The sequence below is a fragment of the Anguilla rostrata genome, chromosome 7 (assembly GCF_018555375.3).
Source record: "Anguilla rostrata isolate EN2019 chromosome 7, ASM1855537v3, whole genome shotgun sequence".
Lineage (NCBI taxonomy): Eukaryota > Metazoa > Chordata > Actinopteri > Anguilliformes > Anguillidae > Anguilla > Anguilla rostrata.
The window spans coordinates 10,094,716-10,361,550 of record NC_057939.1 but is presented as its reverse complement, the minus strand read 5'-3'; the positions used below and the strand labels follow the sequence as shown (position 1 = coordinate 10,361,550).

General features: G+C 47.7%; 2 protein-coding genes and 1 long non-coding RNA gene across 4 annotated transcripts; 1 reads left to right on the top strand and 2 right to left on the bottom strand.

Moving 5' to 3' along the window:
- Positions 1-60,953: 60,953 nt before the first annotated feature.
- tbc1d22a (TBC1 domain family, member 22a) lies at positions 60,954-209,043 on the bottom strand. Of its 2 annotated transcripts, none has more exons than XM_064342721.1 (13): positions 208,813-209,043; positions 207,273-207,329; positions 202,957-203,351; positions 201,419-201,598; positions 176,204-176,274; positions 163,278-163,406; positions 160,426-160,488; positions 154,211-154,325; positions 140,903-141,009; positions 126,622-126,697; positions 105,470-105,597; positions 86,796-86,891; positions 60,954-64,289 (listed from the first exon to the last, which is right to left on the bottom strand). In XM_064342721.1, the coding sequence occupies exons 1-13, from the start codon at positions 208,872-208,874 to the stop codon at positions 64,161-64,163; spliced, it is 1,608 nt and encodes a 535-aa protein (XP_064198791.1). In that variant the 5' UTR covers positions 208,875-209,043; the 3' UTR covers positions 60,954-64,160. The 2 variants fall into 2 exon arrangements, with proteins under 2 accessions (XP_064198791.1, XP_064198790.1); XM_064342720.1 differs by lacking the exon at positions 160,426-160,488 and adding an exon at positions 159,659-159,724.
- A 5,110-nt stretch (positions 209,044-214,153) lies between these two features.
- On the top strand, positions 214,154-248,584 carry LOC135258529 (ceramide kinase-like). The gene is made up of 14 exons (XM_064341998.1): positions 214,154-214,487; positions 219,415-219,459; positions 224,720-224,851; positions 225,264-225,386; positions 225,912-226,037; positions 226,862-226,928; positions 228,373-228,518; positions 233,094-233,168; positions 234,017-234,169; positions 234,291-234,396; positions 234,847-234,929; positions 236,394-236,448; positions 239,142-239,423; positions 243,356-248,584. Exons 1-14 carry the CDS (start codon positions 214,337-214,339, stop codon positions 243,441-243,443), a joined length of 1,632 nt encoding a protein of 543 aa, XP_064198068.1. The 5' UTR covers positions 214,154-214,336; the 3' UTR covers positions 243,444-248,584.
- Positions 248,585-255,331: 6,747 nt separating this feature from the next.
- LOC135258965 (uncharacterized) lies at positions 255,332-260,413 on the bottom strand. The gene is made up of 2 exons (XR_010331160.1): positions 259,852-260,413; positions 255,332-255,959 (listed from the first exon to the last, which is right to left on the bottom strand). It is a non-coding gene; the product is annotated as an uncharacterized LOC135258965 (long non-coding RNA).
- Positions 260,414-266,835: the final 6,422 nt, after the last annotated feature.

Sequence of the window (266,835 nt, the reverse complement as noted above, 5' to 3'; positions counted from 1 at the left end):
TTCTCCTGCACCATTCAAGGTAGCCACAGATGGAGCACAGGAGCTCATCTACTCAGGAAAATGTGAATCCTTATTCAGGGGAAAAATATTTTCTTCATCTGAAGGATAGTTCTGTGCATCCCCATTCTTGTCCAGAAAAGCTGATTAGCTCAACTGAATCACCTATGGTCTCTTATGGACAACAGCAGGGCAAGGAAGATGGCATGTTGGCTAGCAAGCTTACTTGGGGAGTTTTTGTTTCTGACCGAACTTGCTCTGTTCATTCCATGATCCAAGAGTTGCTCAAAGGTTTAAAATGAATTTCTTCCTGGCTATGAACTTTGTTAGGTGAATGAAACACAAAAACAGGGACAAAAATAGTTTATATTTTCTTCTGTTATTACTCATTTCTCGAAGTGGTATATTTGTTGCTTTAAGGGATGACGGCCACCGAATTGCAGTGCACATCATATTGACAGGTGTTCTGAAACATCTGATTGGACTGTGAATGGGCAGTAAGCGAGCAGTCAGAAAGCTCTCAGCCGCCCGTTTCCCCCAGTGACCCAGTGCCTCGGGCAGCACCGCCTCCATCGGGGGGTTCAGACGCGTTCATCTCCACTTCTAAACCGAAACACCTGGAGATCAGTCCCCGCAGATCAATATCGCACCTGTGCATCGCTTCGGCCGTCTGCCGCCCGGGTCTGCCCGTCTCTCCGGAGACCGCCCCCCCCCCCCCAGGCCCCATCGCATCCGTTTCCCCGTCACGCTGATCAAAAGAACCCTCGACGTCGGTTACCCTCACATCGATTTCCACGAGAACGGTGCTGCGGCTTGGCTTGGCAGGCCCGGCACCGCGCGCTACGCAGCATATGGCATGGCTACGTGATCTGGAGCGTGACGTGTGACAGAAGCATATGCCACCGTGAGCAGTCCACTGGCATGATCTGGGCAGTGCCTCCATCATCGCACACGCCGTAAAAGTGGATTAGCGACCGGTCTACGTTGACCGTAGCTTTTTACCCGACAACTAGTTTCGGTAACGTGTCCAGTGTTCGGTCAACTCTAACAGAGTACATTTGAGTCCAGTGGGGACCTCATATGTACTCTGTAAAAGTTGATTCAATACCGAAGATTTTACTCTGTGTGCCTTTCAAAAGGCTGTGTGCTTCCTGTGGGTTATGTTCCTATTGGCAGCAGGGCAGGGCCTGGCCAGTGCCAGTTGGCCCGCCATCAGCTGACCTCACAGTGACAGAAGTGATGTGCTCAGAGGCAGAGGGGGCCAGAGCAAGGGTCAGGCACCCGTTCACATGGCAACCAGGAGCCCCACAGCCCCGGAAACAGGGGTCCCATCTGAGAAAGCGCAGGGGGACATTCAGTGCGAACAGTAATGGCTTCTAGAATGGCAGTTAGGCTGTCTACAGTGCTTATCTGTTTGTGCTGCTCAGTATTAATATGAAAGGTTTTTTATCCTCATGTGTACGTACTGTGCATTACCCGTGTGTGGCAGCTGCATTGCAGTGGCAAGAATCCTTGTCAAGCTTTACATGTAATCGAGTTTTCAACCAAGATTGATAGAAGATTATGTTACGTACTTAATGTACATCAACAGATAACGTTTTCTATAATTATTTGGATAACAGGATGTGCTATGATTTGTTTTTGTTTGGTTTGATGGATCCACACTATTTTTCGTTCGCTTGGTTTGATTAATGTATTCTCTGCTTAAACGGAATTCTAAATGATTTGTTTATTTTCAGAACAGCAATTAGCGTCTGGCTTGCACATTTGGGTGCCACACACTTCTGCAAATCGATGGCTGACCCCCTCAGGGCTGTTATTAAACGAGGGGAAAAAAACACCTGAGGAATAGAAATGTTAAAAAGTTTGTGTCTGTCGCAGAGAGAGACAGAGAGAGAGTAAAAGACAGTAAGCGCCATTTTCTACGAGAGAGGGTGCGTGAGAGGGACAGACAGTAAGCTGCCCTCTCAACGAGAGAGAGAGAGAGAATGAGAGAGAATGAGAGAGGGAGAACGAGAGAGAGCGAGAGAGAGAGAGAGTGAGAGAGAGCGAGAGAGAGAGAGACCGAGAGAGAGAGAGAGAGAGAGAAAAGTATTTACAAACAAATCAAATATATGAAATGAATATTAGAGATATTCTATAAAGGAAACAATATGTCAATGCAAAGACATTTCTGATTCTAAAGAAGAGAGTTTAAGATAGACTTGAGTTCCCACAGCAAAGACAAGCCACAAAGCAAACAGGAACTACAGCTTCCGTATTTAACATTTCCTCCATGACCTTTCTTTGATATCCAGTCTGATTCATGCTTCCATCAACTCCGGGAATTTATTATTAATGGACCTCTCAGGGTGGGCTGTTTGAATTTTGAATAGTGGTCACCCACAGTAATCTCTTTAAAACACACACACGCACACACACACACAAACACAAACAAATGTCATGTGGAAGAGTGAATATTCTTGTTTTTTAAGTACTGTATTACTTCAGCTATAGATATCACTAATTTGTTATCTAAATATTAAGCATTCACAATTACAATGTAAGCACGATTTTGAAATATTGTCTTTGTTTTTTCAAACCACAGTCTTATTTAAACATATTCAAAAGGGACAATTCAATGGGATCATTCCCCCTGGTAAAGCCAAATTTCATACATTAGCTGTTTCCTTCATGCACTAATTTGCCACATATTCAAATTGCTGTAGGGGTCAAACTCATCACATTCTTCGGTTATTTTCACTGCATCATAACGCTGTTTAATTGAGTTTGTAATATCTTTGTTAATTTTTTTGTTTTGTTAATATATCACAGTTTGACATTCATTTCATGCTCTTCATTTTGCCACACAGTAATGTGGTGCTATTACCTGCATTTTAAATAAATGTCATTATTTCCAAATGTTTAATATGGCTGTTCTTATATCCTTATAAGAATTCATCTATATCTGATAGTGGTAGGAATTCAGATAAATTCTGGAAAACAGTTAAAAGTTTGAAACAGAATTCTGTGTCCTCAATCCCTCAACAAATTAGGTCTATATCAGATGTAATTATGGACAAAAGGGGAATTTCTGAAGATTTTAATAGCCTCTGTGGGTCACTTATTTGACAATCCTAACACGTTACAGGAGTCTGATCATAGCATAAGCCTTCCTGCCTCATCAAATTGTCCAGTAGCTGGAAACTGGAAACTGCTCATTTTCCTTTAGGCATTTTACAGAAGAGGAAGTGCTGGATGCAATGCCAGCTATAGACATTTAAAAAATCTTTGGGAGGCTGATAATCTGGATCCTGGCTTTTTACAGCTAGTTGCACCTTTGATTTTTACATCTCTTACCCATATTATTTAATGTAACTCTAATTTCTGGAAGTATCCCTAAGCTGTGAGATCTTTCCCTGTTGTCAGTACACTCTTTAATAACCCCGAGTGAACTGCTGATGAATGGAATCGATTACTTATTTTATTTAATTTGTGTGTGTATGTGTGTGTGTTTGTGTGTGTAAGTACTATATGAGTAGATCTGAGATTCATTAAATCAATTAGTGTAGATGCAAATGAATAAGAAAACCTCTGTGATATTGATTCGAACATAACGTGGGCCCCTTTCAACACATATTAGCATATTATTAATAATTTCCAATTCCCTGCTATCAATCCTCCTCGCGCTCTGAGATTGGGAAATAAGGGAGGAGTCAGAGCATTTATTTTTGATTGATGTAAAGCACGCCACCTCAGTAAAAGACATCAAATCTGCATACTGATTATTATTATACATTGAAACACAACAAGGGCCCATTTAAATGCATATCAGCCTGCTGTACACATTTGGAAATGCCCTGCTATCGATCATCTTCACCTGCTGAGATGAAGAAATATGGGCGGAGGCAGAGAATCTATTATATACACGAGTGAACTGTGGTGCTGAATAGAAATCTCCATGTATTAATTACCATGATAGCTTTTTTTTTTAGAGTGGGGGAACAATGGATAGAAAAAAAATAGATAGAAAGAGGGTTATAAAGATGAAGAGTGGGAGACAGAACGGAAAAAGACAAAAAAAAAAAGGGAGCTTTATCTGGATTGTTACACAAGACATTTGTCACAACTGTCATCGCTCACCTTCAGCTGATAAAGCTGCCCCTGCCCAAGGGTGTGAAGCGATTGGCTAAATCCAGCCCCGGGGCCTGAGGGACAAACAGGGGGCGGAGCGTCACGCAGTCAATCGCCTGGCACCTTTAATCTGTGCATCTCTCACTCAATACGGCGAAGTGCCCAAGCGTGGGAGTCCACGCACGACGAGGCATTCGCTGTTCACAGCCTCTTACACCCAATTCAGGAAAAAATACTTCACTTTTCAGAAACAGACGTACTGCGTCTGAAAGCCTTCTTGAACCTCTAAAGAAGACTGATATTATTTGTGGCGTTATTTATTCTCTCTTCGATCTAGAGCTAAATGTAAATAACGTTACGTATTGTCAATGAGGTAGCGTTTTAGGAAACCGTTTATTATGTTATGTAACTCACCGTTCAGCTAAAAGGTGAGATAACAAAAAAACAAAAAAAAAAAAGAGACTGGGCTTATTAAATAATTCAGCAGTTGGATTCAACCCCAGAAACAGACACAATCCTTCTTCCCCATTCCTGGTCTAGACACTTGTGGTCTTTTGCTGGAATCCTGCCTTGCTCGCCCTACTCTGAAGTGTCTGGTCTTTCGCTCTCTGACAGCTCACCCTGATTTTTTAATGAATCCCTCGATTGATGTGCTGTCACAGCTGTGTGGAAAATGGCCGCCTCTACGGTGGCAGTGAAACTAGCGCTGTGGCACCTCCGCTCCGCGGAAATTCTCTGAGCCTTAAATCGCGATGTACTCCATCAAACCTTCGCTTTCTGGATCCTGCGATGTGCAGACGATGCCTTCATAACAACGCTGAACCGTGTCGCAGCGATTTACAGAAACAACAACAAAATGAATCTGCATTTCATCTGCCTTCAAAACAACTCTGCTCCCTGAACAGACAAAGCTAAGTAGAAGCATATGGAAATAACTTCAGCACATCTAGCGCAACTAATCCACATGACTCGCGCTCAATAGAATGCAGAGACAGAACAAAGGAGGGAAAGCCCGTTCCCCAAGTTTGTCCTCCAAATAGGGGGAACCAGAAGGTTATTCATTCAATGTTCCGGCAACTTATCATCTAAGCATTAATTGGTAAAGTTTGAAGATTGTTTATAAGAGATGCAGTGCCTGCCTGGATAACCACATTGACATACATCTGAACTGAAAGGTAATCACATAGATTATCATCTCTAAAGGAAGGCAACACAGATTGCTGTGTATACTAAAGTTGTTTGAGGCGGACCGAGACACAGAGACACAATCAGTCCTCACTTTGTGCTGTATTGGTTCAGTGAATCACCTGCTTCGCTATAGGATTATGGGACAGGCAGGTTACTAAACAAAAAGGCCAGATAATGGGTATTAGTGCTGGCAATTCGTCTGATATATTTCAAAGTATGGTGCTCCTAAAACTTAAAGTTACAAAAACTGATTACACACACAGCTTTAATTAGTCTATTATTACATTATCAGCAGAATAAGTGGCATCATTCCAATGGAAAAACCTGCATAAAACCACACAGGGCTTAATTTCTCTCAAAATTATGCATGATAAGTGCAATTATAAGGTGAAGCAGGGCTATATTTTAAAAATAAAGGGGTGGGGCGGGGGCTCTAACACAGGAAATTAAGCACTATTGGACTTCTGCCATCTTTTGAGGAATGCTGGAGCAATTCACAAAATATGAATGAATTATACATTCTGAAAACAATAAATCTACATTCTGTTCTACTGTATTGCTTTGTTTGAATGACATTTCTGGACATTTTTTGTTTCTGTTTGTTCAGCCAGAAATTGTAAACAGATTGTATAGTTCTTTACCCGACTATGAAATGAATGAATAAATATTGATGAACAAATCAAATGCATTTTGCATCCAACAGTGGCTACATATGGTACAAGTCAGTGTCTTTTGCAGCAAACCCCATATTGTTCCTGCCTTTTAAGGGTGTCATTAGCACAAAAAAAAAAAGTTAATGTGTATGTTCAACAAAACCTAAAATTAGCTATTGGTGTGAATGAGATTGGGAAGTACTGTGTGAATGAAATTGCGCAGTATAGTATATCGCAAATGCAACATATTTATAGCAACAAAGAAACAAACAAAAAAAACAAACAAACTTACCATGATGATGTTTGACGTGTGGCTGTTTGCACAAAAGTTTAATATGAAGCAAAATCGGAAGGATAAACAGCCACTGTTTGTATGCACAACAGTGTACACAAGAGATCATTTCCCGCCCCTGAAATTTCTGGTTAAAGATGCCGTACGTGTGCCATTGTAAATGGTGAATAGGACATTGCAACAGTATCCCTGTTACCGACAATCCCATGATGTCATTCTCGCTTCCATTAATGGAGAAACTGGGAAATTAGTTCATCTTTTTCATCCCCATTCAGTGTTTTCAGGGACAAGATTCATTCTTATAACATAATAAACCTCGGCAAAAGATTGCCGGTTTTGTGAAGGAAGCAAACACTTTGGGATTTGCTTTCGAAAACTAATCTTATTTTTTATCTTATTGGTTGTGTCCCTCTCTCTCTCTCGTTCCCTCTCCTGTGGTCGGAAGTTGGAAGTTTTCTCTTGCTTTTAAGCCTCCACAAATTCACTTTAAGTGCCTTCCCTAAACAGCCTTTGTGACTTGTTTTATTTTCTTTCTCTCTCTTTTTTTTTGTAGCATTTATTTCCCGAGTTTATCAATAGTTGCGGTAATGTCTTTTTTCCTCTCTGCTGGGAACTGGAGCGAATGAAAGCCGCGGCCTGGAAGCTTGCTCTCGTCTCTGTCACAGCGCCTCCGTTTGATGGCGCACAAATTAAGCTGACCCCCGGTTTGCTCGCTCCGTCTCTCCTCCCTGCAAACAGGAGGAACATCCAGCGGAAAAGGTCTGTCAGGGAGAAGGGAGAGAAAGGACCTGGCCACCCCCCCCCCCCCACCGCTGTCCCCGGGTATCGACCGGGTCCTGTCAAGCGTCTGCGCGCGGCGCTATGAAACCTGACCCTTCCGTTTCCCCACAGCTTGACCCCCGACTCCGTCACTGCGCCGAGTTTCAACAGCAAAAGTCCAGTCTCCGGGCCTCATTATGCGCTTACTGCCCAGATACTGTCCTTTCGGCAACACCTCCTCTCTGATTGGCCACAGCGTGTTGCTTTGCTAATGGCTGTGCTGAATACCATTTGAGTTTGAAACCGTTTAATCTTCGGATTACTTATTTTGGGTAAAATAGAGGGTCAGTGTGCCTGCCAACCACACCGCCCTGACCCGTGGCTCCAGCAGGGGGCCTCCTCACCTCCCACATCCACACACCCTTCCAAAAACCCCTTCTGTGGACATACCCAGAGTGCTATGTCCACCAAAGGGAGAAGTATCCCAACAACCTCTCCCACCATGGCCCTCATCTGTGCCAGCCTACCAGGGTTAAAGGAGCCGTCGATGAGGGTGTTTGTTTCAGCTGTTGGATCACTGATGCCCCCCCAGCCCAGCGCTAATGGGGAGTGAATGCAGCGTTGTGCAGGTGCAGCAAGAGATGCTCCAGTGTTCCGGGGGACACTGTCCAATCAGCGGCTTCCGTGCTCCCGCCACCTGGGAGGGCTGCAGGACCACGGACGCTGCCGTCAAACCCACTCGCAGGCAGGCTAGCAGCTGCGGCTCATCTCCAGTCCTAGCAGCTGCTGCCCGTTGCTTAAATTGGTGTCGTATATAAAGGCCTTCGCCTTAGCCCTGGGGCTAGCTGCTGTGCGCCTCTCCTCACCGGCCCTCTGAACCTTTTTTTTTGTTGTTTTGTTTTGTTTTGTTTTGTTTTCATCATTCGGAAAGCGGCGCCCTTTGTTGTGGTTTGTAAATTGTTTATTTTATGGCCCCCTTTTCTTTGTTTTGTGCTCCTCGCACCCCTAGGGGGGAACAAACGGCAGTGAGCCAAGACCGTTACTGTGTTGCCTTGTCTGTTTACCACCTGATACCGTGACCACCCCCAGCACAGTGTCACTGCTCCTCTCCTGTACCTTATTGCTCGCATTCCTCAAACCAGCCTCCCAACATAAGATCAGAACAAAACATGCTAACAAAGACAGCTACAAGTTAAAAATATCCCTAATAACTAATGGCAAATACATTCGATGACTAATTTTTTAATATCTTAAAATATTCAAATGAAATAACTGAAACAGAAAGTGTTCAAAACTAGTCAAAAACAAAAAATAAATGTGCATTCACTTGTCAAAAAAAAAAATCAATTCCTCCAGAGGCTACTCGTTAAAAGTAACGCTAACGTCCACTGGGATTGATTTCTCTGACGAGGAGACTGACAAGGCCATCGTGGTCCAAACCGTGAGTCTGGACTTCGTTTTCAGTCAGAGGAAGTCAACGTTCAAAATCTATTCCAAACCCCACCGTTTCCTAAAGAGTCAGAGTGCCAATTAAAGCTCGTCAAAGCGCTTAATAGAAAACGAACCGCGTTATTCACAAATCGGCCGGCGCCGTAGAAGTCACAGAGAACGGGGGCCGGCCTGCGAGACCGAGGTGCTCCGCGGCAAGGCGGAACCCCCGCGCCAGAGGAAGCAGCGGCGCCGCCACAGACAGCCGCGGCGCCGTCTCGCACTTCCCGCGCAACATCTGCTTGGCACGGTGCCGAGCTCGCGGCGCCGCGGCTCTCAACGATAAGACAAAAAAACGCGGCGGTTTCAATCAGACGCGCACCGCCCGTGAATCCCGCCGAGATTCTGAAAAGTTTTGATTGTTTATACGTACGCAACTTTAAAAAAAATAAAAAATAAAAATAAAAAATAAATCCACCTGTCACGCCGTCACCCACTCCCGCGCGCCCCGGGGGAGCTCGCAGTCTCTCTACCTCCGTCAGGCGGCCGTGAGTGAAGCGAGTCGCTCGAGTGTGAACCCACCCGCGCCGCCCAAACCCCTGGTCCCCGCCGCAGATGGCAGTTTGCATTAATGGAATGCAGATGTCATGCAAATCAAACGCCTTGAGAGAGAGAAAACGACCCATTCCCTTCCTTCACTTTCAGCCCCCCCCAGCCCCCCAAAGTCAATCAAGCTTCCTACGGATAAAAGTGAATTGAATCATATTGAAAATCGTACTTCCTGCATCACATATCTGCATAATTATTTTGGAAATGATGTCATTTTTTTATAGTAAAAATAAAAAAACGAGTGGATACCATGGGGAGAAAAACAGGAGCACCATTTTTCAAGAGGCAAGGTGAACTTCTGGATGAGAACACAGACAAACTGGTTGGATGTCAAGACAATCTGATAATATGGGTCTCCCCCCTTTATTATATTTAGTCACGAGTAGATTTCAGAGAGAATAATTTGTTGGAAACCGCTATCCTTTGTTTTACATGTACAATTTGCCAGCAATCAAGTTATAGTCAATTTGCCACTCTCCCAATCTAATTTGTACACTGGATAGTTAACTGAAGAGAAGACAACAAACACATGCCCACAGATAAATACAGGGTATACACACTGATGATAGTACAGTGCGCAAGTCTTTACCCAACTTTGCACTCGGTAAACGACAGTATTTTGACCTGGTTTATTTTTAGTCTCTGTACCAAAGGAGGTTGGGTCTCACAGTGCTCTCTCTGTCACGCACACACACACGCGCGCGCACACACACACACACACACACACACTTCCCCTCTCTCCAGCGCAGAGACGCTCTCCCAAAGTCATCCTCATTAGTGTTTAATACAGGACTCCCGTCGGCAAGGTCACCAGCGCCTCTGCGTGTCTGTGTTGTCAGGACGATGTCGGGAATAATGAAAAGGCTATCTCCCACTATCAGTGGTGGGGGAAATCACTTCCGAGTCCACATTACAGAACTGTCTGTATCAAATATCATTAATAACACTCCCCCAATTACACGCCTCAAGAAAAGAGAAAGAGGGGGTGGAAAAAACACGAAATGGAATTTCTTTTTTTTTTTGCACTTTTTATATGTTTGAAATGAAGAGAAGGTGGCGGGTATCAGATCAGTCTCTTCAAGACAGTGATATCAGTTAATAAAATTGTAAATTTCTCAGCCACTCGAAGAACAGAACATATATTCTAGATGAGTTTCTGTCATCCGAAATAGAATTGTTTATTGCAACGTCTTACTTCTTTAGACTTTTCTTAGTTTGTTTTTATATACAGCCTTACTGCTTAAAAATACTATCAATGTGTCCCTATGTCCCGATGTGCAGAAGTGGAAAGTATTGAATCCTATCTTTAGAGTGTTATTTCGCGAAGGGGGACACATTCAAGATTCCGTGAGTCGTGGCCAGGCACTGTGATCCTCTAATTTGATATTATATTATATTGTTCTGTACTCAAGCTTTCATCTACAGTATCTCTCCCTTTGGGCAAGGGATGAGAGACTCTGGGAGAAACAGACAGATAGACAGTCTATAAAATAATAACAAATAAAATAGTACACCCAGGATCACACACAGAAACCCCTCATGGTCAGGCTTCACCCTCCACGGTACTAACGAGCCACACGCACGAATGCCTTGAACGTTCGAGCGGCGTGATCTAGTCCCGATCCGTCGCTGAGCGACCCAGTGAGGTTTGTACTGTAGCACAGGCCTGTTTAGGGGGCTGGCTAAATATATTTCAGGGGCTTCTCTCTGTCCGGGCCTTCCAACTAGCGCAAAGCTGTTGTCTAGACTATGCACGGCTGGAAGGGTTTTATATCTCCCTGGTTGCGTGACAGGCTCAGAGATTTTTATTAGCGCTAATAGTGATGTTGTTGGGCGTCTTCATGCCCGCCATTCTCAGCAAATATCGATCAGCGGTTCATATCCACGCTCTTCTTTATGAGACTGTCTCTTTCTCTCTTATTCTCTTTGCGTTGGTCAAATAAAATGTTATGTTTGATGTTGTATTGCGGTAACAATATCCAGCTTTTCTCTATTTATGCTGTAAACTTTAGCTAAACAGTGCTAACATGCTTTCTCTCAGGCATGGTTTGTGACCACATTCAGTAAAAATGCCTTTCCAAATCAAAATCAGAGCCCTTGTTAAAAATAGGACAGCCTTTCCTGTATTATAATATTAATAATATAATTAGAAATGCTATCACAACAAGGAGATGTGTTTTATAAAATCAAGCCTTCGCTGTGACTGCAGCAACCTGTTTTTAATCTCTTTAATTTGTCCTTTCATTTATTAATTTGTGTGAACAACCCATTGAGATGAGGTTCTCCAATTATAAATCTTTGATAAGACCGCAGGCTCTCAGTTCAGATTGTTTTGCATTGATAAATATTGTCCGTGGCATTTGCACCAATTGAAGCAGAGAGGATTGAAATTGATATGGGAAATTTTGTAATTGGAAAGCAGGGCTGCTCTTGGTTAGCACTAGGGTTGAAGGCCACCTGGGAGGAATAATTTGCTGCTGGAAGTGGTGTAGGTAAGCCAGTAGGTGGGACTCTTCCCTCTGGACTAAATTACAGTATTTCCAGTGCCCCAGCTCGGAGGCGGGGCATTGTCCTGTAGGCGGAGGCAAACTTGGGCTAAAATGCTAAACTGAGTTCCTGACACACTGTAGACAATAAAAACTCTGTAGTACTTTTCAAAGGAGAAAGGGTGTTAAACCTGGTGTCCAGGTCCATTCCTAAAAAAACTTACTTGCTACTGCTGGCCAGGTAATCTTCTCCCTAAATCTGATTGGATACACAAAGCCTCGCGTTCCCTACCCACTTTGATTTCCCAGTTCCTCCCTGAACTCGACCTGCCTGATTAAACTAAGGTGAAACATTTTACAGTGTAATTAAAACGAAATAAATGCGAGTTAAATAATACATTTTAAGCCTGTCTGAAAGGGGTGAAGTGTTTTTTTTCTTCTTCTTCTTCTTCTTAATTATTCCTCCACAGAATGCCTGTTCCGGGGGGAGTGGTGGTTCTCCCGGTTGGGCGAGGTGTTCCGCTCTTGTGGGGAGCAGCGGTTCCGCCCCGGACCCTGTTTGCCGCGCTGTTTAATTATTGCGCTTTATAATCTCCACCGTGGCGTCATGGGGCGGATTAGCACTTTAGCATATTTTGCATATTAATAAAGTTCACCTCTCGCGTGGCATGAGGAATGCTCCAAAAAAGTAATTACTGCGCTCTATTAGAGGAGAAGTTAAGTTGCAAATAGTGATGTATGGCACGGGCTGTATACCGAAACTCTCTGGTTGCAATCCGTCAAAGCGGAGAAAGTGCGCAGGATGGGCTCGAGGTTTAGCGCTGGCTCGTTTAAATTGATTAAATGGCGTCCTGCACTATGCCAATATTTTGTCCTGGCTTTAAAAGTAATAGCGCATGTGTATTGCAGAAATGAACCTACCGTTAAGCATCCAGCAGGCTATCTGTTCCCTCTAATTGAACACAATGAAAGCGTGGATGCATGCATAGCAACTAGATTGATATGATTATTCCAAAGCTCAGGGAACATAATTTGATTAAGTTCTTGGAACTTCAATTTCTACAACTGATATAATATAATATTCACTTTAATCTAATCGGTGGTGTGTTTTAAAATGAAAAAATGTCATTCTTCGGTGGTCAGTCGTTTATCTCTTTCACAATGCATTGATTGCATCTAAGTATTTCTGTGTTTGCTTTGATATTCTCCATATATTTACACGCTTGTATCACATAAAAAATTGTGATCACTGTTGCTTTGTAAGCACAGAATTTCTCCCTTATACAAGAACATTTCACTTTCATTTTATGGTTCTCTGATAAGATGATGCTGTCTGACTCTAACGGGACGATGTCAGTATTTGTGTTGCAGACTGCATTATCACTCGGGCTAAACAATAGCGTTTGACTCCGTAAAATAGTTTTAGTGTCTGACTCTCAGCCAGGTCAAAAGTATCTGCCTGTCCAACAGAGTGAAAGCGTCTGACTCTATATCAGTTTGATAAGGTCTGACTCTATAATCGTCTAATAGTGTCTGACTCTATAGCAGTTGGATAGTGTCTGACTCTGTAGCAGGCTGATAGTGTCTGGCTCTCTGACAGACCAATGGCGTGGCTCTCCGACAGGCCAATAGCGTCTGGCTCTGACGGGGTCGGAGCGTTTGACTCCTGTGACACAGGATCGGGGCTGAACTCGGGCAGCCGGCGGCAGCGCTGGTACACCCGAGGGGGCTGGTGGGGCAGATGTTGGGTAGGGGGAGCGTCACACGCCCGAGCGACACCACGACGCACGCGAGCACAGCTGCCGAGGTCAGGTGACCGGACCGGAGTGGGTCCGCGCAGAGACGGCGGGGGGGGGGTGGTTTGGGGGGGGGTAGGACTGCTGGCTGAAACTCCCTGGGTCGCACATCTGCATTCTGCACTCAATTAGCTTCATTTCCCTCATTAATAACGGAGAGCTTTCTGGAGTCGCTCGCCGGGTCCCCCAGTCCCCCAGGCCCGTGTCGACAAGCCCAGGTGGTAATTTGTCCACGCAATGTAAATAGGTTGGCAGATCTCTGCAGGCTCTCATTGTGGCTGAAAATAAAGAATCTGTTTATTCAGGAGTCGCTCGCTGCAACGCGTTCAGCTTCCGCAGCACACGCGGATCCAGAGAGCGAAAGATGGAAGTAAACGCTCATCATAAACGCGGTCCCGTTTGGTTAGACCCACCAGCTGGACAGAGCACTCACTGTCTTTATAACATGTTAATTCATCAGAATGTTATTTAAAGTCAGAGTTCTTAACTCAGTTCATGTGCATATCATTACATTTTAAACTGTCCTGTTCTAAAAAAAAAAAAATTGTCAGAGCTAGGCATAGTATGTCTGAATAGGTTTGGATGAATTTACTGGTGCCTGTACCCGAAATCCAAGGGAAAATGTGACCGGTGTAAATTATATTTCTGGATGAGCTCTAGCATTACTGGTAATGTGGCTGGATTTACCTGGGGCAAGCCTCAGGGATTGTGCCCCACATATTGGTAAATAAGATTGCCTGCTGTCACCTAATCAGTGGGAGACCATTCAATGTAAGCATCATGGTTCTTAATGTTTTTAAAGTTCCATAATTATTTTAAGCAAGTACATGCACGATTTCAGTATTTAGATTCCCTAAGTAACCATTGACCTAATAATTTGAGGTCATTGGATACCTACATCTTAAAATGGCCGCTCAGAGTTAAGGACAGGCCTCAACAGCAGCTACAGTAGATTGAATCCCTCCCTAATATCCTAAAAAAAAAAAAAAAAAAAAAAACAATTGTCTCTGCGACCATCCATGCCAAACTGGGCTTGTCTAATGGCTTTTTGGAATTGAAAATCATCCACCTCTTGTTTGACAATCGCTCTCCGGGAGAGAGGCCGGCTGACTGATTGTGAAAAGGTCAGTGCGGATTACCCACGAGCCCCTCAGAGGCATTCGACTGGCACTACTACCAGCCCCACTCGCCGGAAGGCACGATGTCACGACCCACACACCCGGCTTCTAAATGATGTGGAGAGCACAGAGCAGCGCGCTGTTGCAGCTACGAAGCCGAAATCGCAGGCCACAAAATTTGCTGGCTCCCGGGAGCGCTGTTTCGCCCATCAGAGAGGGGCTTAGCCTGAACGACTTTGGTAAATATCAAATTCAGCATTGTGGGTTTTTTTTTTTTTTTTTGTGAACTGCTTGTTTTTTGCAGACTTTTTTTTTTCCAAAGTGGAGATGGAGAAAGGAAAAGAAAAGATCTGAACAATAACAGTAGGGTTCCCATTCACCTGTGGTGCTTTATCCCATAATAATAATAATAATAATAATAAGTAGAAGAACAAGAAGAAGAAGAATAAATCATCATTATCATATGACAGAACTAATATAGCTGTGACTGCTGCAACATGTTCTGCCTTTAATTACTCAGCCCTCCTATATACGGTTTTCAATTTGTGAAAATTACTTGGAACCATATATTCAGACTGCCTACACACTGCATATGTTCATTGAGTGCACTGTTCGCCTGAGCACAGGGTCCGGGTGAGAATATGATGGGATTCTGAATCACCTCTCAGTATGAATCATATCATTCCCAGACACGTGTTTTAATTCCAGTTTGAATAGCCCGTATTGCTTCAAGACAGTTATAGGTCCATTTGCTGTCTGCGTTGGCTTTTCTTTCAGCCCTCTGGATGAACAGTAAATGACACTATACGTAAGCCAAACCACATAATTTCTGGGGATAAAAAATGTAATTGAATAAATAAAAAATAAGAAAAAAGATTAGGTATTTATACTGTGAAGTGCAGTTCCATGTCTGTCTCCATAATGCATCAACAATATACAATATGCTGTATAATGAGAACACTTGACAGTTGGGTTTTAATACATTATGAAGGTTAATACATTATGAAGGTTAATACATTATGAAGGTTTCGTAACATGCATTGTTACAGCCAGTCAAGACAAGTGTTCTCTTTCTCAACAAGGTCAATAGGGGTATTTCTTCAACCTCTTAACCTCAAATTTCCTCCTCGCCCTTACATTAACTTACCCCAGCTCGAACACCTAATGATAACTTTTACTACACAGTAAAATGTCCAGTGGTGATTCAGTACATATGAGTCCAATAGGGAGCATATGTACTCTGTAAGAGTTGATTTAACACTGAATATTTTTCTGTGCACACACCCATCCTTGCCTCGACCAATATGGAGCTGTGCTGTCTGGTCCTGCCAGGAATGATGATCAAATAAGAGATGCCAGGTTCCCATTAGATAATTTGAGTATAAAGAAGACTACACAAACACAGTTATCGCCACGGTTACATCCTTGAACTGACATGACGTCCTTCAGAAACCTGATCATTTGTGAGATGGGAGACATGCCATGCTGCACCAGACTATTTTATCTTTGTCTTCTTTGTCAGATTTTGCCAAAATGCCTCAGGTGAAGACACAGATTCCGTTCTCCTGGTAAATGTTGCTCGTAACCCCGCTCGACGAGTGGGCGAATGAACCGAGATCCTTGAGAGAAAACTGGGATTTATGTGAGTATCAAAGCGGGGGCCTCTGCTCACCCGTGTCAATCCCACTTGCTTTTAACCTTCACGAAAACTTCTTTGTCTTTTCTTTACAGTACAAAGCAATGAGGAAAAGCAGGACTGGTAAAGGCCAGCTGATTTTATTATTACAAAGTGATGTAATGTGTCTGTTAAATTTGCTAATATTACAAGGCCAAATAAACCAACAACACCAAAAAGACAAAACTGTCAACATTGCTCTTTAAACAAGAATCTAAGAAAACATATCATGAAGCTGTCCAATTGTATTTTTACTATTTAGGGGGGGGAAATAGCAGAAAAAACATCCAACATTCGAGTTGTTTTTCAGTTCTTGAGCCAATGAAACAAAAACAGTGAAATTCAGCCAATTTGGCAGATGAGGGCCAAGTTGGAAACACTACTGCCACAATGCACGGTGCCCAACCTCACAGTTAGTTTCACATGAATAAAGTATATCACACATACAGTTAGCTCTGTAATGTTTGGGACAAAGACATATTTTTTTCTTGATTTGGCTCTGTACACCATAATTTTAGATTTGTCATCAAAAATAATTGGTGGTTAAAGAGTACATTCTCAGCATTTATTTAAGGGTATTTTTATACACTTTGTTTTCACTGTGTACAGTAGAAATTACAGCACTTTCTATACACTGCCGCCATTTCAGTGCAACATAATGTTTGGGACCATGTTAATGTTATGTAAATGAACCGTGTCTAAGATTATTTTTAAGTAAAACTCATCTTTTTGTGGTATTGTCGGTAGAAGTTGAAAAAAACATTTATACTTTGGTTTATACTCAATAACTACACATATATTAACTGAATTCTTCTCTAACTAAGGTTTTTTGTTTTTTAGTTTAAAAAAAACAACTTTTGGCCTGTACTGTAAATAGCCTTTAATAAATGCTGACAGTCTGCACTTCAACCGCATGAGAATTGTTTGATTACAGATCAAAAATTGTGGAGTACAGAGCCAAATTAAGAAAAAATATGTGTTTGTCCCAAACACTACAGAACTCACTGTTAGCCTGGGAATAATCTGCTGTCATGGTCATCCCACCGCAAAGCAAGCGTACAGGAGGTCAAAGATGTGTATAACAATGCCAAGGTTTTTTTTTTTTTGTAGAAGTGGTTCTGTACTGGCTCTGACCCAGAATCCATACTGCAGCCCCTGAAAATCGGAGGGGGCCCACACTCAGTTAGAGCTCTTCTGGGAGTGGCCCCCCATCCTCGTCCGCCCTAACCGCTCTCTCACACCGGCCTGGCTAACCACTTTGACCCACATCTCTCCGTCCCCACAGGTCCCAGGTCTGCTTAAAACGGCCTAATTACTCTCATGAATTACTGTCTGCAGAGCTAGGCTAAATAGTCTTGGAGTGTGAGCACTGCAGAGCGCAGGGCCTCTAAATGGACTCAGTGATTTTTTTTCCACAATTATTTTCATTTTTTATTTATTTTCTCCATATGGAGTATGCCTCCTGCGGTTAATGTCTTATTGGTCTGAGGCCTTACTTCCATATTTCACAGATGGACATTTTTAATATCGCACTATTTTCCAGTCTTTATAATCAGTGGTAAGGATTTTTTTTCCCCATTTTTTCTCAGAAAAACATATTAGATGATCTGCTAGAATTTCATTGGCACTGCTACAGTACCAAATAAATACAAATATTTTACTTTATTTGATATCTTCGTTAGATGCCTGAAAGATAATATAAACTAGAATGATTTAAGTAATTGTTATTTTGAGATTGTAATATTCATGACGGACTCAATTGTACAATCAATCAAGTTTTGTATGTCAGATACTTTAGATTAAAAAAGGTTTATTCAGTTCAGCAAAACTCATCATCAAGTCCCTTCTTATTTCCCTGTATTTTGTAAACAATCTGCTATTTACCATACAGTATTCCTGATTTGACAATAATGAATAATGAGGTTTTCTTATTAGGACCCTGAGAAAAAAACAACTTTAATTTGGTTTTGATTTAGTGCTTTTTTTTGCATCATCTCTTCAGTTCATTGCCCAGTCACTGTTAATTTGGTATGATACTACATATCTTAATATGATTTATTTGGATTTATTCAGCTTATAATCGGTTTAACTTATGAGATCCCCTGCTTATTATCCCAGACTTACATTATTAAATCAGGGGTGCTTCACTGAAAGAGCCTTTGGTCAATCTATTTTCTTGTAATCATGTTTTATTTCAAGCTTTCTTGAAATAAAAATATTTTTAACGATTTGAAAACACGGTAACACTGAACTTGAGCGATACAACAAAGGCTACATAACACTATAATAAGATCTTTTAATAAACGCTTTCCAAACCAGTCATGACCACATATGACACCTAATGGTCTTGAGATATTATCTTAACGCATGGGCTTACAAGCCTATGTTACATCTTAAGAACTACAAGAAAACAAAAAAATCCTTATGTCACCTGTCATAGCAAAACATTTATGACACCAGTGTTATAAGGCTTCATGTTTTAGGGTATGCAGAAAAAGCATTTCCCTTGACATGTTGACAGTTGACATCATGTAAATAACATAATAGCGGTACCTAAACCCAGACAAGAATTTTAATATTGGCTCTTTGAATCTGGTCCAAAAATATTTAACAAAACACGTGAAATTATTTGAATCGGTTTTGCAGAATTTTGGAATGGAGTAAGAATCTAAATGGAAGACACGCGCACTGAAGCCTCATTGGCATTTTGTCAGTTGAGCAGGGGTCCTCAGTTCTGCCAAAAAACCAGAAGTAGTATTTATATGTTTGTTTTATTGGTGGATTCAAAAATGTCATTTGTTTTGCTATCAACAGGCATAGTTTGTCTGTTATTTTCAGTATTAGGTACATGAGTGCCACATAAAGGGTGGGGGGGGGGGGATTCCAGGGGCCCTCAAAAAATTGTGATGTCAGAGTGCAGGGATGGGGTGGCCCGGGTGGTGGGGCCCAAGGTGAGATTTTTTCATGGGGCCCAAAATTCCTGGCGGGGCCCGATTGGGTACTTCGTGTTTCAGTTTTGTACAGCACGTTAATTTGCCGTAACTTAAACTGTGATTCAGTGTCAATGCTTGTTCACAATACACAGAGCCATAACTGCGAGCCCTGTTCTTTTAACAAGCTTTTAATCGTTCTTAATTAGGCACTTTATCTGCCTGTTCAGTTGTGATTTACCCTTTTAAGGCCACATTATGTCAGAAGTGGAGGAATAAACATCCCATATTCACATCTCTGGAGTTTTAACCAGCCAGAAATACTGCAAACTACTTATCTACTCCTGCTTTCCTCTCATATAAGGCTCTATATGGAAAACATAGGGCTGTATGTAGCATAACATTTTTAACTGATTAAATTAAAGACTGACTGGTGAAGCCAATACGGTCCCATATGCAAGAAAGTGTGGACACCTGGTCATTGAAATTAAAACAGCTGTGGAAAATGAGAGCATAGTAACAAAGAAAAAAGTAATGAGCTAAATACATGCTGAGCTAAAGAAAAGAAACTATGGGGGGGAAACTCATGGGGTTGGCTGAGAGGAACCAGGTAACACAAGGACAGGGGCAATTTTAGAAGGCTCTGAATTAGACTACAGTACCCTAGGCCAATTTGTTTATCTGCAGCTTATTTCATACCGTAAAATAGTAATGTTATATTATTATAATAAAATAGCACTGTGTGCTCAGTTTGTGTTATATTTTCAGCAAAGTTGCAATAAAGAAATGTTTATGATACAGATCTCTGAGTCTATGCATTCTCCTTAGATGTTGCATTCAGGATTACACTAAAAAGGTTTTAGATGGTTTTAGATGTTTCTCTACAGTTAACGTACAAAATAGCAAAATAGTAACAAAATAGTTTCTTGTCACTAGTAGTATGTTTAGCGTATGACACGTTGCATTATAATATTTTTTGCAGCATACACTATGAATGTGTTATATCTTTTATCGTGAGCAGTAATATGGTCCTATGAATAGTTATGACAGGTGCTATGTCATGTTTATAATGATGTTTTGTGAGCTTATGGTCTGCAGTTTAAGAAAAGTGTGACCTCAAGCATTCAATTAGCCTTGACCCTGCATTATCTCACCATGTATAGCAAATACTTAGAAAATAATACTCTTTCACACATTGAATAAGAGCGTGAATCCTCTGACTGGCCTGATTTCTTTCTCCATGCAGGATGTGATCATGTGTGGTGGCTATGAATGGTAAATGTACTGCATTTGTATAGCGCTTTTATCCAAAGCACTTTACAATTGATGCCTCTCATTCACCCATTCACACACACACTCACACACCAACGGTGAAAGGCTGCCATGCAAGGTCCAATCAGCTCGTTGGGAGAAATTAGGGGTTAGGCGTCTTGCTCAGGGACACTTTGACACGCCCAGGGCGGGGAATCGAACCGGCAACCCTCCGACTGCCAGACAACCGTTCTTACCTCCTGAGCTATGTCGTCCCCAGTATGAGATGACTGACGAGACCCACTAACAGAGTAAATACGATTCATTAAGGGGTGCTGCATGTGGAGCGCTCTTGGGGGGGGTGGGGGGGGGGGTAGGGGGGCGGGGAGTGATGGCGGAGATTGGCTACTTCCCAGTATTCACTTTCACATCCCTCAGAGAAAAATCAATCCTTTTCTTTAAAGCTCCTTTTGATTTTATCTCAACTCCTTCTTTCTTTCACTGACCCTCCTTCACACACGCCCAGTACCAGTAATGAATTCCAATCTCTCCCTGTGCAAAAATAACCTTCAAGAGGCCAAAAGAAATACCTCCAACCACAACTACGTACAGTAAGAACACTTACTGTAAGAATACATGATACGTGATGAGTGGTTGAATGGTGCACATTACTTTGCTATCATTTACTGCACTCAGGAATTCAAAGCATTCAGGAGACTGTCGACCTGCCCTTGGTAAATCAGGGAATGGTGAAATGAAAGGTATGTGCTGTTGGAGAAATTAGGGTGTTTAGCACAATAGCACATCTAAAGCGAGAATGAAGTACAGCTTGTGCTACAGCTCTTGTGTGCCACTTCTGTTCATACATCTTAACTGCCGAACAATCCCCGGAGAACCAAAGGCTGACCAAGACTGCCTTACAGTACAGAGTGGGGTATCGCTGTCAACAACTGACCCCATTATTGCCATCCCCATTCTATGCATGTAAATAACAGCTTTTCTCTTCCAGGGCTATTGTGTGCTCGAGTGTAGTGCACCCAAACATTTGCAGACTGTGACTGGTTATAATTACCACTCCATAGTAACTTTCCGACTGACTGGCTGAACTCTCTTAACAGCTCCCTTGTTCCAACAAAGACGCTCTAATGCTAAGATGCCCTAGCATCCTCTCATTTCTATCTGGACCTCGTGCATTGTGGGTTAATGTGTAACCCTCTCCCACTGAGGTAATATCTTATGACTGTTTTATGATCTCTGGTGCCAGCTGACTTATGGGAGGGACTAGCAGCATGGGGAAAAGGGGAATAGGGGTTTACCTAGTAGGGTTTCTCTGCCATATTTAGAAGAAAGCTTCTGACTTGTATAATCCGAAATCAGCACGAGAAATAATCAAAATAATCTGTTAATTTTACGCCTGAGAGAGGCCATCAAAAAAATCTGAGGGGGCGTGGGCCTCAGTTTGAATGGGCCACTGATCGTGTGTAATGGCACTGGTCCATCACAGTGATTCCATGCCCCCCAGTCGCCTCACTCTGTGTGGACAGGGTCTGCTCTGAGGTACAGGAAACACTTGGGTGCTTTGAGATCAGTATCTGCTGTTGCCTTGGAAAGCCCTTCTCTAGGAAAATCCAAAATTCCCAGTGTGATCATTCTCTTTATCACTCCAGTTATTTTTGCTTCAAAGACCCACTCATCCAGGGCAACCGTACAATTTCAATGCCAATTTGTGACATTATATTACAGGCACACTTTGGGTGAAGTATCTTATTCAAAGGTACAATAGCTGAGCCACATTTGGGACTTAAACAATCAAAATCTGAATCTTTTTTTCTGCATGTTATTTTATTGTGCTGTCGCCTCTCCCCAATATATGTTTAAAAAGAAAACTTTTTATGGTAGATAAAAAAAGCGACTATGGGAACCTACACTGTTTCTTATTGCATTGAAAAGTGACATTACTTCGTAAGCCTGAGGATAAACATCGAAGCTGAAATGATTTGTACATCAGCTTTTCTCAATCCATCATTCTTTGAAGCCCTGCAAACTTTCAAAGTGAGAAAATAATTTGGTTCTTTCTAAATGGAAACCGGCTACAAGCTTGCATTATTAGAAGAACATAACTACACTTGGAATTAAACTATACACAGATTAAAAATAATAAACATACAGAAATATCTGCTTGAAGTTCCTGCTAGAAACACACTGATGTAATATTCAAGTGTGGCAATGGATAGATATGAAGTTATTTAGGTTCTGTCTGGGTAATTTGGTAAGCCTATCTGCTTAAATTGCATATTTACTGAGGAATTGTATCACAGAGATGAACATTTGGAATTGCTGATGTGACTCAATGTCAGAATAAATACAATAAGGTGACACCCTGTTGAAAACATTTCGCCACTGGCTCGTGGATATACTCAGTTTGTTCAATAAGCCCAAAGCTTGCGCATACAGAATCAATCTCATTACGCATGCAACCTTCTGCTGGCAGTATGGTGTTTAAAATACAGAAATTGTTCACGAGGTTAACCAGACTGCCTGAGCACAATGCAGAACTTGAGCTTTTGCCATTTCTTAATTTGCGCACTTCAGTTCAGTTCACCAGGGGGTTCACTTTTGAACACACACACACACGACGCGCTTGGTGTGTGACTGAACTGGGCCTCGGAGCGGAGGAATTCTCCAACGCGCGACTCGGGACGCCTCTGGAGGCTGTCCGCACCCTGCAGCGGGAGGCCGTGGACGGGGCACTGACGTTCCCCTATGGAGGCACTGAATCAGGAGTCAGTCTTCTCAAAGGAGAGAGGGAGTGGAAAAAAAAGAACAGCACACAGTCTCAGCCGGTAAACCATGGGGGGGAGGGGGGGGGGGGTCAAACTAATGCATCAGTGGATTTGATTCCATCGCTGGAGAGATAAAGGAAGATAAAGTGGTATACCTGGGGGGATCATACAGCAGAGGTTTGCTTACATTGGACAAAGCATAGAGGTGTGAATATACAAAGACGGGAGATTGGAAAAATAATGGACAAGCAGCACAGCTGCAAATGGAATAAACCTGCATCGGGATCCGCGAGCGCGCAGAGCTTAGGTGAGTTTCCTGTGCAATTTCAGTGCTGCTGCAACTTATTACCCAAGATAAGGCCTGCTTCTGCCAGTGGAAAATGAATAAAACGAGCAGTGATTTTGCATGCTGGGACAGACAATCTGGTTATAGTGGAGTTTGGCTTTGTTCTGCCACAGTATAGAGTGATGGAAACAGTTGGAGATGCCATTTCACATGAGAGCCACAGACTGTGGTGGTGTTTGATGTTTCATTGATTTTATTCATCGCTTCTTATCCACTCTTTGTTTTGAAATATCATCAGTTTTTAAGGACTGGCTGTGGAAATTTGCTGTAAATGCTTTACTGTACATTTAATGCGTGACTGTATTGTTGGGACAATCTTTAATTGCCTTTGGTTGTATCAAAAATATGAATAAACATAGAATTATGCAAATGGTAGGACTGTGCTATATTCACCTTAGCTTCACTCGCATCTTTTGCCTGCCATGTGATGTCTTGCCTAACCTCTGGCCATTTATAACATGTTTGATTGTTCATGCTTAGAACGGAATCAGGAATATTTGAATTTCTGTTACATTATTATTATTAGTAGTAGTAATAGTAGTAGTAGTTGTAGTAATAGTATCATTTTAGAGAAGGTTAGAAGTTTAAAAGAAATATAAAGTTTCTGACTTTTTGTTTTGCTTTTGTTTTGTTCTAGAGGGAAATCAAAGCCTGATCTGCATCAGTACAGCATAAAATCACGTTACTACTCCCTACTGTTGTTTGTTTTCAGTTGAGTCTGCTGTCACAGAAGTGTGTGATCACAAGGCAATGTCACATAAAGCATTTGTCTGAAAAAATAATGAGTCAAAAAGTCTGAGTGACTGATACAGGAAAGAACTCAGGTGCTTCTGACCCATTTATAAAAATAAGCAACAGGTCTCCCTTTTTCATATTTAGGTTTTAATTACAGTAGACGTGCTGTCATACAAATCTAATTTTGAGGATATTCCAAGCAGTATGTCAGCAGGTACAAAACTTAACCACAGATGTTTTGGAGACACTGGGCCAGTAGATGCACCATTGAAGTAAGAAACCTCCCAGTACCCGAATGTTCTTTCATGACTACAATAAAGTTATTTTCTTTATTTTTTGCAGAATTTCAGACTGCCTTTCAAGCAGTGGCTCCTATTTCACAGCTGGTGAGTGGCTATCAGTGTCAGATAACAAGATGACATTTTTCCAAAGAGAAAGCTGAGACAGTAAAGCGTTGAGTTGATGCAGTAAGATAGAATCTGGGGCAACAATCGTGTTAACATGACTGTCCCTGTCTCTCCTTATGCTGAGGTGTATTTTAACATGGCAGGATGCGTCTGTGCAGCATGCAAAACAAGGTTATTGAAAAACATTTGAAAATGCACATTGATTAACGATGAAACAGCCATTCATTGCTTGCCCAGAAAATGTTGAATTTGGGTATTGATTTCTCTCATTGTCATTACAAGGCAGCCAGATTAAACACTTTGCATGGCAAGCAGTTCTGTTTTCCTGACATGTATTTTCAGTTGCGATTCATATTTGAATTAATGACTGTTAACACAAATCCATACATGGTAAAGATTTTACAAACAGATTTTAAACAGCAGTTTATAACTGAATTTGGAGCTGAAAGAAACTTTCAGAAACACTTTGACTCCTTTTCAACCAGTCAGTTATAACGTACAGTACTAAAACTTTGTGGGTCCTCAATGAATTCTCACTTTCATCAGCAAACAGGGTTTTGAAACAAGCACATAACTCCTGCAGATCCACTTAGTACTTGAAGTCACTCTGGATAAGAATGTTTACTAAATGACTGTAATGCAATGTAAATTAGTGTCATTTTCCACATTACCATAATGTACTGACATATCATGAAGCAAAGCAGAACTTTCTGCAAGAACATAACAGCAGTGACCAAGCTGCGATTACAATCTCGCAATATCTTGCAGCTTTCATTCAAATTCAGTTATCATTCTATTAATTCTTATTCCTGGTAGGGAAATGTTTTCATAAAGAGAATATGATGTTGTAACAAAGTGCTAATTCACCTTCCACTGTGCACTAGAGGAATACAGTATTTAACTGTAGAAATGTGTTATTTTTGCTCTATTTTTTTGGATTTGAGATCAAAAGATGAATATGAGACAAAAGTACAGACAATCAACATGCACACTATATGTTTTACCATTTTACAGAGAACGCTGTTTTTGAGTCTCGCCATTTTCAGTTGTGCAAAATTAAGTTACCGGATAACTGGCAGGTGCTAACAGTGGTGGAGGTCTTTTCTCTTGCATAGATTGTTGACAGAGCAGAGTGGGTGTCTAGTCTCGGATTTAGCCTTTGTTTTCATCTGTGGAGATTGCTTTTGGAGTCAGGAGGAATACACAATCATGAGGAGTCAGAGAACTAACTATGGCTGGAAAAACAACTCATGTGTATTCTGAGAGAACAGAAGAATTCATTAAGAAGCATCGCACAGAGACTGGGTATATCAAGTACAGCAGTTGGCAAAGTCCTGAGAAAGAAAGAAATCCCTGCTGGACTCAGAAATAAACACCATACAGGTAGACCAAAGCAGACAACTGCAGACAAATCCTAAGAGCTGTGAAGAAAAACCCCAAAACAATGGACATATGACATCATCAGCAGTGTCCAGAGGGCAGGAGTGAACATATCACAAGCCACCGTATGCAGAAGACTTTGAGAGCAGAATTATTGAGGGTGCACCGCAAGATACAAACCTTTCATCAGGAGCAAGAATCAATATAAATTCTACTCTGCCATTACCATACTTTTGAAGGGCACTGTGTATACTGTTTTAAATTTTCAAAATTCCAGGCTGAAAGGCTGAATTTAGTTATAAAGTCCAGCGGTTTATGCAGCCAGCATGTTTGGACATATTTGGAACTTCTACCTTATTTTAGAAGAGAAATAAAACAATAATTTAATATTAAAACAATGATAATTAGGTTCAAGTGCAGACTGTCATATTTAATTTGAGGGTATTTGTATCCACATCCACCAATCAGTTTTGGAAATTACCACCCTTTTGTCCCCCATTGCAAATCGAATGCAAATCCTTTGGGTTCGATGACTGTCCGAAGTCTGCAACCCATAGATATCACCCGACGCTGGGTATCTTCCCTGGTGATGCTCTGCCAGGCCTGTACTGCGGCCATATTCAGTTCCTGTTTGTTTCTGGGGCGTTTTGCCTCCAGTCTTGTCTTCAGCAAGTGAAACACATGTTCATTTGGATTGAGTATGAGTGATTGACTTGGCCCGAGAAAGAACATTCTACTTTTTGGCCCCAAAAAACAATTTGATTGCTTTGGCAGTATGTTTGGAGTCATTGTCCTGCTGCAAGGTGACACATCGTCAAATGAGTTTTGAGCCATTTTTGTTTGGGTCTGAGCAGATAAGATGTTTCTGTACACTTCAGAATTAATTCAGATGCTGCCACCTAATTGTTCACATCATCAATGAAGTCAAGTGAGCCAGTTCCAGTAGCTGCCATACATGCCCAAATCATAACACTACCCCCACCATATTGGGGGGGAGGGGGGGCTGGGGGGCTTTGGATCATGAGCCAGGATCACAGATGGGGGGACAACTGGGGCACTTTGTTACAAAGAATATATTCATCGTTTTATTTCAAATCCAATGTTCTGGAGCCAAAACACAAAAAATGTGTCACCGTCCCAATACTTTTGCATTTAACTGTGCGTAAATATGCGTCTGCGTGTGTGTGTGTGTTTGTGTGTATTTTGCAGTGAGAAATGTGTATTGTTTATACACTAATTGATAAACAAACACTGATAACAGGCATAAAACCTCAAAAGTATCAAAATCTTGCCATTCCTCTGGAGCGCATGCATGAAAGAACAGTACTCCACACACTGAGACTGCAGGTCCCATAAGCACTTGGCAGCTGTGCAGTCCCATTTGCTATGCTCGTAAAGCATGAATAATTAACATTTCCAAATTAAATATTAAAATTAAGATACAGTTATGAAGGGAATTTAAAGAGAACGCGGGGAGTGTCCAACATCTTGGTAGTTTGGCAACACGGTGTGGTGCCACTGTTGCAGCTATTTTCTCTCTGTTATGAAGTGCATATGTGCTTTAGCATATGCTAGCGAAAGTCTCGCCTTAGTGCAGGCGGTAGGCTGCAAACCCAAGGTCAAGTCCGTGTGTGGACTCTGCGGAGGGTGCTGGGCACCACCTAATGGCTCCTGATTGCACTCTTATATGTGGGGAGACGGTTGGGCTTTGCTTTTCAAATTAAAGCACAGCCTGTTCCCGTCGGAAACCCATCTGGGAAGATTTCGCCGGGGAAATAATTATATAAACGAGCTGGCTAATAAACGAACGGAAATGATTCCCGCAAAGATTTTGCCAATCATCCAGTTGGCTATCAGGATTTGTATTTCTGCCGTCCAGTGTTACAAGCTTCGGCGGGTCTGTTCCTCAGGAGGGGGGGGGTCCTGGTCTCAACCTTGAGGCTTCTGCACAATTTGGACAGGTCAGGCCCCCCTGGGCAGCCTCATGCATGACCGCAAAAGAACCGCACAGCACGGAACGACAAGGATGGCTATTAGCATTGTAGGTACAATATGGAGGTGTTGTGAGTACAAAAACACACACAGGCTCTCTCTCTCTCTCTTTCACACACACACACACACACACACACTCCTCGGATTCACACCTGATGGAATAAAAGGCTCAGCGAAGCCCTTTGAACTCTCATATATGTTGGATAAAAATGATTCAAACCCAGCTGGGTTCTTCCAAACCGTCCATGTCTTTCATACAAAACAATAAATATAATGGCTCTGTGTGGGGGTTCTTTCTCTGTGGAAGCAGAGAATTCTCACAGGGAAACTGAATAATACAAATGTGTTTGTTATCTCATAATCAAAACATGACCATCTATGTTCAGTTCATGATAAATTATATTCTTCTTTTTTTATTTGACACAGTAATAGGTATTACATATGTATGAACATATGTCATTACGTAGAAAATACTGTCAGGGTGTAAAATTCCATTTAGCCCTGAGCAGAGATACCAAAAATAACTGCCCAGGCCAATAAATATTTTCATTAATGTTTTTCATTATAGTATGCATGTGTGAACAGACACTCATACATGCATACACATATTAACACTCACAGAAAAACACATTAGATACATGCCTGACATACTGTCGGCTACATACTGTAAGTAATTTATCTTATAATGTCAGGAAACCAGTCATTTATCCTGGCATAGTCTGTGACAGAGGTATAAACCTCTTCATATGTACCTCTTTATGTGGCCATGTATATGTCATATAAATGATAGTATCACTGTATTTTGGCTTTTAAAGTACATATTTATAATTGTAAAAAATATGGCTTCTTGTCATTCAAGTACACTCTGTATATAATGCTTTACGTAAAGTTTTAAGTTCTCTCAGGTAGCTGAAATCTGGGAAATCATATTGTAAAAATACATAGTTTTATTTCAGTCTCCTTGTGTTCTGTGACATTGTGGTGTCTGACACATCCATGAAGGGATGAGGCTTTAAATATAGAATTATAGGGCGAGTATTTATGACACATGTCACTGAGTAAGCGCTGGGAAACATATCAGTTTTATGGGGTATTAAATAGGGTTGTTATAGAGAAATTTATTGTCCAATCCAACAGTGCTCCGCAGTGTTGTAGAGGTTAGACTACCAGGCGATAAAGGCTCGACACAATGATAATCTCAATAAGCTATAGAACATGACCTGTGAAATGATTAGTGGGAGAGAGACAGAGATATTCCTCCAGGTTCCGTGGGCCGGGGAATTTACAGCTTGATTAGACTGGCTGTCTGACTATTTCAGCCCAGATAGAGGCTGATCCGAGGTGAACTGGGGGAATGGAAAAGGCTCAGGACCATTGAAGATATTTACAAAGGCTTTTTGAGAGAAGAAGAAAAGGGGACTTAATCGACCTCGGCGCTCAACGCTTGTCACCTCCGCCGCGTCGCTCGGTTCCACCGCCATATTTCTCTCCTCGCCCGGAGTTCAAACGATCACAAGGACACGAAACAGCTTGGTTTTTAATGCATACGGTGGGCCTCGCAAAAAAAAAAAAAAAAAATGACTGCGGTATTGAGGTTGAATACACACACGCGTCCACACACGCCAAGACCGCACAGGCTGAATACAGACACTGACACAATAACAGAAAGTGCATCCCAACAACAGCCAGTGTCTCCACGGCGACAGTGCATCGTTTTAGGGCTCTATATTAAAGCAATATCATTGGCTACACACAATCCTCCCTGAACAAAATTGATTTAGAAATTTAAACTTCATAGGCAACACAAGCAGCATTAACTTTTACAGCTTTTTCTGCCTCATCTTCGATGTACCCCCAATATAAACTGATAGAGGAAGAAGTGCAACAGTATATTGGTGACATTGGAAATAACTTTAGCTTTCAGCTGATAGTAACTGGGGCATGTGATACGGACCATGTGTGAAACTATATATATTTACCCAATAACTCTGCCAGATTCCATCCAGGGTCATGAGTTGTATCACCCCTGAGGTAATTACTGCTCAATGAACAAACATTATTTAGTCCAATTTTAAGCATACGGTATACTGACTTCACACTGTATGGAGAATACATGCCGTAAAAAATACCTTCTTTTTATTATTTATTTATGAGTATGAATTATTGTTTAATTTGCATTATTCAATGCGTAACAGCACTGTGTACCTTTTGTATTTTAACTTTTTATTTTCTGCAAATAAGTGTTTTTGTTTAGAATGAAAATCAAATGTGGTCAATAGCTCATGAAAGAATATCAAAAGCTATATTTTACAAAGGCAGATACCGTAAACTGTGAAACTAAAAATCAGGTCTCTTCATTTTCCAGAGCTGTACGTCAGGTTGCATTTTAATGAGGGGGCAGAGAAATCTTGTTGTGGGTCTTAGCCTAAGAGCATTTTGGAATCTATCGCCAATAGCGTACAAAAAATTATTTCGGGGGTTGTCACGTTCCCAGTTAATTTGGTGCTGGGATGACCATCAGAAACCATCAGACCTTAAGGCATAATGGAATATAGACACGGGGGACCTTGATCTCTGACCACTTCACGTTTAGATTCGGAAACACTTGACTGCGTTTTGGCCATGATCATTTCTCTGCGGGGGACTCCCAGGTTGGTGAGACTCAGGGCTTGGCCCGTGTTGGTTGGAGGCGCTCTCATTGGCTGATGTACTCCAGCCTCCAGTCATGTGATGAGGAAATGCATCCCATCCTTCCCTGCCTTTCCTGGCGGAGTATCGCTGTGGGGAGAGAGATGCCTGTGCACTGCATTCCTTTATAACCCTCTCGGAGACGGTGATATGGATATGTAGTAAAATCCATATTAAACATGCCACCCCTCAGGGGTATTCATCCATTCTATAAATATTTAAAATACATTAATAATTGAAGATGAATCACACCAAACCATTTTAATATCTGCATACTTTGCATGTTTATCTGTAGCATGTTTGAAGAGGGGGATGTACTTCACTAGACCAATTTAGACAGGGCTACAGCATTTAATTATTATTTAACAAACAAACTAAATATTGGCTCTTTGCTTAATGATATATAAATTATTCAATAGTACAAAACACAGATTTTCACTAAAAGCAAAGTCATAATGTATTATATTTCCTGTGTTTCAAAACTAATTCCCCAATTTATTTCTTTTAATTATTTTCTAGATCTCTACAGGGTTCTTTCATTCAGTATTTCCAGGTTCATCAATTCCTAATTTTAGATATGTTTTCCTCAAAGCAATTCTTATTATTTATCATACAGGTGATTTTCCCCACTAAACAATTTCTATATTTAGGTTACGTTGACAAATTAGATTTGTATTGATGCATACTGCAGTGTTATCAATAAATGAGCCAGTTATTTAGTGTAATTATTGTACTGTAGCTGGCTCATTTATTGATAAGCCATGTGAATAGCCTTCATCCTCATTATCCTTTAAGAATATCAGGACATCGCGGCTGGTTTTTAAATTGAATCTGCACGTCTCACCTTCATGTTTTAGATTAGTCATCTGTGTTTTGCTTAGAAAGAGCACTCATGATTTCAAATCCAGTGTCCAAAAACCCATAAAATATGGTACATTAAATGATTACATTACATTAGAGCCACAACTTATGAATGTGCAAACCATCTACTGCATGTTTAATCATTAACGATGAGTCAAAAGAAAAACCCCAAAGTGTTTCCTTCGCCCTCAATCGTCCCAAATTCAAATCCCATTACATTCTAATTATTACACAACTTATCCGGATTGTAACTCTGACATTTGTAGCTTTGCGACAGCATTGCCTCAACGCTGCACAGATGTTGTGAAAAGGTTGTGTCTGAGTTAGGGAATGTTTACTGACATTCAGGCGGGCCTTGTGTGGAGCAGTGGTGAAATATTTATGATGTAGATGTGAATCTCATCCACACAGTGTACATTGCAGTGCATTGGAACAGCGGTGTTTGCACATGAACATGCAGAGAGTCCTTCGCCAATGGCATCATCGCTGATGCGAGATCTAGCTGATGAGGTTGACAGATGCAGTCCAATGAATTCTCCATGACTGGGCTGGGAAGGGGGTCACAAGCAGGCGGCTGATATGAGACCCTGGGATTTTGAAAAGGCAGCTGAACAGACTCCCATCTGAGGTCATCGTCTCAACAAAAGCACAGACAACTGGAATCAGTTCCTGAAGGAAGCAAAACTGGAACATCTCATCCCCTTGAGTGATTTTAAATGTTTACTGCAGACCTTAAAAACTGAGGTTTGTAAGCTGTTTAATCCGAGAATGAAATATGAGATTAAAAAAAAAAGGAAAATGGCCAGAATAGGACATTAGTACAAGGTGTCCCATTCCAGTATCAGACTATTGACAGTTCCTAAAAGAAATTTAGCCGCAATGTACTTTGTGCTTCCTTTTTATATTTCCAGCGACATGACAGTAAAATCTCAGACATGGAAAGCCTCCTCAAACACAATTTTTTTAACGTGATTCACACCAAATCTGTAAATAAGTAGTCGACTGCAAGGAACAACTGACACCGTACAAAAGGCTTAATACAGGTCAAAGTACACTACAGAAGTGCAGCAGAATGGCAATGAAACCATGAGGCAATATTTTGTATGTCTACATCTGTCAGCGGAGGACCCAGGATGAACAAACGGAATTGCTGTAGAAAGGAAAGACGTGAGTTAGGAGCTGAGCGGAAGCCTTCGGGCAGACGTGTCAGAGGTCACAGCAGGCACAGGGGTGGGTGATGAATCGCACAGGCCCAACCTGTCAGAAGATCCAACACCAGGCCGGAAAAACACAAAGCCGACACGAGTAAGGTGTCCAAGAAGGGGACAGCAATTGTGTGAGGCCCACACTCAGTAGCTATCTGAGAGAACCTGGGGCTACAAACCAGACCCGTAGACCAGTTCAAAACAATAGCTCTCTACTATTATTATTATTATTATTATTTGGAATGTCCAGTTGAATGAATATGAATATATAAATGATAGATAGGTACTGACATTAACACAATGGCATTGACACATTGGTATGTGGTTTATAAATATACAGAGACAGCTGTTAATATATAAAAAACAGCTGTCCGTTGCTTGTGTTGTAGTAGAGTCTGCCTACTGTAGAAGGCCTGACTGACGCTCTCCGCCCGAGGGCAGAAAGGCATTTGAATTGATTTCTTTTACGGTCCTACCTCGCTGATTTGATTATATGTGTGAGCTGATTCTGCTGTCGGTTTAGTGCCGTATTGCTATGCAGAAGACATTTTTGAAGTTTCCAGTGTTGTGCTGCTGCTGCTGCTTGCGGATTCAGGGGCGTAAGCAGCGTGTGAACACAGGTTTGCGGAAATCGATTTCAGACGCTGCTCCATTCATGTCTCTCCTCCCTATCGAAAAATGTAATTTCATAACGGTATGAAATATTGATTGGGAGCTGAGACCAGTGTCTGAGATGTTTCTGTATCTTTAATGAAGCTCTGAAGTCATGACGAGCAGCCCGTCTTTGTTCTATAGGAGCAGAGCTCTCGGCTCTTCTCAAACTTCTCCTCCCAAGCAGTTTCATTATTAATGCCACAGGACTATTGTCACTATCCAAAAAAAAGAAAAAGATCTTAATGATAATAGAGCTGAGCTATATTTACATTTCAAATACATTTCGGCCTCAAAACAAATGCCACAGAGTGTTCTAGTTTTTGTTTTCGCATTAATATCAGCAACCGATGCCGATCCAATAAACCAATAATCCATAAAACGAGTTGATCGTTTAATGAGCTGTTTTTCACTGAAGTGTTGAGCAACAATGAAAAGCAGCAGATCATGTCCACAGTCCCAAGTGTCTGTTTCAACCCTCTCTTACGTCAGAGTATGTTTTTAAAAAAAGGGGAATATGGACCCCAGGAGGTGCAGCTAGCTTATGTGCAAGCTCTCCGTGAAGCAATGCCCCCCCAGCTGCTTGAACTGAATCCTGACCGTGGCAAGGCTGACTATGCCAGGGGGGTCTAACGGGCCATGCACAGGGAGGGTTCGGTCGATTAGGCGCCCGCTGCCTGTCTGTGCCCGCTGGGGTACGGGGCGCGGCCCTCCGGCTCAAACGCCAAACCAGGGCGTGAGAAGAAACTGGCTGCGCACATTTTGGAGGATGCGTACGCTTATGTCCACCACCGTGGACCGACAGTGAGGGGAGGGGCCTGGAAATACATTAGGCTATTCTGAATTGGAAAGAGAAGCAGTGGCTTTATTTAGAAACAGCTAGAAAAGAAGTTGTTTGAAACATGGAGGATTGTGATTGCACAAACATGTCAGACTCTGCCCGACGCTGTTTGCTTTCACAGTCGTGAGTCACAAGCCGTGGCCAATCATTGCACAGAGACAGGAATAAGGGGGGAGGGGCTAGATTCCCCGGCTCTGAGCCGGAGCCTTTCTGAAGTGCATTGCAGCCGCAGCCCCGGACAGGCACCGCTTAGCACGGTATTGATTTGGGTGTCAGGATTCGCCGAAGACGGCCCTCCACGTCTGAGTGATGGGCGGCCTTCGCTGATGACGGCCCGATATTTTATTTTTATTTTTTTTTGCGATGGCTTCATCCCGCAACAGGGTCTGGTATTTATGACCGCACGATCAAATCATCGTCCGCTGCCCAGCGCGGCGGTCAGCTCCCCCCCCCCCCCATTACCACGTTCAAAATGGGAAGTGGGAGAAGTGAAATTTAGCAGTTGAGCGGATTCTTAAATCACCGGGGGCGACCGCCTGACGACCGTTGAGAGCACTTTAACCGCAGCGCGTGGTTCCTCTCTGGTGTGTGCAGCCTGGGTTTGGGACCTCAGTGTGTCTGCCATTTTGTATCCATGACGATTACACTTCAGCCGGTCCACAGGAAGGCGAAACAAATGTACCACCGCATCCCATGGTTTCCTGTGCAGGTAAACGGAGAGCACCGAACCAAGCCCCCACCATGGCTTAATTCAGCCCTTTAAGCAAGCTTCTCTGACACTGGGGGAAAAAAAAAAAAGCTTTCATTTGTCATCAGCCACAATGCTGTACGTGACATTTTTTTGCCACTAAGGAGAGTTTAGTCACCGCGGTAAACCAGCAGATTATCATGTGGCTACTGTTCACGCAATTAAGGAGGCTTTATGCAGCATGAGATCATTAGATAATTAACATTACGGAACACCTGTGATCATGTGTAATAGTGTCCTTAGAGGAAACGCTGTTCTATCTGGATAAGACTGAATACCACAGACTGCTCATTTGAATATGTGGAGAACAACAGTTTTTGGGTTGTATACACCACAGAATTTTTATTGACTAGAACTATTTCCACAGAAAAACTGTAAGGCTGCACATGAAAAAAACATACGGAATCAATTGAAACTTTACTGCTTACAAAATGGTGGGCAGCACTTTTTAAATAAGTTCTCATTAAGTGGCACAAATTCATCCTATTTAGGCTCCTGTCGTAGCTAACCAAATTCTGTATTCGTTTAGATTATCCGAGTTGGCAGCACACGGAGGGTTGTGTGGCTTTCATACTCCCCATTTGAAAAAGCCTGTTTTATTTAATGTTCAGCCTTCTCCCCTTCATTAAGAGGAGCTTGGACTCCTTCCAGCAGGCCTATGTCAGTGGAACGACGCGTTCTCTGACGAGGGTCACAGGTCAGTTCAGCATGCCGCCCGTGGGAGTTACAAGTCAGGAGCCTGTTGCCATGGCGAGGAGAAAGCAGCAGCACACAGTGCTACCCTGCTGGGGGCAGCAGACAGCAGCTGCCTCGGGGTGGCCCGACCAATGGCTTCCTGCCAAAGACTTCCTGTCACGCCGCACCATCATAACACCACAGACTGGACCTGTCTATGGCTACGGTAACCCAACCCACTGAGCCTGTCTGTCATCACTGATTCAGCCAGTTCAACCGACACTGTCTGACACCCCCGCCTTAGCAAAATCAACTGACCCATCTATCCTCACTGTTGCAGACTGACCTTCTGTCATCACTGTTTTGTTCTAGTCAGCTGACCTTACCATTCCTGCTTCAACCAAATCAGCAGTCCTGAGTCTGGAATGTGTCATCTCATTCCTGAGTTAGGAACTTATCACCTCATCCTAAAGCACAGTGTTCCCATCAACGCACTGGAGGTCAGTCTATCTTCAGAGTTATCCCTACTGGCTCTCCGACTCTGCCTCTGACTGTACCTCAGCTTTCCCTCCTTTTCCCATTCAGCTACAGCTGATAGACATAGGAATTCTGAGAATTAGCGTTGTGTAAATTATGCCCACTCCAAGTAAAGAACACAATTACTCATTCTGACCCATATTACTGTACAACAAAAAGACGCTTTTTTTTTTTTTTTAAACAGGTTTTTTTTGTTGCTATTGTCATTTTTACTGCTGCTCTTTTTTAACACTGAAATCTCAGATAAAAAAATAAAAAAAACACATATCAAAGGCCAAATATTGACTGAACAAAATGGAGAGCGCACACACTCTACCGCGGGGCTCGTGAAAATGGCTGATGTCAAGGTGCCACATAATGAACATATGTGTGTTCGTATCGCCTCCGGCTGTTCCAGAATTCGATGAGAAGCAGCGCGGAGCGCAATTATTCAATAACGGGACACGCGTGCGCCGCGGCCCGATCGCTGGGAAGCCGCGCGGCGGGATCCCCGATCATCTGAGAGCAGGGAGGAAGGCCGCCGCAGCTTTAAAGAGTACCCCTGCAAAGGAACTCCCTCCACGCAGGGTAAATACAGCTTCCTCCCGCGACGGGGACGAGAATCAATCAAACTGCGCAGATTACCGCCGGCCTCCCCAGGGTCGCCGGAAACGGCGGCTTTCGCGCGCGCGCGCTCAACCATTCGCTCATCAAATCGCAGGGTGAAATTTATTTCGCGGCTGAAAAGGAGGCTGATAATAAACTGTATACTTTTTTTTTTTTTTTTTTTTACCTTTATGTTTGAAAGGATGGAGTGTTGAGCTGTTCTGAGCTCCTCCTACAGGCACACCGAGTGCCAGGGCCTGGGCTCTCCACGTTGAATAAATCCCCGTAAATGTGCCGCAGTAGCAGGCAGGTAGGCTCCAGAGACCAGAGCTGAACAGAGCCAGATATCCCCAACACACCAATATATACCATACACGACTGTAAAACAAAATAAAAAATACACAACAATACACTACGCCGAATTGCTGTCGAGAGCTTAATTATGCTCTGATACCAATTTCGTTGCGTTAGCGGCGTTTTACAAAGACACACAGCAAACATGAAGCACAAGCGAGCGCGTAATGGAGGAAAGAAAGTCTCAAGTTCATCACGTTTTCATTTTCTTTGGGTCACACACCGATGGCTTCCTTCTCGCTCACGGTCAGCGTTCATGTGATGACTAATGGGCCTTAAATGACAGGTCACCTGAGGTCAGGCCATGACCCCTGGACTCTGGCCTTGCGCGTTAGTACAGTCATCCGTCAAACCCAGAGGGTAAACCTGTCCTCTCTCTGCCCCCAGAGATTGGCTGATAGCGTGTCCGTCATGACCAAGCGCATGGCCGCTGCACTGGACCAGACCTCAGTCTGCAAAAACATCATATACGCCAATGTACGTCTATTATACATGAGTATAACATTTGCAGTATTCTCACCTAGCATGGTGTTAAAATTCACTGCATTCCGTAGACACAGTTGTAATGCCCCCCTTCCCCCCTCACACACGTTCTCACACACACACACACACACGCACATGTTACGCATGTACCCACGTACACACACGCATTTTGAAAGACTGATGTAGACCGAGACCAAATAAAAATCCGAGCTCAAACCCAACTCGGAGAGGAAGACCAAGGGAAAGGAAGGTGGAATGGTGTTAAGTATCTGTCACATAAATATGAATAAATAAGGAGACGAATGCAAAAAAGGCCATCACCAGATATGTAAATGTAATTGAATGGAGCAGCCGAGCCCAAGTAAATATTTAATTGCGCATTACACTTAATGGCTGGCTGGCTGCTTGCTGAAGAAAGCCTGTAACAAGTTGCCTTACAAGCTGTAAGGGAGATACTCCCATTGAAACGCAGAAGGCTCATTTGCAGCGAATTTCAATCAGTGATTCATAATTCATAATGATGTATCATACAGAAAAGAAAAATGAAATAATGTAAAACCACCTTCATGAGTTCATTACCAAGACATTTAACATTTTTTCCTCGTCTTTCCTCATATATTTTTTTTCTTGATGCAATTATTTTTTAAAATATGAAATTCTCTAATGTTCAAACACAGAATGTTCAAACACAAAAGCCGAATGTTTGAAAATCCCACGTTGGATTTCTTGAAGCAGCCAAATGGCAATGAACACTTAAAGAGCATAAGGCACAAAGCTTTTAGTCTCTCTCAGAGACAAAATTTATATTGGTATGCAGCCTTATCTTCAGTTACAATCTTTAAAAGATGAGTAGTTTTGTAGCATAGTACTTTCATTGTGAAGCTAGAATTAATTAATGACTGTGAAGTAGTGGGTTCAAATGTTGGCCAGGGCATTGCTGTTGCAGGCCTAAGCAAAAAGTAAGTTTATCGAAAAACTTTCAGTAAATATCCAGCTTTTCTAAGCAATAATATGTTTTTGATTCAAAATTTTAATTAAATCTAACCTACCAACAACATGGATGACCTTTCTGTCAGTAGGTGTCATTTCACAGTTCACAGGCATTCTCACGAGACAATGGAATATGCTCTTTTTACACTAAATTATTCATTTTCATAGCAAAAACCTTTAACCGGGGCAACCTTAACAGACTACATTATTTACAAATTATGCATTTATACACACTTTTGCTCAAAGACACAACAGTAGTATTCTAACCGATCTTCAAATTCATTGGCACAACCATGACTATCAGACATGGGCCTTCTGCAAGACCAGAAATCAGAAATCCTCAAAACCTGCGCCGATTTATAACACTCTTTGTGTATAATTAGCCGGGAAACAGATGGGCTGATGTTGTATTACCTTATCCCAGCTAAGTACAAAACTCACACACAATATGGTACCACTAATCACCCAGAACAACAGCAAGAACAATAATAGACAAGTCTATTTCAAGTTACACGCTTTTCGGTTTGGACTGTGACCACATAAACAAAACAAATCATTGTTGAAATCTGCGGCCTTTAAGTCATAAATTTTGCCTTACCGCTAGTATAAACACAGACATCCATATTCTAGAAACTACCTTTCAATTCAATAAGACGTCAGATTCTAGACTCTTATTTTGCATTTTACATTCAAACATTTTTAATTGATTGAATTTAAATGAATTATTGATTAATGGTACCCTCTAAAATATATTTCAGCTCTTTCTGTTAATTTAGCATTTAAAACATTCACAGGCAATTAACACAGAAGGTACCATTTAGTCCCAGAACGCAGGTGATTGTTACACAGTACATATACTTGTTTGGCATAAAAAGCATCATCCTAGAAGAAACCATTTATCCTTCATGAGACCATTATAATTACTGGGGATTAATAGATTATTTCACATGTACAAGAGTCGCAGGGTTTTATGGACATTTTACACTAACTGACAATCAATGCATGCAATCTCTTGAACACTGTGTTCGACAAGAGCAACAAACCTGATCATAACTGAAAATCTGCCATTTCTCAAGAGATGACCTTTAGACAAAGCAGAGATCAATAGCTCGTATGTGATGTTAACTAAATAAGCCCTAATTTCTGAATTGCTCATTGTGTTTTTCTGCTATGTATACTTTTGTGTCATAAAATTGTCCTCTTGCTATCTCCTTTCATTTGTTTTCAATAGTACGTATTAATATAAGAGGGACCATATGCAGAGCAAGCTTTGCAGCACTGGAGCACTCATGTGAAGATGAATTATCCACTATCCTTGTCGCCCCCCCCCCCCCCAGAGATTTGTTATTTCAGGCATGGGAGTTTGTTCCTCACTCATTTTATAACTTTTATGGGGATAAAATCATGTATATTACATAAAGATACTGCACATGCACATTGTACATGCAGTTTGAGGAGTTTCATACACATGAATGCGGTTTGTAAGAAAACATTTCCTTTTGATTTTATCCATGTTTTATGCATCTACACATATTATATATTATTTACTGGAAAGGGTTTTTTGTATCTGAATAATAATTTGCTTCTGAACAGACTCTGGTAGCCCCTGGGGTTGTTTGCATTAGCTTGCTTGAATTTGTATTTTGGTTCATTTGTATTTGTCTGGTTTTGCTAGCAGGAGTCTGTTTTTTTTTCTCCAAAGATCACTGATGACCAGAGAAGTCTCACCACCAGTCAGTGGCTTTCAGGAGCATACATACACACAGGGGAGAGAGGGAAAGGGGTGACAGAAAGATGTGAACATATCATTATGAATTATATTTATATTACGTTTACAGTTACATAAGCCCTGCATTAACCATTGCAGATATATTTCAGTTCTGCTGGTGGAAAGCAAAGTTAAAAGAAGCAGTGTCTAGCAGCACACACTTTGCAGAAGAATGTGCCAAGAATGTCATGTAAATAAGTATGTAAATATATCAATATTTCACATCATAGATCTGGATGTGTTAATGTTTATTCAGCCAGCAGGTATATTTGTCTATCTAAGCATTCTTGTAGTTCCATGCTCCTTCACATAACAACTTTCCTGTTTCCTACAGGGCTCCAAGGTAACATCCAAAAGGCCCTGCCATAGGATAGGATGATTCTGTGATGTCAGGAAGGATCGTTTTTGTATCCTCGAAATCCTGGGAATGTTCGTTTCATAAAGGTTTATCTTGAAACTAGAATGGATTGAATATTCCAGAAGAGATTACTTTTCCAGTCCAGCTCATTGCCCCAGTGTCTAAACATCTTCCACCAGAAGCATTTCAAATTAATATTAAAGAGGGCTTATTCCACATGAATGATAGCCATTTTCCTGTGGTGAGGTAATTGAATAGGATTATAAAACGATAAGGATGATACCTTTTTTTTCCCGAAATAAAGAAATGAAGTTGAATTTGAAACCATGGCCTCGCAGTCAAATAGTGATCGATGGCGCTGGCAGCCAGCTGGAACATTTTCATTAACCCCTGTGCGTTTCACCATCGATACAGTTGATTGAATAATGACTGTGATACAGCGAGTGGGTTTCTGGACGTTAATTAGAAATGCAGGATAATGGCTCAAGATTACACTAGGTAGGTCCGAGCCAAGAGGAACCCTCCATTTTGCGAGAGGAGAGATGTACAAATGACAGTTGAAAGGTTCGGCACAGAAATGAAATTCCAGAACTTTCTAAGACACGGTGCAGAAGGCCTCTGGCCGCAGTTAAAGCAAGAGCTTCACCTTTCCTTTCCGCAAAATAAATTATGCACACAAACGTAAAGGAAGGTAGTGTCCTTGCGTAGCTACAAGCAGGTGATAAAAAAAAACATTAAAATGTATTATGAGTGATTGCATACCTTCAGCAGAACACAATGTTCTCAATACTGCTGACTTACAAAACTGCAAAGGGTAATTTATAATAAGCTTTCAGTATTACAGCAGTGGGGGAGCATTCTTGTCGAAGGCTTGCAGTTGGTTTGCAGTTATTTGTGCAGTATCCAGTTATTCAGTTGCTGCTAAAGATGAGGAAAATGACAGAGCTGCATCATGCCATATGAATTCACTATATTAAATACACCCCAGTTGGATTTAATAACAGAGGAAACACAATGGAACGGAGGTGCCATTTGCCAGAGTGGTTAAGGCAACATAAAAGTCACGGTTCACCACCCATTGAGCAAAGTACTTTACGTGACTCCGTTTGGAAAATACACAGCTTCAACCTGAATGGATAATAACAAATAATACGCAAGCCTTTATGCGTGCGAGAATCCGTGTACAATAAAATGCACAGGCACTGAGGTCTACTTTATTCATTCCGATGGACAAGGAACATTCACAATTCACAATGCTTTTACAAGTAATGATGAAGGGGTTGAGGTTAGTAGAGGCCCCATTTTCAGCAGCAGACAGTATTCTGCTGGTTGCACATTTTTTATGTCAGTCACAGACTCTGATGCATTAAAGAAGCCGCAGTTGAAGGAAGAAGTATATATTAGAATGAACACCGTAGTCTATAGGAATCATTTTATTGCGTAAACAGTTTAAACACTTAGTGTCAGGGGGAATATGAGCTGAGACTGTCAAACACAATTAAAGAAACTCTTCCTCTTTAACGTAAGACCATTTCCACCGGCAAATTACACCTGACTGAACAGCAGTCCAATATTTTTTGTTGCACTTGGGTCCAAGCGAAAAGGATAATCAGAAAGTGGTCACTGCGAGTGGGGTGCTGTGGCGTGGGAGCAGACTGTAATTACCACGGAAACGCCGCAGGACGTAGCGCCTTCTGATTCCGTTCCGGTTCGCTGCGATCCAGAGGAGCTCACCCGTGCCAGGTCTGGAGAGACAGCTTCTTCACATCACCTCTTCTCCTGTGCTCCCATTCATTTATATAACGGGGATTTTTCCATTGCACGGAGGTGTTATATAATTAAACAGATGCCACTTTTCCCTCAAACAAAGCACAGCCAGATCTCTCCACAGTCTTGTTTGTGCCCATCACTCGGAAACATGACATAAAGACCCGCGCAAGCAAGTCTTTTCCAAACAGGAAATGAAACACGCCACATGGGTTCATTTCCACTTCTATTCATACAAAATGGCACGGACAATTTTTTATTGTGGTGATTTTCAGTCCCTGACAAATGGTTTCCGAGCGATTGTGGAGCTCTTTTCGGGTGAGAATGCCATTTCACCTCTCCCAGCGTAAGATCCCTCCAGATGGCGATGGCGGTTTATCAAATTAAATATTTAGACGTTTAATTTGTGGCATTTTTTCCTCCTGCACGGAGGCAGAGCTCGATAAGACGCGAGGCCGTGCGGAAGGACTTCGCACGCAGCCGATGCGAGCTTCGCTTACAGCAGGCAATGAAAATTCAGGCGTTTAAAGTTAATGTCACGGATACTCGCCGATGAAAACGCATCGCAATAAATAATTCCCAATATCAATAGAGACATTAAAAAGTCAGGAAGTCCAAGATGAACACGGCTGAATATGCCCATAATGGCCCATTCTGAATCACAAAGCATTTGCTTCATTACCCCGTTTCACCTGGAGCCAAAGGAAACGTCTGTTTCATCCAGATGATGTATCCTTCACTTCTATAAATTACCGCTGCGCTGATCGATACACATCGGACAATAGCTTCCAAACCAGAAGCGCCCGGCTTAATAGAGATGATGTTATTGCCGCGGATGCCGCACTGACACCGTTATTTCACAGCTGAATACTGTTAAGGAATTAACTGTGACTCAAGGGTCTGGCCTTTTGGAGAAACAAGCATTCCCTAATCTCCTTAGTGAAAAAATAAGGGTTATTTATTCATGCTTTTTTTTCCCTTGTGGGAAATGTGTCAGTGTGAATCTGAACCAAGGAGAGAAGAAATGTGGTAAAATTAGGTCTTGTAACAAAAACTTAACCAGGCTTTGGGCCACACTGGGAAATGTAGTGTAATTACCTAGAGACCCTTTTAAGGTACCCCAAATATTTAGCTTACTGCTTATTTACCAGGACTTTAAATGGTCTTCTTAATGATGTGTTTTTTCTTTGTCCTTTACCAGAAATCATAAGGCTGACTGGGTTCACTGTGTTCCAAAAACAGTTCCTGGGATTTCTAAATCAGCATCAAAAACATGCATGAAAGTTACACAGTAACATGGGGAGAACAGGGTGGGAGAAATATCATAAAAAATCACAAATAAGGCAGAGCATACTGTAACTCAACTCAACTGCAAACAAAGCGAATGTGTTTCCTGGTCACAGTTTTGCCCTCAAGCACAGAGGTGGTTGCCAGGTACTAATTATCACCTAAAAAAGTCCTCCAGGGTTAAACCCTCCAGCTGAATGAAACCTTGAACAGCCTGAAAGAGGAACCTGGAGCATCTGTCTTTGCCAAGGGAGATGCTTGTCTCAAAAACACTCCATTGAACACTGTGCTGACTTTTTGTTTTTTTTTTAAAGAAAAAAGCTTCTTTAATCAAGAAACATCAGTAACCATGGGGGGAATATTCAATTTAAGCACTATTGTGTTTTGTCCTTAACTTTCAATAACAAATCTAAGAATGTATTGCATTCATCAAATCTTACATAAAATTTTTGTTCATTTCAATGACAGCCAAACTGATTATATTGGTTATTCTGGCAGTATAAGAATTGTTATGGCAAAAATAAAATGAGGTCACAGGGCCACTTGACATCTGACTAAACTAAACTAAAATCCAGCCCAGACAGCGTTTCATTAAGTCAAATTAAAGATTGCAGGTTTGAAAATTATGGTCTGGAAAGCCATGCATGGTTTCATAACTCACGACCAGACAAAAGACAAAAATCTTAGTTGTATCTTTTAAACAAGGTGAGTATGTGGCCAGGCTGACACTGCCCTGAGCCTCTCCAAACTCTGAAACACCCATCACACTAGCTCTATAGTCCAGACAAACAACTGCACAACAGTCCTTCCTGGATTCAAATGTTCTCTCATACAGCAAATAGCTGCTACCGTGCCCTTGTAATATGGACAGTACAAACTTATATTTAACTGCCACATAATACAACATACAGGACAGGTAAGTGACAGGAATACTCTTTAGTGCTTATTTATTCAGAGGTTATCAGTGTGGCGGGGGTGGACAGGTACTCCATACTCTATGGATTTCTCACAGTGTCAAAAGTGCAGCAGTGTCAGCTTACCGCACTGATCACGTTGAGAAAAGTTGTCCAAGCAGGCATTCCTGAGACAGTTACTTGAGCAGCAGCAAGAGGTTGATCCGTTACACCACACCACAAAGCAAAAAGCATCTTGTCAAGGTTATGGCAACCGTTCACCCTTACGCCATCAGACGCACATTCATTTTTCTAGTGAGCAGGAAGACAAGAAGTGAGAAAAAGGCGAGGTTGTCAAGGGTTATAAACTGTGACAGTTCCACATATGCTTTGAAAAGTTCTTAGCAAAATAGGGCTCTTGTAAATGGCTGTTCCTGGTGACAACACTTGCGCTGGCTCTAGATCTCCTCTTATGTACCAGCAATTTACAAGTGCACACTGAGCACACTGTATCAGTGAGCGTGTTCATGCTTAAATATTGACCAAAAATGCTAATTCCAAAACAAACAACTGCAACCAAAAATTTTTTCAGTGCAGCTTTTCATGTATCAATAAGCCTTTTTCATTATGCACTCACACATAATTTTTAACTCCAATTAATATTAATTGAGTAGACACCAGAATCCTAGAGAATGCATCCTTCTTGACTTATACAAAATCTGGCGGCCAGCATCAACCCTGCATTTGTCAGACTTTACTGCCAGCTCTCCGAACGTAGCCACCATAATCTCCACCTTGCATGGGGGTCTCAAATGAAAATCCCCCTCTAAATGCAACCTTTTACACTGATGCCAGCAGTGTGTTCATGGGCATATGCTCAAACTAAATTATCTACAGGTCCATTGATCATAATAGTTCAGGGATGTGTACCTCTACATTGTTTGTTTGTAGTACCAGCCCATCCAGATGAGCTAAATATGAGAGGATCTCTGCAGACTTTGTTGTCGATTCAATGTACAACCTGTCAGTCTGAGCCCACAGTGCAAGCCTCTTCATTCCGGGCACACATTCAAATAAACAGATTTGAAAGAAGAGGGATTTGCAGGTAATCAAATAACAGGTAACAAAACACACACAGGTCAAAAAACAATGCATGACTCTCTCAGACACTGCCAGAAAAACTCATGGTAGTTGGCCAAAGGCCTGAATCTTTGTGTAACTGGATGTTAAAGTCCTGCCATATTTGAAAATGACAGAAGCAGAGTACTGAAGCATGATTTACCTCCTTTCTAACAGACCTGGATGCAAATTCACCTTGGCCCTTTTTCTTCCTTGTTGCTGTGAGGATGACAGGTTATTCAGGTGGTCCATTATGCAAAATTCTGAATAACAGCCAATATCATTCCTACCTGACTCATAACTCTCAACTTCATCCTGGCCAATCGTATCCTCTCTACAACTTTGCAGAGGATCGACCAACTGAACGCTCAGCAGGTAGGAGACGATTTGCTCTCCATTAAAGCCATTTCTGATGAATTGATACGTTAAGCACACGTATTCAGGACTGCAATCTCTCAATCGTTGGCTATTATGTTAAGTTGTTAAGTTGCGTAGTTGCCACAGTGTGCAATTTGAACAAACATTAAAAAAAGATCAATTCAAGTTTCAGACGCTGAAGCAAAACCCTTACGTGTCATCATATGACTTAAATGACCGATCTTTACCAAAGCGGGTTTTCGTTTCAATATCATATCGGTAACTGAGAATGAACTCCGGTGACATCCGACATCACAAGACTACCTTATGCGGTGCTACAGTTTCTTCAGTGACAACAGCAAATCAGAGACCGTGACACCAGGACAAGAATAGACACAGAGACCTTCACAAGTCATTCAAACTGTCGCCATACTTTCAGCCCATCTGGAACAGTGCAACTCTAATCCTGTGACAACACAGACGGGAGACTTTAAAAGAGAAGACACTGGTATTCCACTGGGTGGCTTGAAATGACCTCCACTCGGAAGCAAAGGCACATTTTCCAGGAAAATACGCTGTAGCAGGAATGAAAGGATTCTGGGGCACTGGTAATTAATCGTTCAAATGTGTCAAGTTTATCTATGCTTAAGAGCGCACAATTCAGCTGCAATTAATGTTTTATTCAGAGGGTTTAATAGACGTGATTGACGGGCCATAAACAGTATGTAGCAAGATAAGCAGCGAACCGAGTAAAGAGTGAACTGTATACAGCGGGGTGAAAACGTATCACTTTTGCAGTCTGTGTGGCATTATTACAGAGATGCTCCAGCCGCAGCCAGTTCAAGCAGCATACTGCATATTCAATGGGGTGTGATCACTACTCGAGTCATTCCAGACAACAGTTTACAGTGAAGAGCAATAAAAACACAGAATTTATTTAAAAAAAAATTTTTTTTTTAAGTGACAAGGTTCAATGAATTCCTTCAATTACATCATGCCCGAAAAGCGACCGGTATTAAAAAAATAATAGGTAGGGCCAGAAGGACGTACATCCTGTCTTTAAGTGACTCATCAAAATGTCTGTTTAATCACAGCAAGCAAGGGCACTCTTTCACAAGCCAATGAAAGGACTTGAGAAGCCGAATCAGGCCGAGAGGTTAGTGTATTCCCATCATTATTAAGTGCTGTCTTTTATAACATCGTGAAGATAATACGCAGACCTTGTGGCTACACTGCATGATAAATTGTGCTCCAGAACAAGCTGCAGCACAATGCGTCCATTCACAGACCCACGGACACACACACATTCTGTGCGATGCCAGCACAAAGAGAAAGGCATTCAAATTCCTGCCAATGCTCTCTAGCTCAACAATAATCTTTCCCCTGCTGCCGTGCTGGAAACCAGAAGAGCATGTATTCCAGAGCTAATACTGCCTGTGAACCCCCGTTCATGCAGTTTAATAGGCTTGCACCACCCCCCCCCCCCCCCACAAAGCCACAGGGGGCCCATACAGATTCATGTGCATAAATGCTCTCACAAAAACATTCGCATAAGTGTACAGTAAAAGAAAGACAAACAGAATTTTTTAGCATATTTAAAGATGTTCAAATAACACACAGGATTATTGCAACGGCTGTCTGTTTCCTGAGACAATCACTAAATCGCAAATCCACGTAGCAGCTGGTGGTGTAGCAGCGCCGTGTTTGCCGATTGGCCCACACGATTGAGGAAAAACGAATCTGAGGCAGCCCCGGACGCTCTCGTCCTCAGGTGACTCCAGAAGAGGATAAGTGCCTCTGAGAGCTTCGCTGAGCAGCGGTGCAGAGAGTGTGGAGAAGGTCCTCGGCTTGCTGAGCCCAACACGAGGGCCACACAATGAAAAGAGAAGAGGGGCCTGTCACTCCGGATGTCAGCGGCACCGCACGACTGCACGGGGCGGCCTTATAAATTGGGCACAAATTAGGCGCCATCGAGTGCTTTTAAATTCAACATCCAAAAGACCGCGGAAGTCATACGACGCTTTCTTTCATTACATGCTGCGCAGTGTAAATTGTATTGATGAAAGGGAGCCGGTGGTGCAGTTGGCAAAATGGGGAGACTTTGTGCTTATTTTTCTTCAGGAAAAAGACTGGCCCCTGGCGCATGAACAGGAATATGTCAATTAAACGGCATTTAAAAGGGACCAGAAAAAAACGAGACATTGTATGGAGTCCCATTATCCCCAAGAGCACAGAGCAAGAGGGGATTATTAGCCAAGAGGTATGAGCCAATGTTAAGAATGCTGGGAACCGTAGCTGTGGAGTTGCATACTGCCACACTCAACTTTACTTCATAAAGCAATGTTTGGATTTATCCGTAGGGACTGAGGTCACGACTCGTTTCAGTATTTTTTCATGTCATGTCATGTGACATGACTTAATCCAAAACTGCAGAAAGCTGCTTCTTTGGATATGACGACAGCTGGTATGTCAACCTCAAATTACAAGTCAATGAGACACATGAGACACTTATTATATACTGATACCCAGATCACTACTAATTACAAAAAATCATACATACAGTAATTCGAGTAAGTCTGTCAACGTTTAATCCCAGAGACACACTTTAATGACCTATTTAGAAAACAGTTTCTAACCACTGGCTATGTATTAAGTATGAGGATTTTAAGCAGTTAGCAAGCTAATACAGGGTATGTAGCTAAATTTCAGAATGTGAAATTACTTTAAAAACATGTGAACTACCATTACATTCCAACACTGATATTCATACTTAAATACAATTTAGTCACTTGATGCCAAATGCTGCATCTATAATTGCAATATATATTATATAAATTAAGTAGTAAGCCATTTATTAAATGGTAAATGGACTGCATTATATAGCTTATCCAAAGCGCTTACATGATGCTTCATTTGCAGAGCAGTTAGGGATTAGGGGTTAGGTGTCTTGCTCAAGGACACTTCGACACGCCCAGGGCGGGGTTTGAACCGGCAACCCTCCGACTGCCAGACAATCGGTCTTACCTCCTGAGCTATGTCGCCCCTATTAACAAACAATGAATTAATTCTGATGTACATGTTTAAATTTTTACTGTAGAAACTGTTTCCTGTAATATCAAAATGCTACTTAAGCACATACACAAAGCACGCACGCACGCACGCACACACACACACATTGTATAAAGAAAACGTGCCGAAAATTTATTTCAGCCCGCCCTGATTATGTTTCCGTAAATGTGTCACCGCAGATGTACTGTAGTATTTAACCGAAAGACCGCTAACGTAGCGGTTTCAGTGGCAGCGTTCCTGAGCCCTGAGCACCCAGCTGAGTGACAGGTCCCGCCTAATTCAGAGAGCGCAGGAGAGACCGTGGAAAACGTGGCGTGAGCGAGTGAGCGAGTGAGCAAGCGAGCGGGCGAGCGAGCGAGCGAGGCTAAGCAGTCCCACAGCCGTAGCCGCGTGTCGTCATTAGCGGGATCAGCTGTTGTCAGGCTCTGCGGGCCACCGCTGCAGACAGCGATCCATTCTCAGCTTCTGATAAGTGAGAGCGGCGGGAGTTTCATCAGCCGTCAGCTGTCAGCTGTCAGGTTAGAGTTATGTATCTTGGTGCGTGGACAGTCTCTTCCTGCTCGTCCTGAGTTATTTCTGAACAGTGCCGTCTGACCACAGCAGCACTGACACTAAAACATAACCTACACTTCAGGGTATTTTCTCCCTTACAGCAAACAAACAAAACAGTGACATCTACAAAATTTAATTAAATTTAAATAAATAAATTTAATGCAAATTTCTATTGCAATACTCTGTATTAGGATACAGTGTTGCAAGTCTTACCTAAATATACTATTCTGCTCAATAAAATAAAATTAAATAATATATAAAATTATACATTTTCATTAAAATTCATTATAAGTTCATTCAAATTCTCTCCAAATGCTCCCAGCAGTGCTGATACAATTACTGGCATTTGGGAAATTAAGGCAATGACTATGCAAGGTTTTATTTAATATTTGAGAACAGAGAGCAATAAGCATGCCAATAACAACAAATATACTGGAAAGTATCCTTCAGCATGTAATGTAGAAGTTAATGCAAAAGGAATAACAGTGGAAATACAGTCAATGAATGGATATAAGAACTTCAACAAATCATCTTAACTGTGAAAGTTGAATCAATGTTCAGAGGTCCATTTCTATTATAAATACAATTTTAAGACTGCGTTTGATTTTATTTTACACCTCTGCAGTTAAGGGTATACATGCATACAGTAAGCTCAGGAATCACACACGCGCGCGCGTACACACACACACACACACACACGTCCAAGATGCAGGTCCCATTTACAGGGGTTCCTCTTCCCCGACCTGATAAGGATCACAGTGACTCCGGCATAATTCATGTATGTCTAAGAATTCAGATAATGTTTGGTCTTACATATTGTGAAGCAAAAATCCCCACAGCTTGTGACACTACTTATCCTTATCTACATGACCTTCACAATGGCTATCTCTGAGAACTGGTCACCCTCAACCCCAACCACACCACAAGCCCAGGATCACCACATGCTCCTCCCTGCAACACGGCGCTTGGATCCGAAGCCCGTTCAACATTAATGTCCAAACACGAGTGGCATGGTTCATACAGTTTACGCCAGATTGTAGAGCTTTAAACGTCCGTGGCGCCAAGGCTGCTCTGGCCAGCAAATGTTTAAAAGGTATTCAGTGGTTCTGCTAAATAGCTTGGCAAACTGTGAGAGAGGAGATGGTTTGTCTCTGGGAGAGCCTAAATGGGATTCATTGTAATGCCACAATGCTGTTAGCACTCCAAGACTAAGTAAGGATAAAATATACAAAGCACATCAAAGCATGCAAAATGTTTTCCAGGAGTCTATTTCTCTCTGCCCCAAAGGACTGGGCAAACACACTGGGCTGGGCCTGAATCACTGATTTACTCAAAACCTTTCAGCACATGCAAAACCAATAACGCAACCAATGATTGGTCATGGAATTTGTTTTGCACCAATCACTGGTCATGTTATTAGTATGGCGTATGCTATAAGTCTTAGCAAATCAGGCCCACAGTGTGCATATTCTGCAGCTGTGCTATTTATGCTAAAAATGATCTAATGTGCGCTGTTGAGTACTGTTGAATATAGGCCAAAATACAGTTTACATTACAGACCAAAAATGCTGAGTAAGTACTAAATAGCATTAAAATTTTTTTTTTTTTTTTTGCTGTGCAGGCAGTTTTAAGAACATCTCCAAGGATTTCTGAGGGCTTCAAAGACACGCTGCGGACAGTAAGACGTCTCTGCTGGGCCGCGTAATTAATCTAAAAATCCATACTTAATAAGCAGCGCTCTCATCAATAAAACGTGACATTTATTACGGGGACGGGACAGAGAGAGATAAAAATGCAGCAAGAGGCACGAGTCTGTTCCCATCCAGGACCGCCGTCCGAGGAGGGCTCGGAAGCGCTTCTGGGGAAGGGCGATGAAAAGACGCCGTCGCCACGGCAGCGGGGACGATCTCCATGACGGGGGGGTGGGGCGGTGGGGGGGGGGGGCCCGGGAGAGGGGAGACAGGTGGAGAACGCAGAGACCGGAGCTTCACGTCAAACCCGAAAAAGCGCAAACAACATATGGCTCTTGAAGGGAAAAGCCCCAGCCCAAACACGGCGGAGGGGCTGCCAAGACCAAAAAAATGAAATATTTGGATGGGGAGGGCGCTCGCTATCGCGCATGTCTGGAACGCAACCAGACCGCACGGCTGTCGACCCTTCGGCTGGCTCAAAGAGTAACCCTGTGGGCTTTCCACCAGACCAGCTCCTTCAACTCCACAGTAAGGCACAGCAACTGGTGCAGGAAGATTCCAGGCGCCTGATCAATGAGAACAGTCAGCATTGCATGAGGAAGACGGGAATAACCCTGAGAAATGCCAGGTGCCCTACAGGGGGACGTTCCTCACCAAAGCTGGCACTGGAGCAATCAGTATTTAATCTATAATGCAAAACACAAATCTGCACTAAGAGCTATTTCCTCTGCTATATATGCTACTCTGAAACCCCTTATTTCGAGTACTGTACAAATTCACTGAATCTGTAGCGCAGCGTTAACATATAAAAGGCCATTCACTAGCACTTCTTGAGGAGCAAGCCTCACTGACAGATTAGATGGGATCGAGATTGTGACATCACATCTAAATCCAAAGGTGCCAGCACACAATGCGTTGTAACCATGGCTACAGACCAAACTGGTGAACAACAGTAGAGGCCTTCAAAAAAATGTCCAATGGCTGATCTGAAGCCAGTCTCGGGAGAGGAATTTTTTTTTTAAAAGCAGCTCCGGTTAAATTCATTTTTCATTAAAACAAAAAGAGTTTAAGTTTAGAAGTGGGTTCCCAGTGACTCCTCCCCTCCAGAGCAGGGGGTATGCCCCTGCGCAGTCATCGTGCAGACAGGTACAGTCTCTTCTCCAAAGCATGTTCTGTAGCCCATGTGCTTGTGCAGTCATTGTGTTGGGGAACTACACCTCACACGCGGGTGGGGCAGGCAAACAATGTGCTCAAACTGACCGGAGGAGTTTCGTTTTCAAATTAGGACAATCCAGTTACCTGATGGCCACAGGAGCCCTGACACCGGTCATGGTTCCAGGTCTCAGGGCGCATCTTTACGCTGAAGGACAGTGTCTTAACAGGATGCGCCACCTAACAACCTCGACTTATGTAAACCTGTGCGTTACATCATTTGAAGTCTAACCTTGGCACAATTTGCACAAGAAAGAAAATCAAACTAGTAGGAAAGGTCGGAAGGTGACAGAAGAATATTTGAAGGCAATTAGCATTACTTCCACACAATCTGGCAACTATACAGCATAGCGAAACAGAAGCGAAACGGTAGATTATTCCACTGCAGTGAAAAAAACAAGTCTATTGAGCTGTAAGAAGCACGACTTGTTATTACGGCAGTATATCCGTATGGAAATCTGACATACTTGAATTTGTACCACTTAGTCAGGTTAATTTCAGCATTGTTCGTTTCAAAGAACATCAGTGTAGCATGTTATTCATTCATTGTCCTGTTTACTCTGTTACAGGGACAAACTGATCTGCATATATGCAAATGAAGGGCCTTTTGAGCTGCATTGAATAAGATGCTTTTAAATTTGAAGTGTGGAGGAAAAATTCATGGGAAACAAAAAAACTAAAAATAAAAGCCTCTGACCCATTCACGCTGTTTGCAGCTGGGGACATAGTGCTTGAAGAAAATGAGTACTTGGCTAGATAAAAAAAAAAACAGCAACACAATACATTTGAAAATGACAACTTATTTAAAGTGACAGCACCTTTGTACACAATAACGATGCGATGGTTTCTGATGATCGGACTGAACGAGGACAGAAACATCACCAAACATTATGACTGACCACACAAATCTGGCTTTGGTAAAAGTCAAATTCATCCATACGCTCTTTGGGAAATTAAGGTGTAATAAGGTGTTAGAGTGAAGGCACGCACTCAGGTGAACACAAGGGAAGAGGAGGTTCACTCTAGCCAAAGTGTTCATACAGTATTGAGTACGCAGTTAGAATTGAAGCATTTGACACACGACAAAATGTTCTGTTTGTGCTGTCTTTTAAAATGATCAAATGAATAAATGAATTAAAGGGCAGTTTCAAATAGCAATAAAGCAGCCGGCGTAGGAATATTCCCCAAGGCTTTGAGCGGGAAAGCGGCTAAAAACAAACAACTTCATGGGGCGAGCCAATCAAAAAAACAAAACTCCTGCACCCTCCCCAGGTTAGCGAAACAGAGTTTGTCGCATCCGATATACTGGTGCCAAACCAGGAAGTAAATTTACCGTGAAAACAAATGGAGCAGCTTAGTACCAAAGCATAAATGTCACATTCTGTCTAAACCCAGTTTTATTAACCTGCGTTGCTTCCCGGGACGGTATAAGCAGTGATTAAAGTTGCACATGCACGGAACGGGCCATGCAACTGTCTGTGAACGGAGTTTACGCTGCGGAACATGAGCACTTGGCTACAGTTAAGGCGTTTATTTACAACCTCACTCGCTCCTGGCATTACGCGAGAATCACGGCTAACGTTCATAGGACGGAGTGTAGCACAGCGGGTAAGGAACTGGGCTTGTAACCGAAAGGTCGCAGGTTCGATTCCCGGGTAAGGACACTGCCGTTGTACCCTTGAGCAAGGTACTTAACCGAAATTGCTTCAGTATATATCCAGCTGTATAAATGGATACAATGTAAAAATGCTATGTAAAAGTTGTGTAAGTCGCTCTGGATAAGAGCGTCTGCTAAATGCCTGTAATGTAATAGGGAAAGTCTCCCCCGCTCAGACTCAATAATACCGTGAGGGCGGCATTTTTGTCGCTTCAAGACTGTTCCACATGAAGCCTAAATGGCTAACATTAATTAGCAGACTAACACCCAAGTGTTAGTTGGTACTATGCCAGTTTAGCACTTTAGTCAGATTAGTACACTACGCATAATAGCATACTGGTGGTAACGTAAACAGAAGGAGAGGCATTTAGATCTGGCCCTCATATGGACACGTGGATTAAGACTAATCCTCTAGCAAACATACTCCACAAACATAAACTACCATTACCGACAGGACGACGATCCCATTTCAGCATTTCAGGTCCCGCCATAAATCAATTTTTTTATTTATTACGCAAGCATGCTTCCAGGAGCAGACCAGTACTGAAAAGAATAAAGGATATCTCCATGACGGCTAGCAGATCCATTGGAAAACCAAACTCCTCCTACTCCACACAGGGAAGACAGAAATCGTTGAGTTGAGAATATGAATGTGAGGCAGGATGTGAAGACGCCTTTCGCCTCAACTCCAGTTTCAGCTTTCATTCATGTAGTAAGCACAAAATTGTTGACATTTTACAAAATTCTAACCTCTAAGAGTTCCCTCCAGACTGACGAAACTCCATTTCAGCATAAGATGAGGGAATAAACAGGAACTTTAAAGGCTCGGGCCATTTTGAAATGATCTTCTCAGACGATCATTTTCCCCCAGTTAAACAAAATCGTACCGTGACCCTCTATGTGAGATTTTCAGTGCCCGCCTTTGGGTTTAATTTACGGTGCGAAGTGAAGGGGTGGGTGAAAGCTGTGTGTGAAAACTCCTCCGCGAGCCTCGGTGTGTTTCTGACACCCCCTTGGAAGGTGACACAGAGGCCCGCTAATGAAAAACGAGCCGAAACAAACTGTCGAGGAAGTGGCTGCTGCTGAGGGTTTGGGAAGTGGGGGGGGGGGGGGATTGGGGGAGGACTAATCTAAGAGACTCTTTAATCACATTCAATTATGTGTCTTTAAGAGGGAAGGGATGGGACGGGCAGATAAAAGCGCCGCCATTGATGAGATTTCAGAGGTTATTAGCGAGCGGGCGCCGTGAAGTCTCCCCGGGCCGCGGGACACTTTCCCCTCCAGCTCCGGAGGAGAGGGGAGCGCGGCGAACACACGCTCCGGCAGCGATGCGGAAACACCGCCCCTCACAGCACACACACACACGCACACGCACACACACACACACACACACACACACACACACACACACACGCACACACACGCACACACACACAACCACACACACACGTGCACACACCGCACACACACCACACCACACCACCACTAAAGCCACGCGCACTGCAAACCCCCCACCCCCCCTCCTCGAAGCCCATAGCCAGCATCGCGGAAAGGACTCGGAGTCGATAACTTCTCCTGCTGAAACAAGGACACAGCAGAATCAGGTCACAGTTCAGTGCTGCTAAGAGCAGGTACTTAAGGCCCCACTCAGGAGGAAATTAACCCCCCCCCCTTCCCCCCCCAACCTCCAACTCCTGAAAGCCCTACGCATTACACAGACACATTAATCTCTCAAATTCACAACTCTCAGCAACACGGCGAGAAACTGTAAAGAACAACTAGTTCTCAGAAGAAATCATCAAGCACACTAAGGTAACTTTTCACCTGCCTTCCACCACAGGACTTAAAAACTACTACTTCTTTTGGCGTTGAGTGGGTGTGTTACTAATATCATCCGTGCCTCATGGAATACATTTTTAGACGTCAGATACATTCTGTTCATCAATAATTACCACTACCCATGTGAAAACAAGCCTCTTAATGCATGGTTTTAAACATAGCCTAAGGCCTGACCGACATCTTGCCTAACCCTCACCCCTCAGCATGCGAGAGCGTTCCACCCACGCTCCCCCCCATCCCCCTCCCGTGCCTCATGCTCTGTCCATTATTTATGTGGTTGGTAATCAAGGACAGGGTGAGATATTAACTGTAATTGATGGAAGAGGCTGTTGGACTGATTGGTTGGGAAACTGATTTAACACTGTGTCCCGCACTTTGGTGCATATGAAAATTTCCTGCTTGCATTTTACGATCCCTCTCCGCACACACTCACACACACACACACACACACACACACACACACACACACACGCATGCATGCACGCACCACCGCCCCTCTTAAAATTCAGCAGCGCCTTTCAGAAAACAAGATTAATGCTCATCACTTTGCTAACAAGGCGAGCTGCATAAGAAATGAGCGACAGAGTTCTGACTCATTCTGGGGCCTCCTCAGACAAAACGAAGGTTTTAAATGGGCAGATGACATCAGAGGAGCGGCGCTGAACCCGGTAAGGTGATTGGATAATGCCGGGGAGATGACGTCAAGCCAGGCAGAATGTGGAGCAGGCGCTGGGGAGGGGGAGGGCTGGGCAGTAACCCACTACCCAGGGCGGAAGTAACCATACCAACAAACACGCTCAAAATGTACGCCCCCACTCCAGGAGGTCACTTCACTCTCTGCCGAGCAGCGGGATTTGGACTGGTGTGTGTTCACACGGGGACTTCAGCGCTCCTCCTGAGTCAGGTCCTCCTTCTCAAACTACTTCCGCCCCCCTCCCCACAAACGCATGGCGAGCAGCGCGTTACCCGTACAGGGGCAGCATCGACGAAGGAGGTCCAGGTCTTGCGCGTCATTTCAGGAGAGGCTATTTAAATACGTGTTGACGTTCGCCGCTCAGCTGAGCGTGCGTTCAGCCCATGGCAACATGGAACACAACAGGCAAATACGCTTCGCTCACGAAGAGGACTTGTGCTTCCGTCTTAATCACTTCCGATTACCAGGAGCGTACAGGAGTATGACTGACCGCGGGATCCAGCAGGCCCAACAAAGCGCCTATTTCCGGGAACTACGGGCAAGTTCTGAAAGAGGACATGCAGCCCAAGGACAAAAAAAAAGGAAAGAGAAAAAGCAACAGAAGTTTCTTCGAATTGATTTCCAGTCTGAAAGTTAACATTTTTCTTCCTGAGCGTCTCCCGCTCAATCATTCCCGTTAAAAACACCCCGGACCGGACTGACGGGACTCGCGGTAAGTGCTTCTGCGGGGGAAGGCTAGCCTCCGCGCTGTCGCCCATCAATACCAGCCGCAACGTGGCTCCCCCAGCCCGGGACACGGGCGCAGGTGTTTGGGGTAAAAATAGGGATTTGGGGAGGGGGGGCGGGGGGTGGGGGGTGGTAGGGAATCACGGGAATTTGTGCATTAGCCCGCCGCCACAGAAACGTGTTAGTCAATGGCAGTGGCCATATGTACAGCTGGCTTTGAAGTGAACGGCTCTTCCCGAGACATCTGCTGCCCCACAATCCCCCTCTCTGACTAAAAAAATACACGCCACTCCATACCGAGCCCCTCACCCGCGCCCACCGGACCTGAACTGTCTACCCCCCCACCAGCAGCGCTTTTATTCAAAGGGCTGGAATAAGACCGTTATCCAATTCTATTTAAAATGCGTATCATTTTTTTGGGATTCGCTGCTGTGGGTTAAATACCCGTTAATAGCCAAGGTGAAAACAGAGGCTCTGATTGGTAGTTCCTTTCTAATCAGCTTCTAGGTCAGCAGCGATGCTGCGGAGTTTGTAATACTGCAATCCACACACACCACCATTTCCAAAATGAAGAAAATATGCCGAAATATCTGAATCTAATCTCACCTTAACTCAGAATGTTCTGAGCGAATGATTCCTGAATATGTTATTCTATTTAAATAAAACACTGAATTGAAGTTTGAGAATAAGGGTCAGAAGTCTGTGTGAGGTGATACAGTGTAATGCAGGCATTATCCAATTCATAGTATTAACCGACCGCCAGTGTCTGATCTTAAATTGTTTTCTACTCTTTAAATGCAGGCCTGTGGGAATGGTAGGAGGTGGCTCTGGCAAAGTCCCATTATTCTGACATTCAGAAGCACATTTTGGCACAATATGATCTGCTGTCATATTGGTTTCTAAGACTGTAGAGCAATGGGCAGTTCAGACAGACAGTTATATCCAATAATTGTGGATGGTGGTGGGAGTCATTGGAGAGGGAAGACACTGTGTGTTGGTTCTTTGGTTGTTCCAGAGTATAAAGGCATGTGAATACTCAGGTAGATCCATGCAGGATGGGGGCCTCTACTTAATTGCTGAGGGCTTGCTGTGATTACTGGACCGGGTGAAAAACAATGATGAAGACGCTGATCTGGGAAGGGGGACGATGGGGCTCACACCTGCAGGGTCTGAGGACTGTGACTGGGGTGACTTTGCCTGGCACAGTGCCGTGTGCATAACTCGCACGGGAACACTTAAATACAATTCATACAAGTAAATTCATATTTACGTGATGTATAAATGAAGCCCCCATCTCACAAGCCTCCCCCTCCCCCCTTTTGTCAAACTGCAAATTACTGAGCCTTTTAAACAGGCTTATCCAATTAATGAAATGGTATACATTGCTTAGGGTGGTAAATTACATGCCACGACAAACAACATCTCAATCCCCCCCCCCGGCCAATTCTCCACATACATTAATACACTAATTATCCAAACCCATGTCACAGCACCTGGGGGAGAGTAGCACTCATTTATTTATGCAGCATTAATACACATTACAATGTTGTAATTACTGTTACCATAACAACTGAACAAACACTTACTCGAACTGACGAGATTTGTATTGGCCTACCTTCTTCAAAGAGTTAAAGCCATTACAATCAAAAGAGTTACTCGTTGAGGACAAGGTGAGCTTTGCCAAACAGTTTGAAAGATACTGAAATAAGTCACTAAGTTTAAAACAGTATTCAGAATTGGAAAAACACCCAGTTGGGCTAAATGTAACGTTCTACATATCGACTTAATTTATGGCAGGATTCGTTTATGGGACGGGTCGAAACAGAACGTGCACAACTTAAAAAATTACTTGGCTGTAACAGACGACTATTCAAATCTAGAAATTGGGCTGATAACTGCAGGCAATAAGAAAGGTAAAGAAAGTGTTGGCGTATATTAATAAACTAGTGCGTGTAAATCAGGGATGTTAATGTTACACTATACCTTTGTCTGAAGCACATTTAAAGATAGCCCTTGGCTCCACACTATGAGAGAGAAAATAGAAATCAGTAGAAAAAGTGCATGCAAGGCCAAAAAACCTGATTCCACTGCTCAGAGTTACAAAGACGTGCTTACTGTGTTCAGGCTCAAAAAAGGCAATTAAGGACATATTTAATTAAGGGATTTTAAAGGGCTGGAGTATAATGGCAAACATGCACTGAATTAGACTGAATTCTGTTCATTTTCATAAGTGGAAATGAGTTCAAGGTAAATTTCACACAGACACTAGGAAGTATGCTATTAAAACAGAGCTGGTAATTCAAGGGAGAGCTTCCCACCAGCTGCGGGAGAAGCAGACCCCTGGGGACTTTCACACCGGGCTGCGCTGACTTTTTGCACTTTCATAAGAACCCATGCACTTGCTCGTAAAGTGCTTTGCTTTTCACATACTTCCTTAAAACGCTGGTGGTATTTCCAAAATACATTTAAAATACTGTATCAAATACATTTCAAGTACCTCGATGAAATACTGTGCCAAAGAGTGAGCCGGTGGGAGCGATGAACCTCGTTTATAAGGCTGGGGATTAATTTTGGAAAATAAATTGGATAAACGTCTGCAGACTGACAAGCTGTTTGACACATTAATGTTTTTGGAGAGAAAAATGGCTTATTTTTCCGGGGGAATGATGAAAATACGGGTTAAGGTTAAGTTGTGTACATGAGAGCATGCTGTGATTAAAAAATTACTGAGAACAATTAACACTGTGATACAAACACTTTCTATATTGGAAATATATATATTTCTTTAATTCTATGAAGAAATATTAGATAATAATTAAAGAAAATATGTGAAATACCTCCTTGAACCAGGTCTGGCGTTCGCAGCAGCGTGGACGAGAATTCACAAACGACCTGCGATCTCAGGCTGCCACACGTCACAAAGACTTCATAAAGCAGTCATAACACCATCACAAGCCTGCTATTACCACTCATACATTAATACATTAGCATTCATTATTTAATAAAGCCCTTTGTCTATAAATATAGAGTAATATAATGCATGATATGTAAATAATAAAACCATGTTCACGTGGAATAAAATGTGGTGTACTACGTTACAGTATGTTCCACCTGGTGCATCATATCATAAAACAGATATGCCTTGTTATAAAGCACAAAGACATGCTTGTACACTAAGAGTAGCTAAAGTTAATGTAGGTACGTCTTATGAAGATGAAGATTTCATATTCACCTTCTAAGGGTGCAAACTAAATATTTCTGCAGACCACATTGTCCTTATACATGTAAATATAATATACAGAGTTTTATTAAGAGCAAAAGTTTACATTCTTTTTCAGTATTACTAGAAGATACATTTTTCTTACCTGGTGTATGGAACCAATGAAATAAGCAGGCTTTGGATGCAACTTATTCTGTCATATAGTATTTATTTACACATTTGTTTCTATTTACAGGTCTTCGTTTCAAAATGCATTACTTTGTACATCATTTCAAATTCACGCACGTTTTTACTGCAATAAGCTACCCTCCCAGATGTTCCGGCATGGGTCGTTGGGCGGACCCATCTCAGTTTTGGTATCTGTAGATTTCTAAACGTTTCACACTTGTCCCAAGTGAAGAAGAAGAAAAGAAAAGAAAAAAAAAAAACAATCAAACCACCAAATTCCAGAGGTCACATTCCCCTAGAAGCTCATATTGATATACAGTATGCGTCTGTGATCTGAATGGATGCTGAGCACCATGGAACTAATACTCTGTAGATCTCCATGGCAACTTGAAGTTCATATTCGCGGGTAAATGTCATGCCACGTACACACCCACACTCTCAGGTGATATGACTGCACAACTTAATTGCACGTTGTAGCGCTGAGCCCAGCTAAGCCATCTGTTTATAATCCAGAGCCCCTGATTTCAGTATGAGATCTGCGGGCCACAATTTGCTTCCATCAAATTTGAAAATGAGTGCTATCTTGTCATCTGCACTCCGCTGGTCATCACTTAAACACAATTAGTAGAATGGTTTTCCAGTTTATTTGAAAATGTCTTATTATTATATTCCATCGGAAAACATGCTATCATATATTCAAATGTACTGCCCTACGCCTCACGATCATTAAAAAAAAAAAACTACTGGTAACGTAGAGTGGGGATATCTGTGCCTATGCATTTAGATGTTAACGCTCCCCAGATGTGCAACTGAATTGCGTAAGTGTGTACGCAGCTCAAAGCCCACAGCCTACATCAGGGTCCCAGTCCGCAGCCCTGAAGGCTAACGGTGTCCGCTGGTTTCTGAGGCCTCCTTTCAATCAGAAGCCAATTTAGGCCTTGCAAAAAAAACTGAGTGGACATTTTAGCCAATCAACGGCTTCAATTAAGCACTCCAGTGCTGAAACCCCAAAACCCTACAGACGCTGCAGCCCTCTCCAGGACTGGGCGTTGGGATCCCTGGTTAACATGGCATGAACTCATACTGTACAGCAAAGAGTTTTCACATCTAAGGAAAAGAAAAAGGCAGAAGGTATGACGCAACTCCAGAGATCGAGAGCACGAATGGATCCGTTTTTCATGATTTTGTCCTACTGTTAATTGCCGGGGGATCATCAATTATCATAAAAATAAAATAAATATCTATAATGTAGTATCACTCTCATTAGGCACAACATTATAGGCTCGTGTAAACAGTTGTTAAAAAAAACAATGGAAATAAAACGCAGATTGAAAGAATATATTTTATACAAAATGGAAAAAAAATAGACCTTTTGTCAAATGTAGCTTCTTCTAGCCACCAAGAATAAGAAACAAGCGGTAGATCTGGCACATACATACACATTAAAGCCTGTCATGTTCAAAGAAAATATAAGAGCTGTTTTTCTCCCGATGCCTCAAACACCAAAAGACATGATCATCTTGGGGGCAAACAACCCCCCCCTGCCCCCCCCCCCCCACCCCACCCCCCGAGCGTGGCAGCGGTGCGTGTAAAACAGCGAATGGGGTCAAGCGTCTTCTACGGTTAATCTGGGGGTTATCCAACAGGAGTTTTCAAAAAAAAAAAAAAGCACGTACTGCAACTTCTAATTCGCATGAATAATATCGAGACCTCTATGTTACTGCAACCACGAACAAAGAGCATCGCACCTCTGCCTTCCACCGCAGACAGAAGCGAATCGGCCAGGTTAAGGCAAACTGAGGAAATCCTTCGGCGGCAAAAAGACGAGCGTTTAAGGAATCAAAATGGCTGTAAGTGTCACGTGACGATGGATTACCACACCCTCCTACATTCACTTTAATGATGACTCGAACCCGACAAGTTCCTGAGGTAGTCCTTGGTTAAAAAAGGGTTAGCTTTAGACTTGTTTTGAGAGGGGAGGAAACAAATATCTATGATTTTTAATACCGTTTAATATAAAGTATGACAAAAGCATGCTTTTTACGTCGCCTTGGATCAAATCTATTTCATATGCCACTACCGTCAGAAAATTCTTAGAAACACAATGTAATGCTTATGCTCGAGTTTTAGGATGTAGATAGCACTCCAAGAAGTGCAGGACAGGGTGTATGGAGAGAGTGTGCATGTGTGCGTGTGTGTGTGTGTGTGTGTGTGCATGGGCGTGCAGATGCACATATATCTTCTCCAGGGTGAAAGACCAAGATCTCGGCCTGCCTGGCCTTGGCGTTCTAGTCGAAACCAGTTCCATGCGAGGGAAAAGACCTGTCTCTGACCCGCGTCACGGTCACAGCTCTCGGCCAATCAAACAGCAGGGCTGTAAATTAACGAGCTCTGTCTCCCGTCATGGCCGGTAATATGATTCCTGAAAACCAATCAGATTCCATGAAAACCTTTGCCAGGAAACACACGGGATACAGGGATAGGGTATCGATCCCGCGGAAACCGGGCTGCGGTTTTGTAAACGTCAGCTTTTTTTTTTTTTTTAAGTCGGCTCAGGCTTCATTACGTCAGACGGGCCACAGGTGTCAACGGAGTGTGTAGAAGGAGGAAGCCAGAGAGCTGGAGCGCTGGGAGGCAGAGCCCTTACCTGTGATAATCATCCTGAATCAGTTCTGGGCTGTATCGCATGATTAACAAGCGTGCCGAAAGAAACAGATCATCGCTTTAAAGTGCCGCTGTAACTGTGGGTGTGCACATTACGCACGTTTGCCCCATTACAAAAACGCCTCATCTTTACTATAAAATCTCTTTCGTTATCGTCAAGTCTATTTAAAGTAACCCGGATTTCTTTGTTACGATGGAGATTATTTCATGTGAAGCGCATGAAGGTAATGCTACGGTATTAGACATAATTAAGCAAAAAAAAAAAAAAAAGAAGAAATAGGCGCACTAATTTGGCATGCTAATTCATTCCAAAAAAACGGCTCAGGACCATTATGAGCTTGACGGTAATTTCTCTGCCTCCGCCTCCGCTTCCTCTTTTGTGGCTGGCAGCAGCCACTGTGAGCATTTATAATATCAGAGCGAGGCTGAGGAGCCAGTTTCTAACAACTGTACACGGAATAGAAAAAAGCAAACCTATCTCACTGGAGCCGTGGAGCTGGGAATGGGGGGGGGGGGGGGGGGGGGGCTTTGAGTTTAGTGCTTCCGCAGGCCGTGAGCGGTTCTCATCTCTTGTAGTGATTGGGCGCGTCGGCGAAGGCAAACTTCAACCTGTAGGCCTCGGCCAGGAGGACGCTGACTTCTTCGTTGCCCCAGTGCATGGTGGGTAGGTTCTGCAACAGGATCATGAGTCCCTGTGGGGGGGGGGGGGGGACAAAGGCACAGAAAGAAAGGTGGTGAGCACAGCTAGTCTCAATAAATGAAGTCAGACATTTCAGAAAGACTGGTGCCGACCTCCTCGCTTGTTTCTTCTTCTGTGGTATTTCAAAGGCCCTGCCATGCCCATTATTGTGAAAGTCAATAAGGATGCGGGCCTTCTCGTCCAGGCGCTGCTTGGACTGACTGGGCGGCAGCGTTACAGTGTGTGAAATCAAACAGGAAAGGTGGCATAAACGGGGTTCATAAGTGCCACACTGCTCTTCGGTCACTCGGCAGATGTAACAGGTCATATGAAGTGGCACAAGACACGTTGAAAGACCGCTAATTAGCAAACAAACTAAAAGAGTGTTCATTACATATTTCTTTCTGAGATGCCACTTTCTGGTTCTTCCCACTTTACCATAGTAACAGGGGTTAGCAAAGTCACATGGCTCACTCTCTGAGCTGAAAGTATCCAATCAGCTGACAGACCCCACTCACTCCCCTGGCGTGGGCCCAGCTCAGTCCATACAGCACACGTATGGGGCTTAAGATCACCCAGAGTTCCAGCCTTCAACAAGCTGGACAAACATCAGTCACCAGCGGAGATTCACTAGAAAAATACTGAAATAACCATGACAGAATTAAAAAATAAACTACTTTCAAATGTGTTCTGAGATACTGATCCTACATGAGCAGAGAACATGAGTACGGAGCCCCTCAAGGCAGCCTAGGTGGGGAGAAAAAATCTGTGCACTTTTGCAATCCGTGCGCTCAGTTTTCCAATCTGTGCACTCAGTCTTAAAATCTGTGCGCTCAGTTCTGCAATAAATGCGTTCGGTTTTTCAGTGAGATCAACTGAGTTTGCATTGTCAAATCTATTTCTAAATAAGGGTTCGTTGCAAGCAAGTCAGACAAGCAAGTATCCTGGCAACAATTCACACTCAAGGAAATGGGATGAGTACTAAAGCGATATGGCACAAGAGCCCGATGTAGCCGATATGATGAACACTGGCATGGCCAGGAGGTGCCGTTAGCCAGGACTCGAACCGCAGAACTCCAAGTGCAGAACCCTGGCAAACCCCCAAGCCGTGCCAATATTTATGATATATCACAGGTCTGAGTGCCATATCGCTTTTATAAAGCTGTTTATATATATATATATCTTATAATAAATCACCAAAGAAAGGCAACACAACAACTTTAAGAGTAACGTTTTCATAAATTGTGCAGTGTGTCCTTCTGCGGAATGCATTAGCTTCCTATGCTACTGAAATGAATGATAATTTCCGGTTTGAAGCCAACATTACTTAGACTGGCTACACACAATTGCTACAAGCTGTTAAGAGGAAGGCAGACGCCTAACATCTGAGGTACTGAAGCCTTTTATAACAGCCTCAGCTGTTTTTACACCAAAGGGAGCCCAAACAGCAGAGAGTCACATAATGCTGTATGACACCCGGAACAAACCAAATCACAGCCAATAAAATATAGTGCTGTCCACAAGTATTAGGACAGTAACACGATTTTTATAGTTTTGGCTCCGTACTCCAGCACTGTGAGAACAATCTCAATGTTCAAAGGGTTTTCTTTTTGCCATCTCGGCCTCTGTGGGTTTTTCCCTGTGGTTACGTTTTTATGAATTTGGGTGTCTGGAAGCAGTAAAAGCCGGTCGCTGTCAGAATCGTGTTTGTAAAACAACACCTGACGACCAAATAAGGCCTGATGACTGCCGCCCAGCCGGCGAAATGAAGGCCATTGGTCGGGTTCAGAGAGCGGGCCGTGACCCAGTCCAATCACAGCCGCCGAGGCCCCCCGGGGCAGACGCACCGCGCTGCAGAGACTCGGCGAGGAGGCGTCCGCTGCGCCTGGCGGGTCTGAGGGAGGCGGCTGACTTCCTGGCCCAGCGGAGCGGGGAGAAGCTCTCTCTCCGCCTCGACGACGGCGGTTTCCCTCCCGAGGCCGGCCGCCGCCAGCTGAACGTCGAGCCGCTATTCGGTCGACCGACACTCTGGAATTCTTAAACAACTGTTTACCATTTTCCAAAATAACATTTGCAAAGCATCTGCATTCAACGTGTCTTCAAAGATTCTAAAGTAGAGATTCAAATGTGTGAGCGTATTGCTGCCTTCATCAATGAAAAGGTGCTATGGACTGGCGCGTGTGATTTCTGACGTGGCGAGAGGGCTCCTGTGATCCGCACACTGAAATAAGGCGGTAATTAGCGTTTCAGGACCAAGGCGGTATCCCTAGGGAGGTCAGGTTCGATTGCCAGGTTGAGAGACGGTTAGGCTGCCTCGGTAACTAGCCCGCTGCATAAATGGATAACCCAGGGGCCGTGAATGAGGCGGTAAATTTAAATGATGTAAATTATTTTGGGGAGAGGCACAGTGGATGGAGAGAGGAGAAGGTCCTCTGGTTTCAGACTCCTCGCACGAGCAGGTCTCCAGGTGCCCTCCTCTTTGAGCTGTGCTGAGACTCCCTCTCCATGTTGGGTTTTTTTGGGTTTAAATGTCAGCTCACCCACACACCGTCTGGCTTTTGCCCTTCGGCCCTGACGTAGCGCGGTCCTGAATGAGCGTGACACTCTAAAGAAGCAAACAAACATCACCAAACCGAGCCGGCCTAAGGCCCTGTCCTCTCCTTATTTATTCAGTCCGTAAAAAGCGCAAAACATCAACATAAAACGCAGACATCAAATAAAGAATATGCACGGGGACACACAAACACACAGTATCTCCCCAGAGAGCTGGCAATGGAGGAAAAGCTGACGAACAGTCACTAAAAAGAACAGGTGCAAAAAGGCAGAGAAGAAGAAACGGAAGAGTGGGGCACAGGGCAAATGAAAACAAAGGAGAAGAAGAAATCCTGGGAGTACGAAAACACATCGACATCATCACTCGCAGTAAAAATGTGTTTCCTGAACAGAGCATCTGATTATATTTCAGGAAAACAGCGCTGAGATACGATCTGGGCCTGTATTCATAAATCTGCTCACAGTAGCATCCTAGGATCAGTTTCCCCCCCCTGTCTGTACCAGCCTTCTCCACTACGGGCTAAAAGTCCAGACTGATCCAGGATCAGCACTCGCACTGGGAGAAGCTTTGCGGCTACGGGCCCTGCCTTCGCGCTCGCATGCGCGCCGTTCCGCTCTCGTAGCTACGCAACAAACGATCAGAGCCAGGCGAAGGCGCGGCCGCGGCGTCATCATCGCCCCTCGGGCGCGTCTGAAAGCCTCGCCGCCGTGCGGAATGCAGATGAGGCGCGGGGTCCCCTCCGGGGCGCGGCCCGCACGCGGGGCCGCCAGGCTTCAGGAGGGGAGGCGAGGCCCCCGGTGTTCGGGGCGTGTAGCTGTCAGGACGGGGGGGAAACAGCCGAACCGCGCGCGGGATGTTCGCTCTCTCCGATCTGCCCTCGGGCCATCCCGTCCCGTCCCGGGCCCCGTGAGTCTTACAGCGCGTGCAGCTGATGTGCCGCTCGCACAAATCCAGCGTGCGGTGTGTGGGTTCCAGACTGGCTTTCAGTGCCCAGGCCCAACGTTTATGGAGGGAGGGAGGGAGGGAGGAGAGTCATCGCAGGCCTCTGTATTTCAGCAAAGGCAAGCTCTGTTTCAGGGCACAGTGTATGCACTCCACACAAACAACACTGGGAGCGTGCTGCACAATGAATTAACTGTGTAACTGTGTTAGCACAATGAAGAAGCACAGAGTTAAACCAAAATAAATTACCATCTGAGTGACTGCACATCAAACGATCTCACTGAGATAAAAGCACAGTGGATGGTAATCTCTCTGTTACGGCACAGTGAATGATATTATCTGTGTTACAGCACAGTCAATGGCAATCTCTGTGCACCTGCACAATGAATGATTTCTCCTAGTGACAGCACAGTGAATGGGCTCTTCGTTAAGAGCATGCTGAATGGGAAGTTACCTGTAAGTGGGGCAAGTCTAGACCACACAGAAAAGCATGCTTGTTTCCGTGCATTAGGACAGAGAGGCCAAAGAGCTCTGGTTGACATTCTGATCCTCCCATTGGGCAGAGTAACCCAGCACAGGCTGCTTAGCCTTTCTGACAGACACCGGGCCTCTAATTAATGGGGCATGCGTGCTAACAGGCTCCTATTCATATCCCGCTAATGTGCTTTAATAGGGCGCTACTTCAGACGGGCCACGTTTCCCAGGTTACGCCAACAATAGATGTAATTTTGCCAAAGAGCGCAGACGAGTGGACTGTCACTCTCGCGAGCTCGACGTCAGGCGTCGGGAGATACGTACGCACCCAAGCAGACGCCACGCTGTAAATCTGCCAGGATCCTTCACCTTGTTTCAGGGCTCGGGTTCAAATCGGAAGCGAGCGTGTGGGAGTGGCCAGCTGGTTCAGCGTCACGACTGCACGGGAATACCGGGAAAGAGCAGGAGTGTGGAGTTTGCTCCATTGAGTTTGCTAGTGTGGATGTGTGTGTGTGCGTGTGTGTGCCTTTGTGTGTGCATGCGTGTGTGTGTGGGCGCGCTTGAGTTTGTGTGAACGTTGCAGGTCTTTCCTGCATACTCACACCCTGTAACATTCACATGCACAGAAGCGTGTACGCACTTAAAAAACGTCAGAAAAAAAAATACAAAATATAAATACTGCAGCTGGCATGAATGGAACGCTGACATTGAGTAATTACCAGGTCTGAGACGTCCCTGACATGCATTAAAAGCGAGGCCCTTCGCTGTATGTGTAACTGGGGTCTCAATAAAGAACTCAAACGTGTGTGTGTGTGTGTCGCTGCGAGTGCGTATGGGCAGATAGAAAGGGGCAGCGGCGGACCTCGCCAGACCGCCATACAGGCCTTATATATACGGCGGTTTCCGCTAAGCGACGGCGAGCTCCCGTCAAGCGTTAGCGTTAGCGCTCGCTCGCAGCTCGCCGCGCAGACAGAGCGGATCTCCAGTCGCCGTTAAACAACGCGGCGAACGGCACGCCGTCCTTAATGAGGGACGGCCGCAGACGGAGGCTGACTGAGCTCTGCTTAACGGAGGCGTTAATGTGTTTGCGCTTGCGTTCGTTTGCCATCACCGCGCCGCCGCCGCCGCCGCTACGTGGAACAGCGCTGCAGTCAGCCACTGGAGAAGGAGCACCGTGGAGAGCGGCTCTCGCTAAGCCTTTAATTCACAAAAGAAGCGGCCGCTGATCCTTTGAACTGAGAGCTGTGACCGTTAGGAAAGGGAAACGGGCCACAAGCCCTCAGACTGAAACACACTCACTCATCACTCAGATCTCACTCCGCTACAGCACAGGTAGCAGTGTCTCCGGGATGAGCCTGTAAAAGACACACACACACACCTACACATATACACACACACACCTACACATATACACACACACACACACACACACACGCACGTTCACACACGCACGTGCACATATACACACACACCAACCCAAACACTCGCACACGCACAAGCACACACACACACACACATGCCTCTGTTCCCTGCCATGTACCTACGCAGACTGAATGAGGCTCTGTGGCGCCTCCACAGGAAGGAAGCAGAACTCAGGCAACGCTCTCTCTCTCTCTCTCCTGCAGACCTCTGCTGCTCTGACCCTGGCTGGAGAGACCAGCTTTGGCCAGACCGCCAAACGCACAGCCCCTGCATCTAAGTCCCATACACAGGGCGTGGCGGAGCGAACGCACGGAACAGGAAGTTAATGAAGCCGTCCGTCAGAGACGTAAGGAAACCCCGATATGGCACGCCCCCGGCCAGGCCTCCGGGATGCGCCAATAACTGGAAGATGAAGAAGGTGGGGGTTGGGGGTGGGGGGGTGTATGCTTGAAATGGAAGTACAATAACGACCGAAATTAGAGCCGAAGACTGGGGGAAAACGGGTGGGGCGGGGGTGGGGGGGTAATTCCTTTAGTCAGATGAGACGGCGGTTATTAACACGTCAATCAGCGCACGCCCACGGATGCACGCCTTAACACTCTGCCGAGGAGCGGGCTCACACGCTAAAACCGCTCTCCAACGAGGGAGCGTCACGTCGCTAAAAAGAGCTAGCGCTGTTTCCGTAAAGGTGTACGCGCTGAGAGCGAGGGAGAGACAAAAGCGAATCACACCGCGTGCCAATTACACGCACCCCACTCCTACTCCCTCACAGAATACCCAACGCCGAGGGCGAAACCACCGTGAGAAATGGCACAAAACGCACGCGCGGGTGTGCGGGAATCTTCTGAAAGCAATCTGAAGAAGAAGGGAAGACAAAGACCCCGCCTAAAACAATGGGCAACAGGACCGCCTGAGGCCGACCCGTTTGTGCCAGAGTAAAAATTTTTTGGCGACGGTGTCTTCTCGGCTTTAATGAGCATTTCCTGAGGGAAGGTAATTTAATTTGGAGGAACAAAGAATGCTGGGAAGTTGGGACCGTGACACTCGGCGCCAGGCAATTACACCAGACGAGCAGTGCAACAGATGGAGCGGCGCTTCTGAAGTTCTGAAAAGAGCGTTTTTCGGGTCTGCGTCGTCTCTTTCGTAGGAAGCGCGGCGAGGGGCCGGGGGGCGAGGAGGCGCGGGGGTCCCGTGACGGGAGGCGAGACAGACGGACCGAAAATGGCGACCGTCACACCAGTCCTGGAGGGGGGGCTTTCGCTTCCCCTTCCCAGAAACCTGAGTCAGTCCTCTGCTTCTATACTATGAAACCCAGCATCTCCCCTGCATAGAGCTGCACCCTCTTCAGGCACAGAGAGGGGGGGGGGAAGAAAACGTATAAGACAGGGAGAGAGACCAAGAGAAAGAGGGAAAAGAGAAAGAGGCAAATGAGTGAGAAAGACAGAATAAAAAGACAGGAGCGCGTCCGAATCTGACAGAGGCCCGTGTGGAGCGGGGGGGGGGCTCCCCGTCTCGGCTCTCCCCCCCGGCCGCGCTCCTCGCTGCTCCGAGATTCCCGGCGAGCCCGGGGTGAGGCGCGGGCCGGGCGCCAGCGAGCCGGAGCCGACAGTGACGGCCGGACGGGCGCGCCGCTGACAGCCGCTCAGATTGGGCGACGGGCGCGGACGACAGGCTCGGCGGAGGGTGAGAAATGGAAGGAGACACTTTTGACAGGTCAATCTTCCCCCCCCCGCCCCCGAAATTGGCATAATCCCTCTGATAAAAGAGGGAGGGAGGCAGGCAGGCCGGGCGCTTAATTAATTTCATATTTTTTAAGCGCCGACGTCTCAGAGAAGGGGCGCTCCGCGCGGGGCTAGGCTAACGGATCGCGGCGGCGGCGGCTATTACCTCTCCTGGCCCCTCGGACCCGTTTGGCATTTAATAACCGACCCGCCCGATCGCGGCTCGGCCGCTAAGTGACTGGCGATTAAGGGCGCGTCCTTAGCACCGGAATCCGGGCCTAAAATGGAAACCCCCGTTACAAAAGGTCCTAATGACCAATATGTTTGTGTCACACGGTCACACGGCGTGCGAACAAAGGCTAGCCGCGGCGGTAAGCTAAGAGCAGCACGTGCCGCTACCTCACGTGCTAACTCACAGCGTCAGCTGGCGTACGGTCTGCCTCCAGTGTTGGACGCGTGTGGGAAAAACGCACAGCGTCTGAGTGGGTCGAACTGATTAAAAACAGAGGCCGTGCGACGCGTGATCACCTGACACGCATCTGTAACGGGGTACGGAAAAACCCCGGAAAAAGCAGCTTCACCCGCGCACGTGAGCCCCGCTGCGCCACAGAGGCGGGAGGGGGGCGACGCGGTCCGTCTGGCGGGCGGGGTCGAGCGTGTCGCGGGGTCGATCGCACCGTGGGGTCGAGCGCATCACATGGCGAGCGGAGGGACGGCCAGCGTCAGGGCCAGGCTCGCTCCTGATGCCGCTCGGAGAAGAGAGAAAAGGAGGACGAGAGACCGGGGAGAGGGGGAGGGGGAGGGGGAGGGGAGTGCAGCTGTAAATCTCTATCTGGGAAAATCGGTCACGGATACGCTATCATCGTCACGGTAACATATGCGTCCCCCTTCTCTCTTCCGCTCCGCTGAGCCCGTGGCGGGCCGCCATGCCGTCGTGGAACGGCGCCCTCGCCGCGGCGACGTGGACACGGGCGTGGGGCTCGTCACGCATCAGAGAAACACGCGTCGCACGGGCACCCCCCCCCCACTCCCCTGGAGCAGCGACGCTCATCATTACAACGGCAGAGTTTTCTGTCCCTGTCGCCCGGCTTAAAAACAGGGCCGCCCTGCTCCTGGATCTACTGTCCCCTAGGTTCTCACTCCAACCCTAACAAAGCGCCTCACTCAACAGCTAGAGAGCTCAGAGAGCTGCTAATGAGCAGAGTCAGGTGTGCCAGATTAGGGCTGAACCGAAAACCCGCAGAGCGGGACAGGGTGGCACAGCCCTGGCTCAGGCGTCACGTTCAGAGACAGCCTCCTCTTACAGCACAGAGCGCCCGCCATCGCCCGGGAGACTGCCGCTAACTGATCACCGCCACCTCCAACAGGGCCCCGCTTACAACACAGACAGACTCTGATATAGTTCCCCATCTAATACAGGGTTTCCCATCGCCAAGTACAGACCGAGCCCGCCCCCGCACGGCTTCAGCCAATGGCCAGCTGAAAGCAGGGTGGCAGCGCATGGATCCAATAACATCGTTTAACAGGATAATTCTATCTATATACAATCATGTACATAGTGTAACAAAGAACTGAGACCACCTACGTTCACTTGAGCACAATCAAACTGAGGATTGAAAGGAAAATGTGGAAACCAGTAAACAGGTAATCGTGTTGTATGTAACTTTCTCTGTGACACGGTTTATTGTACTGTGCGCGTAATTGTTTGTAGGCGGTTAATTAGCCGCAGGAAGTAGCACGTTATTCCACATGGACGCGCTTTTAAAAACCCAAAAACGCACTCCCCTGCTCCTGTTCTTAATAACGCACGAACGGACAAGAGGGTTAATCTGATAACACCCTCCGCCTATGTCTACATGCACCGCTGGAGATCCACCAAACTGTCAGCTGTGCCCGTAGTACAGGCCTCACCCTGAAGAGTCACTACCTTCACTGCAACAGAACTCCACTCCCCCCCCCCCCCCCCCCTCACCCACGATGCTTTGTGCTGGGATATATTGGGATTGTGTGGAGCACAGTGAGTCCCCAGCCGCCTTCCGCCACCGCGATCCTGCTACCTCTACACTTTGAAGCACTCACAATAAATTACCTTGGGTGAATTAGCAAAGGGGTGGAGAGAGAGAGAGAGAGAGAGAGCTGCGAAATGTGAATATGATTGCCGGTCCCTTGTGGTAACTTTAATCTTCCTCCGAAGAGTTATCAGGGAGTATTAAAAATGTTTTAAATATATCTTCCATTAAGTGATCATGAGGGGAGATTTCATTAGAGTGAAGAAGAGCTCCCGGCCTGAAGGGACGCTCGGTGAAAGATGAGCGAAAAGGATTTAGCACCCGTGGATATTTCACTGCACGGGCATTCCTTCGGTTTGCAAAAACACGCTCTTTTATTTCTTCAAGGTAAACACAGAATATTTAAAGCGTCATAAGCTGAATAAAAACATCACACTTTTTTTTTTTTTTATCCCCAAGATGCCTAGAAGAAGCATTTTTTCCATTCAATGCTGTTGAGAGGACTTAAATGCTGTATCTTCAAACAAACACAAATCAAACGGGGGGGGAGGGGGGGGGGGATGTCGCGGGCGCTACTCCTGGGGATGAGCTAATGTGACTGTCGGCTAAACGGAAGCGGGGGGGGGGGCTCGCGCCGAGCGCTGGCGTTAAGGGGAAAGAGACCGCGCTGATAGCGGTGATTATAACAGAGATTATCTCCCGCTCTTTCTCCATTTCGCACAGGGTTCGGCCCGAGCCCGTCCACACGGGAGATAAGAGGCTCTCTCTCCCAGCAGGTCCGGTATTTAGCAGGGACCATTAGACTCGCCGAGCGGAGGAAACCAGTTTAATCACCTTTCACTTAAATCAAGTTCTCTTCAGTCACCTTCCCCGGCTCGTACAGCGAAAACTCGCTTCTTAACTTCATTTGGAGTTTGGTCCCTTATCTGCAGGAATGACTGAATTAAAAAAAAAAAAAAAGCTAAATACTGAAGAGCAGGAAGCCAGTTCTGATGTGTTCCCAAAACTTAATGGCATTCTGACTGATATCTCCCAGAAACCAGCTCAATTATTCAGCTGTTTCTGCAGGCTGGCTAAAAGAGACACTCTTCCACACATAGCTGTCACCACGTTGACAATCCAGCTCCCACGTTCTGTAATGACAGCCAGCAAGGTTGCCCCGTAGACAATGGCTTCCTGCGATTAGCGATTAGCACGTATTCAGTTTTTAAAACACGCTCGCGCAGGCTACACAATCGAGAACGGATACACAAAGGGATAAAACAAACCCATTCTCTCCGCGGTTCTGATCTCCTCATCAAGTTTTCCGCGCCGCACCTCTTAATCTGTAACTATTTATCAGCGGCTCGCGAGCGCCAACGGGCTCGGAGCAACAAAACACACTCGATCACGCGACGCAACCGTAGCCCGCAGATTACCAACGTTTGATTTCCCTTTCTTAAGCACCCTTGTGACAAACGAGGCTGAAAGGGAGATTGATGGCTTGAGACTTTTTAAACAGCTTGTTTCGCACGGCTTCTGTAAGATAAAGAGTCGTATGTTGGACTTGAGACTTTTGGCGGAGGGTGGGGGGGCGGGGGGGGGGGGGGGGGAGTGGGGTGCGATGTAATTACTTCCAGGATATTAACTCCAATCTTCAGAAAATGCCCTCGCGTCGAGGGCGTTCAGACGACACATCTACAGCACTTTATCAAAACGCCATTCTTCAAGGCGTTTACAGGGGAATTGCCTTTGCTTTAATAAAAACTGAAGGACAATTAATCAGATTCGGAGCCCGGTCTGCGCTGCCGCGTTTTCACTTCGTCGGGGCCGCGCGAACGCATTGATTTCACGCGCAACCTTATACAGCAAATGGTGCCGACCGGTAAAAGGATCGTTTTGGGAGAAGCGGTACAGCAAACCGAACGGCGCAGCTCGTGTGTAGATCCTTCTGCGTGGGTAAAAACAGCGATGCAGCCCGACTGAAGGATCCCAGCAGCGCGGCGCGCGCACGGTGTGATATTATCCGTCTTGTCTTGCGTTGTCTCAGCCCTTAAATGCCAATGTGTTCCTCACGCAGCCATTTGCCGCCGATGTATCTGGCACCAGCGTTTTAATGACCGTGATATTTGCACATCTCGGAAGCTGAAGTTTAAATTAAGTAGCATGTATACAGATTTTTTTTTTTAATTTAAATTACTATGATTCAGACATTTCACTCCTTGGCGCTTCATATTTGCAGAGACCAATTCTATAGCTATACGGCACTAACAAGACGCACTTTAAATTGACATTTAATTTTCACGAAACAACTGACATTTAAATAGTCCTACAGCCTCAATTAACTGGAGTGCGTGCGGCGCACGACTGCGTCAAAACAAATCTGGCCGTTCTCCTTCTCCGGGAAGAAGCCGCAGTGAATTCTCGATTCTCCTTTTACACAAAAAAAAACTAATAGCTTCGTGTCTCCCGCTAGATTGGAACTGAAATTAACTTCCAAATTACTTTTCAAGCATTTGTTCGATACTCTTGTTCTGTTCATTAGTAACAGGATCCTTGATGAATTGCGGCGGCCGCAGCGCCGTCCACTCGAACCGCGCGGCGAAGGAGCGGGGCGGGCGGCGAAAGGACTCGAGGACACAAAAAAAACCTTCCCCCGTATCTTCCGGGGCTCTTGATGAAGCAGCCCCGTATCTAAACAAATAACACCGACAGCTGTTCACGCGCAGCGTAATTGGTCTGGAATAGAGGGCCGGCGGTGAGACAAAGCCACATATTGCGCTTTCCAGGCAATTCTACAAGCGAGCACTTGGATTTATAATTATAATTATTATTATTAGTAGTAGTAGAAGTTGTTGTTGTTGTAATAATAGTATGAGTAGTAGTAGTAGCAGCAGCAACAGTAGTAGTAGTAATAGCAATAGTAATAGTATTAGTAGTAGCAACAGTAGTAGTATTTGTTTGTTAGTAAAAATGTGTATTACAGGAAAGAAAAGGCAGTAGTATTGCTTCATGCAGACTTGTTAAGTCTGTGACCGTGCCCACTGAGAGACTGTGGCTGGGTCGTGTGCATTGGTCATGCCTAATAGCTGTGAGAGAGCAGCTCCCAGCTCAGAGAACGGGGCGAGGGAAACAATAGTTTCTGCTCATGTCATGCATTTGCTAACGCTGTACCCCATTATTCATTTTCTTGGCAGACAATCCTTCACGTGGACTAATGCAGCTTAGATTTTTAATGTATCCAATTTGCACTGCTCAGTATTTACCGAGGCAGTTCCATTTAAATGCCACGCTCCGGGCTACAGCTGCAGCTGCCCATCCAGGCATGGAACCTGCAACCTCCCAGTCAGAGTTTCCTTGGCCACTATGCCAAACTGCTACCTGTGCATGAGACCAGCAGCCATGCCATTCCCAGTCAGGTAACTGGATCTGGGTTTGGCTTGTACCATTCCGGTAGTCCCCCAAGATTCCGTACCCTTTGCAGGCAATCGCTTGGTTCAGTCGTCTCTTTCTGTGGTTTTTAAATATCACTTCTATACTCTAATATTCCTCTCCTCACCTCTGTCTAACACTGCGGTCTCACGGTGCGTCTCAGTTTGACCGAAGGACACCTCAGGTTGGATGGCAGCCCATTAGCTGAAACTTAAACTGGATGAGACTCCCTCCAAATCCTGCCCACTGCTGCACCCACATTCAGTCTAGAGGAGAGCTCACTCAGAGCGCCGCTGCAGAAACCCTCGGGGTCACGTTAGATAACCAGCTCTCCTCTTCCTTCCACTGACTAGCAGGGCCAGCAAATTCTCTTCCTTTCTTCCTCACCACCCACTCTACTCCGTGCCTAGTCCAAGGCTTCGTTCTCTCCTGTCTGGATTACTGCTACTATTTCCTTGCAGGTGCCACAAAACCCCGCAGCAGATAATCCAGAATTCAGCCCCAGACCTAGCCGATAACCTGCAACTCTATGGTTGCTAGCTATATGAATCTAATTTCTATTATTGTGCCAGAGTGGCATACAATAACTTCCATTCAGTGCATTATGGATGTTGTATTCACACTCGCCGGCATGTGAATGTGATATTAGGTCTGTCCCTATTGGCTCACCTTCTGTTGGATGTACTCATGTTCCCTCTCTCAAAGGTTCTCTGGATAAGAGCATTTGCTAAATGAACGACATGCTTTTGTGGGTGGGTTCATAACAAAATCCCTCGAAAAAGCCCACACCTACACACCCACAGAGGACCACAGGCGACAGAGTCGAGATGCAACTACGCTACAAGGGGACACAGGAAAAAATATTCCGCCTGTCGGCCCACTTGTGTACTTGACGTCTTGTGTTGTCAAGCGGATGTTATAAGTGCCGGTAAAAGCAGAGAAAGCTGGAACGAAAGCTTTGCCGCTAACCAATTAGACGACGGGAACATCTGAATCTTAAATCACAAATCAGGCCCAGCGAATGTGTCAGTCGCGTTTCTGGGAAACGGCCCAGCCGCTCCGCAGGCCGAGGCGAGGGAACGGTGACGGATTTCGGCGTTAGCGATCGCGCGGCTCCATGCTGAATTTCCATGCGGAGGGGCCGCGATGATTAATCCCTTAACTCAGCACCAGCCCGCGCGTCCTGAGCGGCATCGCTCCTTCACCTCCATTATCTCAGCCACGCTCCTCCGGAGAGCTCCACGGCCCGCGAGAGCCGAACTCCAAGGGCGCTCGCGACTACATTAAGCTCCGCACGTAACCGTGCCAACGGTCTTTCCACCGCAAATTTACAGCACGTTCCAAGTCGTGGAGAAAACTCAGCGAGGCGTAAAAACATGTCGCTAATTATTAGTTTATAAATGCCTTTATGTATTTTTATTCAAGTTCACACTGCATTTTTTTACGCTTACAGCTTGCTAGCATCGTCTTACATAAAGCCTGACACAGGACAGCCGCAGCCCTGGGGTCAGTTAGCGCTCGCACAGCCAGTTTCCTGATAGGCGACCGCTAGCGACGGCAGAGCTATTCAGAGCGGGGAGAGGGAGCCGGCTCAACTTCTGCTGCTCCAAGCACCCGGGGCAGAACGTGAGGGAACATTGGAAATGGATACTCTCTGGTATTTAATTTGGCAGAATAATGAATTTAATGAGCACGAACGGATCCACACTCCCCCCCAGCCCCCCCCCCCCCAAAACCTCACCCCCACCACCACCGAGGTCCATGAAAGGAACATTAAGAAAGCCTTGCTGATTTCAGCCTCTCAGACTATTAGATTTTATACAGTCCAGACCTGCGCAATAATTGAAATGGATGAAACATAGACGAGTTCCATTTAGACGGCAGCACTGGATTACTATTATTTATTCACTCCCCAGAAACAGGGCCAGCATGGCATGATACATTAAGTCAATTTCCTAAGTGCGGTAAAAACAACATAATATATGTAGAATGAAACGCAAGACATTAACTAACACAGTAGAGCATCAAGTGAAACAGTGGCAATATGTATACAATCAATTGCCCACACACACGCACGCATGCACGCGCACACACACACACACACACACACACACACAAACACAACATCACACTCAAACATGCTGGCACTCATACAGGGAAACATACACATAGACACACACATGTGCACACGCCATGCACAAACACCTCTGTTCACACACAGATGACTGGACAAATACCTTTCCAACTCCCAGAGAAAAACAAAGCCGAACAAAATGGCTAGAGTACAACGGCAGCAACTGTAAGAGCTATTATATACACATACCAGCTGAACTACTGTACAACACAACAGACTACTCGCAGGCTGAAGGAAATCAACGCAGTGCTAGAACCAGAGGTGGAATATCACCAGTGGCCCTGCCTTCCTGCCTATTGTAGGTGGTGTGCAAATCCAAAATAATTACCAAGTGCTCAAGCTGCATGGCAATTGCTTTTATATTTGCCACTGATTTATTTTACTTTGCTCAGCAGAGCCTCATATCGGCTGCAATTCACAGAGCTTACATTTTACGTATCGGTCATTTATAGAGTTAGACATTTACTGAAGTAATTAAAGAGAAGGGTCTTCCTCAAAGGCACAAATATCCATCTGGAGACCTGTGGTAAAACCTTTATGGTTTCAAGTCCAGTTTCCTAAGCAGTTCATCACATATCTGGCCCATTATAACCTGACTGAAAAAACACTTCACCATCACTCTAAAAGCCTGTACATGTTCTCTCACCCAATACCCAATCCCTCCACACCCCGAGCCAATACACAGCAGTATCCAGCAGTACAGCTACGAAGAACCACTTTCACATCATTCCTACAGTATGGCACTATGACACACGCATGTAAATGAAGTCTATAAGACATATGGGACAGCTGTTCTTATAGATCTGTATTAGCGTATGAAGAAGATGGCTGCCGGTGAAGTAGTCTTCGCGTATCACAGAACGCGTGGGCAAAGACAACCGCCGAACGTCGAAACTTTCATCCCGACGCTCAGTCGCTGTCAGACTGTCTGTTCTGTCCATATGCTCCTGCCGCTCCAGGCATGCAATTTCACTGAAAGCCGCACTGGATAAAAGCACCCGCAAAATAAGTATACACACAGCAAATTATATATAGCAGGTTCGCGTGCTTTAAAATCAGGGGGAAACTGAGGCCGTGCTCAGAGACGCGTTTCGAACGCTCGACGCTCGGCCCACTCTCAGAGAGCAGCGCTCGAGCGGAGGACTACAGCGCGGCTAACCGGCCAGCGACAGAGAGAAGAAGAGTTCAGAGGAGGATGAGGCACGCGGGTGTCTCTCATATAAGAGTCTCCAGTGAGCGTTACCAGTGTACTGCGTACAGGGAGACCCACATGGGTCAGGCGCCCCTCCAACTGAGAGCAAACAGGGCTCCACTCTGAGCCAGCGTGGAGAACAGCTCCAGAGAACGGCCGAGAGGATCAGCTCGCTAACCTTTCCATCCGCTAAAGCGTTCAGCAGGGTCCAGCGACATACAGTATGAGGAGTCTGCGTTCCATAGACGTTCCAATTAGTCAACAAACACGCACCATTAACACCCATTCTAGATATCCAGGGGGCCCTCGATGGCTTATGACCCCATGCAAATCATTTACCCTGGTGTCAAACAACACTGTGCCCTCAACACTGATTCCATATTTGAAAATGGGCACCCTTCAAAAAGGGAGTGAAGAATTCATTCTAGCATTCTTTTCATTACCAGCAGTGATTGTTACGTCAGAATTAGAAAGTTCAGATAAGAACATTCTATTGACACATTTGTGAACTGACACCACAAAGGGTTGCAGGAGACTGAACCAGAGCCAGCAGCCTGTGCTGGCCAGAGGGGAGACTTCGGGGGGCCAGCCGATCCCGTGCCAGGGATCACCTGACCGTGTCCGAACGGCGCCTCATTTTTCAAACCCCTCTCCCCTCCCTCCGCTCTCCATCACTCAGCCTCAAATCTCACTCCACCGCAGTTCAGCAGCAGAAGCCAGGTAAAGGGGGGGGGGACTTAGGCACAGCTCAAATCATCCGACGCCTGACTGCTTTCACAACCAGAGATACAGCTCAAAAGAGGCCCTGGGAAGAGATGAATGGGATCTTCTATGACTGGAGTATTGTTTTGAAATGCCACCCGGTGGCAGATAAATGGAGAGACATTCCAGCCCGAGGCTACAGCTCTGCACACGGCCGTGTTCATTAGCAACAGAATAAAAAGACAGATGCATAGAGGGCTGTGTGGATGGCTCTTTGCTCGCACTGTACTATAGCAGAGCACATGAGCACTCATCGTCTTGACCATATAAGGGTTCACTGTAAACCTCTGATCTACACGCAGCTATACCATACACAGCAAGCCGCCGCCTATTTTCTTTACCATCACTTGTTATTGGCTGTCAATCATTTTTTTAGGCTGCAGGTACTAACACCTCCCAGTGCCGAATAAATAAACTCTCAAAGCAGTTATCTGAAAATATACTTGGCTTGTGTGAAATGTTATGATTCCGGCAAATACTTCTATTACAGGATGCTGTGAGGCTTATTTTTCTTCAAATCCTTATTTCCTTTATGCCACGGAAACATATGAGCCTCTCACAATACAATCAACACTGCAAATATCAATGCAAAAAGACAAAGGGCTTCACAAACAAGTCCCTCGTGCCAAGAAATCTCTAATTACTGCTCTCCCTTACACTGTAGTAAAAAAAAATAAATAAATAAAAAAATAAGAACATGAATCACTTGCTTGGCATATATCATGTATTCATATTGGAGCGACAGATTGGAACTCGTCCAACGCGTGGTCATGGATTTCAAACGGTCGTCTGAACGGTGAGCGCCGGTGCTAATGACCATTTTCTGCTTAACGCGTTAAACGCGAGACGGCCTCAAAGTCCGCTAAGCAGGGGCAGCGCTGTGGGGTTTGCAAGGCTTATAAAAAAAATAAAATAAAATTAGAAAAGAAAAAAAAAAAAGGCGGACATTTCAGCCTTTCAAGTCATGGTTCAAAGGGCTGGCGATATGGACCGTGGCTCTCTCTAAATCAAACCATTAAAACTGCTAAGGAGCACATTGATTTTCCTCCTTTTTCCCTTTTTTTTCCTTTTTTATTCGCCGGTCCGTTTCTATCCACTCTTAAACCTGTTTAAATGGGATTCAGTACGGACCCGGGACGCAGATGTGTTCTGAGGAGAAAAACTAAATAAATAAATAAATAAATAAATAAATAAATAAATAAATGAATAAGAACAGCGGTGCCTAACTTCCAAACAAGACTGCGCCTGTCCCCTCCCCCTTGGTTACTGAACACACAGGGAACCAATCACAGGGACCGAATGAGAAGAGTCCGTCTGAGCGTCTGAGCGCAGCGCCGGGGCTGGAGAAACAGCGCCTCCCGCGGGCCAGGGCAGAGACGCGGCTGTGCGCCGGACTGCCCGGGCCAAAGGGGACGGTAATTGATTTTGACAGGCGAGCGTTTTCTCCGAGGGGGGCGGGCGGGGGGGGGGAGCGGGGACAGATGGCGGGTCAGGAGCCCTCTCCCGTGGGGCGGGGCAGCGACAGGTAAAGGGTCTGATGGGTACGGGACCCGTCGCGGCGGGGAGACTTGTAACGGTGAAACCCCCCCCCCACGGTGGTTCAGACGGCAGACGCCTGACCGCTGACCGGAGGGTTGCGGGTTCAAACCCCCAGCGAGATCAGGCTAGCTCGTGGGCGGATGTGCAAGCCTCTTCGCCTGGGCTTGAAAAGTGGAAAAACAAACACTGCACGCTCTCGTGCATCTCCACACGCAAGCATGGATGCCAGTCTCAACGTTTGTGCTCGAAGCAACTTTGTGGCTGAAGGGTAACTTTGCTTTCACGTAGCCTGTGGAATATAAGAGGACCTATTATGCCAATGCTCAAACAAATATAAACATTTTATTGTAGTGTTCCACTTATTCTTGCCTTTGAATTCCATATACGGATTCCCATGATTCCTAGCAAGCCCAGGTGGGGATAAATATGAGTACTCACTCCTCAACCGATGAGTCTTCTCATCTCCTGTGATCAGGCTTACGGCCTATACCGTTTGATAGCCAGCGACGCCCCTCCCTCCTGCACCCATGACCACACAGCCAGCTGACTGGCTGCTAACTCTCCTATTTCCCCATTTTATTATGCTGTGTATCCAAGGGACTGACGTGAGAGGTAAAATCCCCCCCCCCCTTCCCGTGTCTCTCTTTATTGACTTTATGACTGAGTGTAAATATGAGGACCTCGATATTGCGTGCCGGAGTGACATCTCTCCCCGCGAAACGCTACATGCCTACAGCGCACGGCTGCGTCACGCTCCAGTCACAACACGGGAAGTCAGTGGAGATAATAAGGCCCGAGACGCAGGCCTGTCTCCAGCCCACGGATCGGTTTGGCCAGCTCAGCGCGGGCCTCGCTGCGACGCGATAAACAAACACGCTAATGAGAGCCCATCAGCCGCGCAACGCCAGCGCTAAATGCCAGCCGAGCCTGACATTCGTCTGTACGAGACCGGGTGTGACCCACAACCCGGGGGGGGGGGGGATGTTCTGGGCCCAGATGACCCCGTGGTGGTGCAGAACCATCTGAGGACCACGGCCTTTTCCTTTTTTTGGGAGCTCTCTCCATCTCGCCGGAAGGAGGATCTTCGTTCTCGTTCGGCGATGATGCGGGCGCCCAGACGGGCTTCCCGGGGACGGGGCTGCCGAGGAGCGGCCCGAAGGCTCGCGAGAGGAAGTGAGGCGCGTAACGAAATCTGCGTGAGTCTCCGCGCCCTCGATTTATCGCACACTTCTGCCCCCGAAATTCACACGCATGTGGTTCGGCTGAGTATCCTGAGTGACTCGCACGCGAGGCTCATTAAAGAACCGCTGCTTTACATTACGCAACGACAGACGTGGGTTTCTTCGGAAGCACCACTTCAAACTGACAGCGCCCCCTGCTGGATGGTCATAGACAGTGGAGATCCTGAACTGTCTCGCAAATTAAAGCCAAAAGTCAAATCTGAAGCTTCTCAAAACTAAAGAGTCTGTCCTAAGTGTATTTTGCCCTGCTAGTTGCCTGTCCACCAATGTCTAATCGCCACCAGTGTTTCCCCAAGCCACAAATTTTCCTTGGTGCACCATGGTATGTACATACATACATGCATACAGTACATGCATACATACTGTATATACACGCATATAAATATAGATATTCAGCATGTAGTCATCAAACCGTGAGGTTCGGGGGCTGCGCTCTCTGAAGATGAATCATGTCAAAGTGAGCAGCGAGCGCGTGACGCGCTGTAATTAACACGCTGCAGATGAGCGCTCCAGCGGCGAGCGCCGCTAGCCTGCGAGCGCGCTCCCATTCAGCGTCAGCGCAGGCGTGGAAACCGCTTCAAAGCACCACACGGCTTCCCCGGCGAGGCCCCGCGCGGCGGGCGACAAAGGCGCAGCGTGACAGCCGTTCCAGACGACCCCCCCCTGCCCCCCCCCGCCACCCCGCCCCCGCCAGGGAGCCTCCACGGCTCAGAGCCGCGTGCTAATCTGCGCTGTCTAATAACGCACACAGGAACTTCAGCTGCAGTCACTCTCCTTAAAGTTGTAGGGGTCCAAAACGCAGAGAAAAGAGCCAAAATACAGGAGGAAAAAAACACTGATATTCTGAGGTACTTTTCTTAAAGATTACAACAGGTAATGACTCAGACTTGAACCACAACAAAACACTCCTGTTTCTTTCAGCCAATTGTCTTTCGGTATGGCTCTGGAGTAAGAGTGGGGGGGCGGGGTTAGAGTGCGGCAACTACAGCGGAGGGGGCGTGTGTACTGCGCGTCAGCGCTGTCCCCCGCCCTGTGACTGACAGCCTGGTAGCTGCTCTGAACCTCACCCTGCAGTCAGAGAGAAGAGCTCGTTTCCTCACACAATCACAGGTCACACAGTCCCAGGCTTCACCCCGCCTCCCCCCTGCCCAAAAAAAAAAAAAAAAGGAAAAATCAATCTTCAATATAAACTTCACACGCTCAGAGGGAGCAGCGTGGGGCAGATAAAGCCCAACCCCTACCTTTGAACCGCACGCTATTTTTACTTCTCATCCAGATGCCTTCTCCGCCTCCATTGACAGATGAATCATCAGGATTATTACATTATTGCAGAAAGAGAGACAGAGACAAGACAATCCCCGCTCCGGCGATAGCTCTAACGGAAGACTCCGATCCACAGATCATTTCAAATCTTCCCATCAGCCGGAGCGGGGAGGGGGGGGGGGGTGGGGTGGGGAGAGAGAGAGAGAAAAAAAGGCTATCCCGCGTATCAATTACCATAAATTCATCACCGCTCTCGGCAGGCATATGAACGGCGATAAAAGCGGTCACGCTCGAACCGGGAGCCGGGAGAGCGGACGCCGGCGGTGCGGCGGGTAGAGGGGCGGGCCGCGGCAGACGCTGTAAATCAGGCGGCCGCGGACGCCGCGCTCCAGCGACTCCAGCGCGTACTCAACACACCGCACACACACACACACACACAGCCTTTTATACACAGCCTGCAGGCTGACCAGAGCGTCTGCACAGGGCTCAGACAGAGAGAGAGAGAGGGAGAGGGAGAGAGAAAGAGAGAGAGAGACAGGCCTCAGACAGAGAGAGAGAGAGAGCAACCGGGCTCAGACAGAGAGAGAGTGAGAGGGAGAGAGGGCTCAGACAGAGGGAGAGAGAGAGAGAGAGAGAGAGACCGGGCTCAGACAGAGAGAGAGTGAGAGGGAGAGAGGGCTCAGACAGAGGGAGAGAGAGAGAGAGAGAGAGAGAGAGAGAGAGACCGGGCTCAGACAGAGAGAGAGTGAGAGGGAGAGAGGTCAGACAGAGGGAGAGAGAGAGAGAGAGAGAGAGACTGGGCTCAGACAGAGAGAGAGAGAGACAGAGGGAGGGAGAGGGAGAGGGAGGGAGAGAGACAGGCCTCAGACAGAGAGAGAGAGAGAGAGTGACCGGGCTCAGACAGAGAGAGAGAGAGAGGGAGGGAGAGGGAGGGAGAGACAGGGCTCAGACAGAGAGAGAGAGAGGGAGACAGAGAGTAGAAAAGGGTATAGAGAGGATGAAAGAGAAAAGCAGATTGAGGCTGGAAGTGGGAGAGAGAGAAAGAGTAAAGACAGTAAGTAGGAAGACGGGGAGAGAGAGACAGAAATAATGAGAAAGGAAGAGGTAGAAATGTCAGCAGAATGGGTCAGTCTAGTCTTATAGAAGAGGGCTAGCTCACTGAGCATGTGAAGTTAAGCTGGTTCATCCCTCTTGCAGGACAAAAAATCTCCCTCATTACAAAGGATCCGTGTATGGAGCAGGATATTTACTGTGGAAGCTCAGGTTGAGAGACTTGTTCTGGGGCACAACTGCAGTGTCCGGCCAGGGAATGTTCTGGAAACAGGGTGGGTTCCTGATCCGCTGGGCCGAGCTGGCGGCCGATGTAAAGAGCAGGGGCCAGGGCGGGGGGCAGAGGGGTCGTGCGCAGCTCCACAGTCACGCCCCAATCGCACGCCTCTACCCTGCCTCGCCCTCCAGGAAATTAGCAGGCCGTGGAAAAGGGGAGCGTCAGGGATGAGTGGAAGTCCTTGGAGAGCCGGGGGGCGGGAGGGGGTGAAAGCGGGTAGGCGGGCGGGCGGGCGAGCGGGGAGGTGAGGAGAGGAGAGGGGAGGAGCAGGAGAGCAGGTGGGCGGAGAGAGCGGGGGGGAGAGGGGGAGGGGGAGGGGCAGGGGGAGGGAGGGCGGCGCTGGACGGGCGCTCTGAAATGCCACGGCAAAGTCACCTTACAGCAGCTGCTGCTGTCATCGCACTAATGCAGCCGCGGAGACCCCCTGACCCGCGGAGCTAATGGCGAGGGGGGGGGGGGGGGGGGGCAGGACGTCGCCGCGGCGCGCAGGGGGGGCAGGAGCTCGGGGACGCTCGGGGACACGCTCACCTGGAAGTCCTTCTCTTCCAGAATCTCCTTCCGCCAGCGCACCAGGAAGGCGGCGCACACGTACAGGTGAAAATGGGAGAACCCCTCCGGCTCGGCCTGCACAGGGAGAGAGAGAGAGGAGAGGAGAGGAGAGGGGAGGAGAGGAGAGAGAAGGAGAGAGAGGGGAGGAGAGGATAGTATAGAGTATAGAGGGGAGGGGGGAGAGGAGAAAAGAGAAGGGAGGGGAGGGGAGGAGAGGAGAGGAGATTAAATTAAAGCAGTCAATTACACTGTTAACTCCCCTCACCTGGTTTCTTGGGTCTAAGTGGTTGCGGAATTTAAGGCGAAAACAAAAACCAGCAGACCCTGTGGTCCCAGGACCAAAACTGACTACCTCCGCATTAGTGTGCTCCAAAATCTTTTGAAATGCTTCTTGGAAAAAATGTTAGCATAGCGCCCTGTGAACACTGAAACACCACAGACAGGAGCACACAAAACAGGGCTAATGTGAACGTTAGCTGAACAGACCGGGCCTGGTCATGTTTTATGTTTTATCAGTTCACTGAAACGGCAGGGCGAAGGCATCCTTTCCCCGGCATGATGAAGGAGCCCCGGAGATTTCAAACGGACCCTCCGCACACTTCCACACCCGCCGTTTCTTAAAGAACCGAGGACAAAAAATAATTAAAAACCTTTCAGTTAAGTCTGACCTTTTGGGCTCTTTCCGCCGTTCCTACATTTCCCTGAAGCAGGTGGGGGCCTGGTTTACTGCTCGGAAATAAACGAGCGAAATGAAAGAGCAGTACGCTCCCCCCCCCCACCCCACCCCCCCTCAGAAGACTGATCCGGGGACGATAATTAAAGTGGCGTTCCGTTCACGCTCGCCTGGGCAGGACACATGTTACAGCGCTCCGAGTAATCCCTGTGTTCTAGCACAGCACACACAGGCGCTCAGCCCCACACAGCTCCCCAGCCACACACAGCTCCTCAGCTCCACACAGCTCCACAGCCCCACACAGCTCCCCGCTGAAAGACCCGTCCCGCACCTCCAAACACGTATCGTTTGAGACCGTCTCTGCTGTACGGGGCCTCACTGTCTTACCGATACTTTACAAAAGTTCTTCAAAGTTCTGATTTTTTCGGGACGTGATGACTCATCGTAACCGGCGACGGAACACCGGTGGGCGGATCCGGCCCGTCGTCGGGCTGCGTCGCGCCGCTAATCTCCGTGCCCCTGCCCGCAGACGATGCCCGGGAAAACGATCAAACATTCCCGCTCCGGCTCCCATTTGAATATTTATGGGAGCGCCGTCTGCGCAAACACCAGGGAGGCGTCCGCCCAATTTTCTGAGTAAACAGCCGAATCGGGGCGAAAAAAAGTCTCCGTCGATCCGCCGCCGCCGCCGCCGCCGCCGCCGCCCGTCCCGATGTTTCCAGTCAAGCGGCGCGTTTAAAGGCGAGACTTTAGAATATAATTAAATAAAAGGGAAGACCATTAAATATTGAGAAAGCGTGATGGGGCTCGATGGCTGCGTTCAGTTAACATCCGTTAACAAGCTGGCGTAGCTCTACCAGGAGGCCTGCTGTAGTGAATGGGGGCGTTCCTGTCAGGAAAGGGAAACGCACAGCCCGTCAGGGCCTCTGCACTCTCAGACGCTCTTCCTGTTGGGCTCGCGGTGCAAACCGCCATCTTACATACGCTCATCGCTGGCCACACGATGCAGCCGATTAGCCTTCTGCAGTGCAGTGCAGGCAGGCCACGGCTAACACTGTTAGATTCAAGCCTAACAGCAGTATTAAAGCCTATACAGTGATACAGTGAGTCTGTGCGTGTGTGTGTGTGTGCGTGTGGGAGAAAGAGTGCATGAGTGCACGTGTGTGCATGTGAGCGTGTGTGTAAAAAACAGTGTGCGAACGTGTGTGTGTGCGTGCATACGTGCGCGTGTGTATGTCTAAGTGTGCGTGTTGACTGCGCATATATCCGTGTGTGAGTGATCACGTGTCACGCGTGCCTCAGGGTGATCTGGACTGTAAAGTCCAGTCCCTCAGTACTGCTGTGTTCCCCTGAGTGGCCTTCAAAGAGATCATTACTCCGCTCCTCCCCAACCCCGGCTGAAAAGATGAGTCCACTGTTCTCGTGTGGAGTTCACGCAACCTCCCTTTTCACTCAGCACCAGGACAGAACGCAACAACGTCATCCGATGAAACAGCGCTTTTGTGGTATTACCCCTGACCTCCAGGCAAATACCAACCAACGAACCGAAAACGCAGCTTCGCATCGCTAGCTATCACTATAACAACAGTAGTTACAATGTAATTACAGAAGTAAACAGTCAAACTAATACAGAGCGCTACAAGAAGCCGCTAGGTCACAAAATGAAGCCCCGCGCTCCAGTGTGAGCTAATGGGAGGTGATACTGAGGGCTGAGGCTGAAAGCTTTAGTCTAAATCGGCTCCTGTGAAGTTTCGGGCGCCAAATGAGCGGAGGAGCTTCGCAGCGTTCCAGAGGCGGGAGGCGGTGAGTAAACACGGATAATTGGGAGGCGAGAAAATGGCGGTCTCGCAGTTCACCCACGAAACGGTGCGGGGGCAGGGCACGTTTGGCGATGCCCGACCCCCTGGACTTCTCTCATCCAGAGTGCCAGAGCCCGGTCAGCTCACTCTCCTCTCCTCTGACCTCTGACCTCTGCGCGAGAACGAGAGACGTCGTGTCTAATCGCGCTCCAACGCCACTCCGCGTATCGCATTTGGAACGGGCTAAACTGCTTCCCTCATGCATCATTTTAATTATTTTTCCCAGAGTTCCCTTGGGGGGGCAAGACGGGGACTTAATTAATGGGCACAATAAAAAGGAAAAGGCGCCGGCCCCCTTTTCCCAGCTTTCCAGAAAGCGGCCCCGTTTCCTCGACCCCAAACTCGTGTCCAACACAGACGGGCTCCAGGGTGACACCATTAACCCCTCAATAACGAAAAAGAGCGAGGACTGCAGAGGAATGGATACTGCGGCCTAAGCTCCCACCTCCAGCCCAGGAACCCCCGGCTCCCCATGCCTTCACACTGCAGAGTGAGTGTGGGTATAACGGAGTGCGTGTGTGTGTGTGTGTGTGTGTGTGTGTGTGTGTGGTGCGCTCATCAGAAGAGCCCTTCACATGCCGGCCCTCACACACCAACGCTGCTGCAGAACCTCCCTCAGCTTTCAGACTGCCCCACACGCGGGTGCAAACTTCATTAAAAACCAAACGCGTGTCCCTTCTGTAATCACTCTCACACGAACAGGACGTTTAGAGCAGCGATAGGAGGGTGCGGTTTCATACACTCCACGATAGGTGGACCTGCAACTGTCCGTCAGTCGTGCTTCGACCAATCAGGAGGTCCCGTGCCACGCATTGAAGCCGAATGGGTTGGTTTAAGTCGGCGAGTCGCTGGCAGCAAAGGTAGGTTGTCTCACATCTGCTTTAGTTTCGCGAAGCCTCGTCGTTCAGTCCGCAACACAAAAATGACACACGGCCCCAGTATATTCACTGTCTCATAAAGGAACAGGACAGCGCGCGGTATACAACGCCAGCCCCATTACACTTTTATGACCCGTGCTGAATCACCCCCGCTCACGCCGGTCACAGAGCACAGACAGGTGGCTGCGGCCGGATGACTAAGCCGTGTGATATAAGAGTCTGGCTGCAGGTACGTTCGAGTACAGTGCAGTTGCTCGGACACACAGTAGGAACAGAAACATGCTGAAATCTACCACAGAAAATCCATTCCATTCCAAATAAACAAAATAAATAAATAAAAGTGTGTTTATTTTTCCTTCATTGACCTCCTTCAGCCCTGTGTGCGCCTGTAGACCGGTCTGATAGCTGAATCAGAGGCACGCTGTTCGGAGATGGACAAGAAGTTGTGTTACTGGGTGAGGAGGGAGGTCATATAAATTGGTTTAATAAAAACTCTCTTGCAAAATGGCTGCCAGGTGTCAGTGATGTATATTAGTGGGGAGGTGGGAAACCTCCAGCCACAGCTTCAGCGTGAAGCGCTTGCAGATCATGAACGGTGCTATGCAAACGCAATCCGTTATGATCAGTGACAGGGGCGGCGGCGGCGGGGGGCCTGGCGATGACAGGAGCGCGGTCTGCCGTGAGAGCCCACAGACTGAGGAAGAGGAGCAGACGGACGTGTGGACACGGGCACTCTTTAGCGGAGTTAGCGAACGGAGGCTGAGAAGGGGGGGGGGCGTGAGCCGTTCAGTGGGGCAAACAGAGAAACAGAGAAGCAGGGAAACCCCCCGGCTGGTCCCCCACGCAGCCAGTCACCCGGAACGATGAAAGAGGGAAGAGAGGGATGAGAGGGAAGAGAGGGAAGAGGCTGAGCGGAGCGGAGCGGGGCCGCCGGCGGAGAAGTGACGGGATCGCTCTCGGAGGGTTGCCGCGGGAGACGGCTGCCTATTGGCGTGACCCCGCGGGCTTCATCAGAGCGGCTGACGAGGCCGCGGTCTGAGGGGGAGGGGCAAAACTGTGACACGGAACAACCCAGCTTTATTACTGCATTAACTCCCCTACCTGGGAGAGGAGGGGAAGACACACAGCAGGCCGCAGGGGGAGTACGTACTTTAGCTACTGCTGTGTATGTGCGAGTGCAAGTGTGTGTGTGTGTACGCGTGTGTGTACGTGTGTGTGTGTGTGTGTGTGTGTGTACATGTGCGTGCATGCGTGTATGGGTGTGTCTGTGTGTGTGTATGTGTGTGTGTGTGTCTGTGTGTGAGTGAGTGTGTGTGTTCATGTGTCTGTCTGTGTGTGGGTGAGGGTGTGAAGGAGAGAGAGAAAGAGAAAAAGTTAAAGTGAGTGTAAGCGACAGGGTTTGTCTGGGCCTGGGAGTGGTGCAGTGAATGTAGATACAGCGTTTGGGTGCGTTTAAGACACAGAGGGTGTTTGAGAATATGTCAGTGTGTGGGTGCGGGTGTGGATGCGGGTGCGGGCCTGCACGTGCCAGTGTGTGTACTTAGTATGTATCTTAGCTCTGCAGTGCTTCTCTCCGGGGCCTGGCTCTGGGAGTGCGCTGATAAATTGCTGCGATCTTCGGGGACTGTGGGACCGACCAACCTGAAACAGCGATTGCCCCCCTGCCAGGCAGACGGTGCGCTATCTCCCCACACGTAATCTGCTTTGTTTCCCTTCCCCGCGCAAGGTAATCATTTTAATTACAGCCACCAAAATCTCATTATAAAAAAAGGTTTTATCAAATAATGTGACCATGTTAAACAGGTAAAAGAAACAGCAGTTTCAAGGAAATAATGATTTCTTCCCCGGCACGTTGTTGACAGGGCAATGCCGGAGGAGCCGGGCGGCACTGTTAAATCGCTGGCAAATATTCCCCCATCGCTTGAGAGAAAAATCGCCCTGTTTCAAACTTTAACTGCCGCGCTGTCTCCTTCTGAGGTTCACACGCAGGCATCGCCGTCTGATCTTCGATGAAGATCTTTCCCTCCTTTTTTTTTAGCGGACGTGGATGTGATCGAAACTGAAGTCCACAAAAGCAGACACAACAGACACATTTAACAGCATCCATTTTACCTAATGTAACACTGAATTCCCGCCCAAGACCAGGACAACCAATCAGCTGTAGACTTGAGGCAACCTCGAGACACCACGGCAACAGAATATTTAAGTACAGTAGTAAAAACTGCTGTGTTGAGCTTTTTGATGTTCAGATTCAGCCTGTTCAGTGTAGTAATAGGAATTATACCCAAAGTTATATGTATGATTTATGCCTGTAGGGCCATTTGATATACAGATTAACAAGCCATGTAACATGTACGGTAACATGTTGGGTGATTGTATATAGACATTCAGCCCTGTTCAACTTGATTATAGGACACGTGCCCAAAGCTGAGTGTTCCACCATTTTATATAGTCTCATTCTGTTCAAAGTGAATCTAGAAGTACCAAATCTACGTTCAAAGCCCTGTGTGCGAGTCCATTTCACATACAGATTCTGCCTGTTCAAAGTGATTATAGGACGCATAGAAGCTCTGTGCGTTGGGGCCATTTCATATACAGATTCATATTGTTTATAGGATGTTTGCCATGGCAACAGGCTATATGCAGGGCTATTTTATACACAAGCACAGCTTTTTAAAGTGAATCAGGGCATACCGCCCAGTCGCCGTGTCCTTCGCACGCCGGGCAGGGTGCCGGATAAGGGGGGGGGGGGGGGTGGATGAAATATTGATGTTTGGGGCTGCACTCCTGACTCCAGATCACTTCTGCTGGGGATTGACTTTCTGTGTCAGAAAACATCAGGTAATCATTAGGTCGGCCCCAGGGGGGAGGGGCCGGGGGAGGGAGGAGGAGGTCGCGGGTTCAAGTCCCAGGCGACGCCGCCGCTGCTTTGTCCTCGAGCGAGGAGCTTTACCGGCGCTGACCCTGGGGTGAGGAAGGAGGGGCCACTGTGTGTCAGTTACAGTTCACAGCTGCTGTAACACAGTCAATACTCAGCGCCGCCAATAATAACAGAAATATTAATAGCGCTATGCCACATCGAAGTTCGCAGTGCGAACGAGGAGGGATCGAGAATGATGTCACTGCAGACTAACTCTATACCGTCTGTAGGGGGTTAAAGCACACAGCGGTTCCAGATCAGGGTTTTGGTGTACGGACATCCGACAGGTAGATGAAGAACAATGCCCACTTTTATTTATTTACTCATTTACTAATTAATTTATCGAGCTAGTTTTCATCCGTAGTCCCAGAGCAGGGAAAATAACACTTGAAAACATCACCTGTCTTTTTCCCCACGTTCTAAACGGGCTCAGAAGCCACCCGGGCAGCCGTTGGGAGAAGCCGGCCCGAAGGCTGACACAAAGTCTATTTATAATTAAAGCCGAGGTTATTTAGCTCTCCTCCTTTCCTGGGGCGAGCCCTTATCGCGGGACGGAGGGAGAGGCAAAGCATTGTGGGAAGGCGGCTCGCAGCGGTCCTGCCGGATCCCGTTATCCCAGACCCGCAGCTGTCGGTCCCGTTCTCGCGCGTTTCGGGACGGGTGGGGAAACTCCCGCTCCTAACGGCCCCTGTAAAAGCCTGACACTAAAAGCCCTTGTTAATTTCATGCTCTGCCTAATATGGATTATTCTAATTCCGGGCTGACAGGGGTTGAGAGGGGGAGACGAGGTGGGAGGAAGTCGGGGTGAGAGGGGGGGGCGGGGTTAGGGGGCGGAGGAGGAAGTTGAGGGTCAGGCGATGATGGCGGGGAGAGTCATGGTGGAAAGGGGGTGCGGGGGGAGGTCAGCGCTTTGTTGCCGGTGGTAAAGGTGCCCCCCACCCCCCCCTCCTCCGCACTGCTGCTACTTGACTTCAATCAGCCTCAAAGCCCTTTTATTCTGTTATCACATCAGTGCTGGAGTACAGATGCCAAGGATTCAATAGGCCTGGTGAGGAACAGCACTCCCACCAGAGGAATATCAATGAGCCCCTCCGCCCCTCGGCTCCCTCCCCCCCCCCCCCCCCCCCCCACCTAACTCCTAAAGTGTTGGGGGCAGAACGGAGCTCTCGTTCAGCCTGCGCGAGGACGTCTACGCTACCTGAACGTAGCTGGGCCCGGTCCAGGAATCTTGGGGTTTTTTTTTTTTTGGTCTGACACCCAACCTTATCCGCACAGTCGATGCGAAGCGTCTGACCTTATTCAGGAACCCGAGCTGCAGCGCGAATGGCGGTTAAATGTCGAGCTCATTTCCTGTGGCTCTCACAGGTCGCGCGCGCGGTGTCATGTGACCAGCGTGGCCAGGACGGGGACGAGCGCTGGACGCTCGCGTCAGTTCACCGCGCCAGAAGACACTCGTGAGTTCAGCGATGCGTGCAAAAAGCTCTGAAGCACCCTCGAAATGAACTCTGAGGAGTTCTTTAACAACTGCATTTATGGAGGAATTGAAAAAGAAAAAGCATGCCTACACAATAAGAATGATTTTATCATAATAATGTCATTAGTGGTTCTAGCAGGAGCATCAGTCATGGAGCCATCATAGAACTGCTAGAAGTAGTCATAATCAATTTTCCTGGTAATAACCAGCTGCTTACGATGGGAAAATGACATAATTTACCTAATTATAAATAATAGAATTATGCACGTATACTTGGGCTAAGTAACATTTTCAATGGTACATTTGTGAGCAGAGAATTTCCAGCTTCGCCCGAGAGCAGTGCTTACAGCCTCTGGGTCAATTAGCTTGCCGGTCGATTACAACATAAACTAGGCGTATATTTCATAGCCAACACGGCATTACTGCAGCTCAGGGAAAAGACACTTGTTGCAATGAAATAAATGTTAAACACACACGCAGGCACGCATGTGCGCACACACACACACATGCACACACACAGGCTCGTGCCAGCGTACACACACACACACACACACACACACACATAGGTCAGCGGTGAGAAAAGCAGATCCGTAATCAGCACGAGCGGGGGGGGCTGTAAATCTCGGAGTGCCACTAATCCCCGGAAGTGCGGATGGATGGGCGCGTGTAAGCATCTGAGGGGAGGGCTGTGTGTGTGTGTGCGTGTGTGTGTGCGCGGGGGGGGAGGGGGGGTTGCTGATGTGCGATAAGGCGGGGGACGCGGGAGCGCCGCGCGCTGAATTAGCATTTCATTAGCGCGACGCGGCAGACAGGGAGCAGATGGTGCCACTGCAGAGAACAGCCACCGAGGGGCTGTTCCACACATCCAATTAAAGCACATCATGAAACGCCGCTGCTTCGAGGAAGGGATTACATGGGCGGGGAGCGCCGGCCTGCTTCCTACCGGCCCGGCACGGCTGCTCTGCGGAAGGACCCCGGCGGAGAAGGCCGCTGTACTCCGGAGCCTGCTAACACGGCTGCCGTGACTCAATGCCCCACAATGCACTGCTCCATGACCACTATTACCTTTATTCAACTTATTTTCTTAACCTGCACTTAACAGTGGCATGAGAACAGCCACGATGCCCATTTAAAGAATCATGACACGCCGCTGCTAAGGAGGTTACATGGGGGGAAACGCCGCTTGCTCCAACGGCCGCAGGTCTCGAGCCCGGTGAGACGCCGCTGTACCCTGAGCGAGATGGTGACTAACCTGCAATGCTCACAATGCCACTGATAAATGATACATATTAAAAGTGCTATGTCAACTTATTTCTTAACTGCACTTACAGGATAAGAGACTCAAATGCTTTAATAAGTAATGCAAGCACAGTCCAGTGTGCCCAATAGTATACAGGTCCAAGGTGCGCTCTGGAAGAGAAAGAAAATGTTATGGGAATAATTCTCTTGAGTGGTTTTTCCCATCAAACACAGGCTTGTTGTGTACAGCTACTTTGACTCAACACAAGAGCACCCATTAAAAATATCCTGAAGGTAAGCTTTCCAGATCTTGTCGCGAAATGAGGTTTCAAAGGTTTTTAATTAGCTACCTACGTAGGCTATCTATATTTAGTAATACTGATAAACAACTGCTGACTCACAGGAGGATTAGCTGGTGATTCAGAAGATATCTAAATTTCAAAGATAGAGTTCCATCCTATACTCGGACCTTTGCCATTTATTGAGGGTGTGACATAAATTTCTAAAAATTTCATAAATTTCTGATGCTGCAGGACACAACTGAACAGGGGCGAAATGATAACAATAGGCCTACAGAAATATCAATAGTGCCTAGTATAAATGGCACAGTGTACGTTCATAATAATTTCTCATAAAATATAAAGTCATCCACAAACAATCTGAGCACTTGCCAGTAACTGCCACATCTGTGTTTTTGATATAGTCCCGCCACTTTCACTTGCAGCTTTTTACTGTGCAAATGGGATAAGTGCTTTAAAAATGGGCCCATTAGCCTTGATGCCCTCATGTGAAATTTAAATTTGGTCGTACTGATCTGACCTTGGTGCCCAATAAAATCTTGGCTTTGCCGTGCCCGAGTGCCTCGTCGTAAAAAAACGACGAAATCCGAGGTCTGACAAAAGGTCTTACGATACGCGGGCTATGCTAGCGCTAGCTTTCTCACACAGCAAAAGCGAACACTGTGTCTACACAGACACACATATGCACACGCACAACGTGAGGAGTAAGCGAGCCGTGTCAGAAAGCCAGGTCCCTCTGAGAGCGCCGACTGCGCCCCCGTTTCCTGACACGCCGCTCGGGTGCTAGCGCTAGGCTTGACGAGCGGGCCTCCAACTGGGCCGCCGCTGCTCGCCTCGACCGCTGCTCGCCTCGACCGCTGCTCTTAGGAGGCCTTTAAGTGGAGACGTGCGCCATGTTCTCCCCGCAGCTGGAGAGCTTTTATGCACGGGCTTTCGATACCTCGGGACTGCACATCTCATTCCTACACGCTCTTTAAGATGACAGGAACGCGCACACACACACACACACACACACACACACACACACACACACACACACACACACACACACACACACACACACACACACACACACACACACACACACACACACACACACACACACACACGCACACACACATTCTTTCTTTAACCAGTGCGCTGGAGCCGCGGTGCTTTTAGACAGGGTCTCTGAGCTGTGATGGTACTCATCTTAAACACAGCCCGGTGAAAGCAGCCCTGGTCTACTCCAGCCCCGATGCTTGATTGGTCTTTGATGTTTGGTGCGGTCTGGAGTCGGAGGGAAGCCGGCTCGGATGGAGCCGCACTCGGTAAAAAGAAAAAGCCCTCGGGGAGGGGGGGGGGGGGGGGGGGAGCGAGACCGTTTCATCGAGGCACTGAGAGGACGTGTAAGCCGTAGACCACAGTTCCGTTCTGCGCTCCGTAAACGCAAACGCGTCGGTCGCGCTGCTCAGCAGCTACACGCTTCGCCACCGTCAATTTAGCCTTGCTGCCGTGGGTCAGTTTAGCCTGCTAGCATTGTTAGCGCTACACCGCTAGCAGCTATTCTGTGAATGGTGTTGATAAGCTGTATAACTACACTACTTCCATCCGCCTCACTGCTTTAAAACGGAATGGATAAACAGCCTCGTACTAGCTTGGCTCTACCACTACAGTGAAAAATGAACAAGTACACATAAGCAATAAAGGTTTTCTTCTAAGGGCCCAGTATCTGAGGTCCAGTGTGTTTCTCCAAGTGTCCGGAAATATGAGGCATGGGAATGCATTGTGATGGGAGAGGCATGCTTTCCTCAGACAATAAAACACATGTAAAAGCCGTAATACAACAATGTCACTCCACATTTTTTTTAGTTTGTGTGTGTGTGTGTGTGTGAAGCACTTGATGCATATTTTTCAAGACATGCCAACCTGCCGCAGTACATGCTAACAGAAAGCCCAGGGTCATACTTTCGAAGAACTACAGGGCATGTTCTTCAGAAACTGCCCAGCAAAGGCTTCTCTCCCTGAAAGGAATCAACTCTTTGCTTTTTTGAGTGCAATGAAATATTCATCGGAAAAAGTAGGCTAATTCAGGCCAACATGAGGTGAGTTACCATGGCACGGATCATCAGAGGAAAGAGGGAGGGAGGGAGAGAGAGCAGTCATTTTCAGACTATTTTGTTATGTATTAAATATTAACGGGCTGAATTAGATTCTATTCCTGGTATCAAAGGAGGAACTCACAGCAGAATCTAGAATACATGGTGGTAATGTGCTCCTTTTATAAGGAAAACAATCAGACGGTGTCCTTTGCAAAAGATTTTCATTCTCATCCATCACCTGTTCGGATCGATCCTTCCACCGAAAGCAGACGGCCGCTTTACTGACCGCGCAAATTATAAATGCCAGCGCGAGGTGTGCAGACAATGAGAACGGGATCCCAAAACACCCCCCAAAATATTTACGTGCCTCAGCCGTCAAACCCCTCCCCTCCGCCCCAACTGCCACGCTCGGTGTCTGCGGAGGAGATAGGAGAGAGGCACGGTGACGAGTCAATCCGGCGAAGTCTCGGCGAAGAGAGCATTCGCCCCGGCAGCGGCGCGCGTGTGAATCTGCCCGGCGACACGCGGCCCGCTCGACTGACGGCGGAATGACGGCCGGTGTCACTCCGCTTCGGCGGCAGCGTTACCCACGCGCTCCCCTCCAAGTTGACAATTTCATTTAAAAAAAATATATATATTTCTTTCCAAAAAAAAAAGAGTCCTTGACGCGGGCGTCACTTTGGTGGGTTTTTTTCGGCCCGGAAGCGAGAGGGGGAAGTCACGGTTTCGACAGAAGGGACGGGCTGAGGCGCTCCCGTGGGAAGGCCACGCCTTCGGGAAATGGCGAAAGGGGCGGAAACTGAAGAATTTAACTGGTCTCAAAAACAGCCTCCCCGTCTCCAACGCACACCCTGCTATCCTCACGTGCACTGGGTATTCATCCTCACGCAACGCGTGGGCATGTCCAGGGCCCGCTCTAGGCACAGGCCACAAGGGCAGTGCTTAGGATGCCACCCATATCCGTTACATTCGTGATAGTCGGTGAGCAGCCAGCCACCCCTGCTTCGCAATCACAAACCCGCCCCCCTCAGTTCACAATCGCTAAACTGCCTCCAGCCTGCGATCGCGGCCATCACCTCCGCTCCACGTCCTCTCACAGAAACACTGCCCACACTTACAGCTGGGACCTGGAGCTCGTTTGCGCTTGATGTGGGGCCGTGTCCAATCCGCTGCCTGGGCTGTTCTGAGGGAGAAAGCGCCGTGCTCTGTGAGCGAAGCCGCGGTCTCGGGAGCTTCCAGACTGAGAAACACCGGACGGTGACAGAGTGACAGACGCAAACCCGCGAAGGTCACCGCCAACATTCGCTCAGCGCTGGGCCACACCCGACCGGGAGGGGGGGGTGCGGTTACCATGCCAACTTCCCTCGAACCCACAGGGGCGTTTAAATCCTGCCCCGCCGTCGGGCTTTCGGCTTCTCAGGTAGAGCTCGGCGGGAACGTCTTCCGCCGCCTGGCCCAGGGCCGCTGCGCCTCACCACACTTTTTTGGGCGAGAATCGATAAAAACAATAATTCTGAAAAAAACGCACGGGTTTCCGTACGCTCCTATTCTGAATCCAAAAAAAACAACAATTAAACTGAGTCGTCGCAGGGAAAACTGTCAACGTGTTTTAAATCAGTCTAACGTGCGCAATCCATCATTTCTCGCCGTTTCTTTTCCGTCTTTCTTTGTTTTTTTTTTTACTTTGGAGAGCAGGAGATCGATGCAGCGCATTAAGTAATATCCTCGGATTATCGACTCGCGCCTCGACTAACAAGCGAGCGCGATCGCGACGGCCGCGCACAACAAAGTGCACATGTCAACAAGCGTCACAATCGATGACGGGGGGCTGATAGCGTCGCCGCCGCTCGCCGCCAGACAAAGGGGAAACCGCGCCCCGAACACAATTAACCGTCCGCTCGGGCGGTCAGACGGCAAGCGCCCGTTTAACCGCAGACAAAGGAGGACCCACGCCGGCGCCTCCAAAATCGATTCCCATCATTTCCCTGAAGAAGAGGGAGCGACGGCGGGACAGAGGGCGAGAGAGAGGGAGGCGTCCGCGCGCGGTCCGCCCGGGGAAAACGAGGGAACGGGTCCCGTTGGGGTCGGAAGACGTGACAGCGACTGCGCTGCCCTCGCGCTGTCAAGGACGACGAGCGACACATTCAAGCCCCGCGGTTCACCTTGCTTCTCGCCCCGCGGTTCACCTTGCTTCTCGCCCCGCGGTTCACCTTGCTTCTCGCCCCGCGGTTCACCTTGCTTCTAGCCGCCGGTTTCACCTTGCTTCTCGCCCCGCGGTTCACCTTGCTTCTCGCCCCGCGGTTCACCTTGCTTCTCGCCCCGCGGTTCACCTTGCTTCTCGCCCCGCGGTTCACCTTGCTTCTCGCCCCGCGGTTCACCTTGCTTCTCGCCCCGCGGTTCACCTTGGCTTCTCGCCCCGCGGCTAGCTGTTCCCCGAAATTCGGGGCTGCCATTGCTCTCACGGACGGGAGAGTAGGAAAAATGGGGGACAGGCATTTAAAATAAAGGCGTAGACCGAATGAGTAAAATATCACCAGAATCTGTGCTAAAACAGCTGAGAGAGGACGCCACTGGAAAGTTAAGATTAACAGTAGATTCCGGTTCATTCCGTGCCAGGCACCGCGCTTCACTGCAGTCTGTGACATCACAGGAGATGAGGATGAGCAGCGGGCCCCTGAAGGGAGAAGGTATGCTTCAGCAGCTCCTTCCTTTCCTGCTCTAATTACAGCACAAATCATCTCAACTTTGATCCTGGAGGTAGATTACATATGGTACCTCTAAGAAAAGCACTTAAACTGGGCTCACTCCTTCTGAGAGAAGCTGCACACACCACACAGACACACAGGTACACATACACGTATACACAAACACAAATACAGACACGCACAGACACACACACACCGACGCACGCACACATACAAACACAAACACATGGATGCACACACACAAGCACACATATGCACACACACGGATGCATGCACAAGCAGACAGACAGACAGGCAGACACACACACACACACACACGCACGCACACTCACAGACAGAGAGAGAGAGCGTCTTACACACAGCCTGCCAGACCAGGAATTTAACAATGCAGAGATGAACCTCGGAACGCAATAAAGCAAAAAGGTCAGGCCGTCTAAACAAGCGGGAAGAGAAAGTGGCTTGGTATTTCCCGTTATAAGATGGTGTTTGTCAGGGCGAGCTTACAGTGCCGAGAAACAAGAAGCCGCTTTCAGCAGGAAGGCCCATCCGCACAGAGTCCAGGCCTAGCGCTGTCGAGCCCAGCACAGAGTCCAGGCCTAGCGCTGTCGAGCCCAGCACAGAGTCCAGGCCTAGCGCTGTCGAGCCCAGCGCAGAGTCCAGGCCTAGCGCTGTCGAGCCCAGCGCAGAGTCCAGGCCTAGCGCTGTCGAGCCCAGCGCAGAGTCCAGGCCTAGCGCTGTCGAGCCCAGCGCAGAGTCCAGGCCTAGCGCTGTCGAGCCCAGCGCAGAGTCCAGGCCTAGCGCTGTCGAGCCCAGCACAGAGTCCAGGCCTAGCGCTGTCGAGCCCAGCACAGAGTCCAGGCCTAGCGCTGTCGAGCCCAGCACAGAGTCCAGGCCTAGCGCTGTCGAGCCCAGCACAGAGTCCAGGCCTAGCGCTGTCGAGCCCAGCCTGAGGCAGGGCTAGCGCTGTCGAGCCCAGCACAGAGTCCAGGCCTAGCGCTGTCGAGCCCAGCACAGAGTCCAGGCCTAGCGCTGTCGAGCCCAGCACAGAGTCCAGGCCTAGCGCTGTCGAGCCCAGCCTGAGGCAGGGCTAGCAGGACAGCCCAAAGAGCGCAGCCCTAAAACACTGAGCTCTGGAGCCCTTTCAGACGCTGCTGGTGACAGCGCGCGAGGGAGAGGGATGATTTCGGGGGGGGGGGGGGTTCAGAAGGAGCGGGACCCCGACGAGCTGGATGGGGTTCAGAGAAAGACCCCGCGAGAGAAACCTGTCTCCGCCAAAGAGAGTTGTCATGACAACCACCGGGAGGGTCCGACACTTCCCGAGGCGTGCGGATCAGAAGCGGCGTGACCCGACTAATTAAAAGGGGTGCGGGAGCGCAGTCCATTATGCTTAACAAGAAGCAGCCAATTACGGCGTGCTGAGGCTCTGGCAACCACACGCACCTTTTGTTTCCTGAACTTCCGCGCGCAGCGGGGGGGACAAGTACTGGCCGGGAATTTAAAGCGGGAAAAATGTCGAGCCGCACGCAAACATTTTTAAGATTTTAATTGCGGTGATATTTAAACCTGGTCTATCTGATATAAATAAAACCATACAGGATTCTCTGGGACTGAAACTGGCTGCCTCTGCTTTCCCCATGTTTCTTGCATGCACTCTTTTCAACGCCGTGCCGAGCACCACCGGTATCCGGTCCCCCGCGGTTTTCTCGGTTTGGCCCACTGGTTAGCGAAGCTCACTGGAATGTACCATTCGGTCTGAGCGAACGAGGGGTGAGCCCATTCACCTCCGCGCTCACACAGGGGATGAAGCGAACAGCGGTGCGAGGTTCTGACACCGCGACTCATCCGCTTCAGTCTATAAAAAGATCGCTGGCCCCGAGGGACAACGGCCCAATTTGGTAAACATCTTCTTTTTTTCTTCCCGAGGATTAGAAAAATCTTCCAGTATGACCGTTCTGTCACGTCCCCTGTCCTTGTCCACTTTATCACGTACACCGCTCTATAACACGGTGGGCTGCACGATTTATCATGACTTACTTCCTTGGCGGGTTGCAGAGACGCCATTTTCCACGCTGGGCAGTAGCACGCGCGGTCGCTTGACTTTCTCTAGGCCTGAGTATAAAAGAACGCGCAGGACACCGGAAACAAGTACCTCGCCCGCCGGATTCTCACCCCGACCTGGCACGGCTAATTTGGGGGGCGCGCGTAAAGAGGAGAGCGATGAAAATGTCTCCGCACGGACCGGGCGTCCTCAAGCTGCGGGGGACCCCGTACCTCAACACTAACAGCAACGAGCCCCCAGTTTCCCCCTTCTGACATAAATCCCCCCAGTAAAAATAATCACAGTTGTGTTTGATTTCATTCAATCCTAGAGTTGGCTCCCCTTTCACTGTGATATATGCTATATGACCAAAAGTATCTGGACACCCCTCGGTCTGGGGCTGTTTTCCATGGTTTGGGCTAGGCCCCTTGGTTCCAGTAAAAGGAAAATATTAATTCTACAGCATACAATCACATTCTAGAGGATTCTGTACTTCCCCTACAGTTTAGGGAAGACTCTCTCCTGTTTCAGCATGACAGTGCCCCTGGGCACACAGTGAGGTCCATATAGAAATGGTTTTGTTGAGAACGGAGTGGAAGCACTTGACTGGCCTGCACAGAGCCCTGACTTCAATCCCATCCAACACCTTTGGGATCAGTTGGAAAGCCAACTGTGAGCCAGGCCTAATTGCCCAATCAGTGTCCGACCTCAGTAATGCCATTCTGACTGAATGGAAGCAAATCCCTGCAGCAGTGCTCCAACATCTAGCATAAAACCTTCCCAGAAGAGAGGAGGTTATAGCAGCAAAGGGTGGACCAACTCCATAGTAATACCCATAATTTTGGATGAGATGTTGGATGCCAAGTGTCCACATACTTTTGGCCATGTACTGTACAATGTCCATATGTCAGAGTGTCAGTGCCATGGACAGGACTGCAGCAACTTCATATTATAACAAACAGAGTTAACTGGCAAGCGCATACGTCTCTTGACATATTGAACTGCTGTCACTCAAATTGCCAAAAGCAGACATTCCCCATCCATAATTCCAACCGCAGCAAGTGTAGGCAAGAGAGATGGTTAATGGCAGAAATATCAACATGATAAACTGTGGTTATTTATTTTGAGCCTTTTTTTAACCATTCATTTTTCGCCTCTGCTGACAGCCTCATAAGAGCCGTGCGATACGTTCAGAATTTAAAATAAGAGGTTTAAGTTGCCCGTGTGAACAAGCTAGCAGCGCTAAATTCTGAATGAATGATGATTCTCCACAACTAGGGCTTCTGATCCCGCCTGCTCTCCCTGAACAGAGGGGAAGGCGATACAGTCGGAATGACTAATGTGGCCGGATCAATGTGATTCCCGTAGCCTGAAAATACCTATCGTATCTGCCTGTGTATCATGTTCCAGAACTGCAGCGTGTTCCGTGTTCTATGATGGGTCAATGCAGACGTATAGCTGCGTTTCAATTAACCCTTTAGCGCCTGAGAGAGGCCCAAATTCAATTTAACTGCACTGAAGTTTGTCCATAACTTCGAGAAAGAATTTTTCAGTCAGGAAAAGAAAAGCTCCGTAATGATATGAGCGAGGGTGTGCATGCATGTGCGTGCGTGCGTGCGTGCGTGTGTGTACACACGTGCGTGCGTGTGTGTGTGTGCGCGCGTGTGTGTGTGTGGGTGTGTGCGTGTGTGTGTGTGCGTGTGGCGGTATGTGCGGTGTGTGGTGTGTGTGTGTGGTGTGTGTGTGTGTCGCGTGTGACGCGCGTGTGTGTGTGGTGTGTGTGTGATGTGTGTGTGTGCGTGCATGTGGTGCGTGCGTGGTGCGTGGTGGTGCGTGGTGTGGTGGTGTGGTACACGTGCGTGCGTGTGTGTGTGTGCGCGCGTGTGTGTGTGTGGGTGTGTGCGTGTGTGTGTGTGCGCGTGTGTGCGTGTATGTGCGCGTGTGTGTGCGCGTGTGTGTGCGTGTGTGTGTGTGTGTGTGTGTGTCGGTGTGTGCGCGTGGTGTGTGTGTGTGTGTGTGTGTGCGTGTGTGTGTGTGCGTGTGTTTTGTGTGTGTGTGTGTGTGTGTGTGGGGTGTGTGTGGTGTGTTGTGTCGTGTGTATGTGTGTGTGTGTGATGTGTGTGGGTGTGTGTGTGTGTGCGTGTGTATGTGTGTGTGTGTGTGTGTATGTGTGTGTGTGTGTATGTGTGTGTGTGTATGTGTGCGTGTGTATGTGTGTGTGCGTGCGTGCGTGCGCGCGTGTGTGTGTATGTGTGTGTGTGCGCGTGTGTACGCGCGTGCGTGTGTGTGCGTGTGTGTGTGCATGTGTGTGTGTGCGCGTGTGTGTTCGGTGTTGCTGTGTGTGTGTGTGTGTGTGTGTGTGTGTGTGTGCGCTGTGGCTGTCGTGCGTGTGTGTATGTGTGTAGTGTGGTGTGTGTGTGTGTGTGGTGCGTGTGCGTGCATGCGTGCGTGCGCGTGGTGTGTATGTGTGTGTGTGTGTGTTCTTACCTGGTAAGTGTCCCACAGCCGGATGGTACAGCGCAGTGGCAGCTCCCTCATCAGAAGGTTGTTCATCCAGCGAAAGGCGAACTGCAGGTACTCCACCTCATACTGCTGCATGTGACGGTGCACGGACTCTGAAAGAGCGAACCAGGGACACGTCACTGATACAGCATACACCTAACCACACATTATACACAGCGTACATTACCACTTAATCACACATTCCACAAACAATATAGGCCTACATGTAATCATAGGAATAACACACTATCAAACACATTATACACCACACACATTACCACATAATCACACATCCCACATACAATATACATGTAATCATAGGAATAACACACTATCAAACACATACACCACATACATTACCACATAATCACACATACAGTACACATGTATTCATAAGAACCACACACAATCAGGTCCCTCTTATACAATAAAATCACACATTCACTATACAAAATAAACAATTTCATACATAAACATACATAAACATTATCACCACAGTTACACCCTTTTTGTTTCCTGTCCGCGGGTACAATTACACATTCCATATTAAATACATACATAAACGCTCAACCCTTATACAATATCCTCTCACAGATCCAATACAGACATAAGCGCACATCTGTTATAGAGGCAATGCTCATCTACAGCAGACAGATAAGCACACATCGCTCAGACAGAGACACACACAGACAACATGAAAGGTCACGCAACTGCTGCAGGAGCTGTACATCCATCAGGACCAGACAGATACTCACGAAACAGAAATGCCAACAAACCAAATGACTACAGAAAGGCTCGTTTATACCACACAGGTTTAATAACCCTGACAACGCTGTCTTTTCCCTGACAGGTTACTGTACGTCACCGAATACAGATGCCTTCGCGCACGTTCGATGATGGAAACATTCGAGCCTCGCTCTCAATGAATACGTTTTTATCCCCCTCCAGCAATCAATCGAAACAGCCTCCGTGTTTTTCCAGAACGTTCCGTGTTTGTCATACACGCAGTCGACGCCGCACCAATTAAAGAACATAAACTCTCTACGTGTTGTCGCACTATGCAAACACACACATCTGCCAGGCATTGAGACAGCGCACCGCAGGTACCAGGAAGCACGGAGGCGCACACGTTCACAGCTGAGAAACAGAACGCCCCGCTACTTCTGATAAATATCACACTTGGTACAGTAGCGCAATTATCACGTACAAAAGTATGTCATAAACAACACGTGCGCATCAGCGCTGAATATGTCGGATTTTAATGTTCTCTCTCACACACCTTTGATTTGATTATACTGTGTTAAATGCGGGAGTGTTACCGTCAATATTTACTTGTCGGAAAGACAGCGCAAACGAGGAAAGCTCATTTCTAGAGCCGGATGATCAGAATCATAAGAACAGGCCGAGTTTGTTTGTCAGGAGTATTTAAAGACGTGTATTTCGGGTAATTAAAATAAATATCCCCTAAAACAGCAGGTTACAGGAGCGGAAACACTATTACCATAATTACTGAACATAGAGATTCCTGGAGAATATTCTCTATAAGCCAATGATATGTGATTGGAGAAAAAACGATTGGAGAATCAAAGGCTGAACCTGTAATGTATTAAAATGCATCAGAAACAGGCGCAGTCGGGGCCGTTTCCTCTGCACAGGGGGTAGCGTACGCCACGGGCTTGCACCTGAGAGCGTAATTAGGGCTACCTGACCGCTTCCGACGCAGCGGGCAGCGTTCGGCACGACCGAGCGCAGAGCATGGTTCGGCCCCCGGTGGGTCGCCACTCGCTAGCGGAGGGAGGGCAGGGCGGGGTTGGGACGGGGCGGGGCGGGGCGGGGCGCGACGTCGAGCTCGCGTGGGTTCAGACGAGCCCCGACTCCAGGTCTGAGGAAGCTCGGCGCTCCTTCATGCCTTGCTATCCACGCCTGCTAAAGCGTCACGCCCCCGCGGTTAGCAGGGTGGGCGAGAGGGTCCCCTGTGCCTGTGGAAAGCATGAGCGCTCCACATATACACACACACACACACACACACACACACACACACACACACACACACACACACACACACACACACACACACACACACACACATACACACAGCGCTCTGAACCTGATTATGGGCTAAACCAGAGAGCTGGACCGAGTGGAGGCCAGTTCATCAGAGTCTAGTAAAATATTTAGAGCCACGGCAGATTTAAGCCGACACCAATTTGCACACACAGCACACGATCTCAAACACACATACATGCACACACACACACACACTTACACTACCACACTCTCGCACACACATACACACTCTCACACACTCACACACACATACGTGCACACACACTTACACAATCTCACACACTCACACACACACACACACACTTACACTACCACACTCTCGCACACACATACACACTCTCACACACACACACACACACTCTCGCACACACACTCTCACACACACAGCACACACTCTCGCACACACATGCTCACACGCGCTCACACACAGACACTACCACACTCTCGCACACACATGCGTGCACACACACACGCACACATATGTTCACACACACACACACACACTTACGTGCACACAGACACACGCACACACTTACACACTCTCACACACACACTCACACACATACGCGTACACACACACACACGCACACATATGTTCACACACACACACGCTTACGTGCACACAGACACATGCACACACTTACACACTCTCACACACACACTCACACACACACGCGTGCACACACACACACACACGCACACATATGTTCACACACACACGCTTACGTGCAGGCTAAGCAGTAGATTCTGGGTGAAGGGCGGGGGGGTGGTGGAGGGGGTGAAGGGGGGATGTGGACAGGCGGGGTCAGAGGTCGGGGGGAAGACGAGTGAGCGGTGTGTGGGATTCTGCTGAGCCACGCGCTTCTCGGTGACTCCTGCTCTTCTCAACCATCCCATAATTACATTCCAGCTCCCTCCCACTCCCGCTCCCCCTCCCGCATCCCATAAGTCCCCTTTCCAGGGCAGGAGCTAGCGCGAGCTACACACACTTCGCGATAGCTGCCCTTTTTTCCACAAGACTTATAGACTCGCAATCTTCCAGAGGACCGCGCTGTGCTTAACCATTTCATCAACCCTAACTCCGCCTGTTTTACATCTCCTCTCAGCACTCAGCAGATCAGCCTTCCGCTACAATAATCAAACTCTTTATCAGATAAATCTTTAGAATGAAAGCTCTTATGAATGCATCTCAGAGCTTCACATACTGCTTCACCGTACTGCTTCGATATTTAACTGAAAAAAACAAACTAAATTAGCTTCTTTTAGAATGGTTGAATGGAAAAAATGCTTTCTATATGCAAATTGAGTTAATACAGCTGTAATAGAATACAGCAGGCATATCTAGTTGCGACTATACCAAGTACTGTTTTTGGTTGAGCCTCACAATGTGTTTTCTGCCATTGGCTAAGCTAGCGAGGTGTTCTGATCGTATGTAGTACAGCATCCATATCCTGCTCAAGCAGCCCTTTCTGACCAAACTTTGGCGAGGAAAACAATCTCCAAATTCCACTCTGAAAGTTTCTAAACAACAGACTGATGTTCCTGACAAAATGTTCCACCAAGCCTTCCACAGGGGAAATGTATAGTAGACAACACACAAGGATTTATGTAAAGCCTCTTTTGTATATGCAGCAGACTTCAGTTTGGGATGCACTAACACCTGTGATATACTCAGGATGAGTCACATATATTGCCTGTTCAATATACAAAGCACAAGATATACACTGTGACTGATCTGCATAGCATCTGTGATGTAAACTTCCTGTTAAATGCACAGACTGGGCGATATACCCTTCCTGTTAAACACACAGAGATGTATAGCTGTGATACACAGAGTCTGTGATCTACGCTGCCCGTTTGATACGCTAACTGTGATCCACACCGGGTCTGTGATACGAGCGCTGTGATGCAAGCTGAGCTCGGGACGCCATCACCAGGGCGACGCCGACTGCAGAGAGCTACGGCTGCACGCTGAGCGCGCTCGGTGGCGAGGCCTTCGCTGGCGGTGGGGCTCGTCCACGGGAAATCCGCGCAGGCGCGCTACGCTAACGCTAACGTCCTCCAGCCCACGGACCCGGCCGGCTGCTCCTCGGCCCCGGCCAACCAATCATCCTTTTGGCGGGGCCCAGTGGAGCCGCCATATGGGAGGTTTAGACAGGGCTGGGAGCCCCGTTAGACCGTAACCCTCGCGCTCGGGAGACCAGCAAGGGCTGCTTATTTCCCAGCATCCACTGCAACCGGCTGCAGTAGCGGTAATCACATATTTACGTTTTTAAAGCAGAAAAAAGCAGAGAAAAGTACTCAGCGAGGACACTCGTCGCGTAGAGATTTTGGGAACACTAGCGGCACAGCGGACCGGCTCCCTGAGAGCATGTCAAAGTGGCCCCCTTCCCTGGGACAGACAGTAATGGCGAGCGAGCAGACGCGGACGGACGAGAGCGGTCTCGCTGTCTGCAGGAGTCAGGCAGGTTTCTCCAGACTCTGTAATGTGCAGCCCTGTGTGCAGAGAGAGAGAGAGAGCAGCGCACCCACAGCCATTATCTCAGAGCCTATCACCGGCGCTTCTGCACAGCACACAACCTGCTCATCCCACTCCTCTGCACAGGCATGAAGGAATTAGTGTGGTTCCCCTTTTTCCACTGTGTGTGTGTGTGTTTGTGTGCATGCGTGCACGTGCTTGTGCATGTGTATGTGTGTGTGTGTATATGTATATTCATATGCGTGTGTGTGTGTTTGTGTGTACATGTGTGTGTGTGTGTGCATGTGTATATATCTGTTTGTGTTTGTGTGTGTGTGTGTGTGTGTATGTGTTTGTGTTTGTTTGTGTTTGTGTGAGTGTGTGTGTTTTTGTGTGCGTGTGTGTGTGTGTATACGTGTTTGTTTGTGTGTGTGTGTGTGTGTGTGTGTGTTTGTATTTGTTTGTGTGTGAGTGTGTGTGTTTTTGTGTGTGAGTGTGTGTGTGTATACGTGTTTGTTTGTGTGGTGTGTGTGTGTGTGTGTGTGTGTGTGTGTGTGTGTTTGTGTGAGTGTGTGTTTTTGTGTGTGTGTGTGTATATGTGTTTGTTTGTGTGTGTGTGTGTGTTTGTAATTTTTTTCCATGATGATGTGTGTTGGTGAGTGTGTTGTGTGATACGTGTTTGTGTGTGTGTGTGTGTGTTTGTGTTAGTGTGTATACGTGTTTGTTTGTGTGTGTGTGTGTGTGTGTGTGTGAGTGTGTGTGTGTGTGTGTGTATGTGTGTGTGTGTGTGTATATGTGTGTGTGTGTTTAGATGGTGCTGGCTCAGCAGACTCTCATGCTCATGTAGATGTCATTTGTCCTCGGTAGTGCAGGGAACAGTAACACACTCCAGCTTATTCACAATACCTCAATCAAACGCCTTTCACACAGGAGCCAGACGATGAAATTATACATTTTGAACTACCACCCGGGCTCTGAGTGTCTAAGATTAGCATAATAATCTCCTATAGATCCCTCAAAGCCACATACTGAGATTCAATCTAACGTTCAATCTCTTTCCCACGTTTTTGCAATACACTTTTACGCACATGAAATTGCAATTCATTTATGAAAAAAATGTATATCAACATTTATTTCCAATATAATGCACAGACTACGAATGAACGTATTTGGAATTTTAAAACGTACATTTGTCATGGGCAAACATTTAAAAGCATAAGGAGTTTATTATTTTCCCTCCCCCCCAAATGAATGATTTATGCTTTAACACAGCGTGAAGGGAATGTCAATGCTACGCCACACGAGATGATTATTTCATGGCCGTTCATGATAAAGCAGCTCAGATGCGTTGCGCGCTACGAGTAAACAAACACTGCTCTTCAAGCAGAGAACGGAGGAGGCGAGAACAAGAACAGCAGATCTGAGGAACAGCGAACAACGTGCGACAATGATACCAGTAGGAATCAAGGAGATTAAAACGGATTTTGAAAATTGAATTAAATTCTGTGTGTACAAGCCGCCATCTTTATCAACTGCGGGGAAAAGACAAAGCAAACACGATATTAGCGAGCGGCGTTCGCCGTGCGGGGTGGGAGTGCACTCCGCTAAGACAAAGCAGAAACGGAAGAGAGGGAAACGGAAAAATGCTGGACTGCGCCTGTACCGAGAGAGAGAGAGAGAGAGAAAGGAAGCGGAGGAATGAGAGAAAAGGAGAGCCCTGCTGTCCTGCAGAGAGGACGCTATCCACAAAGAAACTTAATTAAAAACAAATAAACGTTAAAAAACAGCTGGCTCTGTGTTTGATAGATTACAACCACAAAATTATGGGAAGTATTTTTTTTTCTGATGTCAGGAGGTCATTTTGAAGGTCCCAGCATTTAGAAAGGTCAGAAAGAGGCACCGGTGCCCCCCCCTCCTCCATCGGAGCTCCTTCAAGGGGGCAACATCTGGTGAATTTAAACCCTTTCAACTCCCAGAAAGTGGGCAACAGAGGGGCACACTCAGCTAAAGCACCTGTCTTTAGTGCAGTGAAGCACCTCAGACTCCAGATCAACCCAAACCCTTCCTGTGAGTCCCACACACCGCAATTACGATTGGCTGCCCCTCAATTAGGGGAAAAAGGAGGGGAAAAAATCAAAGTGGTGACAGAGTGTGAAGATTCTTCCGTTTCAAACCGGCGAGCTGATTGGTTTAGCAGCAACCAGTCTGATTCCTAGGCGGGCCTAAGACAGCCAAGGATTCAAAGGTGAAAACTTAGATCCCAAAGCACTGTAGCCAAACTGTAATCTTTCCTGTCAAAACTGTTCACTAGAGATTTAGTAACCCCAGCTCTTGTTAACTGGCCTCTTAATAGTGAATAAACGTGACAAACATACAATGAGGAAACGCACCGAACGAACACACCTGACAAACCCAACCCAGCAGGAACAACCGAACGTCCAGACAGAACACGGCGAGGGCGCTTCCGGTACGAGCGCGTCGCCGCCGTGGCTCCGCCCCCGCGGTAAGCGTGACCTTTTGGCGTGCAGACGGCGTTTTGATTGCGAGCGAGCCCGCGTCATAATCGCTATTCCCCGGGAGAGAGAGAGAGAGAGAGAGAGCGAGCGGGCGAGCGGGCCACGGATAAACAAAGAGCTCGCAGCACAACTTCCCACTCTTTAATTAGAGCCCACACACAAGCTTTTACAGGCGCAACAAAAAACCGCTAATTGGACCAGGAGCAACACCGGAGGAGGAAGGGGGGGGCGGGGGGGCGACTAAAAACTATTTTCCAAGAAGCACACACTGTAATAACAGAGTCCCCAGGGAGGCCAACACAATTTAACGGGGCGCGCATAAAAAAACATCACCAGATTTATGTGTTAAGAAATCATTATCGAGATCACAGTAAATGAAGTCTGTAAAAATTATACACACATATATATATATATATAATATAGAAAAAGAAAAAAAGGCATTCTGAGACGTCCTTCATGCTGTTCTTGAGACGGGGAGAGAGAGAGATCTTCCGCCCTGAGAGGAGATGAAATTGTGCAGACGGTGTGAAATACAGAAATGAACGCGCCGGGCTGAGCACGCTCAGACGCTCCCGCCTGAACGCAGAGACGGGTCGCGTCGGGCTCGGCTGCGGCTCGGCCCCGAACGTGCCCCCGCCCCGTACCCGCTCCCCTCCGGCTGCGGGTCGTTCCGCACGGGCGCGGTCCGTCGGGACGGCCGTCGGTCCTCTGCGCGAAATTTAAATGCGCCTGCTTCACAGCTCCATAGCGGGATTTCCATAATAACATGCTAAAGCCACGCAGCGCATTTATTAAGCCCAATACTCACTGTTTGAGCCTTCTGCATGCTGATGAACCTGTGTGTATTCCCATATAAAGGAAAGGACTACTATATATATATATATATATATACACACACACACATACATATATACACACACACACATATATATATATATATACACACACACACATACATATATATAGTGGTGACCAACCCTGTTCCTGGATCTACTGTCCCGTAGGTTTTCACTCCAACCCTAACAAAGCGCACCACCTTCATCAGTGAGAGATCTGTATGGAGCTGCTGATCAGTGGTGAGTCAGGTGTGCCAAATTAAGGGTCGAAATGAAAACCTACATGAAGGCAGATCTCCAGGAACAGGGCTGGTTTACCGCTGGCATGACTGTATAAATAAATAAAGGAAATAAATAAATGATTTTTCCTGGAAAGCCCTGCTAAAGCGGGGGGGCGCTGTGCGCGTAAGCGGCGCAGATTAAGATGAAAAGGCGCTCGCCGCGGGTCGATGGCGAAGCCGCTAATTACGCTTTGTGCCGGTCAGCATGACGCCGACGCCGCCGCCGACACAGCCTGCCGCCGCAGCCTTAAGTGGAGGGGGCCGAACGAGCAGCGACGAGGAGGCCCTCACGAGGATGAAAAGGTTTGGCCGGCTCCGCTCTACCATAGAAACACGCGGCGGGAAAAAGCTCTACCACAGGCGCAACTCCGCCACCGCCACCACCACCACCGCTAACAAACTGAGGGGGGGGGGGGTCAGCAGTTCACTTGTTGGACCAGTCGAGCTTACACGCGTCCTCCGGACACTGAAAACCATAAAGGGTCAGGGGTTGGGAGCGGCCTCTGGTGGTTCTGCTTCTTCGGGGAGACGAAACAACGCTGGCCAGTAATAAGGGCTGTTATGTCTAAGAGGCCGTGACCTCCGAGGTCAACCTCGGGGGTCGTCCGCCGCAGACGCCGGCGCTCAGAATCGACACAGCGGCCGACAGATTCAATATCTGAAATGTCAGGACAGCGTTCCGGAGACCAGAGGAAAAAATATCCTGGGCGGTACAGGAGCCGAGCAAGCTCCCTCCTGGGACCAGACCAAACTCCCGTCTGCTCTCGGCCAATCGCAGCTGCCGACACATGACGCCACTCGTCCGACCTTTCGCTCCAGACGTAGCGCGCATCTCCAGTTCGCGGTCGGCGCTTTAGCGAATGAAAGCTCGCGAGCGCTTCCGGCTGAGCGAGAGAGGACGTTAAAACCCCGCCGATCAGGAGCGCCCGCAGTCTGATCCCCGCCCCACGTGACCCGCCTCCTCCGCATCGAAGGTGACTGCACGCTTTCTTTCTTTCTTTCTCCCCCCTCCCGCTCCGCACGTTCCTCCACTTCTCTCTCTCCCTCCAGTGCATTAATGTTAATAGGGAACAGGCTCATCTCCATGCCCCGGCCCCGCTCGGCTCCGTTTAAAGGCTGTGAAATATGACGCGGGCCGGGGGAGGGCGATGAATCTGGGGCCTGATCGGGAGCAGATAGAGGGGGCCCATCGATCACCGCCTCGCCCCTCCCCCCCCAACCCCCCCGACCCCACCCCCCTCGCCAGCGCGCTCGCTCGCTCGCTTTGTCACCCCCCCCGGCCCGCTGACGTTTTAATGACATGCGTTCGGCGGAAGAACCGTGCCGGGCCGCTCCGAGTCGTCCAGGCCCCGGGCGGGCCACCGCCGCCGCCGCCGCCAGCCCGTTTTTTTAACGACGCGGGCGGAGGGGCGAACGCGTGCCAGGCGCGCTCGAGCGTCCGCCAGCCCAACGTGTTTTATCTTCCCCGCGAAGGGATCCAGACACACCCTGCGAGGGCCAATCAGAGGACGGGATTTACTGCCGCAGTTCCACGCCAGGCCCCGGCAGGACCACGGGCGACCCGGCGATTAATAAAAGCCCGTCAGAGCTCATTAAAAACCATAAAGAGCTTTCTGTCTTCTGAGTAATCTTAGAGACGGATACATTTATACTCAGACCCCACCCCCCACCTTTCAAATGGGACATTTCATATACTTACTGCAGGCAAAGTGGGAGCTAATAGTAAGTATAAATCACAACAATTACTGGAAGCCATTGGTTGAGCCCTATTCCCAGAGCGTGGTGTAGCGCACCAGACAGCTTGTTACTTATATTTCAATTTCAAGGTAGAGTGAAAAATCCCCGCCATTTCGGGCTCGTGACAAAAGCAGCCGGAACAGGAGAAAAAGAATCTTAATGAGGGCTTCCGATGAGCAAGCACATTAGCCAGATGCAAAATGCACAATCGCAGCCAATCAGACTAACGTTGCCACGGTGACTCGCCGGCTTCACCCACTGCCATTATCACCATTAAACAACTATTGATGTAACAAGAAAAGGACAGGTGAAGTGTTTTGGACCCATTAGTCCTGAAAGGGCCTCTATTATAAACGGACTTCCAATAGTTTTGTCGACGAGCACCTACGCATGACACAAGAATCTCAACCCGTTTTTGACATGGAGAGGTATCACTGGACAGCAGAGAGAGAGAGGGAGGAGTCAGCACTGAAAGGAGGAGGAGTCATAACAGCCAGAGAGGAGCATGAGTTTGTATCACAAATAATGGCGCACAAAACGCACACACTTTTTATCACTCTCAACAAAGTAACAAAATCAGGTCTGGGGGGGGAAAAAAAGTTCACATCACAAAGTTCACGTGAAATCGCCCGTGAATACATACAGAAGAGACCAGGAGGAACGGTGACAGTCTACTTCAGTCAGAGACAACCTTGGCTTCTAGTGCACGTTCGCCCTGTGTGAGTTTCCTTTGATTTCTTTCAGGCCCAGAAAAAAACGGCAGCACAAAAGACCTTCCCGGCTTTTAAATTAGCCAGTCAGACACAAAGGCCACCGCGATGTAGGGAAACTGGCACGGAGGTGAGAGGGAGTGTGGCAATGGGAAATCAATGCGACGGAGATCGTTTTGTGTTCCTTTTATCCGATTCATCTGCGACAACATCCAGGTCCTATTGCATCCAGCTCGGCTATAAAGGAGGCTGTGGACTCTCACGGTCAGAGGCAGTGAATGGGCCTTTGCTCTCTCTGTGTCCCGGTGGTTCTTTAAGCCCGGCTGGGAAGAGTTGAGACAGTGCATCGCGGATACAATTCAAAGCGCAGAGATTCAAAGATGCTGTGTGGAAAGAGTACCAGCAGGTTCAGGGTAACTATAGGCCGATTAAATGCTGTGTGTCCCTGCGGCTTGCGGCAAACCCCCCTGATTGGCTAAGGAGGTGGGGTCGACGCTTGACAAAGCCTCCTGATAGGTTAAGGAAGTGGGGTCGACGCTTGGCAACGCTCCTGATTGGCTAAAACAGCCTGTGACAAAGCCCAGGGTGGCGTCTGGAATGAGCCAGGCCTCAGAGCCTCTGTACCACAGCGATCTCCTCACAGAAAAACAGAGAGAGAGAGAGAGCGAGGGAATGAGAAAGAACAAAATAAACAGAGACACAGAGAGAGGGAAAGGGGGGGGGGGCTGCTATTTTCTGCCTTACGCAGGGCGATAAAGAACCTTGTGGGGTTCTGAGCAAACAAGAAATGTGTGCACACACACTCACACACACTCACACACACACACACCACACACACTCACACACACACACACACTCACACCCACACACACACCACACACACACACACACACACACACACACACACACACACACACACACACTACACACACTCACACACACTCACACACTACACACACACACACACACACACACACACACACACACACACTCACACACACACACACACACACACACACACACACACACTCACACACACACTCACACACTCACACACACACACACTCACACACATACACATCGTTTTCATGCCAAAGGGCTGGATATACAAAACAATAGCCAGGACCTGTCTGCCTTAAATGCAGTAAATGGCCCTACTCGCGCAGAACTCAGAGCTGTGCTGCATCTGTTCAGGTAAGGCGTGCGTAATTCAACATGGCGCACAGCGCATTAACAGCGCGATTTAATATCAATTTGGCAGTCAGGTGTGTGGAGAATACATCGGTCACAGCGCAGGCTTCCATCAACGAGACAGAGTAAACAAGGAAAAGCAGAAGACACAGGCCTGGCCTCTCTCCTCCGAGCAGCATGGTGATGTTAGCAGCGCTAATGAAAGAGCGCACAGCATGCCACAGCTCTTACAGTAGCGCTCTGCAGAAATGCTGATCTCTACACTTTACTGCGCACACACCGGCTTTCATATTCCCGCTTATGCCCTGCGCGGGACAGCCACTGTGGCAAAAACCGCTCTGCGATAAATGTGCATTCTTACACATGCATGCACGTGTGCACACCCACCCACACGCACATGCATGTACCCACACAGGCACACAAGCACATATACGCACACACGCGTATGCACCCCCACACACATGCGTGCTTGCGCACACACAAACACAGATGCACACATATGCAAATACTCACATACACATCAGGCGCACGCACATACTCACGTGCACGCACACAAATGAACGCACACACAGGCTCTCCCTCACACACACACACACACACACGCCATTGAAATGTCCTTTAATAAGGCACTGGACCCCCACATGTTGCCAGTGCAGCCTGTACATGTTGTTGCTGCATAGCAGCTCGCCAGTTAATGGAGTTCTACAGGACAAATGCAACACCTCCCTCCTGAGAGAAAGCCAATCAGCTGGTGCTTAATTAAAACGAGTGGAAAACGCTGTCTCAGGCCTCATTACAAAAACACCCCATAGCCGCTACATTAGCTTCCGATGAGGTGGCTGATGATGTCAGCATCATGCTCTTCAGCCCGCTGGGTGCTAGCCATGCGCTACGAACAGGGGGTACCGCCATTTTAGTACCTCACTCTGCCGGACAGAAACGCTTTAACATGAGCTGGAGAGAGTTATGATTGACAGCAACACTGCCTGTTTAAGGGCATTAGAGTGCCCAAACTGCCCCATTACAGAATCGCCTCTCAGCTGCAACACAGCTCTGCTCCCATTCAGCTTCTCTCTCCACTACACTTAACTGCTCACACACGCAGGCCCATGTACACACACACACACACACACACACACACACACAGACAGAGAGTTAAAGAGGACTGGTTGGAAGAAACGTATTTCTTCACAGAGTAAAACGATGCAATACCCTTTGACTAGCCCAAATGTCTAAGTCCTAAATACATGCAAGCAGCTGTCAGCCCTGCAAAAATAAACTCCAAGACAAACTACTCTTCACAAAACCTAGCCTGCTTGCATCATGCATTAGCCAATCAGATGTCAATATGACACGTGGCAATGATGTAACAGGTGTGATAAGAGGCAAAGAGGACGCGGTGTTCCGGATAAAACCATCACATGTACAGGGACACTGACCAATACTGCAGGAGAACAAAACTCTACGAGTTCAGCTTCCTCACAGCATATCTGATTACAGTGGAGTGTCATAATTAAATCCCTGCAGGACAGCAGATGTTCCGGAATTCATGAGTGACCTGTAAGCAAGCTTGTGTGCTTGTTTTAAGCATTAGCGCTATTATAAATGGCATGTGAGCGGACCACACACAGAAGCTCAGTGGACACCGCTGACCCCGACCTCTACCGTGCTTTCTGCCAAACCGTGTTACAATCCAGCTGATCTCTGCTCATTAAAGGTGACTGCTGTGGAGAAATTATGATTTTTCAATTTTGTGTTCTTCAGAATTAACAAAAATAGAGTCACTCTGATATTAATCTAAAATCACTGGGGGCTGCAGATGTCCTGGTATTAATCTAACGTCACCTACAACTACGGACACTCTGACATTGATCTAATGGACAAGACACACCCTTGGCATCAATCTGTCACCGAATGTAGGACTACGCACACATCATGAAATAAATCTAATGTCACCTAGAACTGCAGATAATCTAAGGTCACCAAGGGCTGTGGACATCCTAAAATGAATCTAAGGTTACTAAGGGCAACAGACACCCTGATATTCATCTAATGTCAGTAAGGACGACAGACACTAATATTAATCTAATACCACTACAGACTACGGAAACTCCCTGGCTGTTAATTTACTATGAACTCGCGCCACACCCTGACACCCTGCTATTAATCTAATCTCACCTAGGATCAGCTACACCTGGACATTAATCTAATGTCACCAAGGACTACAGCCACCCAGATAATAATCATACCTCACAAAGGACTAGACAGCAGCCACCGTGATATTAATCAGGCCTGTCACCTGTGACCACTCACACTCTCCACGGCAACATGAGAGCCATTTAAGATCACATAATATCTCTGACCTGCACCCCATTGGTCAATAACTCAGAAGGCCGGGGCCGGTAACCATGGACCCGGGAATGAACCGAAGCCATTGGGTGAAAGTGTGGGCTCTTCCCCAAGCCCCGGGGACGGCAGACAAGGGGGGGCTCGCGATGAGCCCGACATCGCTCTCATCGCCAATGAGTCAAATAAACGGAGGCGCTGCCGAAATCCACACCGCCGGCCCGGAGGGATTAGGGCCAGACAAACTGCCTGCTGGTCATTTGTCACCTTGGAGACAGGGGCAGCAATAAGCAAGCGGCAACAGCGATGGAGAGAGGTTAGACACCAGCATTACACCAGTATTACACCTGTCTCTCAGGGATGATGGATCGTACCAGGCAAACAGTAACCCGTTTCTCAGTGAAATACCGGAATTATACCAGAGAGCTGCCTGTCAAGTAAGACACCTGTATTAAACCTGACAAACAGCGACCATTCACTCAGGTGAGATACCTGTATAATACTAAACTCACATTGACCAGTCTTTCAGGAGAGATACCTGTATAATACCAAACTCACAGTGACCTGTCTCTCAGGAGAGATACCTGTATAATACTAAACTCACAGTGACCTGTCTGTCAGGTGAGACACCTGTATAATACCAAACTCACAGTGACCTGTCTCTCAGGAGAGATACCTGTATAATACCAAACTCACAGTGACCTGTCTCTCAGGAGAGATACCTGTATAATACCAAACTCACAGTGACCTGTCTGTCAGGTGAGATACCTGTATAATACTAAACTCACAGTGACCTGTCTCTCAGGAGAGATACCTGTATAATACCAAACTCACAGTGACCTGTCTCTCAGGAGAGATACCTGTATAATACCAAACTCACAGTGACCTGTCTTCAGGGAGATACCTGTATAATACCAAACTCACAGTGACCTGTCTCTCAGGAGAGATACCTGTATAATACCAAACTCACAGTGACCTGTCTGTCAGGTGAGATACCTGTATAATACTAAACTCACAGTGACCTGTCTCTCAGGAGAGATACCTGTATAATACCAAACTCACAGTGACCTGTCTCTCAGGAGAGATACCTTATAATACCAAACTCACAGTGACTGTGCTCTCAGGAGAGATACTGTATAATACCAAACTCACAGTGACCTGTCTGTCAGGTGAGATACCTGTATAATACCAAACTCACAGTGACCTGTCTCTCAGGAGAGATACCTGTATAATACCAAACTCACAGTGACCTGTCTCTCAGGAGAGATACCTGTATAATACCAAACTCACAGTGACCTGTCTCTCAGGAGAGATACCTGTATAATACCAAACTCACAGTGACCTGTCTCTCAGGAGAGATACCTGTATAATACCAAACTCACAGTGACCTGTCTCTTCAGGTAGATACTGTATAATACCAAACTCACAGTGACCTGTCTCTCAGGTAGATACTGTATAATACAAACTCACAGTGACCTGTCTCTCAGGAGAGATACCTGTATAATACCAAACTCACAGTGACCTGTCTCTCAGGAGAGATACCTGTATAATACCAAACTCACAGTGACCTGTCTCTCAGGTTAGATACCTGTATACCACCATCTATCTGAGATAGAGACTTTGTGTATGTGCGTGCATGCATGCGTGCGTGCGTGCGTGCGTGAGAGAGAGAGAGTCTGTGTGTGTGCGTGCATGCATGCGTGCATATGTGTGTGTGCATGTGCGTGTGTGTCCGTGTGTGTGTGGGCCTGCTCGTAAGCGAGCATAAGAGCACGTTTGTTCCCCTCTCTGTGTGAGACTGCTTCCAGCACACTTCCTGCTCTGCTCCCCGTCCTGTCGCAGGCCCTGTTTAGCAGTCTTTGGGGGACAGCTGTCATGTTGCGCCGAAGTGTTGGGACCTGGCACGACAAATAAGGTCCTTCCTGTCACCTGACAGAGAAGAGCCATATGGCTGAGGACACACGAGTCCATTACAGGCGCATGTTTAAACACCGGAATGCTACACGAGCAACGCTGATTAGAGCACGTCTCCGTGGCAACCAAGACCCTCGGTCCCAAACCTGCGCAGGTCCGCGAGAGAACTGAGGGACGAGAAGATAGCACCCCCCCTCCCCTCCCCTCCCCGCCACCCCACCCCCGCCATCCCCCCCGTAGAAGCACAGAGACAGGCAGTCGCGTAGGTAACGCAAACGCTTAGATTTATGAAAAGACACAAGGATTGATTTATCCTGCCTGCGTCCTATTATAGCAGCGAATGAGATGTAAAACACAGCGCTGCTCTGGATATAGCTGAAGTCTGATTAAAGCTGACATTGTACATTGTTACAGGGAGGCAATTTAAAAATAATAGGCAAGTAATCCACTGTTCGGATGAAGTCTCCAAAGCAAGGAACGGCCCCCTTGAGTGACTTAAAAATAACCACCACTCAAACTCAATTTCACAGGGGACAATTTCACAGGGAGCGTTTAACATAAAGAGTAGCAAGTGGGACTGAGACACAACAATAGCAAGATGAAGAAAGGGGGATAGATATTAAGCGGGCGGGACAATAAAAGATGGAGATAGAGGAAGGTAGAGAGATAAGGAGAGATAAGAACATGAGATTAGTGGGAAAGAGTGAGAGAGAGAGAAAGAAACAGGCAAGAGCCGAATGAAACATCATCGAGCTACCGTGGGGGTAGATATTCTGACTTTGTTCCATTTCCTCCAGGAAAGGGCCTAAGAGGTCACATCCCATCACCCCGTTCCCCTGTTAGGGAAACCCCACCAACATGGCTGACACGCCATTACAAAACTGAGAAAGACACGATCATCGTTCTCGTTTTCTGCTCAATACTGCTGTGCCTTCACTGACATCAGAACCAAGTGAACCTGGATTCCATTATTTCCAGGCATGCTGTATGCTCTGAACAACTTCACGGAACTAAACGATTGATGATGCAGTTCAGGTGCGGACACTTTGTTACACGCTACCTCCTGCTGGAGGGCAAGGAACCTGACGCTCTTAGGCTATGACCTGAGGCCTAACGCCTGCTCGTCAGCTTTTAGAAACTTCCGGAATGCCAGCCCGGCCCCCCCAGCCCGCCCCCGCCCGCCCGCCCAGCGACGAGCCTCGTCTCCGGGAGCGACCGTGTGGCCTCGAGCGCCTGCGGTGACAGGAACCGTCGCGCGAACCTAATTGCCGAATCTGCTTCAATTAGCTGATAAATGAAGCGGTGATCAGGCGTGAAAACCGCCAAATGTTCAACAGCTGCAGGCCCCCCCTTCTCCAGGACCCGTCTCTGAACTTCCCTGGCAGGACCGCCCCGTCTCCAGCTCTCCGATTGGGCACTGATTAAGCGGCCCGGCTCCCCCGAACGGAGGGCGAGGGAGCGGCCGCGTCCCCCCTGAAGGACGTCGGGGGGGGGGGGGGGGGGGGTGTGCGGCCAGGGCGGGCGCGTGACCGGTACCGAGTCACGGCTCCTGTCTCTTAAACGCGCTCCGACTCGCGTCCTGCAAGCCCCAGACGCCGCGCGGGATGCGCCACCGAGGCGAGGGGAGGGAAACCGGGGGCGGGCCAAAGAAAGAGACCGCCCACACTGCAGGACCCCGTTTAGAACGAGCCGCTTTAACGCAGGTCAGTTACACATTAATCTAACACAACACACGGGGCGAGGTGAGCGCGCTCCCTCTGCGACGGGCGCAGCCGTGTGCCAACTCCGCGCCCGAGGCGTGCCATGTTTACCCAGCTGGTGCTGCCAGACAGCAGGTTAACTGACTGGCCAGAGGGGGCGCTATTTTGTAACCTGTTTCCCTGTTCACTGAAAGCAGTTGTTTAAGAAGATGCCTCAGTCTACTCATCGTCTTCCACATGCAGTTCTTCCCATTCTTGACAGCAGTTGGACCCCAAACTGAATTTAGCCCGCTGGTCAAGGCTACTGGAGAGAAGGAAAGAGCCCTATGGGTTCTGAAAGAGCTCGCAGTTTTTGAAATGGAAAGTAATCTTTTAACCGTTTGTAAGGTGGTAAAAAGACATCTAATGTCAATTTTAAAAGAGACAGCCCATACAGATTCAGTCTGTTTGTTTTTTTGACAACAACCAAGAAATGTATGTGCATTTGCCCAGAGAGAACTCAGAACAGGTATTCCGTACCGCTGTTTGGTATTCCCAGAAGAACAGAACCTCAAGGAGAATGCTTAAAATGGAGTCCTAACAGGAAACAGCCTACAATGCTACAGCATGTCGTTCCTCTTGCTTCATATTAAGCCTATAAGCCTAATTATTTTTATTTGCTTTACACTAATGCAATTATCTCCATTCATTTATTTTGCAACTGCCGCAGGCAGAAAGTGTCTCATTTTAATAAATTCGATAAAAGGCCGTTTCTTAGGGAAACGCTGGACGAACATGCTTGAGCAGTAACCTAATGAATAATGCCGAGGGTGGTAATGACCGTTTTAAATGCCGTTAGTGGGCCACACAGCCAAACAGAAACAAAGACAGAGGTCAGGAGCCGCATCTACTGGCTCCATATGTAACTGCATAGAAAACAATTACAGAAAACTGTGTTTGAATAGACTGCTACAGTAATTACTTTTGTCATTGTTTTCGCACAACCCCCTGACAGTAGCACCATTCACTGCAGCGATTTCGCTTCACGATTATTCATTAACCCTAATTTCTCAATCGTGACAGCCCGGGCCTAGTTGGTCCTTCAAAATGACCTAGCAGAGCAGAAATACTGCTTCAGTTCCTGAGAACTTTGGAATCAGTCTCCAAAATGCAGACCTGTTCGGGAGCGGGAGAGAAACACACCCTAAACGCAGAGGTATCAGTGGATAATTTCACCTTTGTGAATCACTGATTCATACAGTTTACATTTTAACTTCCACCTGCAGTACCGCCCAACAGCTCTCCATTCATACAGATAACGATTTAGCTCCAAAAATGGAAAATGGGAACCAAACTGAAAATAAAATGACTGGGATTCTGAACACGCAGACGGGTAATTCTACATAAATGACAGAAGTGAGTAAACGATTGAGCGCTGCGCTCAGTCTGAGGAGCACACCGCATTAAAAGCACATTAAACTGCGCTAAGCGTTTTCGGGGAGACACTTGGCTACCTCAGCCCTCCATTGTCCCGTCGTCTCAAAGCTTCTACAGACGCCGACTCCCCAGAAGAGCCGGCAAACGCCCGGGCATGAGCGGCAAGCTAACGACCGCAAACATCGCCCTGACAACAATCTACCAGAGAGGCCCACTTCTGACAGAGAGAAAGATTGAGTGAAAAAGAGTGAAAGAACCAGGGAACTGAAAAAAAAAAAAAAAAAACACTTGTGGTTTCTTATTCTATGAGGTGAAATGAGGTGAAAGTCTAGATCATTTCGAGCTGAGACCAAAGGCAGGCGCCTCAGAAATGCCATGTACACCCAGACGAATCGCAAAAAAATGTAACAAAGCCTGACGTTTTCTTTTTCAGATTGCTACCCAGTGCGGATTTATGTTGTTTTTTTTTCGCCCTGTCTTTGAGTTCTGCGTTCTCAGACTTCCCAGACGTAGGTGTGCTGCGCACGCACATCGAGGCATCAGAGACCAGCGAGGAGCCTGCTGATCGCTGCCACGCCAGCGGGAAGCTCCGCCTCGCCGCCACAACCAAAGATCAGTGGATCTCCGCGGGACTCCCAAAACGCTCCCCCCCCCCTCCATTAGACCAGCCCCGACAGACGACACACACACACACCGTTCGCATAAAAGCGGAACGAACGCAAAAACATGTATCCGCCGCTGAAATTGTTCCGATTACGGTAACAGTGGTTCGCAGTGCAGCGCGGGCGCGTTAGCGTTTAGCTAGGAGCGGAACTCCTTTGAAACTCTTCTTTTCAAATACCAATTGTTCTCTCTCCCGCCGGTTCGTTTGCAGACACTTAGCCGACCCCATTTGAATGCACAAAATGAGACGCGCTGCACATTCCTGCACGGGAATATATACAGAAAAATACTACATGACAGGACTTTCAAAGCCCTAAAACGTGAAGGATAGAGGAGAACAAGTTTGCTTACAAAGGATTGAAGATAATAAGATAGGTTCATTAAAATTCTATTCTCCAGTTTAATGTGCTATATTAGATCGTGAAATATCTATTTTGGAACACTAAAACAAATATGCTAACAGTTAAGGTAAATATTTTCGGTGCTTCTGCAAGACGTGACAGAGAAACAGTGTGTGCAACGTTCTTCTTAATCATGCACTACCAGGAATAATTTTCTGCACTTCTTTTTTCTGCAAGGTTGAGCAAGAACACACCGGTTCAGCGTTACATAACCGCAGAAAGAGAACGGCAGCCCAGGATTTCTGGAGGGGAGAAGAAAATTCAACCGGCGACCTTAATAAAAAATAAAAAAACCACATTTAAGGTTCTCCAGAATGTTTAAACAACCCCTTCAAACAGCCGGCCCCGCCGCCTTCCCGGAGAAAGGTTACAGACGAGTAACACAGAAAGCAAAAGGAGGGGGAAGAAAAAGCCGAAAACAGAGAGCGGAGCCTCAGAACCCACTCGACGGCTGAGTGAAGCGCGGAGAGAAAACAAAGCCGGAGAAAAACAAGACGGCTGGCGTGGAGAAAGGCGGCTCATGAATACCCGCAGCGCCCCCCCCCCGCCCCCCCGCCCCACCCCACCCCCAAATTAAAACAATCATTGAGCTTAATGCAGGCTGAGGGCTGGCTGGGCCCGCGCCGGACCGCCGCTCCGCCTCGCAGAAATTGCCATTGAATTTTGATTATGGGGCCTTAATAAAAAGTAATGAGAGAGGCCCACGCTCCAATGCCTCTCCCCCAAACTGCAGCCGGCGGCCGCGCCCGCGCCGCAAAGGGCCCAGCTCACCGGGGGCCTGGCGCGTGTGACCGGGGGCGCCCCCGGCCCGCAGGTGAGGAGGGGGGGAGGCGGGGGGGCTGACCCGCTGAACGGAGGGGACGCTCGTCCGGAAAGGGCGGGGTCGGCCGCTCGTACTCACCGTCGATCCGGCTAACCAGCTCCTCCAGAGCGCGCACCTTCCTCTGGATCCCCGGCTGGGCGAAGGTGTAGTTGTCCTTGGGAGAGGAGAGGAGAGGAGAGAAGAGAGGAGAGTTACTGGGATGAAACGCCTCCTTCCGGGCCTGGGGTGGCCTTTCGGGTGCCTGTGCGTTCCAGAGCGTACCAGAGCGACGCGCCTCCTTCTCAAACAAAAACAAAACAACAACCTTCAGAGACTCTGCGTTCATCCTGGTTTTAATTCATGGCCTCTCTCCGTCAGTCCGTTTCCCGTTTTATATCAGAGCATCTCCGGTCCCTCTCTGCAGTCTCAGACACGCCCCTCCCTCCTTCTTCCCAGCTGACAATTGGATTTCACACTCAAGAATTAATGTGAAATGGAGAATTAAGAATCTCACAGCCAGGGACGTCTCGCCCCAACCCTTGCATCACCAAAACAAACTTCCGCTCTGGCTTTTTATTTTCCTCCTTTATATTTTTGGCAGAGAGCGACTCTTTTCACAGGTGACCTTGAAACAGGCTCTAACAGGGGGGACCAGCCCTACCCAACTTCACGTATTTTCATTAGTCTTCTCAGCTAAAAATAAGCCTGATTGGAAGATAAATGACAGATGATTCTCGAGAATTAAAATTAGCATTTGGAAAATAAATTACATTTGAATATAAAATTACCTACAAACTTTATGCTACGCTAATCAGAAGCAAACACGACCCCATGCGTTCTCCCTACTGTAAGGAGGAAAAAGACTCCCTCTCGCGCACACCTATTCTGAGCATGCCCAGACGCTTCAGAACACCGTCACGCATCTTGCATTCCAGACATTTAGCACTCTCAGACACTCTTATCCAGAGCGACTTATACAGCATGCATTCTTTTTACTGGCAATCCATTTATACAACTGGGTATTTACTGAAGCAATTCAGGTTAAGCACCTCGCTCAAGGGTACAGTGGCGTTCCCATCTGGGGACTGATCCCACAACATCATCAGCTGTTGCAAACCCGGCTTCCTACCCACGATGCTACACTGCCACCCCAGTTAAAAGTGAAACGGAGGGAACTCTGGGATTAAATATGGGCATTAGATGAAATGAGTGAAAATTCTGCGGCATTCAGCAGCACTGGTTATAGTGTAAGTATACCTGGAGGAGAGTTCTCCACGCTTTCTCTATGGGATCCAGTAATTTATAGCACACAGTTCCCAGCGGAGGGGCTGTATTATGATTTGAAAAACGCCTCGGAGGATTTTATGGGACATTCATCCGCGGTATTTTGTTTGATAGGCCATGAACTGACAGTCATGTGATGTGGCTTCGAGGAACGGCTAGTCCAGGCTAGAGGCAGAGGCTTGATTTTCAGGGACTGGGCATTTTTACGCTAGTTTCCTGCATTAGTTATGCAATTATTGATTTCATGCTTTTTTGTCACGCTCGTAACTGCTAAGTAATTGATTTGTTTCTCTGCGTTTTATCCATTTGTCTCTGTGGAACTGTGGACATTTGTAAGGGGAAACGGTCAATAAAATCTTTGAGCAAAAAAGGCCTTTTACATGATGAGCACAGAGGGCAGAATAATGCCTAATTGGGTGATTCTGCGTTTTAAAACCTCACTGAGAGCAGCCGTAAATCCCTCCTCTGTATTCACGGGGCGACCTTGGTCACCCATCCACACAGGTGCACTGCCCTGAAAAGCACATCACTCCTTATCCCCAAACCGCTCGGGCCTCACAGGAGCTTCTGCCCCCCCCACCTCCCCTCCTGTCCTGCCTTTGTGACAGCGTGCCCTTGGACCGTCAGCCCAGACCTGGGTGCACCCCCCCCTACTTCCTCCCACCCCAGTTCCACCCAGCTGTAAAATTAAACTCGGTGAGCTCCCCCCACCCCCCCCTCTCTGAGCGGGGCGGTACGGAGCCTCGCGCCACACCGACGGGGTGCTGCCAGACCAGAGGGATTGTGGGTAATCTACCAGGCGGTCGCGTGCTCCGAGGTCACGGGGAGCGACGCGGTGCGTTGTGGGTAAATTACGGGGCGGGCTCAGGGAACACTGGCGGCAGCCAAGCGGGTCGCACCGCCGTCCCCCCGTCACTTCATCACCGAAACCACGGAAACGAGGACAAACGCAAACTCAGCAAATTCTGCGGCGCAGTCGCCAATTCCACCTGAACACATTTACAGGCACACAGCCACTTATTAAAGAGTAATCACGATCGACTGAGCTCCCCCCCATCCACCCCCCCCACGGCTACGTGCGGCGAATGGCGAGCAGGGCAATTAGGCGATAATATTCAGCTTAATCCTCTGACCCAGAGTGCGGTGTTATTACTCTCTCCAGTGGAGAGCCGGCCCCTCCGACCAACCGGGGCAGCGCGCAGCACGGGAAGGGGCGTGGCCGCCCGGGTTCGAGTGCTCGGACCGTGGGAAAAAAGAACACGAGCGACCGGCTACAGGGTTAAAGGGCCGCGGCGCGCCGGGCGTCCCAGGAACGGGCCGGGCATCGAAACAGAGAAGCGGCGGCAGGGAGGGAGCACCGAAAGCCTGGAGCGATGAATCATAACGCTCCCCCGCTCGACACAAAGGCAGAAGACGCGGATATCGATAAACAATAGCGCTGATGGCGGCTCGTATTTCAGGGCGATTACGCGAGCGGCGCGCGGAGCGGGGCGGGGGCGGCCTCCGAACGGCACGCCGATCGAGTGGGCGGAGCCCCGGTGAGAGCTCGCGGGTCACCGTGTGGGGAAAAGCGTGTGTGCGTGTGTGTGTGTGTGTGTGCCTGGGGAGGACAGATGCACCGCCAGTGCGTGTGTGTGCCTGAGACAAGGGAGTGTGTGTCTGTGAGTGTGTGTGTGTGTGTGTGCGTGCGCATGTGCATGCACGTGAGTGTGCGCCCGCCCGTCTGCTTGCGTGGGTTACAAATTGGGTCATCTTAATAAAGAATAAAGCATCCTTCAACTTCAGAGAGAATTCAAGACACAAAGAATAAATGTCACCTTGGTACCCTTACTGAAAATAACAGACAGGAAGTGTATCACGGCAACCTGGAGAACATCACGCGCAAAACCCTTCATTATAACCTTCGTTTATGAAGGGAAAATGACTCATTTATTCAGTCTAAAGAAGGCACCCTTTCAGGAAATGAAGTGGCTCATGGCCCATGTAGCAACTTGAAGCCATGAAGAAAAGCTTCTACTAATCCACCTGAATTTGCAGTTAGAGCAATCAAACACAATGGGTAGTCCATGATGGAGTAAACAGGACTTGACATAATTAAAGTGCCGTTTTGCCTTTTAATTCTTTCTCCTTTTATTATTATGCTTTTTTTTAACTATTATTATTATTATTTACAATGATTATTTATTTTTTACTATTATTATAATGTGTTACTATTATTATGGTCTAAGAGAAGAGCTGATTCCCAACTGTGTTTGCATGTAGATTCATTTGGATTTATGCTGGCGCAGTGTGGACTTTCCCAGAGAGGGACTCTCTCTCTCTCTCTCTCTTTTTCTCCTTCCCTCTGTTCTCTCGCTCAGTCAAATTCTGTTCTTTCCCCCCTCTCAATCGCTCTCTCTGTTCTTTCTCCCTGTCTCTCCTTCGCTCCCTACCAGCTCTCCATTGCCCGCTCTGTTCTCTCCCTCTCTCTTCATCACTCTCTCTGTTATCTCTCCCACTCCCTCACTCTCTCTCTCTCTAATAAACAAAGGAAGGAAAGTGGACTCACTCACAGCACATCACTCTGTGAGCCTCATCTCTCAGCCCAAAGCAGCCCACAGCAGAGGAGCACATCCACAGCATCCCCGCCGCCACCTGTCCAGCCTGCACCGTCACCGCAGCAACCTGGGCGTGGCCCCTCCGAACCCCACCAAAGACCCGGGGGGGGGGGGGCCAGGCGCGCAGAGACGCTTCTCACGCGCTCGCACCTGCGGCGGCCGACGCGTCTCGGTTTGGGGACGGCGATTGATGGGTCCTGATGCGGAGCGCCCGGCCGCGGCGCCAGGTGTTTTATGGACTAGCGCTTTTCATTACGCCCGTCCGACTGACGGCTCTCCTATTTATTTATTTACCCGTTTACTTATTCATCCGTTCTGAAGCTCCTGCTCCCTCCTGCTATCCCTTGGACCCTTAATGCGATTCCCTGCTAAATTACAGCCCAGGGTCAGACTTAAGTGAGCATTAAGCCTTCCCATAGGCTGCTGTAATTCCATCGGCCGTCTTAAAGCTGCTTCAGATAGGCTGCCCGTCCTGCTTAATGCAGGCTCCAGCGGTGAGCACCGGCAGCAGTAAATACCCTGGACACCCAATGATTTCCATTAACCCCGCGCCCCCCCCGAGCGCTACGCACTGAATACATCTGCCCCGTCTGAGTCATGTGACCCAGGAAAGGGCTGCCCCGGCCTACGGGCCCCGGCCTGGCTGATCTTTGGCCTCTCGATCGGGGCGCCGAGCACAGGCTGGGGCGTCGAGCTTTCAAGTGGTGGGGGGGGCATGGGGGGGGGGGCGGGTCGGGGGATGGGTGGAAACGGTCAGTATTTCTGCTCAAGGCCATGCGCTCTGTTTTCCGTGTGTTAAACAGGCCCCGCTAAGCGGGCCTGGGGGGGCACTGGGGCCGAAGGCTTAATTACGCGCGGTGGAAAGGGCCGGAGGGGCCTCTGATCCGCTCGCCTCGGGGCCCAAAGGGCGCGGCCCCCACGGGCTCCGCCTGCACCTGAGTAACACCCGGAACGAGACGAGCGCCGACTCCAAACGAGGAGCGCGTGGTTACGGAGCCGGTGGGGGGGCGAAGAAACGAGCGGACCCCCCCCCAACCCCCCACCCCCACCCCGCAGGACCCCGGCTGCAGGTCAAGGCGCTGCACAGCTGCCCCGTGCGCTAACGGCGCCGTCTCGACCCTCGTGCTGACGGCGCTCGCAGAACAGCGGGTGCGCCGCACACCAGCCCTCAGCACACGCGGGTTCCGCAAAGACACGCACCGTGACTCACAACGCTGGAGGCTTTCCCCGTCTCCTTTTATTTATTCCTTTTATCCTTTTTACAAAGTTTACGAGCAGCGACTGCGCTGCACCGCACATGGAGGAGAGGGCGGGAGACGACATCCTTCCCTGAGCAGGGGGCGGGAGAGGTTGGCACGGAAACAGAAAAGACACGAGAACGGAGATGGACACCAGTATCGGTTACACTGATGTGAAGGGGCGACGTGGCCCATGAACACCGTGTTCTTGTTCTGATGGGGGGGCTGGGCTCCCAAACAGCTGCCTGTCTGCAATCCCTGACCCTGCTCCCTCAGCAAGCCTGTTATCAGAGAAAATCCGCCTGAGCCCCTCGTCTCCATGTGCAAACAATCACGGATCATGTACTTATCTCCCAGACATCTCAAAGTCACTGTCAGAGATGACACAACAATGATGCTCCACCGCCTCCCCCCCCCCCCCCCCCCCCCACTCTCTCTGCTTTTGATCACTTAGCAGATTCTGTCCGTGTGTGCATGCATACGTGTGTGCGCGTGTATGTGTGCGCATGCATATGTGTGTTTGCGTGCGCGCATGCAAGTGTGCATGCATGCGTGCCTATTAATGTTCATGTGTATGTATGTGTGTGGGTTTGTGTGCGTGCCTGTGTGCGTGTCCTAATGCGCGACTGTATGTGCGTGTGCTAATGTGTGTGGTGTCTATGTGTATGTGTGTCTGCTTTCAGATGGAACTCTGAGCTCACTAATCTGATGAGAGAATGAGCCCAGTCTATAATGGGAAGGTGAAGTGATGCAGTCTGTTCTCCCTCTGAACACAGAGGGCCCCAGGGCCCCAGTCGGCTCCCACTGGCCCCCGCTTGAGCGGCAAGTCACTCCCGCTATACTCAGTGTACCCTGTTAGTGTAAACCCCGCCCACTGCGGCCTGACTGTGGGGCTCGAGGATGAGGAGAGAGAGAGAAAGGGAGGGAGGGAGAGAGGGAGAGACACAGAGACAGATACAGAGAGGATAAGAGAAAGTGAGAAACTGAGCAAGAGAGAGACAGAGAGAGGGAGTGAGAAAGAGAGAGGGAGTGAGACAGAGAGATGGAAAGACAGAGAGAGAGAGACAGAGATATAGAGAGAGACAGAGAGAGAGATAGAGATTTGATTCTATTTGGCATCAAGGATTATTCTACAACGTTATTGAAAGTGGTGTAGGGGGTAAAACCTATGATCTCATTAAATCAATGTACACAGGAAACAAATGCGATATAAAAATTGACAAAAAAAAGCATACATTTCTTCTCACAGGGCTGCAGCCTAAGCCCGACCCTGAATTGGCAAACATATTATAAAAATCTGCAGTGCCTGGTCTCACACAACTCAGAGATTAAGTGCCTGATCTATGTAGATGACCTAGTCCTGCTGTCCTCCACTGAACAGCGGTTACAGCAAAGCCTTGATCTGCTAGAACAGTACTGCCAGACCTGGGCCCTGGCAGTAAACCCAAATAAAGACTAAATACTAAAGAAGATGCAGATCTCAGGAAACTAAACACAAAACAAAGAATGTATGCAGGGCAGAATTAGGCCAAAACCCATTACTCATCAAAGAACAAAGTACAAAAAAGGGCAATCAAATTTTGGAAGCACTTAAAACATAGTGATCCCCACATCACATCAATACAAAGCCGTGCAATACCAAGAGCTGAGCAAAGAAAATAATTCCCTCACTCAGCTGGTTCTGAGCTTAAGTTCTCCACACACACACACACACACATACCTAACATCACATATGGTCAGTTTTGTTGTAGGAATCTTTTTTTCTTAATCTATCATCCATATTGTACATAGTTTTATTATGTAACCTGCTTTAGTAACACAAATGCCTGTAGTTGCCATGCCAATAAAATTTGAGAGACAGAGAGGAGAGAGAGAGAGAAAGGGAAATAGAGGGAGAGAAACAAAAACAGAGACAGACAAAGATAAAGACAGAGAGGGAGAGAGAGAGCGAGAGAAAGGGACAGAGAGGGAGAGAAAGAGACAGAAACAAAGACAGACAGAGACAGACCGACAAAGATAGAGAGAGAGAGAGAGAGAGAGAGAGAGAAAGGGAAAGAGAGGGAGAGACAGACAGATACAGATACAGATACAGAGACAGACAGAGACATAGAGAGACAGAGACAGACAGAGACATAGAGAGACAGAGACACCCCAGCAGTCCCTGCACTCTCCCGCGCAGCGATGCTCCTGAGCCGGGCGTCGGCCCAGCCTGAGCGGCGTCGTTTCCCAGGGGTTAGCGCCGCTGGAATATCGAGGATGACGCGTCAATCAATGTTAACCGGATAACGGACGGATGAACAGGCTGCTGGGAGAGGCCTGGAAAAGCTGCGGCTGACCGCAGGTCATTAAGAGGGTCGTCAAAATGTTTCTGTCAATAAAAACAATATAACCTTCTATCGGGCAAAGAGATACGCATCTGCCAAATCAGACTGCCAGATGGGCTTGCTCCAGACAGATTCATTTTATTTATCAACGACCGCAAGTAAATCTTCATCAGGTTGTGATGAACTAAAGATTTTCCAAAGATTTTTATAAATGCCATTTTTTTCTTCCAAGGATCTCAAGAGTCTAAATAAAGCACAGTTGCAGAGACGTTTGCAAATCTGTACAGGTCCATCTGTACAATGGAAAACACTGTGGAGAAGCTGAGGCATCTCCTCAAACTCCATCTGCTGTCTGACATCCAATCAAAACTCTGGGCTGAGACCAGCTGACCCCCCCCCTCCCGAAGGCGGAGCCAAGCGGTGTCAAAATCGAGGGGTCAAAAGGGACATAATCAGTCCTGGGGTCTGTCGCTCACGAGAGCTATGGCGACTTTAACTCAACCTGAGAGCCCGCTCCATTTCGCCCGGCCTGTATGAAGAGAAATTCACTTGAGCCAGCGATGACAGTCTGCGAGGACAAGGTCAATTCCAGCGCTTAATTTGTTGCCACGTTCGCACTGTTTACATCAAAAAACCAATGACATTAGGAAAACAAACCTCCAGCGACACTGAAGTAAAAGCCTCACTCCCCCCAACCAGCAAATAGGCTAAATAAGCAGGCAGCTCATTAATATCACTGAAAGTGTATTTCACTGTCTACGAGCCCCCAGGGGGGCAGTCCATATTTATTTAGGGAACAATATAAGAGGCGGATCGGCGGGTCCTGGAAACCCCCCATCCTGCATGCAGTCGGCGTTGCGTCCACGGCAGCAGTTCTGAGCGCGCTCGCTCTGCACCAGGAAGTGCGAGGCTGTTATCGTGACCTTGGCTCCGCCTAATTATGTGCGGGACACAAGGGAAGGCCTGTTTCCCCCTAATGATTTATAAACAATTTTAACAGTCCTGAACTCCATTATGACCTTAATTAGTTTGTGATCCTTCCCTCCACCCTAGCCCCCACAAACCACCTCCCCCTCCCCCAAGCCCTGATCTGCAGGAGGGGGGCCTCGAGGAGGGCTGTTAATCTTGCCGAGGCAGCTGGAGGACCACTTGTGCTCCCCCGCCCCCTGCCGCCCACAATGCATCCTGGGTAACAGGCTCAGTTCTCCATGTTTACTGCAGCCAGGTGCAACATCTGGGGGTTCTAATATAAGAAGGGGGGATCTAATACATAATGCTGGACACGGGAAGTCGGAAACAAACGCAAGACAAAACAGAATGACGTTTCAATATTTGCAAACAGTAAGTTGTTTTGCGATAATAAGGCTGTTTGGGTTGGTGACTTTAAGCTAGGCCCAAGGGTAAATCAAGAAAAACAAGTGCCAAACATGTATTTGAATGACTCCCAGAGAGTGTCTAAAATAATACATATTTAGGCTAATTAAACTGTGTGTCTCCAGAGAAAACGGCAGTTGACCACGCCGCACACTGCCAGGCGTTTACGGCACTGGGCTGGACATCCACAGCGCACGCGGAACTTCACGAATGTGCCAGAAGCACGATGATGATTAAATGCAATCAGATGCTTCCAACACGTGTGCTGGGCCTGCTTCTGGCCAAGGGTGTTCAAAGCACACAGCACAGCACCACTTTGAGACTGTTCACATTAAAAGTGGCATAAAAATACAAGGTATTATTATTATTATTATTATTATCAACTAATTGCTGGCAGTGCAGGGAAAAACTGTAGAAAAATATAGACCGCAAATAAGTTTGTGCAGAGCAGGAGGTTGCATGAGGCTGAGCAGAATGTGAGATGTCTTTGAAAGGTCAGCGCTCTGAAAGGTTGCAGGTGTGAGTGGAAAAACACGCGCGACAGGCCCTGATCTGAAACGGAAAAAAAAGTCTCTTAAACACTTAACCGGGAAGTGCTGCAGAATTTAACGAAGCCAGGCGAGGCCCTTCCAGAGTGACTACGGGAAATTAAGCAGGGCAAAAACAGGGAAGCAGGCTGGCTGAGGACATGCCCATTCATTACAGTCCCTGCAGCTGAACTCCAAAGCGCTCAGCCGCACAGCACCGCGCGACAGTGACCGTGAGCGGAGAGAATAAGCCTTCCTCCATTTTCCACTGAGCACGAAAACAATTTGGTGGGAGAGGGAAGCGTCGCTGAAGTCTCGGCCCTGTAGCCTTGGCCACGGCCAGAGAGGTTCGGGAGCACAGAAATGCCCTTCAGCAGAGAGAGAGCTTTTCTCAGTTTTCATCGCACCTCGGAACGTAGGCTGAGGAAAGCGCTCTTCACAGAAAACACCTGCAAGGTGAAAATCGTTTGTTTCCAATCGCAGATCGCAGAAGCAGAAGCAGAATGCAACAACAGCGGCGACAAAACCACTTCTGGGCTATTCAGAAAATGGCTTCAAAACATGGACAAAGGGTATTTTTACTGCATTGCTTCGTAAGTATGTCCAATCTGCACGTCTGCGTACTGCGTTTGAGTGTGTAATACTCACTCAAAGTAGGGGAGAGAGGGACAGCATTTCCAGAGAAAGGGGGAGGGACGGATAAAGGGAAGAGAGTATGTCAGAGTAAAACAAAGAGAGAGAAGGGGAAAAAAGGAGCAAAAATTACAGAGACAGGTCCAACAAGCGACAATAACGGCCATTTTCAGACACCAGGACATCCCACCACTGTCCGAGTCAGAAGCTGGCTTCCACTTTCCCTTCCATCCACCCATCCATTATCCAACCCGCTTATCCTTGGTCAGGGTCGCGGTGGGGTGGAGCCAATCCCAGCATGCACTGGGCGAGAGGCAGGAATACACCGTGGACAGGTCGCCAATCCATCCCAGGGCAAAACACATCATGCACCCACACACTCACACCTACAAGCAATTCAGTCTCTCTGATTAGCCTGACCTGCGTGTCTTTGGGCTGGGGGAGGAAACCGGAGTACCCGGAGGAAACCCACGCAAAGCTTCTGCTTTCCCTGCAGAGGAAATCCACTTTCCCTCTCAGGCGCGGATCCCAGCTCTCCTCAGAACAGGCATTCCGGCGGCTAAGGCAGTTTTATCCTCACTTAGTTGGTAAAAGATTGACGGCGGATTTGGGGAAAGATTTTTTATTGATATTGGATTTCCAGCACCTAAGCCAAGGATACAGATGCAGAGTTTTCGGGATGAAGGCGGTGATGGGCACTTTCCGCACGGTTTCGCCGCCAGAGCAGAGAAATGTTTGGAGGAGGGGTGCGCCAGGAGAGCGATGTGCTTAATGTGTTTTAAAGGGGGGGGGGGTTCACTCGCATAAACCCTTTGAAGAGTAGGTTTTCGGAATGTAAATACTAAGTCAGCGTTCTAGAACTCCATTGTTTAAATCACCAGCAGTGACTGTTACATGAGTTAAGAACATTCTATTTGCATGTTTGTGACCATACACCTTAAAGGGTTAAACAGACCAGCTGAAGGGACAAACACAGGAGTGAGGTTCGAGTGACAGGCAGGTGTACACAGGCACAGAGGAGGAGGAGGAGGCTGGAGTTGTAAAGGCCTGCCACTGGCACGCTGTAGCCCTCTGGCACACAATGCTCAGGAACCGCTGTACACATGCTCTACATCAGCATGAGACCAGGGGCTGCAGCGCTAACAAACAAAAGGGCCCTGTCCTCCAATGAGTGAAATGTCATTCCAGAAACACAAAAGGCTCTTAAGGGGACTTCAAACTGGCTTAAACTTAAATCTGTCAGGTTCGGCTCCTGAACTGCAACACTGCTGCAAGTCTGACACAAATCAGAGCGATGAGCAGCCCGAGCAAAATCCAGGATTTTAAATGGCTCTGAGCGGCTGTCAGTCACCGGGGAAGGGGCAGGGCTTACGCCGCTGCCAGTCATCCACTCAGACAGCTGGTGTTGACAGGAAGGCAGAGCCCTCTTCCCTCCGCTGTTGTTTCACACGGGGGACCCTGGCAGAGGCCGCCACACGAGCCCGGCTTTGTGTCTGGCGGATTCCCGCGCCGAAGCCTTCGGGGACGGCGAATCAAAACCCTCACAAAAGCTCAAACGTTCCCTCTGTCTACAGAACGGGAGAATGTGCGAGGTTAACGAGGGAGAGGGTATTTGCTCGCGCGCGCTTTCGAGCGGGTCACGCTTCCTGCTTCCGTGTGGCAGAGACACAAAGGCGAGCTCGGCGGGGAAGCCGCTCGTGAGGGACGACCGACAAGACACAGAGAGCTCGACTCCCGGAGGCGGAGCCCGGCGTCACCGGCACTGCGGCGTAGCAGGATGGGTGAGGAGCGGGCCGTCGTAGCCTTGAGCGAGGGACTTAACCTGCGCTGCCTCAGTACGTATCCAGCCGTATAAACGGTCGCTGTGTAAAAAAAAAGTTGTGTAAGTCGCTCTGGATAAGAGCGTCTGCTAAATAGCTGTCATAATGGCAACCGGTCGAGGCTCAACAGGGCATTTGTCTGGCTCCAAAGGGGTGTGGCCAACCTCCAAATGGGCAGAGTTTGGTGCAACCCTAATCTTATCCCTACCCCTCCTCTTTGGAGCAAGGCCACACCCCTTTGGAGATAGGCCCCTCCCATTTGGAGCAGCCCCTGGTGCCGGAGCATACATACCAGGGGAGATGAGGGAGTCTGCCTACAGGGGGCGCCACTGAAGTGCCTCTCGGGTTGCCTCAGCGCAGGGGGGAGAGAGAGAGACCAGTTCGAACAGCCTGCCTCGACAACAGGGACCAGAACTCCACCGTGCAGAACCTGCTCATGTCCTCTGAGGACCCCTGCAGCCACACTAAGCTTGGCCTGGACTTGCCCGGGCCAAGGATGTGACAGCCACCCGCTATCACCTCCGAGATGTTTGCAGACGCACTTTTGCCGTAGCCAGGCTAACGGCTGCCGTTTTTAGCAGCCAAGGTGACAAGTGCTTCTCGGCTCTTCACCTCCGGGGGGGCGAGAATGCAGGCAGATTCACTCCTTCCAGCCCAAATCGATCTTGGACTCGCGAAACCCTTGGCCTTCCCCATCAACAAGGAACTCCCCTTAGCCACACATCAGTCGGGACACCCTTGAGCTGTAGTATTAGATGATTCAATTGATGCTATATAAATTCACTGCGACCAAATCAGTTTCATGGTCTTTTCAACAACTATTATCTGAAGGTCTCAAGGTCTCATTTACTCAAACTGCTGCACATTTAATCTTTAATCTTCAGAGACGGCCACCATTAATCGCTAAGGACGCGCCATCTTTATTTACAGGTGAAATAATAACATTTTACAGAACAAGAGTAATCACACTTTGATGGTTACCCTCAAAGAGACAAAGGGCATTCTCAAAGGACTCTGGGGGTGCGATTGCGCGTCCGGTTCTCGCAAGGCCGCTTGGCGGGGAGACGGCGAGCCGAGAAGGCCTCCGAAGCCCGCGGAGCGCAGCCTTGAGCGTACAAATTACTGCAGCAATTAAGAGACAAAACAGCGCTAAAGGTCCCGCCGCTTGAAGGGAGTCTTTAATCCTGACCGTTAGCTGGAAGGGTCAACCGCTGCATGCTAATGCGCTACGGCTCCTCCGCGGGAGGCCGAGGCGAGCGTGTGCGCGCAGGCCCGACCCCATCTCCCAATTTCCGCATGCACGGTACCCCCCCCTCCGCCCCCCACCGCCCACCCCCCTCCCCCTGTCCCCGCCCCCGCCCCGCTCGTTTTTGGCCGCGAGTCAACTGCTCTGCACATCAAACGTTCGGCCGCAGCTGCGCGCTCTTTCATCCGCGGAGGAGAGAAGCGCCGCCGCCGCGCCAGCACCGCGCCGCCGCCGGAGACCTGAGCGCCCCGCCGGGGAATTGCGCCGGCTCCCGGATCCCGCCACTTTAAATATAATGGTGTATCGCTTTACCCCGAGCTAACCACCTACCTGGCAACACTGTCTACCCACAAGTCCCTGGGGCCAGATGCATCAAGGCAAGCACAACACCCGCTTGCGCTTTTATAGCTTTCAATCAATTAGAGACACGGCGGAGGAGAGGAGGAGAGGAGAGCGAGGGCGAGAGAGAGAGAGAGAGAGAGAGAGAGCTCCTGCCGCCGGGCCTCATGGGTAAAGAGGCGGCCTCTGACTGCGGAGCAGGGCGGGAATATTCATCATGTGCTTTATTCCTGGAGAGGTGCGGGACGCCACGGTGCGACTCTGCACTGGGGACGCCTCCTAGCCCATCTCTCCTCTCCTCTCCCTCTCTCACTCTCCCTCTCTCCCTCCCTCTCCCTCTCTCCTCTCCCTCTCTCCCTCCTCTCCTCTCTCTCACCCTCTCCCTCTCCCTCTCCTCACTCTCCCTCTCTCTCCCTCCCTCTCCCTCTATCCCTCACTCTCTCCCTCCCTCTCCCTCTCTCCCTCACCTACTCCCTCTCCTCCTCTCCCTCTCTCCTCCCTCTCCCTCTCCCTCCTTCCTCTCTCCCTCCTCTCCCTCTCCTCCCTCCTCCCTCATCCCTCCTCTCTCTCTCCTCCTCTCCTCTCTCCTCCCTCCTCTCGCCCTCCCTCTCCTCCCTCCTCACTCTCCCTCCTCCTCCCTCCCCCTCTCTCCTCTCCCTCTCCCTCTCTCCTCACTCTCCCTCTCCTCCCTCTCTCTCGCTCTCCCACGCAAGCTCCAGCCATCGCCCTCACCCCTCTCTCCCCCTCCCTCTCACTCTACCTCTCTCTCCCTCTGCACTCCTCCTCTCCTCCCTCCCTCCTGCTCCCTCTCTCTCCCTCTCTCCGTTCCAGGAAGCAGGCACGCACACACACCCCTCTCCCCCGCTCCCTCTCTCCCACCCTCCCTCTCTCTCTCCCTCTCCCCCTCTCCCCCGCTCCCTCTCTCCCAGAGGTGCGCCGCGCGGCCGTGAAATTAATCAGCCGGCGCGCTCCGTCGGCGGACGGGGGAATCAATTTACCTGAATGCCGTCCAGCAGCTTGCTCATGCACCAGAAGCTGTCAGCCTCAATGTTCCGCAGAGCTTCCTCCTGCAAGCTGGAAACATCGAAATTTTCCACCTCTTCCTCTGTGTGAGAGAGAGAGAAAGGGGGAGAGGGAGAGGGAGAGGGAGAGGGAGAGAGAGAGAGAGAGGGAGAGAGAGAAATCAATGAGTGGGCCCTGAACACATGGCTGAGGGTCATTTCTGAAAAGGAAAAGAGGAGAAGAATCGGATTACTGACTAATGTGGGGCTTAGAAAATACACTTCGGCGATAATTAAATTAAAATGTAGACATGTCCTTCCTTTCCAAAAGCGAGCGTAAACAACAATTCCAGAACTTCAGGGCTCAATTTTCCTTTCCCTTGGAGCTCACTGAAAGGACATTTTGCATGGACTGCTACATCGTCACTTCCGCCTCCAACTCATATCAGGAGAGCAAAGGTTTCCATGGACACCGCTTATGTGTGATGGCAGGGTGAAGCCTTGTGAGTCCCAAATCGGGTGGAGCCATGTTGCGCTATCCATGAGTCACTTGTTGATGGGAATTATAAGTCACAGTGTGTGGCTACGAAGGGCAGTCATCTCATTGGTTCATTGGCTCATACAGATGGGAAGTTGATATGCATGTGGTACTTTCACCCTTAACAGGTTTCATGAAGACTCACTCTCCCATGCCGTTCACCCACTGAATCATACATGGGTTAGGATTTCTGCCAGTTTTCTGGATATATAGTATATCTCAACGTGTGTACGCTACAATTCCAGAACCTCTTTCCGAACTATATCAGACTCTGCCACAAATGTCTTTACTGAACACAAGCCAATATAATAATAATTCAAATAAATAATCTTCTCCACACTTGAAATCCTTCATCTCAGACATAAGAGTCAAACTGTGATTGGATACTCTCAACCCCCATGTCCTCATGGGGAGAAAAAAAAAAAATCCACTATGACATCACAAACAGAAATAATTTCTGATCAACAGAAAGACCCACGCTGTCTCCGTGGTAACACCAACAGAACCTGCTAGGGCTGAGCACGCTCAGACCGAATGTTACGGTTCGTTACGGTAGGACCGGGAGCAAGCCCAACCTGAACGCCAACGGTTCGTTGGGCTCTGGCCGTTCCACACACCGTGGTGTGGTAATTAGGAAGACTCTGTTCACACAACGGCCCGACAGACGGGAGTGAAACAGCGTGCTGGGGCGCTGTCCAGAGGCAGAATGGCCGCCGTTGGCCTGGCGGAATTGAGGCTTCGTTGACATTTGAGTCTTTACGTCCTGCCCGTACAGCCCGTCCATTTCTGTTTATGCATGTTGCTCTGAGGCGGCAGCTGAGACCCCTGATGGCCGCACACTGGCTCGCCCATCCAGTTTACGTTTACACTTTCGGCTGGAGCGCCGAGCCCAGTGACCGTATCCCACACTGCAGGCCGCATGCTGCGCCAGCACGGACTGCTGAAGAAGAGGCACACAGTAAGCACACAAGCCCCTCCCCTAACTGCAGGGCTCTGCTTCTCACCGTCCTGCAGCCGTTCCCTTCTGTAATGGGATTTAGAATAAGAATAAGAGAACGTGTGTAAGAACTCGATACCATGCAACGGTCTGTCATCTTGGCCTTGGCCTACAGTCAGTATGACACGCAAGCACACGCAAACAAACACACACACACACGCTCACACACACTCACACAAGCTCACACATGCTCACACGCTCACACACTCTCAGACACACACTCACACACTCATTGTTGGGATTACATGTTCAGTATTAGCCTGAAGGTCTTGAAGGCAAAGGATCCGTTTGTTTGCCCCTGCACCCCCCACTGACACTAACATGACTGGATTAGGGGGGGTCAAGCTTTCAAGCCACAGCTGCCGCAGTGGAGCAGTGGAGCGGGGGGGGGCAAACACAGCCTCCCGCCTCAGCGAGCCGCTCACTGCGCCTTCACAGAAAGACTTCACACAAGGCCTCCAGCACAGCAGCCGCCACGCTGGGCTTCACAGAGCAACGGACACCAAAGCAAATAAAAACGAGAACGCCAAGCAAATTGAAATGGCCAGAAAAACAGGGTCATTATAGAATGAGACAAACGGAGAACAAATCTCATCAGAGGAGCAAATAAACGCCACGACGGACGAGTCATGCATATTTAAGGGGACGGCAGGATTCTGATTGAGTTTAAACGTGACGCCGGGCTGGGGGGGCTGCAGCTGAGGCCCCTCCCCCTCCGCGTTTCCACGGAGCCGTTTCTGCCGTTCCTTTCGCCGCGGCGCGGGCCCTCCCCAGACTCCTCTGGCTGAGGCGACCAGAACCCCCACCCCCACCCCCGCCCCCCCTCCCCCCACCGGAGTAAGAGCGCGGGGCTCTGAAGGGGACGTCCTGGTTCGGGCCGCCGGGTCTCTGCCGGGACCGCCTGTCAGCCTTCAGTGGGCGGGGCCAGGGCCCGCGGACCCACAGGGGTGCTAATTAGCACATCCAGCGCGCCGCGCCGCTCCCCACCGCTCCCCGCCCGCCACTCGCCCGTCAGGCGCCGGAGCCTTGGGCTTAATTACCCAGGAAGGACATAACAACAGCGCGGCACGCGCTAGCGCTAACGCTAACGCACCCGGCCGCACGCGCTCACAGGGAAGCGCTCTCCCCCCCACGCTCCTTCCCCTCCTCTCCCCCCTACAGACGCTCGTGTTAATTCTCTCGTGCCTTTCCGGAGCGCCCGACCGACGTGACGCGATCGCCGCTGTGGAGGAACGGGAGAAACACGGCGGACCTGAAGAACCGCGTCGGCTGAAAGAGAAAAAAAGGGGCGAGCGTTTAAAAGGCGAACTCCGCTGCTATGAGAGCGGCCGCTGCTCGCGCTCAGTCAGGGGACGGAGAGAGGGTGGCGGACGGCCGAGCGGGACAGCCACCGTGCCGCGGCTCCTATCGCCCGCAACAGGGGCTCCTTCCTGGCCCAGTTCGGACTTCCTGTTGGCCCAGTTTGTAATTCCTGTTGGCCCGGTTGGCACTTCCTGTTGGCCCAGGGGCTGGCGGCTGTGGTGAAAGGCTGGTTCTTTCTGGACTGGGGCGGACACAGCTGTGCAGCACCAGCAGCAGCGCCATGCCTGAGTCTCCACGGTAACACCCACCCATCTGCCCCGGGTCACACCAGCATAGCCGGGGCGCTAACAGAGAGACCAACGGGGGCACAGCGCTAGCGCCGCGCGAGCACCGCCCCCCTGCCGACACGTCACAGGGCTCAGCCAATCAGTCATCTTCCTAACGCCGCGGTCCAATCTTGCCAGAAAGCACTGCTTAAATCAAACGCTTCGTGCTTAGTGCTGGTTAACGAGCATTAATTGAATTCCGCGAAGGTGTAATTGAAAGCGCGTGTAATTAATGAAGCCGACTAACCCATCACTTTAACGTGGCAGGAAAGAAAAGGGCCCGAGCGGTAGCGCTGCTGGAACGTGCGCGAGAGCGCCCCCGCTGGAAGAGCAGGGAGTAGATCCGCACTGCGTATTCACGGGCCTCTTCGTGCCGAGACACCGAGCGATCGCGCTCACGCTGTTCAGAATGACGTCTGAGATCATGTCAGACATGTTTCACTTAGCCTGCTTTGTTAGCCGAGATAAAACGCACACCAGTGTCCCCTCACGTAGGAGTGAAAAATAAAAAAATAAAAATTGGTGAGTATATTTTATTGGTTATTTTTAAGTAGACCTAGCTATACTCTTACTAAACTAAAACCAAAACTAACTTAATCCCTTTAGGTACAATCTATGATGTCACCTGAAATCTATCGGGTCTTTATCGTCACTGTTGCAATAATGCTGACCTATACTACAAGTATACCTACTTACAATCTTTTGTGACAAATCAGCACACTTAATTATACAGGCACATACAATTCACTACAGGCTACCAATTGAAACCTGGCAGGAAAAATGTTATGCGTACCTTTCTCTTCCACGAACTATACTGCAATTAAAGAATCGCACCCACGTATGTGCAAAGAAAATACACTAAGTGAAATAATCCAACAGAAATTACTACACCAGCTGAAATCCACTAGGCACAGATTCAGATTCGCTTTTGAAAACGGTAAGTGCTAATTTGTGGCGTTTGTGGTAGTTATAAGGGCTAATATACTCCGACCGAAACACCGAATCGCTTTTTTTTTTAAATAACAAGCTTACAGAGCATGTGCACGCCATCTAAAAATACTGCCGCCCACGCAGGAGTCCTCTGCATAAATCGACGGGAAAAAAAAAAAACCGAACGGCGATCGCAGTCTGAACGCAGAGCTGGGAGAACATGTGACCCGGGAGCACGGGCTGGTCTGGAGCAGATAACGGCTCTGAGATCCCGTCACGACGGCGGCTTCATTCGATGAAGACTGAAGCGAAGCGCCGGGGGGGTCCGCCCAAATTTTTAAAAAAACGACGTTTTCAGCGAGACCGATGACTTGGCCGGGCCGCCTGACACGGTGCCCTTTAAAGGCCGGAAGGGGCCGCAGATCGGCTATCCGGAGACGGAGCGAGGACCGCCACAGAAGCCCAACATCTGTATCTGCTCTGTACACGCGCTGCGCGGAGCCAGAGGAGCCCCAGTGACACGCCGTCTCTCTTCCAGCACCTGCTATATTCGCGCCAGAGTTTTATAACAAGCTGCCGCTCCTATGCGAATTCAGAACCACACACGGTCATTCACTGACTATTCTGTTTTTTATTTGGGGGGGGGGGGGGGAGACATTTCGGTTCACTTATTACCATGCAGCAGCAAAGGCAATATATCAGCATCTTCCCACCAAGGCTTCTAAGCCAGCGATCCTGCAAAAGGAGAAAGTGCATCCACACCAAGTGTGTCACCAGGCCTGAAAACGCTGCTATCCTCCTGAGCCAAAATAACAGGCGGCTTAATTAATATCGCTGCCACGACGATAAAAATAGACGAGAATGAGACACCAAAAACTCTTCTGAGAAGGAGAGCTTAAAGCCACACAAACTCCCCAGTGCTCGACACACCTGGGCCTGCCGCTGAACAGCATCACAGGGCTAGCAACTCACGTAACCATGGCAACATCAATGTTCCAGACATTTCGCAGCGAGTTTAATTACTTAGCGTGCTCAGCTTCTGCTAGGCTCCCCCCATAAAGGTCTCTAGCACAGATCTACAAACACATGGCATTATCTCCGGGGGTCAGGGGTAGGAATCTGACTAGCTTTGTGCATGATTTCCATTGGCTCTCTGAAAATACTCCTTAAATCCTTTCCAGGTCAATGACCCTCTGCTTAGATTGTACTTTTCCCCAGAGAGAGTGAGTGCGTGTCCCGTGATAGACAGGCGTGCTTTAAGAGGAGGCCACGTCTCGCACCCAGTGCCCACTGAGCCTGGTTCCAGCTCACTATCGCCCTCTTCAGGACAGTGAGGTTACTAAACACTTATTCTGTCATGGAACAGAATTTCTCAATCCTGTTAAAATTGCACTTTAACGCACTACACACTACAGAAACCATGGGGCCTCTAGGCATGTGTATGTTGACTGGTCTCAACTGCGGGCCCACCATTCACACTGGGCCCAATACTGAAATACTGTAAGCCCGCAGTTCCACAGAAAGGGCAGCTAGAAAAGGGTTCTCGGGGATAATAAAGAGATAACTACTCATAAGAAATCTGAAGGGAAAGAGGAAAGGGGAAAGTTTCCGAGCTGTGAAATATGAGCAAAGATCAGGACATTAAGGAATTAATTTGCAGTAATCCGCCTCTACTGAGATATCATTATATCATTAGACATAATGGGACATTCAAAAGATAACGACTGCAGCCACACAAAAAAAGGCTTTTTCGCAGGTTTAACATAATAAATATATAGAACATAATTACAAATAAATTTACGTGGAACGCCTGCCGACATACCTATAAAATGGTCTCACTTACAGTAAAAGAAGACTCTCTTAATTGTTATAAATTGCACTGGTCAAGCATGGTATATTTCATAAGCATAAAATGAGCAAATCACAATTTTTCAATGGATAAATCTGTGCCGAAATTCAATTTATAGCTTTTTATAGCAGAGTAATTAACTAATGCCAAAAATATTTAATAACCATGATTAGTCAAGGAAAAAAGGGGAAAAGAAGTATGCCTTTATGACAAGAAACATTAATTTTTCCTTATTAGATTCAGCTCTATATCATGTTGCCTTAAAACATTTCAGAACACATGTTTAATGATGAAATTACATACTTATCAGTATATATCCTGGACATCAAACCGTAACTTTGATATTTTTGCAGCATCAGATGCATTTTTAATGTTCCAGCATGCATAATAAATATAGCTTATTTGAATCTCTTTTATTAGACTGTCAGTAGTGACAAAATCCCACACTGTCATTTTCCCAAAGACACTTTTTGAAAAAGTAGTAAGTAGGTGACAAAAATTACACAAATAACAAAAAATACAATAGCTAGGGAGGAGCAGAATTCTTAAACAATAATGTTATATAGAATAAGAAATAGCATACTAATACTATACATATTACTGGGCATGGTGCTATTAGATAGAAGGCCTGGTAGAGAAAGACTGGCGATGTAGAGGTCTAGAGGACTCTGTTAGCACTTTTCCTGGACAGTAATGGTGGGGGGGAAGGTCACATTCAAAGCCAAAAGATCCGTCTGTAACTTCAGTCTGTCTCCTGTGGCACCTGTGTCTGGGGTCGCTAACACGCAGACAGCCTGGAGCTCCTTCCACAGAGCTTGTTAGCTCCACACGCTGCTTAGCGCCTCAGCGCGTACATCACACGCAACAGGAAAAGGGCTCTTCCTGAAGGCCAGACTGGGCAGAGGGTTGGGGTTATTGCATGCTTCGCGTTAAGCGCAAATTACGTGCGTGCGGGCCGCACACGTCGTCCTCACGCCGCGTCTCGCTTCCAGCTCAGCGAGGGCGGGGGGCGGAGAATTTCCAAAGGCTTTCGTGTAAAAAAAAAGAAATAATAAAAATAAGAAAACCCACGCGACGCCTTGCGTTTCCCGCCTCTCGGTTATCGCTTCAGACGCCGTCCTGTGATGTTTATCCGAGCGCCGGGAGGGGGAAGTGACAGCGGATGAATGTTCGCCTCCGCCGCCGCCGTGCCTCTCCTCCATCACGAGAGCGAGCGGAGCTTCCTGCTCCGCGGGGTTTCCGAGCGCTCCAGAAGCCGTCGCCGTGGATACGGCGACGCCTTTGATTGCACGCCGCTCTCTCGTTCACAGAGCTCCGGCGGGCAGACGTCTTCAGCGCGCCCGGCGTCCCAGCGTCCCGTCGCGTGCTTTCTGTGATAACCCCGGTCTAGACCTCCCCCTTTCCCGCGAACGAAACGCCGTCTGTGTTCTTTATCGTGTCCTTGTCATTCAGATGGGATTAGCATATTCAGATAAGAAGGCTTTTTTATGTCAACTAACAGAGCGAAGCTCTACGTCTCTATGCTGTCGCCTATTGCCAAACACTGTTGCTTTAATGCCTTGGTTTTTGTTTTTTATATGTTTTTTTTTTTTTTGTGAAATTACTCCGGTACGTACATCTTAGTGAAATAATTCAAATTCATAGAAATGAAAAATAAAGTAGACTTTCCCATTAAAATAAAAAAATAAAAACCTGTTATTTTCAGCATCACTAAAGATAAAATAAAACCGCTTGCACTCGCACAACTGTACCCTGAACCTTTTACTGTAATAGCATGTCCAGCCAGAAAGCCAGCCACAGACAGCAGGGGGTCTGCTAAGGACTTCTGTACAACAGCACAGATAAGTGACCCCTGCGCGGGCCCCGGAGCCCAACGGGGGCCCCGAATCATTAATCAAGCAGCCACGGCGACCGTAAAAGCGGGGCCCGAAGATGGGGCCAGGGCCGAGGACTGCACGCGTCCCCACAGAGTCCGCTCCTCTCCTCATAATTACATTAATTGCAATTAGCTTTCAACTCCTTCATAATTCTTGCTGTCTGACACCTGCAGAAGGGCCCTTGGCTGCTGTTCAATGTAATTTCGCCTCCCTCATCACTCACACTTGTCCCCCCCCCCCCCTCCCCGTCCCCGCCTCCCCTCCGGCGAGTGATTTATGGCGGCCCCGCCGTTAAACGGAATTTGCACCTCCACGACTCCTCGCTCCGAAATTTACGGCGGGCGGCCGAGCGCTAATGCCGCCGATAATCTCCGAGCCGGAGACCGGGGGGGGGCGGGGGGCGTCTGCGACCGAGAGGACCCCCGGACTGCCGGGCGTGGGAGAGAAAGAGGCACGGCGACGGGCCAGTGGCGGCCCAGCGGCGGCCCAGCGGTAACTGGAGGTCTCCCAGGATGACGCCGCTCACGGACGCCAGCGGCCCGCGGGCATGTGACTGTATTGGCATGGCGACATCGCATGGGATCGTGGGGGCTGAGCGACAATGGCGTGTGGAAGGTGGGCGCGCAGCCATTTCTCCCACGCCGATATCCACAGGTACGGGCGCTTCAGAAAGCGCGCTCGCCTCTCTCAGACAACAGCCCGGATCATAATGACTCTGAGCGGCGGCACCGTTTCTATCTCATGACCTCACACCGCTGCAGTGACAGAGCAGCGCTCAGCCCCACCGCTCCTGACCGCTGCAGTGCCAGAGCAGCGCTCAGCCCCACCGCTCCTGACCGCTGCAGTGCCAGAGCAGCGCTCAGCCCCACCGCTCCTGACCGCTGCAGTGCCAGAGCAGCGCTCAGCCCCACCGCTCCTGACCGCTGCAGTGCCAGAGCAGCGCTCAGCCCCACCGCTCCTGACCGCTGCAGTGACAGAGCAGCGCTCAGCCCCACCGCTCCTGACGCGGAGCACCCACCTGGGCTCTGAGGCGCTCGCTTTGCAGGAGAGTCTGAGGAGGTCCTTCAGCGAGCGCTACGCTCGTTTCAGATCCCGCCTCCTGAAATCCATCTGGAGAGAATATGCACTCGATGAAACGAAGCAGAAGGCCATACAGACCTCCATGCGATCGATAGCGTGCCGTGCCCATACAGTTCCATTAGACTTTCCCCCAATTTAATTACGCCTCTTATTCTTACCTAATGGGAAAACGTCCCATCCTTTAAGAACGAACAAAGACAGGGAGGGGAAAATCTAAACAAATTAACCGCCTCTTTTCACTGCCCGCTTCAATTATGTTTGCAGGTACACACACACATGCACACACACACACACACACATGCACACACACATGCACACACACACACACACACATGCACACACACATGCACACACACACACACACACATGCACACACACATGCACACACACATGCACACACACACATGCACACGCACATGCACACACACACACATACAGACACACACACACACATGCACACACACGCACACGCACACGCAGACGCACATGAACACACACACACATGCACATGAACACGCACACACACACGCACACACATGCTCAAGCACATGCACACACGTACACACACACACACAGACACACACAGACACACACACACACACGCACACACACACACATGCGCACACACATGCACACACACGCACGCACACACACACACAGACACACACGCACGCACACACACACACAGACACACACACACGCACACGACTGCAGAAGGGAAAGTTAAATATATAAGCAGGCAGTGTAAACAGAGGTGATCTGTTCTTTCTTCTCTTTCATGTTTGCTCCTGCAGGAACCCGCTCTAATCTCTTCTCAGATTAAAAGCTTTCATTCAGAAGAGTATCCAGCCCTGGTAAAACACACATTCCCTTCAGAAAGCCACCTGCGCAGATCTGATCATAAAAAGGCCGCACGTTCAGGTTCGGCTGTGTGCGGGTGGTTTATTTATTTACCTACACGTTTATTTTCTCACAAATTTTTTATGCCGTTTTCTTTATTTGTCCAATTTTGAATGTGTGTGTGCGAGAATCCTGGTCAAGCTTTAAAACATTCACTAACAGTTCAGCGTTCATATACCGTAACTTCACACACATAGAACGTTTTCTGTATTGAATGCAAAATGTGTGGCGGGATCAGGATTGCTGTAAGATGGATCTGCTCTGCCGCACTTCATGTGTGCATTTTGCTCTGCAGAGTGTGTGTGTGTTTGTGTGTGTGTGGGGGGGGGGTGTCTTCACCATGGTAACACTTCAGGAAAGCCCTGGGGGTTGGCCAACACAAGCAGGTTTTAATACTGTCAGTACTCTATCCCCGCCTCTAATCACGTTACTCAAATGCGACCCACTCCTGATGTGATTTCACAGCGCTCCACACAACACCGCCCAATTCTTCCACACATTCACTCCTTTATCCGTCTTTTCTTAACTAATATATTCCTGATGGAAAAAGTCCAAACCATTTCCATTGTGCCTTTTTTTTCCCCCTCCCAGAGTTATTACAGTTTAATTTATTGCTTCTGTAACAGTCGCCAGGACAATTCAATCAATTACTGCGTCAGAAATCCAGATGACGTGCATGCTGAAAACTTGTTTAAAAACAAAAACACATTTTTAAGCACTTACATTAGTTCGATGTATAATGAACACTGCAAGGGACTTCTTTTGGGGGGTGATTATAATTGTGTAGTTTTGCCAGCTAATTTGTTTAACCTTTTCTATGCATTAAAAAAAACCTCCATATCAATCTAATTCCTCATTGGAGAGTTTCATTTAATTATCATGTCATTTTCACTAATCCACGCAATTATGCTTACATACGTGCTAAATAATAACAAATAGCTGAGAACGACATTTATAAACTCTGGATAAAACCCAACATCAGTAAAATACGGATCTGGCCTTTACATTAAAAAACCTTTTTTTTGTTTTCAATAGGAAGAGCTTTGATTAAAGCAGGGAAATATCCCTTCTGTGCTGTGAACGGACTAAAACATGCAGAAGCCCTTTTTGTACAGGAGCCTGAGCATCCGGACTAACGAGCAGACGAGGCGTCCGGACGAGAACGCGTGCCGTGGGGACGAGCGCGGCCCGCCCCCTCGCTCAGGCGGGTCCCGGTTGCCGCGGAGCCCCGGCGGTTCATCGCTCAGATCGCGCGCCCGTCACTCACAGCCTTGTTCGCACCCGGGTGACCGCTCTGGGTGAGAGACGCACGCCGCGGCTGACACCCGCCTAACGACGGATCCGCGCGCGGCGACGTGCCAGCCCCGCGGTCCCCCCCCCCGGGGGTTAACAGGGACTGGGGTTCGAGGAGGGCGGGGGCGGGGGCGGGGACAGAGCTGACACGCTGCGTCTGGCAACAAACCCAGGCCAGCACACAACGGGTGGATGGTAGATGCATCTCTACAGCAGGCTCATAATTACGCGGCGCTCTTTCAAGATGGCGAGATTTCTGGGATCTCTGACACGAGGCAGTGTCACCACGTCACCTGCCACACTGTGTGACAGCAGATCCCTGTACACACTACCTGGGGGTTTGCCCCAGACCAATCGGGTCACCCGTTGTTCACGAGTGCTAAGATATTTAGCTACGCAGAGTACTGTACAATATACAGGGTCAGTTTACATTCAGCCATATCTTTCATACACATCTAAGTATCGAGAGTGGCTGTTATGTACAGGAAATATAGAAACCCAAGCAGTGAATTCTGGACAGGAGCAGTAGAATTCATCTGATGTATCTTGGAGATAGGAAGCAACACTTTAGAAAACGGAATATTCCATAAGGACTGGTGTGACCATTAGAGGTGCATCGGGGATTTCAGACAAACTGTACTTGTATGATACATGTATGCAGCTGTAGGGCTGGGAGCCAACCAGAGACTTGCCAGAGCAAACAGTGCCCCCCCCCCACCCCACCCCACCCCCACCACCGCCTCATCCCTGACCCCCCGCCCCCCCGCCCCCCCAACGTGCCGTTCCACGAGACGGCTGAAATAAAACTCGACAACTGACTGTCAACCGGCCGATTTCTTCATCCCAGCTTTAACCTCTGAACTGCGTTTTTTTCCCCCGCCTTAGTGAAAATTGATTGGATGACGGCTGCTCCCCTCCTCCCCGCGCCGGCGCCTCCGTGTCTCCGAGGCGACGCCCCGGCTCCGTTTCCCCGAGTTTAATAGAGCCCCAGCAGCCCAGAGCTGGACCGCGCGCCCCGCTTTGACTGAAGGAGCTGTCTCGCTAACGTCACTCTTTATTGGACCCAGCAGAATTGTGGGTAATGAATGGCGGGGGGGGGGGGTTTGGGGGGGGTGAGAGATTGAACTCAGAGAGCTTCGCCGGAGAGCCCGGACGGCGGCCCTCCAGAACAAAGTTTGGTCCCCCCTCCCTGAGGGAAACTCCCAGCAGCCATTGCCAGAGCTGCGTCTTTATCCCGGCAGAGGGAAGTGACACCTTTATCAGCCGGCTGCTCGGTACAGCCGCGTGTTCTGACCGGCAAGCAAATACACTGCAGTGCATGAGAGCGGAGACACATCACACTGAGCATTACGTCATGTCTTTAAATAGCACTCACTAATAACGCTCACTAATGCTCACTGAGCATAAGTCAGTGTTATTAACTACTATTTAAAGAAGAGCATGTATGTAAAGAGCATAGAAATACAGGAATATGAAGACCTGGAAGCCTTTGAGGAACCAACAGAGAGTAGAGCTAGAGAAAACGAGGAGTACGCCCTTTCAACGACATGTGGTCAAGACAGAGGCGATGACACACGCACCCCTGGAGCCACCTCTGCCCACCACAGGTACAGCACGTTACATTCTCAACTTACTGCAGAGGAAAAATCTCACGCAGTTTAGAAACCACATTATCCATTCAGGCAGCTGCACAGTTATCGAGGCGATCCAAATAAGCATGGACCTTGTTTACAGGCACAGCCGCGAGAGTCCCCGGCTGGGATTTGAACCCGCGACCCCGCGTTTATAAGCTAATTTCCCTGCCCGGTGTTCCAGGCTGGCTGGCTCGATCGGGCCTCCGAGCAGCCTCCTTATGCAGCGGTTCCATCTGTTGGGTGCGGAGGACCTGCCTGGCGGCCGCAGGCTAGGCTTCCAGAGGGACCCCAGCCCTTGTGGGGACCGGGAGATGCACGCAGCCGCAGAAGGGAGGAGACGGGCTTGTCTTTCAGTGCGCCTCGGTGTTCTTTCCGTAGCGCGGAGCCAATTAAAGCCATCGTCACGGCGATCTTCCACAGGGAGGAAGCCGGCTGGATTCGTGAGGTCAAACGCACTCTTGGGGGGGCACTTTTGGTCTCAGCAGGGGGGGCAGGGCCGCGATACCCCACACAAGGCGCACGTGTGCGCACACACACACACACACACACACACACAGGAGTGGAAAAAAACACACTTACCGATGTATTCGAAGACGTAAACGACAAAGAAGGGAGTGACGAGGTCGTTGATGCCCTGCACGTACCCACTGGCGGGGTGGCGGATGGCCCAGATGAAAAGGATTCGCTCAAAGATCTACATTTGGGGAAATAAAGGGTCACGTATCAAATCAGCACGTATAAAAAGCCAAGAAAGCAACAACTGTCTGCTTCCTTTCATATCCGTTCACAAATGTGCTCCTTTAGACCCTCTACATTCAGCTAAAAATGCCATTAACATCGCACTGTGGTTCTGAATCACTAAGACCTTTAGCCAATGCAAAAGCTTTTAGCACATGCTAGACTAATAACACAACTGATGATTGGAGCAAAACAAAACCCGTGACCAATCATTGGTCATGTTATTGGTTTTGCATGTGTTAAAAGATTGTGCACATGCTACAGTACACATCTTAAATGTAAATCAGGCCCTGTATTGCTAGAGTATATTAATCTATACACACATGCTTTGTATGTACATAGGTAGTCATATTTTCACATCCAAATTCTGAAATTAACACCAGACAGTTCAGATAGAGAATTCAGAGTAGCAAAGACCCCCCCCCCCACCACCACCACCCCATCACCCACCCCACAAAATATATCTATTCTGATCGATTGTGTTTAAGAGCGCCCAAGGGAGCATTAGTCAGACGGTTAAAACGCTAAGACAGAGGCAAGGCTGAGGGAAGAGGACGATTAGCCTAGCCGCTGCGTATCTGCGTGGTGAGCCGTATGTAAGGAGAGGCGGTGCATCCCGCTCAGGATACAGTATTTATAGATTTGGGTCAAGGTAAAGCGACTGGTGTTACTTGATCAAGGAGTGCGGGACTGAGGAAAAAATAAATCACGCGCTTCACTATCAATTTTTCACCCGCGCTTTCGCCCGCCTTTCCGCCGCCGCCGCCGCCGCGTATCAAGGACTTTTGCTCGACTTCCACTTCCCCCACCCCCCCCTCCATTCCTCTTCATCTTTTCGTACCAAGGCAAACACTTCCATCTTCATTAAAGGCGGTGTCTACAAGGGTTTTTAATGCTTCGCCCCGCTGTCAGCCCGCCTGAATTAAAAGAGGCTTGAAGTTCAACTTAAATCAAGCGCGGAAATGGATTTACATTTTCCTTTTTTTCAGCCGCTGCCTGCGCTTGACAAGGGGGCTGATGGTATATAACAGAGCGCAGAGCGCACTGCCCGTCATGTTTCTGTCATCTTAGAAAAAACTCACTTCTCACAATGTACAAAAGGCCAGTAAGATTCATCATACAGCCAGCCAACTGCATTATTATTATTATTACTGTTATTATTATTGTTATTATTATTATTATTATTATTATTATTATTATCATTATTATTATTATTATTATTATTTATTATTATATAATAGTAGTAGCAGTAGTATTATTATGATGATTATGAGTGGGAGCCAGCATTAATGCTATTGGTCACCATTATCAGTCTCATTTCCTGCAGTGGGGGGCAGGGGAGGATGAGACTGCCGCTCTCCCTTCAGTGAACGCCCTGGAATTCACGACCAGGGTTTCCCTCGCTGCCCCCCCATTAAGGAGGGGAAATCAGACACTAAAACGGGCATCAGAAATCAATGCCCCTCCCCCGGAACGTTCCGGAGAGAGGCCGGGGGAAGCCGCGACGGCAGAGCTACCGCCTCTATCACCGCGGTTTGCTTAGTGCGCCAACTCTCAACCGCGTATTCCCGCCGTACAATCGGAGCAAAGCCTCGAACGGCTCGGCTCGGCTCGGCTCGAGCCGCTAACTGAAAAGTAGCGACGTGTCGCGAGAGAAACGTGTCGAGGTTCTGTTAAAAAAATAAATTAAAAAAAGATGTAAGCGAAGACTTGTTTTTCCGCTCGTTTGTGCCAAATTAACTGGCGATACTGACTGGCTTTAAGCTTTCTTAATTAGGAGTTCAGCCGCAGTGAAAACAAGCGATCCCAGGGGGCCGGGGATGAGAAGCGCTTAAAAGAAGCTTTCATATGTTCTTTCTGCTCAGCTTCCTTTAAGACCCTGTATGGACATAATTATTCACATAGAATGGCTCTACGCATACAGTAGTCAGTTAAAGCAGTCACGGGTTTTCATTATTCAGATTAAAGACTTCACGTTACAGGTGTGTGTGTGTGTGTGTGTGTGTGTGACTCATGCACGTAGAGGAAGAGGAAGAGTGCGTAGAGGAAGGGTGTGAGCCCAGAGAGGGGTGGGGGGGACGGCCATGCGGTCTGGGGAGCAGGGAGCGAGCGGACTGCCGCGAAAGCGAGAACATGCAGTGTGACGTTCCTGTTCCTGGTTCGAGTGGGGCCGTGTCAAAGAGCCATGTTTTACTGGGTCTGCCCCACAGTGGATGGTTTATGGGTCCACTGGATGGTGAATGCGCTTGGGTCTGCCTTAGTGAGAACATCTTACACGTGTGCAATATGAGTCACTGGGGTGTTTGCTAAGTGTTTGCTAAATGCCTAAACTGTTAACATGTAAATGCAAGATAATCTTGATTTTTGAGTATTTTCTTTAAATATGGAGCCACATGTGTTTTAACTGGGACAGTGACATAAATTAGAAGGTTTAATAAATTTGAAAATACACACTAACTGTGATCATTTTAGGTCAAACCATTAGGAATTTATAATAACTTGTACAAGCCATGGCCACTCAGCCTTCATTGGCCCATCATTTGACCATTCTTTAAGAGAAGTAAGTCATCTAGGAGAAGCTTTTTCAGAAAAGTTTAAGTCTTCAGGAAAATTAAAAATGGTGGAAAACCCAATACGAGGTAAATATTCTCAGGAGGAGAGGGAGCTGTGTAGCAAACGCAGTCAAATGGGACATGGGGGCCGGGCTTGTGAATAAAATCACAAAATTGTTATATTATGCACAACTGCAACAGGTGGGCAATCTCTGCAGTTACGTGTAGGACAAGCGTACCGAATTTGGTAAGCGTAGCTCTTACCAGCAAAAAATTTAATGGAATGCAAATGGAAAAGGGAAAAAATAAGAATCCACACAAAAAGAATAGCTTCCAGCACCTGTCCTGCTTCGACCCTTAATCATGGGTCTATTTTTCAGGGAATGTGTTTCTCAATGTGTTCTTTCTCTCGGGTGGATTGGTTTCAGTTCTTACAGCAAAGTACGTTACAGGTCTAGCGCTGAGAGAATTTGCTACGGGTCTCTCTCTGAGTGACTGCGCTGCGGTCCTGAGGGTGCGTGAACGCTGCATCATGGCGAACGGTTTCCCTGAGGAACACGGTCTGTTTTCCACTCCCGGGACAGAAAGACCCAGCTCTGGGTTTAGCGGTACAGATAGCGATGCTGGTTTGAGTCGGCCTGGAGTTTTTGTCCAGTGGGACCGGCAGGTCTGCACGGTCTCGGCCTGAGAGACCGCGCCTTCACGGTCACCGAAACCGCCTTTCAATGCTGGAGCTTCTGGAACGGTCCTCGGTTCGCGCGGACGTTCAGGCGCCTGGCGGGCGGGCGGTGAACTCCACGCGACTCCGCGCGATCGGGGAGGGAGCGCTACGGACGCAGAGGGCCCGGAGGATCGCTCTCCACACGTCGGATCACAGGCTGCGACGCCCCGAGTCGCCGTTACCGCCGTCCGTAGAGCGGATCCGGCAGAGAGAGACGAGCGCTAATTTGTTTTGATGGTAGCGCCAGCGCTAGCAGGTTTAACTATTTAGCAGCGCAGTGAAACATTTAGCAGCGCGCACGCAGGAAGATGGAAGACGATCCGCTTCACTGAGCTCCTCAGCTCCTCAGCACAGAAGACGATGGGGGTAACATCACCGCCTTAGCTGCATACAGTAATATAACATCCAACATACTGGATTTCCCACCATCACTGACTTCTCAGAGTTCAGCGTGGTGATCTATAATTGACCTTACGGTGGTCCAGGGAGAGAGGCCTTCACTTCAAACTCAACCATCTCGCTGCCAGATAAATACACCTGACTGATCCACCGCACAGACTAATGACCAATGCTCACATAAGTCATAAATTAATACTGTAATGACTACCGTTATTTTTTTAGTTTGTTTTCATTCGATATAATTCCATAAGCTTGTTTACATTTTTTTAATACTCGCTCTGACCAACTGTAATCAACATATAACAGTCAATCTGCCTTTTTCACTGGAAATCTTGATTGAATTTATTACCCCTATACCGACATCTGCTATGTACTACCGCCACTGTATAGGCAAGCCCACGGCTTTGATATACGTCCATATCCATGGCAACCAAAAGACCAGCGGAACTTGAAGTGCGGAACATAATGGCAGATCACCGAGCCCAGCGCAGCCCGTGGAGCATAACCACACACGGCACGTGGCTCAGCATATGTTCCACCGCAGACGAATGCCTTTAATATGGCCGAGGAACGCAAATGATAACGCGGTACCGACGATATCCGCACAACGGCTTGGTTTACCCAAGTAGTTCTGCTGTGTGAAAAAGAACTATGTGTTTATATCCACAGTAACACCTGAGGGGGGGGGGGGGACTGATATCAGAAAAAAAAAAGGTTTTACCGCTACGGGTCGCGACTCGCACAAGCCGAAACGCACACCTAAAGAGGTCCTGTAAAACGGGGGAGAGAAACCCATCTTAAATTCTGTATTGATTTTTTTGTTTTAGCCGGTAGCCGCGCAACCTTTAGCCGGCCGGTTAGACCCAGCAGACCTCCGGGCCTGGTAAAGTCTTAAGGGGGGGTTGGGGGGGCGCCGGACCCAGAGGGCAGACACAGAGGGGGCGGTGCAGAGCTGAACCCAAGGAGAGGGCAGAGCACTCAACCGCCCCTCCACCCGTAACCCCCTCCCTCCTTAATTAACGGAGCGCTTGTTCTCGCGCCTTTAGGAGGTGCGCGAGACGGGGCCCCAGGTTCGTTAGGGCCCCGCTCCCCGGCAACGTTAATTAGCACCCATATTCCACCCGACGTTCCTCGCGACACCTGTACACGGACGTGCGCGACCTATTCGGGCCCGGATCTGAGAGACGTATCGATCGCCACCCGTGGGAGAGAAAAAATGCGTTAATAACAGATTTGTTAGCGCCAGGAAATTGTACTGTGCATTGTTTTCACACCATTAACACCCAAATGCGCTGTTTCTATCGATCACGCTCCGGTGTTCTCTGTGTAGTCGGTGTAAAAGAGGGCTTCTCGTTCCCAAGTGTCTATACAATATGGGAAGCTTCCTAGCATAGCAGAACGGGCTTGTGGCTAATGGGTCTGTGACTAATATGCAGCCGTTTCAACATAATAGAGTAAACACGTGAGTGTGCAAGTGTGTATGAGCATGAGTGTGTGCGTGTGCGAATGTGCAATATGTGTGTGTGCGTGCGCGCGTGTCTGTGTTTTCGTGTGTGTGTGCGCGCGCGAGTGAGCATGTGTGTGTGCGTGCGCACTGCATGTGTGTGGAAGTCTCACCTCTTGCACAGAAGCTTGTTGAAAGAGAGGAATAAGAGGATTAGTTCTCGGAATGTCAATGTGAATCTGCGGGGAGAGAACACAAAGAGGCGCACAGGCGGGTTATCCTGGGTTCCGATCAGCCGTTAGAGAGAGGCGCCGCCGGTTAGCCGAACCGGGCCCCGGGTTCCGCGGGCCTCCGGGCGGAGCTCCCTTATCGCGCCGAACCGGGCCGTGGGGTCGAGTGGGGGGGGCCTCACCTGCCGTACGGGCTCCCGCCAAACCCGCCGCGGCGTTAGCGAGCGCGGCGGTGCGGCCGGCCCCACAGCAAACGGCTCTTTCCTGACCGCGGAAGTCCGTTCATCTCTCCCACAGAGCCAATAACGCAGTAATGAACTGCAGGCAGGAATTAAACCGATCTCCGCAAAAGCATAACAGTCTTGCTGCGGTGACCGATGGGGCTGTTTGTGTAATAAAAGGGAAAGATGGACGCACTGCGAGCACACCCAGTGTAATGTGTCCTTACAGTACCCCTGTTATTAAGTAACAGGGCGTCCGCGGCCTTTGTAGAGTTTGTTTGCACTCTTTGAGCCTTGCGTTACAGCAGGTGAAGCTAAGAGACCCCAACACCCGGTTCAGCGCTCGGGACCCTGACAGAACAGACAGGCGGACGAACGGACAGACAGACAGACAGACAGACTGGGCCTCCGGCAGACGAGCTGAGGGCATGCCGCTGCTGACGGGGCGGGGCGGGGCGAGAGCGCCCCCTGTTGGCCTGCCGCTCTTACCTCCGTCACTCGGGGCTGCAGTATTAAACACTCCAGACTCATACGGGGGATATCTATGTGGATCTGACAGTCCGGGAGAGAACAGCACAAACACACACAGCACTCAGGAGCAATCCACTGGGTTAACACGATCAATAACACACAGGGCCCAAGGGAACCGCACCATTTCCAGAGACAATAACACATGCACACAGTAACACCTCAAGGGTTTTCGACGCTTTCCTTTCAGGTGACCTTTGCAGCGATTTGGATTTGGATGGTAAAATAATGCAACTCACCCCACCGCCCAATGATACAGCCACAACACAGCTTAATATACATATACATATACAGTATATAGTCACAAAAACTACATTCAAAATATGACCATCATAAAATGTGGGACCAAGGCAGGACAAGGAGGTGTGGCTAATACACCCTCATTACCACAGTCCTCAAAGAATATACATTATCTGACAGTTGAAAATGCAATTAGGATTACTAAATTAACATAGCTGCCTGATTTCGACATACTTTGCACTTTCAGTGAAACTGTAAAGACTGCTTCTTAGATGTCATATGCGCTTATTAATTTGCTTCCTTATTAAATACGTGTGAGAAAGATAATCATTTAGATAGAGATAGATTTAGATAAAACCAGCTATTCGTTTCAGGCAAAGGGAAAAATATGAAGAAAATGGTTTATGAAGAAACAATTTTCAAATACATCAGACGTATTGAAATGACGCATTCAATATTTATGAATGCTGTTAATATTTCATATTTATGTTAGCATTTGCATTAGTGTGCGTGGAAATGTGTGTTGCGCTGGGGAAAAGGCTTCTTGCTCCAGCTCAGAGGCTCATTGGGGGTAACGGGGGGGTCTGCGTGAGGCCTTGGGGAAATTAGGAGGGGCTGTAACGATGCTGGAGACCAGAGACAGACAGAGCTCTGAGAATCTGTCACTCACAGATACATGAAGGAAATCCAGCTGTCAGAGAGAGGGAGGGGGAGGTGGAGAGGGAAGGAGGGAGAGAGGGAGAGGGAGAGGGAGAGAGAGGGAGAGAGCGAGAGACAGAGCGAGAGCGAGAGAGAGGGAGAGAGAGAGAGGAGGAGAGGGAAGGAGGGAGAGAGGGGGGAGGGAAGGAGGGAGACAGCGAGGGAGAGAGGGAGAGGGGGGAGAGATAGAGAGAGAGAGGGAGAGAGAACAAGAAAGCAAGAGAGCAAGAGAGGGAGAGAGAAATAGAGACAGACAGAGAGAGCAAGAAAGTGAGAGAGAGAGAGAGAGAGAGAGAGAGAGAGAGAGGGGAGAGAGAGAAAAGATGAGAGAGAGACAGAGCGAGAGAAAGGCACGTCCTGGTCAGAGCAGCGTGAGGCGGGGGTCTAAGGCTGCGGAGCGTAGCCGCTACAGGCCGGCCCCACTCTCACACCCAGCCCAGGAGAGCCCTGGCTCCTCACCGGGCCTGGGGGGCCAGACACCGGGGACACACACGGGGCTCCAGAAACAGTGAACGATGATGCAAACCAAACCCAATAAAACACATGCGTTCTCTGAACCATGTGTAAGGAATCTCGAATCTTCTCACCGAACGGCCCTTCTGCTTTCCACTCTTAACCTGTGAACGGCTGGCATGGAGCAAAGGAAACTTTCCACAGAAATGAATAAATAAATGAATAAATAATCAACTAGCACAGGAAGTATATGAGACCTATCTCCAGCTCTGACTCATCACTGCTCGGGCACCTCCAGCCAGCAAGCAAAAACCCCACGTGGCATTGAAAGGTACTACCACAATTACTGCTGCACTTTTAAAAGCAGATTAATTAAATCACTCTGACTCACTTTAAATTAGGAAGACTGGACACTGAAATCTTATTAGGCAAACCGGGAGGCTGCTAAAAATCAAGTTTATCAGGTCGCCATTTTTATCCTCAAACATGTCGTTGGATGGAGGTACCTATCCCAGTCCTAAATCTGCCAGTCAGTGTGGGCCAGCTGCAGGGGCTGGACCCTCTTTAATGGGCCAAATGGACGCGCTTTCTGGCGGTGCAGTTGAGCTGCTGGGATTTGGCGATTGACAGGGAGATGTTGAGCGGAGCGTTTCAGTCTCTCCCAGAGACATCCCTGCATGTGTGTGCTGGAGTGTGTCAGTGTGTGTGTGTGTGTGTGTGAGAGAGAGAGAGAGAGCGGCAGGCAGAAGCACTTATCACCAGATAACCGGGCCTGTAATCCCGTCTCAGGGCCCAACAACCTGCCAGCGGCCCCTTTCAGGTCCTGAGCACAGGGGCACTCGCGCTCCTCAGAGGGGACAGGCCGTCACACGGAGTTTGGGGTTCAGACCGCTCTTGGTTATTTTCCCCCAATATCAGTATCATCTGCAACCATGCAACCTTCTCTCCATTCTCTTTCTCTCTCTCTCTCTATCTCTCACACACACATACACCTTCTCAATCACACCCACTCCTTCACTCTCACACACTCCTACACACATAAACACGTTCTCACTCACACTCCACCTTTCTCTCCCACTTTTAACTTTCCCACTTTTCTTTTTCACACTCTGTCACAGTCATTCTCTCACACACAAACACTCACAAACTTTCTCTCTTTTACACACACACACACACACACAAATGCACACTCTCTCTCTCTCTGGTAGCCTGAATTGTCAGGCCATCAGTCAGTGCACTCATAGGACTGGTTGACTGGTCTGTTAGACACATCTATCAGTGTCCACAGACCACAGGGGACCACCATGGGTTCTATAACTCTGTCCCAGCCTGACTGCACGACTCTCAGATGGTGATGATGTAACTCTGATGCGGCGCCCTATTGGCTGAGGCCGTGGCGAGGCCGTGTCCGGAGGCAGTACCTGTCTGTAGGTGTCCTGGTGGTGCTCGTCGTTCCGGGAGTCGTAATACTGCTGGATGAAGCCGAAGTACTCCTGGCGTTTCCGCTGGAGCGTGCTCTCCCTCCTCTCCGTGTTGGCCGGGAGGTAGCCCTGCGGACACACACACACACACACACACACACACACAGGGGCCGTTACTACAGGCAGCGCTTCAAACCGCGCGGCCTTCTTTTCATGTGAGCGGCGGCGGTGTGGCCCGGGACCAGGTCTCCCAGCGCGGGTCGAGCCGCCGGCCCCACGGAGAAGCGCCGGGAAGCGCCGGTCCGACACGGGCCGATCGCCGGGCCGGCTGCCCGCGCGCAGTTCACACAGAGCGGGCACGGCCTCCCCTCCCCGTGAACCGGATCAATGGGCCTCTGTGCGGGAGACTGATGAAACAGCGCTCCGCAAATAGCCAGGCGCAGCCAGGTGCAGGTGAACTGGTGTCGGGCCGCACTCTTCCCCTCCGGCCCAAGATGGGGGGGGGAGTGGCGGGGTTGGGAATGCCCAGGGCAGAGACGGCACCGTTTTGGTCTTTGTGAAACCGACACCCTGTCAGTCCCACGCGTGGCACAGGTCCCGGGACTGAGAGCCCTGACCGTGTAACCCAGGCCACAGACTCAAGAAGTCCTCCATTTCCCCCCTCTCCTAATCGGGCCCGCCTGGCAGCGAGGAAGAGGAGTGAGTGGCGAGCTGACCTTCGCTGTTAAACAGCGCTGTAAGAACGCGCTTCAGAAGCAGCAGACGGGCGCAGCGCTGAGCTGAGCGGCGCTGCTCCCTGCGCCCACGCCGCTGACAGCGAGGAGGCGGTCTTCGGCGGTGTGACACGCGTGGGCGGAACAGAGAGCCCAGCGAGCGCCAGTGCTAGCGTTAGCGTGGGAGCCGAACGCATCGCTAGCCACTTAGCGAGACCGCGCTTTCAGTGCCCCCCCACACCACCCCCCCCTCCCTCGCCCAGACCGAAACGGTCAGGCGGAGACACCGCTACAGCCCGGGGAAGTCTCACGGGCCCCCCGAACAGGCGTTTCCTGTTCCGGAGCGGTGGAGTAAAGCCGTGGGTGGGGGGGGGGCGTCTGCGCTGGCCTCCGGTGAACCGTCGCCTCCGGCTCAGCAGGCTCAAAGTTCTGCCGAGTGAATCGACTCCTGTCATCAGCTAAAATAGATTCCAAAAAAAAAGGAGGGAACTTTATTTCAAAATGGTTTCCGTGGCGATGCGCAGCAGATGTCCGTACCAGAAAAAGAAAGTCTCAGGATAAAATAATTGATTGCGGGGAAATTTACGGGCCCAGAAATCCATTAATCACCCGACGCACACGCCCGGGTGCTCTTTCTTACTTCCTCTCCCGGACAGCTTTTACAACAAGATGTATGCGAGCCACGCCGGCCCCTTTATGGCAGGAATCAGGCCGATTAGCAGATGTCAGAGAGATTAAACCTAATTGATAATGCGCTGCGTGGCTTCCAGGATATCGGAATCAGGCCAGCGCTCAGAACGAGGGGCGGGGCCCCGTCATTACGGATGATAAACATGAAAGAAGCGTAGCTTAGGAGAAATATACTGATATTCATCTATATTTATCGTTATAGCTAACGGGGCACAGACAGACACAGGATGCCTTTCCCAACGCCGTTCGACAGGCTCGTTGCACATTCAGCTGCCATCTGGCAGCACGCATGTTTAATGCTAATCAATAAGTGTTGAAGATTTTTCAAAAAGTCATAATTGCCTCAAACGATGCTTAATGCGTGATCTAAAAACTAAAAATGAGCAGAGATACGGAGTCGGGCTTCGCCTCCGGACGCGCGGACTTGGCGGACGCGTTCCGAAGCGCTGAAACAGACAGCTCTGGCACTCATCTAAAGAAGACAGATCGGCTCGGCCAGGGCTGCGTTTTAATGGAGAACGCGGCCTGTGCGTAAACGTCTCTTTCCCTCCTTCCCTCCTTCCCTCTCTCTCTCTCCCACCAGCGCAGAAAAAAAAACCCATTTCCGCATTCCAAGATTGCATGCGTCTGAATGCAGGCTGCATTTCCATAGGGACCGCCTGCGATGCGGAGATGCAAGCCCGATTGGGTTTCCAGCCCTGTCAGAAATGCGGGTTGCGTGATGTCAGGTCTGAGAACCCGTCAGGCTCGTCTCGCTGTACGTTTCGGGCTGTTGTCCCAAACGCCGGGGGGCGGGGGCATCGGTCTGAAACGGCGAAGACGGAACCGCTCCATGAGTCGAGCGGTGAGTCACGCGCTACGCAAACACAGCGGACGCCACAGAGACGGCGCTGTCCTTTTCCGCGTCGGGAGGAGGAAATCGATACGCCGGGGAAACGCAGCTCGGCGCGTAGCGCAGCCGCGGCTCTGTGAAGGGAAACGCGGCTCGGCGCATAGCGTAGCGTAGCCGCGCGGCTCTGTGAAGGGAAACGCGGCTCGGCGCATAGCGTAGCGTAGCCGCGCGGCTCTGTGAAGGGAAACGCGGCTCGGCGCATAGCGTAGCGTAGCCGCGCGGCTCTGTGAAGGGAAACGCAGAGGCGGCCCGCGCCGAGGAAGAGCGCTTTTTTTTTCTTCATCTGTGGAGGACGAAACGCTCAGAACAGGTGCAAACGCGACAAAGACGAAAGCGGGTACGGTAATGGATGTTCCGCCTGGTCGCGGAGAGGACAGACCAACACACCGCTCACAGCACACACACACACATACACACACACTAACACACACACACACCTACACACACACACACACACACATACACACGCTAACACACACACACACACATACACACACACACATGCACACACGCATGCACACACACTCACACACACACTGTGAAACACACACACACACACTAACACACACCTACACAAACACACATACATACACACGCTAACACACACACCTACACACACACACACACATACACATGCTAACACACACACACACTCATACACACACACACACACACACACACACACACGCCCCGGCCCAGAAAGAATGGAGCAGCCCGCTGCTCAGGCCTAAATAATGTTTAAAATCCTAAACAAGGCACGGCTTTTCATCAATTCCCTCTCCCAGCTGCTGCGGGGAGGGAGCCCATTTGTCAAAGCCTCGCACCATCAATATTAACTAAATGGGAAACATTGTTTAATCGCCTGTGCGGATTTGTCCTTCAGCATAATAAAACGTCGCCCCCTACGCCACGGGGACAGTCGCGGCGGCCTCTGCTAGGAGCACGGAGGACCGTCCCCCAGAGCGTCATCTGACCAGAACTTTCTCTCTCGCGGCAACACCTGATTGGATCTGGGCTCCCGTCCAGACGGGGACCAGCAACCAGAGCGGCAGAACATTATTCACTTCATTTCCTGTCCATCCCAAATACTCCAAACGGCGATACCTCACGCGCCGAGAGCCCTGAGGTGGCGGGACGGAGACGGGGCCGGATAAACGGGTCTGGACCCAGACGTTTCGGGTTCAAATCCCCGACGTGGCACAGCATCTGCTTTAGTAGAAGCTCCGCTGGAAAAGCAGATGAACTCATTACATTGAGAGCCACTCTCATTTGTTACCTGGATTTAAAAGAATTGCTAGCTTCCTTTGTTATTCATATCTGAGAAGCTGAGACCTTTGTTTACAAACACAATAAAGCAATGCACTCTGGGACAGCTGTCTGTCTCCGGCTCTGGCTGGAAGGCTGGCTGTCTCTCTGTACCTGGAGGCGTAGCGTTAACAGGCGCAGATTTATATTGCATTACGCTCTTTTTGGCAGGCCTTCCGATCCAGAGCTATTTACAGTACAGGAGACACGGAAGTGCACTTACCTGATTGACACGAGCGCTAGCACCAGACCCGGCTAACAACAAAAGATCTGCATTAATGAGTTTGCGCTCGCGTTTGCCTTGGCATCGAGCGTGTTGAGTTTGTTTGCTTTTCGGTGAAGGTTCCCCTCAAGCAAACATCCAGCTGTGCAAATGAACACTATTTGGACTGTGTAACTCACCCCGAGCAACGAGTCCGAGCCAATAAAAAAAACCTCATTTTAAAAAAGTTTTTTTTTTATTGCCAGAAACGCACCTGGCGTGCCAACGCACATCAACACAATTTGAGCAACGAGGCACAACTGTCAGCGGAATCCATCTTTGAATGTCTCATCACAACACACAACTAAACTTCATCCAAGTAGACAACGCCATAAAAGTGCTAACTACTGACTAGCTACTCACTCATGAGCTGAATCAAAGGCCAAAACTACAGACACGGTGCTGTGAATCACCATAGAGTCCCCCTCCATTACACTGCACATGGCTATTGTATGGTTAATGTTCATGGTGATGTATGTTGCGAACATAAGATGTGGTCACATGACGTGCAACACCCCTGGGAGGGCGATGCGGCAGTTCCGGATTTTCGCCGCGGACGCCCCATGGAGCGAGAGAGAGAGAGAGAGGGAGGGAGAGAGAGAGAGCGAGTGCACCCACACACACACACACAAAAACAAAAATGAACATCTTCACACTTCCCCTTCACAGGCTCCGAGAAAAATAAACAACAAACTAAAATAAGAAACTAAAAAAAAAAAGAAAAAAAAACGAACTCCGCGGTGGCGACAGCTTCTCAGCCCGTCCAGCCAGGTTAGACTCGCCCTGTCAGTTCCCCCTCAAACTCACTCTCTCCCTGCATGCGCTGCCTCTAACAGCCCCGTACCGTGGAGAGGAGCACACCTTTAGGCGCCTGGCCTGATTGGCTAACACCGCCCTGGTGCGGGCGCTCACTCCACCGGTGGGCGTGGCTCAGACCGCTCTGACTCCCAGCCGGATCGAATGCAGCAAATGTATTTAACATGAATGCAACTGAGACTCACACCAAGACTCCAGCATTTATCCGGTGCGTTTCGTCCAACAGTAAGCTACTCTTGGGTATAAAATGGACATTCAAAGACTTTCTGTGAGATATCCAACAACAACACTTGTTTTCTCAATATCCATGATACATACAACTGCCTGCCATGTTTTTCTGCTTTCCTGATTGAATTCTTTTAATGCTGCATGACTTTTAATGGGAAAACGCGACGCGTTCACTGCTCATTGTTCAGTATCCGTGTTCCTCATTCACCGTTAAGCACCGCAGGGGAAAAAGGCCGTCTTTTTGTTGTGGATGTTTCTGAAAGCTCGCTACGGTGTCACCCAGGGTCAGGCGACTGCAAGGTCTTTATTGGACGAAGCCGCACAGGATTTAACGCGTCTCCATGGTGAAGAGAGAGAGAGAGAGACCGAACGCACGCGGTTACTCGTCGAAGGCCACGGACCGTTCTCCCGTGGAGGGAAACCCAACAGACCAGCAAGCGCCCGCTTCAGAGCAGCGCAGCTTCACACCCGTCCATGCTAACCGGCTCGGAGCGTCCTTCAGGCCAGAGAGAGAGAGAGACGCGAGGGTCCGGTGCCGTCTCTCCCGCGCTGCGATTCCACGCGCGGCCGGCCGCGCTGCTGCTCCAGCCGCGTCTATTTTACGCTGGACTCCGAGTCGTCCCGTTTCCGACAAAAAAAAAAACAGGAAAAAGAAAGAAGGCGCACTTGCGCGGGCCATTAAAACGCCCTCATTACTCCGGGAGCGGGGTGTTGCAGAGATATCGCTTTCGGCGGGAGCGCGGGCGCTTCCTCGCCTCCTCCGAGGCGCGGCGGCCACTCTGCGTGATGAGGAGGCGTAAGACTTTCTGCCGCTCAAGGTTAACTGGGAGCCGGCGCCGGGCCGCTCTCAGAGGCCGAGGCCGGGGGAACGCTCCGCGCTCCGTCGGCTTTCTATCGCACCGCCGCCGAGCGAGGGCCCGACGAGCGAGGGGCCGACGAGAAGCCGGGGGAACGGAGAGAGAGGAGAGAAGAAAGAGGAGGGAGGAAAAGGGAGGGAAAGCGCGCAAATCGGAGGAAAGGGGGCGGCGGCGCCGGCGAGCCCGGACATCAGCCGCGGCTAATCTCTGGCAGACGCGGCGCGCTTCAGACGCCGCGCCTAATAAGATACCGAGCGGCGGGAAACGGGCGTCTCTTTTTTTTCATGTTTCTGAGGTGGAGGAAGAAATAAAACGGATAAACAGCTCGGAGAATCAATTTTCGGAGTAAATTAAATCTTTATTTTCTAAGCGGACGAACTGACAAACGAAAATGATTTCTACTTAGGGGGAAGCGTTTGAGCGGGCTCCTGCGTTGGATGGGTGGGGGGGGTGCAGGTTGTGAAGTCAGCAGGCTTGGATGTGGGGGGGGGGGGGGAGGGATTGATTGTGCATTAAAAGCGAGGGAATAGAAAGAGACAGCGGGCACACAGACAGTGGCACTCCTTATCGCTCTTCTGAAAGCACGATATCCAGCAGCTTGAATGCACTCCCAAACACCCCCTCCCCTCCAGAAGTCCCACAGCCACCCCGGGCCGGACGCTCTGACTGCAGCGGGGTACGCGTGGCGATGACATACGAGGTTACCGTGGGGGGGGGGGGGGGTCGGCCGCGGACACTCGGTCTCAGGCGGCCAAGTGTAATGGGGGGGGGGGCAGGGGGTGGGAGGGGGCGGGGTCAGGAGAGATAAGTGATGACTATCTGGCCACATCCTCCATTAGGAACTGGAACCTGGCGTCCCCATCCATCACGGTTCCCATCTCACTGTGGGACGGCAGGGCCCCGGGACCCCCCTACCACCCCCCCATTCCCCCCTGGCTCCGGAGGCCTAAAAGCTGCAGACCCCTTCCCTCCTCTCCCCCCCCGGCGGTGACATCACAGGAGCAGCCTCCTCTGCCGCGGCCCCGCCCTGCTCTTTCTAATCCGGCTTCATTAATGGAGCCTTCACCTCGCGTCTGGATCCCGCTCCGCTCATCGATACCAAGCCCTGGCTGCAAATCCCCCGCCTGCGGCCACGGCAACGGCGGCCACGGCAACGGCGGCGCCCTGCGAGCGGGCCCCGCTTATTAAGGCTTATTAGCGCAGAAAAGCCTCTCCCCCGCCACCAGGAAACCACTTCATTACGCGGCGAGCGCTCGATACTCCCCGCAGAATTCCGCGTCGGAGGAGCGCAGAGAGCTAGCCCTGCCGTCAGGCTCTCAGAATGACGCCGGGAAAAAACAAAAACCTGAGAGAGAGAGAGAGAGAGAGAGAGACGAACGGGGGGTTAAAGACACAAGGCATCGCCGCGGTTTAATCTCCCCGAGAAGGATTTTTCTAATGGTCGCGAAGAAAAAGCAGCAGGCTTATTACTCCCTCAATCACCGAACCGCGAGCGTGCCGATATTTATGAGCAAAAGAGTGGGGGAACGCAGGCCGGCCCTTTTCCGCGCGACGGGCCCGCCGCCCTCCGGAAAGAGTAAAGTGAAGGACGAGACGAGTGCGTCTGAGCGGCGAAGGTCAGGAGCAGCGCTCCTACAGGGCGGGTTTTTCTTTTTGTATCGGGCGGGGCGCGGGTTTACCGAACGCCAGACGTGACTCGCGTGAGAAGAGAAGCGTTTTCCGCGCCGCCCGTCGGAGCGCGGGTCCTTCCTGACACGGGACGGATTTAAAGGTCAGGCGGGCGCTTGGAGCCCCGAAGTCCTCCAGGGGCGCGGAGGAATAACACGCGCCGGGGTCCCGCGGTCCCGGGCACCTCTGACAGATTGCTTTCGCGCGCGGGACGGCCGCGGAATTTCAATGCCGCCGCCGCCGCCAGCAGACTCGAGCGGGCGGGATGAGGCGAGCCTTTCAGAGGAGAGAGAATCCGTCTCCGCGCCGACGGCTGCGAGGAGGACAGGCCAAAGTACAACTGATACGCCGACGTCGCGTGATGCGCATCTGCGCGGGGCAGCGGGAGAGCGCGTGCCGGGACTGCTGAGCCGGACGGCGAGCCGGCGTCGGTGACGCGTGGAAAACAGCGCCCCCTGTATGCAGCGCGCAGGCATTACACCCCTCCCTGACAGAGCAGTGCTGAGAGGCGTCCAACATGTTTTTGGCAGCGATGAGGGCGTGGCCATGTTCATCCATTTAGCAAAGCTCATTTCCAGCTCGCGCGGCTGGCAGCGGAAAGGCACCCTCCATACGCTAACGCTACCAGCTGACGGCCAAATGGAGATACATTCAAAAACACAGATTGCTCAAGCTCAAATCAATGACACGAGACTGTGACCCAAGCAGGTAAAAATACTTCAGCAAGCCTTGCTGGTTGCAGGAAGGAAGAGGCGGCTCAGCCTAAAACCATCAAAATTTGGCCTAAGAAGTGAATATCAATTACAATGAGAAAACGTCTGGGAAAACTGAACTGTCACTTTAACTCTGTAGACATTTTGGAAAGCAGAATTAGTAAAGGTTCCCCAGAGCATGCACTGCCTCTTTCTCAATTTTTCAGACAGCGATGTTAAACTGAGCCATGATTAGATTCTTTTTTTAAGGCTTTTTTTTGAGAGTGTTTAGTGCTTCAGGCATAAAATAAAAAAAGTTTTTAATTTTTGCTTTTTGAAAACCAACCAAATAATATGCCAGAGGAAGCAGAGAGTGGAGTCTATTTAAAACCGAGAGAGAGAACTGAAATGACTGCTGCCATCACTGAAGCCTGGCACTGAGCCAATCAGAATGACTCTAAGTTTCATGGACAATCATTGATTTCATTGATCAATCTGCACCTGATCTCAGGGGAAGGAATCAGCCCATTACCGTAGAAACCAACATACGCCAAGAACCAAAAAAATAAATTAAAATAAAGAACATGCGAGGCTTACAAGATTTTTTTATGGCCTCCCATGTCTTCATACTTTAAACATTAAATTCAAAAACAATAAAACCATGACAACCTGAACAGGGGTACTCTTCTCCCGTGGGTTACTGCCATTCCTGGCAGTGATGAATATTCCACAGTCCACCTCGAATCGCCTGCAGGGACTCCAGGCCTGACACATCCCAGACATTCCAGACGCGATTCCCTATGAATTTTTCAATCCGTTTCTGAAAATGTAACATTTTTTTTGAGCCACGAGCGGCGGGAGGACTCCCGCAAAACGGCCGTGTCCGGTGAGGGAGGGAGGGTGACAAATCTCACCGCTACTAGCAAATTAATCAGCCAATCAACCAATCAATCAAACAGATCTTTACTGCCCCCAATGGGCAATTCATCATGCAAGCAAGTTAAAAATTACAACATGAACCAAATAGTGTAAAAATGGTAAGAAGGTAAGTGATCCCAGCGGTTACACTAACTACTGACTCAATCATCGCTTAGCTCAGACCAACAAACGCTAACAATAAGCAGATATGGCACGAACACACTCAACAAGAATGGAGAGCTGGAAATGGTGTCTCTGCTACACGCTGCTCTTGCCATCTGAGATGGTGAGTAATCTCCATTCAGATCAGACGATCCAGGCCCTCTACCCACAAAGGCCCACGAAGTCAGCGCAGCTGCCGCTGTGACGGCTGGGCTTTCCCCGCGAAGCGTCGCCCCCGCCCAATCTGAATACAGACGGAGAGTGGAAGAGAACGCGGCTTATCTGGAGAGAGCGAGCCGCGGAGAAAAGGCGGGCTTCTCCGTCTGCGCGCGCGGGGAACCGCCCGGGGAGAGACAGAGCGTTTCGCTGCTCCCCGCCGTGAGCCGCCCTCAGACGGCGAGGCGTGAGAGGAGGTGTGGCACGCGCCGCGGCGACGGCGTCCGGCCGCCAGCAGCCGCGGTCACGATGGGCCCCAGAGGCACGCTGATGTAGATGGATGCGCAGGAGGACGAGTGAATTGTTCAGAGAAAAGGGTGAGAGGGAGAGAGGGGCACAATGGAACAGGAAAAGGGTGAGAGAGAGTGAGTGAGTGAGACAGAGAGAGAGAGTGAGAGTGAGAGAGAGAGAGAGAGAGAGAGTGAGTGAGACAGAGAGAGAGTGAGTGAGTGAGTGAGTGAGAGAGAGAGAGAGTAGATTACAGAGAGAGAGAGTGACGCTAACCGAGATGAGAGAGTAGAGGTTTGATCATGTGGCAGGAGGAGAGAGATGAGAAGAAGGGTAGAGGGGAAGAGAGAGACGAGAGAGGGCGAGAGAAGGACGAGAGTGGGAGTCGAGTAATGAGAGCGTCGAGAGAAGCGAGTTGAGGGACGAGTCAGGAAGGGCGATGGACAAGATAAAGCGGGGCTGCAGAGGCGAGAGTAGTCTCAGAGGAGAGATTTTTTTATTTAAAAACCTTTGATGGGACATTTCCAACACGAGAAAATGCTATCAAGAATCTCTAAACAATGACCAGAACATAACAAGAAAGGCCTCAACAACTAAAAGCACGGCAGAAAAGAAAGAGAAAAGCGAGAGAAGAACAAGAAAGAATTGCTATAAATACTTAGTAAAATAACCAAAACAAAATTCCGACAAAGACATACTATAAACAAAAGAAAGCATAATCTACTGAACAGGCTAAAAAATACATCCCCGCACCAAGTTTTAGAAGAACATGTACTGTAGTTGACGTATTACAAATTCCAGCCTGAACGGCTGCGCACAGACTCATCAAAGAGGGCTGCAGGTAAACGAACCCTACCCTGAGACAGTCTTCTGTCTCGATTACATTGCTATCTCCTGTAATAAATTGTACGAGATTCACAGCTTAGTTCCGGCGATCACGGGACGCAAGAAAAAAAGCAGACAACTGACCCAAACCCTGAAACAAGCGTCGGTAATGCCAATAACCCGTTAAGTCTCGGACAGCAGAATCAATAAGGGAGTGTAAGGGGAAGGGCGCCCCTGAACAAGACAACCCCCCCCACTGGCCCAGGCTGCACCAGATGTCTATTTTGGCTTGGCCCATGCAGCAATGCCTCCTGGGCCCTGCGCGTATCAATGGAGGTTATCACAAAGCCGCTCGCGCACTTTGGGGAGATTCGGATCCAAATAACCCGTCTATCCATCGACGCCTCTATCCTCCAAGAGGAAGGTGACCTTGGAAAAGGTCAATAGTCTTGTCTTGTTGATTCATCCCAACCTGGGTTGAATCAACGCTCCCGCTCTTCTTGCCTCCCCATAGAGGAGGATAGAAGAATTCAAGGGGAAATATATTGTCACTGTCAATCCCATTGGTCACAGAGTACGGTGCTCAGCAAATGCCTATAGGGGCCCTACGGATGCAAGACCTTTACCACAAACTCAAAGCATCTACGGTTCTGATGTGTTGATACTTGCAAAAGATTACCATGAGATTCAATATCAAAAACCACCAGGCTGACACAGCGTATCCTAAGGTAATCAAGGCGGCAGAGGACAATGGTTGAGTTTTATGAGGGAGTTATAAACATGGCTCTCAACAGCCACATCTCTGTCATATGTGATCCGGTGGACTTGAAACCTGTCACAATGTAGAACGCGTAGAAAGGCGTCAACCCAGTCAGGTCCACCAACTCAGGCTGGAGCAGGAACAGCTGCTTGTCATAGCCGAGTCGACCAGCCCTCCGCAGTAACAGTCGAGCTGTATCCTGCCAGCTCAGACCGAAGTTGTAAAGCAGCCTCTGTGCTGCCTGCAGCCTGAAAGCCCTTATCCTGTTGGGGATGTCAATAAGGCCCTGCCCCCCCTCCTCAACAGGAAGGTACAGTGCAGACGCCCTTATCCAGTGCTGGCCGGACCAGAAGAAGTCCACAATAGTCCTCTGCACCGCCTCAACTAGGCCCCTTGGTGGAGATAAGACAATCAGTCTGTGCCATAAGGTCGAGGCGACCAGGTTATTGATGACCAGAACTCTCCCCCTATATGACAGCTGGGGTAGCAGCCACTTCCACCTAGACAGTCTGGCACACACCTTCTCCATGATACCCTCCCAGTTCTGCAACTGAAACTCCTCCGTCCCTAAAAATATTCCCAAAACCTTCATTCCTGCCCTTCCCCACCTGAGACCCCTGGCAGGCTGGGAGCTGCCCTCTCCCGCCACTGTCCTACCTGTAGGGCCTCACTCTTCTCCCAGTTTACCCTTGCAGAGGAAGCCTTTTCATAAAAACCTAAACTTTCAACTAAAACATCCACATCCCTCTGCTCCTTTATAAAAATGTTAACATCATCGGCATATGCCGACACCACTAATGGTGGGCTCTGTGGTAGCCCCGGTAGGGAGAGCCCTGTGAGCCTATTTCTGAGCCTGTTTAAAAGTGGTTCAATTGAGAGAGAGAGAGTGAGAGAGAGAGAGATCAGTTCAGTTACATTATTTCAACTATTTATTTACTTAGCACCAGCCCTAACCCGGATTGATGGAGCTAGCACGCGCTTTCCATTATCCATTTGTGCAGCTGGACACTTTGCAGAAGCAACACGGGTACAAGAGCGTGGCCCAAACCGGCAGTTCAAACCGGCAGCCTTCCGGGGCGAGCGAAGACGACGAGCTCGCGCGTCGCATTAATTATGCGCAGCTCGTCCGCAGCACCGCAGCCGCGTTTGACGGGGACCGCGTCAGGCAAGCGGCGCTGTTATCAAAGATAAAACAGCCGCGGCGCCCCGCCCTGCAGCCCCATCTCCCTCATCATTACTGACAACAAAACCTGGGAGGACCATCCCAGCACCGCGGCTGCGGGGAGGGTCAAGGATGCGTCTGTGTGGGCCGGTACCGGGGCCCTGCGGCGATAAAAGCATCGCGTCAAAAACGCGCACGTTCCTCACAAGCGAGACAAAGACCGAGAGGGAGAGGAACGGGGAGAGAAAATGAGAGAGAAAGATTTACTGTCAGGAGACTGGAGAGATCCGGCAATGAGCGGAGTCACTATAAACAAAAGGAGCGACTTAATGAGTAAACACCGAGGCTTCATAAATAAATAATCACTGCGCGCCGCAACCAATGTTTTAGAGAGAAAAGATGTAGACAATAGTGTGCCGTTTCACAAATCACTTTAACAAGAGATGGGAAAACAGTGCAATAAAAGATGGGTTCATTAAACAGATAAATCAAATGTGCTGAGACAGGCTGTGGGGGGGGCGGGCGGACTTACGGACAGGAGCTTCCACGTGATTGGACGGACTTGCCGCGGGATTCCGGACCAGCTGAGTTTCCGGAGCTCATCTGCGGAAGAGAGGGGGAGAAAAAGGAGGGCCTGGATCAGCTCGGAACTTCGGCCCCGAAACGAGGCGTCTGGGGAAGGCCGCGCGGTGACTTTTCCGTAGCTGCAGAACTTCATTAAGGGAGGCTGAAGGGGAAGTGGCGTGCTCCCTCTATCTACCCCCCCCCCCACTCGCCCACCCTCCACCCCCAGCTCCTCTCCCAGTGAGATTATGGCCTCTGGCCCTGCGTCGTACCCACACGGAAATAGCAACTCGCACAAAGCTAGCTCGGATCATTTGGGATTTGGGATTTTCAAAGTCTCAATTATGCCCTGCCTTATCCATATTTCTTCTAAAGAGAACAGGCCTAATCCTCTCGTGAAAAGGCCCAATTTCATGTGAGGAGAAGCCCTCGTTGCCCTTGCTATAAATACGCCCGCGATTCAAACTTCTCCTGGCTCTTCCCTCGCTCCCCTTATTGGAGTGGGGGATGGGAAAGGAAGGAAAATTCCAGAAAATGATAGATAATTATGTCACTGGTCCAATTTAGTCTTTGTATCCATTCCACAGATGGACACAACACATACACAGGCGATGAAAATTACTGTATTTATTTGGAGACAGCATATTGACTCATACACAAAAACATCCTTTGGTTTTGCGTAGATGGGAGTAGAGATATCTAAAACGAATACCTTGATGGATTCATAATAATCAAGAAACCAGAACAGGGGATCACATCAAGTGTGACCATAAGTAAAATTTAAATACAGCACACTAATTGATGTATTTTTATCAGAGATGGAGGTTTCACTTCAAATAGAAGCTTTTCATTCACAATAGATTTCTATTTTACAATTAACGTGAAGTGGTCCTATTACCCTCAGTTCAAAAATGATAAAGCTCATCCATTTTCTCAGCCAGGCAGGAATACAGGCAATACACAATCAGAAATGTCAAGCAAGTGTGTAGCCTGTAGAAATCAATCTCTGGTCATAACATAACTAACAAAGCTTCCACAACTGTGAACTACAAATGTGTGGAATAGTTTTTTTTTAAATGTCCCCATTCTGTACTACAATTCCCAATACTACCATCTACCCCCTTCAAGACTACCAACCCCTGACCCCCTCAGTCTGTTACCACCTGAGCCACCGAAAAAAAAAAAACAGGAACCACCGGGGACTCTCCCTACTCATTAACCTTTGGAAGAGAGATGCAGCGAGGCAGGCCGAGCTGAACCGGTGGGAACAGACGGTAATGCCTGCTTCACGTGTGGTTACATCCATTACTTCCCGACGCCCGGGAGAAACACCGATCAGGTTCATTAGCATTCCATCCACCCGCCGCCCAAACGCGACACACAGAGGGACGGCGCGCCGCGTCGTCTCGCTAGCGTAGCCAGGCGGGGCTAACCGGCCCGAGCGCAAACCGGGCTGCGGCACGGGTGCCTTTATTCAGCTTAATTACGGCGAATGTGTCGCAGAGCTAGTGTCAGAGAGCCCTATGTTGTCTGTGCTGCATCTGCACCAGCTGCACCAGCTGCCCCAGCTGCCCCAGCTGCAGCATCCGAGCGGCCCTCTGCCGCAGCAGCTAACGCAGCTCAAACGGAGCGAGGGCGAGCAGAACACAAAGGGCTAGCCGCCTCACACTCCTCTGAGAGCAGGCTTGTACAGCCACGGGACAGGCACTCCCATTCAGAACAGGAAAATGGACTTTCAAAAAGGGAAAAAAGCACACAGTGGCTGGGCGGTAATATGGGCCAGGGAAAGGACGCCATTTTGCCAGAGATCACAGAGGGCGTCCACAGCGCAGGGAGGTGCGGACGGTCACACCACACGCTTTTAACCTCTCGGCTTCGCCGGACGGCGATGCGAATGCGGTGAAGAATCGCACGGGGGTCACGGGGATGAAAGCCGCCGGCGCCGAAAGTCCGGAGAGAGTCTAACGGCGGTTCTCCGTCCCCCGGCCGTCCCGCCCGGCTCTCATCGCTACGCCGCAGTCCCCGCTTCGCGGCGGCGTGGCGCGGTTCCTACGCCGCGCCACCGCTCGGTACGTTCGGTACCGCGCTGGGCTCCGCGAGCAGTAATTAAACCCCCCCCCCCCCGAAAGGCCGGTCTCCAGAAGAGGAAACGCCTGTCAGAGCTCAGCGGGGCGCTTTGTATCTGAACCGCGCCGCGACACACCTGACAGACATCGCGGAGGAAATTACAAAGGAGCGGAGGAAGACGTCAGGGCTTTGTTCTTCCGCTTCCTCTGCGCTGCGAGAGAACGCTCTCCCCGGAATAAACCTCTTCCTTTCACACTGATGATTTAGGAGCGCATTTTTGTATGAGCCCAGACACTTAAAAATATTCCAGGCAGGTTTGTATAGGCTCTTTTGTGCGCATTGCCCATTCTAATGTGTGCCCCCTCTAAAGCTGAGAATGCAGGTGAGGCATCTAGGTGTCTTTCCACAGCCTTGGATGGAGAGCTGAAGCTCATACACTCTTTTTACCGTGTGGCTGTATGGGCACCTGTGTGAACATGCCTCTATGAGTAACTACTTCAGACATTACTTCAGTCTGAATTTGTCAGTTACGCATTTAAATAAGTTATTGTTTTAGGTCTTCAATAAACAGATGAGAAGGTATGTGCCGATATACAAATATCATAATACAATTATCTTGACCAACATTCACAATATACGATATTATCCTGACAATTTGTGAGTTTGGCCACTCCCAAACCAGCTGCTACAACCATGAACAAAATTAATGGGAAAACCGGTCTCAGAAAAAGAAGAAAGAACTTTCGGCCATTACGGATGACACTTTTGTTTTGGCCTTGCGCTTCCTGCCCATTGTGCTGCAGAACCACTCTCTCTCTCTCCCGCACAGATAGAGCAACGCCACTCGTGCAGACACGACAGCGAGAGAGGGAAAGGGGGGCGAGCGAGAGGGGGCAGGAGAGCAGGAGAGAGAGGGGGCGAGGGAGGGGGCCCAACTCACCGAAGAGCCGATTTAATGAACACCGGGCCTGACGGTGAAACTTAGGGGGTGGAGGGGGGGGGGGGGGGGGGGAAGCACTCAATTCATTAAGCGCGGAGCCACGCACGGGTGTCTCTCTCCTCAGTTCGCACCTTTGAACCCTCATTTGCGCTGTCAGCCGCAGAAATTAGCCGATGAATCTTGCGCGCGGCGAGCTTAATTAAACTATCCGTTACGTTCTCGCCCCGCGCCGCATTAATCACGCGGGGCGGAGGAGGAGCCGGGCGCAAAGTCACACTCCGTCTCCCCGGGATACGGTGACCCCGGGGCGGGGCCTCACCTGGCCGGGCCGGGCGCGGAGGGGAACATCTGTGTTTGTGTTTCGGGTCGTACGTTTAACCTGACACCGCCGCGGCGGACGCAGCTGGGGCGCGGCGGAACGGGGGGGGGGGGGGGGGGGAATAAAGATCATTTGTGTTCTAAATATAACGGTGACCCGCCTGGAGGATGACCAATCCTCTCTATCGCCGTCCTGCTGGCCGCGGGAGCGCTCGTTCATCACGCGCGGCGCGGTGCGATGCGGGGGCGGCAGGAGTCCCCCCCCCCGCGCTGCAAGCTGTCTGGTTCTGATCTCGCCGGGCCATCCCGCTGCATCTGAACCTAATGGCTTCAGGTTCGGTTCTGAGGTAAAGGTTTACTGTGTATGGGTCTGGTTGCTATCCCAGTGTGCTTTGCAGTGGTTGGCGCAGTGTGGGGACTTATTTTGCTGTGCCGTAGGGTCCAGTTCTGCTGGACTGACCGAGTCTGTAGTTCAGACCAAACACCAGGCCTGGTGACTGGGCTGCATGTCAGTTCTGTGCTGTGACCAAAGTCGATTACGGTTTGATTCTGTCTCATTGATTCCACACAATGGTACTTTCACTGATGCATGCATGCTCTCTCTCACACACACACACACACACACACACACACACACACACACACACACACACACACACACACACACAACCACACACACACACACACACACACACACACACACACACACACACACACACACACACACACACACACACACACACACATATAGTATCAGGTCCTCCATCAGGTAATTGTGTTCATACCTGGCGCTGTCCTCAGAAGCTGACAGAGAGGGGGCTGTCAACCCCCTGCCCCCCCCCCCCCATTAGAGCCCTGCAGATCAGCCTCAAAGTATCTACGAAAAAGGGGGGGGGGGGGGGGGCAGCGAAAAAAAAACTCAGAGCAAGAGGCGGCAGAGAGCTGGGCGGCTCTGTGGCTGTGGGTTTATTTATAACCAGGTAAACGCGATCGCAGAGCTGTGAAAACAAAGGCTCGCCCGGCTGCCAAGCGCCCGGCCGCGATGCCGCTCGGCGCCGGCGATGTGCCAGCCTCCCGTCCAACCGGGATGAATGCGCAGGCCGCCGATTGGCTCCGAGCTGCTCGGGCTCCGCCCCCTAAAACGGGAGATGAGAGATGAGGCCTGAGAGACCGACTGCTCGTACAACCGACACAAACAAACAAACGTTAAAGCATCAAACGCTACTTTTTACACTGTAACGGCAGTTGCATTTTTCAACATAGCGAGACACCGATAGCATGCTGGCGCGCTGCATGACCTCAGACAGGCTGCAGGGGGACAGAACATTTTCTTGTGGGAGGCGTTTACAGGGATCTGAGCGTTCCGGAACGTTCTAACCGTTTCCAGGGCACCACCACAGCCTATAATGCGGGACCTCCGCAGCCTGTAACATGTTTGCTGTGACAGGACAAACCCAGTGCTTACATCACCACTGCCTTTTCTGAGGCAGCCACCCAGCGGCACCGAAGGTCTGTCTCTCTCCAGAGCTAGGCTACGAAAAGCAATGGCGACACCAGAGACGGAAATAAACTCAACTGCCTTAACCCGAACGAGCCACTTCAGGCACAGCGTCCAAAGGAGGCTAAACCCGACCTCCGCATCCCCAAATGAATAACACGCTATTTGGGGGGGATTCCATTTTGCGCGGCGATGATAACGACATACGGAAAAACAAAAAGGATTCCCCTCAGATCGCCCTTTTGAATGATGTGTATCTGGGCCTGTTTGCGAGGGCAGGCCGTCTTGCTTCCCAGAACAAATTGCTTTTTCCGAGAATATTCACCTTTAATACAACGGTGCGCTGGCTGTAGAGCACGAGCTGAATAAGGTCTCTCACGAGAGACAGCCCCTCCAGCTGAATGAAATAAAAAAAACCTGTGAGCAGTGCATTTAAGAGGAGGGCGACGGTCATGTGGCGGTTTGACACAGACGTCTATATCGCTACATTAGCGCTGTTAGCAAGAAAACACCCTTTGTAAATAACGCTGAAAGGTAAGCAAACTAGCCGCAGCAACAAAATACGACACGGAAAAGTACAGTCAATGACAATGACAGAAAACAGCAGAAAGTCAATGCGTTACTGTAAGTAACACGGTTCCTTTAAACCGTTAAGTGAAAATGAGGGGTCGTGAATGGTCTCTCTATCCTTCTCTTTCACGTTTTGTTCTAGCTGTGTCGTGGAAGTCCGGCAGCCCCAAAAGAAAGGCGGTAGTGGAACGTGTTAAAAAAAAATCTATTAAGTAAAATCACAATGCAGTGACCTGTGATTTGTATCCTATGGATCATTAAAAAAAGGTAATGGACAGAACTACACCCCAGTGCAAGCACTCCTAATTTTCTGGATAACGTGGGAGTTAAATACACCTGGCAATAGGTATTCTGCTTCATGGACCATGTTGGGTCCATACAGGTACTCCTGTCCTTATGGTAATGTGGTAGTAAAATACACCTGGCTACAGCTACTCCTGGCTTTAAGAGACCATGGTGCATAAAATACAAGTGGCTACAGGTAGGGCTACGTCGGGGAGAAATACACAAGTCGGGTACAACTTCAGCAAGGTCTCCCGCCAGGTAAGACTGCCAGAATGCGTCCAGCGAGTAGTGGCAGCAGACACGCAAAATCTGGCCTCAGGCGTCGTCGGTCCCCCACCATATGCCAGAAGAGCAAGGTAACCTGGCGCTGTCCTCCTCCTGGTTAAGAGCATCACTCCAGAGACCGTCCGCACGACCAGGCACCTGCTCTCCCGTCCTACCTGCTCGTCTCCCCGCTCACAAGATGGACGCCAGCCCACTTATCGACGTATCAGAAACATACACCTATTTGATGTTACCTTTCCCATCCAAGATACCTTCAGAACCACTTTTTTGTATGCCATTTGCACCAACGTTTCAGATACATACAGTATAATTCTGCTCAGGAGCGCGTTGGCAGTCTCTGACCTAGAATACACAAGCATAACCTAAGGGCTGAGCTTCAGAGCCCTCGTGCTGATTCCACATGGGAGACAGAGGAAATGTTGCCCTGTGGTAAAGGTACTTCCATGAGTGCAGGAGGAAGCTCTGAAACACGAAAAAAAAAATATTCCCCCTGCACCGTTCACATCGCAGCCCGGCTCAAAGAAATGTGGGTATTGGCCTGACGAGACACAGTATCTGAATTGCCATCCCAGTTTTGTGAGATATCCTAAAACGCGCTCGGGGCCCCATTTCAGAGAACACTATGCACTGCAAGCCATCATTATTCATTCATATCGGGAATACCGCGCAGTCAAATAAAGAACTGCACCGCCACTGCCTTAAAACACACTGGTGTAGCAGACTGGGTCCGTAGCAAATACTCTGGGTTTTACAAGCCACTTTCCCCTATAAAGTATTCATCATAATTACCATCATCATAACGAAGAATAGCGGGGTGGTACAGCGCTTTATGGGCTCGGCTGATAATGTAGAGGCTACAGGATTCGGTCCCTTGAGTAAGACACTTCAGTCACAGTGGCTTAGTTAAATGTCTGGCAGCCCAAAAAATACGTTCAAAGATGAGCCCGGCAAGTGGTTCCAGATAAAGACATCTGCTATGCAAACACAAAATGGAACAGTAATTTCAGACTCCGACGGAAAAACAGTATGTAAATGCGAACGGGGCTTTTCAAAAAAGCCCAGCAAAGCGTCCAAAGACTTCCAAAGCCTCGCCGCGAGCGTGACGCTCCTCCGGCGAACACTCACAGCCCGACCGCTCCCAGACGCAAACCCGGCCGGCCGGCGTCTGAGAGGACGAGTCACAGCTCCTCAGAGCGCAGCGTCATGCCTCCCAGTTTGACTCAGAGTCACAGCTCCTCAGAGCGCAGCGTCATGCCTCCCAGTTTGACTCAGAGTCACAGCTCCTCAGAGCGCAGCGTCATGCCTCCCAGTTTGACTCAGAGTCACAGCTCCTCAGAGCGCAGCGTCATGCCTCCCAGTTTGACTCAGAGTCACAGCTCCTCAGAGCGCAGCATCATGCCTCCCAGTTTGACTCAGAGTCACAGCTCCTCAGAGCGCAGCGTCATGCCTCCCAGTTTGACTCAGAGTCACAGCTCCTCAGAGCGCAGCATCATGCCTCCCAGTTTGACTCAGAGTCACAGCTCCTCAGAGCACAGCGTCATGCCTCCCAGTTTGACTCAGTATAGGTCAGGTCAGAGAGTGATGTCTACTGTATGAAGTGGACTTAATGAGTTTATGGTTCTGAAATAACTGTCGCAAAACAAGTATTGTACCTTATGGGACCTGTGTTCTCTAGTTGTCCCAGTGACCTTCGGTATGCACTGATTGTACGTCGCTTTGGGATAAAAGTGCCTGCTTTTGTAATGTAATGTAATAGCTGTTCAGCTCTGGAAAAGAGGGAGAATGAAGAGAAAGAGTGAGCTGTGGAACAGAGTGCAGGAGAGCGTTGCGGAGAGGTTCGGCGGCGGTGGAGGGGCGGAGTCGGCGGGCGGGGCGGGGCCGCTCGGGGCCGCTCAGGCCCGCTGTCTCGGCCTAACCCCCGTCACGCTCGGGCTCCGGAGGCAGGGGGGCGAGCAGAGCGGAAAGGAGGCGGTCGACGGGCCGGAGCAATGCAGTATTCAAATGCTGCTCAAAGCGCTGCTCAAAATGCTGCTCAAAACGCTGCTGAAATGCTGCTCAAAACGCTGCTGAAATGCTGCTCAAAACGCTGCTCACACGCTGCTCAAAGCGCCGCTCAAAGCGCTGCTCAAAACGCTGCTCAAAACGCTGCTCAAACGCTGCTCAAAACGCTGCGGCGAGGTCAGGCGGAGAGCCCGGGGGGAAGGGCTGCAATTGGTGCCTGTGAACACGTGTGGAATTCTCAAAGGGACACAGAGGAGCAACATACCTGGCCCACTTGCCAGCAGAGATTGGGCAGAGAGGTGCATTCTGGGGGATCTCTATAATTAAAGCAAATAACTACGCTACTTACATTAAAAATACGTAATAAAGGAGAGCTGTTCTTCAGGTGCAGAGCCCTATCTTATCCTGTATAACACCGATCCTGAGTGACTCTGCTAGAACAGTGCTTTTCAGTCTGGACAGGAGGGTCAGGCCCCTCTCTAAGCACACACAGACACACAGCATTCTGGGATTTCTGGGTTACGCTGCAAACAGCTGTGCTTCCCCCACATTTTATATACTGTTCATACGAGAAAGGCACTGTCTGTTAAACTGAACCGGACGGACCGACGGAGACGGTGATAGAGAATAAAAGAAAATAAAAATAGAGCATGTGTTCACAAAGAAAGAATGACAGAAGAGAGAAAGAAAGAAAGAAAAAGTGAGGTCCTTGAGTTTTGGTGTTTCCACAGATCGAAGATGTTGATGCATGCACTCCCACTCACTCGGTCCACTCCCCTTAAAGTGAAAACAACAGAAGAACGTATCTGCATAGGACAGCCCACGCAACGCTAAACGAACACAACCACAACCACAACCAGGGAGGGGGCTGGTCTCCTTCCTCATCCCCAGCGATAAGAGTCTCCCACCCCCAGTCAGGAGAGAGAGTGAGGCTTGCCCAAAAAGTCACAGAAAGGAGGAAGTGACGCGCGGCGCGCTGGTAATCTAATGGGGCTCCCGTAAGAAGACGCGTCTCCGTGTCACCTGGGCGGGAGTGCGGAATGTAGCGCCGGGGGCTGGGGAGCCCGTGGTGAGGCCCGGTCACTTCCGCACGGCTCTCCGGGTTACTGGCTGCATTATTAATCTTCTCTCCCCCAAAATGAATCTGCGTCGCTAAACCGATACCGAGCATTAAACCATGCGAAATTTAAAAAGCACGACTGAACGCGGACGCTGTCCTCGCAATCTGACTTCCAGATCCAACACGCAAAATAAAATGATCTTCTGTTGCTAGAGCACCAGGACTACACTATAATACTACATTCAAGTTGCAGTGAGGTTCATGAGGAACATCCTAATGACTTCATAAATAAGCATTTGACACAATAAAACCTGATTTTTTTTTTACTCCCTCCTTTAATCCACTGTGAAGCTGGTGCTATATAAAGGCAGTTTTTTTATCGAATGACTAACATGACATAATGCAGGTGTGCTCACAAAAGCATCTCAAGCCCTCTCTTTAAGGTGCTTCCAGTGCCAGGGTGGGCCCCGCGGTTCAGGAGGGGAATCCAGACTGTGCCAGAGCTGACTGCCGCCGGCAGCCTCAGCAGGGCTACGCGTAATTGGCCGTAGAGTCGCCCAGGGTTACGGAGGGCCCAATCAACCAGGATCTGCGTCTCATCTCTCCAGCAGCCCGGGCTGGTTGATCAGGCGCCCGCGCAGTCCGCCCGCTAAGTTGCGCACGAGGCGTCTTCATCTTCCTCCGGCTCCACAGTCAGACTGTTTAACCTCGCGGCCTTCGTGTCTAACCTTCTAAACCCCGAACGGAACCCACAGGACTCCTCATCGACCCACTCGAGCGTAAGCACACTGCTTTTAGGCTTCCAGGCCCAGACTATATCTCTTTGGCGCTTTTTTCTTTTTTTTTTTTTTTATGTACTCAAATTTAGCCGCCACCACTCCGAGTTAAGGAGGCCACTGCTGATACCGGCTAAAGGCTCATTTAAAAAAAAATGTTAAATGAATGAGTAATTAGCCCGGACGCATAATTGGCATTTGGAGGCGGCGTCTGGCAGCACATTAAAGCCGACTCTGGGCCCGCCGCGGGCCCCGGGGTGACAGAGACCGTTTGTGTGAAGCTCATTTAAAATCAACCCGGTCAAGGTCAAACGCACGCGCCTCTTCGGCCCGGCGCCGGCCCCCGCGAACGAGCCGCACGTGCAGCCCGCGGCCTCCAGAAACGCCGAGGCCCTCTCGCCACCCCTCTCTCTCTCTCTCAACACCTCCTTCATCCGACTCCGAACGCGAGAACAACGTTCTCCATGCGCAAGAAATTAAACAGCAAGCTCGTCGCTTCCGGCCAAAAAACTATCATTGTTGATTTTATTTGTCGGGAATAAATAACAGGCCGATGTTTTTCACGTTTTCAGTTGAGACTAATACCGCTGCTGTTAGAGCAAATCAAACAAATCAACAAAACTTCACGGTCAGGCACCGTGCTCATATGAACAGAGCTAGAGATAAGAATTAGCCCAAACATTCCCTAAATCATCGCTTACGCACTTGTAAAATACGTGATTATCACACAGCCCTTCCTCATCAACAGTTCGTTCAGCCAGCCCGCCGAACGGATTCTATCCTGGGGGGCTGGGGGCTCAATTGGAGGGAAAAGTCTCATGGAATCAATTTGAAAATCTTGCAAAAGGCATTAGCATAGATAAGTATCTAGTGGGTGTGATAAAGCACTTTTTTTGTCCCCCTAAGCCGTTGTATTAAAAAAAAAGTACCGATATAGACAGAGGGCTGTTTGCATAGTCCTGTGAGCAGTGAACATAAGCACAGCCAGGCTACCTCAGAAAGCTGAGATTCTGATAAGCACACGCTGAGTCACACATCATCACACGCCTCAGAAGCACGGTGGATACCACATCCAACAATACTCCTTACACGAACAAGAGCAAAAAAATCCCCAAATTTTTACTAAAATTCTACAGACATACTTTTGTTACACAAAGTCCACGTCAAAACAATCAACAGAGAGCAAAACTGGCTGGTCGAGACCTGTGGACCAAGCGTGAGATAAGTCCAGTCATCAAACGGAACGAAAAAAAGTTCACATAGATACCTTTGTTGCCTTGGCTGAGCTAAAGGCTCGATCCATTCTGTACCCGAAGAATAGAGATGTATCTATCTTGAGTGCAGTTATTACAAATTAATGTACTGCCAACACATGGATGTACTGTATTATATTTGACGCTGCCTTCTTGGCCAGCATCGCCCGGAACTTTCCTCGACCCCGGGAACTTTTCTTGAAAAATAAAAGATAAAGTTAAATAAATAAGATCACCAATACGTGTTCCAAACAATGCTCGCCTTCTGCAATCTTTTCCTGGCCCTATGCATCATTCCCAATTTTTCCATCGTACGCAAGCAAAGAATGTGTGAACACTGGAGAAAGGCCATAAAGATTCATTTCTTTCCTGATAGTGTAAGAAAGAAGTAAAAACCTGATAGCTTAGCTGTTCGGTTGAAACGCACATTTTTAGAAAGGCTAAAGGGTGCCGAATGAGGCAAGAAATATAAAGTAGCTTTCCTTGACAAAGAAACTACTGTATCTTTATCTTCAATGTGGCTCGCCAAAGCTAGGCTTCTTTTTACGGCTTGTGACACGTTCACAGAGACAGCAAAGACAATAGACCTGAAACCGGCAGCTCAGCTCAAGATGCTTCAGTGCAGCTACTCTCCGGAGCCGCCCGAAATAACAGAACGAAAGATCGATTGCTGAAAGGCCCAATCAATCTGATGATACTCCATTATCATATCATGTTTGATGAAAGCACAGATTGCAGTGAGGCTAGCCTTAAAACGCATTTGCTACTGCACTCATATGATTTTTTGTCTGGCTTTTTTTGATTATATAATCACTTCCCTTTTCATAGGCATCAGTAAGGGTTTCGTTAATAACAGTCCCAGAAAATGACAGGTGCCTGCATCAAGGCTGGTTGTTATGCGCGAGGCTTTCTGTTCTCACGTCCTGTGTGAGGGCAGAGCACAGGGTTTCATTACACAACAGCCTCACACACCGCTGCTCCACGAATCAGAAGCGCTGATACCCAACACTCACCTGGCCCTCACAGTGATGCACACAGAACTCACGCTACGCTCTATAAGGTTCCCATTTCATACATCTTCTGAACCAAATTTTGAGCTGCCTTGCCTAGCTGTTGCATTAACACATTCAAACATAAATAAAATTCTACGCATTCACGCGTTCTATCGAGACAGATAGCGCACTCTGACGTACAACGAGGAGGATTCTGATGAAATGCGCTGAGGTAAACTGGTGTGACACTCTCTGAGATAGTAATTTTTTTTTATTTTAATGAATGTTTACCTAATTGTTAATTCATGGAATAACCATAACTTCAATATAACCATTAGTTATTGCCAGAGTTAACTCGTTAAGAAGAGCTATGGCCTTTCAGTTCCCATCCTGAATGTATAGCTAGCCAGCTATTAAAGTAGCATGAGCCATTAAGCTAATTTAAGTGAATAAAAATGAAAAGTATCTGTGTGGTTTAATATTAATTTCTGATTTTACGTTGGCTATAATTACCCAATACTGACTAACAGTTATTCATTTCCAATCATCAGATACAGGCCTAATGTTATTCCAAAATCATTTAATGTAAAGCTTCGATACCACAAATTTTTTTCCTATGTCATGAGCATTCCCCTCCGTAATTTATGGAATGTAGGGCCCCCAGACCACCCACCTTTTAAACTGCCACTACAAAACAAAACTTAGGGGGAAACACTTGAGTGCATCTTTTCAAATGCATCAAATTCATCCCTTTGGAGACAACTCTGAATATCCAAGAGTTGCCCTGACAATTTAGCCGAATCAAAACCAACGAAGTGGGGTGAAGGTGGGGGGGGGGGACTACAGAAACGCCGGAAATGAGACCGCTCTGCGTTTCCCCGCACCGCGGGACGCCCCATCCCCGTCTGGGCGGAAGCCAAGCGTCACCGCGAGCCGTCTGCAGATGGCGGGGGAGCGGTCAGCGGGCCCTGGGGGGTTTCCCAGGCTCTCTCCCGCTGCCACTCACACTCCCGCCTGTCTGTCACGCCGACGGTCGGACCGCAAAGCCCACTGGGCATTTCAGCCGTCAATCACAGGCCCCCCTGGAGTAAGGAACAGCCCCTTTACGTAGGAAGAGACACAGAGCGTACCCAAACGGAGGCCGCTTCATTTGCTCCCAGCACCCCTCCAGCTGGATGGGGGGGGGGGGCAGGAGGGGGGGTTGTTCTCAGCTAGAGAACACTCAAATATGAGATGCTTTTCTTTTTTCATTACGGACTGCTCGGCTCGAAAAATATTGGTTAATACAGCCAATATAAACGCGATTAAAACGCGCTGGTAAAAGAAAATGAGCAGATTGTGTTTAGTTCACAACAGTGACAGCTGGCTAATGCGTTCCAGGTCTTCGCAATTACTCCTGAAAATCCTCGGCGCGGGATCCTCCGAACAGGATCGAATTCGGCGAGTGGAAAAAGAGAAAAGGAACGCGCAGACGCAGACAGCACCCAGGACAGAGCAGGAGGGAGCGGGGCTGACGCGAGGACTCGCCCAGACGGCTCGCTGCAGCGCTGCCGTAACCAGGCCGCCCGCCCGCGACGCTCCCCTTCGCGGGTCTGCTTTCATGTTCCCCCCGCACGCGTCCGCGCAAGTCACCGGGAGGCGGGACAGCGGGGCCGAAAATGAGCGCTTACTGCATCAGGCATCAAAGAGACGCCGCGGAGAAAAACAAGGCGAACCCGTCTAACGGCGTGTAAAAGAGGAGACGGCGAGAGGCAGCCGAGGGAAAATGTTTTATTCCGCCGGAGAAACAGGCCTCGACGCCTCATCATCATTTCGGCGATTTCCACCGGCGACGAACGGGAGGCGGCGCCTCCTCCGCTCCAAACGGCGGCAGCGCCGCGGCGTCGCGGCAAATTGAATTAAAGCGGCTCGCTCCGCCTCCATGCCGTTATTAGCCCGGAGCTAAAGCCTGTAATGCAGAACAGTGCTGTGTAACAGGATCGGGAGCCGCCGCGGACTGAGGCGCGTCGCTGCGGCGGGATCAGCGCGAGCAGGAGGAGGAGGAGGAGGAGGAGGACGGGAGCGCTGCGCGGATCAGCAGCTCCCCCCACTGAAGATGCAGAGTGAGGCACGCGGAGAGAGAGAGAGAGGGGAGGGAGGGGGAGAGGGAGAGGGAGAGGGAGAGAGAGAGAGAGAGAGAGAGAGAGGGAGGGAGGGCAGGAGGGAGAGGGGGCGAGAGGAGGGGGAGGAGGGAGGAGAGAGGGAGAGAGGGGAGGAGAGAGAGGGGGAGGGAAGAAGGAGGGAGAGAGAGAGAGAGAGAGAGGGAGAGAGGAGAGGGAGGGGGAGGGAGAGAGGGAGGGGGGGAGGGAGAGAGCAGGGGAGGGAGGGGAGGAGAGAGAGGGGGAGAGAGAGAGAAGGAGAGGGAGAGAGAGGAGGGAGAGAGAGGAGAGAGGGAGAGAGGGAGGGAGAAAGAGGAAGTAAGAGGGAGAGAGAGGTGGGGGGTGAGTCAGGTTCCTCGCATCTAAAAATTAAAATTTTACGCAAGAGATAGATTAAAACCAATATTATTTAAGAGGCAATTTTGTTAGCAATAATCAGTATATTATAGCATCCTAAATTCAATCATTTTATCTTTTCCTAATGGGCACAAAATTATATTAAGAAACACATTTATACCCTACACACCCTAAACATAACCAAAGAGTATAACATTTTTGGCATGACCAACCTGATTATAATTCATTTAATTTGGTAAAAGATACAATATACAATAGTGTACTGCAGTGGTAGTGCACCATGTTTGTGATAAATTAAACAGACAAAATTCTCATCAAAGAAATGTTTGGGTAAGGAAGAGCTCTACGTCCAACACAGATTACACGTTATATAAAAAAGTTTTACAAGTGGTGTAGAAGCCATGTTTAAGGTTGCTACCCACATAACAGAAAAATTCTTACTGTAATCACATGATCTGGTTGCACATACCCACTGAACAAGATTAAAACAGAAACTGGCGATGGCGAAGAAGTGCTGTCAGAACTGGGCCCTGGCAGTCAAGATAAGACTAAAAATAATGCCTTCCCAGAAAAGCCGGGCCCTATGGCCCTGAAATCAATTTGTTGATACTTCAGTATGCTTGCATATGTAAGTTTGCAGCCTTAACAAAATTTGACTTCAATTAAAATCCAGAATATTCGCTTTCAGGAAACTTGTATCGACATATTGTGCATAAAATGCTTTGCCAACACAATCCTGTTTGTTATCTTGCCAAGAAAGCTCAATTTAACAGAAAGATAAAAAAGAATGAGAGAGCAAGAAAAACTGACTACCACAATAAATAAAAGAAGAAGAAGACAAAGATTAAGATTAATCATCCTTGAAATATTACAATAAGAAAGAAATAAGCTTTGGTCACACTTGGCATTAACCATAACGATAACTATAACAAAACCTTTTTATTTTTTCATTTCTCAAGTCCAAATGAAGGATTGTGGTCACGCCACAACAATATAAACATATATCAAAAGATAACAAGGGATATCATTGGGATCGCATTCAAAATAATAATAACCACCACGATGATTTTTTAAAAATTGCTGACCAGCCACAGAAGGGCGAAATACGAACAGTAATCCCGTCATTATCAGGCGGTGAAAGAGGCAGAACGTGGGTGATTTAACGGGCGAAAGAGCGCGCTGTGCAGCGTGATGAAGGGTCGGGCGCGCGGGCGGCGGTGTGGAATTCACACAGGCTCCGTGCTGCACAGCCCCGTCAGATGGTATGATAAACACGCGCTGGTTAGCCGGTTAGCAGGAGCGTGTCCCGTTCCCCCCCGTCCTCTGTGTGCCGTTCCCTTCAGTGTGCAGGAGCGGAGCTCGGTGACATCTTTGCTGAATGATAAAACGCTCTCTGGTACACTCGGCTGAATCATTACGTTTATAGTTATTGTTATTGCAATTTTTTTTTCTTCCGAGTGCAATTGGGGCTTTGCCGTGTTATTACTTTGGCAATACTTTAAAATGTTCAGTCAATAAAAATAAAAGAATATCTGAACTGAAATGAACTGAAGAAGAGAGTGAATGAGAGGGGAGAGAGTGAGAAAAAGAAAGGGGTAGACAGTTCTTATATTTGATAGGTGCGTTATTTGGAAACTCCTATGTATGCTCGTCTGACCAATACAGCAAACAGGGGAGAGAAAAAGAGAGCCTTGCACTAGATTAAGGAAGCAACCAGAGAATGACCTCTAGCAACCAGAGAACGACCTTCATGAAAGAATACTTACAGTACCCAGTCAAACGCCTTCTTTTAACCTTCACGTGAAAAACTGCATGTGAAAAATAAAGGGAAAAAATAAACTCTGAACTCGGTTCCAAAGGCACCTAGTCATTTCCTGGTGTAGAAAACACTAAAAACAACCAAAATGAAAAGACACAAATTAAATAAATTTGCATGTTTCCCATCTGAAGGGGATGTCAGCTAGACTGAAGGTAGGGAGTTACTCCAGGACAGAGGAAGATTTAACAGCGTCGCTGCATATCTTTCAGGAGAAAGGAAGTGCCGGAACGTTCTTTCATTCTGATTGAAGTGACCGTAATTCTGACTTTGCCTTTCGGCCCTCCGAAATACACCACCCCCTCCAATTACCGAGCAGCGGCTCCCGTCTGGAGACCCCGGCGGGCAGACCCAGACGGGCGCCTCGCCCCGCGCGGCGACGGAGAGCGGAGACACGCCGGCCCGGCGTCGGGCTGCTAGCGGACGCTAGGTTTCTGCGCGCGCTCGGCAGCGGGAGCGACGGGCAGCGCTCGGGGGGGAAGGCGGCTGTCGCTGGGACAGATGTTACAGCGCTCTCCCGGGTACCCGGGCAACAGGGCCACGCGCCTGCTCTGCAGCCGCGGCAACGGCGCTGCAGTTTCCCAATCTCACCCCGTCCGTCAAACCGAGGACCCAGCCCAACCCAGTCTGCGGCTCCTCACCCAACTCACAAACAGGAGAAACTCCAATATAGATACAACCGCTTGGGTATCGTCGAGAGGCAAAAAAAAAAATATTTAATGAATATTTAATTCATTTCTTGAGCCAAATTTTCCCTGTTTTCAAATTTTGGAATAACCCATTTTGCATCTCGAGGCCTTTGCAGTGCGACGCATGCCCAGGCAGGGCACAGCACAGGCTGCACAGACTCACAGGAGAACTACATGGCCAATAAGAGGAGAAACATGCCCTTCACTAATGAACAGGCAAGCACACCTCATGTGCATCTGCGCATGCATGTGCGTGTACATGTACATGGACGTGCACACATGCGTGCGTGCTTGAACACGTCTCTACGAACAACCGCAGTATGCAAGTCACTCTATGTCAAATTAGAGACTTACTAACAGCTATGTAAATCTCTAATCCCTCTGTGTCTCCGTACTAATTGCAATATCATTACTAGGCATTTCTTTGCCTCTCCAATATTTATAGCGCAATACTTCCTTTCACAAGCTTCAGCACATTTTAAGCTTGCAGTGAGGACAGCAGAAATTCAGGGACAACACGACATGGCATTCATATCATTGCCCAAATCCCACAACAGGCTTCCTAAAAGAGTAATCACACTAATCTTGTTCTGATCCAATCATTATAACTCCTAAATGCTGTATAAATTGAAATTATGGACATAACTGCACTAATTAGCAAGGCCATTTTTATCATGAACGTGCGTGTGCAACACAGCCGCTGATTACCAGTCCAGGCCTGTGACGTCACGACTGTCCGCCATTTCTTTTTTACACCCCTCTAGGTCCACAGCGTCCCCGCCGCACATCTTTACCGGCGGTTTGGAATAATACCGAAGGCCGTCCACAAACCTTCAACATTTCATCACCCGCTAGGACAGCCCGCCCACTAGAGGGCAGTGTCTCCCATTACGGCCTGATTAAGAAGAGCGTTTAACTCATTGGGCGTGCAGAGAAAGGTACGGGGGTTTGTTGCGTTGGTGCTGGCTGCCGGTTCTGAGGGAGAAGTGAGGGACGTGGACCTCCCCTCTCCCCACAACGGCCAGATTTATCTCCGCCATGCCCCCTCAGCCCCGCTTAATTATGTACATGTAATTAAGTTCATATTTTATTCTGGCAGCTCACATCCAGCTAGTCAGTTTGTATATTTAATAAAGCGTTGACAACTAAATTTAGAGGGGCCGAGACGGCTGCACTGTTGTAATGCGAGCTGACAGTTTTTGGAATTAATGCCAGTCCCCCCCCTTCATTCCTGATGGCTCCATAACTCATAACGAAACGTGGGAGTGCAGCCGGGTCTCAGCGGTTCACCAGCACCACCATCTACAGGGTCAACATCCATCATTAAAACAGCCGACCATACACCCCACTCACACAAGGCCATTAGACAATCCTCAGTACACCATGCATACAAGATCATTACACAGCGCTCTGTACACCACTCACACAAGGCCATTAGACAATCCTCAGTACACAGCATCAAGATCATTCACGTCCTGTAACACTACAGGCTTATACAATCCTCAGTACACCATGCATACAAGATCATTACACAGCGCTCTGTACACCACTCACACAAGGCCATTAGACAATCCTCAGTACACCATGCATACAAGATCATTACACAGTCCCCTGTACCCCACCCATACAAGTCCATTACACAATTCTCTATATACCACTCAAATAGACTATTACACAACCCTCTCTACACCACTCAAACAAGACCATTACACAATCTCCAGTACACTACTCATACAAGATCATCACATAATCCTCTGTACACCTCTCAAGATACATTACAAACATAATTTATAGGGCTCATAAACAACCACAACTCTAATCGGGACATCATATAGGCCTATATAAACCACCAGAGATCTTGCCTCAGAAATCAAGCATCACAGACCCAATGACTATCATAGCAAGCACGGACCCGCCCAGACCCACGGCGCAGCTCACTTCCACAGACACATTTTTAGCTGGCACCACCTGCGCATGCGTCCGACTAAACGAAGCACCACCTGCGCATGCGTCCCACAAAACATCCCTGAAAGGTCGTCCGTGAGTGAGTGAGTGAGTGAGTGACCACAATTTGCCATGCATAGCCCACGACGCCAGTTCCTGCGTGCCATGGGAAAAACCACCAGAACACCAAAACTCAGACTTGACCAACTCTTCATTGATATAGCAAAATTCACTGGCTCATTAATGTTATTACATTACATTACATTTATTTGGCAGACGCTTTTATCCAAAGCGACGTACAAAAAGTGCATTTCATAGACAACTGCTAAACACAGGTTCAGTAAGGTACAATACTTATTTTGTACAGCTATTTCTAGCCAAGAACACAGTTTAGTTCACACAGTGAACGCTATTCAGACCTAACCTCTGCAAAGCCAACTAGGCAGAAGAATAAGCTACAGAAGCTATTAAACATTAATGCCAAGAGTGTCAATGATTAAATGGTTAACCGAATTAAGGATGAGTCTTAATGACTAAAACTTAACGAGCACAATGATTAATACGGATGGCCTTTACAATTAATACTTAATTATAATGATTACGATAAACGCACTGAAAAAAGCTGTATCAGCGAGGGGGGCCTACTCTCCAGCCGTGTCAGACATATGAGCTCATCTCCCTGTGCAGGGGGGCCCCGGGGCCACAGGCACCCGCTAGGGCACCTTCTGACCTGTGAGCCCTTCTCCATCACTAACCCTCTCTGCGTTCTCCCTGTCCAAGCAAAGCAAAACAAAAAAATTTAAATTAAAAATGAAAGAAAGCAGACTCTTCTTGGGGTAGGTGGGGTTGGGCTGTGTGTAAGGGGGTATGGAATTCCGATATGACTCCAACTCTGAATCCACACCACACACACGCCGCACACGCGGTAACAAAGGCAACAGAGCACGCAGGCAACTCTATCTTCTGTGTTTTTCACAACAGACGGCATTTGCTTGACAGTTGCATTTCTTTTCAGTCTCGAAAAACAGAATTTGCGTAAAAAAATTCTGAAATCAGCAGAGCAGTAAGTAACTGACACTGCTTATTACATTTAAAAGTACACAATATCCGATTGTGTTTTCCAAACGCTGTGACGCACGGTTCTCGAACTACGGGAAATTCAGTCTCGTCTAACTTGTTTTCTTTAATCATGTCAAAGAGCTGAAACATGCAGTCCGATTACGGGAAGAATCTAACGAGGAAAGACGTGAGCTTACACTTTCCAGGAGTTGAGTGTTGTTTACTTCCAGCCAGGACAGTGCAAAACTGAAACAGATTACCCTTCGACGTATTTCCTGCTCGTTAGCGTGCGTGCTTTTATCCAGTGGTGTGAGGAGGAAGCAGGAACGTACTCGCTGTGACATAACAATTCAGTGTCAATCAGATCACACACACGCGCACCGTTTTTACAGCCAATTCACGCAGCAGGCTGGATAAAACAGGCCAGAGGCGAAGAGCAAAGCTGGTGTTTTGTGGCACCTGGTGCCCCCCCAGGTCTACAGAGCGTTCACCCACTGCTGTTTAAAACAGGAGGACCTTGGCTCGGCATCGCTGAGAGGCGTGGCACTGTGCGTGCGCCGCTCGCCAACCTTCGCGGCGTAGGTGAGCCTTGTAATCACAAGCCGACAATCAAACCTCTCATCCCAACCGCGTTGGCGCTGCAACACAACCATTTACAGTTTGTGAGGCGCAGGGGTCCTCAACCCTGGTCCTGGAGAGCCGCAAGCTCTGCCAGTTTTTGTTTCGCCTTAAAATCTGCACTCAAATCAGACCGAAAGTGAAGACCGTTAACTGTGTAATCACCTGTTTTAACTGGTTAACGAAGTGCAGAGAACAACCAAAACCAGCAGAGCCTGCGGCTCTCCAGGACCAGGACGCAGACCCCAGGGTGGTGGAATACCCATAATGCTTAGCCCCTCCAGAGGGAAAAAGGAGCAGACTGAGACCAGGTTGAGGAGAACCACCCTCGAGCAGTGAAAAAAAGGTGTTGTATAAGGAGTACAGGCTGCCTAAACAGATAAAAGTAACGTCACAATGGCCTAGAAAAATCATGCTGTGTGTAAGTGCAAAGGCATAACTGCTCCGCCACATCCTATCTAGAGGGTCACGTTCTGGCTTTGTTCAGAGCACGGTCATACGTTAGGGTTCACATGACCGCAGCGGACTGCGCGCAGCTGGAGCGCAGCCCACCGGATAAGCAGAAACTCAACGGATATGCAATAAACTAAAATAAAATAAAAATAAACAGCAAAAAAATAAACACAGCGATGTGGAATCCCGCGTTCCCCAAACATCTGCGCCCGCCGGGCGGATCCTGCGCCGGCTGCCAATCTCGCGGCTAACAGGCTGGCGAAGCCGCACGAAGCCGGCACACGCCGCGGCGTTGATTCTCCTTAAGAGAAATCAGCGGCTGGACGGCTCGGCGCTCGCGCCGCCGACGGAAACGAGGCAGGTTTGCTCGCAGATTTACCTCCAGCTGCAGCCGGGCAAAACCCTCTCTCTCTGCGTCGGGCTTCGAAGGACGAGAGACGTGGCTTTGTCACGGACACAAAGTTAAGCCGCTCGCCGCTTTTAAAAAATAACAGCAGCTGCGGCGGCATCTTGCAGGAGTGCTAGCATCGTCCGTTTAATGCATTTTTTATTTTTCTGTTTATTTTTTTTTTTTACAGGGACAGTGCGCACTAATCAGCATTACTGTAAATGTGCCAGTGTGAGCCAATCAGCTCATTCTCAACTGCTGGCATGATGTAAGCAGAGCCTGACTGAAAAAAAAAGTGAGAGATTTCTTCAAAAAGCTGATTATGTGTGCTCCAGGCAATGTACAACTATGGAGACAACTGCAAGTAAGATAAGGTTCCCTGTTAAAGAGGGTTAGGGAATTTGCCTTATTAGAATAGGTCTGTAAAGCACATTTCAATCTGTTCACTGTCCCATCTTTTACTACGAATTCCATTCACTGTAAAGAAAACGAACATATTGTTAATATCCTTTAATATTTTTTCCAAGAGCCTCTACAATCAAAATTGTCATTTATGCATAATAGCCACATATAAAGAATCAAATAAAACAAAAACTGACACTATTAAGCCTATTTTATTATCGCCATAAAACTTTCATTAGAGGCCGAGTGAGTAGCAGGGGTCTCCTTCAACAGCCGGGAATAAAAACGGAAGAACGCGGATAAGCTCTCGTCTCCAGTAGCGGTAAAAATACATCACCCCGGTAACGGGGCGGCGGTTCTTCAGCGTCCCACCGCGGCGCAGTTTAGCGCGCGGTAACTACCCGTCTTACAGACGCTACCGGTGTGTGGCGGTACCCAAGACAACACCAAGATATTAAACTCAAACGAGACGCTATCAATTAGCTTCTTATTCAGAAGATTATAGTGGAGCAGCAGCCAGGCACTTCAGAATAGGCCCTAAGCTAAGCAAGTAAAAGTTAAAAATATTCCACAGCCTCAACAACTGAAACGGGCAAGATGCATGAGTTCAATGCTGCTTCGCAATTATGCTACCAGTATGCATAAATACACTTCACATAAGCTAATAATATATTTGAATGAATACATTTCTGCTAGAATTTCATAATATAGCGCAAGTAATTTCACAGCTTGCACGACTGTGAAAACCTAGGCTACGTAGCCCACAGGCAGTTTCAATAGCAGTAGCCTAGCATAAGAATGAGGTGTGAATGACAAACACCAAAATAAAATGGCCTCCAAGAGCAGCTGGGGCTAACTAGCGATGTGTGTAAATAAACTCTGGGGATATTGGCAGTCCTTAAAGGGCCTAAAGGGTGACGTGCAGCAGGCCCCGGGGCCGCCCAGGGAAGGCAGGGCTCCAGTTGGCCGGGGGGGACGGTGCCTCATCGCGTACCACGACAGCGCTGGCCGGTCGTGCGCCTACAAGCCCCCCGGTTAAGAGAATGAAGCGTCTTCCTGTGCCTCGTGTCTTTGTGGGACTGACTTGCAGAGTGCAGCGTGATAAGAGACGGGATTAGCGTCACGTGACCCTCGGAGGAGGGCACATGCTCGGTCTGAGCTCTCCTGAACCAATGGCAGAGGTCGCAGTGATGAGTGACACACGCACACACGCTGGGACATGCATACGCGACTGAGCATTGCAAATTGGGGAGAAAATATATGGAAAAATATTTTCCAGTTTATAAACTAGAAAAAAAAAGTACAGATCTTTATCTAGTGGCTTGTTGAGCTCTTTAAATGCAGGATGAGGAGCGCACAGGGTCTTTAAAACACCATCGTTCACATCCCTACTTAACGTGATGCATGAGTGCGGTGCTCGGGACTGAACGCTGACTCCATGTGGCTGAACGGAGAGAGGAAGAGAGGAGACGCTCCCGACCGAACCGCCCAGATCCAGCGGGGTCCTAAGCCCCTCCGCTCGCTTGCAGCTTAGCGTGGCTGCGGCAGGAAGAGCCGGGTCCAGACTCTTACTCGTACTCTTACAGAGAACACTTCCGAGGGTTTCCAGCCGGGACCGCGGGTGAAAAATCCAGGTTCTACAAGTGAAAAGCCCTCCCCAGTATTTTGTTCCCATCACCTGGATTCACAAATTAGCACAGTTCCTCAGCCAGGAGGCGGAACTGATTAGTGGAATCAGCCGGATTAGTTTGTGGCTGGAGCAAAGACACGGCAGGACTTTTACTTCCAGAGCCCTGGACTACACCTCAGGGCGAAAGGAACAGTGTGGTGTGGCCCCAAACGACCTTCAAAGCAACAACAACACAACAAGGGCGATAACACGCCACGTCGCAGTCCCCGGGTCCCGCATCCACTTTGTCATAATCCCGCGGAAGCAGACGGCTGAGTGACAGGCGTCTCTGAACAGGGTTTTCACAAATAAGCTCCGCCCTCAGAAATCCTCAGACTCCCAGAGGCGGGGCCGAGCGTGGCGGGCCGGGGAGCGATGTGTTCCAGACAGTTCCAGGGCAAACCAGGTCTGCAGTCTCGAGGGGGGGAGGACGCGTGTGAGCGATTGCCTCTGAATAAGCTCTCAGCTTAGCTCCTTATAAATCAAACCATTCAGGGCTCCTGAGGGGCCCGGGAGGTGAGGACGCGCACTGCGAGCAGTCAAGCCCTGCTGTCACAGGTCTGAGCCTCAGCTGTGTCATTAACCAGCAACGAGCTGGAGTCAGCCTCAGCACAACGCCGCAGGCCTCATCCTGCCAGGGTCGGCTTTAATTCAGAGTTGCTCAAGTAACCGCACCATTAGTTCACACACTACATCAGGCGCCTACAGGTGATCAGCTGTCAAGCGCAAGTGCACCATTCTCTAACCTGCACTTGCCAGCCAATACCGGCTTGTCTGTGAAATCACAGAGTAAAATCACTGTTGTCTTAAAGACAGGTGCAACAGAGGACATAACACACTTCCGCTACTGTGCCCCTTGAGCCTGGCCATTGAAGGTGGAATGGTGATACAACTGGATGCTATTTAGAGACCTCAAGGTTTCAAAGGGAAAAGAGACATAGATGGTGACTAAGATTTCACAAATGTGCATTCGTATCATACTCTAGTCAATGATTAGAGGGCACAAAGAGCAGTTTGCAGAAAAATTATCATTACCGTTCCTCACAATCAATGAATATGTATGTCCAATTGGCGCTCGGAATTCACAGGAATAAGTAGGTAAGAGGACCATAGAAGGCACATTTATGCATCCAGCCAAACGCTTTACCTGCGGTGAACTTCAGGTGAGGAGACCTTAGGTCTCCTAAATTAGAAACTTTTAAGTGCCTCTTAAGAAGCCAGTCTTCTCAGGCCTCTGTTCCAGAAAATTAGAAATCCCTGATGAAAACACTTGAAATGCTTCTCAAACATCTTTAGAAGAGATGCTTGATATGGACAATTTTTTCTTCTCATCTGAGATGTGGCCAAAGCTTAGGACATGAGGAATCCTGGCCTGACTCTCCAATGGCATAACACTATTTCCGCTTAACGTGCCTCACAGTTTATAGATAATGATAATGCCAGCTTTGGCCTACTAGATAATGTAGGCACAGATGGCACTGGCAGTTGCTCACTGCCATTTTGTCTGGTACCATTACATGACTGGCAAAATTCACTTTTGGATTTCCTAATGGAGGGAACAGAGGCCACTGCGGATGGTGTAATGGCAGGGCGGGGCAGGCTTACCGAGGTCAGTGTTGGGCCCGGCCAGGACCTGCCGGAACTTGTCCAGACGGGACGCCTCCCTCTCGGTCATGACGAGCGCCCCGGACGTGTTCTGGTCCGCCATGCGGGCCACCAGCGGGATGACGGGCCGATGGGGGAGGGACTGCTGCCGCTGCAGGGCCACCCTCTCCGCCGCCCCATCTGAGCGCGTGCGGAAGATCCAAAAACACGGAGAGACGGAAAGGGAGGACGAGAGATTAGCCTCGACAGAAGCGCCGCTGACGCTCCTGTCCCCTGAACTCTCGCCGCTAAAAACTCTGCGGTGGCGTGCAATTACGGCTCGTTCCAGTTTCCACGGAGGAAACACTCTGGCGTTTGGACGCCGCGGTCCGCACGGCTCAGCCCATTACCGGGAGCAATTTGAGGCTCTGTAATGAAAGCCTTGCCTTCGGCCATTATCGTCTGTGTCCTGGTGTCCCTCCATTTTAAAAGCAGGGACGCCAGGAAACATGGCGAGGAACCAGCAAATGTACTGAAACTGCAAAAAAAAAAACAACCTTTACAGTCAATACCCACAGCCTTCCCAACAAGCAATTTGGCCACTGAAAAGAGCTGTGCCCTACAATTGTGCTTCCTCCCAGCAATGGACACATTAAGTGTTAATTGCACAGGACCCACAGGGCACTTGGGTCAAACAGGCCTTTCATTACCCTCAGGGTATGTTGGCTCTGGTCAGCTCCCAGAAATAAAACTGAGATTTTTTTTAACCTTAATATCTCCCCTATTTCAAAATCAATCTCAATGGCATTTCACAGGTGAACTACAATCGCCATGAGCTCACTAAATACTATAATTTGGTATAGCTACATTATGCCATTACTATGTTGAGCACACCTCTTTAAAATTATTATAAAAATTAAGACTTTTCTTTTGCGCTCAACATGACTCTATTTGAATGTAACGGACCCTGACCCTGACTCATTCTGTTGGTCATTTCGGTCATCAGGGCTGTTGACTTTATTAAATTTGAACAAGAATTCTTAAATTCTGAGGATGAACTGTACATAGACTACACAACGAGGGAGAGACAAAACGCTCATTTTTTGGAGAGCAGGCTGATATTTGTGTTCGGGCTGATCGATGTAATTTCCTGTCTTTTGACACTTTTGGAAAACAAAAACATTTCGCTTAAAACGTAGTGCGGTTCCCTTTTACTGTGGACACCGCACTTCCTTATGGGATGTGCGCGCACCAGGCAATGTATAAAACAGCGAGGCTTTAAGACACCTATCACAGAGCAATCTTCTCCTGAGAGACAGGCCCAAGCCTCAGCACGCTGAGAGATGGCTCCATGCCGTCATGTCGAGATTCCGTCTTATCGACGAGGCGACGGCACTTTGTACTTTCTCGCACAACCGTCGCTTCTCTCTCTGAATTTCTGAGTGAGAAAGGAAAACTAAAAAACACAGGAACGGGGGCCTTGGGAGCCCACACTAACGGCATTTGCATCCACTGTCGGAGAGAGAGAAGAGGTGAGAGTCTGGGCGACGGTCGCTGACCTTTCGATGACTCGAGGTGCGCCTCGCTCAGCGACTTCACCATCCGGCTCTCGGCGAAGTGGGGGCGGGGCTCCGAGCCGAACGTCAGCTCCGGGACGGGCTCCTCCGCTTCCTCTTCGTCCTGCTGCTCCTCCTCTTCCTCGTCCTTCTCGGGCCCGGCCTCCGGCTGCTTCTGCTGCTGCTCCTGCAGCTTGCTGTGGTTCTCGATCACCTTGTTGGCCGTCTCCATGACGACCTCGATGTTGAGGTTCTGGGCGGCGGTGGCGAGCAGCTCGTCATCGTCGTCCCCGACGTCCCAGGCGTCGCTGGTGATGCTCTCGAACTCCTGGAAGGTGGTGGCTTTCTTTGGTTTCCCCGGCGTCAGGGACTGCGCCTTGTTTCCAGCCTTCATTAGACTGAGAGGACGAAAACAGTTGACACAACTTGAGAGCCGTCAATGAATACGCCGTGACATTATTTCACAGCATCAAATTACATTGACCTTAAACAGAGAGTCAAGTCAAAAAAACTGTTGCATATTTATGATGCATTCCAGCCAAAATGATAAAGTTCACAAATCATTTTTACAGATTATTATTATTCCCTTAATGCAAGGTAGGAAAAAATGTTTCTTCCTTTCTTCAGATGTCAGAAACACTGACATAATGAAAGTTAAATGAATTTTACTTTACACCCGGTCCAAAATTGAAAAGAGAACAGAGAACAAAATGGAACAATTTAAATACATTTTGAAACATTCTAATGGTACAAACCTCTGTCTTTTAAAAAACACTTTCATCCTGCGAAGATGCATGTATATAAAAGTTAATAATGAATAAAAGTCAATTACAGTGCATTTCGTTTTGCTTGGTTATTGAAAGACAAATCTTAAAGTAAAAAAAATATATAACGCAAACTAAATTCAACTTTTCCCCTAGGTCTTCTGCGCAGTGTTGTACTCCAGGAGACTGGAAAGCAATTATGTTTCCCTCCCCTTTTTTATTCCACAATCCTTTCAGAACCACCGTTGCCATAACAGTAAGGAGAAAAGGTTTATATATATTACTCTGAGGAGTGATTATAGTTAGCAGTCTGCCAGTCAACTCCTCCATGCAACATCTCCAATACCTCCACAATGTTTGTTTTCTATGAATTTTGAAATGTATAACATTGAAGAAAATCAGTCTGTAAACTGATAAAGCACATACCATAATAATGAAAGGATATAAATATCTCAATCAAAATACTTCAGGAAAAGCAATTACACTCACTTAAGTCTAAGGAGATTAGAGTTCCCTGCTTCAAAGCGAGGATTATTTTTGAGCGGAAAATCTGAGCAAAAGAATTTGAGGAGGAAAAATCTAATGTACTTTTTTTACCTTCATCAAAAGCACTAAAATGAATGGTCTTAGGGGTCACAAGAACACAAGAATGAAAGGGAATATTTATACTGTATTAAACAGTGACGTGTCTTTGTAGACTGATGACAAAATGGCATCACCACTAAAGACTTCAGTAATAAAATGGCTACCGCAGCCTACCAATTATTTTTGAGGTGTGGCCTCCTCACCACATAGTGATCATTCCAAAACCATTAAACGGCCTTGGCTTTTAATCACCAACGCAAACTATGACCTCAGTCGGCTTTTAATCCTCATAAAACAGCGGTCTTCTCAAAAAAGGGAATTCAGAAAAGTCAGCATCGCATCTGTTTAACTTTTTTATTAGTGCAATCTCAATGTACTAAAAGACACAGACACAGGCGCTAATCACATGGTTCCACAGCATTTGGTCATTTATCCATCAGGACAAAAGTTTACTGTGTCAGCACATTAGTGATCATTTCATGAATAAGGCCACAGATCAACTTGACCTCACTCTAGAGATTAAATATAAAACAATTATTCAAGATTTTTCTATTAAGCAACTTGTGGACTGTTGTAAGACATGTATGACCTGGACAGGAAGTTTTGAAAGAGTTTCAGCAACTTAACATGATCTTTGAAAGGCCCTAGGAAAAATATTACATTTTCAATAATTAAAAACTTCCCCTACAGACTTTCACTCGTTTCCATGTGATGGGGTAGACACATTGCCCAAGATTTGATCAATCACATTTAGCCAGTTTAAGGGAATATGCATTTCAGTCCCATTAGACAGGGTTTTTATTCATGAAAACAAATTTTAACGCTGATTAAAATGGCAAAATCCAAGAAATGGGAAGAGACGTGGTCTGAAAACTTAAGTGCCTAGGCTGGAAGTGAGAGCAATTCAATTAAAAATGAATAACGTAATTAAATAACATTATCACTGTTGTCTCCAATACTTAGGGCATATTGAATGTAGAGAATTAATTTTACGAAATAATGAATATTAGGAGAAAAGCATAAAGCCAAAATACCTTGTTCACAAGGCTATTTCAACAGCTAAAAGTACAATCTACCATTAAACTTTAATTGGTTTAAGTATTTTACACAATTACATAACATTTCTGGTATTCAGAGATAATACGTATTCTGATTTTTAATTATGATGAAGGGTTCAACATGTTTAGCAGATGTCATACCAACTGTAACTTGTGCCTGTTTAAAACAGTTAGCCTAGTCATTACAGAACTACTGCTATTGAAAGACCCACCAGACAAAAGCTTTGCTGAATAGCCAACTGTACCACGCTGAGTGCAAGCAGCATTTGCCATCAGCTGTTCATTCTGGTTCAAGCATTCAGTCATTCCTCGTGGTGATGTATAATAAACTTTCTTTTTTCCACTGAATGCAAGTCTCGCCTAATTTTTACATGCCATTAAAGCAAAGTAGGCCAAAAAAAATCTAAGGACCTCGGACCGGCAATTATCAAAAGTTGGCATATAATGCATACACAGAACTACACTCAAAGCGAAAAAGGCGGCTCCAGTTTAAGCTACTGGACCAACCAGAATGAATCATTCGTGCCAATCATTCCATGTAAGGGAGGGACTAGAGAGGACCACAATGAGCACCTGGTTGCCAGGTAGTACCAGTGTTTTGGGTCATTTGCTGGAATCATGAAGTAACCTTTCCATAGTATTGTAAACTAATGTTTATTACGGGATGGGGGTGCTTGTTTTCCAGATATTAGTCTGACCCTCATGGGTTGCCCAGGAAACGGCACCTCTCTTACTAATAAACTTTAATTTTGAATCCAAAATATCTTACGAAAATAAGTGAATGCTCTTGTTTAAAATTTTTCCACAGGTGACCATGGTACAAATGGAATAATCCACAACGAAATGAGGATGGAGGATGGTTCTTCATTTCCGCATTGTGAATTAAAATCATAACATAAAATGACATGCATCATAAAATGTGTATATATTTAGATAAAATATTGATATCTGGTGCAAATGTATTGATACTGTATTGCAGAAGAAAGTATCACAATTCCATGCTGTATTGAGTTTTCCCCTCTCCCCTAGCTCAGGGACTGTGTTCCATCACTCTACAGTGACTCCCACAGTTTGACCAGGCACCTGAAGTTTGCATGCCAAAGCTGCACAAGAACAGTCTTCCTCTGACTCAGTTCTGTGCAAGCAGGGTCCACAGGTCGTGGTGTGAAAAGAAGCAGGCTGGGCTGGTGGCTCGTTCAGTTAAGGCACCCACACTGAGGTGTGTGTATGAGCCTCACAGCCTTGGATCTAATTTGGACCGTGTCAGTGCCGACTGTGGCCTGTAGCTCCATAGGGCGATGCGCAGCTAACGTTTTGTGTCGCCAAGGGAACAGGAGGGTTCAGTCGGATAGGGTTCCATATTCATCGCTCTCTAGAGACCCACGCCGGGTGCCATAGATTGCAGTCAAAGCCGCATATGAAAGGTCTTCCTCCGCCCCCGCTCTACGCAAGCTTAGCTGTAGTCTGCGGTGTGAAAAGAACCAGTTGGCCCCACCATATGTTTCGGAGGAGAACCACGAATCGGCAGTGGGGTTGGCAGCATGAATCCAGGTGCGATTGCAGATGATTGGCCATTCCAAATTGGGGTGGGAATTACAGATCCTCAGCCCAAGAAAAGAAAAAGCAGTTGACGACACCATGTGTTTTCAAAGAGATCCGTGGATTTCCACACTCTCCCAAATCAGCTGCAGGGATTGCAGCATGAACACAGTTCTAAATGCCCCACCATTAACCTGAGAGGATGCACACTTTAATACTTCACTATATGTTTACATTGTGTCCCATTCTGGGTTAATGCACTTTATCATGTTTCAAATTGAATTTGGTATTAAGAAGGAACAGGAAACAACACATTAAAAAAAACTTTTATCACAACTTTCACTTTCGCTTTCACACTCTCTCTCAAACTTACTTGGCATGGAGGAGGGGGTCAAAAGGTGGGTGCTGAGCTCCATACACATGTTGTATGCTGGGAGTGAGAAGAAAGAAAAGAAGGAGTCAACTGAAAATGTACAGTTATGTCACAACTTATTTCTCTACAAGTACCTAGGTTTAGATGACCTAAATGTGCCAGATGAAGTATGATCTGAAACCCATCTGACTGCCTTTATTTGTATTGACATCTGAAAGCTAGGTATAAAAAATGATTTGTTTTAGAATTACACACTGCTTGTTTCACCAGAAGATGTTTTGTTTTTTTCTTTGTACTGTGCAAGGTACTAGTAGACTCCATTTTCAACATTTGCATTCTTCACAGTAATTTATGTTATGCAGGTAGCCTTGGTATATGCATTTGTTAGATCTGTAAACATACAACAATGTATGTACATTCACACATAGTAGGTACTATAAGTGTAATTTCCGTTTATTTCATTTTCATTCTAAAAGCAACTGCAACACAAAGGTAAATTTACGCAAAGTCGCTTTTCCAGTGACCTAATAATGTTATGTGAGTTGTTTGTACTTTTTGAGCCACAGTAATTTATAACACCGCGCAGATTCATTGCTTCTTTGAATCGTTCACTGAACACACTAGGCATAATTTGCGCAGGACCTGCGCAAAACTGCGTCCTAACGACCACTTCTACAGCAAAACCAGTGAACTCCAGTGACACCAGAACTCAGGAATTATGCTGATTGGTTGTGAACTAACTCACAGTAGCCTCTATGAAAGTGACCTAAACGCAGTCCTAATTCTGGTTACCATCACTGAAGAGATGATAAGAACTGGATTCTTTATGCATAAAATATACAGATATATAAAGATACTGAAGAATTTATAACTTACAAGTTTGATCAAGCTGAAATGAGGTGCTATTCTACTTCGACTGCAGCTATAAATGCTAACTGCTTTCAACGTCACCGGAGCAATAAATGGCGATTACTGTTATAACTAACGTTAACTACCATTACCAAGAACTAGCTAGTAACAACGCACCTGAAGCTACTAGTAAACTTAGCTGTTAGCGAGCTAGCAGGTAGCATCTTAATAAACACAAGGTGTAAGAGAAAGCTAGCATAGAGTACAACAGCACAGAATTTCAAATGCGAATAGAAGAAATGTGACAGTCCAAAGGATCAATAACTAACTCATGTTACCTTTTCAGATAGATAGCGAGCTGTCACTCTTAACTAATGTTACAGTACACAGCTAGCAGACAGGAAGCCTGAAATACGAAGCTTGAAATACCTGCATGTTCGCTAGAGTTAATGAGCTATTTAGCTAGCCACATAGCCAGCAATTGATCAAGCTAGCTCATACAGCAAGGCCATTGACCGACACCGTAAATAATGCATGGCTTTGTTTAACTGTGACAATTTCATTGCCAAAAAGTGAGTGCCCTGTTGGCGTCCAGAGAAATGAATCTGACAAACTAACTTGCAAGCAAACTAGCTAGTTAGCTAATATACTGAAGCTACTACCCTGTTAGCTGGCTAAACATAGCACATACCTTCCAGGGACCTTAGCAGTGTTTCTTTTCCAGAATTGTTTTTTGTTGCCGTCGTTTGACATTTTCTGTCTGCTGTACAGTATTTCATGAATCACGAAATGACAAATGTTTAGAGATGATGCCTATTGCCTCCAGGGTTGTTTATTTACACATAGCCTCTTCCTACTAAACTCAGAGAGCCGCCATGTTGACTCAGCCTTCACCGAGCAAACGTTGCCGTGATTGGTTCTTTTGGCAGAACAAGACTGTGCCCCAATCAGAAGTAACTGTTACTGTAAGTCACCGAAACGTACACTACGTCATACATTATGTACACCCATCGAGCGTACGTGAGAAAATGATGTGTACACCCGACAAAGAGCACCTAAATAGAAATTATGCATACCTCAGCTCATTATAAAATAATTGAAAAATGTTGTTTGAGTAGAACAAGCACTTAGTTGTTTTTCCTTCTGCATTACAAACAAAATGAAAGTGCCCCTCGCAGGTGACTAAATGTCTAATTAGTTACTGATTATACACTGTGCATTCACCTTAACTAAGGTTTAAGCATGTTACGTTGTACAATCTAAAATATGCCTACAAGCAATAAAATAGCATTGATAATTTTGAACTTTAGATCATTTATAGAAAGTAATGGCAATAAATCATGTTTACAAAGGTGTTTTGTATTTTTTTCCAGGAATGCTGGATGTTTACGTGCTTTGAAGAAAGCATTTTTCACTTGTCAGATCTCTATACCTGGGTTATTTGGACCAGGTACACACTAATGTCTGGGTAGATAATATTATTCCCTTATCATATTATTTCCTTAGCCTGAGCATGTGCTTCTAAAACAATGTTTAACCATTTTAAAATAGATTAGGTTTTTTCAGTAGTTACTTTAGTTCTTTGAAGTTGTGCACTTTATAACTATCTGTACATGTGGAATTCTACATTCTTTTCAGCAAATCATTGGGGCAAAATGTTTCATGTAAATGTTTACACGTTGAATGATGAATATCTTCCAGGACTATGGTGAACAAAAAAATATATATAGGTCTTGCATAATACAGCGGGAGATACAAACAGGTTAAAGTAAACCTGTAAAGATCTTAATTGACAACGTTTAATATTTGGATATTGCAGTTTCTTTCAGTGTCTTGAGAGTAAGTGTCACACTTCAAATTCTCAAGAGTAAACCCATTAATCTTTGATGGAGACATGATCAAAGGATGGGGAGGCAGGCAACTTCCAAAAGAGAGTGGTGTGATATAAATGCCATTAGTCTATACGTGATCAAAGAGAGCGAGTGAAGGGCAAAAGGGTCAAAATGAAAAGACAGTATTTTGAATTTAATCAAAGTTGGTTTCAAAGATCAAAAGCAGCTCAAAGACATCAATACAATGCTGAAAATGTGAATACTTTTGTCTGTGAGAGCATACGATCTGTACCATCTGTTTCAGTCTAAAAGGAGAACTTCTTCTGGCTATAGTAGCCCAGGTCATACGAAAAACGAGCCAAATACATTTCAGTTTTTTCTAACATTTTAAAGCACTGTACGGTAACAACGCATTCTAAGCATCAAAAAGAAAGGTATCACTCTATCTGTGCATCTATGCACTGTACAGTGTTATAAAATGCAAATATAAGCCAGTGTGATTTTAATTGCATGTTTAAAGCATCAGTTTGATTAATGAATCAATTAAGACTAATTATGAAACACTTAAGGGACTTTGTTGCAGAAGCATTACACCATTGCCTCACTTGAGGTGAATTGCCAAATATATACTTACTAGACTTTTATAGCCTTAAATTCCTTTTGAAATTATAGCATTAATTTAAAGTCTCTGTGATAATGTTATAATGATAATATGCATAAAATATTATATTAACATTATAAACATACGATGTGCATTCAAAATAAGAGCGCTGTAGAACGTGTATTATAAATGGTGATTTAAGCAAAGATCTAAATTTATTTAGTCTAACAAATTCATCTTAAATATAAAATGAGGCCATTAGACAGTTGAGCTCCTCTGGGTTTGGCCTGTAATAACAGCCCTATGAAACGCAATGGAAACTGAAACCTCTAATGACAGCACCGCTCTGGAGAAGAAAGAATGCAGGAAAAAAGGAAATTGTGTCGCTGGTCTTTTCTTTGTCACCCACACAGCAAGGGGGACTGAATACAAAGGCAATTGAGTTACACAATTCCAACGTGACCCTGGGTCTGACAACATATCTCCTTTGCCATATTTAATGCCTAATGACATAACCACAGTGCCCAATGGGTACCCAGATCAGAGGACATGAAAATGAGTTGACAAGATGAAAAAAATGTCACGGGTGTCAGATGCAGAAATGTTTGAAATAACTTCCCTAAACCAAATGTTAACAAAGAGGCCAGGGTTTCATCACCGCTCTGCATGCCTCTTGATTCAGGAGTGAAATTTATTTATTTACGTGCATGTCTGTTTGTTTGTTTGTTTGTTAATATTTATATTTAAAGCACATTTACAACAAAATCTGTAATACTGCACATATATGATAATATATGTAACATCCCTCTTTATTTATATATTCCTACGGTTGTAGGAATGGAGGTCGGGATATGTGATGCACTTTAAATGAATCTTTAGCATCAACAGCGGCAGGCATTACTTCCTAGTCACAAGATGAATAACATGAGCGCCAAGAGTGTCCAGTTAAACATGGAATGGAATGTCCATGCCCAGAAGCAATGGTTAAACATGAAATGGAATAATGTTCTCAACACTACAATATGCCTCAGAGGAAATTCTCAGAAATGTCTCCCTTTGCTCTTACCGTTGTAGTCATGATGTAGCAAATTATACCATTCAGTGTTAAGTAAAGTAATCTGGGACTATATTTATATTAATAATATTCATTAAACATTTTAAATGATGAATGAAAGCAAACCCCCAGTTCGTGGGTGGCGGGGGAGGTGGGGGGTGGGGGCGGGGGGTACTGGATTTTTGCCTTTAATCTCGAAACGGAAAAACCCAGTTCTTGAAGAACAGAGCAGGGGAACTACATACTCATCCTTGCATTCGTAAACAGGAACTAATTTTAGCTGACACTGAAATGTATAACTGGGGGTAGTCAGAGCAAGGATAAAACCCTTGAACTGCACAGCTCTGTTCATTGCTCAGCTACTCTCTCCCTATCTATACATCAGCAGCAACCTTAGCTGAGCGATTAGCATCAGTCTCAAGTGTCAAGGTAACTGATATTTTGTGTGCAAGCCAGGGTTGACTCCACAGCCCTTCCAGGGCACTTGACAACAGACTCAGATATAACGCTACCTAGACTACGTGAATTATCAGTCCAATCTATCTAGGATTCATGGACACATTGCGCCTCATTCACAAACCTTTTCTTAAATTATTCTTACTTTTGTTCTTAACAAATGTTCCAATGAAAAACCAATATGGGATTCATGGCACCTGCAGACCTTTGTTTTTCTGCATATCCCCGGTGTATGAGATGATGAATGCTGACTGTTTGTAAATTTTAAGCGCAATCCTGTTAATGTGATTTGCATAGGGAAACAGCCAAGAACAAATACAGATGAGAAGAAAAAAAATGATGAATGCTGAATTGTTTGTGGAAAATTCCTTACACACAGTTTACGATCAAATATGATAGTACCCATGTTTCATGAATGAGGCCCATTAAGTTTCACTAAAAATTGGATCAACTAAGCCACTATTTTTAAAGGCTTCCTCTCCAGCAACTCTTCTTTAATCAGCCATCAGACATTTTAGACTAGCAAGTCATTTCAGGATAAACACAGTGCAGAAGTTTTATATACAAAATGATCATTTCGGTCATGTACTCTTCTCTAAGTACAATTTCCACGCTGATAAATAAGTATTAAATGTTAACATCTCTTTGCAGCAGAACACTTCAGTTTGATTTATTGTTCTAGAAGTCATTGTTGACTGTTATGAATACATTTTTCAATGTGGGAATGTGATATAAACTATCAATCTAACTTCCTTCATACATTTTACTTAGAGAAGTCTGAGTCTGAAGACCGTCCTCTGCCAATTTCGGGGCGCACAAAGACACGCCTCCCCTAAAGTCCATTTGCAAGCTTCTGTTTCTTTTCATTCTGCAGTCTAATAATTGAGCGGTGCAGTCATTACATTACATCAAATCAACACACTCAATGCACAGCCAGACAACAGGCACCCAATCAACCAGAGTCATTCTTTTTGCACTGAGACATTCTTTTGCACGACCTTCAGACTGAAATCTTTGCTCCCTGGGCAACTCTACAACTAATTATGTACCGTGTTGAAGGACAGCCAGGTACCCTCGGTACTGGCACAATCAGAGATCAATGCATTTCAGGATCCGAGGCATTCTGGACAGACCAGCTTGCTCTAAACTGCTCAGTCAGTCCAATTATCTACTCAGTTTGATACTTTATGTTTCACAGTTGAAAGTCCTTTTACCCCTCATTTTCCGATTATGAGAGCACTTCATAAACAGTTAGTCATCATCGAGTATTATGACAGCATTCTGGTGAAATTATGCAGTCATTTTCTTTTTTAACGATTTAAGTAATTAAATTGATTTAATAAAATTTCAGGTCATAATGATTTCATAAAAGATTTCATAAAAGACTTACTATTTGGTTACACAACATGTTTTAATTATGTTTCTTTTTGAAGAATTTTGCTATTTGAAGTAGCATTTTCTTTCTAATAGGTTATGAAGCAAAACGCAAATTTATTAGTGAAATTTTTAGTAAATGTTTGTTGAATATATTTATTCAAATATTTAGAAAATTGCCTATTCTAAGTCCGAATTCTGAAATCTGAGTTGTATTTTAGTTTTCTCTAATTGGTTTTAAAGACACCCAAGTGGACTTCCTCCAGAGAGAATTAGTAGAGCAGACTTTTATGTGAGGTCTTCTTCAGCTGCATCATTTGATGTTCCATTGCAAGCTTGGTTTTATTCTTATGACTACTGTTTGTCTACATCAGATAATATGCATTCTTGCCAAATAGTAGAACTGACAACATGAAATAAGGACATAATCAGACCAGATACTACTTAGTGTAATTGCTTTTATGGGTGTTGTGGAGAGCTTGTTTAAGTTTTAATATTTCTCAGTAAAAACACAAATATTCCAGATATGATTTCACTTTTTAAAACAATATTTAAATTGAAACAAATGATCGTGCATTACAGGTGATTGTACAAGCAACACAATGAATGACTACAAAGGAGTTTTTTTTTTTTTTTGTCAGGAGACGTGCCTCTTCACGAACAAATCCCCATAACGAGATTAGCATACGCGGTGACGACACACGTACAGCTCAAACTGTCCTCCTTTGCAAATTAAGAAACCGCTACACAACAGGCTCCAGCGCCAGCAGCTTTGTTAGCAAATGTGGACGTCCGGCCTCAACTGCTTGATAGCACGGTTAATGTAGATATGCTAGGTATCAGATAGCATATGTTTTATTCTTCAGTTTCCCAATCGCTGTGACTTACTGGCGAAGTCATGGAAAAACAGCCAAGGTTATTGTCATCTCAGCTCTTACTGAAAAACAGGGTTTTTGAAGTCACCTTAAACCGTGCATTACTAACATGGAAGGAGATACAGACCAAGAAAAAACGCGTCTATGGGAGCATACACAGTACATTCAAAGTTGGTAAGTTATGAAAATAGATGCAAAACGTCTTTGCTGTGTGCAATGTATATGTGCCTGAAGTGGATGATGTTGCACATCAGGCGAAAACCAGACTACCAGCTACGTCTGCATTTGCGAGCGACACATTGTAAACAAGTGACGCACGGAAGCATTCTCCCTGTATGGTTGGAAATGTCTGGATATGAATGTTCTTTTAAAACGGCATTTCCCCTATTGTCTGAAACCCGTTGACTTGGAACAATGTATCAGTATACGCGATATTTCATGCACGTGTCCATATGCAATAATTGTTTTGCTCCAAATGTACGTTTTGAACAGTGTAGGAGGTCATTCAATGGTGCGCTGCTCTTTAGTTAAAACAACCATTTAACTCGCGAATTTAAATATTAAAATGTACGGCGTTAGCTAAGTTTATATTTGTTCAATAACAATGAAAATCACAGCTGCATAATGGCCTTTTTTGTAAGAATTTGAAAGCCCTTCTGTGCTGCCCTTGCTGGTTGACAGCTGGGCCGAGGACGCGGTCACGCCATCCGGCGAACGCGCAAGTAGCCTGATCCTGTGAGTCCACGGAACCTTGCTACTGTAGCTTAGCAATTTGCCGCTTAACTTTGCCTCCGAAAACTATCGTATTTTCTGGTTGTATTTGTACTGTTCAATTCACTAACAGCTTAAACCACAACTGTAGGCCTCCAGTTATTTTTGTGTCCGTAGTCTAGCACTACAAATTTATAACAACGGTTTATAATCTTTCAATTTGAAAATGAAACAAACACAGTGGAAACTTTCCTAAGACATGACGGTCTCTTACCGGCCTGGGTTCACGAGAGGACCAAGAAAGCCCAGACGTGTGACACGTGACTTGCCCAGTGTTTCACCCTATCTCATGGTGGACTATTGTTACTATTTTATTATTGTTACTATTACTACTATTACTATTTACTATTACTGTTTTATTTAAGAGTCGTTACGAAATGTTAAGGGAACTGTCATGAAAAAAGCCTTATGTATCAGATATATTGTTGGCCTATATCAGGCCAAGAATGCTGAAGTCCATGACAAGTTACCCTTTTCACTTGTAAAACTTAATTAATTCCACCTACTTCACAGCTTGTGGTGTAGCCTACATTTAGAAAATTGTTATATTCTGTTAATGATTGACAGTATCTGCTAAATAAAGTCATTTTGAGAGAAAAACAGTTGGTATATATCCACTGTTTTGTGTGTGGAATTATAGATTGCTGCTCACACTTATGTTAAACTAAAAGTTTTTTGTGCTTTGGAACAAGTGTAGACCAATTGTAAAGCAGATGAGTGTGGCAAGCCTATGAGGCTAACTAAAAACCAAACATACATGAAGAGGTTGGTCACTATCATGCAATCATGAAGCCAGATCAGTTGTTTAAATTCATATACACATTGAAGGTAAATGGCGGGCTATCACAAATTGGGTAATCTGTTGTGTGTTCGTATCAAACACAGACAGTATCCCGAATGCCAGTCCAGTTTTCCCTAGCTGTGTGTTCAGTTGATGGCAATTAATTACTGTCCCAAGTTTTTGAATTATCCCCTTGGCGGTCATAGGCCGGGTTCTGCGTGACACATTCCTTTGTCAGAGTCCTTCTTTTGAGGAGGTCAAGTCGATTAATAGCTCACCTTGGCACACGCCCACATCGGCCAGTCACATTGAAACACATCAACTTAATTGTGGGCAAAAGAGCTAAAGGTAAACCCAGGGGGGATCATATTTGCTCCCATGCCAGCCTGTTAAACAGCATCAGGCCTGTTGTACTTTAGTTATTGAAATGCAGTTCTATGGTGTGTACAAGGAAGTATGGATACTCTCCTCTGCTCACTCTGTACACTGTTGTTTCACTTAGAATAATAAAAAAAATCCTGAGAGCTGGTTGAGAATAGTTTTAAATGACTAGACACAAATCGTATGTGATATTATTGATGAATAATTTGTGCACTTCCCATTTAATTTCTTCCGTTTCAAAATGTTTTAGAGATATTTAGAGACGTGAGAATAGTTCACATGTCAAACGACTACTGTGGGGGCCTGATGTTTCAAGATATTTTAAAGAAAAAGGGGGGAAAAACAGAGCAAGTCAGTTTTCCCCTTAAACCAGTTTTTGACAGAGTACTGTCACTTTGTGTTGTAGAGGAGAGCACAGATGCTTGGGACATCTCTATTTGACATTTTGACCCTGGGGTATTTTCATAGATGTCCCGTTGTTCTTGGGATTAGCGTTAGTTTCGGCCTGGGTGTTCTCCATGCCTGACTAACCCCTCTGCCCTCCTCTCGTCTGTAGCTGATGGTGGCGGAAGTGGTTGAGCCAGTATACTTGTTGCATGATCAGCACGGGTCAGGTCACGGTGAGGGGGTGTGGGAACAGCGCTGACTGGCGTTTTCCAGATTGGTGGCCTGAGCTAAGCGGGTTCACCATGTGGGATGTGGGAGAGGGGTGCGTTGGGTTGAGAGGCTGACGCAACCCAACGCTTGTGACCAGTTTGTTTGAACTGTTATTATATCTGATTGTGCAAAGATTTTTTAATTTTTTTATCCATCACTTACAAATAAAATACATTAAAAATACACTAAAAGGTTAAAACACTTTTTTCCTAATCTTATGATGTAATTTTAAGATAGATGCCTTGGGACATAGGAATCTGTGTACTCAAGCTGTTTACTATTGATTAACTGAGGAGACCCTGATCCAGATGACATTGGCATGTTGGAATCACTCATTCATTGGTGGTGGGTGAGGTGAGTTCCTACTCATCGGTGTAAAGCACTTTGAGCATTTGGAAAAGTGCTATATAAATGCAATGATTCATTAATTCATTCATTCACTCCAACCTGAAGCAATTCAGACATCCCACCTTGCTCAAGGGTACAACAACATTACCAGGGCTGGCTAGTGCAATGCAGGTAGCAACAACACAGGTCTTGTGATTAAACAAAGCATTGAAAACAGAAGTTAAGCAGTAGCAATGAAACCATGCAATTAAAAAACTGAAAGTAACAGGTTCTCAATCTGCACAGTCACATTGCTTCCAAATAGCTTTATCCTGGAACTGTCAATAAGGTAATCAGTGTGCTGATTAGACCTGGAACGTGATTGACTGTGAGGTATGTGGATTAGTTCTGTATAAGTTGTTGAGGTGGGCAGTGTGGGCATTGGTCCTGGATGGACTGTATTTTTTTTCTCATTTTTCCCCAAGTTGGCTCAGGATTTCTGTCCCATAAATTGTAAAGAAGGCTCCAGAGGATAATTTTAGAAGAAGCGGGCATTTGGTCTATTGTTCCAGAAATTTTGAAGACCCCCTGAACTAAACTATTTCCAGGGCATGTTCCCTTTTTCTCCTCTGTGTTTCATGCCTTTATGTAACCTGAGAAAATAGACCAGAAAGTGCATGTATTTATTGCCTTTTCCATTTGTCTTGTTCAAGAGTCAGAAAGGCTGAATTGGCAAACTGCTTTTATTCTTGTAAGAACTGGGCAATTCAAATATAAACAAAGCCAAAAAGGAAAAAAAATCCCGGCATTCATCCTGAACATCTGCTGATGAAAAAAAGAGAAACATTTTTCTTTTTATAGCAGATTGCAGATTATTGAACTTATGCCTCCTGGTGGGGTTTAGATTGTTAATTTTTCTGAGCATGTAAAGTCATATGATGCTTGTTGATGTTGCTGGATAAAGGTGTCTGGTATTCCTAAATGTCCCTGGCATGACCCTTTTAGCCCCCGGTACCATAGAATACCTGGGCAACTGCTCTGAACAAGAAAGAATGTTAGTCGTCCATTGTTACCTGTGCAAGAACTTGTACAATAGTCTTATAAAAGATATATTGTTCATACAATAGAAAATTAGCCGTATGGGTAGAATACAGACCTCAGCTTTTAACGGCAAACCAATGGAGTGGAAGATCAAGCTTTCTGGACAAAATGTTATTAGTTTGGGCTAAATTATGTAATATCTGAGTTTTCAGTGTTTAAATCAGAATTAGACAGTTCTTCGCCTGTATTCCTCTTCAATAAATAAACTACAATAGAACATTAGCAATGTGTGCTATGTGCTTTGAATGTGTGCTTAAGTGTAATATAATCAAACTTGATAGTTATATTATCCATCCGTATGTACACAGTATATTTTACCAATGGAATTGAGGTCTGTTTCCTTTATCAAGGTTTCAGCCACAACCAATCATATAACCCAGTCATTTTTATTTTATAGAACTTCTCTGATAACATTTCTCTCCGAGGATGAACACTTATTGAGCGTATATGGTGTACATCTTGTTCCTCCATTCTGTGTACTGCTATCTCCCTCCTATCACTTGAGGTAGATATTGTCTTTCTCCAAAGAAATAAATATAGGGCTTTGCCCTTTGGTATCAAGCTTATTCCTTTCAGATTTAGAAGGGTGCAATCAGCGAGGAGATCTCTGTCTGTTCCCGTACACGGGCGCAAAGCCAGTGAACTCGAAGCAGTCGCCGTGCGTATTACCAAAATTCCCATCTCAGCCAATGAAAGATGAATGGAGCCTTCGATATAACCTTATCAATCAGCTCAAAGGGTAAATGAGTTTCAGCACATCATCTAGAAGGTTATTCTTCTCCGGGAGTATATATCTATCTGAAATCAAATGATGCAAGACCCTATCTGGAAGCAAAGCAGCCATCAGGCCTGGACAGACGCTCCCCACCACCACCACCACCACGTAAACACGCACATACACACACGAGTTGTATAAAGCAACTGCTCCAGCTGGAAATGCAGTTAACAGTTTGGTTTGCTTTGAAGAGAAACGGTTGATGGTCAGTGTTTCATTAAGGCCAGGAGTTGATATGATTTGAGAGGTGACTGAGGTCTCATTTATGTGTGTGGTTTACACACAGTAACCCTGCTGTTTTTCTCCAGGATTCTGCCTCTCTAAAGTTCTCAGCAAACCCAGCGGAGAGTCAGGTAGGCATGCTCTTTCCCCCCCCACCGTGGAAAGAGCCTTGCAGGTGTGACAGGGAAGAGTAGTTTGAAGTGCTTGTGTTCCCTGTATTTGATGGGGTTCTCATTTTCTATTTTTACATCCAAGTTCTCCACCTTCTTGTCATTTTGTCCCAGTTTGGGAAGGCAAGTTGTGATAGTAGGCCCATCCTGTCACTGTCACAGGAACATCACCTGTCAATTGGGGAAAAGCAGAGGCCTGTCTGTGGTCTGCTCTGAAGCACATGGCAGCCTCTGCTTCTTTTCAATCTGCTGTCCACGGGCTAAGAAGCACAGCCATAGCGTCAGAGGACACTCCAGTGAGCCCTGTTGACTGAAGCCATGGGCCGCCCTGTGAAGGGTACCGGCCTCAGTTGGCACTGGTGTGCTTGGGGATCGGATACCTGCCTGTGGGACAGTGTCAGTGCACCGTCTCAGCAGGACAGGCTACCTGATAGCCCCTGTGATGGCCTGATAGCCTCTCGTTTTCAAAACTAGAAACACTGAGACCAAACACCAAAAATCTGATCTGAAATCACACAAGATTGGGAGAAAACACAGAGAAAGGATGGCTTCTAGTCAAATCTTTTATGTATCAATGACTTGGGAAAAATATAATTTTTTATTTTTTTTAACTGACTGGCTGTAACCCCTCCTCTCATCAAATACAGTATTGTTGCTGTTGTTTGTTGTGGTTTCTCCATTGCTGACAGCTGCCTATTGCAAGCTTCACTTTCAGTAGTGTAAGCTTCACTCTGGCATACTTTAGTGCTTTTCCACCTATATGCTATTGCCTGTTTATGTTTGGAGATGTACACCATAATTATTAATATCTTGGTCATCTTGGAACATAGTACTTTGCAGTGCACGGTTGCACTCATCATGAAAGTATTGCAATATTTATAATATCTGATATTTATTCATTTTTAAAATGATATGATATTTTTGCTATTTTTCACTGTAGTGTTGAAATGGATAGAAAGACCTAAAACCTTCAACACATGCCAATCGATCACCATACAACTTTTCCCTACAGCAGGGATACGCAAATCTGGCCCTTAAGGTCAGTGTTACTGCTGGTTTACTCTTCTGCCTGATAGTCCGTAGTCCAATATTGTCACTGATTGGCCCGAGGTTGCACTCAAATAGTGCCTCAGGTTTAAATCAGCCCCTGATTAGAGGGGAGAATGAAAACCAGGAGGACTGCTGGCCCCCGGGGCCAGATTTGAGAATCCCAGCCCTGCACCATCCTCTACACATTTTTCTCCATCGGTTTGCTGATCGATATTAGTACCACTTCATGCATAGCAAAATGAATGTTTTTACACTGAAAGTGCCTTTTCATTATGGACCTGGATTGCCAGCCCCTGTGTGGATGCATTTTGGGTTTAGAATATACTGCGCTTTTAGTCGATAACACACTGCTTTATCCTGAAGGCTGGCGGTGTTTGCAATTGGTTTTTTAAAAAGATCATTACTGGACACTGTTTACTTAGCAGCTCGCATTTATAGAGCTGGATGTTTTCTGGTTTTAGGTTTAGCTCCTATTTCTTACTGTTTCCTCTCATTTTGGACTGGACATTTGTATACCTAAGCTTCTCCCTCCAAAGTACCATCCTCTGTCTGTTTGGGAGAGCACAGAGTCGAAGGCTCATCTCTCAAAGAACCTGCAGCCAGCCTGGTGTTCTCTGGATTGGATGACTGCCTGTGGGACACGTCAGCACTCTGTCACTGCAGGACGGGCTACGTGATAGCCCCGGATAGCCCCTCGAAAGTAGAAACACAGAGACCAAACCCCCCGAAATGATCTGAAATTACATCACTGTCCTTAGATTGAGGTCTTTTGAAATTCACCCGACAGCACTTCTGCGGGGTATTTCATGTTTGAAGCAGTCTTTGGTACAGAATACAATGGCGGTGTTTCAAAATTTGAACCTATATCATGGTTATGAGGTTGTTCTTTAACCACTACACCATACTGCTGCTACCATAATTGGAAAAAAAACTAAATGAAAAGGTGAAATTCATATCTGTAGCTTATATAAGGGGAACAGTATCTGGATGTTGTATAACCACAGGGCAACTGATATCCCCAGTGACGCACACCTGTAACGCCAGGAAGAATATTTTCTTTCAAGGGTTCAAACCTGATTCCACTCTGGCAATTTTAAGTTCATCTGTGGGCATAAGGTTGAGCAAAGCTGCACAAAAAACATTTGCTAAACATTCCCCTACACTGCGCCAGGGATACATGAGTATCACTGGTTTAAGCGATCGTTTAGAATATCTCCAGTAGGCCGGCATTATCTTCAGCCTGAAAACACGTTGGCAAGACTCCCGTCCAGCAGCACGCCTTTGAAAAAATAAGCTTGATGTTTATCCATAAATTCGGAGCAAAGGTCATCCTTTTATCTGCGTCCTCTTGTGCATTTTGGGATTCGCAGTGCTGACTGCGCGCCCCACCCCCGCTGCGGAACGGCGCTCGCCGTGACCCGCGTGCTTATGTCCTTCTGTGCCGCCGGTACCCCGCCACATTCAGTTTTAATGTCCTTTTTATTTTTACATCGTGGCGGGGTCGGCGGCGTTTGGTCTCCGGATGTGTCGCGCTCGCCTCGCGTGTCGCCGATGCCACCGGTTCGTGGGGCGCGGGGGTTGAGGGCCAGGGGCAGAGGCTTCTCATGCCCCCCAGCCCCCCCCTCCCCCCCCATGCGGCGAAGCAGTGCCAGATTCAGCCGGTCCGTCTCCACCGAGGGGATTAATGCCATACAGTGAGCTTCCACAACAAGGACAGAATGTGAAATGGCGAAGAAGAGGGGGAAGCAAGAGTCAGGTTCTCTGGGACTTTAATCCTCATTTAATTGCACAGGGAGCGCATGCCATCCTGGGATTTACGTTTTTGACTTACTTCATTAGTGGGCTGCTGCAACGGTGGTCCGGAGCTTGGAGCAAGGTGGGATTGGATCTCGTGTTAGTTTTCCAGTTTACTGGGCTGCATACCAAGAGAAAGAAGGCAGTGCTGTCATTTTTTTTAATAGATTAATTCAATGACTGCTTGATGTCGCAAACCTTTTATTTTTGTTCAACACCTACTGAATGAGCTCTGTTTGATGATTAAAAAGTCAAGCATCAGTGATGATGGTCTATATGATTTCTGAGGCTGTACGAGTTTGTACTATAGGGGATTAGGACTTGTGTGCTGGTGAGTGATCCAACAAACAGTCTCTCTCTCTCTCTCTCTCTCTCCCTCTCCCCCTCTGCCTCTCCTACGTCCTCTCTCCCTCCCCATGGCCCTCATTTCCTTCTCCAGTTGCAGCTATTCTCTTTCACTAGGCTCTGTTTGCCAAACACTAACAGCATAACTGCGCATAATGCCGCACTAGCGTATGCATCTCGGCGAGCTGAGGTAATAGATACTGCCAGGAGAGTAAATGTGGACTGTACACAAGCCCATTGAACTTGTCTCACTGTTTGTTTCCACTGATTCATACTGATCCAGTGGTTGCATTAACGCAGGATTCTGAATTTTTTTACTCAGGAAAAAAAGAGCCAAAATGTAGGGGAAAACAATACACTGATTTCTATAAACGCGGGTATTCTGAGGTCTTTTTTTTTTTGAAAGATTACGACGGGTGACGACCCACACTTGAACTACAACTGATTCATACAGATCCAGTGGTTGCCTTAACACAGGATTCTGCATTTTTTACTCAGAAAAAAAGATCCAAAATGCAGGGGGAAAAATACCATGAATTTGATAACCATAGATATTCCGAGGCCTTTTTTTTAAAGATTACAATGGGTGATGACACAGACTTGAACCACAACAATATAATTACTCCGGTTTCGTTTCCAGTCACAAGTGTCATAATAAAATTATGAATGACAAAATTATATGTTAGGGTTATTGTTTTTGTGTATTTGCATATTAGAACACTAGTGAATTAGTGCCAAACGCAGATTTTGAGATGCATTCCACGGCCTTGCGTGATCGCTGAGATCCAGCCAGTACCTGTACTGAGAACACCTCACTGCCTGTCCTCTCCTGGTTTATTTCCTACAGCAGTCCCTGGGCAGTCCCTCTCTGTCTGTTAACTCTCCCTCCTGTTACCCAGTGTTCACGTTTCCCCCCACAGGGGTCATAAGAAGCGGATCGATACCGAAAGTACCATTCAGGGTCGCGTGACCTGTTAATGGGGTGAAGGCCCATCTGAGTACACAGAGGCTCGTGTCAGATCAGAGACCAGCTAACGCGAGGGGCTAACGGGTGCCAAGGGAGTCGCTGGTGACGGGAACGTCCTGATTTTATTCCCAGTTTTGTTTATCTCCATCGGCGTTTCACAGTGTTTTTTTTTTTGTTGTTGTCCAAACGATCCCCTGCCCGCTAATTAGCTCGATGCCGGCACGCCTCTCTGCCACGCGCGAGACGAATCGGCGGCGAGAGCGGGGGCCAAACCCACCCCGCGCCTGGAATAAAGCCCTAATTGCCCCTTTACACCCACATCTCCTCGCATAAAACTTTATCGGCGTGAAGTAATCTGAGGCGTAATCTGAGGTTTGTCCGGCCCTGGGAAACAGTAATGGGGCCGCCAGTTTCACGTGTTGATGCGGCAGCTGGAGGAGACGGAGGTGTTCGTTTTCCCTGGGTGTTGCTGTACCAGTCATCAGGAGGACGCACGCGTGAGCGTAAAGCTTTTTTCATCAGTGCATCGGTTCACTTTAAAATGCCTCACACATACAGTAAGTGCATTAAGACACGGGAAAGCCACAGCCATGCAACAAAGACAATTTGCGCTCCAGGAAGCTACTGAGGATCTCATCAGCATGCGCTCTGAAAGCGACCTGCCGTACGAACTGACAAATGATGAAAAGTGCCCTCTGAAAGACTCGCGTGGATGCTACGTACTGTATGTGTATCTCTTACTGTAGGCTGAAGCCCTCGTTCGTGCATTATTCATGGGTCTGCATATTGCTGTTTGAGCACCGTTTGAGGTCTTTAGTAAGCACAGTAAATCATTGCCTTTATGTTACATAAGGCAGTCTCTTTACCATTATAGACTTGCATTTTTAAGCAGTATGTATACCGTCCCCGTTCTCCCTTCTCCTGCGTCGGTCTATGTTGAGTTGAATGTTTACCTGAATGAGTTTCATCTCAGGCCACCTATTGATGCACACGGTGCAGTTTAGAACCTGTACAGTATTGAGTCGTTAAAATAAACGTGATGGATGTGTGTTGTATCTTAAGCAGGCAGCTACTGTGTTCCCGTGCCCGAAATCGTAGCGGTTCGAGAGGCGGAAGCGGACAGTCGGACCAAAGACGAGGGAAGGTGGCAGAAGCTGTCGCAGAAGCCTACTGAAGGATATCCATGTGCTTTCACAGGTACGGGGACCCGCGTGTCTCTTACACAGATACAGTCGTGCCCCTTTTCTTCCCTCTGAGGGAGAACGCCTTGTAGTTATCTCGATGAGAATTCCACGGGCAGCTGAAAGATCGTAATCACCCCGCCATTTCTCACGGTTCTTGTGTCTTTCTGTTTGCCGTTGGCCTTTGTATTTCCCCTCCCTGTTTCTCGCTCTCATTCTCTCATACTCTCTCTCCCTCTGCCTCTCTCTCTCTTTCTGTTTCTATATTCCTCTCTGTTGCTCTATTTAGTCTTTTTTTCTCTTTCTGCATCTGCTTGCCCCTCTCTCTGCGTATTTCCTGTATTTATTGCCTCCTCTCTTTCACTCTCTATCCTTTCTCTGTCTTTGCCCCCCGTTCATCTCACTTTCTCTCCTCCTCTGTCTCTCAGTGTCCTACGTTGAGAGGGGACGGCAGCACCGCTGGCGGTGCAGTGATGTCACCTTCCACTGCTCTGATTGGACGCTGTGTCAGCAATGGGTCCAGAGCATCAGGGAACAGCTGTTACTGCTGAGTACGTCCCCCTCTGCCGCCTTTACACACAACATAATCAGCACCATCAGATCAACAAACCTTTGACGTCAAGTCGATATCCTTAGTTTATTTCTCTAAAAAGACATGTTGAGTAATGGTGATTGAGCCCAGGCCTTTCATCAAGGAAAACTTCATATAAATGTTGTGTCCCCATCCCAGAGGGATTGCATTCACTTCTGTTGTTTTGTTGCCTGCTGTTTGTGGATTAATTCTGCTGACTTGGGTTTCATAATTAATATTTCTATGTTGTTTATTGGTTTTGGTCTGGGGCTCCCATCTTCAAAAAAAATATATATATATGAAATTGATCTGTAGGATAATGGCGGAAGGTTCCTCACTGTCGCTTTTTGGAGTTTGGGGGCAACGCACCGCACCCGCCTGGCGTCATTCCTCGAAAGGTTTTTTCGGCGGCTGAAAATGATGGTGCTGTTGTCAGCTGTGCCGCCGCGGCTAAGCAAATAGCCTGGCTTCCATTTAATGATCGAGCCTCTTGTTGTTTTCGCAGCCAGCAGACCAAAGCATTTGCTGGTGTATATTAATCCCTACGGAGGGAAACAACAGGGGAAACTGATCTACGAGGAAAAAGTGGCCCCGCTCTTTTCCCGTGCCTCGATATCCACCGACGTGATTGGTGAGTAGCTGTCAGCGCCCGACATTAACATTTAAATAAAAAGCGAGCCTTGGTGGCCGGCAAATTGATCTCTGTAGGCAAATGGCCAAGTCTGCCGAACATGGCGGGGAATATGATTTTATTTATTGCCCCATCCATCACAAAAATACTATAATGGAAGCTCTGATGGTCGATAAACACGGGAATCCAAAGGCATCAATTATTTATCGCAGTCCTTAAGGTGGCTGCGGTCCATACCTGATATTGGCACCTCGCTATCGTATATAACCACCATGTGACCGATGGACTGTTGCGCAACAGCGCGAGAGAATTTTACAGTCGTGTTGGTATTTCACGAACGGGAGACCGCGTATCCCCTTCACAGCGGACGCGGGAATAATGTTTGATCTAATGACCTCGTCGATGCAGATGGTCCACAGCGCCCCCAGCTAGCAGCCTTATTGGGCCTGTCTTTCAGTAAATGGGCCGAAGTCTTTTGAAAATCAACCAGTCCCTCCGGGGTTTCAGTTTGTTTGTTTTTATCTTTTATATAAAGGGTATCGTGGCTTGTTTCCGTACGGTTCCTGCCCTCTGAATGTCACATGTGACTAAATTACCATAGCAACTGGTAAAGTTCTGTTTGCCTCGGCCAAACATAAAACCTTCGCTTCTGTTACACAGAGTATCTATCTCACTTTCATAACAGCCTCATTGGGGTATGGAAAAAAATGGATTGTGTATTATATTGTGTTGTTGTGTGTGTGCGATTATGTCTGTGTTTGTGTGTGTGTCTGTGGTGGACTTGGTTAATTATTTAAATTGATGTTTATTTATTGGTTTTGTAGTTACTGAATATGCAAATCATGCCCGGGACCACTTGAAGATGGAGGCGGACCTAAAGAAATATGATGGGTATGTGGGAATCAGAATGGATGAAAGTGGGAGAAAAAAAAAGCCTTTCATTACAACGACTGGCACGTTACTGTTCTCTGCATGTGGTCACCAAAGAGTTGTCCTCTGTTTCAAAGCATAAATGTGGCCAGAAAATATCTGTTCTGTTCTGTATATTATTATATCATACACGTGTTATAGTGGGGAAAAAAATGAGTTTCGCTATAACACGACAATTTGAGCTGAGAGGAAATAGCGCTTTGCTGGGAAAAGCCGTCGCTAAAAATGCTAAAAATGAAAAGGAAGAAATGCTAACAAAAATATACCAGAATACCAAAATCCTGGCCTTGCTGTGTTCTCATCCACTATCACTTGCAAGGCTATCTTGGCAAAGCCCCAGCATGTTTCCTATTTTTCCTCAAGCGCTTTACTCCGAAATAAATGTTTGAATGAGGAAGCTGAGGGGTGTTGCTCGGGCATCGGCAGTGACCTTAAGCGCAGCTAGCCTGTCTAAAGCGGGCCCCTGTGACTCATGTGCTCCTGTTGAGCAGAGTCACGCCCCGTCCCTCTCGAGGGGATGGATTTTAACCGCCGGTTCGGCTAAATGGACTTGGCAGCCGACCCAAAGTTTTCATCAGCTCTGAGGGGTCAGATAACAGCTTATTTATCATGAACCCCGAAGCCAAAGGGATTAAACAGATTATTTCCTCTGGCTGCTTTTTTTGTGATCTGCCTACCATTTTGGTTAATAACGGTGTAGTTTTTATGAGTAACAAAATACTACGCCATCCCCAAAATAATAGCCCCCCCCAAATAAAAAACATACTTTAAATCAAGGGGATTTTGAGGGGCTAAAATATCTCCACAATGCTAATGTTTTTTCAGAGGTCACAAGTGATATCAGTGTCATGTAGTTAGAGGGAGTGGGGTGCTATAGGCTTTAGCATTAACACAGTGTAATGAGAGGGAGTGGGATGCTATAGGCTTTAGCATTAACACAGTGTAATGAGAGGGAGTGGGATGCTATAGGCTTTAGCGCTAACGCAGTGTAATGAGAGTGAGTGGGGTGCTATAGGCTTTAGCATTAACACAGTGTAATGAGAGGGAGTGGGATGCTATAGGCTTTAGCGCTAACGCAGTGTAATGAGAGTGAGTGGGGTGCTATAGGCTTTAGCATTAACACAGTGTAATGAGAGGGAGTGGGATGCTATAGGCTTTAGCGCTAACGCAGTGTAATGAGAGGGAGTGGGATGCTATAGGCTTTAGCGCTAACGCAGTGTAATGAGAGTGAGTGGGGTGCTATAGGCTTTAGCATTAACACAGTGTAATGAGAGGGAGTGGGATGCTATAGGCTTTAGCGCTAACGCTGTGTAATGAGAGTGAGTGGGGTGCTATAGGCTGTAGCGCTAACGCTGTATATGTAATGAGTCGAGTGAAACTGAACTCAGCGTTTGGCCTTCGGCAGGGTGGTCTGCGTCGGGGGCGACGGCATGTTCAGCGAGATCGTTCACGGGCTGGTCTCGCGAATGCAGGCGGACTGCGGCGTGGACCAGAACTGTGCAGAAGAGAAGCTGGTGCCGTGCGGAATCCGGATCGGCATCATTCCCGCAGGTACCTTTATTCAGTCACGGATTTGAATTGCGGTGTAGAAAAAAAAAAACCTTGAGATGTCTTTTGGTTGGTTGAAGAAAATAAAATATCAGTGCAATAAAATGTGCTCAAAAAAACTTTCCCCCGTTCCCTGGTTTGGATTAATTTGGAGCGAGATCCCTGCCACACTGAATTAACAACACATTTAAGTTGTTGGGAGCGTTCATGTATAAAGCAGCTGAAGCCAATCCATTTGGCATTTAGAGAGGGTTACCTGGCAACCATCTGAGCATGTGTTATAGTGTTGGTTTCCTGGCTGCAGCAACAGATATCAGGATCCATTGGGAGCTCGGCTATTACTCTCGGAGCTGGGTCCTGCTACGCTTCCTGCTTCACTGACCTCAACACCCGATTCTGCCCGACCACAACATGCTTTGTTTCAAACTTTTAAGTGAAAAATTTCAGCAGACCTTTTTTTCTTTACTTTATAAAAAATTTCCCAAATCGGTTTTCACGAATGCCAGTGAATTGCGGAGACAAAAAAGTAAAAAGGACCTATGTGAGGCTCAAAGCCAAGGACAAATCGCATTACAGTTACTGAATATTGAATCTTCGTCTGTCCCTCAGACAGAGGAATGTTCCAGAAACCAGGCCTAATCGCCCAATCAGGGCCCGACCTCTCTAATGCCCTCCTGGCCGAATGGAAGCAAATCCCTGTAGCAATGCTCCAACATCTAGTATAAATCCTTCCCAGAAGAGTCTAGGTTGTAGCAGCGAAGGTTGGACCAAATCCATATTAATGCCCATAATTTTGGATGAGAAGTCAAGTGGATGTCAAGTGTCCACATACGTTTGACCATGTAATGCATTTTACTAGAATGTACGGTTGTTATGACCAGGAAGCCGGTTGTTAATGTACAGTTAATGATCTGTGATATTTTTTCCCGAATAGATGTTCAGACATGCTGAAGCGCATACCTTACGCTACCAGATTTGTTTCCCGGTATTTGAAGCTCGTAGAGCTTCTTATATCGGAGTGCAACGTGGCACGACCTGACTACTACCGAAAACATCCCCTCGGGTGTCCTAGTTAGCGCCGCACACGCCCTGCACGCACGCGTGTCATTCCGCCTCCGCGTTCGCGCAGGCACGGGCGTGTCGCTGAGCGCGGCGGGGGCGGCGAAGCGATCGCTCGTTCCGGGGCCGCGGCAGGCACCGCTGTAGGCCGGGCGAAGTGGCCGGTGCGACGACAGCTGCGTGAGTCACCTTCAGAATTCAGAATGAACGTCGTGTTGCTAAGGGACAGCGGAGAGTCGCGTGGCAACCGCGCGGCGCCGCGGCGACAACGCATTTGGGGAAAAGGCGGAGGTCCATCCTTCAAAAGTCCATTACGGGGTCCACGTCGTCCTTTTAAATTGATGAAAGCGAGCATAAATGACAGAACTCGGCCCACCGCTCTCCGGATAAGGTGTGATTTATTCCCGTCTCAAGACCACGCTGGCAGTAATGATAACAACACAAGACTCATTTATGTATGTTCCCAGAAGTGGAATGAAAAGCAAGGGCAGTCTTTGCCTTGTTTTTTTTTTTTTTTTTTGTAGCTTTTGATTGCGCAATGAAATGACTCAACCAATTAGCTTTGCTCCCTCGGGCATCGGCTTTAGCTTCGAATTGAAAACCCACTTTTTAAAGTCTTGCTTTTAATTCCTTTTAGTTTTTTTCCCCAAAGTTATTTTGCTTTCATTGTTCTCTAGATCTTGAATACCTGCACATCAGTGTTACTTTATTCTTTCCCCATTGGAAATTATTTTAATTTTCTTTTTTCTTCCTCTCTTAATGCTTTCCCCTGCGAGCCACTACATGCGCTATGTTTGTAAAGCGCTGTAATCTTTGTTGTGATTGTTATTATCGTAGTTAGCGTCGTGTTTTACCGTATGATTATTTACATTGTTCAGGCAAGGGGTCGTGGGTAAATAGCTGTTCCCCGCCTGAGATTCAGACCTGGGAATCAAGCCTGCAGCTTTCTGTTCAGCATCACTGCCACCCCTCTGCTCAGGACCCTCAGGGATTTTGTGAAAGGTTTTTTTTTTTTTTTTTCTCTCTGCTGGGTTTTTGTTTTCAGGTGGGGGGGGAGTGGTTGTGCCCGCTTGTCCAAGATTCTGAGTGCTGCTAGTGTACAGCTCTCGGAATCTTTTTCCCTTGCTTGTGTGTGTGTGTGTGTGTGTGTGTTTGTATGTGTGTGCTTGTCTGTGTGCGTGTGCGTGTGTATGGCTTTGCCTGTGTGTGGGTTCTTTGGTCCTCTCATTTCCAGCTCTTACCCGTGACCCAGACATAAAATCTCAACCCAATTTATGGCACAGAGGCCGTTACACTGTAAAAGCTTGTATGCTGCAAAGACCAACAAACAAGTTTTGAGACGCCAAACCCCTTTGTCAATCTGGCACAGCTCCCCCCCCCCCCCCTTCGTCCGGGGCCTAAGTGCTGGGGGTAATGTAAGTGTAAAACGTTTCGTAATGTCTTCTGTTAGCAGGTGCTTCCACAGGGCCTTGAGCTGTCAAAAATGATTAACTTAAATGCATAAGCCTGAGTGAAGAATAGCGTGTTTCCTTCCTTATTGAATATTCAGGAAGTGACAAATGTTTGTCTTTCGGTTAAGTTTGCACAACAGCGACAACCAGGCAGCCCATTACCTTGGAGCCTGTACCTGTCTGGTTCGGCTATGTCGCACCATGAACATCTAAAGGTTTTATGCCATTGCTGAAAATGGGTGTATGGATGCTGTAAGTGCTGTATCTTCCTAACTCCAGTAGAAATATTCTGAAATCAATCAGTCCATACCAGAGCTACATCTCCATATGCATTCTTTACTTATGGAATCCCCAACATCCCATAATATTACATTCTTAGCAACTGATTATGCCAGTGACTATGTTTGCAGGTAGACACTTCACATTCAAATATCCTGAATATGTACGAATAGTGAAAACTGAATATATTGAGTCGGGTAAGCGTGCTATTTGGAATATACCTCCCACCTGCAAATAAGCTTACATTTGCACATTGCCCAAGGAATCTTTCTTAATTCACTCCCCAGCTTGCCATCGCGTTTGCAGCCAAATAGCTCGCATTACGGAGCTTCTGCAAGCAGATTTCTGTCCCCGAACACGTGAATACAATTCAGTATCTGGATGCGAGAGAGTCTTTAGAAAATATTGCTGAGAAAATTGTTGTGGGTATTGATGAGAATGACCGTTTCTCAATATGCTATTTTACGAGGTAGCGCGGAAGCAAGCATCTTTCCCAAATAATACACATTATCCCAAATAATTTACACATAGCCAACAGGGTTCATATGCAACACCCTGATTAGCATATGCGGCTTAATGGCAACATCAGTTTTGAATGATGCACTTCAACAGCTTGTTTGCAGTTTGACCATTGTCAGGATAAAGCACCATTATTCAGAATATTGCATGCATGTAAACATAGTCATGGCCCTTAATCCAAGTTTCTTGCCAGTTTTTGCTGTAATTAAATGTCACATGACTACTTGATGCCAAAACACGTGACAGACAGCAAACTTCTGTGCTTTTTTATTTAATAGCAATGTAACCCAACTAATAAATCAGCAGTAAAGTTTATTTTTAAGAGTCCCGTAGTCAACATTGATTAAAAAAAATTCAATGGGGAATGTAACCTTATTTTATTTCTACCAGTCAAAATGCTGAGAAATTAAACGTGCGAACTCTTGCGTGCCTGGATCAGATGCAACGCTGCTTTTCTATCTCGGCGAAATAAAAGTATATTACTCATGCCGCGATGTGATCATGGAGTGATGGCTGTAAAGAAGAGGAAACGATGCCAAGCTCTCGTCTCTCTGAAGTCCCGTGTGAGCTCAGTAAAGCTCCTGGCTGGCAGCGGTGCAACCGGCTCATTGTTTACCGTAGCCAGACTCCGCTCTGAGCTCACCCCCCGCCCCGCTCTTATGCGGCGGTTCATTATTCAAACGCAGCGCCAGGGAGACCTCGGCGTAATTCGGCGATATTTATGTATTTATTTTTATCAGGAGTCTAATCGACGGTTATGACACTCCGCTCCCCTCGCATGCTGATCTCGTGCTGATCAAGCTGAATATCGGGGCCCCGGCGATAAACCTGCTGATCTGTACGATGAGGGCCGTCTTGAAATTCTTCCTTTGAGGTTTCCCCCCTCCTCCCCTCCTCCCTGCTTTTGAACAGAATGGCACATTGGCTTTTAGGAAGAGTACTGTAGATACATTGGTAAGCTTCGTGCCCAGCGTTATTGGGCTTTGATGACTCATGTTCTAAGTATAAAGTGCTTTCCGTAATGCTCGCCGATGCTTTAGATTTTTTTTCCGTTTTATTTTTTTATTTTTTATTTTTTCCTGTCGTAGCACTTTCGGGGCGCCGCATCCGAGCCATTATCGGCCTAGCGGGCCGCGGATATTAACGGCTTCCTTTAACCTTGAGAGCCCACCGCTTCCTGAACCTTGTGTCACTTTTTCGCATTAGGGCTCGGCGTACGACGCTAACGCCGGTGACTGAATCTCTCTCTCTCTCTTTTTTTAAAATCCAGGCTCAACCGACTGCATCTGCTACGCCACGGTGGGGACCAACGACCCCGCGACCTCGGCCTTGCACGTCATCGTGGGTGAGCGGATTTTCTCCAGACGTGACCAAAGTCTGCAGCTGACAGATATACGCGTGTTATCTGTGCTCAGGGTCTCCCTGCTGTGCTGTCAATGAACAAATAGGTCAGGAAGAAGGATATTTCCTGTCTACCATCCATCCGGTCTTTCTCCGCTTACTATCATTTATTAGATTAATAGACACACTTATCTAGAATGAGTTGCATAGTGTTAATTTTACAGAAATGGATAAAATATATGGTTTACAATAATAATTAGTAGTAGTAGTAGTAGTAGTAGTAGTAGTAGTAGTAGTAGTAGTAGTAGTAGTAGTAGTAGTAGTAGTAGTAGTAGATGTAGATACATACTTGCATAGATACATACATGCATTATTTAGTTTAGCTCATAAATATGATCTTAGCTGACGCCCTGATCCAGGACAAGATTCATAGCTTCATTTACACTTTTATACAGATGGATATTTCACAGGAGCAAGTCAGCTTATTCTGCTGAAGGGTACAATGGTGGTTCCCCCCCCCCCCCTTGGGGAATAGAACTTGCAAAGTTCTGGTTACAATCCCAGTTTGTTAGCCACTGTGCCACACATCCATTTAGTAGTCAGGTTCACAGGTGCTGCTGCTGCTGCCCCACTGGGGATTGTAGCCTATATCCCCCCGGTGGCAAGCCAAGATCATTAACTCACAGTGCCACACCGCGAGCCCTTAGAGAAGCCCTGCCCTACTTACTTGTGCTAACTGTGGTGAAGTGAAAGAAATGGCTGCATTTCAGATTGGGGGGCAGGGGGGCAGGGGGGGAGGCTGCTCACAGCTTCTCACTCACGGGGTGCGGGTTCTGGGGATTCCCTCTGCAGGGGACTACCAGCCCCTGGACGTCTGCTCGGTCCACCACAACAACACCTTCCTCAGGTACTCGGTGTCCCTGCTCGGGTACGGTTTCTACGGCGACGTGCTGGCCGACAGCGAGAGGAAGCGCTGGATGGGCCCGGCCAGGTACAACTTCTCAGGTGAGCGACCCGCGTCAGCGAAGGAGACGCCACACGGTCCGCTTTGCCCGTTACGTCCCCGCGGTTCCGTCCGTGGCGCGGTCTCTGAAGGCATGGATTTCATTACGTCTTCACGTTGCAGGTGTGAAGACATTTCTGACGCATCATCACTATGAAGGGACCGTATCGTTTCTACCAGCTACAGATATCTTGGGGAATCCGAGGGACAAGACCAAGTGCAGAGCTGGGTAAATAAGCCATAAAATCTATTTAAATAAATAAGATGTACCTGCAATAAAACCATTCACATATATTGCTACATTATATTCAGTTATTTAGTTGCTTAGCAGAAACACGAGTGGCCTTGGTCACGTTTTTCTTTGTCAACGCTATCCCTTAATGCAGCCAGAACTGAAGCAGTTTGGTTTACAGTAAGTATCTCTCTCAAGGTTACAGTGGCATTTTTGGACCTGGGAATTTGGACCTGTACTCTTCTGGTCACAAGCTCAGTTTTTAAAAAAATCCTTTACATCAGAGTCCCCTAGAAGGAAAAAGACAGGCCTTTGTTCCTGGTTAAAACACTGCGCTCATCTCACACAGGAAAGATGCGCTCGGCCCTATGTGGTCCTGTGGAAGACCCGCACACTGTGTGTGGAGTGTGCTCACTGACAGCCCATCTCTCCTGCCTCCCCCTGCAGGTGCTACATCTGCCAGCATAACGGGAAGCTCCTCTCCGAGGAGGCGCAGCTCCACAAGATGGAGGAGCCCGTCTCCTGCAGCGGTGAGAAGCTGGCATGCTCCCATTCCTCTTTAAAGCCTTTCTCTTTTGTGTGTGTGTGTGTGAGTGTCTGTTTATGTCTGTGTGTGTGCGTGTGTGTGCGCGTGCCTGTGTGTGTGTGTGTTTGTCTGTGTCTGTGTGTGAGTGTGTGTGTTTGTCTGTCTGTGTGTGAGTGTGTGTCTGTGTGTGTGCGTGTGTGTGTGTATGTGAAAGATTATGGCATCGCCAGTGTGCGTATCAAAGGGGGAAACACAATTGGGTTAGCATCCAGCAGGGCTCTGGGTGTCCCGGTTACTGTCTCTCCCGACAAAGCCGCGCGTCTTCCCGGGAAGACTGCAGGTCTCCCTGCGAATCCGTCCCCGAGTTTGGCCTCCTCGTCCGTTGTGACGCCGAGCCGAGCGGCGGGAGGGCGCCTGGCGGATGGGCGCCAGGGGAGCGCTCGCTTTCATCGGGAGCCACACATTATCTCTGCCGCTCAGCGATCGCCGCGCGCCGAGCAGGGGGGACTTCTGGGAAAGTGTCACGCGAGCGTGGTGAACGTGATTTGTGTTTGCTTATGCGGAGCGACAGATAAGCTGTGTTTACTGGAAAACAACGGGCCGCGCTCCCCGCTCCCTAATTGGCAGTTTTGCATGTTGATCTCCGGAGCGTCTCCTTCTCGGCGCTGGTCTGGTGGGGGGGGGGGAATGGGAATGGGGCTCCCGAGGGGCCCCGCGGGGCCGTGGGAGAGAGGAGGCCACCCTCGTAATCAGAGCGATAGCGTCCCTGCCAAACCTGACTGCAGCCTCCCCGTTCGAGTGAGCAGCCACATCATTACGGCTCCGTTTGGAGTGGAAATATCACCGCCGCTACAAAAAAAACCACGCGTGCCGGCTGCCTGCAAATGAGATACCCACAATGCAACAGTGACACTTGAAAGGCAGAGCAGTGGTGCAGGCAGTGGGTCCACATTCTGTTTTTTTGTCCCTTTGAAATGTCATTTTAAAGTAGAGTTCCACAAGTATTATCCCATTAAGGAGAAACTGCTAAACACAGCTGGCACCCCCTTCATTGCTTTTGACTCCATTACTTTGCTGTTGGTTTACTTACCCGCCCTCTCGAGACCCAGATTTTTCTGCCTGCTAAATGCGAAAATAAATGCAAATTATGTCGAAAATCTTTAAACAATTAGATGTTTTGGCATGGGTGACATTTTTATAAAGTCAATCTTCAGACACTATTTTATTCTGTGTTCTCAAAGGAGCTGGTGCTGGAAATTTATTTAACATCAATCTAACATTTGTTGATGTAAAATACAGGATTAATCTCATGGTTGAACGTGTTGGGAGTATGAGTAGTTTACTTTGTTCTGTAAATTCTTAGTTATTGTGAAATGGGTTGAGGGTGCATTGTGTATCTGCCTCGTCATCGTGTTGTGTGTTGAGTAGAGTATGAGTCCATGGCTTCCTGTTTGATTGCGTGCTGTAGAGATGGAGGGTGACTGGCGGGGTGGAAGTTCCTGGTCGACGTCGCGCCTGGAACTGTTTCCTGGCCCAACCACCCATCCAAGCTGCCGTCCCCGCCCTCCGGCACACCCAAGGCCTGTCGCCCCGCCGCTCACCGGACCATCGTACCAACCGCCGACTCACTCCTCCATCGCAACTCGCTCCCGTCCCAACTTACCTGACGTCACTCCTCCTCGTCCACACCAACATAGGTCAACTGACCACGGTCATCTCACTGCCGTGCAAGACCACCGTGCACGATACTCGGTTATCCTACTGATCCTAGTCAAGACCAGCCGTGCACGATCACTCCAGTTATCCATACTATTAAAGATGACCTCGTACGGTCACTCCTCACTGGCCACGTCTGCAAAGACCACCGTGCACGATCACTCCAGTTATCCATACTATTAAAGATGACCTGGCACGGTCACTCCTCACTGGCCACGTCTGCAAAGACCACCATGCATGATCACTCCGGTTATCCATGTGTATCGAAGAAGACGGTCACTCCCTGTGTCCCACTGTCCACACGAGTGTAATCACAACCACTGTCCACATTGTCAAAGATGACAATTTACGGTTAATCCCATTGTCCACAATGACAGAGATGATCAGGTATGGTCAACCCCATTGTCCACAATGACAGAGATGATCAGGTATGGTCAACCCCATTGTCCACAATGTCAAAGGTGACCAGGTATGGTCAATCCCACAGTCCCGGACTATAATCACCTCAGAAATGCCAGCAAGCGTATCCTGATTTAGTGACTCACTGTCCAAATGTCCCAGCCAGCAAAGGTCACTGGTTACCATCGCCCTCTCTGTGTTTACCATCAGATAAGTCCTAGTATGGCCACTCTGAATGCTGAGACTACTGAAAGATGTCAAGCTATTTTCGCTGACTCTTCCCCCTGTGCTACATCAACAGATATATTTAAGTACAGTCTGTCTCTTGCCACAGAAAATACAAAGACAGTGACTTCAGTTGAGAGCCTGTCTCTCTTCTTTCTTAATATCATACAAAAGCAAAAGCAATTAGCCTGCCGCTAACTTCGTCCAGCTAAGCACCAGCCTCCAACTCCTCTTCCCTGTCATCCATTCAAATGTTATATTCTTTGACAAACTAATCACTTAATTGAAGTGAGTGCGCGACTGCAGTTGAGTATGCCATTGTGTCCTGCCGTGTTTATATCCCAGAACAGAGATTACCGCGGTACCCCTCCATCCCCAGTATGCGGTGCCTTACAGTACACGTGACTAAAATTGACTGAGAACGGCTTTCAGTTTTCACAAAAGGCTTTAGATGAGTCTTCAGGAATGTACATGCCAAATCCTGGCAGACACGTTCCTTTGATTTCCCATTGGCTCCAATTACCCTTTTAAATTGACTCATCAGGCTCCATTAGCCGTCCCCTCCGGGGCCCTCGGCTTAGCGTTTCGGGGGTCTTCCTGGCACCGAGCGTCCGCTCTCTCCCTCTTGCGTATCCAGGTGTGATAATACCTCACATGCGTAGGCCGTTAAAACAGACGGCGAGCATTTTTAATGGCTTCTGGACGTCTCGTAAAGATAACGGGCCGGACTGCAGTGTCACCTGCGGAAGGTTCCAGATGTGTCGTTCCCCTGGGCAAAAGATCAGCGCACCATCTGAACTCCATATATTACGGGATGCGAGTTTGTCCCATCGCTCTTAAAATCGTTGACCTAGTTTCCCCACCTATTTCTGTTCAGCGTCTTAATTCGCTGCTCTGCTGCTGTGTCCCGCCATTTCCCGGGAGGTCAGCGCGATTGCCTTTTTAGCGGATGTTACACTTTTTGGATTCCCACCGGGAAAATGTCCATTGTGTGGCACCGTGTGACGACCCGAATGTAAATGGCACGGTTCAGAGTAACGCTGATTGGTTGGCTGGCTGCCTAACGGACTAACGGGCTGACAGACAGGGGAAAATGGCCCGGCAAGACCCATGTCACATTCACAAGCTTTATTGTAATACCGAGCACGGTTCTGTCGTCATCCAAATTGAGAGTCAAGAGCTCACTGACAAATGCAAAGGAGACATTAAGGGTCTACCTCCGGAATACAGGGAACGGGAGTAGTCCTTGCTTGGTATTCCTGACTGTCCTGAGGCCAGTGTAGAAGGTTCTGGGCACCGAAGTGTAGAGGATGGTGTGTTGCCTGCGATAGAGGGAAAGGGAGAGAGAGAGAGAGAGAGAGAGAGAGACAGACGGAGGGGGAAATGCCAGTGGAAAGAGTGGGAGGCAGAAGAAAAGAGAGCGGAGGAGGAATAATCGCTCCGTGCCGCCATTTGGCTGGGACGGCACTTGCGTAATGCGGGGTTCAGCTCGGGTCAGCTCGGGTCTCAATACTATCCGCGTCCCGCTGAAAACGCCGGTCCGCTGTTTCATCAGGGGCCGCTGGCAGAGAACGCCGTTTGCAAACAGCCGGGAACGGGCGGGTACACGAGGCAGGCTTTCAGCAGCCAGTAATGACTGCAGCTGCCGGCACTGTAGGGTCAAGAGGCCGGTAAATAAATGTGCGCTTTGCCACAACACTTTAAGAAAATAACCTGCATGAATGCAGAGAAGCTGGATTAATAAAGGCAAGTGTGTTTGTGAGTAAATTGCAGGGTTTACTCCACCTGAAGACAGAAAACACATCTGATGTTAAAGTAAACTGTGGGGGTGTGTCGCCGGTGTGCTGGGCCTAGCTTTGTGATTGGCATCATCCTAAACTGGACCTCCTCCTCCTCCTCCTCCTCCTCCTCTTTTCCTGCAGTTTGACCTGGCCTTCGTGGAGGTGCATCGAGTGCGCAAGTTCCGCTTCTCCCCCACGCAGTGCGAGAGCGACCTGGAGCTGGACCTGAGAGGTGGCGGGGCAGGGGGCGGGGCAAGGGGCGGGAAGAGGCTGTTCCGGCAGATCTGCAGAGACCACCCCGCTTGCGGCTGCACCCCCGTCAACAGCAGCTGGAACTGCGACGGAGAGATTCTGCCCCATGCCACCATCGAAGTGGGGTAAGGCCACGCTAAAGCTCTTAGCCTTCCATTCGCCTGTATGCAAGTACGAGTGAGTGGCTGAGTTTCTTCACAGCTTTTTCGGCACTGTAAATAAGCACTGCTGCCACAGTCATGCCAACTGCTGGAACCTCTGGGCCTGTCTGTCACTTTCAGCTGCCGTCTGGGAGTGGCAGTGCATGGCGGTGTACATCTGTGTGAGTGAGTGAGTGAGTGTGTGTGTGAGTGAGTGAGTGTGTGTATGTGTGTGAGAGTGAGTGAGTGAGTAGGTGTGTGTGTGTGAGTGAGTGTGAGTCATTTTAGTATACAAACTCTTAATGGATGGTATCTGACAGAGAGGCTCTTAAAATGCATTAGCGTGGCGACGGCACGTTCTGCCACACCGGGCCTGGCGCGAGCGCGCTGGCGCACTGCGGCTTGTACGGCGTCTAATCCCCGTAATTTCTGCCACTTCTAACGGTCTCCGGTGCTTTAAGCTGCGATTTGTTTTCTAATCACGATGACATCGTTCCTTTCCGCCGTCGGAGGGGAGCGCACCTGGGATGGCGGGGCTAATTTGCGGAGTGTTCCGCGTTGCCAGTCCCTGTAATTGTTCCAGGTGAGAAGTCCTCCGTGGGGCACAGCTGCAGATAAGGCTGCTTTCGAGTCTTAAATTGGGCTTATTAGCGGAAAGCGACGTCAAAATGTCCCGTGTGCAAATACAAAAGTGAAAGTAATCTTCAGCGGCTAATGCGATCCAAGAGATCCAATTTAATTCATATTCAAAGTTCAAATTAATTCAGGCAGGTTATAAACCTGCTCTAGTGGGCGACACTAGTTAAAAGTAGTTCAGCATTTTTTCAGGGTCAGGTTCCACTGTGATGAAAAAAGAAAAAGTTAATGAACAACCAAATAAACAAACGTCTCTTGCTAGGAATGTTTTAATCTCCACTTGGTGTTGTAGGGAACACCGCATGAACAGAAATGGGAGTTCAGCGTTAATGAATAATTAAACCAACATCTCATGTGGAAAAACACGTTAATCTCCACTTGGCTTAAAAGCAACGGCACATGATGGAAAATAAATACAGGAGATTAACAGCTCGTAGGTGGTTAGCATCATTCAGCCATGGCCTCAGGACTCGAATGGAAGCAGGTGTTGACGACTGCACACCGGTGTAGGTGTTACACAACGCTGTCTGTTAAGTGGAGCTTCCCCCTTCACTCTCAAGCCATTTTCAGACGATGAAGGTGCTGTAAAAATGCAGTCCATTGCCCATTATCATTGATCCCAACCCAAGGTCCTGTGCTTGCACTGCCCTCACAGAATGGATAGGATCCAGGCAGCGATGGCTATTTTCAACAAATGCAGTCAAGCTAATGGAACTCTGCCATATTTTGGATGCTGTTTCTATTTGGCTGATGTTCTTGTATTGGATGAATTTCAGAGAATGGTACTAGTACAAAACAAAATAGACAAGCGCAATATTACTCACGGTATATGACCACCAAGAAGCCAACAAAGCCATCATGCTCTGACAAAGCCTTAATCCCTACAGGACCAGCGCAAGTTATGAAAACACTGCTTATAGAATGACTTCAGTAGTCCTGAAACTTTTATCTGTGCCCTTTCATCTGTTGTTGTTTCTTGGAGCCATTTTTGTGTTTAAAAATCTATTCAAAACCACGTGTGGTAATGACACTATGTGACCATTAGACTGCTCAATTATATAGGTATGAACTAGTACATATAAGTTGGTGTGAAAATTACTTGCTTAACACAAATACTGATGATTTCTGCATTTTTGTTTTATGTTGATAGTATTATAAGATAAATTGCTGCAAAATATTGAATTCATTGTCAATCTATGTGCAGGTACTGTACATGTACCAAATCCAACATAAAGCATAGCAAAAAATCCTGATTGTGTTTGTGATACAGCCGTTTAAAAATGTACGCAGGAAACGGTCCCTTCAGGACAATATACCCCATGCAATATGTTCTAGTCTTAAAAAAAAGGGACGCAGCATTCTCCCATTTCAAAAGGTTGAAATTTAAGTTGCAAAATGGGCTGCGTGGTAAGCTCCATTTTGTTTTAATATACATCACCCCAGCAGGGGAACGGGTGTGGCCTCGTCCAGGTGATGAATGAGTGTATGAGGGCTGTGTGGTGTCGGGCGGGGGGGGGGGAGCACAGGCAGGACGTGCCACGGCACGGATGGACACACCCTCTCGCCATGCCCAGCAATCGGGTCCGTGCACGAATCCGGATCCCTCCCTCGTCGATCCCGGTCCTTTCGCACGCTGAGCCGATTGGCTCGTAGTCCCTTCTCGCGCGGTTCGCGGCTACTTATTTTCCCCCGCTCCGAGCGGCCACGAGAATCATTACGGTCTTATCTGGAGGCAGAACCGCGGCAATCAGGAGAGGCTTAGCCCCGGTATCGGCCCAGGAATCTCCCGGTAGCGCGACTGCTCGCCTCCCGAATTCATCACTCGTTTAATGCACCGCTGTAACCAATCAGCGAATTGTACTTTGTCAGTGATGCATGGCTGTGTAATGTCCTTAATTTAATAGCCTTCCCTCCGTTAAAAGCGCACTCCCTTTTAATTAAATTGAAATCCATTCGCTCATTGCATTTTTCCTCTCCGGTAATTGTTCTCGAAGTGAGTCAGCAAATGAACCTGGTTGTTCGGATAACCGATGAGGACGTGGTGGTGGTCAAGAGGGGTGCGGACAGGCAGCGCTCGCTCTTTCGGTGTGACCCCGGGAGTGGGGGGGGGTGGCGGGAGCAGTGGATGCGAGGGGGGGGTGAGGGGGGGATCTCAGCGAATCATCGGAGTCCTCTGCGGCAGATTCCACGCCGTCGACGGCGGATCGAACACGTTAAGGCCACGCGTGTTGTAGTTCGCTGCATAGCGTGCGCGCTCTTACCAGGAAGAGTGGTGTTAACTTGGGACTCACAATATGATACACTTTCTTACATTTTAATAAATCCTTGATGAATCTATGAAATCAGGCGTGTCCAATCTTGTAAGAAAAGGGCCTGTGTGGGTGCAGGCTTTTATTTTAGCCACAGCAACTCATTCTACTTAGCAAGTTGATTGAAGATGATGATTAGTTAATTATATGAATGAACAAGAACCTGCGCCCACACCAGCTCTTTTCAGATAAGGCTGGACACCCCTCACCATCTTAACAAGTGTTTTATTCTTGTAATGAGACTTAAATTATTTTTTTCCCCACACAAGTAAATTAGCTTGTTTAAATTTACTTTTTGCTTGACAAGTGAATTTTTCTTACCCCACTGAGTCAATCTGACCTCATTGGCAATCTTTTTGTCTTACCAGACAAAAAATAATATAATTAAGATTTTAAGTTTAAATATTAGACTAAAGTACTTATGATGTGCTTGCATAAATGATTGCCCATTTTCTGATGGTATCAGGCTGTGGGAATTTAACAGTGGTAATACTCTGTAAGCTGCCCAGGACAGTCAACTGGCACCATAATAATACAACAGTAATGGGTGCATTCATGAGTGCCTATGTGTGGAAAGGCTCTCACTATGAGTACTGTCTATACCGCAGGGCACTGTAACATAGGTACTGCAGGTTTGAGCCTGGCTGTGCTTTTACCTGTCACTATCAGGTCTCCACTGTGGTGGATTGGCATTGGATCAATGGATGATAGTAATAGCTCAATATAAGTTGCATTTTTGTTACAGTATTCATTCCTTTTGAATATCATTTTGTTTCAAGAGGCTGCTGTTCTTTGAAAAAGGCTGCTGCAGCATTTATAGTTATGTCATTACATCTACAGTAAGTCAGCGAAAGATGTGGATGTAGAACAGATTACCTAATGATTTCAGCTAGAACATCATTATGTTGTATTGTTTCGCGATATCAATTTTGCCACGCTAAACCAGACTGCTGCTCTGCTTCCTTTTTCCAGGGTGCACCGCCAGCTGATTCGCCTTTTCGCGAGAGGGATCGAGGACCAGCCCCTGTTCGAGGACTTCTGCACCCCCTCCGTAATATAGCCCCCCCAGGGCCACGTCAGAAGGAGAGCCCTGCGGGATTGGACAGGGCTCAGAGGTCACACAGAGAGGTCACACTGGCGGTAGCTGCACTGCTGTCGTGCTGTTACATTCCTCCACGTGACACACCTGCATTGTCCCCGCCCCCCCCCCCCCCCCCAGTTGTTACGGTGGCTGTGATTGGTTGTTTGGGTGTAGGGGTGCCGTGTGTCTGGTACACTGAAGGAGGTGGGAGTCGTTTAGCAGAGGGAGCTCTGTGAACTCCCCCGGTTGTTTCGGTGGCTGTGATTGGTTGTTTGGGTGTAGGGGTGCCGTGTGTCTGGTACGCTGAGGGAGGTGGGAGTCGTTTAGCAGAGGGAGCTCTGTGAACTCCCCCGGTTGTTTCGGTGGCTGTGATTGGTTGTTTGGGTGTAGGGGTGCCGTGTGTCTGGTGCGCTGAAGGAGGTGGGAGTCGTTTAGCAGAGGGAGCTCTGTGAACTCCCCCGGTTGTTTCGGTGGCTGTGATTGGTTGTTTGGGTGTAGGGGTGCCGTGTGTCCGGTACGCTGAAGGAGGTGGGAGTCGTTTAGCAGAGGGAGCTCTGTGAACTCCCCCGGTTGTGTCGGTGGCTGTGATTGGTTGTTTGGGTGTAGGGGTGCCGTGTGTCTGGTACGCTGAAGGAGGTGGGAGTCGTTTGGCAGAGGGAGCTCTGTGAACTCTCTGTTGGCGGCGCGCGTTTAGCCGTTGCCTTTTTCACTTAACCCCGCAGACCGAGTTTCGGGTTCCTTTTTCTAAGGACCCGTGGCTGAGACAGAGGAGTCAGGGTTCCTGGACACAGGTGTCCAAGGCAAGGCCACTCTGTATTCTCCTCTGGGCTTCCCGTTCCCCCTTGGGTAAAACGGCCCATTTATTTGTCTGACTGTAACATTATCAAGTAAGTTAATGTAATCTTGGTTGTGTACGTTCGCTTTTTCAGTTCAGAAAACAAGCATTTATCAGCTTATTTTAAACCATTTATTTAAACACCGCTGCCTTGCCACATCCCATAGAAAAAGTGAATTATTCATGCTACGAACTTGCTACAAATTATTCAGAGCCAATGATGTGCTTGGGGGAAATGGTCCAAAACTACCAGAAAAGCAATAATTCTGCATACTGTTATCTCATATTACCATGTTGAATGCACATCTTATTTAAATGACCGAGTGTACATTTAATCTCCATTCATTATACACAGGTTTTAAGGCTTTTTTTGTCTCCCAATCCAGTGTACCGGACACATATTTTAGTCTCTGTCATCACAGTGACATGTGATGCAAAGACATGTCACGCCTGTGTATGGTTAATGCTTTTACAAAACCGACACCCAGCAAGCAGTTCACAGGGGAGCCACTGTTTTAACTGGCGTGGTAGCAGTTTGTAGCTCGAGCAGTGTTGTGTTGATAAATTTCTGTTGCCTGCACTGAAAAGATCACTAGTTTAACAGATGGGGTCTGAATAGTGAATCTGCTAGATATCAATGTAACTTCAACTGTAGCACCAGTTTGCAAGGTTCTTAAAAAAAAAAAAAAAAAAAGAACTCAGCAAAGGTAATCAGCAATTATGAAGTTATTTTTTTTAGTGTTGCACTGCTTGTCTTAGAATGTTATCTGGTATTATCCTTTTACAGAAAGTATTTGTAGGGTCTGTATCTTCCTGTAGCCTTGCCATGACTGAAGGAAGTCAGCACTGGTTTTGGAGTGATTTGGAGGGGCAGGGAGGGAGTGGGGGTTCAGTGTGTAAAGTATACCTTGGGTTGGTCCTGAAAATGAGAACATAACTGCAGATCCACCATGATCCTCAAACATATAACCAATTGGCTCTTTAAACTCCTTAGTCCTCTGACTATGGGAAATGGAAACAAGACCAAGGATATGTATTGACCAAAATGTAGAGTAAAAGGCCAAGATTCCTGCATGCTGCCTACCTTCCTATCTGAACCGGTTGCGATTCATTTTAGATGATAAATCCTTATGCCGCATTTGGCAGAAGAGATTAATTTTTTAACTGGACGGAGGTGTCCATCTAATTTTCATTCTCAGGAGCAGCCCCAGATATTGGTGATGTGGTGCGGCAGTAGCAGGGCCTTGCACCTTGGCACTTTTAAACTGTTAAGGTATAGATCTCCTTCGACCCCTGAGACATAGACCTCCAGCAGAGCTGGCCTCTGACTGGATCTATTCCGTCAGTGTGTTTGTCCCATGTAGACACTGGTTCAACGAAATCATGAAAATGTCAATTCATGAATTCACCGGTTTTGATTTTTTTTTTTTCCTGTGCAGAGAATACCTGTTACTCTTTTAAGGATGTAGCTTACTGCTGCTATGGCAAAAAAAGTGTTTAGAAATAGATGTGTGATCTAATTATGTTTTTTTTCTTTTGGCTTTAACGACAATAGAAAATATTGTAGCATTTCACTGTGGAGATGAACTGTGCTGAAGTGCTGTGGAGAAAACTGTAGCCAGTCCCATTCCCGAATCGTAAACCTTGTAAGTGATGGAGTATTATTGCCTTTCCAGCACTCCAGTTCTTTTGAAGAGGGGCTTCACCAGAGGCAGCAATGCACAAATCCAACAGTAAAGTCTGATGTGCATAAACTCACATTTGTTTATCACATCGACAGTTTTTTAAAGAAAACCGATCTTCATACGCATCTCAGCTTCAAACAAAATGGTTTTTTTTTTCTTGTTTGTTTTTTTGAGAAGAAAACTTTGGAAACAGTTTAACTGGACACGCCAAACATTTACAACTGTAAATAGTCTTGTAAACACCACGTGCTTGCTATGTGCATGGTCCTTCCAAATGACTACTTTCCAGGGGAGTTAATGTGTACTTCTGAGTTTGTTTTTTCACAGACGTTTTAAAATGATGTCAAGCTGTAGATCAGATATTAAATTATAACCATTTAATCATGTGCGAATACTGCCTTGGGGGTTCAGCTTTGGAAGCTGAAACTCCAGCAGGTTAATCTGTGTAAGTTTTCCATACAGAAAGGCATAATCATATCTGCCATTCTTGTGCTTCTTTGGATATTTTACAAATGTACTGCCTCATAATCATCAGTTTTATTTTTCAAGTTTATATAAGGCACCTCACCTTATTTGTAATTGATATCCAGTATTGTGAATAATCAATATATTTGCTGTAGTATGCTCTGGACAGGTCAGGTTGGTCTGTGTCTTCATCCCTGCCAATGGGTTGAAGGTCTTTAACTTATTGAAGGTTTATTCCGGGTTGTGAGGTGTTAATGGTCTACAGGGATCTGGGAAGCCTACTGGACTGGCCATCCAGGACCTTGGCTAAGTAGCCTTGGATACTGAGTATGTCTTGTGTACAAGTGTCGATTTGGGTTTGAGTTGGAGCCTTCAGTAGGCTGAGTGTATGACTGCTTAGTTAACTGGGTATGAGCCTAGAATGCTCTGTGTGTGTGAGCAACCGAGTAGTTTATGAGAATTTAGTTGGCTTTGAGCATGAGCCTTGAGTAGTCTGTATGTGAACATTTAGTAGGTTTTTAGGTGTGCATTGACTGTGTGAATATTTTTGTTTGCTTTTATGTTGTATTTTGGTCTGATCTCTACAAACCCAGTAAACTCTTTAACTACAGTAACTCAACAGTGTTGTAACTGTAGATTCAGTTTCTCAGCACATTAGTTTGCCTCATCTTGGGTGTAGAGGAGTGTTGCATGTAGAGTATTCTCAGACTAAATGCTGTATTTTGGCGTTCCTAGCCTGTGTTGTTCCCTGTTCGTGTTCCCATCAGTTTTTGGGGACTACAGTGTGCGATGAAGTGTTCCTGCCTCTCCTTTCAATTTCTTAATTTTTTTATTATTTTTAAGCAGGTGGGAAATCAGCAGATTGTAGAGATTGTATATGGGGTGGCATGTACCCAATGTGTTTTTGCCCTCAGATAGTCTTATATTAATTTTCCATTGCATTCTCAGTGTGGCAGAATTTGAAGCCTAGGTCTCTCATTCTCGGAAATCTTGTCCATTCGCATTAGTTGAAGATTGCAGTCTTGCAGTGTGAAGGCAAACCATGACCGAGCCTCCAGATGTCACACCACGACAAGGTCGCTGGATGGACGAGTGGCACACAGAGAGGCTGAGGGGATGGGTTAGCAATAACAAAACTGATTGCATTTATATAGCACCTTGGATCTCAAAACACTGTAGCGAAGGGTGTGGGGGGGGGACTTGAATCACTCACCATCAGTGTAGTGAGAGTGAGGTGATGGCAGCAGAAACTAGCTCCAAAAGTGAGATTGGGGGAGGGGGGGGGGCACAGGGGAGGGCAAGGACACGGTGTAAAATAGGCTGAGGGAATTGCGACACCCCCATTTAGAAACGGGCAGGGGTGGTGCGGTCGGTCAGGAGCCTTGCCGGCTTGTGCGATTGTTCTGAATGGTACACCAGGCAGCCATCCGACAGCTGCTCCTCTCTGCGGCCAAGATCCTGTTGCTCTGCAAAATTGCAGCTATACATCAGCCGTCCTGACAACCCCTCTTTGGATGGCAGACCTAAACTCTTGAACCATGGCGTCGCAGTTGGATATTTGATTTCTGTCCAGGCCCATTAGAAGCTCATTTGAAATATTCAGGATATGGTGGGGTTTTTTTCCATTTTAACTCCTTCACACTGAATGCTAGAGGGAGATGTAGTGCTAATCTCCACTCTGATAACATAAGCATCTGCTGATTTTATGGAGTCCAATGCCCAGAGGACCTGTTGTATGTTATTGCAGGGTCTGTCATGGGCTCAGGGGATTGGTGCTTGCTGACAGTACATTGCTGCAAAAATGCAATAGTTGAGTCACCTGAAAAGTTTCTTTTTTTCCAGTAGCAGCAGCTGTGTTTGCTAACAGACCAATACCACTGTGCTGCCTCAAATCAGCAGTGACAGGAACATCAATCTTCATTGGAGAGTATTATTTCAATAAATGGGTTTAGAGATGACTGAAAACTGAAAATTCATGATGTGATGCAAGTTTTAAAACAGGAACTAAAATGAAATAGAACTTCTCGATCTTGCGGGTTTCAAGACATTGAAAGTGTAGCCTTTGGTTTATACTTTGTGGGGAATGGTATGATTCTTTGGAAGTGAATAATAAAGGTCATTTGAAAATAACAAAAGCTTGTTGACTGTTTTCTTCCACCTCTGTCTGGCTCGGTGCCCCCCCCACGTCCCAGAGACGGGCCCTGGCGGCAGGTCCGAGCAGCAGGGGCGAGTCGGGTCATTAAAGGAGGGAGCGTTTATTACAGGCCGAGCGATGGCGCTCGGTTGGGCTCCTGGTTCCGCTCGTTTACCAGCCCTCTGGCCGCCGATAAAAGGTCTGGAACGAGACGGCGGGGTGGCGGGTTAGCCTCCGCCCCCTAAATCGCCCCGGCGGGCTTCGCCCCGTAGCGTCGCCGGCCCTCTCTTCTTCCCACACGCGGCGAATCTTGTTCGCACGTCCAAAATCGGATGAGCTGCACTCTGTCGGCCCAGCAAAGTCATGTGAAACAGTACTATGACAGAGGGGAGACGTCATAGTTGATCTGGCCATAAAATATGTGATAGCAACTACAGTAGAAGCTGTATACATGCAAAAACACACACACACACGCAATACTATGCTAAATCACATTCCTCCCATCTGACAATACTGTTCTGACTCCTTGCTGAACACAGAATCCAAGTTGAATAAGGAATGGCAATGGAATCGATATGTAGTTCCCGGCAATGAAACCAAAAACCATTTGGCCAGTGAAATGGTATGTGACATTTCAATTGCAAAAGAACCTTTTTCGATTCCAACAGTTGAGAAACCTGGGAAAACCCCTATATCTGTTTTGTTATGCGGAGATACACAACCAGAGAGTATTGCAGGAGAGGCACAGTCCTGTTCATCTCTATTGGCCTTTATATGAAATGTGGCTGTTTGACAGCAATTTGGTTTTTTTGTGTCTGGAAAAGCCCTCAGGCCAAAGTGGAGATGGTTGGACTTGATTAACTTTGAGGTGACTGACAAGGTGACTGGAGAAAGTGCCCGGGACAGGTAAGAGAACAGTGGAAGACCTTGGAGAAAAGGGGAGACTTGAATGAAATGAGCATCTAACCCGATAAAGTTTGATGGGGGGTTCAGTCAGAGGCCCGTGACATCAGCCCCTGGGAAATGGAGTTAGGAGTTTCACAAACTGCTCTCCATCAAAACCACCAAGTCTGTCAATCAGGGCAAATTTTGCCTGAAAGGGTTCAGAACCTTCCAGGCCTTTGAGCTGCAATTGGCTCTGTCGCCATCTCTCCTGTGGGATTCAGACTTTAAAAAAAATTTCCAGGCAAGGGAGAGGTGTTCTGGGTCCGATAACCTCGGGAACTCTCGATAAAACAAGTTGGCTAATGTACTGTCCTGAATTCCTCTTGCCTGCAGAGAAAATCCTGGTCCTAAAGACCAGTCATGCCTCCAGACTCCTCAACTCTACTTCTCGGGGGACTGCAATGTCAGGTCCTTGAAGCGAATCAGGCACTTTAATCACCCGATTCAAACAATTATTGTCTGCGTTGAATCAATTTATCTTCCCTCCCCACCTCAGGGAGTGGTCGGTGGATTAAGGAGAGCCAGCATTGCCCTGAAGCTGAGCGGGAGTAACGTAGCCTATGGACCACACCAATGTCGCTAACATCCATTGGAATGAGACTTAGTGTTTTGGTAATACATATAGCATAATTAGCTAAATTAGTTGTCAGTCTGCGTGGTGGACGGTGAAAAAAACAGCAGTGTGCCCTGGTTCTCTTAGCAGCAGTTGGTGTTTGTGTTTGCGCGCTGGCGTTCCAAGCTGCTACCTTGATGTATTGTGGCCTCACCCGCAGAACCATTATTTTGTGTAAATGCTGTGTGGCGTGGCAGACTGCAGAGGGCTGAGTGCACGGAGAGGTAATATAGCGCGGGGCATTCCCGAGCGAGCGGAGAACAGCCCGTCTGCTGCGTGCGATCCTTACAGGGGCGTAAATATAAAAACACTACGTAGAGCCAATATATGTTATCTTGTTATCTTTAAGGACCTGCAATAATACGGAATGCACACGGAGAACCCATTCTGTTGACGAATCTACGTGGCTGGAAAACAGAGGAATGAGATGCCACACAGTTTAATGGGTTTATTACATAAAAATGACTGCAGGAGAAAAATAAATTCTACCCAGCCCCCTTTTTTTCCTCCCTCCCTGGCACAATGGAGAGATATTTTCCCTACGTCTCGGCCACCGTTTTCGCTCACTGTTTTGATACGGGCCATACATTACGCTGCTATCTGGACCGGCATGACAATGAAGCCTGGTAATTTTCCAATCTCCCCGTCTGTGGAGTAAATTCCATTTCCTCCCTCTCGCGCACACTCCGCCGTTTGTTTATTGATTTATTCGGGGCCTCACAGGTAGGATCTTGCCGAGGGCCACCGTCTCATTTTCACCCCAGTCTCCGGGGACATTAGCAAAATAAAAAATAAAAGACGTTTTTAAAAAACAAAACAAAATTTAAAAAAACTAACAAACACCTGCTTCCAGCTTTCAAATGGTTGATCTGAGACGCCATAAATTCAGTGTATAATTACACCTGTGTCTGGCACTGACGATGTCATCCTGCTTCAGCTGGTTCCAGGCGGTCCCAGAATACCTCTCACTTCCCGCTCTTTCTGACAGGCAAGCGATGGCGCTGCGTTGGGATGCGTGGAATCAGCCGGAGTATGGGTACGCCGAGCGACGGGTGTCTTGAGCCAATGGAACAGGAAATTAGGTTCCTTCTGATTCAGTGCGGTCGCAAAACTCAAGGCCGAGGACCACAGATGTCACTTATCCAAGCAGCAAAGAGCACACAGTCAATAATGATAATGCTGCCTTTTCTTCATATAGCGCTTTTCTCAAACCCAAAGCAATTTACAACAAATGCCCTGGAGTGCAAATACTCAACTGCTAGAGTTAAAGAATTTCTTTTTTTCTCTGTGAAAACGAAAACTTGACCTTAACACTGTAATTATGGTACTGCAAGAAGCTTCTTTACAAAGTAGCAGGGTGGAAGAATGCAATATTATTTCAGTATCATGCTGTACATCTGAAGTTGTTCTTAACTTACACCATATTTTATTGCATAGCATACAGAAGATCATGGTATTGAACTATAGCGGAAGTACTGAAAATATACGTTGCCTTCTTTGTCAATCTCCATCATCCTCTGGGTAAATTTTCCATTCTCACCGTAGCCAATTATCACAGCCCTGTGGAAAGTCAGCTTCTGCCACAAACCCACCTGATTCTGGAAGTCTGGCCAAAGGGAGGTTGGGGGAGGTTGGGCAGTGATCTGCACCTCCAGGAGGCATGATGTCACAGAGGGAAATCATCCTTCCACTCTTTCCTTGCGTGTGCACTGACAGCTGCACCATAGCAACAGACCACTACGGGTTCCTCATCCCACTACGGCTACACAAGTCCTCGGAGGGGATCGATAGAAACATATCATCTGCCGCTAAGAGCTCACACCTGCTCCTCGTCTCTACAGGAAGTAAACGGGGTAAACACAAGGTACCCTGGGAGAGAGATGCGTACTCACTCACTGCTGCCGTAACACCACTTTAGCTGCCGTTGTAGGCTGAAACTGAGGTTCCCTTGTGTCTCAAAAAAGGTGAAGACAAAGGCCTTGTCAAGGAACATTTCTTTTGGCTGTCATATACTATTACGTTGACATGAAAGTCCTGGGAGAAAAAAAAACTGTCGCGGGATTATGACATTTGTCTATGAGCACGGAATTACAACCCGATGATGACAGCGATCAATGAAATGTTAATGTTCATGTTCCTCTTTTATTTCCTGACACGCCACCATTTTGTGACAAACTGTTTTCCCGAGGTAACGTTGGAAAAAATTATGTTCTGGAAAATAGTGAATTGATTTAAAGTTACAAAACACAGCATAACATTCCCCTGCTTCAGGTTCTTTTTTGTGAATGTATGTCCTGTCATTTTGACTGTGACTGATCATGATCATGCACATCTTACTGAAATTCTCAACAAATTGTCGGAGTATTGTTCATTTGTGTTGCTGCACAACACAAGACAGGTATTATACAGTATCGGGACCACCTGTGTGTGTTGTACTGATGCATGCAACACTGAGTAGCAGCCCTTTCCTGGTGCAACTATCCTGTTGATCTGTAACAGAGAATAATTATCACAGGTGGAAGTCTCACACACATTGTGATGAAGGAACTTGACTCGTAGCCAGAAGTTTGTAAGTTCCTATACTATATTAATGTAGAATGTGTGAAAACATAAGCTATGCCAGTTGGAAAGGAGGAGGAAATACATTGCCATGTGACTTCCTTTGATGCACTGAGATACAGTAAATGTATGAGTGTAGGGTCTGCCAGCCTGGGACGCTTCTGGTTCTCAGGGCTTCCAAACCATCCATTATGTAACTGGCTCACGTACTGAGCTAAATTAAATGCAGTTGCTTGTGCGCATGCTAGTTCATTACTCAGAGACCTTGAGAAATCTGCAGGACTCAAGCACACTAAGAACCCCACTGCCAACCTCCGAGCCGCCAGAAGATTTGAGTCACACCAACTGGGACCACGGCAATGATGATTGCCCATTAGCGACGGGCATGCATAATTTCGGTATCTGCAGAGAGCGTGGTCAGTGTGAGGCAAATCAAGACTGAGAATAAATGAAGAGGAGTTTGAGAGATAAAACAGGACCGCTTAGCCCCACTGCCTGTCCCCCCCCCCCCCCCCCGCCCCCCGCCACCACCTCAAAAAAAGTCATCTTCTCTGTCTCTGAGACTGCTGGTGCGGGACTGGCAGACTGCCCTTGTCAACTCCATCTCCCAGCCTCCTCCTCCTCCTCCTCCTCCTCCTCCTCCACCTCATCTCTTGCTTTGCTCCAACCCACTGGACAGGGCCCTGCTGTCACCGCGCAGATGGCACCGTATCTAATCTATAGCCGCATCGAGGAGCACTTAGCGGCTATCCTCATTGTTTCCCTCTCCCCCATGATTCCGCCATCGCCCATGTCAACGTCTGATCGCACCCAGATGGCCGTAATGCGGCAGGACAGTGAGACAGATGGTTCAATCAAGGTCTTTCAAATCATTGTATACCGGAGACCGAAAAAGGCCCTCGCCTTTTCGCCACGGTCCCTTAACCCTTTTCATGTCGCATTCAGGGGCCGCTTACGACTGGCTTACGGGGCTTCTGAAGGGCGATATTCGTTTGGAGTCTCTCTCTCTCTCTCGCCTCGCTGAATCGAACCGCCCGGGCGAAGTACTGCAGAGGAAGTGAGCTGCCCGCACCTGATGCAGCCGCTTTTTAAGGAAACGCTCGTCTGACATTTACGGGAGGGCGAGGTTTTGGCTGAGGAGCTGCGTGAACTTATATCAGGTAGAGTTAACCTGGGCGCTCAAACAGGGCTTTACTGTGTCCAGAGCAGGTTGAGAAAGAAAGCGCCACGACTATTGTTTCCCTCTAAACGCTTGTATTATTGCACACCTAATGACGCTGAAAGTAATTACACTTTGTAATGTCGCTTTTTTTTTTTTTTTTTGTCTCCGCACTCCAAGGGACCCGGTGGCAGCCGATTGGCGTTCCGGTCACGCTGTGCCGTTCTCCTCTAAATGACGCAATTAACACTCTCTCATTTGCTGACTCGTGGGCTACCGAAATGAGAATCATTTCGCGGAGGGTTTAATTGACTGAAAACAAGGTTTATTTGAAAATCGTGCATCTGGAAAGCAGCTCTAACAATTGTAAACGAGTTCTGGGTATGCGTTTGGTTTGTTTAATTTATTTATTTATTATATTTTATTTGCCGGGGCGGAGGTTGGAGGCGGGGCGGCGCGGTCGGGGACGACGGCGGAGCGGGCAGACAGCCGACGGCTCTCGCCCCGAGGCGGACGAACAGGGAACGCGACGGCGGCGGCACGCGGGCACACGCGCACGGCGGCGTCAAACAGGAAGCGAGCGAGTCGGCCGAGCCAAAGCCGGCGGTCCGGGTTCCTGGAGGAGCCGGAGCTCGCAACTCCGGCTCCACTTCAGCTCTGTGTTACATAATTGCTGTAATTATTTGATTACCTGAGTACGCACAGCCCATCTGTTCCTGGCTCCAGAGTGCTTTAATGAGCGGTGTTGGCTGAGTGGTGGGCAAACACTTGTGAAAGGGGGGGGGGGATTGTCGCTCCCCCCCACCCCCGACTTGTTTTCGACATGTTTGAACGAACATCACGATAGCCCACGTTTGAGACTGGCTGAAGTGCACGATGGGTAAGGTGAATGCAAATGTGAGACATACATCACGTGTGTCAGACCAAGCGGCAGCTCCCGCAGCTGGCAGAATCCGCACCGCGTTTCCTTGCCCTGCCAAAGGGCAGAAGATGAGTGAGACTGGGCTTAGCTGGCACTCGGGACGGGAGACCTCTGGGGGGGGGGGGGGGTGGAAACTTGGCCGCTCCTGGAGATGATGTTGTTGGATCGCGGGCGCCTTCACCCTGGCACAAGTCATTCCGGTGCCCCGTTACCGAGATGGAGGCCTGGATGGGGTCTTGACTCGCCGCAGTTGTTTGAGATCCCAAGGCATTTGTCGCATAAAATTAGGCCCGTTAGCGCTGCTGTTCGGGCAGAGATTCTCAATCTGGCTCTTTCAGTCGGGCCGTCGAATCATCCTTCACTTTAATTGGCTAAATAAATCATTCCTGCTCCACCTCCATGTAAAATGTTTGCCATGCAGTGACACACAGAAATTGGTTTCAAATGTACACACCAGCCAGATGCAATCGGTGCTACATCAGAGAACACAGTTTGTCGAGCAAGACTGATCGCACACACAGGCTGGCACACCGGAGACTCAAAACAATCACAATGTCACACACCAAAAGCACTGCCTTCGCAGTGTTCGTTTCAGCACACTATATTTTAAATGGAAATGAACTTCTCTCTTAGTGATGCAAGTTAAAAGCACAGGTGTGCCGATAAAACAAATGACAGCATTCTTTAAAGATCATCGTTCAGCATTGTTTCATGCAACCATTGGGGATAAAAGATGGAGTTTTCACAGATGGAAGCGCGATATCTTTAGAAACATTTCGGCCTCATCTTTACACACACACACGTTTAGCTCTTATCTTCCGTCAGTGTACTTCTTTTAACACAAAGTGAAGTAAGACTGACGCGCAGCGGTATCTGTTTAAAAACGCAGTCAGCCTTCATCTTCCGCTGCCCGCGTTGTCTCTGGGTTTTATCCCCGCGTTTTCATCGCTGGGTACAGCCGGCCCGACGAAAATGTCAGGTGCAGGCGGGACCGCAGAGGAGAGGAGGAAATAAATATTGGCGTTATCTTATGGGCTAAAGCGACGTGCCGCGGGGAGACATTTTATCGCGCGTAGAACAAACAGCGCCTTTCAGGAGTCCGCGCCGAGAGACCGCCGCCATCCGCTATTCCGCTTACCGCTATTCGCTCTCTCCTGGAGAGTTAGCGGGGATGGGGCCTGGAGAGAGAGAGAGAGAGAGAGTCCACAACTGCGGGCTGCCCTCTATCCATCCCTCTGTTAAATCATCTGTGCAGGGTATTCTGCCTGCCCTCACCTGGCCAGATGCTGACTCTGTCCTACAGCGCCCCCCTCTGGATAACAGTAACACACGGTTGTGTTTTTGTTACTTTGTCTTCATTTCTCCTGGATACTCAGAAAATGGAGGGTGATTTATTCGAAGAATAAATAAGCAATGTAAATTGGGGAAAATGAAAATGGCAGGGGATGGGGGGGGAGGTGTAAAATCTCAATTGAGACAAGGCAGGAAAATAAATGCAAAATGAAAACAGGATTTTTAAGCCGAAGCAGGAAATGACAGAGAACAATAGGGGAAAAAATGGCTAAAATTGAAAAGGAAAAGACCTATAAAACATTTTTCTTTTTGTTCCAGTCTCTTACATTTTAGTCTGGATTCAATATGTGAGGTCCATCCATACACTAGACCAGGGCCTTAACAGAATGAGGCGGTCAGCAGCCACAAACAGACCTCATTCAGAGGCAAGTATAGTGAGCTACAGAAATCCTATTTCGGCGATAAAATAAACAATCTACAAGTCATAAATATTCAGGATGGGAATTCCCTAAACAAATATCCCTAAAAATGTGGAATCACTTCATATGTCAACATCTTTGATCACGGTCCTGTATCAGAGCAGCTTCCTTAAAAATCAATCAGGGAAATATCTGTTCCCTTGCTGCTGGGTGGGTCATCCTGTCATAGTGTGTGGATGGGCCCTGTGGTCTGTTATCGAAACTGAACTGTTCCGGTCCTGATTGGCCAGCAGCCCCCTCAGGGTGGCGGATAATTGGCTGTAGCATTGCCCGGGGAGGGAGGGATTTCTGTTGGCGGAACGCCCACGACTCATCACGCCCCAAATGATTGCCTCTGGTCTGTCCGGCACCAACAGTGTGCCTCTAAAAGCTACACGTGAAGAGTCCTCCTCTAACTCAGTGTCAGTGTGAGCTAAACTGCTGAACTACGGGTGAACAGATATCACATTTCAGAGTAGAGCGGGATTTGCTCTTGATAGTGAGGATTGTAGCGATGACCTCTGTTTACAAATAAAATTGAGTATCCCAAATTGGAAGAAAATAGGGCCGCCATTTCTTTAAAAACAGGGCAAAATGAAAATGTACCAGTAAGTTTCCTGTAAATAAAAAGCATGTCTGGCAACTAAAATGAAACTGGGATTGAAAAATTGACAGAAGAAAACATTTTACCGTTGATAATGCCGGACATGGGAACTGCAACCAACTGGAGAGCATAAAGCTCTCCAAACCTTTAGCCGACTGTTGGCAACAAGGCGTCCTGCTCGGAAAAGCCAAGTCACAAACCGGCCAGAGGCGCTGTGGCCAGTTGGCCGTGGACGGGCATTGTGTGGAGCTGCTTTAAAGGTGTGCGACTATGACTGAAGCCATCTGCGAGCGCTGCAGCATGGCTGGAGCCTGCCAGTCCCTCGAATGTCCATGCTCTGCACGTCACGATAAAGAGGGAGAACAGCACAGCCCAGCCCTCTCCAAAATGAGACGACTGGCTGCGCTGTCCCTTGCTTTCTGTACTCAACCAGGCTACCGCTGAGAAGGACAATGGGAGCTCTCGGTTGCCCTACCTGGTTGAATAGAGGGAAAACTGGACGGTCTGTTGAAGGCCGCGTGGCACTGGGCTGAGAGCGGCCCTTGTTTGGGTCTATGTTTAGCTGCTGCTGGGAAGCACAGCCTTGTTTGTGCCCATATTTCACCCCTGCGCTCCGATGTCTACGCGCTCGGGGGCCTGACTAATGGACACGCGCACGTGGCATATTTCACCCGGTGAATTTACATGGGCTGCTTAACCATCTTGCTGCCTTTATAGTCCATTTCCCCCTAATTCATTCAATAAATTTGAGCCGACGCATCGGCTCGGTCGGGCCCGGGGGGGGGGGGGGTGGGGAGGGGGAGGGGGGCGTAATGGCCACATTGATCATGTCGAACCCCGACGGGTTGAGTCGCCTTCAAGGCCGAACGGACAGACCATCTCGTCCACCTCCCCGCACCCCGATCCCCATCAAAAATCCATCTTCTCTGCCCCCTCACCCCATAGATAATCAAAAGCTCATCTCCTCCGCCCCTTCCCAAAATCCACAGATAGCAGCGTGTCGCAATTCCACTCTTTTGTCTGGCACCGGGTTTGACTCGGTACGGTTCCTGTAATGTAAACCTGATGCCTCAGGATGCAGCATGATGGGACTTGGCAGAAAAAGGAAGGCAGCTAGTTGTTTACTATGAAACCCAGGGAAATTTTAAGTAAAATCTACAGTTATAAAAATGACGGTTTTTTGTATGCACAATTAAGAGGACACTGGCAAGGTCATCATGAATTATGGGTCTGTGTATGTGTTTTTATCATCATAAAAAGTGCCGTAATAAAAAACAAGCTTACGTTGCTGTTCTTTAGCTATTTTATAAAAAGGACCAGCTTGAGCACTAATAATAGATCATAATGCTGAAAGCACAACAGGACACTGTTTTTCTATCAGAATAAGGAATTAAACCCATTTAATAAAAAATCCCCTGGTATTGGTCTCTGTCAGACACACATGCCCTCTGCCTCCTCATATATTTCACTCAATGAAAAACGAGTTATCACAGTTAATTAGCTCATTACAACTGACTCATTAGTTTAGTAACTAATTAAAGAACACATCTACTCTAATGTAGCTTTTTTTGGTCAACCTGTCAATCAGAAGTCAGTTATTTCTACAACTCAATCTCCCCATCCAATCATAATCCATATCCAAACAGCAGCCAATAATATCCTATAATTATTTTCTGGCCTGTGTTGTTTCAATATTTTGCTGCCACACAGTCTTGCATTGATGTTTCCCAATAAGTTACCTTTTTTTTTTTTTTTTTTTTAAACGCAATGGCCTCTTAAAGTGCGCCAAAATCTGGCTCTGCATTAAAACACCAAAGCGTGCCAAAGAATACAAATGGTCTCGCACACGATCGTGATCATGGTTTAAATGGCACCTCTTCATACGCAAAGCAACGAGGCCCTGTGCGCATGTTAATGAACCTGATGCGTTCAGAGACGCTGAGCGCCTTCTGTGGGGCTCTCGCGTTTCCCCGCAGGAACCACAAACGCGTCCCCGGGTCCGCACACATCAGCGGAGGGGGGTCAGGGCATGGCTTGTGCAAACTCAGAGATAACGTTTCTCTCGCCTCTACCTCCGAGAGCCGCAAACCACCAAGCAATCTGAGCGCCGCAGCCTCCCGCGATGAGAGCCAGCGGCCATTAACGCCGGCATATGTTTGATTAAACGGCACCTTTGGGCGCTCCCCGGCTATTTCCCTTCCTCCTGTTATTTCTTTTTCCTTCAGAGTGTGACATTTACACACCAGATGACACCTGGAGCTGTGGACATTCAATCAAAACAACCCCACGCTTTGTCCTAATCTTGAGCCATGTAGCCTCTTCATTATTCGCTCAAATCACACGTTTTGCAAAGACAGAAATTTCTCAGAAATACTGCGTCACAAATATTCTATACTGCCTGTTGTAGAATTATTTACGAGGCAAAAGTTTCACAATCTCCAGTCTCACAATTCCTTGCCACTCAAGAACGTTCAATGACTCGACCTTGGTTTTCATTAGCCGCTTCAATGGCAACATCGCAAGAATCATAAGTAGTCATAACAACCCTTGAAATTCACATAATGGTGAGAGCATTCCTGCATTGAGAATCAGGAACTGAAACTAATCGAGTGGACATTTTTATACCCAATTATATATTATTCCACAAGGTTTACCGGACAAATATTTCAACACATTTTTTAAATATAAAAAATATATAAATGTATATTTTCTTACCCATCGAGATGAACAGGTCGTTTTCGGTGGCCGTTCACGTTGTTTTCACAAACTCCGTGTGTTCATTAGCTAACAGACCGTAAATGGCACACGCGCTTCTCCTTCCCACACCGGAAAGGCAAACAAACAAAAATGGCCTATATAAATCAACAGGTAGGCCTACATCTCTGAACTGTATTGGCCAACACCTTATGTTCAACCCAGAATAGAATCTCGATTTCAAAGCCACGGGAAAAGCCCAGATGCATGTTCAGGTAGCCTACCAGAGATTCTGTAGGAATTCTCAGATTGCTAAACTTTTTATATCTAATAGGTTCGCTACCTAGCAATTTAGCTAGACAGCTGTAGGCTACGGCACATTGACAAATTATGTCCAAGCTCTTCATATTCTGGATGATATTTTTTTAGATGGTAATGATTAAAATGCTCTGACACAGGACATTTAAATTGGCAAATTTCGCTAGTCTTTGAAATCTCTCTCGTTCGTAATTTTATAATGCACTGCGGTCCTAGATGCTAAATCAGGAAAAGGCATGCGTTACCTCGTTCTTAAAAGAGACTGACCAAGGGCGGGTTTATGCAAATAACATAGTTAAAATGATTGGCTGTTTTCACAGTACCTTTAGCCTTGTGTTTTTTTTTTTTTTTTTTTTCTTTTTCTTGGACAACAGGAAAAATGTAAAATATTTTACCAGCACATAAGTATCATGTCACAGCACAAGTATAATATCATCACACTTTCCACGATGGCCTGTTTTACTGTCATTAGTTTACTTGGTCCTCATGTTGAGAGACAAGAACAACAGCAACAGCAACAGCTTCCAAATGCGAATTCCACACCTATAATCAACTCTAGACATTTTGTTAGCTTTATTGTGCATGAACTAATGATACAACACAGGTGGCCAAGAAACAGCTGATCAGCCAGGAATGTGTATAAGAAGGGCTGTAATTCCTACAGGGATCACCCAGCTTTTTTTTTTTTTTTAATCCAACAAGCTGGAGTACAGAACCAAAACAACAAAATCTGTGTCACTGTCCCAGTGCTATTTCATCAAACTGTTAATCACTTGAAAGCCAGTGCATGCTCCTAGTCCTTCCATTTTCTATTAAAATTCAAAAACACTCATTTCATTTACTGCTCCATCACCTCCGTAGCCACTTACCTGTCTCTGTTCAGCAGTTATTTTAAAAGTACAAAAGACTTACTCTGAAGGGAAATGCTACAGCAACTCACATTATTAGCGACCTCGTCTTCCGCACATGGGGGGTGGCGGGTGGATGGCAGGGGGGTTTGGTAGTGGGTAGGTGACTATCTGCCCCACCATCAACAGACAGGTTCATTGTGATAGACCTGGACATGTGACATCAGCTACAAAACTGTGAGTGTTTTGTCTGTTCTTCTCTCGGATGACTGTGTGTGTGGGTGTGTGTGTGTGTTTACTGTCAGTCAATGTGTGTAGAGTATGTCTTCTCCCCTTCAGGAGAATTGTATGTGTTTATGTATGTGTGAGTAATCTGTGTGAAAATTATGATATGTACTGTATGCATTCACATCAATATACCTAACATAGAAAATGTGGGTCCTTTTGTTTTATGTTCAACTGCACTTGGAAATGAACAGTTAAAGGTGCGTTTTCAGGGAAGGGGGGGGGGTGTTGTTGATCTCCATTGTGTTGGCATGAAACTGATCTCATATTTCAGAACCCACACGTGTAATAAAAAACCGCTATCAGTACCCCCGCTCCCTCACTGGCGGCCCACAGAGGAGGCAATCAGAACCACCGCGCTTCCCCTTCCTGTTCGAGAGCAGCTGCTCGAGCTCGGTGTGGCTGCCAGGTCTTCAGAGAGACTGGATGAAGGACACAGACCCTGCTCCTTCAGCAATGGAAAGCCCACTCCCTTTCTCGCTTTCTATACCGATTAAAATCACACCCAGCCTGGGACGCGAGCGTTTCCCTCTGTCACGCCAAGCACACAAAAAAAAAAACCTAAATACACAGAAACAAATCAGTGCCTTCCTCACATAAGCATCCGTCAGGAGACCCCATCATCCTCTGACACCTCCACTGAGATTTACACCAGCGTAAGTTGTACCCGTGCACTTGTGACCCAGCCTCTTGCGGTTACCGTGGTAATGAGGTCCATTTGTCCCTGCCCGGTGGGGAATAAGTTGCCGGGTTTCCTGTTTGTTTTTTTTTTTTGGGACAAGGGGAGTGTTACACAAGGCTCTCTTGTGGGTCGTTTCTCACGCTCGGGGATTACAGATGAATCCATTGTATCTGCCCACAATCACAGAATCCATTTCGGCTCCCCTTTCCTGGCCCAGCTGGGCTTTTCATGCAAACTGAGCGCTGGGAGCAATCTCACCCGCCGCCGTGCTACAGGGCTGTCTTCTCTGAGCTAAATAAATAAAAAAAAAAGGTGAAATTGAACAAAACCCGGTCTGGTTTAATCACCGGCAAAGTGAAATGCCAACAGCAGGCGCTGGAGGCGTGGTTGGTCCTGTTTGTTGTGATTAAACATTAGATTGATTTTGATTATGCTTGCAGATAATAATAAAAAAAAGAAAGGAGAGTCACGGAATTGTGAGCATTTTAATGCGAGACGAAAATGATTTAATCTAATGGCTGGACATGAACCCTGTTGCATTTGCAAATAATCATAAATCGCTTTGAAATGAGACCTCTGAAAGTTATTCCCTGCAATGAATACCTGGCTTAATTAAGTGCCTGTCAACACCACTTGAATCTTTGTGGTTGCTTTGTGGTTGCTAATGGTTTAGAGGTACACAAGCTGTGTATCAGTCAGACTTTCTTTCTCTCTCTCGCTCTCTCTCTCGGGGGATTGTTTTTTATTTTTATGTGAGTGGGTTTTCGTTGTGTTTTTTATGATTTTTGTTGTGCTTCTATTGGTTTTTGCTCTTAGAGTTTATTTGTGAAAGCTGAGTAATAAGAAATTGTTTGTCTCCTTTAAGTGCTATCATAAAGGGGAATCAAAGGTCTCTCTCCCTCTCTCCCACACTCACTCTCTCTTGCTCTAACACACACACACAAACACTAGCACAAGAGATTGAATCTGCATTAGTATTTCGGACAAGCTGGAAGGCTGGTCGAGTTTTTAACTCCTGGACACAGATGAGTTTACATTTACATTTGGCCATTTAGCAGCTGCTTCAGAGTTATTCAGAAGGACTTACACACCTTAATTTTGTATGCGCTGTATTTATACAGCCGGATATTTACATAAGCAAATTAGGTTAAGTACCTTGCTCACGGGTACTTGGAGGTGCCCCACCAGGTAATTGAGTCTGTGACCTCCAAATTACCGGTCAATTTCCCATGTCATTGCACTGTACTGCCACCCCTAGGTTCAGGAGATCTTGATAAGTTGTGTAGTCACCAGGCACTTTGACTTATGAATTATGCTAGGTACAAGCTTAGGTGCACAACAAAAAAAAAGATAGTTGCCCAGAGTCTATATTTAGACATTGCCCCAAAGCAACATAAATAGTAAACTGAATTCTAGAATTGTTATTAATGTTATGTTAGTGTTATGTAGTGAACTTATTATGCCATATTTACTGTTTCCAGTTCCACTCATGAAGATACGTTTGTCTATTTAATTGTAGAAACTCTTATAAACAGTACAGAGAAAGGCACCATATTTAAACTTAGAAACTTAGAGAGTAACTGTGTAATGTTGACATGAAATGGTAACTGGTTGCGTTCCCATAACCAGCTGCCTGTATTTGGCAGTTTAGTGAAAACACAAGGGACTTATTCTGACGAAACGCTGCAGCACCGCACAATATTTACACCTCCTCTGTCTTCCACACATCAGGGGGGGAACTAGCTGTCTCTGCCCCCCACCCACCTGTTGAACCCTTGACCCCCGGGCCCGCTTTCATCTGTTTCCACAGAGGTCTATCCAGCTGATGTGTGATCTAATGATCCTTTTACAGTTTTCCAGCGCAGACCTCCTGCAGTAGCTCCATATCAACAATCTTGTCTCTAGCATCCCCTTGAACTCCACAGGTGTTTTTCTGAGGGGAAAATGGTCCCTTCCAACTTGGGAAATGAAAGTCCCTGTAGAAGCCCCTCCTGCCAAACAAGCAGTCGGTTACCAGAATACACCGCGGAAACACAAAGGAGTCAAGTCTAATCAATCACAAAAATCATCAGTAGGACTGATTCACCTAAACACAAGTGCAAAAGCATGAGTCTGGGCAGGCTAGAATCGTGTATTTTTTTTATTTTTTTTTACCATTTTGTCTGAAGAGCAATTATATTGTGGAGTAAAAATCAAGTCGAGTCGATGTTTACTTCCTATCTACAACCCAGGTGACATTAACCATTGTCCAGACATTTTGGGATTGATGCCAGGTATGCAAGGGAAGACTTCTATCCTGTCTCATTGAGTGCCTGTTCTAGGATCAGAGCCAAATGGCTCTTGCGATCCCATATTTAAGACCCACAAGAATAATTCACCGGGCACATTAGAGCGACTGGACTAGCCTGCCATACAGTTCAGGACAACAGGAGGCGGGAGTCCAGCTGTCCCGTCCATAGCTGCAGGCAGAATAAGTAATCAACCTCATTAGCTGCTGGCCAATTACAAAAGTCACTCTAATTATGAAGGACAACTGTGGCAGACAAGCAGCAGCACAGACATTCAGCTGCTCCCCGTGGCCTGGATACGGCCAAAACCGAAGAGAGAGAGAGAGAGGGAGAGGGGGAGGGAGAACTATTATTTTCCAGTGGAATAAAGAAGGGAAGAGAAAAAAAAGAGTTCCCCTTTCCTTGTCATAAACAAAATCATTATATTGTTAGCCCAAAATCCATCTTCATTTGTGTGCTCTGCGTTAAAAAAAGCATGTCTTAAAGCAAATAGCAGGGGCCTTGGTTAGTGCTTGCCCGGACCGGAGGAAGCGGTTTGAGCTGGGCGGCGGCGGGTTCTGGCTGCTTCTGGGGAATGGGAGCTGACTGGAGCCGGATTGTGATTTATGACAGCGAGAGTTGGCTGTGGAGGCCGCACCACGTGACCCGGGAAGATGAATACTCGGCCAGACTGCAGGAGACAATCTGATTACAGCAGCCGCGAGCCTTTCATCTTCATTCCGCTGGCCCCCATCGCCACGGCGACGGGGAGTGCCTGACTGCCATCCGAACAGCGCCCAGAGATCCCCGGGATTGGAGGCATCCCCTGAGCTGATGTCTGTCCACGGCTGCATCACTCCAAGGGCACTGCAATGACCCTCAGCGCGCTCACTCAAAGGTCCTTACAGGGGAAAAGACCCAGCTACGAGGTCCTCACAGCGTAACATATTTCCCTAATCCACATTACTCACTCAAACGTCCTTATAGGGGAATATACCGCATTATGCCACAATGCTCATTCGCTGGTACTGACAGGGGAAAATGCTCCACCGTCACGTCCAACAATAGTGACCTATCAGTACTATATAGAGAGAATATCTCAATGTGCACCACACTTCTACACTCAGTCCTCTGGTGTATGGAGTAACAACAGCACATGGCCTATTGTAATGCAATAATACTGCCTCACAGGTCCTTACAGGGTAATACCCCGCCACACCGGTCAGTTAAAGGTCCTGGAAGAGAAGACATCCTGTTACGCGGCGACTCAAGCGGTCTGGAAGCTCACTCTCCGTCCTCCGTTTATTGTGTCCTGGTGGGAGGGCCTGGTTTGCTCGCGGTAAACTAATCACCGGGGCGCACTGAGGCGGGTTCACCCCCAGAGCAATAAATTCCGCTCCTCCGCGATGCCGCGCCCACACTACTCGAGCTGTCTGGGTGAACTTTGTTGCACCGCACCTGTGGGAGCTGCCGCTCATTAATCACCCGCAACTTATGAGTAAAATTTACAATTCAGCTTTTTAAAGAGATGTATGTGGGGCGCACTTATGCCAGGCTGCTACGTAGGTGGTACGACTTGGTGGAAAACAAAAGCCTAAAATATTGCATGCGCGTAAGCACCGTATGTATGCTATAGGAACGCATTTGTACACGTGGATTGCAACAGCAGGGGCTGAGCTGAACAGATGGATGCTGTGCAGTATTTGGTGAAGGGCCTGATGGGAAGTGAAGTGCTTTAGACGTGGAGATCCTTTGCTGTAGTTCTGGTCCTTTATGTCTGAAAATAACTTTGCAGACATAAAGGATATATTCTATACTGAAAAGTGTGCATTACAAGGTCATTCTCTGGATTTACTTATTGTAATGTTCTTTTGGTTATTATTGTCAAATCTGTGAACTAATAGTTCTCATGAATCAATTCTATGATATATCTTTGAATGAAGAACTCTCCTTTAAACCCTGAATTGTGGCATCTAGTGGCTTTGAAGATGAACATTAGCTTTAGCAGCACAGCTGAGCTCCACGGATAACTGAAACAGAATCACACACATACACACACATCCTGCATAGACACACACACACACACACACACACACACACACGTCCTGCATACACACACACACACACACATGCCCTGCATAGACTTGCACAGGTTTGTGTGTCTTATTTTTGCTTCTTTCTCAAACCATTTTTTTCTATCCCCTTACTCTCATCTTACCCTCAAAAATAACACGGTCTCCTTGAGAGGGAAACAGCACGTTCACTCCAGTCATTCTTGGGTGAACTGCTACTCCCGGTAACAGGCAGAAGGATTCGGCGAAAGCGTGAAGAGGGGGTCTCCTCCCATTGACTATAAACGCAGGAGCCGAGAGCCCCTCTCTCTGCGCTGGATGGAGAACTGACCTCGCGAGGCACCAGACAGGAGTGGAAATAAAAACGATTTTCCACATTTATGGTTCTCCATCTCCTCCCTGCGCGTCTCTCCGCAGAAGGACTCTGGGACAGGGGCTGGCCGTCTGCAGAGTGAGATGAGAGTCTAAATGCGGTTTGACCCTGTGAAGGAGGCGAAAGCCAGCTTCCAATAATCATAGCAATTCCTCCCAGT

Bases quoted from the DNA above. Each gene is read 5' to 3' on its own strand.
- tbc1d22a (XM_064342720.1), bottom strand. From the start codon at position 208,874: ATGTCAAACGACGGCAACAAAAAACAATTCTGGAAAAGAAACACTGCT. The intron at 126,698-140,902 runs GTAAATTGATTC...TCCTCTCCCAAG, and splicing joins AGCTGCTGGACGGCATTCAG to GACAACTACACCTTCGCCCA. The intron at 105,598-126,621 runs GTGAGTACGAGC...TCGCTCTTTCAG, and splicing joins GCTGGTTAGCCGGATCGACG to AGTCCGTGCACCGTCACATG.
- LOC135258529 (XM_064341998.1), top strand. From the start codon at position 214,337: ATGGAAAAACAGCCAAGGTTATTGTCATCTCAGCTCTTACTGAAAAAC. The intron at 219,460-224,719 runs GTAGGCATGCTC...TATCTTAAGCAG, and splicing joins CAAACCCAGCGGAGAGTCAG to GCAGCTACTGTGTTCCCGTG. The intron at 226,038-226,861 runs GTGAGTAGCTGT...TTGGTTTTGTAG, and splicing joins GATATCCACCGACGTGATTG to TTACTGAATATGCAAATCAT.